The sequence below is a fragment of the Pempheris klunzingeri genome, chromosome 18, assembly GCF_042242105.1.
Source record: "Pempheris klunzingeri isolate RE-2024b chromosome 18, fPemKlu1.hap1, whole genome shotgun sequence".
Lineage (NCBI taxonomy): Eukaryota > Metazoa > Chordata > Actinopteri > Acropomatiformes > Pempheridae > Pempheris > Pempheris klunzingeri.
Genome location: NC_092029.1, coordinates 10,569,344 through 10,788,930, shown reverse-complemented (window position 1 = coordinate 10,788,930; position 219,587 = coordinate 10,569,344). Strand labels below are relative to the sequence as shown.

Sequence of the window (219,587 nt, the reverse complement as noted above, 5' to 3'; positions counted from 1 at the left end):
GCTTCCTCCTGCTCTGAATATAGACACAGTTAACCTCACTTTTATCTCGTTCTGCCTTTGAGTTTCTACTCTAAGGAGAACCACATTAAGATGAGTCAAAGGCACATTGATGCCACTGTCTTTGGCCAGTGGGCTCATCAGCATCTCAAACACACCCAGTGGCATCATCACAGTTATGGGTGTGTCTTGGCGAGGCCCCACTTGTCATTTTTCTGCGCTCAAGAGCTCGTCTTGGAGCGCAGAAGAGGAGGAGCAGGAGGTAGCAGATAAATCTCATCCTCTTTTTCATCACACTGACTTCATTCTTCACGGCCCTTTGATGAGACAGGGGAGCAAACCTGGGTGGAGTCTGGAGATTTACGGCCGACAGAAGTGTGCAGGCCATTAAAGCCCAGCGCCCTGCTAATGAACAGTCAGAGCAATCACACTGAGAGGAGTACAGTATGTATAGAGTCCATCGATCCAGTGTCACCCTTAGGGACGCTCTACAAGCTGCAGTTTGACCCTGTCACATGAAAGGACGACAAGATTCATCTTTATTTTCTAATCAGAACTCATGGTGTATTATATGGTGTTGTATATTAACACATTATTGCTTAAGTTTCATAAGTACTCAGTCAAAGCAGAAATTAACAGATTAAACACTGCTGAGTAGCAATTACTAGATCAGAGTCTGGGAGTCATCTGCAAAATTATCCCCACATGGTGTGAATGAATGCATCATGCTACCACCTCCCCCAACACACACACACACAGAGCATCATTATTCCTTTTACCTCCCCCGGGTATTGACGTGCAGCCGGCAGCCCCAGCTGTTGCCTGGTGATGCAGCGTGTTGTCATCAGAGTGGTGGCGTCTCATGAGAGCAGAGATGAGTGCTGTAATTAGCGGGGAACGAGGCCAGCGGCACGCCGAGTGATCCTGCAGGGCCCCTGGAGGCCTCAGGGGACTTGCAGACGCGTGGCTAACCTGTGGGGCACTACCTGTGGCTTTTAGTGCAGATTCGAAGCGTCACGTATAAGAAGTGCTGATTTACTGCACCAAAAGCAATGAAAACGAGCATGTTTTACAGACAGCATAAAGAATGAATATGGATTTGCTCTTGAATTCTGCATTCAGTAGATTTTGCATCATAATAACCAGAAAGAATTCATAATCTATAACAAGCCCTTTGAGAGAAAGTAGTGCTCAACATACAATTATGTCAAGAAAAAAAGCTTTTCCTGGAGAAAACACACATAAATGCTAAAAGCTTGAATAAACTCCAAAGCATTGCTGAAAATGCAGAAATATGAAATGATTTGCCAGAAAAATTTGAAAGTCCAAATGCATCACACTGCACTGCTGAAAAAACCTGGGAGCTGAACTGTAAAAAACCCTGAGATGCTAAGAGCTGAAGATGCTAAGAGCTGAAGCGCACTGTCTGAGGAGGCTGTGGGAAGAAATACTTTGTAATTATGACACTTTGGCCTAAAGAGCTGAGAAAAAGGAGGGGGCTGAACGGCACTGCACTGGAAAAGCTGAAAGAGAAAATGCATTAGGAGCACGTTCATTCAAGAAAGTGGTCAATAAATGAAAGAAGTGAACACCTCCCTGCAGAAGAGTTCGAGCCCTGCGGGCGTGGAAAGTGATGATGGCTTCTAAATTTTGTAAATGACCGTAAGTTTACTGAAAGGTACTTTTAAGTGTAAGCTCTGAAATGAGTAAAATAAAGAGATAAATATAGTAAAATAGAAAGTAATGAGTATAATTTGAATCGCTGACAGGAGGAGTGAAAACACTTGAAGTTACTTACTTACTTATGTAGCCAAAAATCACAAATTTGCCTTCCAGGATGAACATATAGTTTACAAAGAATAAAAAGAGAAACAGTCTACTCATGACACTGAATAATTAGTGGTATAAAAGTATTTTGCTCAGATTAACGGACAGCGTTTAGGAATGAGAGTAAAATGAGTTAAAAGAGACATAAGTGACATTTTCATCATTTAAGAAGGGGAAAAAGATGAACTAAGATGAATTTACTCTCTTTATAGCCGTTCGAATTGAGTGGAACTAAAATTAGTTGATTCAATTAGCTGAATGAAGGAAAATGAATTGGCAACAATGGATAATAATTGATTAATTATTTATGAAGCAAAAATGGCAAACAGCTGCTTCCACAGCCTTGTCAAAAGTGAAGATTTGCTCAAGTCTCTGTTTTATGTCATTTTCAATAAAAATCTTAGGGGTTTTGACCGTCAGTTGGAAAAATACAACGAATTATATGGACTAAACAATTAATCAACTAATCAAGTAATTGATAGATTAATCAACATTGAAAGTAATCCAGCTGTATAGTTTGGTCATCTTGACAATTTATATACGTTAAGTCCAGTTATGCAATTTTTTTCTTAAAAAGTAAACCTTGTTTGAGTTTCTTATTGTATTCTGATATTTTATTCTATTTTATTTTATTTTATTTTGCCATCATTCCAAAAGCAACTGTCTTGACCATCAGATAAAGCTGTTAGCATGTACAATAATAAATGATGTGTGTGTGTGTGTGTGTGTGTGTGTGTGTGTGTGTGTGTGTGTGTGTGTGTGTGTGTGTGTGTGTGTGTGTGTGTGTGTGTGTGTGTGTGATGCATCCCCTGTCTGTCTGTGCCTGCGTGCGCTGGTGTGTGCAGGTGTATGACGGCTGCTTATGCTCCATCTGCGTCGGCAGCAGATGAGTAAAGCCATGAAATAGATCCAGCTGGAGATGTGCAGAGGAGACTGTGGCCTCCTGGGAAATCATCCACACCTCCACCAGCACCGTGTCAACTTCTTTAGCACCCCGGAGAGCTATCAATAAGTGGGTAATTGAATTTTAAGCACAAACACTGCCGTCAAATGAGCGTCGACAGGTGTGTGTGATTGGGGGATGTTTAGCTGTGTGAACACAGTGAGGCTGTCATGCGGCCCTCTGGGGGTTTGCACAGGAAGGATGAATGTTTAATCCATTAAATAACAATTACAGCCTGTAATGGTCCAGGGTGGCTGCTGGAGGGCGGCAACATGGCTGAACTGCTCACGTGCCTGAAAATGAGTTTGCTTTCTGGTGACACAAAGCATCCTGACATCACAGTGCTGGAGTGAACATGTTCACCAGCACACACACTCAGACTCTGTGAACATCAGGTTTGGGGCCAAATTAGGATTTACGCTTGTTTTACTGGTAAACACTTGCACATGGAGGGTATTTCTTTAGGCTGATTCTAGTATTTTTAGACTATGTATTTAAATTTAGACGACGTTGAGGCCTAACCTAAACTAAATAAATAAAGGCTTTAGTAAGAATTATATTCCTGGCAGTGTGGAGAGAGGTTTCAAACTGCTTTTAAAAGATAGGAGACAGCTTCATTAGGTTTCACTTTGGCCACCCACTGTAATAAATAAAAAGAGATATAAGTTAAACAGGTAACCTGAGATAAAAATTAAACACACAGCAACAGTAGTAACACAAACACACAAACTAACAGATATGCAAAGAGCATGTTAGCTCAGGAGGGAACCAAACCACTTGAATAAAAAACAGTTTTCCGTTAATAAATAAAAAGGCAATCATAACTGTTGCAACTATAAGCAAAACGTTTAAATCTGGAAGCACATACAGTAACATTTTAGTTTATAGGTCTGTAATTTCCTGATAATTTCCTGACATTCTCTGGAAATAATGATGTGATTTACTAATTAAAGGAAACAACATGGAAAGTTATTTTAAGTTAACTGGAGTGTGGAAGCAGTTATTGATTTTACTCGTAGAAATCAAGTTGAGAAACGTCCCACCTATTTTTATTATGTTATTCAATTAATAGAATATGAAAAATCAATCAATCTTTCTTGTCTTGGTTGGATTTGGACTCGTAGCCTCAGTATTTATAAAATCCTGGCTCTGGCAGCCATTCCAAGATAAATATTTGATATATTTTTAGGAAGTGATGCATCCTCCTGATACGAGGTGATACAAGGTGCAGATTGTTCAATTAGCAGCCACTTGACCCTTTGCAGCCCCTTAACAGGTTTTCTCTGTCTAAAGGTTTTGAAATCGCGGCCATATCTGTTGAATGAAAATGAGACTTTAGATTGTGGTTGTGCAGTGTCCTCTGAGCTCATTTGTACACAAACCGTATGCTGATGATGATCTGACTTAAATCAAAGGTGATGCCAATATTTTATTCAGTCAACTGAAAAAAAAGCACTTTTACGAACAGCTTGTTAGAGTAAAACAGGCTCTTGTCTTGAGAGTCAAAAGTGAGCAGATGTTTGTAGAGATTACATTTCCACTCCGACTGTAAATTAAGTATGTGGACTGCATTACAAAAGTGGGAGGAAAGATAGAGAAGGAAACACAGGGTATTAATCCCGGGGAAATCATACATATTGGGAAAATGAAGTAAAAGTGTAACCTGAGGTTTAGGTCACAGTTATTCGCAATATGTGACCCTTTAGCTTAAGTTTTTGACTTTTCGTGTCACTGGGAGAATAAAAATGAAACTTGAATTAATAAAACAGTTGCCTGGACATCAAATTGAAAAGAGTTCACATTCTGTCATCTTTTAAATTTAATCACAGTACGGCGGCGGTCATGACTGATGTGTTTTGTTGCCTCTCAGAGAGAGACGAACTGATGTTAAATCCACATCTGACATCAGACATGAAACTAAAGGATATTTGGGGGATTAGAAGATTAGACTCATTTTAAAGGCCTAAATGGAGAATTAAGTGCTCCTGTCAGAGTTTGTTGTTTGCACATGTGACAGTGGGCTAAAAATAGGAAATGAGGTAAGTGGACCAACGCTTTAGATGTTTGATTGTTTAGCACATAAAATACATCATGCTGCTCAAAATGCATACAATATAAACAAAATAATTTGCATTGCCTGATCACTGTAGCATAACGTTTGTGACTTCACCCTCCCTTACCCACCCCTCTGTGCAGATGACACACACACACACACACACACACACACACACACACAGCCCCACGAACACTGTGTGTCAGTGTGATCGTTAAGTTGCACTCGTGATCCAAAACGAGTTTGCTAGCTGTGGTTTTCTCATGCTGCTCACACAATGGCCTGTATATGGGAGCTGCCTGGTGGCATTGCTTAATTAGGCGAAGAGTTGATTCATTTGCACTAATTGACAGCTAATTAAGGGAGTGAGGGCGCATCGGATTGACGTTCTTCTGAGTGGAGAGGCCTTGACTGCAGGGGATGTTAGAAAGAGTGAATTATGAAATATTGAGGCTTCTGGCTACCACCTGCCATTAGAGGTGGCCTCAAACATATGGACCAGTCTGTGTGTGTGTGTGTTAAATGGGCTCATCTTAAAGTGTTGAAATGCAGCCTGTAGAGCTTGTGGTTCAAATGTTTCTTTAGCTGCAAGAAAAAAAGAAAGTGAATCTGGAAATAATAATAATAATAATGAGGAGAAGAAGAAGATAAAACTTACAAATAAGTTGAGTGTCGTGCTGGCAGACAATTTTTGCACATTCAAACAACAAAAAGGTGCTGACCAGGTAACAATAATGTATATTATTTATGTAGTATAGTGTGGTCTTAATATTGTGTTCCACCAGACTACACCACGAGTACTATCCAAAAAATTTAAATCATGAATTTCAAATTTAAAGCTGCTATGAAAGTATGAAAATAGGTTTTAATTTGCTGCACAGATCAGTATTTTTATATGAACGATGGATTAAATATGATTCTTACGGGGGATCACTTGCAGTGACAAACCCACAGATAGTTTTCATCCAACTCTATAGTTCCCCTCAGCTCTACAGAGCGTTTTAGCATCTTTGGGCTCATTGTTTTGGTGTTACTGCCCACACCTTTACTGTTTACTTTACTGTAGTGACTCACTCTCACTGCTCTCATCAGCACCATCTCCAGCAGCGACAGGAAGCTGTATATTTTCATCACAAAAGCTCTGAAAAAAGCCTACTGTACACTACCTACCCAGCACAAAATAGCAGTTAGCGACAGGCTGGTGAACATAGTGGAGAATTTAGCATTTCCCTGAGGAGTTGGTGGAGACCAAAAAAGTGCTAATAGGGAGTGAATGCTGTCAAGTCATTAGAGACTTGGCTCTAGTCGATTGACAGCTGGTTGTGTTACATGTTGTCCATATCAACTTTAAAGGTGATGATATGTCAGTGTTGTGTTTACAGATACTACCAACTACATGTCCCACACATAGACAGTATATAAGCAGTGGATGTTGCCACCATGACATCACGGTTTGAGAACTGTGGTTATGTTGGGTATTTTGGGCGTCGCCATCTTGGTGTCAGAACCAGAAGTGATGTTCATTTTGCCTCTGATTGGCTAGTCCCACCCTGCTTTATCGACTATTTTACTCTAAATGAGACCATAATTTACAGAATGAACGTCGTGGTTTATTGAAGAAGAACTGAAACTAGCGACTGGGACCATGAACTTATCACTAAAGTGTTTACTAAGGTAATAAATCTGGTGAGAAGTAGGCTCATTTTCTCGTAGACTTCATACAATCTGTTTTCTTATTGCAATCAGTGGAAAAGTGACTGCCACAAATATCAAGAGTAAATCGACATTGTAAGATTATTTTCTTGGCATCTATTGAACCAGATGCACCTCATGATTGTCTGTAACGAAACACTGCTGCTCCGGCAACTCTATTGACAGCTGTTTCTCAGGAGATTAAAACAAGTTGTCTGGAGTTTGAGGGCCAAACAGTGAAGGTCCTGAGTGAGTCAACTCAAATTTCTCCCTTCCTGCAGGACGAGACAAAACTCTCTGCAGGAGGCAAAGAGTAGGCAGTCTTCATGCCTGCTGTTGCTGCCCATGTGAATCCAAAAAAAGACAATTAGGGGCTTATTAGGGTCTTGGGGAGTCCGCTCGCCTGTTTGGCCCCAGCTCTGAGCCGCTGCCATAGCTCAAAACAGTCAGGGGCATTGTCTCACCTAATTACGCTGAAACCAGAGGCCCCTTTTTGTGTTGCTACTGCCATGCCTGTCCAGTTCCCTTCTCCTGTCTAACTGCTAGTCCCTGTCCACCGTGGAAGTGTGCTAATTAGACAAGAAATGGGCCCAAGTAATTATGTCAATTCTCGTTACGAGTGACCACAATGAGGAATATTATTTTGTCAAGAAAGTTTTGGAGTTGGGGGGCCTCTCTCCCACGTTTCCCCAAAGCATTTTCCTCATTACGCCAATAACACATCTGCACATGGAACAGGGGAATGTGGCACACTCGGCAAGTCAGAGTCCCCGACAAACTTCAGAGCATAAATAGATGCACTCATACAGAAATGGAGACTATAGAACGGCAATAGCATGAAGTTATTGCCCTAATTAATGCTTTGTGCCCACAGAGCAAACTGTTGAATCACCAGTGGCACATTGTTAGGATTGTGAGAGCCTTTTGTTTCTTCACCTTAATAGGATGTTTTGATCAACGGCTGTTTGGTGACCCAGCTCGTCTTCTTAAATGCCGAGCTCTGGGAAACGGCAATTAGCTAGATTAGAAGAGCCATTTCTGGAGCCTCAAACAAAGACAAAGATGGATCGGACAGACAGAGCTGGTTTTCGAAAACTCATCACTGACCCAGACTGCTGTAACCTGTTATTTTATTGAAGTTGTAGTTGACTTAACAATCATTTCAGTTACTAATATGTTCCATAATGAATTATTTATGCATTTGATAGAAAATAAATGTGGACAAAGAGTGTTGGATTACTTATCTCCATAAAGTCAGAGGTCATTTTTTGGTTGAAAAAATTACTGGTTTTCATGTTTTGGAAATAACAAACAAACAACAACATGTATATGGTTGATTAGTTCATCACGCTGTCATGCATAAAATGCTTTTCTTTGTCATAGTTATGTAACTTGGTTTCCCAGTTGTGCAAAAAGCATCTCCAAGTTTTTTTGAATGTCTGTAGTCTGTTAGTTAGGTTCAAAAACACAATAACAAAACACAAAATCCAACAAAACATTGGCTGCATTACTCTGGTGTGGCCCATAATATGTGCTCACCAGTGTTGTGTCCCTATCAGCCTGACAGATTATTTGTTTCTCCAATAATCACACAGGACGCAGGTCCCGTTTATTGCAAGAAAAACATGGCTGTGTGATAGAATAGTTTCCTCCGACTTAGATTCCTCCTGTGGGAATGTGAGTGTAGCGTAAAAGCGCTTTGAATGGTCAAAAACACAAGGGAGGCGCTAAACAAGCACCGACCATTCATTATTTACTGTTCAATCTGTGACTGATCTCTCTGTGCCATGATGATACTGAAAAGGCTTTGGTTTTAGTAAAGACTGTGAGGGAGAAGGAGTAAATATTAAGGATGTAAATGTTCTGTGAGGGGAGCAGGTGAAACAGGTCTCTGAATGTGAACCACCTTCTGACATAAGACCAGGTCTTCAGCTCCCCACAGGAGCTCTGTGGACAGAAACTTTTGTTTGTGATTAAAACTCAGGGTCCACTGAGTAGTTAGCTTTTGCCTGAACTTCAACTTCAACCAAACCAAAAGTGAAATACAGTAATGTTTTAAGAACTTAATTTTTTTTTTTCTGTTAATCGCAGAGTACTGAGAGGCACCAGAGACGAGAGCGTCCTGATGTCTTCAGCTGTCAGTCCATGATTGTGGACAAACAGAAGGCTGAGAGGGAGGCTCTGACCCGTCAAACAGAGATGCTGTGTGCTTCACAGACAGCATGCACCGCTGCTGTGCTGGAGAAACTGGGACTCCTCCTCTTAAAGCCGAGGTGATCAGCAAGGGCAGGACATCCAGGTCCCAGAGACACCAGAGGAGTCCAGAAACTCAGGAGGAGGAGGAGGAGGAGGAGGAGGAGGAGGAGGAGGAGAAGGAGAAGGAGAAGGAGAAGGAGGAGGAGAAGGAGAAGGAGAAGGAGAAGGAGAAGGAGAAGGAGGTGCATCTCGACAGAGACCGGAGCTCCAGCCCATCTGCTTCTCTCAGCTTGGTGGACACTCCGTCGTCGATTCACCTCGACCCCCGGCTGGCCCCAGAAGAAAATCTGTAGTGGCTCAAAACCTGTCCCATCCAAGAAGACAGGGCCTCGTTGGGGGATGTCCCTGCAGCCTGCAAAGGTTGTCAGTGAAAGCAAGAAGACAGTCAGTGCATGGAAGCTCCAGACAGCCAAGAAGAAGAGCTGCGAGGAGCTACAGCTACTGTCAGTCCCTCTGCTTTAAGCTGCTCAGCTCAGATGACTGGTAAGAACCTACAGTGCCAACATCCTTTACTTCTGCAATCTTCATCAGTTCAGTGGCTAAATGTCTTGGGGTTAAGGTCAGTTGTTTGTTCTTCAGTAGAGTACAGTAGAGTTCAACACCTAAACCCAGGATGAAGCACAGGATGAAGAGGATGGAAGGAAGATCTGAGCTCTGCAGCATCCAGACACTGGTGGCCAAACTGCAGGAGGTGTGTCTGGCTCTGATCGAAGAGGTACAGAAGACATTTTCCTCTTAGTCTCCCATGTTTCATGCTGTTGTATCTGTGTGTGTGCGACTGTATCAGGAGTATGACCACTGACGGGTTTGTTCTCATCCTCTAGGATAAAAGTCTTTGCTCCTCAGTGGCCTGTGCAGCAATGGACACCATGGTTTGTCTTTACGTCTACCTGAAGAGTGACATGGACTCTCAGCCCGACAGGATCATCTGCGAATGTTTTCATCCAGCAGCAGGCCAGCGTGGCCCTGGAGGGTCTGGTGCAGAGCTGCAGCCCAGGTTTGATCTGATAGTCTCAGTGTTGTCTTCATACGCTGAGGCCCGGCCCCTCGCCTTTACGAAGGCGTGACAGAAGATCATCACAGAAAAAGATTGACGCCCCCTGGAGAAGATCTTGAGGAACGTGACGAGGGAGTAGAGGTTGTACACAACAACTTCAGAAGCTGCTCTAATGGCTGCCTCTGTCTGTGTGGAGTCTGCTGCTGTAATAACAATATTGCTATACTTATTAAAATACTTAAGACTCCATAATTTGTTGCTGTTTTAATGTAGTTGGCAGGATTAAGCTTTGGTGTGCACACACACAGGTTTTATGACTTTATATTTCCTTGGAGAAACAAATGGTTTAAGCTACAGGAAGTGATTTTAAGAACACCAAATCTTTGGATTGATTAAATCACATTTTAAACACATATTAAACAACTGCTCACACATCTTCTCATAACTAGGGCCTTAATTTGGCATTATTTGTTTCAACCCTGGGTTGTCAAATAACCACATTTAACATGTATTATAGTCAATTAAATGCCCAAACAGAGGTTAAATATATGCTTTGGTAAATTTTATAGTTCTAAAGATTGATGAAAAACCAGCAAATAATTCCTGTTACATGTTGATAACATCTGATCTCCTGCAGTAAAAATCCGTACAGTGCTTCAGTCTTTCTTGAATCAGAGAAAATCCATTTTGAGCTTCCTGTCTGTCTGTGTCAAGTTTTGATTTTGTATTTTTCTGAAAACATGTTCGTTTGTCAGAAAGACAAAGATGAACCTTCAGATGTGACGCTCATATGATGCAAACATGTGTCTATAGCTTTGCCCTGATCTGAGCAGAGTGTGATTCATGGATGTCAGCCACACAGGTCTGAGTGTGTGTGTGTGTGTGTGTGTGTGTGTGTGATGTAGAAACCTCATTAGCATGGCAGGCACTGATCTCTTTATTCATCTCTGATGAGATGTCTCTCTAATAGCTTCTCATGAGATGCTGAAGGTAATTTAAGTCAGCTCACTCTTCTCTCTTTCACTCTCTTCACTCTCTCTTTACAACATGTGGGCCGCTTGATTGAAGTGTTTATTTTATATTGTGCATTTTGATTCATTTATCCATTTATTTTTGGAACATTTCTTTTTTTTTTTAAAGATTTTTCCTACACAGTGAGAATTTGATTTTTATCTACAATTTAACACAGATTTAGGAACATAAAGGCTAAATCATTTAAACTAATTTCCTTTATTATAATAAGAAGAATATGTATTGGCACGGACTGACTTCAGGCCTACAGTCTGTGTTCCTGCAGGAGGATGAAGCACACTGGTCCACACAGCATCATGGAGCCTGATAATTGACTTGACCGGGGTGCAGCCACGTCTCTCGATCATATCTCAGATTGCAAACCAGCAGTAAATCTGTTGTGAGTCTGACCGTCACTGACAGCCTGACGCCCTCCTGCCAAACAGTCCTGCCGGAACCAGCCATTTATTTATTTATTCATCACCACATGTCCCACCGACAACACCCCGCGCGTCCACTCATCTCCATAAACTCTCCTCTGCGTAATTATCTGTCCAGATGTCCGAAAGTGTGCCGCAAATTATCTCCGAACGATTGAAACTCCGCAATAATTGAATAATAGCTGATTAGCGAGGATTAGGTTTGTGGAAACAGAGGGGAAAAATGAGAGTATTTTCACTTCATTTCACAATTGAGTGGGTTTGAATTTGAGCCGAGGTTCATACGGTGATAAACGAGTGTGGAGACGGGCTGCAGATGATTTCCCCTGGCATCCTGAATGTCTTCGCTCTTACTTTGAAAATCGGAGAAACACCGTGTAACCTCTCGGTCTGCGCCGAGGCTTTTTGTATGTGTGAAGGAAAAAGACAGTTGAACCTCAGGAGGTAAATAGATCTGTTGCTGCACTGTGCACTGGTATTCGCCCCTCTGTTGGTCTCCTATTTAATTACCACCCTGTTGTGCCCTAAATACTCTCAACTGGGATATTGTTTTATTTCCCATGTGACCGGTCAAAGTACAAAAAAACGCGTAATAATCTGTCAACAGATGCGCCACCAGAGACAAAACGTTTAGTGCGCAAACCTAATTAGAATATGCAAATGACAGTGCGGCTATATGGGACGTTAGAGCTCGAGGCTGGTGGCGGATCAATCAGCTCGTGGTCCCTCTAATAACAAACTGAATTGATTCATTAACCGATGGAGAAATGAGCTTCTGTTTATGAGTGTTTCTTTTCATTTGACCAGTGACAGACGAGCAGTGATCCGATGTGACCCGAGTTTCATGTTTTTATTATCATTTTTTAATGGATTAGCCTCCTTATTGGCTAATTTATTGGAAAATATTAAAAACTGGGTTATCAAGCAGTGCAGTGAGGTGGAAAAATCTGGCTGCTCTTCTTAAACAGAGCTGATATTTAATGTCATGTGTGTCATTTTGGTGATCAAACATTTGAAATTATGAATGAGACTTTTCCTTTAATTATTGTTATGAATAATATCAAATCACCTTTGGACTTCTACTTACATTAAGTATACAAATAGGCTGAAATAAAATATTGAGCTCATGGGAATAATTGCAAGCAAACCGTGTTTTATACAACAAAGCAGCAGATTTAGTCACAATAGAATTACTGTATTTTTTTGGTTTTCAGTATTTTTGTAATAAATAACAACAATGGCTTCGTTTAAATGAGGACAAACGCGCTGCAAATTAAGCTGATTTTCCTCGACTTGAGGGATTTTTCCGGCTGATTGGATCCATTTGATGATCAGCGACAGAGACATTAAGACTTACGGTGAAAGTAAGAGCATTAAATCCCTCTTCCGCTGATGCTTTTTTTTCTGTCACTAATTTTCTGTCTTTAAAAACAATCTCACCTGCTCTGTTTCAGGTTAGAAATCAAACCACAACACGTACAAATTCAGCGAGACAGTAACCTACAAAGCTCTTAGTGTTTTCTAGTTTTTACGCGCTGAACGGAAATACAGAAATGTGGCACCAAAGCTCAGATGAAGGTTTTTCTGTTGAAACTGAAAGTCATCAGCTGGAGGAGATTAAAACACTTTATGCTGTTTGACAAAGACTAAAAAGATAATCAATCTTTTTCTTCAGGATTTCTTGGATAAAAGGCAAATATGACGGTTACATTGTCTTTCTTATTGCCATAAAGTGCATTATTTGCTGTAATGAAGCCTCACGGATCTGATCAAACTTGAGTGTGCAGTCTCTGCCCTGCTGTGATTGGCTGCCGCCTGTTGCCTGTGGGATAAAAAGCGCAGCAGAGAGGCGGGCAGGGAGATAAAGAAAGAGCATCACAGCGCTCATTGCACCAGGGACTGTGGCTCTTTTGGAGGGAGCAGAGAATTAAAAAAAAAAAAGTGGAACCTCGCCGCCATGACAGGGAAGGAGGGAGCTGTGCTTTCAGACACTGAGAATAAACAGAAATCAGCCTCACAAACCAGCATGAGCCACGGGGGATCCCAGCAGCCGCCTCCGGTCTGGAAGATGGCCCCCACGGTGCACCGGCGCACCGGCTTTGGCATCCAGGAACTGCTCGGCCTCAACAAGGAGCCGCCGGCGGCACCGAGGCGGCCGCTGGAGGCTCTGCCGCACAGGGCGCACGTCCTGGCCGCCAGGTCGGCCCTCGGACACGGGGGGCTCGGGGTCGGTATGGGCTTGCTGGGGCCGGAGGGAATACACTCGTTTTACAGTCAGCCTGCTTTTCTGGAAGTGCTGTCAGAGGCGCAAAATGTGCACCTGCAGCCGCTGCACAGAGCGGCGCACATGGACACGCAGATGGATGCGCAGCACTCCGCCAGCTCCGGTCAGTGTTTCACATGAACTACTGAAGGCCTGTTAACATACACACACACACACACACACACACACACTGAGAATAATGAGAATAATGCTGCGGGTTTCATAATTTACCTACTTAACAAGAGCACACATTATATTTATCATGAAGGAGGCACAATGAGAGGATGACAGACAAATCCTGCACATGACAACGAAAAATAAGACTGTGATCGAATAATAATCATAAAAACAATAATAATAATAATAATGGGAGACAGACTCCAAGTTAAATTCCCTTTTTTTTTTAAACTCATCATAAAAGCTTTTGTTTTCAGAATGGAAAGGAAGGTTGTGAAGGCCTTTCTAAAATTATTTTTATGGCTTTTTATTTGGCCTGGTGCGTTTTATGATACTTTCTTCATTAAAGTCCACGCTGAAGACTCAATATGCAGAAATAACAATTTTAGATTAGGATTTTCTGTTAAAAGTCCAGCATTACTATTTTCTACCGTTAATTATGTATTATTGTTATTATTATTATTATTATTATTATTATTATTACTACATCTAATGGCTGATGTGTCTCCTCACAGATTCCGATGACATGAGTCTCTCCTCCGGCGATCAAAAGTTCTCAAAATCATCTGTGAGCCAGAGCAAGAAAAGAAAGAAAAGACGACACAGGTAAAACAGAAAACGGAACGAATGGAAAACCTGATTATCGAACGATGAATAACTATTATTTTTAGGCGCATATTTGGCCTGTTGGAATCAGTGTGGACTGTTTTAAAACAAAAAAAACAGAAAAACAAAGAATCACTATTTAATTCATATGTGTGTGTGTGTGTGTGAGAGAGAGAGAGAGAGAGAGAGAGAGAGAGAGATAATGGTTTTGCATTTAATATGGTATTAACCTAAAATTCCTCATAGAAAAAAAAACATTGAGTGATTTATTCTGTGCTGTGTTTTAAAAACACATTACTATTGCATCATTAACGAATAAATGTGAGGGAAAAAAATAACATGGACTATTCCAAGTATTTTTTTTCTGGGTTTTGGTTAACAAAGAAAAAATAGCAGTAATTGTCCTCTGACTTTTTCTAATTTTATAAGATCCTGCTTTGATTTTAAATTAATTTTAAAACACTTTGATTCATTTTTATTTTCCTATTTCAGAGCATTTCAGCTGTATTCAACAAATTCAAATTCTATAAAATTGAACAAATGTGAAAATGAAATGAGTTTTACGATGAAATCCAAATTATGAGTGTCTATTTTATTCTCTTGTGTCCTCTTTCCTTTTATGTGCAGAACCATTTTCACTTCGTATCAGCTGGAGGAGCTGGAGAAAGCTTTTAATGAAGCTCACTATCCGGACGTGTACGCCCGGGAAATGCTCTCCATGAAGACTGAGCTGCCAGAGGACAGAATACAGGTGTGTGTTAACAAAGCTTGAGCTCTTTTATCATCTTAAATGTGTAAAACCTGAAGATGCTTTAAACCTCTTGCTTTAAATGGGGCAATAAAACAGAAAAGAACCCTTAAACAAAAAAAAAAAACAAAGTGTGTAATCAAGCAAATATTTCAGATATTTCCTGCTATAATAATCATTTAACATCAAAGTTAAAATTCCTTGCTGTCATAGTAAACACCAGAGATGAAGGTTTAATATTCACACGCACACATACACATAGATAGAGCCACCACCACCACCATCATCATCATCATCATCCTCCTCACAAGGCCTCACATTAGCAGCCAATTCAGCCTCTCAGTGTAATTAGTTAATTGAGGAGAACTTATCACCTCTTCCCCTGCGAGAGACGGGCCGCAGCCCTCAAATGAAATGATAACTACATAGAAATTAATTAACACAGGTCAGCGGCGGAGCAGAGGCCTCCGCCTGGCTGCTATGAGCATTTTAATTTCCCGTGATATTTGAGCGCCTGTCTTCCATCGATCGGGCCTGGAAATTAACTTATTTTTCAATCAGGCTCTTCGCCCCCGGGGTCACCTCTCTGCACCCACACACACAAGACACACACACACACACACACACACACACACACACACACACACACACACACACACACACACACTGTTGCTGTCAAAGAGCATGATTGCTCATCTGAGGCCCATCTTTTTATGAGATGGAGGTTATCATCAGATCTACCTGAATAGCTTTCCAGGCTCGGCTTTGATCGTTTTTAATTCCACACATACATTCACACACACACACACACACACATTCACACATTCACACATACACACATACACACACACACACCTACACACACTACAATCTCATCCTGCCTCCTCGGTGCTCATTTCTTCCTGTTCTCCTCATCCATATTCACAAGCTTGCTGAGGTTATTACAAGGTCTGGCTTGCTGGAAATCAATTTAGGCACTTGAGGAGCCAGAAGAAGAATAATGTGCGCACACACACACACACACACACACACACACACACACACACAAACAACTGACAGAAGATCACATTTTGTAGGCCTACAAATGAAGCAATGAGGGAAAAACAGAAATATTAAACACTGAATTTCAGAACTTGTGTTACTGACCTATTTTAACACACTTCATTTTTTTAGTCCATTAAGGACCGAAAGGCACCGACGATCACTCAAATTTGAGGCATGACAAGTGGAAATGAGCCCTCAAATCTGACTTCTTCATCAACAGCCTTCGTTTCCTTTTGTTTGAGCCTCCAGTAGATGTCACTGTTCCACTGATATTTATCTCCTGGTCCAATAAAATATAACAGACTGTCTCAGCATCAAGCAACTATAGAAAAAAAATATGAATCATTTAAAATGAATTGAAGATCAAACATGTTATAGAAAAGTTTTGGGCTTTGAATAATGATTGCCGTGTTATATGTCAAATACCTAGTTCAAATCTTTTCAAATTACACGTTTCTCCCTCGCTGAAAAATCAAGAATCTACTAATATGCAAACATTGCTCATTTCAGAGATTTAATGACTGAACACAAGATGTCTCCTGCTTCCCTGATAAGAATGGATTATTGGCTCAGACTGCAGACAGGACGTTGTGCATTACTGTTACACAGAGCTCAAGTAAACTTACATGTAATCCTTTGTCTGACCTTCGTGTCTCCAGGTGTGGTTTCAGAACCGCAGGGCCAAGTGGAGGAAGAGGGAGAAGTGCTGGGGTCGCAGCAGCGTGATGGCAGAGTACGGCCTGTACGGCGCCATGGTCCGTCACTCCATCCCACTGCCTGAGTCCATCCTCAAGTCAGCCAAGGAGGGCATCACAGAGTCTTACGCTCCCTGGTTACTTGGTGAGAACTATGTTACATGCAAGCTGGGAGATTTTAACATGTCACAGTAGGAAAATCACAGATGTAAATAATGAAATGAATGATGGTTGAATTCCATTTAGCTGCTTGCTTCAGTTTCATGGTGCTGGTGTTGTTCATGCTGACTCGCTGTCATGGCTTTTATATCAATACTAAGGCCGGCTTGTACTCGTGGTCCTAAGAAAAGCTGACATAAAAGCAATTTTCCTCTCAATTAGTTTGTATCATTGTGCTTGAAAACAGGGATTAAGATTAATTCTAACAAGAGGAAGGGGAAACTAAGCCTGGCTCATGTTGGGAGCCAATAAAAGCGAGCAGTCGATACAGTGATAATCCTACTTAATCAGGACAGATTAGACCCAATGTCCTCTCTCGCCTCAAGTCAATTGATTAGTTCAAATCAATTAGGTGACTCTAATTGAATAAGAGGTCCTGTCCATATATCTATCCCCTTCATCTTCATTCTCTTTCACACTTTTTTTCCAACGCCAAACACCTCAGCATGTACAAGATTTCATGTTTGTGAGGAAAAAAATTGTGCTCTTTCTCTGGTGAGATGTTAAATGCATCAATACTTTAGACGAGGATACTTTCCATAGAAGAAAAATCCTCACAGTGATGCTATCTAACCCTCCCTGACTGAAGTTAATGTCCTCTCCCTTCAGGCATGCACAAGAAGTCTGTTGAAACCACAAACACCTCTCCTGGAAAACCCAGCAGCCTGACACCACCACCAAAACAGGAGACACCAGAGGACAAAGTGACGGAGGAAGAGAAGGAGAAACAGATGAAAGACTCTAACTCACCGATTTCTAAAGAGGAGCTGAGGGAGAACAGTATCGCCGCACTGCGAGCGAAGGCGCAGGAGCACAGCGCCAAAATGCTCGGGACAGTTTCTGACAGAACAAACGGCCACGTGACGCATAAAGAGGAGGCTGAGGACAAAGGGACGGAGAGGGACACGGCAGAGGTGAAGAAGAGTGACTGAAAAAAGGCTGCAGGATGCAGACTGGTGGTGAAACGTCTGCAGGATGGAGTTTGCAAAGATTTCACAGAGGCAGAAGTCTTTTTTTCATTGGTTGAGTTGAACCTGTGGAGTCACCCATAAGCTTGTTGGACAGACTGCTGAACTTCACACTGTTGGTCAAATATTATAGTCATGGATACAGAAATTTGAAATTATCTCTACCTGTTGAGTAACTTCTGCTCTTGGCTCCAAAGTTTATTAACTCAACCAGTGAAGTTATTTCTTCCTCGCTGCTCTTAGAAATATTTGGACAGCTAACTCCAAACTAAACCTCTTCATGTCACCTCATGGAAATGTTTACCCAACATTCACTGCAGAGTAAAAAATATATTTATTTTCTTTAAAATAGATTAACCTTACAGTCTTGTGACATGGCAGCTACTCAGTGCAACAGTGTGGATGAAGATGGTTTTGGAAGAAAAGCATCTCAAGCAAGAAACAGACTTTACCCCCCAGAGGCCCTAAAGACAAGCAGACTGTGACCTCTGACCTCCCTGTGGGGGAGGGACACATTAGGCACAGAGTCCTGTGAGAAGAAAAGGTTAAAGGCCCAGATCTGTTGCAGCGTTAGTGATGTACATACTGAAAATAATGTCCAATAGTTAACACTGTTCCATCATGTACAGTTAACATGAATTGTCTGTGTTTGTCTCTGTATAAATGTAACTGTAGCCCCATTAAAAGTTACTGGTATTTAAAATCGCCCCTCCCTTCACCCAAAACTGTGTTTTGCTTATTTTTGCTTTACTTGGATGTTTGAGTTTCACTGTGCAGAATGATGAAAGTACAGTTTGACACTGGGAGGATGTTTGATTCAATTTAATCTGCTGTCTGCAGTTTCTCTCAATTTCACTTCTAAATCTGAGTTTAAGATTTTTATGTATGAACATGATTCTGTGATATTACATCTACTTCTATAAGCAATAGTTGTGGCCTAATTTTAAGAATATTTAACAAGATAATGAAACTTTTTCCTTTAAATGGAAAACCACATCATACACAAGTTATTACAGCATCCTCTGTGTCGACAAAACCCTGCGTGTTGCATCAAGATAAAATGATTTTCTTTTGCAACATGTGTCGTATCCTGTGCAAGTATCCTGCTATTCTTACCAGAAAGTGTCGGTACATGGCTTTGCACCGCCCTTTAACGCATCACTCCTCCGGTTCTTCCTCTCCACAGAAGCAGAGGAGAGTAACCTGAATAACTGCTTACACACTGTTGTCTCAGTCGGAAATGCTCTGCAAACATCATTTCTCGTAGCTCAGAATACTTTCACCGTCATGATGTGGCTGCACTGGGGATGCGCTTCAAAGTGCGTCTTTGCTCCCTCCAGGAGGCACGTCTTCAGATCTTATTTCCAAGTTTTGGGTCGAAACAAAAGCAACATCTCGGCGTTTATGCCGGAGGCTGCGGGGTTTGCCGGGGTGTCGGACCACTCAGCTCTGCAGGAGTTTTCAGTCTCCAGCAGCGAGGTCTTCTGGGCCGCCGCGGCGCGTCACAGACTGAGCTGGATCAGTCCTTTCCAGTCGGTCCAAGACTGTGATCTGAGCCGAGGAAACATCAAGTGGTTTGGAGGAGGGAAGCTGAATGTGTCCGGTAAGATCACGTTCGCGTTTGATGAGAGTACGAGGGGTAAATAACATTTTAGGAAATAGTTTTGGTCGTTAGAATAAAGTGGTTGATTGAGCAGACTGAGTTTATGTCCTCCTGATAGGCAGTTTTCAACACAGGAACACAGACAGTGAAGGCATCATCGTGGAAACTTCTAATCAAAGGATACCATGAACGCCCCATGATAATGTGGTAACAAATTAAGTACCATTTTCTGTCTGTGCCCCTGGTTTCTTTATGGGTACTTGCAGTGAACTGCCTGGACCGCCACGTACACACCTGTCCTGAGAGGGTGGCTCTGATCTGGGAGAGAGATGAGCCAGGGTCAGAGGTCAAGGTCACCTACAGGTCAGCTGGTTGGGTTTGATGAATGTGTTTGACATTCTTTGACCTCATGTGGTGAAATTCATGGATCTCTCCTCACAGGCAGCTACTGGAGATGACATGTCGCCTTGGCAACCTGTTAAAGCGGCGTGGCGTGAAGAGGGGGGACTGTGTCACCATCTACATGCCTCCTTGCCCTCTAGCCGTGGCGTCCATGTTGGCCTGTGCCCGTGTTGGTGCAGCACACAACGTGGTGTTTGCAGGGTTCAGCGGCGAGGCCCTGGCAGAGCGGATCAGAGACGGTGAGACGGCACCACTCACCTGCTGATGGCGTTCCGATGGAGGAGATTCACTTGAAAGATGCAGCTGCCCATATGTTTTACTAACAATGAGTCAAAGCACTTCCTGTAATGTGAAAGGCGTCGCTCATGGTGAAGAACTTGCAGAGAATTGTCACCTGACTCTGCAATTCAGTTCCTCTAAACTCTCCAGGGTGTCTTCGTGTCTTTCAGCTCATTGTTTTGGTTTTAAAGCCCAACAACAAATATAAAAAACAAAGTTAGAAACTGGCTGGTGAACACAGAGGAGCATTTAGCAGCTGACTTGAGAAGACCCCTTTCAAATTATGCATGCTGTCATTTTATCATTTATCATCATCATTTTTAGCATTTATCAGAGCAGCTTTAGGTGAGCGACTGTGTAAAACCCGTTTCTCTTTAGCATCACATACATATCCTGAAGGCATCGCTAAAGAGCGTTAGATATAAAAAAAAAAAAAATAAATAAAGATATATAATGATATATAAAAATAAATGTATGGTCTTGCAGTTAAAATCAGATCTTTTCATGTGCATACTGACCATTTTTGCACCAAACCACCATTCATTGGTAATTGATTATTTGGGTCACCCAGGATGTAGCAGGAAATACAGATTGTGGGAGTGAAGTATCTGACCTCCTAAATCAAAAGATTATGATTTTTCCTTACTTTTTGGCTCTGCATGGGAAATATTCCTTCCCTTTACAGGACTCAATCTGTGTTTGCCTCTTGTGATTTGTGACATAATCCAAACACAGTCAGGTTCAGCTGTTACCTGTCAGTCAGCGTCCAACTCAGCAGTCTGATTTTCCTGTGCATCGTGTTTCCAGCCCAATCCAGCACCGTCATCACGGTCAACCAGGGTGTCCGGGGGGGTAAAATCATCGAGCTGAAGAAGACGGTGGACACGGCTGTGCAGAGCTGCCCGACGGTACAGCAGGTGTTTGTTGCTATGAGAACAGAGAATCCGGTCGCCATGACAGCCAGGGATGTCGCCATGGAGGAGGTGAGAGAGCAGAAAGAAAATCAGAGCTTGATTAAAATATTAATGTAAACAGCAGAAGACTGCGGCCGCGCTGTGTCACATCTCCCTGCACAAATAAACACAAAAAGCATTTTTGCTTTAATAAATTACTTTTAAAATGAACCAACTAACTTAAATTGTTGTCAGTTAATTTTGAGTAGATAAACTGATGATTAAAGGTCAGTCTAGATGTTGGAAACAGCAGTTGACAGACCAGTCTCACCACCACGCCCTTTAGTGGATGTTCTGGAGCTTTCCATCATATCACACAGTCTTGGAAATGGAAATTTGATCATCTACACTTCCCTGACAACTGGGCAAACTGAATTTGCTGAGGAAGATCATGTGATACAAATGTGTTAGCTGCTTGTTTAGGCAACTCATTGTTTCAGCTCCTATTTTTCTGCCTTTTAAAAATGTTTTCTTGCATCTTAAAAAGTTGCAACGACAGGCGATATTCGTGTGTTCAATTGTGGTTCCATAAAATGTGATTCTTAACAAATAATCCTTAAAATTCACCTTGTTGTGCAGGAGATGCTGAAGGAGGATGTGGTTTGTGAGGTAGCTGCCATGGACAGCGAGGACGTCTTGTTCCTGCTTTACACATCAGGCAGCACAGGGAAGCCCAAAGGACTCGTCCACACTCAGGCCGGATATCTGCTGTACGCCGCACTCACACACCGGGTAAAGATTATATATCAGCAAAAATGTGATCCATGATCCAGCGTCTGACCATCTGTAGAAAAAATCTCAGCCTGATCAGAGTTTAAAAGATGGTGCTCTAGTGTTTGCAGGGTTACATGTAACAACATTCACAGCTTAAATTGGTTATTTAGGAGTATAAAAGGCAACAAACTGCAGTATCTTCTTCTCTTTTCGCCCAGTAGTCACATGAATCTTCCCTCTCATCACCAGTTTGTCTTCAACTACCATGACGGAGATGTGTTCGGCTGTGTGGCAGACATTGGCTGGATTACAGGACACAGTTACAGCGTCTACGGGCCCCTGGCCAACGGGGGAACCACTGTCCTGTTTGAGAGCACTCCCATTTATCCTGACCCAGGTATGAACACCAGCAAATGTATGTGTTTCAGAATGGTTCATAATAAATACTTAAATACCTTTAGTCAAACAGTAAACCCTCAATTTTGTCATATATTCATCAACTGGTGACTTTATTAGCTCTTAAGGTATCATTATGATGAAATTTTTATGATTTTTTTAATGTAAAATTTAATGTGCTGACTAAAGTGTGTTGGCGCACACCTTCTAAGTCTTCCTGTCCTCTGCCAAGAGCTCTGCATGCCCGAGTCTCTGTCTATGAATAAGTGTTTACAGCTGAACTTGAACATACCTTCCACATTAAATTTAGGACGTCTGTTTACACAGAAGTGACGACAAAGTGATCATATGCGTCAGCACACACACCTCGTCACTGTCAAGGAGAAACTGGGAAGTGTGAAAGTCCTCTGATGTTAGTTTTCTGTTCTGAGGCTGCGGCTCGTGTCTGTGCACTAACCTTGACATGTTTTGTTGTTCACAGGACGGTACTGGGAAACGGTCCAGAGACTTAAGATTAATCAGTTTTACGGGGCTCCCACTGCAATTCGCCTGCTGCTAAAATATGGAGACCAGTGGGTGCACAAATACGACCGATCCACCCTCAAAACTCTCGGCTCTGGTACGCCAACGCTATGCTGAGAAATACAACACAAGGGATCACCGTACTGTGTCCCTTTTACTGTGACAAGTTAGTGGGAACTGACTGAATGTATCCAAGTCATCATGTCATGTAAAGCAGCAAGCACTTGTCCACATCAAATGCAGTACTCACACACACACACACACAGTCTAAAGTCACATGTGAAACTTCACTCTGACAGTCAGCAGTGTTTGTTTCATGTACTACAGAGTTACTGCAAAAATTCCTTTCGTCTAAGCGCACACACGTGTTACATACTTACTAAGTATATTGAAAGCCAAGCCTGGCCGGTATGCTGGCATGCCTCAGGCATCCACGCTGTCCATAGCATGTCCCAGATACCAGGAGATCTCACACACACACACGTTGCCCTGAAACACGAAGCTCATTGGTTAAAACACAAAGCTCCTCCATCCCTCCTAACCAACACAGATGTCTTTATAGAAACACTTTTATCTTGTTAACCACTGGTTTTCCTGCATCAATTCTCAATTTGTTTTGCAAAAAATATAAAAATATGCATTGGTCTAAAACAAGTACACAAAAATAATATGTGGCTACATTATGTGATTTAAGATGTCTTTGTGTGCAGTGGGTGAGCCCATCAACTCTGAGGCGTGGGAGTGGTACCACAGAGTGGTTGGGGATGGACGCTGCCCTGTAGTGGACACCTGGTGGCAAACTGGTAACTGTGGATACACTAAAATGTCAAATTTAATAGCGATTGGAAACAAAATGAAACCAGACTGAGAGTCTATGGCCATGCTAGCTGCTCTGTGAGGATGTACTTAGACACAACAGTGTGCTTTGTGCTAAAAGCTAACATGTTGATGCGACACAGGTTTAATGTTCATGTGTTCACCATCTTAGTTTAGCATGTTAGCATGGTTTGCTAATAAGCACTTAACAAAAAGCACAGCTGAGTTTACTGAGACCGTCATTAGTTTTGTAGGTATTTATCTGCTATAGATGAAAACTCAGGGCATCACCAAAGTGAAATAAATTTACTCTGAATGGGTCATGAATGTCTGAACCAAACTCCATGTCAATCCTTCCAATAGTTGTCAAAACACTCAACTAAAAACCAAAAATGCAAACGTGTTGGTGGTGCAAGAGGAAAAGTCAGGAGATCGCCAAAGTTAGTAGGATTTACTTTCACAAGAGTGTCCAGTAGTTCAGAAAGTGGTGGACTGACCTCAATGCTGGCGTGGCTAAAAACAAGTTAACGTCACATAGCCAGCTAATTTTATTGGATTTTCATGTTTGATTGTGGAATATTTGTTGTGATAAGTCATCACCAGTTCACCCTATCAAATGCATTGTGCTCTAACTGAACTTGGTTTTGTGTCATGCTGCGAGTCGTACAGTAGCCCTTCATCAGTTAAGGCCACACACTCTCCTCCGACAGCCACGTCTGCAGTAACTAAAACATCCCATCAGTCCACCTTAAAGGGGGGAGCAGAGTCTGCTCCGTCTCTCCAACAATAACAGTGTTACATAACATCATAACTGTGGTCGTCAGTGCACATACATGCACTTACAGTAAGTGTGTGTGTTCATATACGGCACACACACTCTATCACACACTCATGCAGGGGAAGTTTGTATCCCCTCTGGACTCCTAAATCCAACCAGATGTTTTCCCCTCAGAGATAGAAATCTGATTTCATGAGCAGCAGAAGAAAACAGAGCAAAATCGTCCTTCATCCTTGTTTAACCTCTGATGTCACTGAAAAATAACTACTACTCCTCCACTAAAGAAGCTTATGATGGGACATAATGACAACATGTTTAAATCAGATGATTTTGCTAATAAAATCAATTTTGCGGATGAACACAGGTCCCGACTGACACTATGCGTTTCATCCTCAGTCCGTTCAAATTAGATTGAGTAATGACCAAATGGAGCAAAGCTGCGTTAATTACCATACAAATGGCAAAAACCTAATAATACATTGACGATAATTAAACATCAGAGCATCATGAGCTTGAGAATTACGGACACAGATATGACCCAAATACCCCACTTCAGCAAAAAGGATTATATCATTATGTTATTTTTCCTGGACCAGTGTTTCCAATTAGGACTAAGTGGCTTTATTCATAAATGCCATTTGGTTGATCTGGGAGCAAGTAGCCTGTTTAGAGAGACAATCAGATTTTGATCCACTGTTGGCATACGGCCTCCATGTTGGATCACACAGGACCAGAAAGGTGAGAGGATGATGGAGGACAGGAAGTGGAAAAGCTTTGCAGCATCAAACGGCTAAAAAGAATGGAAAAACATCAATATATTTTTGTATTTACTTGTTTAAATTCTTACTTTGGAGCCTTCATTTAAAGAAATAGTACAATATATTAGTAAATACACTTGTTTGCTTTTTCGCCAAGTATTGGATGTGAGGACTGATACCCCTCTCAAGCTAAATATGAAGCTACAGCCAGTCTGGCTCTATTCAAGGCTAACACAATTTGTGCTAGGCTAGCTGTTTTCCTGTTTCAGCTCTTTATGCTAAGCTAAATTAACCAGCAGCTGCCTGTGAATTCATTCTCAATGAATACACGAGAGCAAATAAGCTGCTTTTTTTGGTGTAGCACTTGTCACAGAACAACGTCACAAACTGCTTCAGAGATGTAAAAATAGTACGTATAAAAATACGACCATAAAAGAATGACAGTAAATCATCAGCAACAGATCTTATAAACACACCACATTATAAACACTAGACAGCAGGAAATGAGCCAAAGGCCTGTTTAAATAAATGATTTTTCATCAACAGAGGCCACATGATCACCTTTTGTTTCCAGACGAGTGTGAGGCAGCACCAGTACGCCCTGGTCAGAAAACCACAGTGACCTACTGGTGATGAAAGGACGATAGGATGACAGGTGTCTGACCATGCAGGGCTTTTTTTTTTTTTTTGAAAACAAAAACCTTAAAATGAATCTTGAATTTGGCAGGAAGCCAGTGTAAAATGCAGAGGACAGCTGTGATGTGAGTTGTTGTGTTGGACCTGGTGAACAGCCCTGCAGTAGCTTTCTGGACCGGATGTAGACGCCCTGAGACGATTCCGGTGAAATGGGCCGTGAATATTTATCTAAGAACTTAGATAAACGAAACATGTCCGAATCATTAATCTGATGTGTTGATCGAAGCCTTTTTATAGGATTTGATGAAATATGACACCAAGATATTAAAGATTGGACACTACAGCTGAAGCTAAACTATCTGAAGCAGTTGTGTCCATCCGCTCATCTAACTTTCAATCAAAAGAGTAAATAAATGAATTTCCCAAATGTTGAACTGAAAAGTGTTGATGATTTTTGGGGGGGATTTTAGTCCAGAGGTCTCAGGGTTACAGTTGATTTGAACTGGATGCCAGTTGGTAATGCTATTGTGGGATCATCTGTTGTGTCCTACTTTATAACGAGTCCCCTCTGCCGTCTATGCCACTGTTGCCACCAACACCACCAGGCGGATTACCAGGGTCCCTGAGGTCCAGGCGAACCTAATTGCATTTAATTTACTTAGTATGGCTGTAATTCCGCAATCTACATCTGTAGCAATGAGAGGGGTTTATGCTAGATTTACAGACTGTTAGTTGGCTCTGCCGTTTTTATTTACCTACTCTTTCCCTTTCATCTCACTTTTTCCACTGTCACCCCCCCTTTCTAAAGAGCAAAGAAATTAATTAAGAATAAGACATACACACTGTTGGCTTTGTTCTTTTTATAGGATTTGTTGACAATAACACCTCTAGAATAATACCATCTTTATAATCTGCCTTGTTTTGCTCTTTTCTCAGAGACAGGTGGCATCTGCATCACCCCAAGGCCTTCAGACCCAGACGCAGAGATTGTCCCAGGAATGGCCATGAGACCTTTCTTTGGCATTGAGCCCGTTCTCATGGACACTGAGGTGTGGTGCTCATCCCTCTGTGTGTGTGTGTGTGTGTGTGTGTGTGTTGCGTGCCATCCCTGCAAATGTTGGATGGCTGGGAACACCCCGGAGAGAGGTTCAGATTAGGATTATGAAATAGTCACCAGCTGTGTCACTTTTGATACCCACCCTGCTCCCACCCGTCAGCCCCATCAGTTCCGTGCCAAACTCCCTTTTGAAAATCTGTCGTACTACTTTGTGACCATTGCAGTTGCACAGATTGTGCAGACAGTTGGAGCTGTGTCTCTGATCTGATCTCTCTTCCTCCCTCTCCACCAAAAAAACACCCACACAGCATTTAGAGCTACAGTACTCACAGGGTTTTATGTTTTCTGTAATTTTGAGAAAATTTCTTGTCATTAGATCCTGTTTCACTGACCATAAATACTGGAAACGATGCCACAGCAAAAGCAAATGTATTATATATTTATTTATATTTCTAGTGCTCTCATCAATGACATAGACTTATTACTCTGTTATTCCCTTGTTGTGTTTCTTGCGTTAACATTTATTCCTTTTCTTTAGGGGAAAGTGCTGACTTCCAACCCCACATCTGGAGCTCTGTGTATAGCTCAGCCATGGCCTGGTATGGCCCGGACCATTCATAACAACCACCAAAGATTCATAGAGACCTACTGTCAGCCTCATCCTGGTACACAACGATGCGTTCAAGAACAAACTGTCTCTGTCTTTATTGTGTTTCTTAATTGCTGTGCTTTTTTTTTTTTGGTGAAGACAAACCGATACAGAAGTTCTACTGTGACTTTGTTGTTGTTGGGAAGTCAACAGTCCCTCTATCTTTGTGCCAACAGGTTATTTCTTTACTGGTGATGGCGCCTATCGCTCTAAGGAAGGGTATTACCAGATCACTGGCCGCCTTGATGACGTCATCAACGTGAGCGGTCACAGGATAGGGACAGCGGAGATAGAGGATGTGGTGGTACGGTCAATCAATGAGTAACACATTATTTTCATTCATAAACCCTCATGTGATAATTACATGCTGATATTTATCTTTGAATGTTTTGAAAAAATATAGCAAAAAAATCATAAATCATATGAAATTCTATTCAAACGTATTATGTAAAACAGTTGACATGCTCTGGTTGACAGGACTGAAGTGATTTCAGTTCTTTCCAAAGCTCAAGTCGTTAAATCTTTTACCATAAAATGTAAAGCCGGTCATTTGGGATTTCTGTAACAGAATCGGTGCTCTGCAGTGGCTGAGTCTGCTGTTATAGGATACTCACATAACATCAAAGGACAAGGTGAGCAAGATTTTTTTTTAACGTACTTTGGTGAGTGTTTATCATAGTAACGTTTTTCTCCCTCTGTGTCGTCAGGTGTGTATGCCTTCGTGGTGCTAAAAAAGGATGTGGACATTGAAGTGGTGGACCTGTCCAGGCAGCTAAACGACATCGTCTCTAAAAACATCGCCAAGTATGCCTGTCCAGACTGCATCCAGGTAATCCTGTGACACTGAATTTAAACTGCTGACAAACATATAACGCTAGCTCGTGCTTGGTCACATGGTCATTCTTTGGTCATTGCCACAGTTAGTCCGGCGTCTGCCAAAGACACGCTCAGGTAAGATAATGCGCCGGGTGCTGCAGAAAGTGGTGGAGCGAGACTTGGAGGGGTTGGGTGACCTCAGCACGCTGGATGAGCCTGCGGTGGTTCAAGAGATCATCCAAGGTCACCGTGAGCTCTGTAGCACACAATGACCACGATGATGTGTTTTCTGAAAACTTTCTCCACTGAAGAGGAACATGAAAGCAATGCTTGTATGTTACTCCCCATTTCACATTACCAGACTGTATCAAAAATGATTTTAATGGCCAAATATCATATCATTAGTTTTTATTTTAAATATGAACTTTTTATGAAATCAGGACTCTTTAAAACAGTTTGTATAACCCACAGATGTGTTCTGTTTTTCACGGTGAGAAATTCAATTAATTATATTTAGGATTCATTCTAAATTCCCAATTTAGGGAATATGATTGTAAACATAATACAATAAACAAATACAATCTCACATAAAATCAAAGGTTTACTGAGCATAAAGTGTTGTTTTTCTTCTTTGATTTGTGGTCATGAAACGTTTTGGTTGAGCTTCCTGACCCTGACCCTCCAAACTGTCCCTTTGTATAGAGAAATGTTGCACTGTCACCCATTTTCTCAACCAATTTTCTCATATTTAAACAAACAAGCTGGTGAAAATTGCTATCCTCTTAAATGCCCGTGGACATAAATACAAACAGGGGATAAGTACAGTTGGCCACGTCCACTGGAGGAACTGTGCTACAAAGTACCTCGTTGAAGAGCACTTGAGTGTTCGTAAACTGAGGAATTCAGGAGTGTTTTCGTTCTCGTCTCCCACGCTGACGCTTCCGGCACGTCCAGGAGTTCAAGGAGGCGACTCTGCAGTCATGTGGCTTCTTCTCTAAGGCAGAGGCTCCCACTGCCTCCTTTTAACTTAATTAACTCCCACTGGCCTCCTCCAAACAGCTTCAACTGGACATCATGATACTGTGAGAAACAGAAAGACACTGTTAACATCCTTTGCTGATGTAGACAGATTTTAGGACAAAGTAAGAGGAGTTAAGTGTTGAAACGTAAAGGAGGTTCAGATAATTTGATAAAGCTGTTGCTCTTTTGGACTGAGTAGGATCTAATTGATTGTTAGTTTCAATTGATACTTTTCTAGCATTTAGCAGAATAAGATTTGCTTTCTTTGCAGGGCGAAACTTTAAAAAATGTTACAGGCATAAATATAATAATTTTCCCATTACTTCATCCAACAGTAATTTAAGCTCAGGTTTTCTGTCATTTCCAGAGTTCTTTATTTCAATCCTTCAAATTGTTGGATGCTTTGGGTTCAAATGGCCTAAGGTGAAGCCAGGCCATCTTTTCTGTTTGAAGCTGGCTGACACATGTACGTTCAGACTACCTTCTCCAGGCTGCTACGGTGTCCCAGACTGACCAAAGTCATGCCCAGCTGTTTGCAGGTGCGGTACAGCTGTGCTTCTGCCTCCTCCGTCAAAGCACTGGTGGCCTCATCCAACACTGCAAAGTAAAAACAAGAAACACTAGTTATAGAAAGCTCTGGTCTGGGTCACCTCTAATACAGCAGACAGGATGAAAATGCAAATGTTTTACATCTGAAATGCTAAATTTAGGTGTTAAATCAAAGGCAGTGGGCGAGGCTAGCTCCCCTGAAATGCCGAGTCAGAACCACTTTAATTGATTGATTCCTCAGATGTTGTCACAAGTGTATTACAGAAATCCAGAGCAACACACCTGCATATTTGGGCTGCAGGTAGAAGAGTCGTGCGAAGCAGAGACGCTGCATTTCACCTGGTGACAGAACATCATACCTGCAGAGAAAAACTAGTTCAGAGTTGACATCATTTTGTGAAGAAGCAGAGCACTCATTTACTGTTTCACTTTGTCATTGTTTTATTTCTTCTTTTATATCTCTTACCAGTTCCACTCCACCTTTTCATCTAGCCCGCCAGTCCGCTTCAGGAGACTGGACTGGAGCACAGGACGGAGTTTGGTTCAGGATCAGTGTTTGTTTGTTCAATTAAAAAGGAGTATATCGTATAATAAAGTCACTCACCACTCCAGCTAGTTCCAGAAACTGTATAATTCTTTCATCGTCCACTGACCCTGAAAAAAGGATACTCAAATTATAAATAACATCTATGGCATCTATAACCTTCAGACAGTTGTTAGGCAGTTTGATATACAGTTCAGTCAGAGTGAAATCTGATACCTGATGCAGGGTAAATATCCTTCAGTGGGTAGATCACCTGTTGGACAAAAAAGGTTCCCTTTAATCCTCATTCAATCTAACCTTTTATGATTTTGGTAGATTTGAGCATTTTAGTAACCCTGGAATGTATAAGCATGTATTTATTACTAGACAAGTGACAGGCCCTACAGAGAAGCAACCCTCGAAGAAAAACAGCATAAAAGAAGAGACCTGTTCACGCAGTGTGCCGTCAGTCAGGTACGGTTTCTGTGGAAGGAAGAGGGTCCCTCTGGGCCCGAAACATGTGGTCATCTGGACAAAACCTGAGGGAAAGAAACACAACAGACAGACAGTGACAGGCGGTATCATGAAGCTGCTGGTGTGTGCAGATATAACAAGTCAAGTTTATGCAATCCTTTGTCTCATATGCAATATTTGTAATTTTTCTTTACGTTTCCTTAGATTGTAAAAAGTAAAAATGAAGCACTGGATGTAAAAATACACAGTGAAAGGTACCGACAACACCGAGGTTTGTTTGTGCCCATAGTGTAACCACACACCAGAGCCCCTCAGTGTTGCAGACCTATGTCAATTGTTTATTGTTGTTGTGTGTCTTCTGTCCACTAAAGATGTGCACATTCTTCCTTTATTTTTAAATACATATCATTATTAATACATTTATTAATAAAGCCTGAACTGGTCAGGAGCTACCACATCATTTTATTAATCCTCATCAATCCCCCTGTCCTGTCATATCTTCACTCAAAATTGGTTAAAATCGATCAAACTTCATCTTTTTCTTTCCCTCACACAGCTGCCTCACTCTCACTGCTCTCTCACCGCTGTGTGCCTCCCACAGTCGGTTGAGGACCCTCAGTAGTGACGTCTTGCCGGTGCCTGTGTTCCCCACCACCAGCAGATGTGTTCCCTGGCTGATTTTCAGACTCAGATCCTCCACCAGCAGCTGGTCTGAGTAAGGAGATTTGTATGAAAGATGGTCCAGGATGAAGGCGGTGTCCACCGGACCAGCGTGTACATTGAAGTCACTGTGTGGGGGAAAAAAAAAGGGGACCATGTAGAGGCTGAAAAGCTTTGTTAAAAGCACTTCATTTTCACTTTTGTCATCTTCTTGTTGTTTTTTATTCTCATATAATTTTAGCCATGTGTGCATTATCTTCACATGCAGCCAGTGGCTTATTTTTTTTTGCAGCAGAGATGAATGTTTAAGTGCTCACACAAACCTGTCAAAGTCGTAGCTTTCGCCTGATGCCGGGTCATAGTCACACTGCGTGTGTAGGATGTCATCCATCACCTCCCTCAGCTCCCCGATCCTGACCGCAACACACACACACACACACACACACACACACACACACACACACACACACACACACACACACACACACACACACACACACACACACACACACACACACACACACACACACACACACACACACACACACACACACACACACACACACACACACACACACACACACACACACACACACAGACAGTTGGAAAGCTGGATGGCATGCACAAATGCTGCTGTCATCATCTGTCCTCCAGGAAGTGAATTTAAGTATGCAGTGTGATACCTGTGGGTGTATCCAGCCACATCTGACAGAGTGGTTGACAGGTCTATTAGCTGCGTGAAACCATTTATCAAGTAGATGCACACAAAGGCGTTCTGAATATGAACAAGGAGAGGGAGAAACAGAGCAGAGAGCAAATAAGTGCAAAGATTATCGAAGAGCAAAAGCCTCTGTAACATTGAAGCACAGTGGACGACAACATGGAAGAGACATAAGGAATCTAATACTAAGGCTATGATAATAGTTGTAGCTCAGCTTCAATGTTGTAATAGACGATGAGTAGAAGTGAGATTTCTGTGTATTGGTGGACATTTGAACTTGGCATGAATGCGACTGAGTAATTTTATGAGGAGAGAAAGCTTATGCTGCCACCTCGTGGTTAAAGAGGTCATTTGTTTTAACTAGTGTACTCTTTTTGATGATCTTTCATTTATATATATTGTGTGTTACGTGTTTTACAGTTTTATAAGATTGACTGATAAAGCTGATTGAAAAGGAGAGCAACATTCACACTTTCACATTCACTGACTGCATGAAAAAATTTTTTTTTAAAGGGTCTTATGTCTGCATGTGAATAAAGTTGCATTTCTCAAGAAAAACAAGTTTAGAGGGAAAAAAAGCACCATGCCCACCTTGCTGATGAGTGCACTGAGCTCACCAGGAGTGAGACCATCATAGACACCGGTGAAGATGGGGATGGCAATTACAATGTAGCTGAGGAAACCACCAAGGTAGTCAAAGGTGTTCACACCGACTGAGGGAAGACAGAAGACAGAAGTTAGCACCGGATGTTTAATAATGCAATCAATAGAGATATGAGTCAGTGATTGGCCGTGTGAGGGATGTTCTTACTATAAAGCCAGAGCTCTTTGTTTATCAGAACGCTTTGAGTTTGCAACAGAGCCTGCAGTCTTCGGTCAGTCCTCATGTGCTCCACTTTGCCTGCTCTAAAAACACAGACAGCAGCATTTTTTCCAACCTGCATTAACGCCATGATCGGTGTGACAATTCAGATAGTGCCAGGTACTGTACGTTTTTCAACTCAAGAAAGTACACCAAGTAAAGTTTCTGTGCAAGTCCTAAAATTGTCATTGTCTCAGCTCTCTAGTTTCCATTTCAGTAACCTGCAGGCATGATATGTGCATTAGGCACATGAAAATACATGAGAAAAAGTTGACCCTGGTATATACACTACTCACAAAAAGTTAGGGATATTCGACTTTGAGGTGAAATTTATGGAAAATGTAAAAAGTGAATGCTACAGTGATATTATATCATGAAAGTAGGGCATTTAAGTAGACGCATGCAATGGTAATTTCTTCATTTTAAACAATTTATTGAAAGAAAAGCTAACAACAGTGGTAGGTATACCACAACAAAAAATTTCAGTGTCTCAATAAATTGGGACGTGGCCAAAGGACGTCCACTCCTCTCCTTTCTGTGACTCTTCCAGTCACTCTGTATCACTGTTACAACCTCCTGATGACACTCTGTGACCCTCTAAGCTCAGTGGACACTTCTGTCTGAGGACCTGTTTGAAGCCTCCAGTGGCGAGGTACTATTGATCCATTGTTAGGTGTTGTCTTGGTCTCATGATGTCAGAATGTGAACAGCATGATGAGGAGGACTGTTTAAATACCAATTCTAACTGAAGCAGGAAATGTATTGGTCGATTCATGGATCAAACCTGTTGTGAATTTTGCTGTTAAGCTTCTTGTTAGAGAACAGCAATTTGTGCAAAAAGTACTGAAACACTGAACAATTGGACATGTGCATTCAAAAGTTTAGAGAAGGTCACATTAAGTTCACCTGGAAAGGTTAGAATGCATTTTAGGGTCATCCTGAAATTTCACCTGAAACCTGAATATCCCTAACTTTTTGTGAGTAGTGTAAATCATAGTGTTTGTGTCTCACCTGTAAAAAGCTGCAGACTCTGCATTGACACGGATCTGCATGTGCTTGAATCTGGAGACACAAAAACATACTTCTTAAAAAAAAAGCTTTCTAGCAACTCAAGTTCAACTTAAAGTTTTTGGTTTAACAATTTTTTTATTCAAACGTTGACACCAACTAAAAAAACGCACTGTTTGTGCTTGTAACAGATTAAATAACAATTCCTCTTTCATAGCTGATGCATATCCTGAGTTCAAAATCTGTTGAAACTTCCTCTTAACAAAGAGCCGATTTCCTTGACTATAACCACGGGAAGTAAAATACCCAAATGCTGCTCTGCCTGTCTGTCAGCACACATTCTTATTGACACAGACACTTTTGTGTTTGTGGTTCGATACACTGTGACTTTCAAACTGAACTCACCTGAAGTCTCCCTCAAATTTTTCCTGCTCAAACAGAGTCGACACAATCGGCCCCATGAGGATTTTATTGGCAATGGTCCCAATTACAAAGTAGCCAAAGATGCTCACAGGACCGATCCAGCCGGTGCTGCGAAGCAAAGACACTTTATTCATATACGTCTTTTCAAACACAAAGGCAGTTCAGAGTGCTTTACATGAGAGATTATGTGATGATGTGAAATGTTCCAGTGCATCACATGTAGCCACAGCACTGCACAAACTCACCTATAAAAGCAGTGGTAGGTGTAGTAAGCCAGTGTGAACGGTGACACGATCAGACGACTAGCCATGGTGCTCATCTGCTTACACAGCCTCTCTGCATCCTGGCTGATTCGCTGGTCTCTGCAAGTTAAAAACAAAGAAACAATTAAGGTATTCCACTTAATGATGATGTTTAATACTTTCATTCCCACATTATCATATCCATAAATCCTTTTGGATGATAGGTTTTCATTGAAACTAAGTACAGTATCAATATCAAAGTACAGTGTCTATATTCTTTTTAAAAATAAAGGCACTTTTAAAAGCCGTGAAAGCTTACGGGTTGTCTATGTCATCTCTGAGTACATTGAGTGTATAATAGACTCTGCCCTGGAAGTAGGCCGTATGGAGGCTCTCGGTTAGTGTCTTCCTCCAGCTAACATACATCCGATTGCAAATGTACTGATCGAGACTTTTCATCTGCAAGAGGGAGAGAGGAACAGAGAGAGTAAAGTGTATTAGAGAGCGAAGTAACACAGAGACAATAAACAGTAACTTTATGAACATCTCTACAAGACTAACAAGAGCAAAAATTAAACAGTTATCAGCTACATCAACCTGCATGTAGAATATCTGTTCCCACAGAATAAGCTCAGTATTGTGTGTGAGTAAGTGTGTGCAGTTCAGGCTCAAAATCCAATGATCAGCAGGCTGTAAAATTAACATGTCAGGCTGTCCTGACCTTGTAAAGTTGCTCCTGTCTATTATAACAGCAATCTGAAATAAAAACATGATGTCAGACCATAACTTAAATGATTTTGTTTCGGTACAAAATATGTTTCCTGACAGATAATGTACAACATTTGCAAAATGGGATTTGTCAAAATGATGATCATTTGCCTTAATGGTAGTTAGACTGTTACTATGGCAACACTCTGCGTAATCATAAACAGGTCAACTTTATGAATGTGGTGTAGTATCTGGTTGATGACTATGATGAAATCATGCTCATAGATTTAGACTACCCATAAGATACAGCATAAACACACAAACAGAAAAAAGTCAAACAAGCACCTGCAATAAAAAGAGTATTTTGACGCCTTTTGAATAATAAAATATGAAGAGTTATTATTCCTTGAGTTTTGAGTAAAAACATGTGTCATGATGAAAAACCTTGTACTATTTAAGTTCAAATTTGAGGCGTTGAGAGTGCAAAACCGCACCAAAAGCTAAAGAAGTGATACTTTAATCAACACTCAGAGTCTACAGACCAATCAGAAGCAGAGCCGAGCACAAAGGAAAATGTTAAGGGAGAGTCCAGCTTAGCGGAGTTTGCATATTCATGAACAGCAAGAACTTTGTTTGTTTGGTATTTTTGATATTCTCCTACCATCCCCACAGCAGCTGCAACTTACTGTGGAGTTGAGTAAGATGAGCACCATAGCTGTGCCCACCAGACTCTTGAAGCCGGAGTTATCTTTGTCTGCCAGCACATTGTAGAAGTGGCTGGGGAGGACACCCACTTGGTAAATGATCAGCTGCTCTGATGGCAGACAAAAAAAAAAGATGTGTTAGCACATTGCTGGGAGACAGTTCAAACAGAGACTCGTAAAACAACGTAGGTAAATTATGCTTTGAGCTAAAGGTCAGCATGGAAAATGCAGTCTAGTGTAATCTTGGCCAATAAAGTTGATTTAATTTGATTTGATCTGATCTGATCCGATCTGAAGTGTAGTTTTACAATGCCGCAAAATGCACTGTCCAACAGGCAGTGAATGTGTCTTATCGTGAGGGCAAAATCAGGTTTACACTTCATTCACTGACATTTCATGGGCAGCGTGGCCTGGTTTTGACAATGTACTTCCCCTTTGGCTAACATACTCCTCCTGCACAAACAGCTTTTGTAACTCCAGCTGTTGAGTTACCTGTCAGAGTGACAGCGAGCAGCGTCCCAAACATCAGAGCACTCTGACTGGACCATGACGGGAACAGGACCCTCTGGATGCCACAGAACCTCTGGACAAACTTCCAGTCCAACTTTGGTCTGAAATTATGCAGCAGCAAGAGAGACATTTGAATGAATTGTACTTACATCCTGTGCATGAAGTGTGTTATGATGAGATTCTTGCAGTTTTCTGCAACCATTTCTCCTTACACTGCAACACCAACATTTAAACAGAGTGGTGAAAACTGACCTGCCAATACAGTGTTGTACTATACTTAGATTAATGTCTGGGGTGTATATTCACTTGGCTAAACCAGGTGTTCTGTGTTCACTGTGTATTTGTGCTTGATGTCATGTAACTTTATCTACAAAATAAAAAGTTAAACAGCAGGGAAATCACAGAAACCCTTGAATAACATTAACAACCATACTGTAGTTTCAGTCTTACCGTTTTGCCCCTCTGCTGTTGGAGTTTTCCAGTCGAGGCATCTGCACTGGCAGCAGGAAACTGGTGTTTTATCCAAATAAAACCTCTCACACGTTTGTGGGACTCGGTGTCAGTAAATATTAGCAGCTGAAGCTAACTTCAACTTTAGACAAACGGTTAACAGTCACAGCAGCTAACGAGCGGAAATAAGAGACACATTTCTACACACTTAACCGAAATAACGACCTTCTTTGTGCCGTTTCCATTGTTTGGATAAAATGTTGTCCAACTCCGGACTTTACCTTTCTGCGCCACCGCGAACCTTCAATGTTTTGGTGAATTAAAGTAAAAGTCCGGATGTCCGGTTATTGCGATTTTTCAAAATAAAAGTCCACATAGCTTTTTATTTCAATAAGGTGGAATAAAAAAAAAAAAACACGCCTTCACGAAAAAAAAAAAATTAATGGGATCATGAGAACAGTTTTCCTTTGCAACATCACTGACATACAGTTCATGCCTGGAAAACTGGCAAAAATAACACACACATATCACACTTAAACCCAAGAACTACTGTAAACAAACAACAATTCCCCAGGTAATAGGAGCCTCACAAGCAGAACGGACCACAGTGTTAAAAATGAAAAAAGAAGTGGAAATGGGCTTATAAAAGGAGGCTCTTAATGGTTGTGGGTACTGTGAGTGGCCAGCTTGTAAACAGTGCTTGAATAATACCACATTATAAAACAATTAGAAGAAATGTGTCCATGATGGGAAAGTGTATTATTTGTCATGCGTGGTTATATATTTGTTGAGTATTGCTGCCTGAAATACTGACATTCTTAAATATTTCATTAGGTAATAAATGTATGATGGTAAAGATTTCTAGAGTGAGAGTCAGGACGTGTGCTGACTTCTGTGAATTCTTTAGGCTTAGATCACCCAAAGTTCAATTTATGAGGACAGCAGTCAAAAATCTGTGATTAGATTGGATGTGCATGTGGGTTGAAAACAAGATAAAGATCTAAAACTTTATCTAAGTTGCTCAAAGGTTACGCATGAACTCAGTGTGCTATTTACCTACAGGGAGCCAAACACATGATTCTACACTACCTAAACTATTGACTGTTGGCACTATTGACTGACCAAAAATGCAGTTATTCTGGATTTTTGCAACACTTAACATATCAATCGTTAAACGTGTCAATGTACTAATTATGTGAAATTAAATTAAGATTTAAGAATTAAGTATTCAGCCTCACTGTCTGTGTGCTGAATCGCCTTTTCAAGCCTACATAAGAAACTTAAAGAAAGATGGAGCTACAAGGTATCTGTATTCACAGTACTTAAAATAAGAACACACACAGTAGCCTAAAACCCCATATGCACTGATTGATTGTTCCTCTTTTGACATTTCCTTTCAAGAAAGATACACTTAGAGCAATTCTGAAAACAAAATGCATTAAAAATATAGATTTTTTTCCATTTCTGTAATATTTTTATTCTCCTAGTTTCCACATTTCTTCCACAGAATACAGTCCTCGAACAACAGAAAAAGATGGTGGAATGAACGGTAATAATAGACCTTTAAACAGTATTTATAAGTATAAATGCTCTGATATAATATTCTTAATATTCTGACAATTAGAATAAAGCATTATTGGAACATTTCAACAGCAAATACAAACAAGCCATTTAGACAAATGCTGAGGTCAGTGTTTTATATATTGTAGATTAAGGAAGGGCAAGATAAATGTGTCCTTATGAAATTTGTAGAAATCAAGTATGCATAGTATAGATTTAATTTCTAGAGCAACAATGCAGGTCATGTTAATTAAAATGCTTAACTTAATATTTAATACTTAATCAAAAGTATCAGAGAGTTCTTAACTTACAGTTAGACCAAAGATTTTTGGAATCAAAAAATAAATCTAAATGTAGAAAAACTGTGATTATACAACAGAAGTAAAAAAGGAAGGAAAAAAAGAAGATTCCTCCAGATTTAAACAGAGATCATGTAACTACCCCGAGTATTTTACTGATTTGATTTAAACAACAAATGAGAAGGGAAGTGATTTCACGCTGATTCATGATTTGGTTTATTCTTAGAGCATGGAGTTCTCCAATAACATCTTACTATATATTCTGATCAAATTATGGAAATGTACAATAGATTCGTTAATAATGAATACAGGTATCATTACAGTACATCTGATAGATTTTGTATTTGCAAAGTTCCAGTTAACACTGTGGATCTTAAAGGAAAAGGCTGGTGATGTTCTCTATTGTTGGTATTGTCAACAAATCCTGAGAAAAGACCAAAACTTATAATACTTTAGTCCGACTACCAATACTTTCCAACTCCCTCCAGCTTATGGCTCCGAGCCCACTGGTTCATACTGATGACTTAAAGCTTAAAAAATAGATCACAAATATATACTTTCTTTTTTCTAAATTATTCCCTTAAACAACTGGGCACTGTAGTTTCTGGTCACTGATACTCAAACAGGAGTAAATAGTGTATATGGTAAGGACTATTTTCAGCTGCGGATTGATACACTTTTGGTGTATTTACAACATGAGAATGGTGTATGTGGGATCAACTCAAAATAAACTACAGTGCCCACGGTCATCATAATGAAGGAACATGTCGCCCAGTGCAACAGTACGGCCCGTTGATGTGTTTTTAATAGTTTTTGGACAACAATACAGCTCTATGGCACAGAGAATTACTGACAACACAAAAATATAGAATATCACCATATTTATCCTTTAGATCAGTTTCTGTTGTGCAGAAACGGAGCCTTTATCTTGTGTCAAAACAAGCAGCAAGTTTCCAAGTGCCATTTGCCCTCACCATGTCTGTGAACATGTCAGCTGTACATGACAGTTTGCACACAACACTCAGGCCAGGTTTAAGATCCTAAAGAGGAGAGGCACCACACAGACACAACTAAAACCAACAACACTGTAGACTATGTAACGGTACGGCAGCTCTACTTTCATGTGCTGCCTCGCCCGTCTTACGTCATCTGAAGGCAGCCCGCAAAGCCGACATAAGAACGGGATAGTCACTGCTTTCATAGCCATTCTCGTGAAGAGGAGGACAGCGACTCCGATGACGAAGCGCAGCAAGGAGAGAACCACCAGGCTGGTGCTGATTGGTGGCAAAGTTAGAGGAAGAGAGGACAGTGGTGGATCCAGCAGCAGCCCCAGCTGATAGTTCACATGGGTAGCCAAAGCAGCTCCTGCCCCAGTGCCCAGAGCCTGAGCTGTATCGCCCCGAGAGGTGCTCCAGGAGTCCAGAGTGAAAGCCACGAGTCCCAGGCTCACGTGCGACATGATAATTACAAGTGGAGCAAAGTGGTTCATCATGTAGAAGCTGTCGATCTTGTCCAAAATTGGCTGGAAGAAGGCTAGAATAAGAAGGCTGTACAGGAAGCCAGTGATTACCTCCTGCAACACAGGGACAAAAGTGACTGTAAATCCAGAGTGTTCACTGAGAAAGTCAATTCTAATAGTGTTATACTCATATCTGCCCTCTACTTGCTAGTCTGATAAAGCATATTTATGATTCATTAGCTGTATTTTAATAAGTCTGAGCTCTTTTAGCATCAACCTCTATACCATCAAATAAACAAAAAACTTTCCTGATCTGTAGGTGCCGCTACACAACGCAATCCACCACGATATGTAATTTAAGCTGCATCTTTTACCAACTCAACTGATTTTACATGAGGCTTTAGGAAACCTCCTGTAACCTGATGACTGAAGAACATAAACAATATCAATAACATCAGCTGCTTGGCCACCAAATCTTATCTACTGGTTTAAATTAGTTTATTGTTTGTGTTTAAAGATAATATCCACTGAATCATAAATATTAAGCGCCTGTGTACATTATAAATGTGAAAAGTGATGCACGAGTGTATGTTATATACATTAATGTGATATATTTAAGTGAAAATATGTCTATGTATAAAGAAGAAATAACCTGTCCTACAGAAATCTAAAGTAGGTGTCCTCCATAATATATCTAAGATTGAAAAAGCATTTGATGTTGTGACATATAATATCAATGACACCAGGAACAGACGACTGCTGTGCTTTTATTCATATTTCAGTGACAAGTTATTTCATATCACTTATTTAATATACTCACCAGAATAGAATGCATCCCCATATAGACTCTGCTTACACAGACCAGGACACTCCAGCCCAGAGCTACACACAGGCCAAAAAGGAAGGGGTACTAAGAGAGAGAGCATAAAGACATGGCATTATAAATAACAAACATTAGAGAGGTGGTCATTGTTTTCTGAAACAAAGAGCTTCCTCAGTGGGCTCATGGACCAGTTTTGCAGGACTACATTTTTCTTAACATCAGGTTGACTATGACCAGAATATGCAGTACAATAAGCACCAGTACCACAGTACCGTAGCCGCTAACCTGGGTCTGAAAAGTGAAGCCTTAAAACTGCATTTTTGTATCATCAAATAGATGATACAGCAGGGTATGTGTTATGGTGGGACTACCTTATGACTACCCAATCAGAGGTGGTTCATGCCTAAACTTGACCAATCAGAGGCAAAATCTCACTTCTGGCTCCCTGATTGCGATGCTTGGAGAATGCCGAACTCAGGGCTTCAAGACAGCAGTCCATAACTCAACGAGTGACGTCACGGTGGTTACGTCCACTTCTTATATAAAGTCTATGGCTCAATTTGCATCTAGTCTCCTGGACAGTTCACTGTCAGTGTAAATTTAGCTTTCAAAACCACAGAGCACAGTCCACTTGGAAAACATTTAGCCGATATCTTTAAAAAATTCATACCAAGGTCAGTGTGTGAAAACAAAACAACTCTGCAGCCACGCCAGCAGCTGTGAGGCCAACCAGCACTAAACACGCAGTGCAGCTGAGGCTGATGGGAAAGTCATTAGTGGTAAAGCTATTTCCCCACAAACCAAAGTCTTTTACAGGCTTTGACCTGATGATGGCGCTAGAGGAAAAGTTAAAAGGTTCTCCAAGGTCATTACAGTTCATCCTGAGGGGGAACAACAACCCTGCCGATACTTATTGAGACATTTCACAAAACCATAAATGTTGACTTCATGGTAGCACTAGTGGAAAAAGTCAGGGTCAGATCATAAAAGTCGTTAATATTCACTGTCAGGACACTATGGATATCTGCACCACATCTCACGGCAGTCCACTCAGTAATTGTTGAGATATTTAAGTCTGGACCAAGGAGGTTGAAAGTCTGAAAGTTCCTCCTGTCCCGAAAGCCGTTTATGGTCTGCATCTTATCTCCTGAAACCTTTAGTAACCTCGGTCTCTGAAACGTTTTAGGTCCTCCACCTTCAAAATCAGTGAACCTGATGACACCAAAGGAGTTCTCTTCGGTTCAAAGCGCCTCTGCAGATGTACGACGACGACAACAACAGCAGCGGCAACAAAAAAAGTAATTGAGGGTCCGAGTTCTTCCTTCCGAGACTTCATTTAGTTAATAGCTTGACTAATAACATTACTGCATCTCTTTTTAACATTGAACATACAGTGAATAGGATGCAGGGACAAGGTGATTTAACCAAGAGATTGCTGAAGAATTTCAAAACACAGGATGAACATGGACACTAACAAAGGACAGGAATGCATTGTGCGTCACGTTATAACCAGCACAGAGACTGCTAATTCCTGTATAGAGATTAGGGTTGGGGTTTGCTAGCATTTTATCCAATCTGAATCCAGCATCAAATCCTCTTACTGGATCTGACTTCAGTATTGAATCTGCTTATCAAATCTGAATCCATTCCAATCCCTCGGTGAATCCATTTAGCCGAGGTTTAGGGTTCAACTTCTGAAGAAAATTAAGTTATAAACATCTTAGAAATCAAAACATTCAGCTGAAATCAGCTAGTTTACATCTTACACAGTATATATAGTAAAATAAATCTGTATAGTATCAGAATCTATGATATATTGATTAAATATTTATCTGCCAAACTGAAAATAACAGCAGCCTGTTTGGTAAACTGCCGTCTTTTTCCCTCTCTCGACCTCATGTCCTCTCTTTCTCAGTCTCTTCCTCCCACTGTGACTTCCTTTTTCTGATCCACACAACTTTTCTTTCTTTCCTGCTTTAATGTATCTTCTGAGATCGTTTAACCTGTGAGGCGGTTATATCAGTATCGGTGTGTGCAGTCTGTTGGCCAATGACTAACCGAGAAGCTGCAGAAATGGCAAAAAAAAAAGTTTGTCCACCAGTTTATTTTTCAACTGTAAAATGTCTTACTTGCTGTCCATCATGTTCACACTTATCTAAGAAAGCAAATTTTCCTTATCAAAATTCGGAAATTTCTGTTGTGTCAGAATTTGTGATGCCGTCAGTGGATCTGCTGCTGCCCTACTTGTTTATCTCTTTGCACAGCCACGATGGTGGAAAATCCAAACGGTAACAGCCATATCAGCAGGTGAACAACTGTCATTGCTTTGAGCTCTCTGACCTGACTGATACTACACGACACTCTTTTCTCTCCTGGCCACCCAGCAGTGAAGTAACCCTCCCAACCACTTTTCTTCTGCCTTAACCAGAAAAGACATTCAGTCACAGCAAAAGTCATGCTCCGTTATCCCTGACTGTCTCATTTTGCTCACTTGTGTTGCTGCCATTGACACTTTAGATCAAAATGTTTAGTGAAACTTAATTCGATACTTCCTCTTCCCCTAAGTCACGTTCACCAGTCCCTTCACTCTCTCTGACAATGTCGAACAGCAAGTCTTTGTTTATCTAAAAGACGAAGCTACCTAGTCACTGCTCGCCTGTACTTCTCTGACACACCCTGTCATGTCTGAACAGTCTGCTTAAACAGAGGAATGTTTGATGTCTTGAATGGAGCACAACAGCTGCAAGCATCCCACATGTATGCTCTTATTATTCAGACTGGGCTGTAATGCTTCATAGAGGCTCGGCGAGAAGGATCAACAGTGGTTTACAGGCAGTCTGTGCTTTTCAATCCTTTGGCCGGACTGACCCTCCTCTGTCATGTGGGCTTTTTGTTTCTCATTCAGTCGGAGCGTTTCTTCATCTGTGGTCTTTTTTATTTAGATTTTATAACACAAATACTGAATAAAAGATGTTGAAAGTGGAAAGATGCTGCAAAGTGAATGTCTGGGACGTTGGTGCGTCGGGCCACCTTCCCTGTGGGTTATCAAAACATGTTCATGTCCTGTGGATCGAGGCTGACGTCTGACGTGACGTGAGTAACACAACTTGCTCCTGGTAATCTCTTTTAACACAATTCCAGTTTCACTCTGAGTTTGGACCCTTCTCACGGCCGACATTTTGACTTGTCTGGTCCGAAAAAGCAAGTGATAACAAGGCTCCATTCATTCAAGTGTCCCAGTGAGACGCTTTCAGTCGTCATCACTGTTATCTATTCCACCTGTGCTTTGCCTGCTTTGACAAGTCAAAATGTCTGCTGTGAAAAAGGTTGTTCTTAGGGCTGGATTAACACAGTATGGAGCCCTGAGCTTAAAAATGAGCTGTGGGTCCTATTGAACAGTCATTCCTCTGTCAGTACATAGTGTATGTGTGCTGCTGCTGCTGCTGCTGCTTTGAGTAACCTGCCAGATCAGATGGATTACTTCGATGATGTCTTGGTTAGTTTGAGTAGTTTAACATGAAAATGCACCTGAAAAGATAAAAGGTTATCAAAACTACATTTTGACAGAGGGCCATACAGGGCGGGACATAATAGGTAAAAATACACAAAACACACTAAGGCCCTTATCTTTGCCGAGGTGGCCCACCTCTGCTAACATGTTAAAAAATTAATACATTTTTAGGAGATGAAACACAAAACCTCATAAGTACTACTTGTCACATGAAATGTCATGTATTTTACCAGTGAGATTATTGTTTAGGCAGTCTATTCATGAATTTGATGAATAAGGATGTGGGTGGTTTACTAACTCAGCAGAACTGAGGGAAATTCTGCACTTTCAATTGTGCTTTGGTGCCTTAGTGCTGCCATGCAAACAAGGGCTACAACTTAAGGTTATTTTTATTATCAATTTATCTGCTAATTACTATGTTAAATGATTGACTGGTCAAAAACAAGCCATTTCTGAAATCCCAAGAAGACATAAGTAGATTGCTTGTTTTGTACAGATCCCAAAGATCTTTAGTTTCATACCAAATAAGACAAACAGGAACCAGTGCACATTAATTAATTGAGTAACTCATAAGATTATAAAGACAGTCTCTGTTGGAGCCCCTGAGGATTTGGGGCACTGAGGCATTAGACCTTTTTGCCCCGCTGGTAATCTGCACTCATGCTGTACATTTCTACAAACATCTCCTGTCTTCACTGAAACACTCTGAGTTCACCTGCTGCGTGTTTTAAAGGGGCTCACCTGCCACCGTCCATAGGTCAGCATGAAGACACAGAAGGGTATGGCTGTCCCTGTCATGGCGTGTGTGGACGGCATGCTGTACTCGGAGTTGTAGAAGACCTCCACCTTCACCACAGGAGGGGAGGCCGGCCGGGACCAGCGGACCATGTCCTTGGTGGACTGTCCCACGAACAGGTTCCAGGCCCAGACCACGATGAGCCTCCGGCTGACCAGGGCGTCGATGTTCCAGAAGAGGAAGGGGAAGAAGATGATGAAGAACATCTCGTTGCCCAGCTCAGTCCCAAACGTGAACAGGTAGAACAGAAACTTGTTGTGGATCAGGAACTCCTGACCCACATCTCCGGTCAGGGAGTTCCTCCGGAGGGGTTTCGCCCTGGCGGCGTCTGGGTCGACAGCAGCCTCTGATGGACCACCAGGCCCGGCGGAGCTGTCACCCTGCACCCCGTTAACCTGCGGTGCGGTCGCGTCCCCGGCTGCTCCATTGCCCACACCAACATCCGAGCCCTGGACCCTCTTCCTCAGCCCGGGACAGTCCGGCTCCGACGGTCCACTCTCCGGCTTGGTCGGTTTATCCGGAAACGTCCCTTGAACGCCGCATAGTTTCTGAAACCTCGCTACGTGACAGGGGTCTTGGAGGTTTTTACACAGCTGCACAAAAGTCTTTACAAAGTCGTTCTCCATGATTTGAAATGATAGTCGTGAATTTAAAACACACAGCCCTGCTCCGTCGTAGAAATGTTCATGTTCAGCTTAAGGAGAAGTGGAGCTCTGCGGCTGCATTCCTGTTTGAACTGAATAAAACGAGCAGCTACTCCTCAATACTACCTGATATCCGCAGTCAAAACACCGACTTTGTACACCGGCCTGGAGGTTTTGGAAGGCAGCATCCAAAGTCCGTTAGAGTTAAACATTACTTTGCGGTAAATCCTAATTCATACAGCCACCAGCTAACTGCGTCAGGCCGTTATTCCTGTTTTCACTCTTTTTCTTCGTCGGCTCGGTTTCTTCTTCGTCTGTGTTAATGTTGGTCGGTCAATGTCCAACAGGTCTACATACCGCCTCCTGCTGGACATGTAACACATTACACGTGTTCAAAAAGTAATCCAACATTGGCTCAAATGCATTTGTACCCCAGTGGTGGAAAGCAACTAAGTATATTTACTCAAGTGCTGTACTGTACTTGTACTATATTAGAGTATTCATATTTTAAGATACTACTAATATAATGCCACTACTACTGCTACCACTATTACTGACACTAAGTCTACCACTACCACCATAGAATACCATAGATTACCACAGCATACCGTTCCATACCATTAAATACCATAGAATACAGTAGATTGCATAAAATACCATATATTACCATAGAATACCATACCATCATATAACAGGGTGCCACAGAATGCCATAGGTTACCATAAAATACCATAAATACCGCACATAAATACCGCACATTACCATAGACTACTGTATCATACTATAGAATATTATGTTCTGTACTAGTTTAAATGTTGTCTGCTGAGACAAATTGTAAAGCTACTTAACTCATCTGCATACAACAAAGCATTATATCTTATGCCTTTTTTAATGTAATATGCTAATCACAAAGTAACTAGTAAAACTATAAATAAAGTGGAATGAAACGTATTACATTTATCTCTGAAATGTAGTGGGAAATGAAATGGAAATAATCAAGTTAAGTACCAATACCTCAAAACATTCAGTGCAGTACTTGTGTTCTTAAATGTTCTTAGTTGCTTCTGATTTTACTTGAATTTTCCTCCTTTATCCTCACATGCTGCCGACAGCACACATCTGCAATACTCAAATTATATTTTAGAGGTTGCAAGTAGCATAGACTGAAGCTGTAATAACACACATTTGCCTCCTCACACATTTACATTTACATAACATTTTCCAGTTACATTATAAAACCTTTTCTGCCACATCAGACAGGAGGAGGAGAAAGGAGCAGGGCCACACTGTGCACATCATGCATTCAAATAAGTCACATAAGAGATAGAAAAAAGCAAAAACAACAACTTCATACAAAATCATACAGAAATTAAACAGAAATTCCAGGAAATTCAATATTTATTCCATGTTTAAAGGTCTGAGACAATAACAATATCTGAAGAATAACACCGGAAAATCAATGGCCTTTCCTTCAAAATAAAAGTATAATATTTATAGGGGTGTTTTTATTGCAAAGGCTGATGTGACTGTTATGCAACAGGGATACAAGATATATATTGATGATCTTCATTTAACGAGTAAAGATCACGTGTTTTGTAGCTCGTCTTGTCCTTTTTATACAGGACTTAGGTGTGGACAAATGGCTGTAAATGAGACACAAACATTGACTTTGCAGATAATTATGATAATTTATTTCAAATTCCATATTAGATAGTTTTTCAATTTATACTTACACAGAAGAAAATGTCACGTCTGGCAACGAGGCTTTTAATTTTAAACCCTCAGTCCGGAAGTCTGTGTCATTATTGTGGGTGAATTGACCGCTGAGGTCCTCGCTGTGACCGGACAGACCTGTGAGGGGGGCAGACAGCATCAGCACCACCACCGAGCAGCTCCGAGCCTCCGTCCGGGACCCTGATAATGCATGGGGGCAAGAGAGGACTGGTGGCTCCGCAGAACACTTTCCTGGAAAACATCGTCCGGCGCTCCAGCGGTGAGTTTTACTCTGAAAGGGAAGCAGGAATGAGCTCATTTGTCAATCAAGGTACCACAGTGATGTCAAATTAAACCTGCAGTGATATCAGCAGGTTCTTTTAATGAAAAGCAGCATCAACAACATTTTTTAAATTTCCACTTCTTTTCTTTTTTTCTTTTTTTTACAATAACCTATTATATGATGAATTGTGCAATAAGACTCATGTCCAAATTCCCTGAATTAATAAGATAAAATACGCATAATGGCCTATTGTTTTCCTCACATCTCTATACCATCATTAGCTACAGAGACAATGAGGAGAAAATACTTTCTTATCTGATTTGGGTCCATTTCATGTTTGATTGCTGCTCATTATATGATTTAACCGCTACTCTGTCTAATATGTCTTTATATATCTGATGAGTTCCTCAGGATGAGTGATTATAAGAAACTTAACTTAACTGGTGATTAAAATCTCTTTTTCGAGGGAAACCTGGAGAATTGAATGTGCTCGATGTGATGAATTATTAAATAAATAACAATAACAATACAGCAGATGCTGCAGAGATGCTGGTCAGAGTTGGATGATATTTATTTATTTTACATGAAGCCCCAAAAGTGCTCATGTTGTGCTGCGTGGTGCCTTCACTGGCAACTGAGAGTGAATTTGTCTTTTCTTACTGACAGACAGTAAATAAGAGAACAACCTCACAAAGATTGGCTTGTTTCATTTTCTTTTACAATGTGATTTGTGTTTATGGTATTTTATCTCCTGTAGTGCCATTAAATAATGTGTTTTTTAATAATATTTATGTGGTTAAAACTTGATTTTCTGACTGGCTGTGTGTGGCAGGCTGTTGCAGACTGAGGATGAGTGCGTGTGAGACTGAAGGTTTAAGTACAGATGAAGTGCATGATGTCAGAAAACTGTTGTGTAAAGAACAATAATGCAACACGAACTAACCTCTGAAAAGGCACTGCTCATCACTGGGGTATGTTTAAGGTGAATTTAGTCTGGTATTCAGTGTGGATACATTCATTACAACCCAAAGTCATCCAACACTGAAGCTGAAGGACTCTTATCACCCCAGCCACAAACTGTTCTGCCTGCTGCCGTCTGGCCGTCGGTACCACAGCATCCGAGCCCGCACCAGCAGGCTCAGAGACAGTTTCATCCCCCAGGCCATAAGACTTTTAAACTGCCCATAATCTGCACAACAATTTTGCACTGCCCTATTTTGCACCTCTATTTATCTATTATCTATTTAGCTGTACATTTTATTTTATTTCATTATTATTTTTTTAGTTGTATATACCTTATTTATATTACTTACTTGATACTGTTAGCAGTGTTACCGGGAACCAGAGACACAAGAATTTCACTGCCAGTGATTGCTTCATGTAACTGCTGAGCATGTGACACTAAAGTCTTTGAATCTTGAATTGAATATAAACATGCAGATGTTTTAAGTTTGACCGCTTCGATGATGATTTGCCATTTGGAGAAAAAAAAAAACGTCCTCAGTCTTTCCTCTCGAGACTGCAACTCCTCATCAATGTTTCATTAACATTAAGGGAGGAACATCAACATTTTACCAACAACTATTTCTGCCCAGTGACTCGTCGGATTACCACAGTTTACTGCCGCTTTAAATATTCATGATTTCTGCATCTAGTTTCAAAATGTTGGTGGGAGAGTTAATTTATATAGATTTGAATAATTATACTGAATATATGAGGTAGAGATATATGCTGAGGGTTTCTTTAATTCATGACACTGGTTAGCAGGACTTTTACGAGACTGGAAATGAAAAAGAAAACATCAAAATGTCAGATTTAATCAGCTATTTTCTTATTGGGATTTTACGACATTGATGACAAAGTGCAGCAGTCTGCAGGTGTGCTGTCAGTTGTGACTAGTTTTGTTTTTGACTGCCGTATGTTTCTGTTTTGTTGCAGAAACCAGTTTCCTGTTGGGAAATGCACAGATCGTGGAGTGGCCGGTCGTTTACAGCAATGATGGATTCTGCAAGTTGTCTGGATACCACAGAGCTGAAGTCATGCACAGGAGTAGCACGTGCAAGTAAGATCCTTTCTGTGGTCATTGATCAACAGTTTAAAAAAACTAATTGAGCCAGATTTTGCCTAATCTTGTCCAGATCTGTCCAGATAATAATTAGCACCCTGAAATCTGATCTGATCTTTATGCTGGTAAAACCAGACGTTGTTATCTGTAGAAAATATGACCACCGATTTGAAGCAACTACAATACAGATGAAGAATGTAGAAAAAGCAGCCGGTCATGTCCTTTCTTCAGTCTTTTCTTTCCCCACAACCAGCTAACAATAACATTCCCCTTTGTTTTCTTTCTCCCTTGTTTTGCAGTTTCATGTATGGTGACCTGACTGATAAGAAGACCATAGACAAAATCAGACGGACCTTTGACAGCTATGAGTCCAATTTCTATGAGGTGCTGCTCTATACAAAGAATAGTGAGTATCACTATTTAGTCCTATGTTTTTTTTTCTAAAATCATAAAATGCTGGATTAAAAAGTGAGTTTGTATTTTTTACAGTAACATTTACTCTAACTTTAATTGTTTCCCACAGGAACACCGATATGGCTTTACATGCAGGTCGCTCCGATCAGAAATGAAAATGACAAAGTGGTGCTCTTCCTCTGTACCTTCAGAGACATTACACTTTTCAAACAGCCGATTGAAGATGAAGCAACTAGAGGTGAGATGGTTCATGTTTTTGTATCTGGACCAAATGCTTTCAGCCCACTCAGTATTTCACTGTTGTCGTGATAAACTGTCTCATTTCTTATTCCACGCACTAAAGGGTTAGAAAACGTATTTACATGAGATCCAGATCAAATGATTGTCAAGTGAACGTCTCATTAAGGGGGGTTAGACCATGGAGGCTGCAGTCTCAAGCACACACGAGTGGCTGTGACTTAACAGACGTGTGTTTCCTGATATGTAACATACAACTGTCCAGGTGTTGTGTGTGCGGGTCAGTGAACACTGGTCTCTGTGGGTCTGAGTGGTGCCATGTCCCAGGGGGATCAAGTGTGCCACTAAGACTTACATACGTCAAGCAGAAACAGAGGACACTCACACAGGGATGGGGGATGTATGAAAATACTGACTACACACACAGGGAATGAACTCATTTTGTTTTGTCCTTTGTGCCAAAGTAGGATGGACAAAGTTCGCCAGACTAACACGGGCGCTGACCAACAATCGCAACCTGGTGCAGCAGTTGGCGCCGCTGGGCAAGCCGGAGGTCAGCCACAAGCCCTCCAGACTGGCTGAGGTGGGCAACGTCCAGACAGCACCTTCAAGAGAATAAAGAGGCTGTAAAAGAATTTCACCATTCAGGAAATTAGTACACTTTCCAATTTTGAAAGGAAAAATCCACCCTAAAATTGTTTAGCATGGTTAGAAAATAAAATCTCTGGAGACAGTGAACATTGCATTTCTGAGTCCAATTAAAATCAGGTTTTAGTATTTCATTTTGTTAAGAGACGACTAGTCCTTGATGCACTTAAATGTGATTCTTCACTCATGATGGTGAACGTTCTCTCTCAATGACAGGCTCTCCAGCTGGGATCAGACATCCTCCCTCAGTACAAACAGGAGGCCCCTAAAACACCTCCACACATCATCCTCCACTACTGCGCCTTCAAGACCACCTGGGACTGGGTCATCCTCATCCTCACATTCTACACCGCCATCATGGTGCCCTACAACGTCTCCTTCAAAACAAAGCAAAACAATCTGGCCTGGCTGGTGGTGGACAGCGTGGTAGACGTCGTCTTCCTCATCGACATTGTGCTGAACTTCCACACCACCTTTGTCGGTCCTGCTGGTGAGGTCATTTCAGACGCGAAGCTGATACGAATGAATTACGTGAAGACGTGGTTCGTCATCGACCTGCTGTCCTGTCTGCCCTACGATATCATCAACGCCTTTGAAAACGTAGATGAGGTGAGTGGATTTCAAACATGTTCCTCAAATCCAGGATGATTCTTCTTATGTGGCTTTGTTTTATTGCTAAAATATCTCAGGAAGTGTTACTTATAAATGTCAAAACATTTCTGATCGCCTGTTTCTATGAAGGATGTCATCACATCTGCTTCTCCGGGAAGTCATCTCCGTGAGTCTTCACATTTCCACAGAAATATCACTCGGACAGAAGACTCTGTACTCCCAGTAAGGACGTCCTTGTTTTCTTTTAAAGCTGCTTTAATTAGTATTTCTTATATTAACACTGAATCAAATGACCATATGTAATGTTAGAGGAGTTGCTCGTAGTGAAAAATCCACCAAGAAGTATCACCCGACTCTAAAGTTCCCCTCAGTCTCTGTAGCGATTTAGTATCTTTCAGCTCATTGTTTTGGTTTTACAACTTAACTTTTGGTTCACTCTCACCAGTCGCATACATAAGCAGCTGAACAGGCCGGAGACACTGAAAAACTCACTGTATGCTACCTGACCAGAAGCAAACAGCAGACAAAGTTAGCACCTCGCTGGTGCTAAAGCAGGATATTTCCCTTTAGGAATTGGTGGAGACCAAAACAGAGCTAAAGGGAAAGAAAATCAGTTCATGAAGGTTCAAATTAGCTGCAATTTCTGAGATATGTGACAAAAGCAGATACTGATATGATTCCAGCAACATTCAAATAAGGCAATAACAAAGCAACCCCATTGTAGTGTTTTAACTTGACTGTAGGAGTGGAAAAAAGGCTTCATACAACTAAGTTTATAGAACCAATGTGCTTATTGAATCCAACTTGTGTTTATTGCCATCATCAGTAAACCTGTTGACTATTTTTGAGCCATTGATTAAACATTTGGTTGATAAAATATCAGAACACAGTCTCATGTCTATTTCCCAAAACATAAGTTGACATATTCAAATTGCTTGTTTTGTCCGGCCAACAGACTAAAACCTAAAGATATTCCATTTAATATCACAGAAGACAAAAACATTCACATTTGGAATAAGTGATTTCAGAGATCAATTGATCATCAAAATATATGCTTATCACTTTTCAATCGTTTCACCCCAACAATGCAACAAGTCTGACTCACGTCCTCCTCCTGTAGGGTCTCAGCAGTCTGTTCAGCTCCCTAAAAGTGATCCGCCTGCTGCGGTTGGGCCGAGTGGCCCGGAAGTTGGACCACTACCTGGAGTACGGAGCCGCTGTCCTGGTCCTGCTGGTGTGCGTCTTCGGTCTGGTGGCCCACTGGCTGGCCTGCATCTGGTACAGCATCGGGGACTACGAGGTCATCGATGAGACCACCAACACCATTAAGACAGACAGCTGGCTCTACCAGCTGGCCCTGAGCATTGGGACTCCTTACCGGTACAACGTCAGTGGCACAGGACAGTGGGAAGGTGGACCCAACAAGGACACGCTGTACATCTCCTCCCTCTACTTCACCATGACCAGTCTCACCACCATCGGATTCGGGAACATTGCTCCGGCCACAGACGGCGAGAAGATTTTCTCAGTGGCCATGATGATGGTGGGCTGTAAGTACTCTTTCCAAAATGAAGCACTATGCACCATAAAATCTCAAGACTTATTTCAAACCTTCTAATTCAGTGCAACATTTTAGGAAATCATATCTGTCAAATCTGATATTACACTGTTCTCAGTGTGAGTGCTGGCTAATGGAGCAGTGAATGCAGATGACATTATAAAGTCACACAGGCGTCGGATACAGATACACACAAGCTCTTTCTATCACACATTTAAACAACTAATCTTTCCTGTATTTGTCCAAGCCTTTGACTTATAGCACAAACCCTAAATTCATCATCTGCCCTGTGGGCAGTTTGTCAAGTGAAATTCAAGAGAAGCTCTCCAGAACTGCTTAAATCAAAGTGACCACTGTTTTTCTTCCTCAATGGACGTAAAGTACAACCTTGACAGTTCAAATAAATCTGAGTGGAGGACAAAAGAACAGCAGCTCCACTGTTGTTTCAGTGGCGAGGCAATATGTGCTGAGACGATTCATAAAATTAAAAAAAGTCATGATTGTGCACTCTCTTTTCACTACAAATAGATGTGTGCTTTACCTCCACTGGCATCTGTCACGTACTGTCTAAACAGCGAACCACTCATGCTTGACTGACAGATACCAGTTTGAGCAGCTTGAGCATGTCAACATGTCAGGGATAACAGACACATGACAGAAGAAGCCTCTCTTCGATCTCTCCCTCTACAGCATACGATACTTAGATCCCTTGATGCTATTTTCATTTCATTCATGCGTTCAACCACTCATAATATGCCAGTACAACCTTGCAGGAGTCCAGACAATCTGGAAGCATTTACTGGCATGCTAGGCACGCTAATGTGCTGCACAGGCTGACTGGCTTTGTGACAGCTGCCAGTAAAGCAGCATATGGTGGAGATGTTCAGGAGGATCTGTGCAGATGCGAAGTGAAATTACAGGCTGAGTGAGATCGACACAAGGCTGGTTCTGACGGTTAAGTGTGTGGTGAAGCAGAGGTCAACAATTTTATCTTCACACATAAACACACAGACATGAATGTATGCATAAACATAAACATAACAATGGAGGCAGGTTGATGTTAAAAGTTAAACCAGAAGCATATTTGTGATTAATTCACAAAGAATAGTCAGGTCTTCCACAATTAAATAATGAACTTCTATTTTAAATTTTATTTTTGAGAGATTACTCACGGATAAATAAGTCTTTACACGCGACAGAGCTCAGTGATTCACAGGCTCTCCTGACTCTGGTCGTCTAATTCAGTTTAAGCTGCAGCCTCAGCGTTTGAACCACGGCGGAGAGTTTAGGACTCGGCGTTGCTGATAATAAAAAGTGACATGTTCAGCGCCCATCACATCCTGCTCTATGAGGGTCCGTCTGAAGGTTGGTCATCACTATCAGAAAAGCTTTGTCTTTATTCCAGCACTTTATTGGCTTTAAATCATTTGTTTAAAGTCAAGGAAAACATTTTTTTTGTCATTTTATATTCCTCTGTCACTGCTTAATGCCAAATACGAGGCAAACATGGCTATTTTCATTTGGTAAACTGATAATGTGAGTCCAGGTAAAAGCTACTATCTCAACAACCACAGTACAGTGTGCTTTACAGTCTGGATATTTAATGGTTTTGATTTCAGATCCTGTTAAGTTGCAGTTGTGGATGAGATGCAACAGTAAATTAGGTCAACATCAAGCTTTAACATGAACTCATAAGCATGCTGTACAACACTAGTGGCTCAGCCTACACTGCTCTAATATTCCTTTGATATCATATTTCTAACTTTACATCGAAACTACATGTATTTTAGACAGTGGTGAACATTAAATTCACCCGTTTCATTCACAAAAATGAGTCTGTTCACATTAAAAAGTGTTTTGCGTGAAACGTCAAAGCGAGCTCTTTTAATTACTTTGAACCTCTTTGTAAAAATAGAAAGGTCTATTTTTATGCAAGTGTCTGTATTATTTTCATCAGCCTCTGCAGTTACAGTAATAGCTTCACCTTTAGTGTCACTGCTTCCACTGTCAGCCTTTGCTTACAGTTCTTCCGTCACGACTCGCCTTCACGCTCTAACCTTTGGCCCACTCCTCTAAAACAGCCTGTAAAGTGATGCAACAGAAGCAGTGAGGGAGACACAAAGTGACAGCCACGCTTCAAGGTCTGTACTTCCAAAAGTAAACACCCAGTACTCTGGTGGTGTTTCGATCACGAAGATCACTCAGTCACACTGAAGTGTCGGCCTCAATTACGGCCCATAAATCTCCTGCTACAGATACAGTAATTATGTGAGAGGAAGAGAAGAAAGGGAGAGTTTGCCTGCAGGCTGGAGTGTAGTAAATGGACAATGAGCCATCACGTTAGATATGGATCCTAACCTCTGTGATCCTGCTGTGGCGACTGGAGACGACTCCTTCCTCTTGAGTGGATAAAACCTCACGATAAGAGATGCTGACTGACTCTTTGAGGTCACTGCAGCGCTGCAGAGCACCGCTCTTACTGAGGAAATGTGTGCATGAATTACATTAAAAATCCACCTCTCATTGCGTGCGTGAGTGTGTTTTAGCTGCTGAGAGACTGTGCAGTACTATTCTGGGAAATGTGTGAGCTTTACAGGGTTAAAATTTTGTTAAATATTCATTAATAATTAGGTAATTATAGTATTTGTATTGTGATTTTAGGGCAAAATTGTAATATCTTAGGGCTTTTTTAATAGATTATATACATAATTTAAGAGAGGGGAAAGATAAAAATAAAATATGGTATTTTTAATGGATTATATTGGTTTAAGTGTACATACGCTATTTTAAGGGATAAAAAAAAGACTGATGAAAAAAAATTGGAAGTGTTTTAGCCCTAATTTATTCTTCAAAAGGCCATGGCCTTTGAATGTAAGTGAAAAAGAGATGTTTATATTCAATTTTAGTGATTTTTCCCCTTAATTACCACTTAAACCACACATTTAATTCATTAAAAAAATATCTGTTGTTCAAATCCATCAATTTTTACTTTTATTGTTTCCACGCTTGGTTTTTTCCTGATAACTTTTCACCATAATAGTTTAAGATTTAAGGTAATTTAATAATTTAGGTCATTTTTGAAGTACAAATAAAAGACATGCGTATAATCCATTAAAATACCGTAACATCTTACAATCCTTCAACTTATCCATTATTTCCGTCCACACCTACAAGGGATTCATGTAATGTTTTTTTTTTTCTTTTATCACCATTAAAACAAGCAGATTATCCATTAGAAATATTTAAATATGCAGTAATCCATTAATTTACCCAATAATTAACCACAAATTTGAGGAGAAATTCCTAAATATTTGAGATACAAATCCTGTAAATGTTCTGAGTGATTTACTTAGATAAATCATTCCCTCCCGTCTCATGTTGTTGAATAAATCAGCCCCGCCTTTGACTGCTGCTCTTCCTCCCTTGTTTCAGCACTGCTATATGCTACCATCTTTGGAAACGTCACCACCATCTTCCAGCAGATGTACACCAACACAAACCGCTACCATGAGATGCTCAACAATGTGCGCGACTTCCTCAAGCTTTATCAGGTCCCCAAAGGTCTGAGCGAGAGGGTCATGGACTTCATCGTGTCCACCTGGGCCATGTCTAAGGGCATCGACACAGATAAGGTACATAATTCTCATGGATCCAAAACAATGCACTGATTGGACAGAGGTTTGCAGTTCTCTGTTATCAGTTACTCTGATGCAGGGCTCTGTCAACGACTGTCAAAAAGAAAGAATGATATGATTTTTTATTTTAACAGTATCATTAAGAAATGTCCTGGGGAGGGATGACAGGTGGACGAGACGACGTGAGCAATAATGAGTCTCAAAGGTCACAGCAGATCATCGAGTTCACTCGATTGAGACACTCAATGAATTCTCTGAAACTTTGCAGGATGATGCCTGGACCTTCAGGTCCAGCAGCTCTGGAAAGTGATGCCACATTTATTATCATAAAGTGTCATAAAGCGAGGGATATTTTAGCTGATATTTTGCTAAAGTAACAGCAGATTGATAGATTAGATTAGATTTAATCACCAGTAATTTACTGGTAGCCTGAAGAGGGCGTGTATGTGTTTTTATAATGTTCCAGCCCATGTTCATTAAAGGCTTGTTGTTTTTAACCATCCACTTGAAACTCAAGTCTTGAGTGACTGAAATTAAGGGAGTATTTTTGGTATATGATTAACTGCTCTGATATCTGTCCCAGGTTCTATCGATTTGTCCCAAAGACATGCGGGCAGACATCTGCGTCCACCTCAACAGGCAGGTGTTCAACGACCACCCAGCGTTCCGCCTGGCCAGCGACGGCTGTCTGCGCTCTCTGGCCGTGGAGTTTCAGACCACACACTGCGCACCTGGAGACCTCATCTTCCACATCGGAGAGAGCCTCGACACCCTCTGCTTTGTCGTCTCCGGTTCACTTGAAGTCATCCAGGACGATGAAGTCATCGCAATACTAGGTAAGCCAATATCATGAAGCAGACCAGGCCGTGTTTTATCTGTGCCTGCTGGCACAGATAAAACTAGAGCAGGTTGTCTCAGTTTGTGATCCCCTGCTGAATGTTTTCCTCAGTTTTTCTCTGACTGAATAAACTCACTTTCATTCCTCTTAGAAGTTTTCTCTTGTGCTTTTTATACTATGCTCCCCTTAAAAGGAACATGTAACTTTTGTATGTCAAAGATTTGAACACTTTCAGCCCTTTATAACGTCCCTTTATAAGTGATAATGTCTGGCTCCTTCCAGGTAAAGGTGACGTGTTTGGAGACGTGTTCTGGAAAGAGACCACACTGGCCCGGGCCTGTGCAAATGTCCGAGCTTTGACTTACTGCGATCTGCACGTCATCAAGAGAGAGGCTCTGATGAGGGTGCTGGAGTTTTACACGGCATTCGCAAACACCTTCTCCCGCAACCTCATCCTCACCTGCAATCTACGAAAACGGGTACAAATTCCTCTTGAACTCTTATTGGAAAACACAGCTGTCGTTCTGTCTTATTTGGTGTTTTAAGCTTAAAACAAGTAAACCAAAATAAGAAAATGTCATCATGCCTTGTCAGGTTGGCAGTAAATGCGTAAAAAGTATAGATTTAGATAGTTCTGCACATGCACACTGTTTCCAACGGTAGCAATGAGAAACCACAGAATAAAAAATAGTCCAAACGAAGACTCTGATGAATATTTGATCATGTTTGATAGAGCTTCTTCAGGCTCTACATATTAATCCCATTAAGGCAATGAGATGTGTAGCTTTCCATTCTTGATAATACGTTGCTCATATATCGCTGTAATGCTATCCCACGGGATCAACGTCACATAAATTCGTAATGTATGTGGTTCATGCTGTGCTCTTTGCTCAGGACGGACTTATGTGAAATACTCCTGAGATGCAGTAGATCCTATGAATTAAAATATGCACTTTTACAAATGAATTAAACAGACACATATTTACGTAATATAAACCCTAAAATAGCAGCCTTAACTAAGCTAACAAACACAGCCACATCACAGCATAATGTTTACAGAAACATGCTAGTTTCTATAACAAGTCAAAAAGTTTATAATGATTTTATGAGATTTTAAGTAACTATAAGCTTTTAATTTCCTCTCTGACCTTTCTAGTGTGTCACAGCTCCATTATAAGTGGTGTTATGTAATTATATGTACTGAGGTCAAACAGCATCAGTGAACCAGCTTGAAATCGAAACAATTTTGAGGCAAATTGTGGCCACATGTTGAAAGATTTATGTCTCGTACTTAAAATGTATTCAATGAAAATAAAGACATCTATTATTCATTTTAGCAGCTTTAGAAGCGGTTCGTGAAAACACCCTCCTGACTGTTGTGTTTTCAGTTTATTTGCACGTGCGTGAATGATGAATGTGCGTCCTCACTGCACATGGACACAAGCTGTAGGTGTCAGCATCCATTTGATCAGCATCTGAAAGCAGTAACAGGATGTCCAGCAACACCTTGAACCTTTTTCTTTTGGGTTCAGCGTGTTTTTGCGTCTTGTGGATCTGATTTGATCAACGTGTTTGTGGGAACAAATTGTTTCGCTCATGGAGGCAGCTCAGCGAAACTGGAGGAAGATTAGACCAAGAAACTTACATGTTGTGGCTTTAAACATAATAATCTAAGTTAGTTAGTTTCAAATGCTGATAAAAAGACCTCTTGTGAACATTCAACATGGGACATTTAATCAGTAATACACTTGTCAAAAGGACTGCAGTATACATGTGAAAATACTGTGAACATTTGGAATAGTTCACAATGATGTCACAGCTTCCTCAGCAACATTGATTAAAAATGTTTGCAAAGAAATAGAAAGTGAGAGGTAATATCAACTTTTCCCTCTCTGGGCCTCCATATTTCTCCATTATTGCTTTATTAACAGTCTCCCCTGTGCATTGCTGCTTTCACCTCTTTAATATTTCAGCATACATAGCAGGTCTACATTATATATGTGCATTTTGTAGACCTTTGCTATTGTAATTTATTAGCAGGCATCACTGTCCTCATGCACAGATTCTCCCTCTTGCAGGTCATCTTCAGAAAGATTGCGGATGTGAAGAGGGAGCAGGAGCGCCAGAGGAACGAGGTGACTCTCTCCATCCCTGAAGACCACCCAGTCCGCAAGCTGTTCCAGAGGTTCAGACAGCAGAGAGACACTCAGACACCAGCAGAGTCCCACGCTTACTTTGATCACAACTGTGTGCAGGTGGAGCCGCTGCACCATCACCACTCCGACTCCAACTCTTACACGCAGTGTCAGTCCGTGTCTTCTCAGCAGCAGGAATACAGCTCCACTGTGCAGAATAATGCACCCTGCACAGGGGGAGGGGGCGCAGGCGGCGGCTGCAGCATGGCCACGCCTCCACAAGCATTTGTCCACACTGAAAAGTCAGAGCAAAGCTGCACTCAGGAGGCTGCGGCAAGGCCTTATGCAGAGAGTAAACTTTGTCTGAGGGTCAGCAGCCCTTTACGGAGCAGTGGCACAGGTGGGGAGGGAGCTGTAGGCGGCGTCACCAGCAGCAAAGTTGGTCGAGGCTGGGCGAAGTTTAGAAGTGCCACATCAGCTGCACCACCGCCTCCTGCTGTCGAGCAAGAAAAGCAGCCACAGAAAGCAGAGGAGTGGCCGAAAGGATCCTCGGAACAGTTAGTAGCCACCAACAAGGCCCAGGATTTGGAGGAAAGTGGAGACATGGGGAGCACAGAGGGCGGCAACAGCGCCGGAGAAGCGGGTGAAGAAACAAGCGCCCTGCACAAAACGGACTCCTGTGACAGCGGTATTACAAAGAGCGATCTACGCATCGACCGAGCCGGAGATTCAAGAAGCTCCTTCGAGAGAAGCCCAATGGAGAAGAGCCCGCTGGAGAGAAACCCATTCGAGCACGGCCTCGGGGTCGACTCCCTCAAACACGCTTTGGTTCAGCCGGTGTCTGAACAAGCGCTCCTTCAAGCGACCCTGCACGAGGCAAAGCTTGAGCTGAAGGGAGACATTCAGAAGCTGAGCGGCCGCCTGTCAGTCCTCGAGTCTCAGGTGGGCGAAATCCTCAGGCTGCTGTCGATAAAAAGAAGACTCTCGCTGCCGCCGACTTCCTCCCCGAAGGCCAGAGTGAAAACTCAAGACTCAGTCGTCGCCGCCAAGCCTGTCACACCCAAAGCAGATGATGGGCCCTTTTGAATTTACTGATCTCAAAACCCTCAGAACTGATTTCTAGAGGCACCAGCTTGCATGTCCTGCTGGTCTCTGGCCTGCCAAAGACATTTCTTGCATTAAACACTTGACTGCATGCAGAAATCCCTTCCATGTTACCTTAGCACTGCAAAAACCCAGGGATTACTCTAATAGTGTTTGACTTATGAGGCACTTTTACTGTCCTGCTTATGCTACATTTGAGATGCCAAAAAAGTACAGGAAGAATTAAAGAACAAACAATTAAAGAATCAGAAATTTACATTTTTATAAGAATTATAAACCACCAACAAGCGCTGAGGTCAAGTCACCTTTTTTTAAACATGGACGCTTTTCTGGATGTTAATTTTACACCTCCCCAGATGTTTTAGCGAGAAAGTTCCCCTGCCACAGCTTTCATAATATTAAAGCAACATTAACGTTTCATATCTTAGAGAAAGAAGCTTGGACCTTAATCACCCTGAACAGACTGGTGCTCAGTAAACATCTCCACATGCACCCTGTGTGTTAAATAAATTCCTCCCTTTGTCTTATTTAGGGGGAGACTCTCAGTTCATCAGTGGCTACCTTTTGAGTTATTAATTGTCAGGTAATTAAATGTGCCTTACAATGATAAAGCCTCATTCAGAGTGGTTTTGATGAGACACAATCAACTCTTCATGGTTTTTGAGCACATGTTTTATATTAGAGGCGTTAACCCTGTTTTCCAAAGCATTGTTTTTCGCAGGATGTTGAATAATATATACACTCAAATAGAATATGAAATGATGGAATAATGATGGATAATGAATGAATCTGTCACTGCACTGTGTTTTCCTGTTTAGAAACTCTTTAAATTGTGTTTGAGCTTCATTCCCATGCATGCAGAATAGGACTAAGAAGGCAATAATGACGGTTTAATGGTAGATTTTTATTATAACTTATTATTATCTCAAATTTCTGGTGGAAGATTTATTTTCCTTAAACAAGATGTGAATATTTCTAATAACAGAAAATGTATTGTATATTCCTACATGTTACTTTGCCTCCTGCTCAGGTATATTTGCTCTAATATTGAGTTTCAGTGTTTATTTTAGTAAAAAAAAAAAAAAAGATTAGCCATGTTTTTAGATCAGATTTTAAGTGACTGCTATGCAAATGATGCTGATGATGATGCAAATATTTTCATAACATAACACATAACGCATGGTTACAGTTTTGGTTCATGACGTTTTCTAATTGTCTGTGTGACTGCGAATCATCTCCGTGTGAACTGTACGGATGTAAGCATGTGACTGCTGGTTGACACAGTGCATCTATTTTATATTAGATATAGAAAATGACCTTGCATGCATCCAGGGAACCTGTCAACAGCGAAATGAATAATGAAAACTGATGTCTGCTTCCCATCTGTTGTTTCCTCTCCTCTGTTATTCAACGCAGCTGTCAGTCTTTGTGGGAATTAGCTGTTTTTTTTAATCGTTCTCATGGTTGTTTGTGCCGATCCAGGCGAGTCGGAGCATCAACAGATGTTCTGAAGCTGCGTCATTATATATATATATATATAAGTTTGACTTCTTTGAGCCTCTAAATCCACCTGAGTTTTCCTCCAGTTACTTTCTTTTTAATTCCTTTGATTCAATAGTTCAATAACAGAAAGCAAAAAAGCAGTTTATTAATGAATCTAAATACTTTTCCATGTCTTTAGAGCAAGTTCAGAAGTCTGCAAAGAATGGCTTGCACTCCACAAACCTGCACTGTCATTAAACTAAAAAAATATTCTACAGTAAATTGGATGTTAAATGAATGCAGCCCTCCACAACACAAGGTGGCGCTAATGTCTGATGTCAGTTTGTGTGCAAGCTGAAACGCGCATGCTCTGTGGAAATTAAAAAAAAAAAAAAAACAGAAATTCAAGGCTGCAGAAGTTTGAACCCGAAATACACAGAGAAGATCTAAGCCAGGTAACTATAATCATGCTTTCTGGAGTTGATTTGCAGCATTTCCCTGCACAGGCATCGGGTCACATTGCGCTTTTCATCCGAAGAATATCTTCTGCGGTTCTCCTTCACCTCTGTTAAAGCCCACATGACTTTAAAACTAAATCTCTGATGTTAATCACTTGATCCTGCAGGTAAAATATGTTCCAGTCTCTGTTTGAAAAAGCCAAAACAGGCTGATGGGGTTTATTTTTCATTAATGTTACCCACATCCTCAGCGCTTGTTTGTCTGCTGGAATATCAGTCAGGATAATAAGGAAAGAGGACTTTACCATGTAGGCTGCAGTTTAACCTGACCAGTAAAACACAGGACGTTTCTCTCAAGTTAGTGTCCCCCACAAACTCTGATGTCTAACTTATTTTGTCATTGTCCTCTTACAGGATCTTAATGGAAAGATTTCACAAGCTTCTGATGCCACAGTGTCTGGCTTTAAAATATGTTATGCTATTTGGTTTCAGTAATTATTATAAAAACAAATAACAATAAGTGGTGTGTAATTTAATTATAGTAGGCCACAAATCTAAATGTATAGATTCAAAACTCATCTTCAAATAATAAAAAAGTTCAGCCAAACACTAAAATATTAATGCTGCTTATAGAGAGCTTGGGCAAAGAGGACAAACAATATAAAGCAGCAATCACCAACAGGGCAAAGAGGACCTGTGTGTCAGATGATTTGTTTTAATTTAAACTTTTTTGGGGGGGAATATAAGCCACTAGATAACAATATCAACTCGCAAAGGTTGATAAGAGTCAACTTGATCTTTCTCTGTCCCTGTATTAACATCTAGTTTGAAGATAGTTTTATGCTGCATTTCCCCAAATTAATGTGTTTCATCAAATTAGGACGCAGCAGATCTGGAGTCAGGCAGCGAAAAGCTACACAAATTGCACAGAGAATGAACGATAGAGGCCCAGCAGCTACCAGGATTTAAAGCTGTTGAACCCAAGTTTACGTAACTTTTCAGGTATTAAAACGTTTCAGGTATTGAAAGTGTCCCCTCTCTTTTAACTCAGCGCTGAGATGGAAATGCAGCTTCCACCTCACGAGGGCGCCGAGCTCTCAGTGGTTGACATGCACACAGGTGGAGAGCCCCTACGCATCATCCTCAGCGGCTACCCGGAGGTCAAAGGTGACAGTGTGCTGTCCAAGCGGCGTTACGTCCGGGAACATCTGGACCATCTCAGGAGGGTGCTGATGTACGAGCCACGGGGACACTACGACATGTACGGAGCCCTGATCGTGGACAGCGAGATGCCCGAGGCCGACCTGGGGGTGCTGTTCATGCACAACGAGGGGTACAGCACCATGTGTGGGCACGCCGTCATCGCACTGGGACGCTTCGCCGTGGACTACAAACTGGTGAAAGAACCCCAGTCGCCAGAGACCCAGGTGAACATACACTGTCCCTGTGGTCTGGTGAAGGCATTTGTCGAGTACTCTGGCGGTAAAACAGGAGCAGTGAGGTTTCTCAGCGTGCCGGCGTTTGCATTCGCTACAGGTAGGACACTCAAAACTGTGTTCAGGTGTTTTTATACTCTGCCGGGCTGACTCAGTGACTTCTCACCAGACGTGACCGTGACAGTGGAAGGCTTTGGTGATGTGATGCTTGACATCAGCTACGGAGGAGCCTTCTACGCCTTTGTAGACGCCCAGAGGTTTGGCCTTGATGTGACCAAGTCCAGGACACGAGATCTGGTAGACGCAGCCACAGCAGTGACCAAAGCTGTCAAATGTCAGGTAACGAGTTCACGATTTAACCTGCGTTAAACGACTACACACAGTTTTCTCATGTGGAACTGCCTTGTGCACATATCTTACCTGACATGTTTTCTCTCCCAGGTGAAGTTGCACCACCCAACCAGTGATGATCTGGCTTTCCTGTATGGCACCATCCTCACAGATGGCAAAGACAATTATTCCTCTGATCCCACCGCCAATATCTGTGTGTTCGCAGAAGCTCAGGTATCTTACCAACACTGGTCCTGAGAAAATGCAGACTTCTCATCATTCTGCAGGAAAAAAGCACAAGTCAGTTAAATCTTATTATGACGAGCCCGTCGAATGAATCAGTGATGTGTCAAGAGTTGGAAAAACACTTGAAAGTCCAGAACAGACGCAGGCCGTGCTGCCTGGTTTCTAAGTATAATCTAAACTGGCTCAAACTGGCTTGACGTGTCCTCAGGTGGACCGGAGCCCCACTGGTTCTGGCGTCACAGCCCGAGTGGCTCTGCAGTATCACAAACGTCTCATCCAGCTGAACCAGACCAGGACGTTCCTGAGTGGAGCCACTGGATCTGAGTTCACAGGGAAAGCTGTCGAGGTACCAGAGTTTTCGTCTTCTGGGGGGGGGGGGTTTACTGGCCTCAGCGCCGCACATGTGCAGATCAGATGTGTGATTAGTAGGTGAAAGGTTTCTAGGCTGACCATCGTGGTCTAAATGTGTCATCAACCAAAGGTCAGGGCCACTGAGATAACTCCCCTCTGTTTGTCCCCTCAGGTGGAATCAGTCGCTGCTGTGTTCAAAAACACTGCAGAAAGACTGTTAACTGACTTTATTTTTTAGATGTTAAAGTCAGTAGAACACTTTCAGCTTTAACTGTCTTAAACCAAAAAACTGGATCATCAAGACTTACATTTTTAGGTGGATTGACATTGAATTACTGACTGTCTTTATAATTGGCTGGTGGAATATTTGTTTGCCATATTACAACATAAAGGTGTTGAATTCATGGCCTCCAATATAAGGATTGTTATATTGCAACAAAATCACAACTGTGTTTCACCTCACGTGAATCAGTTTATCGATCGAGTTAAATTAGTTCAGCTGCGACACACAAACCCTCAGAAACAGACAAAAGTGAAGATAAAGCTGGAGTGGCAAAAAGTTTTTGTCCATTTTTTAAGAAATATGCCTGGGAAGCATTAGTTCACAGAGGTTTGTTCGTTCTCTTTTGTGTTTCTGTCCCAGGAGACCAAGTGTGGAGACTTTAAGGCCGTCGTGGTGGAAGTTGCTGGCAGAGCTTTTTACACCGGAGTTTCTCACTTTGTGCAGGAGCCAGACGACGAGCTGACACGTGGTTTTCTACTGAAGTGAGCCACAATTACTGGTTTTATTTTTAAACATGAAAAAGTGCCTTTGGACCAATAGAAAAACACCAAGTGCTCTATTTTCTGTTTTCTAGATAGTTCATTATGGATTGATTTACCAGAGTAGTAAATTAAAAATATGTTTTGAAATTAATGTTATAAATTTATAAATTATCTGTATTATTGTATATGTCTTTATACGGCATTGCAGCATGTGACTTCAAAGGGCAAAAGGGCAAATTCTCAATAAATAATAAGTTACTGGGATGTTAACAGGTATGACTGTCTTAATGTCATTCATATCTGGCAGCTGATTCTATTGTGAACATTTGCAGATCGTAATATCTGATTTTTGGGGGAGACGTAGATTTGTGTTAAATCTAAAGAGAGTTGAAATGGTGGTGCAGGTTGGGATTTCTATTCAGCAGCATTTACTGACCACTAGGTGGAGCCACATGTCTGTTTTTGTACATCAGAAACACACAAAACGAGCTTCCATCCTTTCCTCAAAGTCCACTTATTCATATCACTGCTGGTAATAAATAACTGTTTGACCCAAAGTAAATGCTGCATAAGAATTCAGTCAAGTTTGTGTACTTAATGAGTAAATCCAAAAACACTCAACTGTTTTCTCCCATTTATTATCATCAGGTCATTGTACAATGGAAGGCAATATTTAAATTATAAAAGTCCAATGTTTGTGTTTGACACTGGATGGGTTCACACAGCAGACAGAGGACACATTAAAATCAAATGTTTCACGTCTTCCTGTGATGTGGTCTGCAAGGACGAAAACATCACAGGAGGATCGCAAAGCTTTCAAAATCAGGGTTGAATTTCTTTTCTTTTTCTTTGTGTGGGCTGTGTAAATCCTGCCAGTGCACAGAAAACATATTTCATCTACTCAATAAAAACTTAAAAGGAGGGTACTCCCTTCAGAGGGGAAAACGAGTGTATTGCTTCGATTGGGTATGGTTTTAATAGCATTTAGCATAGTAATCATGAATTTATATGTGCATGAGTATCAAGCACGCAACCTTTTATATATATAGATATATGTAATCTATGACATGAGTGTCCACACTTGTTGAGAAATTGCAGATTAGGCCCAGGCCTTTGACAGTACCCACTCAACAATTAAAATCAACAGAGTTAAGGCCAGCTCTTAACAGGAAAAAGTTCAAATAAAACATACAGTGATCAGATGTATAAATGCTGCACATCAATAAAGATGACTAGAAAAACCTGCGTCACTTGCTGTCGGAACCACGTTTGTCCAACAACGCAGCGTCTCGGTCTCGGTCCGGTGGTTCTGACTGCAAGAGAACAGCAGCGTCAGGATGAGGTTCGAGCTCAGTCTTTCTCCAAAAATGATCTCTTTGACAAGTCGGGCGTGTGAAAGCAGCCTCTCTCAATCTATGAAATCAGTCCGTACAAAATGGCCCCTTGTGTTTTTTTTTTTTTTTAATGAAATCATCTTCCTGTTTGGATCGGGCATCAAGCCCTGAAGGAGTCTTCGAGCTGCACATCTCACTCTGTGCATAGATTCTGACGTACGAACGCGGCACAGTACGGTTCCCATCAAACAACCGTGAGCATCTCTCACACCTGGAGGGAAACTTTTCTCCAGCTGGAGGGGAAAACATCCTGCTCCTGCACGACGACGTCTTAAAACATCTGACAAAACTGAACCTCCAGCGGGAATCATCTGATTTGGTCTTTAATAACAACTTTTGGCTTCTGCTCCATTTAACATCAAAATGTCAGAGGATGAGAGGTCTGAACATGTTGTGCTCTGTCTGTCTGTGTGTGTGTGGGCTCTGCAGCGATGAAGCTGGGTGGGCATGGAGGAGGGTTCAGAGGAATGTGCGTGTCAGTTTGACCCAGAGGGAAACTAATGATGAGCAGGGAGGGTCGCTGGGCAAGAGAAACAAGATGGTGACCTCAACCCCGCTTAGAAGTTGAGCTTTGTGACCGGTCGCTCTCTGCTCGAGTCCGTGGTCTGGCTGTTGATGCGCTTGCGGTTGCGTTTCATCTTGGATAGGTCTTTGTCGAAGACTTCGCCAGATCGCAGCGCTGACACCAAGTCGTCAAACTCGCCGCCGTCATCCTCGCCGTTTGCCTTGGCCTTCCGGGCCTTCCGCTCCCTCTCGCGCTGCTCTTTCAGCTGGAGACACAAATGTAAAATATTGTGTTTAAGAAAAGAATTTCCACTGAATTTATTTAAGTTTGCATTTAAGCAAAGGTTTGTTTTCTTAGTTATGAATTCATCTGTAAAAAGATGATTGCACTCTTTAGCTTTCAGACATGATGTAGTCTTGCCTCGACACAACATGATTATGCACTAAAAGTGTTTTATAATGTGGTTCCTTTGTCAAGGGCGATAGGGAAAAGGGGAACAGTCGCATACCTGGGCTTCCATTTTGGCCCTGCGCTCCTCCTCCTCTTTGCGTTTTCGCATGTTCTCGTTCTCCTGCTGAGCCTCAGTGAACGACTGCAGGAACTGGTCAAAGATGCCAAAGAACTCATCTGGCTGCATCTTACTGGCATCCTCACCGAAGTGCTTTACTGCCCTCAGGAACTGTGGGACCAAAGAGAAGGGGGCACACAGGGAGGGGCACGCGGGATTAGATTTACAGTGGGACACAGTGGAACCGTGTTTTACTCCATCTTTGACTGTTTTACAGGAGACTCATTAGGTCTCAGCTCTTTGAAATCAGAGCAGGGTACCAGGAGTCGGGCTTTGAAGCCCATGTTAACCCAGATCTGACCAGCTACTGATTACAGCTGAGGCCGGAGACTGGAGCCAAAGCCCAAATTAAGGCAACGTGTTTGTTGAGTATTTTTCACAGCATGTTAAAAAAGGAGAACATCCAGATGTGAGATCATGCTGAGACCATATAGCTTCTGTGATGTGTATATTAACGGCAGCTCTGTTCATCACACGCAAACTCTATCAGGAGGAGCAAAGATGCATTTAACTTCATTACCTTTTTTGTTCCCTAATGTGTAAGTGCACTCAAATGCCTTTACTTCCTCACAACGGGAATCAATGGGACATTATTTCTGTGACAAAAATGTCCTCTTGGTAGTCTTTATTATATGCACACATACACACAAGTTGCAGGGAGCTTTTTAAAGGATCAGCATGGTCTCCGTGTCCCAACCATCAGTCCAGAGGACCACTGTAAATATTTAACACTGTAAATGATTCACAGAAACTGAAATGGTTGCCATGTGACCAGCTGAGCACTTGGTTTAATGTAGCACACGCTGTGGGGCGAAAAACACGATCAAGATGAAAACTCTTCCCACCCTGCACCAATAAATGTGGACAGACACATAAATTTAACTTCAGGGTGTCATGGTCTCCCTGGAAAGGTGAATATGCTCAGGTTCCTAGTAGTAAAAAGCCACATTTCCCTTGAGGAGGCGGCAAAATCCACATTTGTTTCTTCTTTTGCTTCAGCCTCAACGAGACCATAATGGTGTAAAATAATATCGAACCCTCCGCTCCTGGTTCCTCTATTGACCTGCACACATGGGAACAAGCAGGCTGACCAATAAAACGTCCACAGGGCTGCAGCAGGAAGCCGAATCGCCTCACTCCTGCTGTTAGCTTTCCTACAAAGGTGACTGATGAGGTCAATAAGGCATGTAGAGACAGCTGCGCGGAGAGGAAATGGGAAGTAAGCTCTCAGCATCTGTGTGTACAAGTGACAGTGGTGCCGTCCGATCTGCTGAGAGCACACAGACACAACGACTTACCAGCTCCTTGGCCTCAGTGAGCGAGTCCTCCACGTCGGAGAAGCTGAAGCTGGCCACGGTGATGAACTGACTCACCACCGACACGAACTTGTCGCCCAGCTCCTGCGGTCTCTTCTTCTGGTATTCCAGCTCCTGCAAGTGAACGTTATCCAGGAGAGGAAATTGAGGGGAAGATGAAAAGAGAGCTACACCAGACCTGTGCTGCACATTGTATCGCCAACACATAACATGTATTATCTCATAGATGTTTGTGACTCACGCTCTCCACGCTTTTCAAACCGCTGCGCAGGTTGCCGATATCTTTTTCCATCTCAGTCATGCTGCAGAAAAGCAAAAGTGATGGTTTGACACAAAATGCAGAGAGTGGACTTCAAGCAAACAGGAGAGAGAAGCAGTTGTAAGTCAGGCAGCAGGCTTTTCACAGATCCACCTACTTGACTTTGGCTGCCTCGGAGACACTCCGCAGGTCCTCCTGGAACATCAGGACTTTGGGGTATTTTTTCTCCAGGATGGTGATAAGGTAGTGGAGGAGGGTGATGTTCCTGCAAACACAGAGATGTACAGACACACTGAGCTGGGCCAACCTTCAGGACAGTGAATGTGGCAAATGTGCAATATTTTGCTTTTATTACGTAGACTCAGATGTAATAACCAGTTGGAGTTTAATCTATATCACATCCCCTGCTCCAGATGGGACTTTTATTTATTTAATGCGGTTCTTTGTCTTATTGCCTACAAGTTTTCATGTTACAACTGAAAAATTACTTACTTGTCAATACTTGATTTGGTGTCAGCGATCTTGTTCAGCGAAGACACCTTGAAGCCGTAAGCGTTCCCCCTCTGACCCTTGTTCATGAAGTTTCCAAAGGCCAGCACCACCTCCAAAAGCTGCTTCAGGTTTCTGCTGTGTAAAATCTCCTTGGACGCCCTGGTCAGAGCTGGGACACGAAAACACAAAGAAAATAAATGCGTTTAGATAATTAAAGGTGCCTGATGTAGCTGGCACATCATTGCCTTGGCAAATATTAAAAAGTAAAAATAGAAAACATTACACATTTAGAGGATATGAGAGAAAGACAATGATTTTCTTATTTTAAATAGATCACCTTTCATTGTAAAAATAAATAGAATACAAATAAAATATATTTTTTTCCCTTAAAAAAAAAAACACCAAAAAAAACTAAGACTTTTCTCACCTTCAACTTTGGGTTTGATCTCAGCTATCCTCTCTGCAAACTTCTTCTTGAAGTATAAAGCCTGCAGCCTCTGCTGGTAGTGGTTTATTCTGGACAGGGGTGGAAAATTCGTGTCAGAGGAGAACAAAAATAGATAAAACTAAGAAATTATGAACCAGGAAATCCTCAAATTTAGACAAAAGCCACAAACTTGGATGTTGTGCTCGAGCAAAATGAAGCAAGCCGCCTGTGTGATGATTAAATGGCACATAAAAAGTTGTACTTGAGGTAATGAGTTTTTCTCTGTCAGCTTATAAATCACTGACTCTGCAGCTAATGAATGCCACACTGATATCTGTCCTCTTGTCCATTCTGTACTCTGAGTGAACTCGAATGACAAAAAAACCTACAATAAACTATTAGAAATAACACAAAAAACTAGTTTTGTAGCTCTGCATTGAACTGACACGTCATCGTCACTGTGCCGTAGGTATGAAATTACTTTAGTTGTGACTTTCTCTACTAAACTGCAACACAAATGCTGTTTTTACATTACAAACTCAATTTATCCATCAACACAATTTAGAGAGAGAATGAGTCACACAGGCGGCTATTGTCTCCGGCTCAGTAGAGGACCATGTGTCATTTAGTTTATCTGCTCTGAGAGGAAACAATGGCTATTGTTTGTCAGCCGAGCGCTGTACTGACCTGAAGCTGTCAGGTCTAAGGTTGGTACCTGTTTAATTCAGAAATAAAAAGGCAACACGTGAGAAAGAAAAACCTTCGTACCTGCTCATCTCATAGAGGAAGCGGTCGGGCTTTGCCATTCGGTCGAGCTCATGTTTGTGCTCCTCCAGAAGATCCACATCGCTCTTCTCTGGGACAAACTTAAGCAGCTGGAGACGCAAGAAAAGACTAATTTAAAGCATTTAAAGCTCATTCGTCTGTATTGATTCATCAGTTTTAGAGAGCGAGAGGACTTATCAAGCTAATTTTAGCTAATACTGGTAGATGAACAGAACTGAACCACAGGACACAATCTGTGTCACACATTTTTGTAAAGGTTCCAACATAACGTACTCACTTACTTCACACTACAGAGAATAGAAAACGTCCATAAACTCAATGAAAGCACATTCTGCAAGTGCTGCTGTCATAACACACAAAAAACAGGCTAGTAGTAACCTGCTTACTTTGTTATTACAATACACTGCTTTTGTGCGTGTGTGTTGGAGCAGTAATGGCACAGCAACAGCACAAATGTTTCTTTAACTTTAAAATCAAATCTAGTCAAATCTTCAGAGGTATTAAACAACCTATATAGACTTCTAGAGGCTACTTTGTCTTAGTTTCCATTTCAGTTTAATTGTTGTTAGTAATATTATTTTGAATATGATGATTTATCACTTCTCTTCCTGCTGACCAGCTTTCACAGATACTTTCCATTAAAAACCTGGTTACCTGCAGACTTGGCCTTCTTGTTTCTCTAACCACCTACCACAATTATAGTAACCAGGTTTCTGGGTTACATGACTTTAAAGAAATCAGCATACAGGAGAAAGCTGACTGTAACTTGGTGTATGTAGGAAGCCTGATGATGTACCTGCTCCAGCATGTCTTTGGGAAGGTCCTCCTGTTCATCCATGGTTAGAATGGCTCTCTTAATCTCCTCATTTGAGAGCTTCAGCCTGCAGCACACAACAGATGAGTAGAGTAGAAAAAAAACCCAACCTTTGACGTGTTGGTAAGCGTTACCATGCTGGAAAAAAACTTACCGCGAGAGGAGGATGTTGCAGTTTTGAGCTCGACGGCCATCAATGACTGACAGCTCCTTGACTTTTTTAGAGCTCAGCGTGTCGTCCTCTGCCTCTTTCTGTGAGCAAAGTGAGGACGAGGTTAGAGTGCAACGGGCTGTTTTTAAGGTGTACAAATCAGGTTTAGTCACAGCCACCCACAGACACACAACGTGAACAGTGAAGATGACACATGCCCCAAAACCCCAAACAAGAGAAAATACACTGGCTTTGAAAACAGTCACACAGGGAGGTCGTGAAATTCACGAGTTCATGCAAACATGACAAACAAGTAAAGGCAGCTGACTCTGAACAAACAGCTTCATATTCTGTTGGACACACATTAAGTAAGAAGATGTAGCTGACAGTACGACAGGACACAAAGTATAACACATAAACAAAGTCTGATTGAATCCAGGAGGAGCGACATAAATTGCAGACTGTACATCTACTGTACTGTAAGAGCACTCACCTGTTTGCTGTTATTGATCATAAAGAAGTCCTAAAATGCAGGCAAGAAGCAGGGAAGATGTAAGCACTCATTAGAATAAGTAAAGCAGTTATGTGATTGCAGCCCATAAAAACAAACAGCAAAATGAATCAAAGCTCATTCAGCACTTAGATGACGATGGATCCATCAGTAATGAAGTGAGCAGCAGTGAGACGTGAGTGGTTGTTCAGTTGATCAGTGCGTGCTTATAGTTCACATGCTGTGCACATAAGACATCGATCTGTCGAGTGTGTCTGGTTTTTGTTTAAATTAATCAGGCCGACACTGAGGATCTTAGTGAAAGCTGTCTTTGTCTTTTTTCACATGTTATTATGTGTGTTGTGTGCTTAAGGTCATGGTCTGAGCTGGAACAAAAGAGCCTATTTTCATCTTGAACTTTTAAAATGCATGCTCATTCCCGTCAGTACAACTAATAAGGACTCTAGTGATTGCAAACTAAAGCCACAAGAAGAAAATAGCACTTTCTGAGCAGTTTACTCATGCATTTTCAATCACATTTGGCAAAATGATCAAAACCACAAACAGAAATAGTAAAAAAAAAGAAAAGCAGAATTCCAATCAAAGGTAAGAAGGAATTTTAAGATGATTCAAGCATGAAAGTTGTGCATCCAATAAATCTCCAAATCTATCTCCTGCTTATTTTTTTCTTTTTTACTCCAGACCAACTTGCTTTTTGGAAATTATCTGACCTTTCCGGTCTCTCTTCTCTTTGCTTGAGAAATCCAAAGTTGCAAAACAGGAGAAATTTCAGGAAATGCAACCCGGCCGAGCGCTCAGCCCCCATCCCGACCCACGAGCTACCCCCCGGCTCTCTCTGACACAAGACAGTGACATCTGCTGAGTTGGCGAGATGAACTTCATCATCCTCAGTACCTGCTGTCTCTGATAGGCTGAGAAGGTCTTTTCAATGTCATCCAGATCCAGGATTTTGAAAACCTTGCCATCGTCCATGTCCATCCACACAGTGCCCTCCAGTTTATTCTGAACAGAGAATAAAGAGACATTTAAATCTCATGTCTTAACACATAATGTCGATATATTGATGTGTTTTTGTGTCTCAACTGTTCTCACCTCAGCCAGCTTGGACCAGTTGAAGGATTTGAGCGCGTTGGATGGCTGGGGAATGTTCTTCTTCTTCAGGGATGGTCCTAGAGGTGCTCCTGGTGGCGGAGGGATACCTCCGACGGGTGGCCGTCCGGGAGGAGGTGGAGGGCCACCTGGAGGAGGCGGTGGGGGAGGTGGAGGAGGCATCATTCCCCCAGGAGGTGGTGGAGGAGGAGGTGGGCACATACCTGCAAACGCTGGCATGGGTGGAGGAGGCAGAGGACCACCAGGGGGACCGGGGGCGAGAGGAGGGCCTCCAGGAACAACAGCTGCCTGTCTCTGCAGGGAGAGCAGGGAGGTTTAAGATGTACCGTTTCTAATATTACAGGAGAGGACCTGTCACTGTTTATTTTGGTCTTTTCATGAGATTTGATGACTATAACAAAAATATCATCGCCATCCTTCAAACCCTTCGGATGCTTCGTGTCCTAGAGCAGTAGTATCTGATCTGAGGGGATGATTAACGGGAGATTTTTGTTTCTTACAAAATAAATACTGCATATTCTCTCTGTTTCAGGCTTCTAAAGATCCTTCAAGTGAAACAATCTGAAAGAATACTTCAATTCTGTGGTTGATTTTCTCACTAAGGCCATAACCTGTGACGAGGGGTTGCTTTAAGGGGTCACAACCAAAATGTGTGGGAACCACTGGTGTTACTATTTCAGACAACATACAGTAGCACACAACAATATGTAATGACATGTGTTAAGTGTTTTTTTGTTTGTTTTTTGGATTCTAGCTTTTCTATTTATCTTAACATCTAACGGGTTGCTTCTAACACTGAAATGATTACAAGCAGCTTTTTTGTGATTGCTCTGGACAACCACTAGTTGTCATTATCCAACATAATATTTAATCAGGTTGTATTTTAATACTGTTATAAAGGGACCCAGTGAACATAAAAGACAACGTACGGTGCTGAGCTCATGCAGTCGGACAGTGAGTTCGGCCACTTGCTGTTTGACATTCTTGTGCTCGGTGCTCTCCTTCTCCAGCTTCTCTTTCATCTTGTTGAGCGTCTGCATCATGTCCTCTTTCTCCTGAGTCTTTGCGTCACATTCGCGCTCCTTCTTCTCAAATTTCTGCTGCAGCTCATGGTGCTCTGTGATGGGAGGTCAATATGTTCATCATACTGGATTTACTAATAACGTGATTCTAATTGGCAGCCACCTTTAATAAACTTACTCTATTTCAGGTAGGTCATTTATGATCATACGAACCTTTTCTCATTTTCTCTGCCTGCTCTTTCCACTGTTTGACCTCGTTTTCATTGACCAGCCTGCAAACAGTATGACACACATAATTAACAGCAGTGTCTACAAGAACAGCTCCACTGAGTGTTTTTCTGAACTTAAACAGGAATCTATTTTTGAGCCAAAACTGTTGAGCCACAGTTTCTAAACAGGAACATTAACATGTTCATGTTCTCCATTCTTCAATCTGGCAGCCAAGTAATGTGTTCCATGTACTCATTCATGTGTCACTCTGATTAGAGGGAATCAAGAGGACTCACATCCGGACAACGTTCTTCACGTTAAAATTCTCCAGTGGTGTGACGTCGGGGTCGTGACCTTTGTCATTCTGCAAGACCATCTGCTGGACGATACGATCCAACAGCAGCCAATACTGCACTGTGTTACCACTCCTCTTGTCTGAGGAGAGAAGGGGAGAAACATTTTCCCATTAGCCTGCTGGCCTGATTTATTTTTTAATTCATTACCTCAGTGATTCAGATAAGTCTTTCCATTAGTATCCCAGAAAGTAATAATTTAAGTAGGACCCACAGTGGCTGTTTGATTGTGTCCAAAATTACACTGATGAGTCAAACAGGCACTATGATTCCAGGTTAGAACAAGGCGGCGCATGTTTGTTACTGATTCGTGAGACTGCATCCACCATGAGGGACAGCATGTCAGAAAACTTCATGCACACAAAGATTCATTACTGTTGGAACGCACCCTGTTATTTCTCTTTAGCAGGGCATTTAGAAAACGTATCCTATAGAAAATGTATCAGGACATCATATAAGTGACACTATTTTATGTCCAAGTACCAACACAGGCTTGCACTGCATTAACTCCCATGCGCAACTGCAACACTCATATTTGTTGCTAAAATGTTAAATACACTCTCGATGCTTCAGGGAAGTAACTGAAGGGCAGGACTAATTAAATAGCCACTTAGAGGGGAAGGTTAGTGTTAAAGAAAAAGGGGCTACTGCAGCTGTTTGGTGGCTCTTTGTTTTCAAGTCAAGTGACGTGGGAAAGCTGGCGAACTGTAATTAGTCTTGAAAATAAATATTAGCCAAATAACAGTCTCTGGATTTGAGTATGTACAGTATTCACTTTGGCTGGGAATGTGCTTATCCAATTTCCGTACTGAGTAATCTGGAAAAAGTCAACATCCTTATCTTTTGGCCAGAAACCAGAAGGCACAGATGTTCTGTGTATTTTGTGGGAGTCATGCTACTGCCTTGTTCAGAGCCACATTATATTTCAAGTTCAATTCGCCAGTGTCTTTTAATCACAATTTACAGCATAAAAGATTCTGTATTTCTGTGTGACAGTAACATGTTCAGTCAGAGATCATTTAAAGAAACACTCACGTGGCATGAGGAGGCAGTGATGCAGGACAGACATAAAGTGCGGGTATGCATCAGTGTGGTTCATTTTCTTGCGGATGAGATCAAAAACTTGGGTGGCACTTTTGGTGTCTATATGTACCTGGAGGAGAGGTAAAAACAACAGCCGCATGAATATCTCCTGTAAAATATTTTACAGTCACAATGCGGGAAGAAGAAATTGTCTTGTTCTTCCCTTACCGACTCAAAACGTTTTGATAAAGCCAGCTCATCCTCGTTCCGCAGCATCTCAAAGTAGTCTAAATGCCTGAGTGTGAGAGGAAAACAGTGGATTAGAGAGCCAGTCTGATGCACTTTCATACTTTATTTAGAAAGATCAAACACACGGTCAAACCCATTATCTCTTGGACGGTAAAACCTCTGTTGTTTTTCCTACTCTTAGACCAAACCAGTCCCTCATTTCTTTGGTTTTCATGTTGTTCGGCTTCTGAACAACCAGCACTGGACACTTTTTGGACTGAGACAGTACAGTACATTTTCTTCTTTTCCATCTCACCTGTCTAATGTGGAGTTTTCATGAGAACGTAGCTTATCAATCACAGGTTGGATCCCCAACATGAGAAACTCATATCGTAGGTGGATACGGAATTCCAAACTTGTCTAGATTTGAAAAACATAATAAACTGTCAGAAAAAAAAAGGATGCAAATTATGTTTTAAATAGTATTTAGAATGAGTGGCCAAGGGACATGATGACCTTCTTGTGTGAAAAGAAGCATAAAAACTGTCTAATGTATATAATTCACCTCTCCAGTGCCTTGACTCAGCACAGCATTTATAAAGGACATGATGGCTGTTTTCAGGTTGACCTCGTCTCTGTACCGCCCCGTACTCCGGTCCAGATCATTTATGAGTGTCTGAGGGACGACAGGTAATTAAAAGCGTTAAATATCTATATATTAAATGACTTTATCTATCTCCAAAAGATTTAAAACCACCGCTGAGAGCTCGACTTGCTCCCACCCACCTGGAACCGCGTTCTCTCGCAGGCGAAGCGTTGGTAGTGCAGCATGGCCTCCAGGATCTTTTTATGCCCACCAGGCACCAGACACACAGCCCCCATGATCTCCAACACTGCCACCTTGGTCTTAATGTTCTCTGTGGCCAGGCTCTGGGCGATGATGTTGATGCTCTCGGAGTGAGAGAGGACGTGGGCTCGGCCCTGCGAGTTGTTCATCAGAGCTTTGATGCAGCCGATCAGAGACGTGTGGATCTGTGACTCTGTGGTCTCATAGTCCATGCTTTTTAGGAAGTTTAGGATGCATGTCAGGCCGTCCAGATCGATAAAACGAGTCACAAACCTGAGATGAGCGCAGGCACAGAGAAATCATCTTAGTTTAGTGGCAACTTTATTTTAGTACTTAAGGGAAGATTCGTTTTAATGAAAATATAACAAAAGCTGCAGTATCACAAACAGTTAAATATGTGTATGTATGTCCACTCGTCCAGTCTCTATTTCCTTGTACAAGCTGAATTGTCTTCAGTAAATGTAATAAGTTACTCAGGACATTTGCTTTTAAAGTGTAGTGAAAAGCTCAGGATCCTGAAATGTCCCCTTCAATGTACATTCAGGTCAGTGAAGAATCTTTAACCAACACCGCAGTGACCTTTACGGGTGTTCAATTCTTAAAGGACTCATTTACATAACGTTGTGAGAGACTGAAGAGAGTGACAGACAAGGTGAGAGGAGGTTAAATGAGAGGAGATGTGATGATTGATGACATTATGTGTAAAGGACAGGGAGGAGATAAGAAAAGCGGGACAGCGCGAGACGACAGAAACATTTGTGCACCTCATTGGCTGCGTCCTCAGAGCCGTCTTCAAGCTCTCTATGGTTTTGTTCCTCTCTTCCTCATCTTCTTTCTCCAGAGCGAGGAGCGTCTTTCTCTGTTCAACAAAACATTACACAGCATAGAGACCTCAATCAGTGTCTGAGCAAAAATTCAAAATCAAATCACAGATAGTTTTAGTTTTTGAGGTCATGTGGAAAATCAACTCCCAGAAGGCAAGATCCCAGATTTAGTTAAGAAGCAAAAAAGCTGATTCTTGGTCTCATTATGAGAAAAACAGATGAGGTCTGTAGGTTAAATTGCAGATACAGTATATGATGGGCCGCATGTGTACAATTATAGTATCATATCCTTTAATTACATTGTTTTCCTGTGTCATAATCACAATCATGTCATTTGTTGGCTTGTGCTTCATTTACACGAAAGTTATTCATATACTTTTTTGTTAAAGATTATTTTGGGGCATTTTATGCTTTTATTTGGTAGAGACGGTGGAAAGAGACAGGAAACACAGAAAAAGGTAACAACAAATGATGCTGCCAGTCGGGAATCAAACTGGACGGCTGCTCAGGGCATTTGCACCCATGTAGTCTGTGCCCTAAACACTCGGCTGTCAGGCCGCCCCAAGGGATGTTTTATTTATTTAGCCCAGAATCACAAATGTGTCTCAGACAGCTTTGATTCGGATAAAAAAAAAAAAAATCTTTAATAAGGAAAAAAAACTCAAGAAGAGCAACAGAGGATGAATCATCCCTCCAGGACTATTTAGTGACATTGTTTAAATCCAAAGTTAAAAATAAAATTAAGTTAATGTTATTACTTACAGCTGCCATTGAATTGAGCTGATCAATGTAGTATTCTGGCCAACTAGTTGCACTTTTGTTTTCTTCTTGTTCCTGAAAAACAGAGAAAAAGAGAGAGTGAGTAAAGCTGTATAGTTATCTAGGAAGACATTGTCATACAGTGATGAGAGAAAACAGAGCATGAGTTAATTAGAAAACGATGTGTTTGGCTTATGAATATTAGCTAGGAGTGACTGGAATTTGAAAATGTTAAATATAGAAGTGGTCTTGAAGGAAATATTTCAGAACGTCACATGAGGGTCCAAGTTGTTATTTGGTTCACGTCACATGTTTGAATATATCAAAGTCGGACTACAAACCAGATGGAGAACTTTATTTGGATCAATTGGCTTTGAAAGACATATAAACAGCAACAAACACACGGGGAACAGAAGGTCCGCTGCATAAATAGCCAAAAGCCAGAAATGGAGCAGGAACTCAAAGTAGGGCGACACAGATATCCAGCCCATTTTATCATTGAGCGCTTCACTGAGTTTCAGGAGGTGGTGGGAAGTGCAGCAAAGAGAGCACAGCTGCTTGAGAAAATCTTGAGATTAGCAAATGAATCTTAAAACTGTGGATTAAGGACGTGGCTTGGTTTACACTGAGATTAATCTCCTGACAGGCACGTTTGTATTACAGGTTGTTTTTTTTTTTTTTTTAAATAAAATAAAAAAATTAACTGCAAAACATTTCTTAGATGATTTGATTTTCTAACTCAAGGGAAAACGTGAGTAGAAAATGACTCGACCATGAACTTGGCTTGTACATAAAAGGCCCCCTGGCTTTCAATTTAACTCTCGCTCCATTAAGCACAAGCGAGCTGTGACCATCAGAAACTAATTGGGCGTCAGTTAATAAAGCGGCCTGCAGAGACTTGGCTGCCCTAACAGAAACTGCAGGCCTTGGCTGGTCTGCTGGGATCGGGCAGTGACGGGAAGGTCTGATCCCGCTGTTCCACTCGAGGCCGGTGCCAGTCTGACCAGGCGGGTGCTGGAAGAGGTTCAGTCCATTAGCGGAGCAGATGCAGAGGTGGGGCCACTTCCTTTAGCATCTCAAAGAGTTCATCTTACAACTCTGACTCTTCAAACGCTGAGATGTCTGTGGTTTATTTAGGGTCATGATGAGAGAGAAAAGTGTGGAGTGTATTTCTGGGAGTTTATTTTTTCCCCATTTGAGAAACCAAAGATCAAAGAGACATTAGGAAACAGGAAACAATCTCAGTTATTTAGGGGTGGAAGGACAGTCTGTTTGAAAGAGATGTTAAGTTACAGCTCTGTCCTCTCCGAAATTGAAGTTCTTAGGGGGGGTTTTTTCTGATGAAATTTGAAACCTTACTGCAAAATCTCTGCTAACAACCAAATCAGTAAATCTGCTTCTTGGCAGCTGATGTGGCCTAGAAGAGAGCTGACAAGGAGGAGGAAGAAGATTGATTCTCTGCAGCATGATTTCATCAGCTCAGGTGCCTGGCCAAACCAAACAGCTCAAGCTTTGCTGCTTTGACTGACTTATCTCCTCTCGGTCCGACCAGACTATTCAAGCCAAAAGAGAAAAAAAAAGGCCCTCATCACTCACGGACTCAGAGCGCCCTGATAATGACCCCACTTTCCTCCTTATGATTCACCCCCCTCCTGCCTCACACACAAAAGCTGCACCTGTGGAAGTGAAGCCTTCCTGTTTGCCTTGGATAACTGACCGCTTCCTTTGCCTCTCTACTCCACACACACACACACACACACACACACACACGCGTGCACACACACCCTTCCTCTCTGAGCTCAGATGATGTGTTCGTATCTGTCTGGATCGCGGCCAGAGCCTGCTGCCGAGTCAGCACTATCGATGCCTCTCCGTCTCCCCTTCCTCCCCCTTTCTGCAGGTTGATGCAGCACATAAAGATATGGTTCCACCGAATCCTCCTCCACCTTCACAACAACACTGAAACACTCAACACTACACGGAGGCAGAGCAACATTGTGGGGTTTTATTTTCAAAACGCCTTATACGGCCACTTTGGGCCCCGAGACTTCTTGTAATGAGGCCATTAATTAGGACACAGGAGAAACGGGAGCACCATCTTCTCTCATCACTTGTCCTGTTGCTGCTGGCTAGTGGATGCTGATTGCATCCAAAGTGAGCCATAAGTGCATTAATAATTAAACAAAGTGAGTGTTCAGCCTAAAAAGAAACATTCTGACAAGTATGATGGCTTGTGATCAATTACATACGCTGGTTAGCTTATCTTAACAGAAAGACTGGCCACAGGACAAAGAGACTGTAAAAGACGAACAAAAAACAAACAAAAACACTACATTCAAGGTTCAACATCTCTTACATTTGATTAGCTTAATTACAACCACTGCATGTATTATTGCATGTATGATGGGTTTTTTTATCACTGTACTTTGTGTAGCTGTGTTTTATGCTTTCTGGCGACCTGCACTGTACACGGACATGTAAACTATCCATCCATCACACTACATCCCAGCTCCTCACCACCATTTTGTAACCAGATGTAGGAAAAGATGAATACATCTGTGTGGCCTGCTGTCTGCATATTAGTCAGGGCAGGATATCCTACACACTCATACCTACAGCCTTGAGAAACACTGCTGTAAAAATGTGAGGGCACATTCAGTCATAGCTGGAAAACTCAACTCGGGCTGATCCAAACTAGAGGAGGCGTCTGCGATTTCCTGCATGCAGAGGAGGAATTATTATACAGGGAAAGGAGGAACAGCTGACAGTCCTTTTATCATGAAGATGAGACAAAATGAAATATGACACTGTCACACAGCGGTAGACAATGTTATGGCTACACGAATGCTTTGATGGGACAGGTGTATTATCTAAAAGGAGAAACCACATGATTGAAAAATCCTCCTTTTAAGGAAATGTTCCAAGCTTTTTTTTTTTGCTTTTGAAAAAAGGAGGACAAAGAAACATTGAGTCACAAGAAACAAGATACTACTTTTAAATCCTACTGCACTATAGTTTAGGTCTTTATAATTCCTGACACTGTCTTCTCTGTTAGCGGATTATCTAATGGAACAGGCTGAATTTAGCCTTTGACTTACTCCCTCCACACGTCACTATTTTTATATCCACCTTGTGTAACATCCACTTAAGTGAGTTACTCATGGTTGAGCTTTGAGCAGGCAGTGCAGACTTATTATGTAGTGATGAGGAATTGAAGAGATGCACAAGACTCTGGGGGAATAAAGTTATTAGACAGTACTTTCTGTGCTCCTGGAGTGCTACGTTTGAAATGTTAAGGTATTTCTCTGTGTATTCTATGTTTAATAGTAGTATACCTTCCATTACAGTATACTATAGGCAGTTTATGTAAGTAAGGATAAGTAAATGAACTGTTTTGCTGCTAAAATGTAAATCTCTCTCGCCCACTGAGCAGGGTCTTTAAAGCTAAAATTTACATTCACCCCCTAATGGAAACCATTTGTCGTTTGGACGCCATTTGGGATTTTGGGGAAGGGAAAGGGAAACTACTGCACATCGCACCCCGTGCACTGGTAAAAACTTAGTGTCAATGGGGCGTCCTGGTGGCCTTGGGGTTCAAGACCATGTAATCATAATGTGCCTCGTTAAGTCATCTTGCCGTCCCTGAGTCAGTCTCTCTCTTCCCTCATTTACTATCATCTCTTTACTGTAGTTCATCTAAAAAATATACCTGCATGGCATCAATTCTACACCACAGACACAAATACTTACTTTAAACATATTACTACACATACAATATTATGCCCTGAATGTTAATGTGTGTGTTTTTATCTCACAGGAAGTTGTATACACCTGACACAAAAGATGAGAAAATAATTATCTCCATTCCACAGATGCAGACAAGATGCTCATGCTAGGGCCTGTTGTGAGCGGAAAAAGACAGCGGTGGGAGGTTTTGTGGTGTGTGTTTCAGGAAATGCGCAGCTTCAGGTATCAACAAATCAATGAGGGGGGGGGGTTTACACAAACTTGGCAGCCGGGGTATTTGCAGATATTCAGCAAAAGCAGCCGGCCGCCAGAACGCTCGCGTAGGCTGATGTGGAGCTGCACAGCAAGGGACTTATACCTTCTTTTTGCTGCAGTAGATTTGCCATTTCTTCTCTGCAGGCAGGGCGAACATGGCTTCCCTGTGCTTCTCCGTAAGGTCAAGCTCATCCTGCAATGTGGGGAAGAAACAGCAGAGAAAAATGTTGGTGAGGAGGATTCAAAAGAAGAAGAGAAGAAAGAAGAGAAAGTCTACCAATAATGGCTTCACAATCCTTTTTTGATGAAGATGTATGAAGAAGATAACATTCAATGATCAGAAAGACAGCATCATTCTCAAAGCGTAGCTCAGAGTGCAGGCAAGCTGCACAATCAAACCTGACTCACACTGCAGATTTAGAAATATCCACATAAATCAATTCTGTTTCTCCCCAGAACAAAAACATGGCACCGGAGTAGTTGCACCAGAGCTCTGCTCCCAGTTCGAGGTTGGGTTGCGCTGAATCTCTTCACAATCAGTGCGTATCACCGTAAATTCAATATGACTCTGAATCAAATCAGATGTCTTGCAGGCTGTAGACGTGTGAGTAATGAGGGAGAAAAAAAGATAAGGCGTGGTCCGTCTACACATGCGGTAACAAACATCTGGAGACAGCATGTGTCACAATGTATAACAGATATTTCACAGAGGCACATAAAGGGTGCTGCTGCTGCTGCTGCTGGGAAGTGATGGACTAGAGAGCATTTCAACATTAAGAGGAGATGTAAATGCAATTAAAATATATCCATCAGTTTTAATTTGAGCTTTCACATGTCTGAAACAAGTTGGGCCCAGGATATCAGCATTTAAGGTATCTTTCATCTCAGCATGGGGACACAATTAAAGATTAAGATTAAGATTTGTGTTGGTAGATTAGTCAAATCATAAGGAAATTAAATGAGCTTCATGTGAATTACGTGGTGAAAGTCATGAGAAGGCTTTTAAGCAATTTAATTCCAGAGTAGATAGTGTGAACACAAGAGTGGACACAGGTTTGTTCTTTCTTAGATTAAGTTAATGTGGTTTACCCAACACATCAAGCCCTGTGAATCAATATGTGCGATGATCAAATGTCCTAAAATGGCAGTGAGGTTTATTGATTGACCTCATGAATGAGGTTCATGTACTTACTTCTACAGCACTGAATGGGAAAAGGCGACTGATTCAATTGTATGTTTTATTGATTCTTTAGATCATAAAAAAAAAAGCTACGTGCTTTATGCTGAGAGAAATTTGTTGTTAATGTTCTGTGACACAGGCTCTAACTCTGAGTGCAGGATGGGAGGGAAAAGCTTTACCTTGATTTACACATGTTTTTCTTTTTTTGAAGACTTTTCAAATTATCTCAAGTTCAAAGGTCGGGTTTAATTGATCGTAACAGAGCAGATGGCCCCAACTTATTCCACAACGCGAGTCATTTTTCACAGCAAGCCTGCTCTGATTATACACGCGCATGGAGGCTCATACTGGGTGAAAAGAAAAGCACGTGGCTGTTTTCTTTTGGTAAACAGAGCAACTGAAAGCCTCCTTGTCGTCACACTCAACTTACTCAATTATGTCTTCATAAAGGGTGGTGGACAAAAACAAGCAATTAGCAGATGGAGGAGGCAGAGACATTAAGAGTTCCTGAATGAGGTCTATTGATGGAGAGAAATGTCATGCTTAGATTACTGTGGCAACCATGGGAGGGGAAAATAGGGCAGCAGAGAGAGGAGAGCACGACAAATTAGAAGTGACAATAAGACAGAGAAAGAATGGCGGCCTGGCCCCGTTACTACCAAAATAGTGTAAACTGGGAGGAAGTGGCAGCTTAATTTATGAATGTCTTCAACGTAACAGTAAACAATGAGGGAAGATTATACTTTAAGGACATCTTCTTAGTTTAATGAAAATGTTGAAATGTCTGTTTGAATGCAAATATTTGAATTCTCCAGTAAATTCTGGTGAAAAAGCATCAATTACAGGTGTTTCATTGTTAATATTTCTCACTTGTCTTTATTGTAATAGTGGTTTTTAGATGTCATAGGGTTTTACATTGTTTCTGGAGAATCATATGACCTCAGCACTTTCTTATGTGTACTATGTTAGAAAAGGATTAAGGCCACTGTAAAAACTTAGAAAGTGGTCAATAGAGGAATGCTAATCAATAGAGGGGCAAATACATTCGAACAACAGTTATGCTAAACATAATTATTACTATTATTTCTAAATTCATCATACACAACATTTATGTGCTTTTATTAGTTTCTGGGCAACAATGGAGGCCTTGGGCACAGAGGAATAAATCATATCAGACTTTACCTACACAGGCAAAAGTTGTTTGTAGGATCAAATCGACTTAATCGACTCAAACAGACCGTTACAGACTTTTCCTAAAATCAAAATTCAAAGATATTTACTGAACTGTGAATTAAATGCTTCCTTTGAAGTCTCCGTAGAACAGTTTCTCCAGTCTGAAGTTCCTCAAGAAGGAAAAGCAGAGTAAAGTCTTACCACCAGCTCGGAGAACATGCCATCCAGCTCGTCATACCCCGGCATTGGCAACGCTGGCTCCATGGCCTGCAGGGCAAAGTCCTCCCGCAGCCTGTAGGTGATCTCCGGGTGATCGCTGCTGTTAAAGCAGCAGAAGATGAAGGACAGGCCACCGCGGCCACCGCCGCCACGTTTCCGTGGAGCCATGGCTGTCCAATGCGTCTGGCTGGTCAGGTAGGGAGGGTGGGAGGCTCCCTCAGGGCCCCTTTTACAGCCTCCTCCACCTCAGAGTTCGGCCTCCGTCAGAGAGTACTGTGGACACAAAGAGGGGACACAATGAAGCTTCGACACAAAACTAAATCTAGTCTCACAAAGATTTTTGTGAGGGCCTCTTTAAATAGCACACATAGAGTGAAGTGTGTGCTTTTTAAAGAGGCCCTCACAAAAATCAATTGCAGAAACAGAGTTCTCTCAGATATATGAACAATATAAGATAATAATGGTACTAAATATAAAGATTAATGCTTTCTGTTCTGCCTTACGGTAACACTCGAGGGGCAAACTGGCTCAGCCATGAGTAGAACTGTTACTTATTAGGACATAAAACCAATAAATTCTAATAGTTTTCCTCGCTCATAACCTCACCCTCTGCCCCTGGTATTGGTTAATGATGTGGGGTCATAGGTTTTTCAGGGAAACTACAATGCACCGTATCAGTGAGGGCAAGCACTGAAAGATTCAATTATATCGTTTACACAATGGGGTCCCGTGAGAGTGTGACGTTTGAAATGGAGACCATCATTTTCCAGGATTAGTGTATTCAGGCCTTTTCATCTCCCTTCCTTCCTATTCTGCATCAGCTTTCCTCTAAAGACCTAACGAGTAGTGATTAGAGAGGTGTGTTTACAATGACCGTGGTGAAGGAGGCGTGTGAGGCTTTTTGTTGTGGGGAAAGAGCAAAAACAGGCCTTCTAGTGAACCCTTAGACGAGCCATTACGAGGCGTGCACGTTGTTCAAATGACAGGAGAGATTTGCAAGATTTAGAGACCATGACAAACTGAAACATGCACTGCCTCAATCATCCTGATAATCATCACCACCAGACTTTTTCTTCATGGCTCCCTGACTTAGTGGACAACTGCACATTTGGTTTAGTCTCTAGCAGCTGCAGTTTTATCAGTAATGTAGGAAATGTTTGCAATCCTGTTAGATCACTGCCCCATCTTCCCCACCTCCATATCAGAGATAAAAATACACAGAGATCAGCTGTCATACATGAACAGCATTGATGAGGAGGGTTGAGCACATTACACAGAGTTTTGTCCTGCCAGGCGCAGATCCAATGCAGCAGAACACCTCTTAACATCTTAAAGCTAAGTGAGTCTGTGTGGCACTCATTCAACCAATCGAAACAACTAGATGGACCGCGATGAAATTTTGCACAGACATTTGTGGTCCCCAGAGGATGACCTCTACTATAGCTGTGATTTGTCTTTCGTGCTAATTAGCATGATGGTATAGTTTCACAGAGCTGTTAGCATGGTTGTAGACTCTTGTCTTGTTTGACGTTACAGCTCATGTCCTCTCTTCACATTGCAGTATTTTTGAGTATTGGGACCTGGGATCAGATTGAACTGTACTTGGAGCATTTATTTCTCTGGTTACTGCCATTCAAGCATTAAGAGAAACAGTTTACGCTGTTGCTGAAGCTAAACTGAAACAAAGGGTAAGATTTTGAAACATGGCAGACAGACTCATATCTCACTGCCGAAAACACAAACAGGTTTGATTTGTAACAAACGACTAATTCGTACAAACAGACAGAGAAAGAGAGGAGACAGCTGCAGCTTGTGCTCTCAGACCTGCTGGCTCAACTCCAAGCAGCAATAATGGAATAAAGTGCACAAGACCTCTCTGCTGTCTGGTAAATAAAGACATGGTGCCCACATATCCACGAGGACACTGTCGTCAGCACAAAAACAACTCTACAGACTCTCTCCCTGCTCTGTCGAGCGGTGTGATGCCAAGTATCATAACCACAGAGGCTGCACTGACCTGCAGGAATTTCTGGATGTCTTTTCTTGGTGGCCCAAAGCTCGGCAAACATAACGAAGTTCATCTGACCTTTCCCAGTACTTTCCTATAGGTCAGACGCTTCTCCCAAACAGAATGCATCGCATGCATGGTGATGCAGTCTAAATTTAATCTGGTCCGGTCAAGTACTTCACTGTAATCGAAGATTGCAGGTCCCTATGCTCAGCAGGCTGAGGCAACAGACGACGGCTAAAGTTATCTCTTCCAAAAGGGAAAGTGAGGACATTTCCTTAGCTGAGTGTAAGTAGAGTCAATAAAAAGTAAGTTTTGTGGTCTACCTAAATAAATCCTGATGCCATCACCGTCCCATTATAGTCACTTTTTTGGTTCATCTGTGTTTCCTCTATCCAGCAGCTGTACTTTTCAAATATGGAGCAGTTGGGACTGGTTCTCTGTGACTTTTTCCAACCACCCTAAAACCCCAGCTTTAAAACCCTAAAACGTTTTTTAATCTTTGTTTTAAATGCGTCTCCTGAAGTATGCTGATGCTAACAAAAAGAAGAAGCGGCCCAAAAAAGTAATATAGTCAAAACAGAAGATTAGATACCATTTAACAATTTGACATTTTGTTCCAAGGTAAACTATGTTGATAATGGTTTGTTGCAGTGTCCATTAAGGACACTGTTACACTAGACATGAAGACACACTAGACATTAGTCCAAAAAATGACTACTAGTGGCCAACAAATTAGTAATAACTGGGCAAACTGTCAAACAAAACTAACAATAGCCAAATTTATTCCGTCACTAGAATAATCCCGCTTTTCTAAACAGCCAGTGAATGCACCAATATATAAAAGTCCAGTAAGTGAAAAAGCTTTTTGTGCACATCACAGACAAGCTACCTGAGGACAAATGGCCACACGTGGGATAAAGTACACAGCAGCTCACTCTTACTAACACACTGAATAGTGTATTTATTTTGACACATCCTTGACTTTTTCAAATAGACTACCAGAGGCCTCGGCAGCAGCTGCTTGGCTTCACGCTCACCATCTATTCTAGCATGAAGGGAAGAAGCTAGTCAAAGGCCTCTTTGACCATATTAGTCCACAAAACTGCCCATCTTTTCCATTAGCTAAAGCGAGCTGTAAACTTTGTATAAACTTGTGAGCCTGAGTGGGACAGTGCTGGTCCCCATCCAGCTACAGGAACCTGTGGATGTGCCGCAGCTCGGTCATGTTGGGTGGGGGGGCGTGCAGAGAAGCAGTCCGTGAGGGTTTGAACATGCAGACTGTGTTAAGACTTTGTGTTTGTGCTGTAATTGTTAACCTGTGAGACCTGACATTAGCCCCAGGATGCTGTCTGTCAGACGGTCAAGGTTCCCAACATAACAGAGGCCTGTTAGAACAGGAGGACATTCCTCCCATAGCCAGGTGAGCCCTGTGACCCTGAACAGCACCCACACAACAACACCTTCACCCGCTCTGACTGAGGAGGAAAACAGGTGGCTTTAAATCCTAAATCAAGCATGTACGACTCTGACCCTGCGCTGTCTGAGCGGTAAATGTTAGCAGAATTAATAGTAATTTCCAGGAATTATCCTTGCAGTAAGCTTGTTTGAAATGTTAACAGTCTGGAAGTTGATGATAATGCCACGCAGCTGCGCTTTCCATATAATCAAGACGAATGCTGTTTATACACTGACTCTGATAAATTGACTCTCGGACTGCATTAGCTGCTGCTCACAGTGCGATGCAGATTCTTTTGAGCTCCTTCATTCATACACATCCAATTAAACCCACCCACTCATATTCACACAAACACATCTGTCTTTGTCTGAAGGAGATTTCTATCCTTGGATAGCCTTGTTGTTTTCATGACCATGTGGTTCGGCGGGTGACCTGGCGTGAGTCCAGACTGTAAAAAGAATCCCAGTGTTTGTAAAGTGAGTGTGAGCCTGTGCATGGTGCCTGCCCAAGGCCTCTCCATTAAAACCTGTAGAAGTGTCATGTCCGCTGGAGAAAAGGCAGCAACTGAGAGGAGCATCTTAAGCTAAACACGGAGAGACGCTCACATTACTCAACATGTGCGAAAAGGAATGAAGAACAGAGAGCACCAAGTCAAAGATGAACAGACACTTTTCATCCGACTGTCTTCTTCCAGCGTTGCCTCTTTTCTTTTTTTCTGCTTTCTGTTCTGTCCATTTTGCTCATCTCTTCAACTTCTCTTCTACAGTTCAAGCTTACTTGGAACTAGAAATAATGTGGGTTTGGTTTCTCTGGTGCTGCTTGAACAAAAGCCAAAAACATTGCCCTCCCATACTGTGGCAACAGAGCACTGACTTTTGTTGCTATTGGGTTGCATAATTGTTATTGCTTTTATTGCTATTACTGTACGTGTCACTAATTTCACAGTGGCCCTGCTAAGTGAAATATGTGCCGTTGGCATGCAAAGAATTAGAAACAGATAAGAGCAAATTGAGGTAATGAGTGCTGCCAAACATTTTGCACAAATGTACAGACAGAAAAAATAGCATATCTAATAACAATTACAATAATGACAATCTAATAATATTTATGTAGCCTGTCATAAAATAATCACTGTCATAAATAGATGGTTTTGTGTATAATTTATAAACACTAACAGGTCAATGTAAAGCTGATGCTAATAAGCCAAAATGCACCTCACTGGGAGCAGGAATTCAACCTTGGAGAGAGAACACAGTGGACAGTAGTGTATTTAAAACAGATGTGTGAAATACCTTCTTCTGCACCAGCTGGCATCTCTCAGCACTTTCTGGCACTGAGATGCACTTTTAATTTTCAATATCTACAGCTGCTATTGCTGCTTAAATCATCAGCCGCACTAATGCTGGTTGGGACAAGACACAGCAGGACAGGCCCTCATGTTTCTAATGGAGCAACGCACTTCTACAGCCAGAGGCAACGGAGGAAACCTTGAATGAGAAATGTGAGCATTAGAGCGATGATGACAATAGATATTATATAATATGTATATTAGGCAGCAGGGTTGCTTCACCTTGAATTGTTGTTAAAAGAGCCAAACTATGTCTCTCTTGGGCTACAGCACTATAATTAGAAACGATCTACCTTTTTAAAATGTCCTTGAGTGAAACACGGACTCCCTCCCTGCTCCAGGGACATTGTTCTGTCTGACCCCGATCTCTGACCTTTCTGCAGAGCGGGCAAATGAAAATCAAATCTGTTGTGGAAAATGGAATCAATACAGTATCATATTACTATTTTATCTTCATGCTTACATTATGCCATTCTTCTAACCTTATGACAGCACAACTTCATTCACTCTTTCAATCATCCTGCAGATAATTTGTTATCCCTTATGTGTTTATCTGGGTTTAGCTGTAAAATAAAATAAAAACAAGTAACTGCTGTTAACCGACTGCTTGGGTTGTACAGAGTATAGCTGCAGCTGTGTTATAGGCGGACTAGAAAGGCATTTGGTGCTCAGAAGTTTAATCTTCTTTTCTGATTTAGGATTTGGGGTGGATCAGACATGCAATTTGATGATCATCTCACTGCGGTATTTTCAATGCAAAGCAACTCAACATTGCAGGTTGTTCTGGTTCAAACTCTTCCACTACATTACAGCGTTTCCCACACTGACAAAAATCTCAAAACTATTGAGAGTAAAAGTGTACTTATATTAAAAAATTCCACGGGAGACACAGTTCATCAGACGGGGATTGCAATGTGCTTCACTCAAGGGGTTCATGGACTTTTGGAAACCCCCACGACTGTTGTGCACTACACTTGGTAATTTATTTTGGATCAATTTGGACAGCTGCAAACAAAAGGCTCAGGAGTCACATGGTGAAGGCTGGTGGTAGTTCTTTCATCAAAACACACAGCCTGAGCTCGGAGCTGCCCAGCTGAAAATTAATCAGCAGCCCAGTGTCTGCACACGGAGTGGATGCTTAACCTGTGACACTCAAAACCGTTTTGACTCAACTACAAAATGCTCAATAGTAACAACAATCAAAACTAGAAAAACAATCTGCTTTCGCAGTTCAGCTGCAGAACATGTACAGTTAAGCTTTTTCCCAATACAGAAAAATGCAAATCTCCCTCACATTGTTGCTCAAGGCCAACGTCAGTCACTGCTAACTGAGAGCAAACCATGTTAATTCTGAAAATCGGTAGCTGTTTGGTAATTACTTTCATGGTAACAATGGAGTGTCACTCTGTCTAATTTTGTCTGCTTTAGCTGTGGTGCAAATGGCATAGTCTTGCACACCGCCACATAATGCTCACTCCGCCAGGTACTTAATGGTGCCGTGAGTAGACAATGACAGTAGACAGTGTGTAAACACACTCAGACTTGGAAACAAGTCAGAAAATAACTGGGCCATGACAGAAATGCTGACCAGCAGGTTAACAAGAGATTAAAATCAATCTATTCTCAGCGACGGCCAGTTAGACAACACAGAGTCGTCAAAACAGTCCTCAGTGTGAAAGTACAGTATCAGCGCTGTTCGGCTCTGATGCCTGTGTGCATTTCTGTTACAGGATTGTGTGTCAAGATATGACAAAGGCATTGTCTCTGGAGCATTAATGTCACATGGCTGAGGGAGTAGGGCTGAAGTGGCTCTCAGATTACAGGATTAACATACAGGGACACAGAGAGAGTGCAGGGAAAGGGATAACAGACAAAGGAAGCATTTCTTCCACCAGCTGAGACACTTAATACTTGTCTGCGGGTGAAAAAGTTCAGATCTTGTAGGACTTTGAAGTAGTGGCAGTGGATCGTGACAAAGATACTGTGTGCTGGAGCTGTTGTAAAAACATTGCATGCGTTGGACTGTAATGTAGGGAGTCTTTTGTTGTGGCAGTTTTTCCAGCTTTTATGGTGACATATGACTGTGCGCACGGTACATGGTTAATTTGGAACAGCAGGGCACTGCTGCTCTTTGTTAAACTCACTACTAAATATTACTATCACAAACAAAAAATAAGCTAAAAAGCTCAAATGACACATTCTCCATCAAGTCTGAAGTTACTGAAGTTAGTATTTTAAGTGCTGAAGCAACTATTTTAAGAATTGATAAATTGTTAAAGTTATTTATTAAGTTTCCAGCTTCTCAGCCACAAGGATTTGCAGATTTTGTCTGTTTTGTATTATTTTAAATTAAATATCTTTGGGTTTCTAACATGTTAGTTGCACTATACAAGCATCTCCTTGGGTTGTGGAAAACAGTGATGGGCATTATTCTGTTTTCTCAAATTTTACAGACCAAACCTTTAATGAAATAAGTGGAAAAACAATAGTGAGCTGCAGCTCTAGTCTGTTAGCTGCTCATAAACATTACAATTTGGTGCTGAGCCCATTTTCCAGACTATTATGTAACACCTGCTTGAAAAAACTCCAATTTTGTCTCAGTGCTGTTTTGAAAATTAGGCCGTTATCACAACTGTAATATTCAGCGTGACATTTAATGATCCAAAATAAAGCAAAGTACTATTCTGTGCACTGTGACCAACACACACAACTGACAACTTAACTGAAAGCAGGGCACTATTAGCCAGGACACATAGAAGTAATCTAATTGTTTTCCACATCCTTCCTCATAAGAGAGACTCAAGGTCTTCACACGCTTCATCCAGAGACAGTCAGTCGGTGATGGGACAGATTAGTTCAAGACCAGACCCAGTATCTCTGGCCACACCTGCTTTCAACAGCCAAGGTTAATAATCTGGTCAAAATTGATCCCAAAACAGGAACAGAAGAAAAAGGCTGTCATCAGTACAAGCTGACTAACCCTCTGTGCTCATTAAAGGCTGTGCAAACCCAGTGCTGATAAAGAGCAGTTTGTCAGTTAAGTTGCTTTGTTGTCTGGGAAAGATTCAATCACTGGTTGATCTGATTTGTGGCACACTCTACCTTTATCTTTCTTTCTTCTTCTTGGAGTTGCTACACTATTCAGAAGATCATTGTATTTCTATCTGATGTCACTAATGGACATGCTTATGAAATTCAGCTTTTTTATTTGACTTTTTTTCTCTAAGGGATGCCACAATGATCTAAAAACCTAGACAAGGTGCATTTACTGTCAGACCCACCATATGTGTAACTATATCTGTGCTCCGTAGAGATACTGGATACTGTAAGCTCTCCTAAATAAATTTATGAGGACAATTCATGATCATCTAATAATAACCCATGGTCACAGGCTATAAGGAAAAATAAGTCATTTGTTGTAAGAGATAAGACTGAAAGTTATCTAAAACACAGAACTTTTCCACGCCTTAAAAAGTAATTCAGTGGTATTCCCCTTTAATTCTTACACGTATGAATGATAGCTTAAAGCCAAAAAATGTACATTTAGGGTTGGGGAGTGTGCGGCTGAAATGTAGGGAGGACAGAGATTAAAAAGCAGGTTAAAGGCTGTTGCACTTTCTGCAGGCAAGGTTGTCAAACTCGTTCTGCAGACAGACTCTCCAACCCCCCATTCTTAACATGTTAGCATTCTTCCTCGGGTCAACCCTTCAAGTGGAGGTTAGACACGGGGCAAAGAGGGAAACTACTCAAACATGCGACAGTATCCTCGCCAGAGTTTCAGCTTAGTCATCTGGGTTCAGTTTGTTGGCTGTGTTCCAAAAAAGTCAAAAAAGGGCAGTTTAGTTTAAAAATAGCTTATAAAATACGAATCGCCTTTGGCGTGCCGCTTCATGATTCTGAAAAATCTGAACAAAAAAGGCAATGTTTAACACAGCATAGACGTTGACATTGCAAGAAACTTGCCTATATGACAACAACGGCTTAACTTTTATGATCTGTTTTGGTCACACAGGTTGAACTTTGGGTTGTAAATGACAAGGCTGCTTTTCTCAGCCATATTGATTTGCTATTCTAACGTGTATCCATTAAGTTTTGGATGTTCACAAGCAGCTTGTAACAAGTGTACTCTAACGTCTTGAATCTAATGGACCAAAGCACATCACATTATAACCACAACGGCATCATTTGGTAATCAGAAAAATAAAGTCCCACTGAGTTTGTTGGTACATGTAGTTAATGCAGATTCAACTACTGCAGCATTTCTGCAGCAAACTGGGGCACTCATGCCACAGGACGTACTTCTGCACTTGCCAGGGGCTATATGGAAAGCTTGTGGAGTAGCTCAAGTAATTTGAAAAACAGAAATTACAGATTTTTTTTTTTTAAATCCACACATTGAGTCAACTGTTGCACCTGAACATCATGTGTTGATAACTTGCAAGTCAGAGTGCATGAAAACCTGTTAGCAGGAGTGCAGAGAAGTTAGATAAAGTGTTAAAATAAGACTACTGGGTAACATTACGGTGGCTACGCCCATTTATCATAGGCAATCTATGATTTTTACCATTTAAAAGTAATGGACAGACAGTTGAAATAATTAGCTAAGAGTAATTAATAAATAGCTGAAATGTCCAGCTTCTGTCCCTCCAAATGGTAGTAGTAGGAATGCAAACTTGATCACATTGACCTAAAGATAAGATCAGCATTTATATAATTAATAACATCCAGTTTAAAAGTCTATTCAAATTAACATATTTGAAACAGAAGTAGTGATGATTAATGTCAATGAATGGGTACTTTAGCTCATCTGAAAAGGTTTTGGAGGTGCATCTGACAGAAAAGCTTGGAGACCATTGAAGCAGACAATCAATGACTTAACTATCAGCAGAAAGGAAAGAGAATCAGTACCATCATCAAATTAGTGTCATTTAAGTTACGTCTGTGCCTCTATCACCATTAAAGATCTAAATATTAGAAGATCAGATTCACTGTAAATTAGCGGAGGATGACATGACTGGAAAATAAGAAAAACTGCTGAGTGTCAAGAAAATCCAAAGAAGAATAAACCTTTGGAGAGCTCAGGTATAGGCTGTGGACTTTGAACGACTGAAAACATCATAAAGCACCAACAGCTGTCATCTTGATCTCCTTCTGTGTGGCAGAAGGATCAGTAAATATTATTATGTGCGCCACAGCTGGGCCCAGTCCAATCATAGTCACAAATTTATTTCTGAGTAGTAGAACGGATAACCTCTCAGATCATCGATAATGGGGCGTGGAGAGCGTTATAATCTCCTCCAGAGCCTGTCCTTTAAAAATCCCTACCTCTTCCTCAGTTGCTATGGTAACCAGAGCGGATGGTGACCAGTGCAAGCAGGGTGGGTGATTTAATGTAAGCCCCTTCCACCGCCCATTACCCTCCTTTTTAATCTGCTCTGGATGTTTATAGGGGAGAAAATAGGATTGTCTCTCTAATTCAACGGACAAAAAAAAAAACAAAACCATTAAGGATTACAGGGTAAAATCTAGCTTGCCATCACTCAGAGGCACGATTAAATCGTGCAGAGAGGCAAAGCCTAGCTGTCAGTGCTGTGTAATACATCAGCCTGTATAGTATTTACATGCGATGGAGAGTACACATAGCCTCTTGAGAGGAGCTGAGGAAGTGAGAGTGGAACCTGAGAAGGACGGGAAGTGACAGGAAATGAGCGAGGTGAGCAGACCCCTCTCTGCTCAAGGTGACTTTCCTTTTCATTGACTTGATTATCTGCACTCCGCCCCCCCATCATGGAAAAAAGTATGCCATCCTCTTTCTCTCTCACACTCTCCTGACACTGATAACGGGCTGCACTCGCCAAACCACAGAGAGACGCTGGTGGGAGGTAGCAGCCTGTAGCCTCAGCCGGTGTGTGTGTGTGTGTGTGTGTATGCACATATTTCTACCACCACCTCACCCTATCTCCAGACCAGCCTTGTCATTATGGGGCATTCCCCGTAGACACAGGACAGCTCTCTCACTGCGAAATCAGCCCCGGGCCCCAGTCGGAGCACCCTGTCATCCTCCCCTCCCCCCTGGTTACTACGGCAACACCATTTTTCTGCACCAACACCTCCCAATTAGACAGACATGACACAATCACCTACATCTTGGTGAGAGGAATCCAGCCTGTATCCTTGGGAGTGATAGAGCAAGCCAGCAGCCCCTCATGGACCCATACACAGAGGCACTGATAGCCGGTCACATGCAGTCCATGCACACACACATTCCAATCAGCAGATAGCCGGCTTCTGCTCCTCTACTCCTTTTCCTTGCGCTGATTTGATTACAGGGTAGAATAGGCAGCTTCATTGAGCTCGTCTTACCCTGTCCAGGAGTGAGCTCGCCTCTGTTGTGCTGTGAGCATTCCCTTTATATCCTCAACTCACTGCAGTGTCCCGCTTTCTGCACTGTCGACAGAAAAGACGATGCTTGCACACAACACACAGCGGAGCATTTCCTGCGCGAGGTATGTAATCCACGCAGGTTCAAAGTCATCTGCTAATAAGCACCCTGAATCCCAGAGGCTGTCAAAATCAGCCGAGACGAAAATCCCAGTTGGATGGAGACCGTTTTTCTCTGATGGCACGGGAGCAAACAAGGGATAAACTTGCCATACAGCATGAGCCGCTGTTTGAGATCCTGCAAACAGCCAGCTGGCCGGCGAGGACTTCTCCTCGGCGTATCCACTCCCTCCTTAACCTCCTTCTCTCTGCCTTATGACTCTGTGGTGGCGTCTGCAGTCCTCTATGCAGTGGTCTGCTGGGGAGGAGGGAGCACGGAGAGGGACAGAAAGAGACTGAACAGGCTGGTCAGGAGGGCCGCTTCTGTCCTGGACTGCTCCCTGGACTCCATAGAGGAGGTGGGTGAGAGGAGGACACTAACAAAACTCAAGTCCATCATGGACAACCCCTCTCACCCCCTGCATGAGACTGTGGGGGCCCTCAGCAGCTCTTTCAGCAGCAGGCTGAGGCACCCACCCTGCAAGAAGGAACGCTACCGCAGGTCATTTCTCCCATCAGCCATCAGACTCTTTAACACCAGCATCACTGGCTGATGTTAATATACTGCCTACCATCCATGCCATTCCATTCCTGTAAATATCCTATGGTGTAAATATTTATTTCATTTCATCACAATCCATATATTTATATCTATATTTATATTTATATTTATATTTATATTTGCTATTGTTTGTCTTTTCTATTGCTTTGTTCTTTCACTGTCCCTGTTTATATTGTTGCTGCTGTAACAAGAAAATTTCCCCCTATGGGGGATAAAATAAAGAAGTCTAAAGTCTAAAGTCTAAAGTCTAAAGTCTTTCTCTGCAGAATGCTGTGGGGGCAGAGGGGACAGGCACAGATGTTACTGGCTCCAGGCCACACCCCTTTTCAACACTCCCAGTCCTAATAGGATGCAGCCGAGCCGTGGCCACCGCCCAGCTCACCCCCTCCCCCCTACACAGGCTTCGGACAACTTGTTTAGGGTTTGTTTGGAGAGAGCTTGTTTGGAGAGCTGCGGGAGGGAAACAAAGCTAAGGTGCTAAACGTGTGTGGTGAACGTGTGGGTGTGCCGAGGAGACAGATGGGAGGCAGTGAAAGTGTAACATGGCAACTGAAGAAATTAAGTAATGTCAAAAACAAAAATGAAGAAAGAAAACAAAAGAGCCCATTCCCATTCCCATCCTTTACCTTAAACTCCTCCTGTGCATTTAAAACACATTCAGCACATATTCTGTCTAAGCAGTAATTGGCATTGATGAGACGGCTGACAAAATATCCAGAAGATTTTAATCTAAACAATCCCAGACACTCCCAGAAGATTTACAGCACAAGCATCACTCCTGCATCTCCGCTAATTACTGACTCACGACATCCAGCTTTCATAAACATTCCTGCATTGCGACATACAAGTGATAAACACCACAGTAACGAAAATGTGAAAGGAATTTGGTTTTCTGTGGAGGGTGCTCATCATATTTCACTTGAAACGAATGCTCACGTCACAGTAATTTGGCCTTTAGCTGCAAGATTTCACATGAGAACCATGCAGTTATATAATAATGTAACTATGCCAGATCAAGTCATTTCGCCTGAGTTTGTCAAGCAACTTAAATTGAGTAAGTGAAGTCACAAAAGGTGTCTGATTAGACTCTGTATCAGCGGATACCCAACATTTAAGGACTCAGAGGAGGATCAGGGCCAAAAAAAGTCTCTATCCCTACTTTAAGGTGTGTTTATAATTACAATGACGCTGAGACTCTGTGAGAGGGACGGTGATTCAACGTTGAGGTAATTCTTCAGGCTACAGCATTCAAACTAGTAACTAGTTTGTCGTTCCCTGTTCACACAGGAGGTGAGAGAAATCAGACATGTTCTCATAAGAGAGCAGAAGTCATCAACCTGGTTCAGGCCCTGCAGGTTTCTGTGTAGGTGTTGACAAAATAAGTGTCACATATCAGTGATTACCTTCCTGTTCCTCAGTAGTGAGTCAAGCATTGACGTCGAGTATCACGGCAGCAAGGTGTCATGGTGCTGTTGTTGTGTATTGTGTCATTCAACATCAGCACGGTCAGGTTATGTGGTGGAGACACAGTATAGTATCGAATGCCCTGTAACTGAGACTGTAACTGCGACTATGGATTTACACTGCTTGCCAAGAAAAGTCTGGACTCGGACATTTCTCTGCCAAAAGGAAGTCACAAATCAAACCTAAAAGCAAGACATTTTCCTTAACAGCTGTGGGTGAGCATTCAGCAGCATTCAGTTTTAGAAAAGCTGCCTCGCTTCGTCCTTTAACCATAAAGCAGAACTAAATAACCAGCTTCCTTAACATCAGAATGCCGTTTGTCCCTTTACATGATTTCTGGGTTATTAAAGCTTCAAAGTTTTCAAACAGCTGCCTCTCGCTGCCATTTAGAGATGCCAACGTGTGACGCTGCCTGCAGCTTTAAGATTTCTGGACCACTTCCAAGTCACATGTCATCTTAGCTGATATCATACAATCTGCTACAGCATCGCAGCTTTCTGCTTTGATTTCAAATGTCCATATCTGAGGCTGCACTGTCGTTTGATCCAGGCTTGTGTGGAACAGTTTATCTCCGCAGGACCGGTGTTAGAGACATCAGTGGCGAGCCGCGCCGGTGCAGTCATGAATGGATAACAGTGGAAGCTGTACGGTCCTGGGTAGCTGCCTCTAAAAAGAATGTCATGCAGCTGGAATAACAGACAGGTCCTGTTCTCATGGAGGGCTTCTGTGCTGGTGGGACAGATCATCCATGTCAATAGAGGCCAGGATTGGTGTTTTGGTGACCTCAAGGCCACCAGGTACATACAACAGGAAATGTGAGGGATGGTGACATTAAACAGACAGTGGCACTGTCAACAGGAGTTTTGTCTGTGCCAAGTTCTCACAAACTCACAATGATGAAAATCTCTCTTCCGAGTTAAAAAGAGTGAGGTTACTTTGTCTCTTGCTTGCATATCATAATGTGGTTTTCAACACTGCCAAACAAGTCAAAGTCAAAAAGTCAGAGAACTTTACGAAAGAGACATTTGGGTTTTTCTAACCTCCTCATTTCTATCTGTGACCTGTTTGCACCAATTAAAGATGCATGTGTAAAGTATAAAGGCAATGGCACCTCCAGCAGATCACAGAAAAAGGGGCTTTCTGTACTGAATTAAATACTGCTCACCAAAACTAAATATTTGGAATATTAATTTTGTATTTGACAGTCCCTAATACTAGGAACGAGTACATTTACAGCAGGGACAATCAAGCCTAAGTGACATAACACATGACAACCTTTTCCAGTACAAACTTTAGGATTTGCATCTTTTTAAAGCTAAGCTGCTGAGCATAGTCTACAACAACTACTCAAATAGAAACTGGAGCCCAAAAAAACCTGTTTGTGTGAACCTTTTCTCTCTTAAAACCACTTCTCTGTTAATCATTAAGCATGTACTGGCAGACAAAATCCAACTTTACCCTTTTCTTTCTGGTTTTCAGCAGGCAAGAATATATTTTCCTGTTGCTTTGGTATTGCCTTATATTGTTTTTAGTCATGTGTTGACCAAGCAAGCAGGCAAGCAATACAAATAAAACATAACATATAAGCAGCTAGGCATTACAAAAAATGAGCACAAACAAAACCCTGATGATATATGCAACTACTCCACAAACACTGCTTTTGGGAAAACTATATTTGACAGTCAAGAATGAAGTTAAACGTTGAAAACTGCTGAATCTTGGAAATCAGTTTGCCGTGCACGTGAAGCAAGGAAGTGCGGAAATCTGATTGGCTGCACACTGCAGGTGACCCTGAAAAGTTCAGCTGTGATTACAAGCTTGTTGACTGAGTTCCTCTTGTTATATAGGACTTTGGTGAAATGCTAATCGCTCGGTTTATCATGTGAAACATGGGGTCAGTTAATAGCTAAACACACTGGAACTGAGAGAAATAGTGGAGAAGACATGCATCCACCCAACCCTAACCCTTAAGTGAAGCATCCCAGTGTGGGTTAGAGAAAATGAACAGAAAGTTCTGCCGCACGCTAAGGACGAGTATATTCTCAGCAGAATCATGACTGACAGCCCCTAAATAAAAATAACGTTTCTCAGACTGCTGTGAAGGAATGTGTGAAGGGGGAACATTATATTATGGCTCGTATCATGTGGTGGAAGGCAACAGGGCTACGCCATACATATGTTTCATTCAGGGTGGGGCTATATCCATAAATTCCACCCATGCAGCCCTTCCCTTGTAGGAGACCCTAACGATAACAAATTAAATGCCAGGAGTAGAAAAAGGGTCCTGCTGGTCTCTATCCACCCTCTGGAAAGCTTGTAATTACCCCCTGGAATAGAAAGGTACATCCCAGAAGGCCCACATGACTTTCTGCATCCAGTAATCTGTAGGAGACAGCCAAGTAATTGCAAACATGAAAAGGAAGTCCGAGTAAGAACACAACACTTGACAGTTTAGACACTTAAATAAAAACATAAATAAATAGAAAACAGCAAAAGAAGAGTGTTTTCTGATGTGGCAAACTCTAGTTTGTGGTAGAGAGATAATAACATTAACCTAATAGTAGAGGTGGACTTTTTCTATTTAGACGTCATGGAGTAACCACGTGATGTTTTCTCTTATGTCACATAATCAGAAAGAATGAGGCTCCTTTTCCTGTAGTCCAATAAAAGCGCTAATATGATGAACCATATGAGTTTCCCCAAGTTTAATATTTGCAGTGGCCTCCGTTCACATTTCAGTCAATTTTTTTAATGTCTGAGACCGAACGTTCAGTCAGACACTTGCTTTTTCCGGAGCATTCAACCCATCTCTCGTTCTTCCTCAGTGGATGGAGTTTACTCAGATGAGCAAAATCAAATGTAAACCCAGGAAAAAAAAGCCACTAAGTGGACTGTGAGTTACACATTTTTGAATGCTTGAGCTTCACCAAACTTTTCAAAATACGCTTGTTATTTTTATTAGTAGTTTATTTGCTCAGTTATCTTGTGTTACTGATGACAACCCATAAACAGCCATGAATGTGTAACTAAACTATACAAGTATGGTGCTTCCTAAACTGTAAATTGGCATCTTTATTCACAGGAGAACCTGGAGAATTTAGGGTTGCGAAGACAGAAGATCCTCTCAGAATAAGTGGAAGACAATGCTGTAAAAATATTATGAAGAGAATGGCTGCAGCTGTGGCAAATGTGCCTGTAATGGATTGACAGAATTTGAGGGTTAAAAGGCAGTGGCTTAACTTGTTGATCCCTCCAGATGTAGGCCAGGCTCAGTGCGCTGAGAAATCAGTGGTTAAGGTTTCCAGCGCAGAGACATGCAATAGGAGGCACCAAGTATTACAGTATAGGCGGCATATACACAAACAAATCAAACAGAGTAATGCTAATCCAACATAATCCAATCAGTATCCAGTCTGCTCTGAGGGTGAAGACAGCTTCAAAGTATTAGCGGCTAGCGGCTATTAGCTAATGTCACACATGGATACCCAGAGAGCTGGTTCACCAGACTAAATCCGTGTGAAAAGGTCTGAGGTCTCGGCCTCATCTTTGACCGCCAACATGGATATGAGGCTGGCTCATGGCCAGCCGGATGCACGGCAGAGGCAAAGTCTAAGGTGAGACAGAGCGGGCATACAGTGCACGGCCATCTTGCATGGCTGGATGGCTGAGATACAAGCTGCTTATCTCAGAGTGTGTCATAATCTCAGTAGACAAAAAACAACAACCTGGAACCAGACAGGCGAAAATATTTTTGAAAAACTAGGAAAAATCTGCTGGGAAGCTTGAACCAAGGGGTACATAGTGCAAGGAAAAATAAAACCAAAACACAAACAGCAGAAAAAGGATGTTTGGGGACGTTAACAAGGACACCTGCTGTTTAACAGGATCGACCTGACAGTTTCTGCCCTGTGGTGTCTCAGCTATCAACTGCTGGACACACACAACAACAGCAGTGTTAGCAGTGGACTTTAAACAGGAACTAATGTCACTGTCATCTTCAACCCAAAATGACACTTTATTTTCAGGGTTAAGTCACCGAAAGATGAAAAAGTTGTTCTGATGGAATCACCTAAAAATCACAACACTGGTAAAAGTATAACATGTTACATAACTATGAGAAAAGAAAGAATTATGGACTTGGACAATAGTCGTTGCTGAAAGCTGTAACACAATCGCTCCTGAGGAACATTTAGCTGTTGACGCAGCTGGTTTTGCCTGACTGCATGGCTGTTTTGACGGCTTTTCTACAGTAATGTTATCACACAGATATGTTAGACTGTGGGAACCTGCTCGTCGTGGCAGAAGTCTAAAACTCTGCCTGAGGAAACCAGGACATCTTTTGTTTCTGGAGAAAAGACGGTGGCTACTGTGGCTGTCTTTCAGGTAAAAGGAAAAACATTTCCTACCTGAATGTATGTATGTATGTATGTATATTTATTACTCTGGACTTTCATGGATGCTGTTTGTAGGAAGTCACAATGAGCTTCGCGACAAAAAAGAGACAACAGTGCTTTTTTTAACAATCACAAATTCAATAAGAATGTGCATGACTGACATTACCAGCTCCAGAGACGCCAACTCAGTTAACGGGAAATTACATTACTGTGGTAAAAATACCAATTACATCTCAGCTTAGGAGTTATACAAACAACAGAGAGTGAGAAACTGACAAACCAAAGCGTGCATTTATTTCCATATATTAAGCAGAGGATTATCTTGAATTAAAGCAGTCCCACTTAGCAAAGCAAGTTAACTCCATCCACGATCAGGTCCAAAGAATTAAACTTTTGCCACCTCTTAATCCTTGCCTCAGTGCCATTGTGAGCTTTTCAAAGGATGAGGCTGCATCAATTAATGAATGACTGAACGAACAAACGAACGAAAGAAAGAAAGAAAGATAGCCTAAACATATTTTTCTGTCGTTGCTCTTTCGCTTGATAACTTGTCAGAACTTGAGTGTGCTTTTCTTGAGGGCGGGGCAGCATTTCAAGAGCAGGATAAAGCACGCCGTGCTCTGGCACTGTCTGCTGCTGAATCTGATATCTGTCTGGTGTTTCAAGGCCTGTTAGACACGCTTTGGTTTGTGTCTGAGGAAGAAACATGTTGGCATCCGATCTGTTCCGACTGAAGAAATAAATCAAGAAACGTGCTGCACAGCATATTCTTCAAATCCACATTGAGTATTTTCAGAGCATTAACTTGTGCCTTTATGGCTTAAATCTAGAAAACTTTGACTTGCGAGGCTCTAGTTGAGCTTTGTCTGGCAGCTGACGTCAAACCAAGCTTCATAGATTGTGTTAAAGCTCAGCGTCAGATGATGTTTATACTCTCAGACACTCCCACAGTTGCTGTTTCCATCAATTAGATTAATACAATTAGAGTAATACGCTGATCTCTGGTATTTAACAGTTGAAATGCTGCTGTACAGGCTAAGTAACGAAGCTGTATTGGTGAGTGTGATAAAGTTCATGTTGATATGTTGAACACGCGCCAGCTTTCGCTGATTGAGCTATTATTAACACAACTACAAGTAGCAGCCTAAATTGATGACTGCACAAAATCTGCTGTCAGACAAAATACTGGCAATCAACCAGCTGGAGCCTCTCCTGTAAGATTATCAATCCTAAAAAAACAAGATAGAGCACTCACAGACCCACAAAAACTGCTAACTCATACAAAATTCTCATTTCTAGCATCTCTGCTTTGGGAATTAACATTAATAATGTGACCTAGACAAAGGGGACAGAGGCGAGCGAGGATTGAAACATGAATCCCACTTGGCCCATAAACCCCCCCCCACCCCTCCTCCGCGCGCACACACACACACACACACACACACACACACACACACACACACACACACACACACACACACACACACACACACACACACACACACACACACACACACACACACACACACACACACACACACACACACACACACACACAGGACCCACATGCTCCCTTTGTTTGAACCACAGCATGGATACACTCTTTCCACATCTTGCCGCTGCGGCACACAAGTAATTAATTTTGATGCTCATTGTCATGATAATCTGAGGTTTGCCTCAAGTCTCCCAATCTGGCAAGAGAAAAGACACTTTCTAACTTTGTTAACTAAAACTAAATGCCACTATTGAGCATGAAAAGCAAAGCAAGGCTATTAATTAAAAAACTACACAAGCTGGAAAAAACAAGCAATTTAGGGACTTCAGTCAGAAACAAAACCAAGTATAAATATAGCTCCTGCCATGTGACATACTGTAAGAGCCTGAGACAATTATGTCACTCCAAATAACAGGCACTCAGCCAGGAAAGATCATTTCCCAAACCTGAAGTGCACTATAATAGTACATTTTTAACTGTGTTGAGCTGGGAGCAGTTATTGGATTTAAGCTTTGGGTGAAAATCCTTTAGTTTATAGCAGTTTATGCATGTGCATAATGGTTTCTCTTGTCCTCTGTTAACATGTATAAAGAGGAGAGGTCGCTTGTTCTGTAATGTGGCCTAATGTAGAGAATATGAAGAAAGCTCTGGTAATTTCCCTTCCTTACATCACAACTAAAAAAACCCTGGAAGCGTGGATCACAGTGACTAACAATAATGCTAATGATATGAAAATCTATAAAAAAAATAGCATATATATATATATATATACACATACACACATATATAGTGCCTTTTAAGAAACCCAAGGACTGTTTACGTGGAGGTAGGGAGGCAAAGCAAATAACACAAGCAAGGAAAAAAGAGCAAAGTTGGCGAGATAACAGCAACAATTCATGACCACAGGCTTTGTTTTTTAAAAGAACTAATTGAAACTAGTCAGTTCAACTAGTCACTACTCATAAACATGCAAATGCTTAAAGGTAATATTTCTTGAATGTGGGGTTTGTTTACGTACAATCCATTAGAAATATTTGAAAAAGCTTTAAAATTGTCTGAGGATGCTGCAGGCAGCTCTGACTAAGAAGTCTTCAGCTCTTTAAATAGTCTGAAAAAAGAGGCTCCCGGCAGGCACTAGAAGTAGCACAGCTTGTACTGCGCTGTCGAGGGTAAAACTGCAACAAGTTCAGATCGGCCTAAAATATAATTTCATAGGTCACCCAGTTCTAGTTATAGAGCCATAAGACTGTTTCTCTGGACGAAGCTGCTCCGTGGAGATGCGTCTGTGCTGCAGCACCAGTGACTGGGCTCAACTCAGAAAAAGCTTTAGATTGTGAAATGAAAAGGTGACAGTGCATAACATCTGAGTGTTTTTCCCAGTTCACATCATCTGGTAGCTGAGATGCATTTTTCTTTGTTGCTGATAAACACTGAGGAGAGACTGAAGGACTCGCCATGAAGGATCCATTACTCACCAAACGGTCTGAGAGCTGTCGACCTAAAGCCCATTAATAAAAAATCTGCCACCGCTGAGTGGTTGAGCTGGAAACGGGGTCCACTGCCCTTTCACCTCCGAACAATCAGGAAGGTCGAGAGTCAGTGGTGTTGGGAGGGGACAAGCAGTGTGTATTCACTGGGTGGGTATCTAAAGTCATCTGCCAACATAAATGTTTAAGTGTGTATTTTTTTTACTGAAAACGGGGGATTTTGTGATTCAGTCCAATATGATGTCAGTTTTTTGGATGCTTTCTAAGTTTTAACAAAAAAAAAAAAAAAGTGTGACTCATGGACTCTGAGTTCCCTCAGAAAAACTATTTAGCTGCGGTGGTGAGCCACATCCTACGGTATCCCATCTTATGAATCAAATTAGTTTGTCGATGGGTGTCTTAACATTAGCTACACTAAACATGGTGGATTTTCCTTTGAAGAATTGAAACTCTGTTCTCTCTCCCTAAAGGTTTATGTTTTGTCTCACAAAAAGTAGATTCATTCTTAATTTAAGCAGAGGAAGTGCTTAATTGTGCTTTAAAAAACTGCAGGAAACTCCACATTTCTCTCTGTTTCTGTTTTTCTCTCCAGTAAATTACGCTTAGCAGGTCACCATCAGGGTTAGATTAGCCTTTGGTTAATAATACTCGATTTCTGAGAGATGAAAAGTGTAACATGCTAAGAGGTTTTCCAGCCTGGTCACAAAGCAACAATCCTTAAAATGCGAGGTTGGGTCTTGGGTGTGGCCAACAATGGCTGCCTGAGCCCAGCTGTCCCAACAGCGAGGACAAGTGCAAAGCCGGGCCAGACTGGGGGCAGGGTGTGGCATGGTAGGGGTGCCATGGTGATGGAGCAGGCCTCGACAGAGAGGGGATGCTAAATGAAGCCATTGTCTGGCCCAAGTGAAGCACACCGGACAAAGAAAAGCACATTCAAACAGTCATACAGGCCTATTGTTGCGGCGGGCCAGCGGAGTGGTGCAGGTCCACAGTTTCTCCCACAGGATCCACAACACATCATAAAGAGAGCGTCTGATCTGAGAGCGTGAAGCTCTGACACCAGCCGGGGCAGCAGGAACAACACTGACCTGGAGGAACAGTCTCTTCCCAAACAATTCAAGGACTTTTTAGGTCACTGCATCACAGTAAACATCAGTGGACTGGTTCAACTGAAATGGTTGCTCTAGTTCTGACACAGCAGAGGACACAGGAGAACATTTAGACAGATCTCTCTCTCTCCTTGAACTTCATTACTGTGTGTTGTAGAGGTGAAATAATAAGCCAATCCACAGCAAAATAATCAGCAACTATTTTGATAATCAATTAATTATCTAAATCATTAATCAAGCACCAATGCCAAACATTCTCTGTTCCAGGAAACTAAGAATAGGATAGGAATTTTAGATATTTTTGTACATATACTATGGCAAAATCAGACAGCAGACACATTTATATTGTCTCACTGTATTTTCTCATATCGTATTGTGTGGAGAGAGTACTGAGAGGAAATTAAGATGTGACACATGCAGCACGAGTCAATATTTAAACTGTGTCAAGTAACTGTGGTATGTATACTGACTGGATTTGCTACCTTCTCATAGTGTTACCACTCTGTCACCGACAGTGCCAATCATGCATTCACTAATGCTTAACCAGTAATTAGTAAGTATCCAAGTAATTATATCCACTAACAACATCTACACCGCTTTATTTATGTCCCTAATATGGCCCAGGATGCTAAAAAGAAAGTTGGTGTAACAACTGTCATCTTAAATAAGGATGTACATTTTCATTATTCTCACAAAGGCAACACTCACCAAAGGGCTGTGGTTTAACACCTGCCTCTGTACTTTGACACCACCACAACATCCGCAGTCCGTGCTGACATATGGCGGTCTATTAGGGGCTCAGCTGTGTTACAGCCACTCCTAAATGCTATCCGCCATTGAAAAAATAATTAGTCTATACCTCCCCCCTGTTGTTGGTGCAGTCGTTTACTCTTTCACCCTGTGGTGCTTAATGTGAGCCAACCAGGGAGGCTGGATGTCCTCTCCCACCCCCGGTGCATTGCCAGTCCTGTGAAACGTAACACTCAGTTCATTAACCCAGTTCCCCAAGAGGGTTTCAGGAGTGTGTGTGAGTGCTGACGGACAGAAGAGCACCAGGTACAATACACTGCCACTGTTTATGGACTGGCAGCATTGATGGTGATGTTTTGCTCTGTAGACAGACAGATAGCAAACAGTAGACTTTGATGACTAATGTTTCCGCCTTACTATCTCATCTATCATTGCAAACTTGCCAGTGCTCTAAATGCCAGCAGAGCAGTTTTCGATCAGTTCTGCCACCAATGTATAATGATATCAGTGGATGGTGGAGGAACTACAGGAATAGTTTGCCTAAGATGAGTCTGTTTTTATTCACTTTCTAGAGCGTCCTTAAAGCTCACCCCTGAGGAAATGTAAGGACAGAGCAGCTTATATCCCAGAATATACAACTGACTGATGTGTGCTCCAGTTCTCCGCCAGTGCCAAATGAAACTGTGTCACAATGCTGCATTCAGTTTCACCAACAAGAGTTTTTATCACAGTCTGTTTCTGACAGCAGTGTAGAGAGCGTTCATGTCTGCGACAACAGGAAGATGACTTGACACATTAACAAACGACCAGCACCAACCACACAAAACAGTAGTGGCTGTAGCCAGAAGCTGGGGTTGTGTGGAGAAAGCAATGCCCTTAAGGTGACTGGCATGGCTGCCAACTGATTCACTCAACTAATACGCAGGAACAAGCTTGACATGGTACATACAATGCCTATTGTGTTTGCTGATCTGTCAGCCAAAAAGAAAGAAAAGAAAAAGTAAGGACTTTTGGCTGACAGTCAGACAAACTGTGAGCGCTCGTCATTAAAAACCTGATGCACAATAAATAAGTAATGTATATGTAAAGCCCTTTGAGGCTGAGTGATATGCAATACTGGGTTGTATGAAATAATTTGACTTCAGTACTGGTACCTGCATGCACATGGGACAGCCTGTCGGAAACATTAAATGCTGTTGCAAACTATACGAGCCACCATTTGTAAATCTGTTCATATTTATGCCAATTACAGTATATCTGTGATAAACCAATATAAGCCAATAACACCGGTCAATGGATATCCATCGATCAGGCTCTAATAGAGAGGCTTAGAGCACAAGCCAATTGGGAAATCATGCAGTTGCAACAAAGGATCATCATCAGCAAAGTGCAGCAATTCGGAAAAACAAGACACGCGATTCAGATGTCAGGGCCTGTCCATGCTGATCTGTAAGCAGCCAACTCCCTGTCTGAGCAGTAACACTGTGGACAAAATAACAGCATGGTACATCATGTAAGGCTTCTCCCCTGTTTACAGTGAAAACACGCCTGCAGATCAGACCACAGCAGTAAGCCCTCTCACAAGGCAGCGGCCCATTACAAGCACATACAGGCCCCTCAATGATTTAGAGCATTTTAATTCTCGGGAATGCAAGCCTTTTCTGATAAGCGCCTAACTGAGTAAGCCTACCACTAGAATGATTACGCCGTGATAATCTCTGTGTTCTGCTCTCTGACTGACCTGTAACTTCATGGCTTTCACATTGAGTCATTCCAACTTTTCAGCAAAGCGATACAAGTGCATATTAACTCCGAACAGGTGAAGTATCATATGTCTGAGGCTGCACGGGCCGCTGGTTTTATCAAGGGTAAGGTGGCAGTTAGAGCCCTTTATGAGGGCCAAGCCATTGTAGCTGAACTCAATTAATCAATCAGAGATGATAACAGTATGGCACTGGGACTTGGGGAGAGATTATCAACCAGAATATCAGTATGAAACACAATCAAAATATTTTGTTTTAGGTTAACAGCAAAACGTGATCCATACAAACATCTGCAAAAGCAAGTTAAAGGTTATCATGCATCTGTGGACCTGTGTGCCTACAGATTACAGCTTCTTGATAGATCGGCCAGTATTGACTCAGTACAGTTATATCAGTATATGTGCATACTTGTGCTGGTAACAAGGAATGCCAAAGATAACCTTTGAAATAATTAAGAAACTGTGTCTCCATTACTTATCAAATCTCAGCTCAAGATCACTGATACGTTTATTTTTCACCTGCAAAATGTGCCACATCTTGGTCACAGCTCTATAATATGATTTGCTTTTGTTGTGTTTTTAGGCAAATGAAATAATATCTGTCATTACTGGTAGGAACATCAAAAGTCAAGTATTGATCTGGCTATTCTACAGATACTGGGTCAAACTATTAACTATTAACTTACTTACTAGCCAAAGTTACCATTCAGACTCATAGGAGCTTTTGCTACTGTCCCAGCATTAATCCTTTATTTGTTAATATAAATCAGCAATATTGAACTGTCCACCTTCAAGCACTGTGTAATAACTCAGTTTAAAGATCCTTAAAAATAGGCTCACACATCCAGTCAGTGAATGTAATTACTATTTTTAAAACTTTTTTTCACTTTCCAGGGAGACCCGAGGATCCTCTCGGGGACCCCGGGTGTCCCCGGTGTGGACAGCCGTTTCTCATTTGCCTCCTCTGGGTTTTAGCTCCAGTGGGAGCCGCTCAAAGTGCGGTTATTTCTCCGTGAGGACAGGTCAGCCTCCCCCACAGACAGACTGACTGACAAAACACAAAGAGTTGGCAAAACAGATGCAAATGTCAACCGACTCTGAAGCTAAGTCTAGAAACACAGTCAGACACCAAACCAGCCTGGGTGGACTCCGCACAGCTAGCTGCAGTGAATGATGGCCACACCGGTCCGCAGGTCACCAGCAGCACCGCAGCTAAACGGCCCGGTGCGGCCACTCACGCGGCTGTTGTTTCAGCCGGTGTGGTCGAAGGAGTTTAGTTGTAAACACAGCGCTCTTACCTCGTCAACATTTCTCTTGATAACCGTGTCCAGAAGTTCATCAGGTGAGCCCCAGAGCAAATGAGCGGATAAAAACAGTCCAGACGGCACGGAGTGGATTCAACAGACTGGTTGGTCCGGGCGGCTCGTGATGTCATCGGTTTACTCGAGCCGCTAATGCGCATGCTCCATTCTTTGTTAGCCCGGTGCTTTATGGGTGTTGTAGTATGGGATGTAAAATAAATAAATAAATAAACTTTAATCATATCAGTGTTCCCAAAATGCTTTGTTGTTCTAATCACCTGAAGTATAGACTTTATATTAAAGGCCTGGACATACTGGTGAGTGTTCTGCTGCTGCATTTTGTTGCCAAGATCATCTTTTTTCATTACAAATGAATGAGGTTGATATTATTCTGAAACAGATGTAAATATTCACATTATGATGACTGTGAGTATGTGTGTGACGTGTTCCTCAAAATCATGTGTATGACTGGATTCAGGATTTCACATTTCAGAGAACTGATCAAACTGATTTTTATTCATCACGTTGTAAAAGCAAAAGGAAAAAAACAGATGCACAGCTTGACATGCGACAGGAACTTTATTTAGAGCACAACCAGGGTTTTCACTCTAAACATACATTTGAACATTCATTGTTGGAATGAATTCTAATAAAAACATTTACATCAGCTCTAGTTCCATTTTCTTTTAAAGTCTCCCTAAACTTCCTCCTTTAAACAGCTGCTGTATCCTCTCTCATCTTTACTGTCACAGGAACTTCAGCACAAATTAACATTTGGGAGTTTTATTCTGAACGTAACCAAACTGGTATTTCATAGCACAAACACTGAATGTATTTAAAACCACAATGTTCTCTCTAATACCCCTCACCCTCCTCCTCTCCCTCTCCTTCTCCCTCAGCAGATTCAACTCCCACCTCCTCATAGTCCTTCTCCAGAGCTGCCATGTCTTCTCTGGCCTCAGAGAACTCTCCCTCCTCCATACCCTCACCCACATACCAGTGAACAAAGGCACGCTTAGCGTACATCAGGTCAAACTTGTGGTCAAGCCGAGCCCAGGCCTCAGCAATAGCGGTGGTGTTGCTCAGCATGCACACGGCTCTCTGGACCTTGGCCAAGTCTCCACCAGGAACCACAGTAGGCGGCTGGTAGTTGATGCCGACCTTGAAACCAGTGGGGCACCAGTCCACAAACTGGATGGTGCGCTTGGTCTTAATAGTGGCAATGGCAGCATTGACATCTTTGGGCACCACATCACCACGGTACAAAAGGCAGCAGGCCATGTATTTGCCATGGCGAGGGTCACATTTTACCATCTGATTGGACGGCTCAAAACAGGCGTTGGTGATCTCAGCCACTGTTAGCTGCTCATGGTAAGCCTTCTCAGCGGAGATGACGGGGGCGTACGTGGCCAGAGGGAAGTGGATGCGGGGATACGGCACCAAGTTGGTCTGGAACTCTGTCAGATCCACGTTCAGGGCACCGTCAAAACGAAGGGAGGCAGTGATGGAGGATACGATCTGACTCATCAGCCTGTTCAGGTTGGTGTAGGTGGGACGCTCGATATCCAGGTTCCTGCGACAGATATCGTAGATGGCCTCGTTATCCACCATGAAGGCACAGTCAGAGTGCTCCAGGGTGGTGTGGGTGGTCAGGATGGAGTTGTACGGCTCCACCACGGCAGTGGACACCTGAGGAGCTGGATAGATGGAGAACTCCAGCTTGGACTTCTTGCCATAATCGACAGACAGACGCTCCAACAGCAAAGAGGTAAAACCAGAGCCGGTGCCACCTCCGAAGCTGTGGAAAACCAGGAACCCCTGAAGACCAGTGCACTGGTCAGCCTGAGGACAGAGGGACAGACAAATATGAGAAATGCTACAAAATAGTTGAAATGGCTGAAACCCATGAGAATTAGGGCAGGGACCAACTGAGTTATTCATAATAAATAAGTAACTGGAACACTGGAAAGAGATGCTGCAGCTGAATTTGGCCAAATGTAACATTTCAAAGCTGTGAAGACGAATACAAAAACCCTTTCAGCTCCACTCTACTGGAGGCAGAAATCTCAGAGAAAGACGTCTCAACACCTGGAGAAAGTAAAAAACTATCAACATGACTAGAGTATCAGGACATTAGTAGTCATGGATAATGATTTGATGCCCTCTGGTGGTGCACAGTCAAGCTGCATAATACAAGCTGTGAATTCATACAAAATACACAAGTGCTCTCGACACTTTGGTAATGCATCAGTTCTTTGAATACATTAATCACATTTCATCACAGAGTCCCAGTCTTACTAAGAATGAACTCTGCTTTTCTGAGGTGACTCACCAGTTTGCGGATCCTGTCCAGCACCAGGTCAATGATCTCTTTGCCGATGGTGTAGTGTCCACGGGCGTAGTTGTTGGCAGCATCCTCCTTGCCGGTGATCAGCTGCTCAGGATGGAACAGCTGCCGGTAGGTCCCAGTTCGCACCTCATCTGAAGAGACAGGGTAAATCATAATGAATCAAGGGTTTGACCGTCTAAAATTAAGCTGAAACTATGGTGAAAATAAAGAACTCACCGATGACAGTGGGCTCCAGGTCCACAAAAACAGCTCTGGGGACATGTTTTCCAGCTCCAGTTTCACTGAAGAAAGTGCAGAAGGAATCATCACCTCCTCCAATGGTCTTGTCGCTGGGCATCTGTCCATCAGGCTGGATCCCATGCTCCAGGCAGTAAAGCTCCCAGCAGGCATTGCCAATCTGGACACCAGCCTGACCCACGTGCACTGAGATACACTCACGCTGGAGGAAAACAAAGACCATTTAAACCACTTACCAAGTTCCCACCTATGAAAAGTTAAAAGATTATATTCCAATAAATCCTTTCATCCCAGTAGTATGGAGCAGCAGTGAGTTCACTAACTTAGGCTCAGCCGGAGAGCAAAGACTGACGACTGATAACCACATCAGTCAGTTTGTTACAACTAACTAGTTAAGTTGAAACGTTTTTTCTTATCCAAATTAGCTGCTATTATCACATCTCTGTAATAAAAAATGCTTCATAAAAAAAAGGTCTTTTAAAGTTTATGAGTGAAATCCTTCACTGTTTGATATAGTATAATCCAAAAGTTTTGCCGGTTCGATCTGGCAGCTCTGTCTAACTTTACCACTGAGAGCCGTTGACGGTTGAGGGTTCTGGTTCATGTCCGCCATTTTGTTAACAGTTACAGCAGCAACTTTAAACGGCAGGAAAAACTAAAACTGAGTTTAAACTAAAAACAGTCATCAGAAAATACCTACAGTCCGATTACAGTTACACCTACAATTCAGACACCCCATAAAACATGAAATCTAGTTTACGGACCTCCACCACTGTAGACTTTTCTTTACGACACCTAGCTAGCTTAAAGTTAAGTGTTGTTACGTTAAAGCTAAAACTCTGACAGTTAACATTACTGCTATCTGTAACTTAAATACACTGATAACTAGCTAACACTAATGTAGACTACCACATACGGAGAAACCACAGTTTTAATACACATAAATAAAACGGACGTTAATAAACGTACTCACCATGTTTCTGAGGTTTGAAATAAGAAGTTTGGAAGTTTATAGCTGTCAAACTGTGTCTTTGTCTTTAAACTCGCTAACGCGGGAAAACGATCTGCTGAATCTGATTGGTCGAATGTCACATGAACTCTTTTCCTATTGGTTAAAGAAGAGCTGCCGTCTTCTTCATCAGGGTACCAGACTGGTTATTTAAAAAGGATTGGAGACATGTTTGATAATTAAACCTTTTTTGCCAATCAAATTCATTCATTTAATAATTTCAACCAAGCCTTTGCTTATTGTATGTAATAATTATATTATACACAGATTACTTTAATCTAAAAAGCAACTAAGACATTATTTCCCCTCTTAAAATACCCTTTAACTATGATGTCATTAATTTAGTTTTTGTGGAAATGTTAAATGTTTTCTGAATTAATTCATGGAAATTAGTCAAATAATTATTGTCTATTTTTTGTTTCATGCTGTTGCCATCACAATATATCTTAGCTGATGTTGAAGTACATTTTCAGTGCTACATTTACACTACAAGAAGAATAACACAATCATAATGGACGGATCTCTTCTCTGGTCAATTTTGATGGTTTTCTTCTTGTCATATTGCTATCACCTTGACTTCAGTACTATGATCATCAAAAATTAATATATCTTCAGTTCTGCAGTTAGCCCTGATAATATATAAACACATGTGCAATTAAATCTGCACTAAATCTGCCATATTTTACAGATCATCTGAGTGACCTGATGCAGCTGGAGTTTAAAGGGGTGTTCCTGGACCCCTCAGAGGAGGAAATTATTGCAGGGGAGGTGGCATGCTTCAGTGATGACAGAAATACATCTATGTATACATCCTGATATATACAGATCCTGACTATGAACATGTGAAAGAGTTTTGCGAGCAATCATTTATTACAGGTAATAAACAATGACTCAGTAACTAACACAAGACATTTCTGTTTCACAGTCAAACCTTATTACAGAGTTGACAGATCACAAATATTCCGTACAGTATTTTGAAAGGGTATCAAGCAGTTACATTGCAGCTTTGAAGAAGAAGCATAAATATGTCTGACAACTAAAAAACACTTCACATGTAAAAATGTAAAAGTTACCAGCTTACTCTGAGACATGGACACAGTACAGTCGTCACAGTGGCTGCAGATACTTTGGTTATTGAGCAGTTTCAGCTACATATTAAAGTTACTTTATAAGATCAGTGATTCATTCAATTGTACTAAAATGGTGCAGGATCGAGTCCAATCCATGAAAATGGAAGGTCACTTCTCACAAATACACCCCTTTACACACACAGGTTTTTAAACATTTATCATTTAAAAAGTTTTTTTAAACATTAAAGCATATTAACATTTTCTTATAGACCCCTGAAATATGTTTATTTTTCAGATATGTTCCACCGTCTATGATATACTTTAAATGCAGTTAATGAATTAACTGCATTAAAACTATATCATAGATGTGCATTGTTTAAATTTTGTATGGAAAAGTCAGGGAAACAAGTCTTTATTTGGTCATAATTGTGATTGTTTGGAAAAATTGGAACACAGCACATTTATATTGACAAAAAAACCCCACAAAAATCTGATTTAAACATTTTTATTCATTTACTTGTTTTGTATGAAACACAAACATATTACGAAATTACCAGATTAACATTTTGTAGCCTGTAGGCGAAATATAAACTCCTTGTATCGTGCATACAGTATCAAAGAACCACATTGTTTTATTTATTTTTCTATAATAACGTGTAACTAAGATAGCGAACATGGTAAACATTGTAGCTGCTTATCACCAGCACGAGAGCATACTAACATGTTTCAGATCACAGCTGTACAGCCTCACTGAGCCGCCAGCAAAACCTGCTTCCCTTTAGCCCTCTGATTTAGATTCACTGGTTTCTTTTTAAGCCATTCAATATGCAGTAGAAAATGACACTTTTCACAGAGAAAGTGGTGTGTGTCTATCACACACTCAGGGGGTCGGAGTAGAGGTTTGGTGGAGCGTTTCGATTGCACTCTGTCTCCTTGAACTCTTTGCAGGAGTGAGTTCACAGGTTGAACACTGTGCTTGCTTTTGCCCTGGCTCTTATCTCAGGGATAGCACCAGGGAGTTGTGGGTGAGTCTTCTGAAATGGCACGGCTGTGTTCTTGTTGAATTTTTCACTGTCCTAGTGGATGCCCAGTTTTTGTTTCTGCATCATTATATGATGTCTCCCTAATCCGAGGTGAGCAGATGAGCTCGTGACAGGATTTAATAGCATTGATTGAGTCTCATGCAGGGGTTTTGTAATCAGGAAAGTGATGATTTTCCTCATAAAATCATCGTCAGTATGGTCGGTCAGATCCAACGGTTTCAGCAGGTAAGTGTAGTGTTTCCCCCTCACAGTCGAGGTCCGACTGTCACAGCCTGTGACTTTTATTTCCAGCCTGGCTGATAATTGCAATGTGTTGAGTATCCTCTGAAGGCTCGTCTTGACCCAGGGTGTCCGAAACCTGCTTTAATCCTTAAGTAATGATGAGAAATCACACACGACATTGGCAACAAACATATATATATATATATACATATATATACACACACACACACACACACACACACACATACATACATACACACCTAGTCTGTATTGTTCCACTGGTCACAATTGCACTGACAAACAATGTGGTTAGTATTTAATCATTTAAAAAATCTCTGTTCTGTGAGTAATAACTTACTTGGCTTCTGTTGTGGAGCTTTTATGAGGGCATAAATCATCCACAGTACTGTAGCACTGCGAATGGCTTTAGGCATTTGTTTGGGCGGGGTGTGCTCAGTTTTTGATGACATCTACCGTCTTACTACACTTACTGGAAGTTTCTTTGGATGAATAATCGCCTTACCCCCTCTTCAAAGTGCACCAAGACTACACAAGTCTGACACACCAAAGACACCAAACAGGTAAAAATGCTCAAATCTCACATGAATATTGTACTTGTAAATACATAGAGAATAAATTTATGGTGTTAAAATAACATTTTTATTGGTCTCCATTGTGACTAACAGAGCAATGCTTTGTCTCATTTGAATATAAATTTTGTAAATATTGAATATAAGTTACCTTTTACACTTAACATTAAACTGTTTAGGTTATAGTGCCATTTTCTCCTGTAGCAATGTGAGTAAATCTTTTAAAGAGGATGAAGAATTGTTTTAAAAAGTCTAAAACCATCTTTGAAACCCTGTTCATTGGCATCACAAGGTGGAAATACATGTTAGACTACACCATAACTAATGTAAATCCATCCAATATTTTATTGAATAAAAGCCCAACACAAATTTACAAAATTTATCAGTCAACATAAAAATCATTGATTGCGCACAATGCGCATGTTCATTGTTAAAAATGTACCCATGACAGATGCCTCAATTAATCCCTGTCCAAAACAATATGGATGATTGCAACCACCCACGTTCTCATGTAACCCAGGCCTCGTTAAGCATTTATAAAGACAAGAAGCACGCTGGATGGATCTGAAGTACTGTTATTGGGAGGTGATATTTTGAATATTACAAAAGGATAATTAAATTCACCAGTGTGTAAAGAAATGGGGCGTATGACTGAAAGGACTTTTCAGAAAATGTTTGGATAGCCTTCTTTACTTTTCCCGTCAAAACCTCCATCCACTGCCCTCTGACAAGAGAAACCTGCACACACGTACATATGAAATGTATCATAGAAGTCAATTACTCAGTCTTATACAAACAGTATAATGCTGCAACAGGGTTTTTGGTTTCTGCGCATGTTTGATTGGTGACAAATTAACGTTCAGGTGTTCCAAAAACAAAACTAGAACGTGCAAGAGCTCATAGAAGTGACCTAATTTATAACTAAGAATATTACTCTGACAACTCACAACCCCCCCCCAGGAAAATAGACCTGTAGAAGCAACTAAGTAGCATTTACAATATGAAAACAAACTAAAGACACGGTTAAATTTAGCTACCAAACATGTATGCAAATTAAGTGACATAACACAGAAGTTTAGTGGTTGCCAATTTTCTCAAAGAAATAAACCACTTTTCAAAAAGCCTTCATCAATAAAAGGGCACCAAGGATCTAGTTTGCTTGGCATGGCAAAGAATGTGTACATCAACAGAAGGGCAAAAGACATTCGCTCATGGCACATCCATTCAAACTGAGCTCAAAATCAAACATTGCTGTTCAACGGATTGAAGGAACAAGTTCTTATTCAGTAAGATGCAACACTCAAAACAGTGCAGACAGAAAGGTGAAGTACCATGGAGATGGACATATCCCACTACAGCAGTGACATACGCCTCCCATCCCTCACAGTGCATTTCTCCCTACAGCGCTTCTCATGTTTCAAACCACTAAATAAGCAGGTGAATCATTTTTGAGAGGACAACCTTGGTACTCTTACAGCTGTGAAAACTAGAATTTGAGCCCCTCAACCCCACTTGCTGTTGTTTTGCTGAAGCTAGTCCAAGGAGGGTGGATGTTGGGATGTGTTGGCTGGCTGGCTGGCGGGCAGCTTCCCTCAAGGTAAGGAGCCTGGGGCCGCTCTACTCAATCAGCTTCTTCGCCTTGAAGAAGCGCCGCAGGTAGAAGACCTGCCATGTGGCCAGCCCAATGAGACAGCACATGGAGAATATGCTGAAGTACAGGACACGTGTGTTGGTGGACTCTGGAGAGTGGTGAAAAAAAAGAGAGGTGGTCATGTTATTGGTCAGTGACTTATACTTTTTGTCTACCCAACAATGATTTTTACCCTCATTCCCTCAGGTAAATCAAACTTGACATTTCCTAAAGCAGGGCAGACACTGTCTTTATCAATCATGTACATTGTGTTAACTCACACTGCGTGTTTTAAATCAGCATTTCTGCACGGCCAGAATTGTGACTTTTATGCTCACACAAAACCCCAGGCTGGTAGTAATGTGTAATCACACAAGTGGCCGCAGTGCCAACAATGCTGACAAGAAAGAAAGACAGCATTATTTTGTGCAGTTCTGCTATGAATGTAAAGTAAGAAGAAAAAAAATTAATATGGTGCTGTCGATGGCTGGAAGACGGAGGTAATATGGCCTGTATGTTCTTCTGTGGCAGGTTTAGGTTCTGCTTATTTTGTTGTGTTACAAATGATACTCTTAACGGAATATTTGCCATCATTTGGACAACGCTTTGTGTTCTTTGTTTGTGGTGTGGATGCAGGCTGGAAATTTGCATGAAGGTAACACACACAAGCGAATGTGTGAGAGCGTGAAAAGTCTGAAATGGACAACAACTCTGCAAATTGTGCCGCAGATTTGTCCCCACAACAGATTCAAACAACTAACTTTTTTAAAAGCCTACGGTCAAACGTCATTAACTAAAATAATCAAATTACCTTTTATCTGTCGAGTATATAGTCCCAAAATGTAATCAAAAATGGACGTTTTTATAAACTATTCATTGATTTTAAAGAAAATGTTATATATTGAATTATACATTGTTAATCTGGACATTAAATAACCTACATGGGGACATGAGATTTTGGTCCTTCCACACAGCCCTAACCCACAGTGTCTGCCAGGCTTTAGAAAAGAAGGAATATTTGGCCATTGATAGAGTGAACAATTATGGACCGATCACTTGTCCTTTACTTGTGGTCATTTATGTGCAGTTTCAGTGACTAATAGTGTTATTTTCTTACCATTGGTGTCACGCATCTCCTCCTCTCTTTTCTTCATATAAGCAAAGTCATTGACGATGGACTCTGACAGGTCCTCCAGTCGCCTCAGTTCGACCTCCAGAGGCTTCAGCTTCTCCACCTTGGCAATCTGGTCGGACAAAACAGAAAACCCAGAGAAGTGACGCCTGAGAAGTAACTGGTAGGAAAGGGAACTAAAGCAAAGTGTCATTATATTTTTTCTCCAGCAGGTGTCTCTCTTAGGCTGTGTACACGCTACACTTTTAGACAAACTGGCCATTAACTGCTGTTCATTTAAGCTGGTGAGAAAGCTGCCATTTGAACTGCGGTGTGAACCAAACAGCTGCACTGCCTGAGAAGGTGAGTCTTACTCTTTAACTAATTTTGGTGTAGTGGGTTTGTGGTGAAAAATTTAAAAATGGACTGCCTGCAGTATTATGTGCTATGAATGTCTCACCTGTACAAATTGTGCAGCTAAAAGAAGAGAAATTTATCCATTGATTATGACACTTTTCTCTCACATTGTGATGTAGGATGCTTCCTTTCCATCAAGTGTAGTTGCAGTGTCAACTAATGCTACTTCTATTGCATTTTAGTGTGCTCTTTTTGCACAACTTGCTGTCAGCCACAAATTGTGCGATCTGTGCCGTGTTGTTGAAGAGCTCACCAAAACTGCCCAAAGAATAAGTTACCGGACAGTTCATGTTCACAACTGCTAGTCTCTAGTATTTCTGTGTTAACCGCACCAAGCAAATGGCATCTAAACCGCTGAGAGTTAAGAAGCACCAAATAGTGAGACTTGCATCTGCCAAGTCCACATTCTCAAACATTGTGTAACAGACGGGGATTCTTTCCAGCACATTAGCCAAATACAGCACATGACTTCTGAACAGGTTGCACGTTTGCTCAAAGTAACACACCCTTCCATCTACGTAGGTGAATACATGGATGTGTGCAATTTCAGCTCCACCCACCTGCCCACAGACAGGCATGCCCACTTGAGCTCTCCCTGAGTATCCACCTACACACTACCTCAGCAGAACAGCACGTCATGTTCGTGCAGCATGTGTGGGAAGGGGGGGGGGGGTGTTTCTCAGCTCTCTGGGTTTCATCACTTCTGTACTTATTTTTAAGTGTTGCCTGAGGCAGCCACAGTACCAAGTGCTATCCATTCTCAGAAGGACTAGCAAGTAATGTAAGTGATGATGCACAGTGATGTATCCCCACATAGGGAAATGCTGCATGATGCTGAGACAAAGAACCACCTCCACTGATTTCCCTTATTTTCCTTACCGGAACATCTTGACGTCACGACACTTGGCAATGCCACTGATAGAGCACAGGGCATCTACACGAGTGAAGTATTTAATGCAACATACATGCAAATGAGGCACCGGAGCAGCATATTCTTGTTTCCACAGTTTAACCTGAGTTATTAAACTGATATAGGCAATTCTAATTTAGATGTTTTACAACAGTCACAGGGAAAGGCTTGTTTGTTTTTTGCTTCTCTTGAATCTGAACTCGTTTTTTTTCTCAAATACTCTCAAATAAATGAGAGCCTTTATCCTGACAAGGAATGTACTTGCACATCTAACCAAGTGGGTCAGTCTGCTTCTCAAAGGGGGTTTATGTGGTATTTTGGACATTTGGGTGCCCTCCAACATTTTCGTCAGGCACAGGGCTTCTGGCATTTGATTAAAATGAACCTGTAGCTTTGTAGTTTTCAAACCAGAATAGTGAATAGATGTATTGTAACCCCAACTGCAAGACCAGTGGCCCACATCCACTGAGCCAGTCTACCAACTGCAGACAGACTTCATCTGCGGTATCAGTATCACTGCTAAAGTAAGCAAATGGTCAGAGTCAAGGAGTTACCTCTTCATAGTTTTTGGCCTCCACACCATGCTTCATGTCCAGATTGACCAGTTGGTCAGGCACTCTTCCAGTCCCTGATTAAAAAGAGCAGAGATTTCAGCATGACATGCAATTAACTGAATTAAAATTGTGTTAAGTCACTGCATTATGTAAATCTAGTGAGGTTCCAGAACGGCAAAAACATTCATTTACATGCCAACTAGGAAACTTTAGTGTTATTAGATTTCTTTTTCTGTATGAATCTTTCCTTCCTGCCATCGCTATATTTAACGATGTAAATCGCTACATAAAACATGATACGTGGTTAATTTCTATAAATTCATACCTCTAATCCCACAACCATCTATTCATATCACAACAAAAAAATACCACATACGGGTTAAGTGTTATTGTAGATGTATTTTATTTCTAAACAGAGTGGAGCAAAATGTTCATCATAAACTGAGATACTACTCAGATCTAATTGTGGGTTTGTTGTTAACAGTAGCTGTGGCATACTCTTTATGCATGTGGCAGAGTGAAAGAAATAGGAGGACATTGCCTTTGGTGCATCTCAGAGCCCACATACGTACCCATGGGCGATTTGCTCTCAAAGCAGACCTCAAACATATCATAGTCCTCTGTGGTGAAGGCAAACTTTCCTTTTGTTGCATCTTCCTTAGAGTAAAGAGTGTGGCTGGAGGAATCTGTAATCTACACAGGCAAAGAAGACAATGACAATTGATGAATCGATTAACCTATTGACAGTTATCCTATATTGTATATATATTTCAAAACGTGAGAATAAGATGCTTTTCTCCGTTTTCAGTGATATACAGCGAAGTTGATTGCAAGATTTCAGCTTGAGCTCTGGGATATTGAGTTCTACATTTTAATATTTCCTGTCGCCATATGGATTTATCTATTGACTGAAAAAAATAATCAATAGATTGAAAAACATATTAAGACTAGAATTAAGTGTAAAACATTCAGACTAATAACTTCCTTAATAGCAGCAAAGCATCCATGCTGCCTTTTCTTTGGCAGCTGTTATAAATGGCGACAGCTTTACCAAACATTGCTGGGAATCTTTAGTGGGAGTTAATAGCAATGTGATAATAGAAGCCCATGTATGACTTATTGTATCTATAAAAGATTCCAATTATTTAAATAACAGTACAGGCTGTCGTTGACATGTAGCTTAAGTGGCTAATGTGCTAGCTTGAATGGACGGTAAGACTGACGTGTAACAGCAGTGGAGCAGAGCCGCCGACACAGATGGGGTTATTTAGCACAATATAACACACAATAACTGAGAAATAAACACCCACAATGGTTGACACAGTGGTAGTTAATTGGCGTTGGTGTAATTTGAGTTTATGGCTTCATGAATACTTAACAATAATGTTAACGAGCACTGACGTTAGCTAGCTGATTAGCCTAGCAACTACAAACCAGGAAGACGAGTTTTTGAGGCCTAGGTTAGCTACAATGCTAACAACAGTTGTCACAAATTAGAGCCGAATTTCACCGATAGTTCAGACAATCTTTAATATCAGCTATGGGTTTCGTGTGTACCCTCTAGCATACTTAAACACAGGCGTTAACAGACCGAAGTCATTTCGGCCTCATAACAACCTGTTTCCGTTAGCTGTAGCTAGCCGCAGGTCTGTGCTCACCTTCAGATTAGTTTTGGTGTTCGCCTGTTCGCTTATTTCATACTCCCCCGTGACGAGGACGTCTTTGTGGATCTCCTCTCGTAAGCACTTTCTCGAGTTGACCGGTAAAAAGAAAGAAATGGAAAATACAGATTCAATAAGAACCGGTAACAGCAGCAGCGCAGCGAGTCGAGCCATGGCTACCCTCAACCGACCGACCAACCAGCCCGTGCCAGCCGACCAGCTTTACACCGAGCTCCAGCTCACACAGCCGGTCTGACTGAACCCTCCAGCGCCGCCGTCGACCTGGAGGAACAACTGCACGCCATCGGCCGACCCTTCCTCCATGAGTTTATGGTGTGTGAGAGCTCAACCAGTGTGTGTCTGCTTGGGCCTGGATGTGAGACATACGCACAAGAAATGGTGGATCTTCAGCTGTTCTTTGAGCACCACTGCCATACAAGAACCTGTTGAGCCCCTATATGGTTCTTTAGAGGTTCTCTACTGGTTCTTCAGTAGAGTTTAGTAGGGAAAAGGTTTTCATTTGACCAAGGTGCTTTGTAGCACCTTTAAAGATGAGTGGTTCCCCCATGATTAGAAGCCAACCGTTTTTTTTTTGTTTTTTTTACCACTTTTAATGCAATTTAGCACCATTTTTGTTATGTGATGTGTGCACAGTATGAATGGTTCAGCATGGTCTTCTTTATCCGTGAACAGAACTTTCAATGGCTTCTCGCTGTCTTCATCAGCAAATAGAGCTAGCTCAGGTGTCCTCACATGTTGTTACTTAAAAACAAGTGGTCTTATATATGGGAGAGATCTGAGGGAGGGATCGTCTTTGACTTCTCTTTAATGTTAGTGGTGACGACAGATCGTCTTGTCAGTAAGGAGGTGGCTTGGAGAAAGGAGGTGCAGCAGGTCTGAGTGTAAGACCAGGACAGGCAGTGATAACTCAATGAGGACCAGTAGAACATCCCGGTAGGACTCCACTTCATCCTCAGATCACAAGACCCTCACTACAAACCATTCAACACTTTAAAATATCTGCTGGTACACCCCAAAGACAGGACCCAGAGGGGAAAACTGAGGTGGAGCAGGACACGCATGCAACACCTGTGTGGAACATTGCATCAGTGCAATGACAAGAAAACTGGACAAAGCTGGACAAAAGCTGTCTGTGGATCACAGCACTGATGGGGAAGAGCCACCCTGATTTACTGAAGAGTACAATGAGGTGCTCTTGAAAGCTCTGAAAGCTTGAAATTTGACCTTAAAATACTTTGTTACTTATAGAAATATGTTTTGTTGAGCTTTTTCGGCTTGCTGAGTGAGAAGTGTGGCCAGTACATTTATAACCTAGGGCCCCCTAGTGGGTCACAATGTCCACTTTTCTGAGACTACCTCTTTCAATAAAGTGAGTGGCAGAGTGTGGGAAGACTTACCAAACGTCTATGTTCAAGGTAGTGAAACTACAGTAGCTTGATCGGAGGCTGTAGTTAATAGAAAAATGCCACTTTACAGGGCCTCGACGTCACACAGGGAGCCAGATTCTTTATGACTGAACTCTGGACTGTTTTCTTTTTTTATTGTTTTATAGTTTTGAGTCTTGTTTATTGTGTCACTACTGTACTCAACATGAGAATGAATGTGTGACACTGTTTCACGCCCCGTATACTCAGACAGCACACACATGCTTTAGCTGAATGAGAAATGCACTCCCATTGATACTGCAGTTATAAGATTAGAAACAAGCTCTTTTCATTTTGTTGTTCAAGTCTTCTAACTTATTGATATCTATAGATTTTCACTCAAAAATGTCTTTAATAATAACGTAATTGCATAATAAGCCATTCGGTATGTGATAGGTAAATCCGGGTTATGAAACACACATATCATGCTCAGTGTTGGCTGGGGTATTTTAAAAATCCCAAAAGCTATTATTTTTCTGTCAGCAGCTCAGGGATTACCCAATTACATATGATAGAGCTGTCCAGTTTCCAGGGAAACATCCTTGTTGCTGATCCCACGAGACGAGACGAGGACACGCTGCTGTGTGGGGAGTCTGGCACTAAGTGAACAGTAATTATTGGACAGAGAAATCCCTCCAGTATTGTAGCTTAGTGCGTCAAATAACCTCTAAGAATAGCATGTCACACACTCCTGCTGCGCAGCCTTTAGGCGAGAAATGAAATCACAAAACTCCATATTCGTATACCTGTGGCTATTCTATGTTTTTATATGTTTTAATCAAAGTCTGTCACACCGGCACTTTTGTTTTTAACCACTTTCTGTGATTTTCACTCCTCAGGTAGATTTTGAGCTATTTCCAATGTGCATTAAATATTTCTACTGGTGAGGTGAAGTATGTAAGCCACTTGGAAAAGTACTTAAATAATCTCACTATTGATTGACTAACCTTTGTATCACCTCTGGGCACTGGTTCAGTATGACATGTCATTATGACGGACCTACTTTACAAAGGATACTTCCTTAAATGAGCATGCATGCTGACGCAAGTGTCTACACACCCTTCAAATACTTTGAGTTGTTCTTGTTATCGACTTGAGATACTGAAAACACAAATGAAAAGCAGACACTGACGCTGTTAAGAGCACAGAGTTCAGACTTAAAAACACTCCCATAACTGCACTCAGACTGTGTCACAGAAACTCAGTATTATGATATATCTGCCTTGTATATTTACAGTTGACAGTAAAATGAAGGAGGAAATGTGTGAGGAACAGATGTCATTTGCTTCATTAAGGGTGTAATTTAGTATAATTTTAAATGCACCACTGAGTAACTGTATCACTCTCAGACATACACTCGGACACAGGGGAAAAACACTGAAGTATTCATGATTTCTTAAAGCTTTCATGTCCTCTCTCCACAAAAGAAAGGTATCAGGGGATGGGTTTCTGTGAATATGGAGCCGAGCCAAACTGAGCTCTTGTCGCCGTGGCACAGAGACAAACTCGGCTGTTTCATCATCACTGTGCTCACAATTACACCCAGGCAGGGATCTCTGTCTGCTACCCTCCCTGCTATCCTCATATACTCATCATTTTCTCCTCTCCTCTCCCCCCTCCTCGCCTCGCTCTTACTTTCCTCCTCTGTTTCTAACAAGCGTACGCTGCCTGGTTCCTCCCTTGGGTTGCAGCACCGACGCAGGTTGGCGTCATAGTGGTCTAATTTTACTGCTGTTGATGCTGATGTTAAAAGAAGCAATAGGCACCTGCTATTTCTGCTGCTACCCCATCTCCCTGGGGCCGGCAAAGAGGTATTAATAGACAGAGGTATTAGGCGCTGCATGGTCGCACATAGAGGCTTTATTGAAGAAAAAGAGGCTCTGCTGAAGTGCAAAGGAAAACAGATAGGTACTCAGGATTCAGCTGTTATACAACAGCACAGTGGTGGCAAAACAAGAGGCTTTGCAAAATCGCAGCATCAATCCAGGGGTTTTGAATGTGATCTGCAAGCAAGAACCAAGGAAATAGCACTGTACTTCTGCAACTTTAATTTTTTAAACCATATTAGATTTGTATCTTTTGGTTTGTTTTAGGAACTGGATGAGCAGGCCTATATACACACAGGAAGCAGAGAAACGGCTGCTGACATCTCAGCCCTGTTGCACAAATGGGTGTGTTCACATCGGCAGAGTGCAAGCGTCAGAGTATGTTATTTATTGTGCGACGGTAGTCTTCCACCCAACATATCCCTCTCAAGCATCCACTACGCAGCATTTCCGGTGCACAGCTATGAAGCAATCGGCCTTCCGATGATTCTTTATATTGTGAAATATTGATAAAGGGCGAAATGAGCAAGTGGGGTGGAAGAATGACAAGAAGAGGGGAGCGGTAGGAAAGGGTTCATGACAAACTGCTTAATGAGAAAGCTACTTTCATTTGAGGTTAATTTCATCAAGACCATTGTGTGAGTGGTGACTGTGTGTGTGAATATGAATTCCTCTGAATGTGAATTTTCTGCCAAAGAAAAATGAAAGAACAGGTGCATACACAGAGTCAGACAGTAGGCCTTCATTACATGCATCTGGACTGTGAAGCCGTGAGCCCAAATAAAGCAACAAATGTTCTTAAAAACTTGTGTTCACACCAATTTAACTGCACGTCTTGCGTCAGTTGTGTTTCTGAGAAAACAACACAGAAGACAGTTACAGGAGTTATTCTGATCTGTCTGCAAATGGAAATACAGCCTACGCTGAGTCTGTTTGCCTGCAAGAGCGTCAGTGTTCATTTGTACTGCATTAACAACCAATGGAAAAAAAGATAATATGCCAGACTGTTTGGGAATTAAGTTTCTAGATCACCATCTGCAAAATTAGGTATTTACATGTGACCTACTCCTTATTCAAGACATTTTGATATGATGTTGCCACATTAATATTAATCGTGGCCCAGCTGTGCTTCCAGAAGAGGTGGATTTAGTGTCTGTCTGGTGGGAAGGAAGAGCTGGAACAGGCTGAATAAAAAAACAAACAAAAAAAACACTACTTTGCAGACAGCCTCTATACACCACACTGGCCATTTGCTCAAACAGCTAAGTAAGTCTGCGGTCCTCTTTGCCTTTATGACTGTTTTCTGAGGGCTCATGTCTTGCATTGTGCTAGAAGTCACACATACGTCTTTTGAATGGTAGGATGCGATGCTTTGGCGAATTCAAGCCTGCCAAGAGGACAAAATGAATGAAACCGACGTGGATCGTGGTTGAACTGTTGCTTTCGGATCCTCTTGTATAACTAAACGTGTGCAGCGGTTGTGTTGCGACGAGCACAAATGAAGCACATCGGCTCGATTAGATTGGGGAAGCAACGTGCCACGCTTTTCCTCTTTCCTACGGACGTGCCAGAACTCAAATTGAGTTTCTCTGCGGAGAAAGCTCCTGATACAAACACTCAAATGTGTGTGTTTTAGCGGAAAAATGGTGTCTAACCGAGCGGCCAGTCTGCTTTCTGCTGGCAGCAACGAGCCCTCGCACGACTCTATATTTGGGCACGGAAGATCGACGTCATCGCGCTACGCTTGCAAATGTAAAAAAATGGAAAGAACGCACTGACGTAAGAGCCCTGACGTATAGTTAACCTTGGCAACAGACGGAACAATAAATAGAGCCAGTGGAGGTGCAGGAAAAATACTGCTATCCCTCAGAGAGGCTAATTTTAGACATTATTTTAATTGTCTGTTGAATGCCACTGGAGCTGCCATTCTATCTCACTGCTAGTTATACATCCACAGAGAAAAGATGTCAATTTAAATGAAAGAAAGTGTGGGCCTATGACAGGATGAGACTCAAAGTCAGCCAGACAGAATAGTTGAATTTAAATATCACTATCTTTTATTTACATATCTTACAAACAACATTCATCTTTACTATCTGTGTAAAAAAATAAATCGAAATTTCATAAATTAAAACCACTAATGTTTTCACAGAAAACTTCATACTAAGATAGACCACTCAGACCATGGTTAAGACAAAGCACGTCAGTTTTTTAAGTTTCACAAAAAGTTTCACAATTACTCTCACGTTTCATCAATCAGAAAGGAAACTGGGTCAATAATAGCTATTGCTCTTGACACATGTCAACACTACAACGAGTTTTGTCATCTAGCACCATAAAATCATAAATGAACTCATAAAAACGACTAGGTGGCATTAGTTAAAACATGCTTTTTAACTTGCTACATTGGTGTAATAGGCAAGTATAGATAAAGGCAAATAAAAACATAAATAATTGGTTCGAGTCCATTCCATAGCCCTGTGATCTGCACATCTATCTCATACATCAAGAAAATGTGCTTGATAGGATATATTGTTTTTTTTTAAGAGTCTTTAAAGGGCCAGCAGGGTTGGAGAGCTGAGGGAATCAGAGGACTGGTCGTTGCTGCTGCTTCCTCTCCTGTGGGCAATGCCACAGCTGGGGAGGGCCTCTGCCTCTGGGAAGTTAAACACAAAAGAAGACGTGAAGGTGGTGCAGGCCGGTGTGCAGGTCACCACGGGCGTGCACAGGGGCTCAAAGTCATTGTTACTGGCCGAGGTGTGAAGGGGCTCCCAGTCCTGAGTTGTGTAAAGGGAGTTGGACAGGTCGACCTCCGGCACTGACCGCGCCGTCTCCATCTCCGTCTTTGCCAGCAGATCCAGGGACTCCTCCAGGACGGAGGCGTCCAGGTCTGTCATCTTGACCGTGCTGCTGGAGATGGTGGTGGTGGAGGGGACGGAGCTGGTGCTGGAGAAGATTGAGTTGGAGCTTGAGGTGAAGGTTGGCTGGCTGGAAGTGATAGCGGACGCCTCTGGGGTGGTTGTCTGTGGCTCGGCGGACACCTTGGTGGAGAGGTAAGTGGGTGAAATGGAGGCCACGCAGAAGTCCATGTCCAGCTCTGAGGGGATTTTGCAGATGGGTTGGTGGGCAGCCAGGATAAACTCAAGCCTTTCTTTCTCCTTCATAAGATTGGCAATGTCATTCAGCAGGTTGGACTTCTCATCCTCGAGCTCATCAGTTTCCTGCGAGGGAGAGAGAAAAACAGGAAGTGTCATCAACTTGGCTGCTAAAGAACACTGCTATTAGCTGTGGCGAGAAATACATTTAGATGACTGATGGCAAATCTCTGGCATACTTACAGCTTGCAGAGTGTCTGTGAGCTCTCGCCTCCTGTTGCGGCATTTTGCTGCTGCCTGCTTATTTCTCTCCCTGCGAATTTTCTTCTTCTCCTCCTCCTCTGGTGTTGTCTGCAAATAACACAAGAAATGGTTAAGCCTCCAGCTCTGTGATGATTACCACACTGTAATATGGAAGTTGCTGCCTGTTATGCAACACTTTGAGTGCATGGTCGAATAATAATTACCTGCTCTGCTCTGCCCCTCTTGAGAGAGTTGTGAGCCTTGGATGCTGCGGACCTCATGGCTGGTCTGGAGTAGGCAGGGCTGGGGCTGGAGCTGTAGGAGTGAGCTCTGTGAGAAGGGGCCACTGACGAGATCAAAGGCTGGACCATCCACTGCAGATCCGGGCTTGTCGAAATGGCCGTGACAGTGGGGATGAAGGAGGCACTTGATGCTGTCAGGTCAGTGAAGTCCTGTGGGTAATGAAGAGAGAGGACCATCAGTACATTTGGTATACTTTCAGGAGGGCACAGCACTGCAGGGTGTCTATGAATTTAGCAAATGTTTATAAAAAGCTGGGATGGTTTAAAAATACCTATACAATATAAACTGATGCTACACTCACTGAGCACTGAATGAATGAAGCTTGCCTTGCACTGAGTGCAGCAGGTCAATGGGCTATTACTACCTGTCAGTCAGCCTATGTATTACTTTGCAGGAATAGTTTAATTACTAAGTCCTTCCTACTGATAGTTTAGTAATATTTGAGCGGACGTACCTGAGACTGGGGAGATCCCAAGCTGGAATAAGATCCTGCTGGTGATGCATAATATCCCACGTTGTCTCCTGACGGAGAAGCGGTGCTGCAGCGGGAGGAAGAGTCGCACTCCGTGTTGAAAGCGGTGAACATCATCGTTCCCAAAAAACAAAAGTGCAACAAGAAGTAGGAAGATCCAAACAAACTCTACTGAGGGGGGGTGTATCCTTGAGATGAGGGAATCCTTCAGGTAGGTTTGTGAGAGACTCTAAAGTGTTCACTCAAGATCCTTTTCCTCCTGTGACTGCTCAGCTACTCAATGTTTGACTGTCAGCTTCGGCTGCTCGGAGTCCTTTTATAGGCTGAGACCGGACCGGCCGAATGACGTCGGTAGCGGGGAGAGCTCCTTACCCGACACCTCGAGGAGAAAAACACCAAAACACCGACCTAACAACGCGGCAACAACACCAATTACTGCTTATACACGGTTTAAATACACACACGTTGAATATGCAATGCTGTTTTGTGATGCTTTACGGCGAAAAGTATAATTTAGGAGTTTTATTTTAAACTCACCCGCAAGAAATGGAATATTCCAGAAACGGGATCCCCAACACGTAATTTGCCATATATGGAGCATCCTGTAAAAAAGGGGAGGACCTTGCTGGGAAACACAACAGGCTGGATTCGCCGACAGCGACATGACGTTATGCAAGACAACAAACACAAAGGTTGTTGTGAAAACTGAAGAAGTGGGATCATGGTCAGCTAAAAGTGCGTCCCACTCTGCAAACTACATCAAAGGTAAATTTGTTCATGCAGATTTGTCTGTTCTGAACGTTCTGGACAAAACGCACCAAAACAAACACACACACACACACTGCTGGTGTGTTTTAACAATTTAAATGGTTAATCAAAATGTTATTGTACTACAGCTGTCTTATTCTTTTTACTTGTTAAAATGGCCTTTAATGCATTTTATAGCTGTCTTCTACTGAGCTATCACTGAGGCATAAACACACTCTAGCTCTTTTAGCAACAAATATGTTTATTTCAGACATCTCATGCAGTATGAGGAATGAAATACAGTGTGGCTATGATGCTAGAGTAATCTCACATATCAGAACATGAACAATAAGAAATTAATGATTAAAATTGAGTTTTGAAAGTGGTTTTAAAACAACAAATATTGGAAAATAAGATTTGAAGGTTGAAAATAACTGCTTGACGGTTGTGATGCTCGCAGTGTAATGTTTAAACTTGCTTTGCAGATAGTCAAAAGACTATTTTCATACATTTGAGTCTAATCTTTCAGCATTACACTTTGGGATTTCTGACTTTTTAAGATTCTAGTAGAGTTCACAGCTGATTCAAATGCAATCTGTGTTAAATGTCTGCAAAGCAGGCTCAAAAACTCTGAAAACACAGATCAATAAAATTGAAAACCTCACACTGCGAATAATATTATGGTGAAGCAATTATGTCAGCCATTCAAATATTATTTTTGAATGCCTGAATCCCATTTTTCGTTTTAAAATAAACCATAGTTTACACTTTAAAAATGTACTTTCAGCCCTTTTATATTTCTTATATTTTAATGTACGTATGTAAATATTTTTATTTAAATGGTTTGATGTGACAGCAATCTAGAATAAATAAAATAACAAATAATTTTAAAATGTCAAAAAATATGTCAAAAATATGTATTTTAACAGGAATTGGCCTAATTTGCAAGCAATCCATCATGTAAACTAACACCATAAAGTCCTGTCATAGCAGGTGCGGTTACATGGGTATTACACCCTCAGGCACATCTTGTACTGCTTGTGTGCAATCCAAGCAAAGGTGTGTTTAGTTGCAGTGCAAGCTAATAACTGGTTTGTTATGTGTACTTTTCCACGACAGCAGTTTGCTTTTCTCAGGGATGTCAAAGCTTGATCATAAAGGTCTTCCCCTTAGACTGTGGTAGAGGGAATCCTCATACCTTTACCTTTGTGATTTACATAACAAGCTACATGAATCACCGACAAGCAGGTTTCACATTGAGCCAACATTTAGACCTTTCTTTTCAAGTAATTGTTTGAGTTACTCTATTGCTTTACAATACATTTTATACCCCCCCATTAACTATGCCTGAATGATGGCTAAAAAGCATTCCCACAGAACTATAGCACAAGACCCCAATCCAATTTTAGTACTGTCAGCTACATTTTCCAGTAGCATTTTATAGAAAAACTATAAATGGGCAGAAAATAAAGCAAAAAATAGTCATTTATACTGAAGTTTTCTACTTTTATGTTGCATCTCTGGGGTCTTTTAAGGAATGCCCCTCTTTATTATGCAGCATACAGGCTGCAGGCATGGCTATTGATAAAATAAAATAAGTATTATAAGCGTTAACATGTCATTCATAAAGGTGTACATCGTTAATAATGGTGTTATTGTGTCAAAGTGCATCAATGTGGGTTAAAAAGACGGCTTTGTTTCCCGCGCTCGTGTTTTGTTGAACATTCCTGGCTGCCATAGCAACACTCCACCCCTTCGCGTCAGTGACGTCGTCGTTTTGCATAGCAACAAGGATCGTTTGTGTTATGGAGACGGATCACTCAGGGCGGTAAATCAGAATCCGGAGCGACAACAAGCTGCTACTTGAGACAAGTCTGGTTCCGGGAAACAGCAGCGGAGTGAGAGCTCTTATTGTGTTGTGGATGAAACAGGACACCAGACAGGCCGCTTACCTTGAGGACTGTTTGAGCACTTTGTTTGACTGGTTGGCAGGAGCCTCCAAATCAACTGTGCTGACCCAGACTATCTGTTTGGAGCAATGCTTTTTAGTTATTTAGAGGGATGAATAGGCGTCATAAGCAAAATAACAAAAGATGGGTTAACAATGTGGGCCACTGAGTGATAGTGATCGTAAAGGAAAATAAATGATCATACAAATTTGCTTGCAGCAACAAAGAGGAGGGTTAATTAATTGATGAGATAATCTTCACATCAATTTTGGGTAAAATATTTCGCAATGTAACCTGATTTATTATCTTTAGGTTTAACACCTGTATCCCACGTATGCTTGTATTTCATCTGTTTGTATTTCTTTTTATTTTCAATTCAATATACACACATTTCAATGCAGCAGAGACGCCATTCACAGGAGCACACTTAAATGGTGTATTTGCCTAATTTGCATGAACTTTGAACGCTGATGTCACTGACGCTAAAAATAGACTCGGCCGGTCAGTGCACATTCACGCTCAACTTGCTCTGATGAGAACAAGTCTTTGAGCTGTGAGGGCTGTCTGCAGTTGTGTCCGACCTTTGAACCCCTCCGGTCTTGAGCCGGCGGCGACTGAATAGACCCAAGCCGACCACCTAATGATCTGCCGGTAAATCAGGGGGGTGTGTGGGGGGGCTGTGACTGCCGGGAAGCAGCCGGGTGCGCAGCCCCTCTTAGCGGGGAGAGCCCCCCTTCTATTCACCATCCATCCCTTTCACTTCACCTAAATATAGCCTCACATATCCAGCCTATACAATCCCTTTTCTTATAGGAGCTGAATTAGTATGTGCGGGAATCACGCTTATATAAATGGTGCCCGTAAATTGCATCAACAGAGATGATGAGTATGTGTGAAAATGGAGGAACAAAACCAGCCACCAACTCAATCAATTAGTAATCATTTTAGAAAAGCAGAGGCTTAATATTATTAATCGCCTGCAATAAAAAAAAAAGCCTTGTGCATCCCACTCTTGCGCTAAACAGGAGGGTCAAGTGCAGGAGTTTGCCCTCCTCTTCACGGCCTTAAAAAAAATAGCGCCTCTGCGGTCATCCAAAGCGCAGCAAATGACGCCGTTATCAGGTACAATGCGTGACGGGCAAGCCTTTTAGTGCATGTTTCACTTTCTTTTGTGACTGTGAGTGAGTGGGCCACACACAGCCACGCGTCCGTCTGCGCGCTCTCTCCCCCCCTCTCCGTGCGCCACGGCGCGCCCCTGTTCACCGGAAACACCATATAAGGCTCGGCCGGTCCATTCGGCGATTGGCTGCTTTGCTAGAGCGACAATCCTGTTGCTGGAGCCCTATTCATATGCAGAGACAGGTGAAAGGCTGTGTGATATATGGATGACACCTCATTTAGCAGCTCATAAATAATCAGCCGGTGTGCTGGAAGCTGCGTGCATTAATTAAATCATGCTCGGCTGTGCGATGCTGGTGCAAATGATAAGTCTGGGCTGCTGTTTCCACATGATTTGCGCTTTTTATTGAGTAGACAGCATTGATCTAGTCACGTAGAAACACCAGCTCTTTGTTTTAAACTGTTTATGGCTATATATTGAATTGCCATCGCCCCCCTCCCACAGGAACATACGTGTTGCCATGAAGACACGTCTCGTGAACATACGTGGACATAAAGTATACGATGCAGATGCTGCATACATGAAGTGACGTAGTTCATTCATGGCGACGGGCACCTCTCGCAGGCGGGGGTGTCACCAATTAAATGCTCGCTATTCTTTGATATTTGAGCGAATAAAACAATTTAAAATGAAAAAGGCTGATAATGTTGCGGTTTTGACATTTGATGGATTTAATTGTTGAACTGTAAAACCTCTGCTCGCTCATTTCTCTCTTACCTCTCCCTCGGTGAAATGGTTCGGTCTCACCACACAGATTTCATTCATAAAATTCCAGCTCACTATAAAAGGCGGGCCTCTCCACTATCTGCACAGTTACCATTTATGAAGCTGGCAAATGGAATATAGAAAGGCGTTTAGGCGTCAGTTTTCTACTTAGAACAGATTGACTCTTCTGTCCTTTTATGCACTGATTTTTAAACGAGAACATGCATCCAGACTCCAGCACTGAGTTCGACTCATCGTCCAGCTGTAGCACAGCATCGCCTGGCGGGGACACCCCTGGGTGCAGCCAGCATCCTCCTGACTCGCTTTCATCATCAGTGGACAGCGCCAAGGTAGAAGCGGATCTGATCATCCACAAATAATCCTCTAGAAACGAAAATAAGGTTGATATAGGTTGCAAAAGGCTGATATACAGGCTCATCACTCACATGGAAGTGCATTTTCACAGACAGGCTTTTCTTTGACTTGATTACTGTCCCGTGCAGGAAATGATTCTATGCAAACACACAGGCTCCATGCATCTGTAGGACATCCGCACAGGCAGCGCATTAGTGTTCTTATTTCAGGGAAATGGTTTGGAATGTACAGTGCACAGACGTGTTTTGGTGTCTTGGTCGTGACCTTTCATTTTAGAGTGATGATGATGAAGAAAATGATTGATAATGTAATGATAGAGCATGTAGCTGATTTTTATGGATTCATAGACGGTAATGATTGTCTTTTTTTTCCGACATTCCTCAGCCACAGGATTGATGTACCATTTAAGCACATCTAGAGGTCACGATGGTGGTTCCTCGATCATCTTATGAGCTGACTTAGTGTTTGACTGCATGCATATGCATGTGTCTTGGTTTTTTTTCCCCAGGTTGTTGAGATCAGTGCTGCAGCAGACTCCTTTGTTCCGACCGTGACTGCAATCTCATCCTCGCCGGATTTAAGGTGGATGGTGCAGCCGACAGTCATCACATCTGTCTCACCGTCGTCCGGCCGCGGGAAGACCAAAACTCACGGGGCGACCCATGCGTCTTCCTCGGCAGGTGCAACCAAGGCAAAGCCCTCCAACAGGAAAGGGCTGAAAGACAAGGTATGCAGGGGAAAAACAGGGTGGGGAGGGCGGGATGAGATGTGTTTCAGAAATAACGTTACAGGTAGCCAATCAATCAATCAATCAATCAATCAATCAATCCGTATTGTTCCTCAATAATATCCTTTCCTATTCCCCTCACGACTCATTTCCATTGATAAAAGGTCAATATGAGAATTAAGTTATCGCGATATTTTCAACAGGACGTAAAAGAAGATGCAAGTGTTTTCACAGTCAAAGTAAAATGAACGCGACGGGTAGAGCAAATAAATGAGAGCAGGGAGCAGCGCACAAGGTGACTGGATTGGGTCTAATTGGTGCAGCGAGGAATTACTTTTGGAGTAAGGAGCGCAGCACTGTTTATGAATGGGATGGGAAATTGCATAAAAGTGCGCGTTCACGTGCTTGGCTAGACCGTGCCAGTGGTGCAGCATTTTAACGCCTGAACTGAAGGAGTCTGCACCGAGCAGATCAGTATTCTCAGCATACCCTGCACCGAAGATCTCTCTCTCTTTCGCTCTCTCTTTCTGGCAAATGAAATGGTGTTGAAGAGCCAACTGCTGATCTGGCAAAACTTAGCAGGATGCGCATTTAAATTGGCTATTTCTCATTGATTTTAGGCTTCCAAAGAGGAGGAGGAAAGGAGGAGGATCAGGAGGGAGAGGAACAAAATTGCTGCAGCAAAGTGTCGTAACAGGCGGAGGGAGCTGATAGACACCCTGCAAGCTGTAAGTAGCCCGTGCTGTTTTGTGAAATCATACATTCAGACAGCAGGCTCGCTCCTATAGAGTGCTGTATGACATGTCAGTGGTCATTAAAGATAACAGGAGCACAGCAGGGATGGCTGCAGAGCACCGCAGGGCAGCAGTGTTTTCATACTTCCCTCATGCCAAGCCTTTATTCTGACTTTGTGCCTCCTCACCTCAGGAAACCGACCAACTCGAAGACGAGAAGTCCGCCCTCCAGGCGGAGATAGACGACCTCCTGAAGGAGAAGGAGAGGCTGGAGCAGGTCTTAGCCTCCCACAAAGCATCCTGCAAGCTCCCTGCAAATGACCACGACGGTGATGATGATGAGGAGGAGGAGGTTGATAATGGAGATGATGTCAGCACAATGCTGCAGGATCCCCCAGCCTCCCCACAGCTGCTGTCCATCTTAGACAATGGAAAGACCCCAGAAGGCAACACAACCATGGGAGAAGCCCCCGTCGGCCAAGACATGGACACTGTCCCTTGCATCCCTGCTGCAGCCATTTTGGGGAACTCCAACATCCTCCTGTGCTCGAGTGCAGAAGAGGAGGCTCTGGAGGACTTGAGAGGAGATGACCTGGATGACTTGGTGCCCAGCCTGGAGACGCCGGCGACTTCTGAGATGGCCGCATCCGTCCCTGACATAGACCTGAGCGGCCCCTTCTGCCTCTCAGACTGGGAAACCCTGTACAAGTCTGTGGCGAACGACCTTGAGTCTCTGAACACACCAGTCATGTCTTCCAGTCCCACTTGTAGCAATTACCGCACCGTGTTTTCCTTTAATTACTCTGAGATTGATTCCTTGGCTGAGGGCTTTGAGAGCCTCAGAGGCAGCCTCGGTGCGCCTGAGTTAATGAAAGATAATCTCAACTCTCCAACACTTCTGGCCTTGTGAATGCAAAGTTATGCAATGATACTGTAATTGTATTCCAACCAGCCAGCAAGCTATGATCTCTCTCTGTCTCTCAAATAATCTTTTGTAGTGTGAGTTTTGATGTCGTGTAAACCTACACATTGAAGGTCGTGTAGATGACATGTTTTCTGTGACTGTAACAGGGTTGACTTCTTCCATACTGCTGGTGCAATTCTTTGAGATGAGAAACAAAAGTGCATGCAAATACAAGTCATCCGTAATCCATGAAGAGGTGGTATCTTGTGTTTTGAAAATCCCTAAATGTGTTGTGAAGTTAGTTCACGATCAATAGTCTAATGTATCTGTAATACTGCTGACATAGTTGTGTTGTAACAAGTGAAAATAGCAGGGTTAATAACATGTAGTGTATAGGTGTAACATCTTGCTGTAAGGTGTCCCCTAACTTGACATTTCCCTTCAAGTGTTTCCATAAAAAAATGTGTCATGTATTTTATCAAGATGTATTTTATGACATAGTTTATTTTTTTACTTATAAAAAATTATCAGATGCAAAAAAAAAAATGTATTATGCTGGAAATAAAATAAGACAACACATAAACTATTTCTTATTGTTGTTATTCAGTCTGAACCATTGTATTTGACTAATATGAATGAGCAATTGTTCCAGAGCTTTCAATCATACCACATGATCGTCTTCGGCAGACAGAGTTTGCCCAGTTGTCACTGAATTGTGTTCCAATTTCTTGTTTTTCTGAGCAGTTTAAGGTCTCTAAAGTGTCCCAACTGGTCATTATCTTGTCTCTTCACCTGGTGAGGATGATCATGATCATGACAATTGAAAGCTTCAATAGCTACTAAATGGACCTTGTTTTCTGCTGTCTGGATTTAACTTTGAACCTTGGCTTTTAAGTCAACATAGATGAAAAGACATCAAGTCCTCAGAAAAATAAATACATTTGAACATCTGCCTGACAAGCGAGCAAACTACCTCTGTCAAAGAAGATCAAGAGGTATGATCAAAAGCTCAAGAGAAGCAACTTAATGGACCTCGTGGAGAGATTTGCATTTTTACCGACTATTTATCATCTTCTCATGCTTAATGTGTCTCACCTCTCTATTCATCTGGTTATGATGATCATGTGATGTGACTGAAAGAGCCAGAACAGCTACTAAATGGACCCTGTGGTGTTTTCTGAAATGCTATTTCCAAGGTTATGGATATGATTTGTATCTCAGCTTTTCAGCACAGCATGTATGCCAACTACAGAAAACTATACTTAAATCTCCATTTGCTGAAGAAGATTATGTAACAGCCTATAATAGTTAAAACTTATTACTAGAGTCAAGAAGAGGGTCACGAATGAACTTTGAACCTATTTCCAGCTCGGTATCAGCCCATAAAGATGTCAGTGTGCCTATTTTTGGATTCAGGGTTACATAAAGTACAATCTTCGGGGAGTGTATCGTGTTTAAGATGAGTGGGAGCAGCAGAAACAGCGGGTTAATTATTTATTCATAGCTCGCTCCCGGCTCCACTGTTGTCACGGTCAGGGAACCCGATTCTACGGCAGCGCTGTGCGTGCTCTGCGTGTGACGCCAATACGCGACTGCCGTGTCGTCACGCTTCCCTTGACCATATTTGGGTAACTGCAGTTGTTTTGTTTCCATGGCGACGGGGTGTCGCGTACCGGAGCCGGAGGACGTTACCGGAAAAAGTCGAAGCGGGAGCGAGAACAGACGAAAGTTTCCTCATCAATTACAGAGCGGGCATGGCGTGCATGGCGATAATTGGTCTGGTAGGTAATTTTAAAGGATTTCTCGGAACAGCAAATGGAGCATTTAATGACCACAGCCGGTTTGGTTTCGGTCTCCGACGAGCAAATTATGTTTCAGGGCAGCAAAAACACCGCAGTGGATGCACTTCATGTAACCACATTCAGTCCAAACCAGTACATTGCATCCATTTATGCACGTGGCAGAAAGCCCTTGGTGAACGTACAGTAGATTATCTGCCCGTGCCATGTTTCCATAAGTGACAAGTGCAGTTTTTCTTTTCATCAGTAGGGGGAGCTATAGCGCCAGCAGTGTCAAACACAAAGCAAGTGGGCTTCTGCTTATTTTATTAGTGTGTGTGTGTGTGTGTGTGTTTGAGTGTGTGTGTGTGTGCGTGTGTGTGTGTGTTGGTGTCCAGCTATTTTAGACTGATGATGGATGTGCCTGTCAACAGCTCTGATGTCTACTGACTCACTCTCTTGTCTTCTTGTTCCATCAAACTCTGCGTCCAGCACGGTGATGCCTCTCACGTCCAGAGTCTGCTCAGAGTTGTAAAATACCACATAGCTCGAGTTGTTCACAACCAACCATCAAGCCACAACCGTAGGGTTTTTATTTTAAGGGTGGCATCAAGGCCATCGGCTGCTGTTACTCTCAGTGTTGGAGGAAATATTTAATTCTACTGCTTTATGTTAAAATAATGTAATTTTCAAAGTCAAAGTACCACATTCAAAATGTATTTAAGCAAGAAGTGTTAATCAAGAGGCATTAAAGTAAAAGTACTCTGCAGAAACAGCCCCTGTCAGTACTATATTGCATGATATATTATCTTGTGTAGATGTATTATGATGTGTAAGCAGAATTCAGATATAACTGGTCAAGAGGGTTGTTAAATAAGAATGCAACAGATATTATAAACTCATCACGTTTTGTATTGTAAAATCTGAACCTGTAAAATAACTAGTAACTACAGCTGTCAGATAAATGCAACAGAATAGAAAATGATTGTTCTCTAAAGTGTGGTGAAACAGGAGCTCAAAATAGCATGAAATAGAAATGCATTGCATGAAAAGACATATAATAATATACATTTAAAAAAGAAATGTAAACATTTTAACAGCAAAATGCATGTAAAGTATAAAAAATAAAAATACTTGGCAGGCAGCAGAATGCCATGTCAGTTTTATATTATTGCAACTATTGGTGCATAATTATTACTGTGGATGATATCAAACATTGTGACCAGCTGAATTTGAGATAGTTTAGTTAATTTAAATGGTATTTTTAATGTAAAATCTTAAATTGCAAAGCAACTGGTCACCATAGTTGTCAAATTAGATGTAGCTAAATAAAAAGTACAATATTCCACTCTGAAATCTTGTGGAATAGAAGGATAAAATTTCATAAATACTCAAATAAAGTAGACCTTAAGTTCAATTGACATCTCACTCACTGTCCTGTTGCACCCTGATCTCTATTATTTAGTGACCTTATGTAATTCCAATCATAACTTTGCCGTAACTCACCTAACTCCTGTGTGGGTGTGTGGGGCCTTTATGTAGCATTTTGACTTGGTGCTACTAATAACACAAATGATGGCTTGGTTCCATTCAAGTGTCCCAGTAAGCTGTGACAGTGAGCCAAGCTGCACAACACCAGGACACCGTGGCAGCCAAATGGAACTCAGCCGTCATTCGTTTTATGATTTAAACCTATGATTTTCCTACTGTGACGTGTCCAAACGCCTTTCATGAAAAAAGCTCCATTATTTACATTTTATAGTGAGAGTGTGTGCATATGTAATCTATAGTTTTGTTTAAGTCTGCATGTTTTTATCTGTTTTTGTCTCTGCTGCACCTTAAACTAAACCTGACTAATTAATAAAATAGAAAACATGGATAACTTGAAGGGCGGCCTCCTTGCTCACTGGAGTAAAGTTTCAGGAGGAGATTACGCCCAACAACATCAGCACTCTGTAAATATGTCTCACATTGCCTGGTTACTGGTCCCTATCATTCTATTATTTGTTGTGTGCTCACTGTTTCCACCTCTGTTATCTCATCCTCATACACCTCCTGACCGCTCTGTCTCCTGCTTACTGTGATATTCCCAAGGAAGTGCTATATTTACAGGGATAAATCAATGTCATATGGGTTTGGGAAGACTGGGTCACCTGACATGAGAATCTCTATGAGAGAGCAGCAGTGCCGAAGATGGCGCTGATATGTACATGAACTCAAACAACAACTGGAGATGTCACCGTCAATGATACGGTGGGAAGGAAAAGATCTTGATTTATTTTGATATCACTCATCTGTTTTCCATGAGTAGGGTACTATTAAATTAGCACCAGCATGTATTAAACTGCAAAGACTTCATGAGAATGTGCTTTTTGTAGACTTGGAAGCTACATGACACCAAGGCTGGACATTAAACGGTGAATCCACGTCTCGCAGCACTAATAACACTAATAACACCGGGAGCTTTTACTAGAAACAGGAGCTTTTAATGGAAACAGGATCAGTGGGAAAGGAAGAGGAGTGCTGGCGCAATAGCTGACAGCCTGTTGTTGTGAGAGGGAGATGAAGATGAGGAGGGGGAGGGTTTAAAGTCAGCTCCAGTACGTATGAAAGCAGTGACTTGATTTCTGTGAATGGAGTTGATGGGAGTCTAATTGTGTGCGGATGCTTCACAATTCAATCCATTAAGACGGGCATGTTATCTTATCTGTGCATGTGTGCTGTCAGTAGGAGAGGAGAAAGTGTCATAGTAAAATATGTATGTTTCAGTTGACTGATTGTATTTGCAATGTAGAGTATTTTTATGCACATTACCATGTCAGTGTGTTGGTGTTTTGCCTACATTCATGCCAAGTTGTGCCCAGATTAAATTAAATCACTGGAGATTTGAGAGTTCACTGGACAAAACTACGATAGAATCTGAGTTTCCATTCGCCCCAAACCGCTGTTGTCAGGAAACAGGAACTATCATTAATCAGTAATACACCAGTTCCAGATTTGATGTCCTAAATGGCAAAGTGTTGGACATCTGCTGTACACTTTTAAATAACCTCACCGAAGATGGTGCATCTTAGCACATTACTAGACATGTTTGACGTGATCTACAACTGTCTGAGATTATTTTGAAAGGAGAAAAAAAGGGAAGGAAGGAAGGAAATTAAATGGAGCAGTGGTAAAAATACAGTTTGTCTATAATGTCTGCAGTGTGGTGGATGATGAGTCAGAATTATGTCTGGAGGTGTCTGGTTTTCAGGGTATTTCCCAAAGATGCGGTGCTGGATAACATTACGACTAAACACTCTTTAACCTACAGGTTTTAATGAGGCTTTTAAGAAAGTGAGAAAACACGACCGACTTGTTTGCATCTCGTTTAACTCGTCACCAGGAATGCAAAGCACGACATAGGCTGGTGTCTGAGTATCAGATGTTACTACAAATACATGTGCAAATGTCTGAAAATAAATAGATAAAGAGAGAGAGAATTAGAATTCTTGGTTGTGCAGAGGGCTGTTTCATTGTTTTTACCTTGACTTCTGACGCCCACACAGCGAGAACTCTGCAGGAGTTTGGCAAAGCTGCAAAACCACAAGCTGCACTCCTTTCTCCATTCATCATTTGGGCAGCTGTTGGAAAGAGCACCCAGGATTTTGTTTTAGTGCAAAGACTGTCTGGAGGATTGGAATCGAGAAAAATCTTAATAAATATTTTGAGATATGATTCAGAACTTTCAAACAAGGTAGAGAAGCCGCCAACTTTGTCATTGTCACATAATGAATCCGATTGTTTCTTTAAAAAAATAATCTGGAAAAATCAAGTTTTTGTTGAACAAATTAACATGCTTTGCATACTTGGTCTGCATATTCAGACTGGTATATTTTTTCAGAGTGTCATTATCAAGGCTTATTGTTCTTGGCAGGGACAGTTCCCTCTTAAAGGCTTAAAGTGCCAAATGGGTCTGCACCATGTGTGTTCATGTACTGAGTGACATCTCTGGCTGCCTTCCTGCAGGCACCGAGGAATTCAGCTGTAACTCTATACCTGCGAAGGGAAAACCTCTGAATTGTCTCAACCGGAGATGTCCAGGACCCTCCTGTTTTATGAAACCTGTCTGCTTGTTGGTTCAGTTCTGCTTTATTAACCCCAAATGCCTCCCCTAAAATTTGTCATCTATGTTAGGAGCGACTATGACGCACAACCCCCCCACCACCACCACCCCTCCTCCGACCTCCCCTCAGATGCGAGACATAAATCACAGCAGAACCAAATTAGAAGCTAAAAAAAGGAACGGAGTGGGGTATTTTGGTGAGCCTCTAATAACTCAGCTGCTTGTTGGAGGTGGAATAGTTGAGACGGCATTGTGTTAAACCCAACTGAGCCTCAGATAATGATAATGATAAAAACCTGAGATATAATAAAAGGTGCACATGTGAATGGGCTGTTCTACTTGACTATAATGGCACCAAAGCACACTATTTTATTGCAATTTGAGGATAACACCCCCATAATTTTCTTTTTTTTGGATATTATACTGCAGCTCAGTGGTGTCTTGAGCATGGTGTACATTTTGGCATTATTTTTAATGGCTTTATCAAAATCATACAATGTCTTCTGGTCACACACACTGTTAAAAATCTAAATCAAAATTAAATAAGAAGCAAAAAATGATTCAGAATTTCATTGCTAAGGGTTGTTTTCAGTCCTTTAAGAGCATAACTTCACGTCTCCACTGTGCTTTAAACAGCCAGTTCTAAAAGTCCAGTGTCCAATGTAGTAACAACTGTCCACACTAGAGGGAAGCAGCAGGAGGAGGCGTTCAGATGAAGTTTTTCTGGAACTTTCGGGTACGTCCATCAGAAATACTTTGCACATGTGTGTTGTAGTTATTATCTGTTATGAATCAAGTCACATATTTCTGCAGGAAAGCTTAAAGAAAATAAAAATGGGTTTCAAAGCAGCTAAAGCAACATGTGCAAACATCCTGAAAGACTTACTGAATGAGCATCAAACTTCCTCCAACACCTGAAACAATACGATTTCAGCCCTCTGTGAATTTGCCTGAGAAAAGTCTTATAAACGTATTTAAAAGCCACACTGGGAGTAAATCTGCACAAGCATCTGATTGCAGCTTTGAAAGCCAAATGACTTTGGCAGGGGAGATGATTCTTCTCTTTATTGGAAAATAAGACCATAACACGTCGTCACAAGGACATTTACACACTAAATGTTTGATTTGGAGCTACACGTTTGCTGTTAAATGTGTTTATTTTTGTCGCTTCTAGGCTGCAAGTCTTATTTCAGTACTTAAAAGAGCACTTTGATGTCAGGAAACGCACATTGATGTTGACACACTCGATTCCTCGCTGAAGAGCCTTAAAGGCCAGTATAAGAGTACTTATTCTTGGATTTCACAAGACATGTTTAACATGTTAAACGTCCTCTGAAAGTAATCAGGAACTAAGCCACATCCTTCCCATTCGCTTACACAATCACAAGCAGTCCGTTCTGTGGGATTTAAATGTAATTTAACTGTACTAAAGACAACAAATAACAGCGTGTGCTGCAGGGTGAAGTCTCCCAGCCTGAATAGTCCACACCAGAAGATCTCAACATGGGGGTTGAGACCCTGAAAAGAGATCATAAGATACATTTGAGGGGTCACAAGATGATATATGACAAAGAATGATTTTTTGTTAAATTGAAGTATTCATTTTTTTTTTGTTCTTGCATCTCATTCTCTAAAATACTTGGACCTTCCAGACCTCCAAATATCCTTCAAATGAAACAAAGTCACTCTCAGGTCTACTACTACTCACATATCATGTCCACATTAAAGCCATTACATGTGAGGAGGGGTCACATCTGTTTATTAAGGGGTCAGAAGCCCAGATGGTTGAGATAGTGCTCCAATAAAAGTCCTCCAAATGTGTTCAAATCTCTTGGCACCTACTGACACACCTGTCAGACCTCCACTACCACACTGTATTATAGGTTATAACTAAGTTACCACTTGCACTGATGTATTTTAAGCATCGCCTCAATATTAAATAATAAAACGCCTGCAGCGAAGAGAGTGAGTGTGTGTGTGTGTGTGTTTATAGCCATAACATGCTGCACTGACTAGTTTATAGCTTGAGGTGTGTGTTTCAGCCCTGATCTCTCTCTCTGTCTGAAACTTTCCTCTCCTCCCGCCTGTGAGTGTGTGTTTTTGGTTGCTAGGGGTGGAGCAAACAAACCTCTGTGTCTCCGGCCCTCCTCTCACTGTATTTTCATCCATGCTTACGTACAGGGGAGCACTTCCGCATTCCTGAGCGCTCTCAGACAGGACCAGTACTTAAACGGGCTGATGCAACGACTCCAGCTAGTCCCAAAACCCACATCCCGACTCCTGACTCCCGCTCCGTCCCGTTATCACTGCGGATTTTGGACGCACACCAGGTAAGTCTGTGTCCGATCCGTCGAGCTGTGCTGCCATCGTTTCCTGCTCTCGTTGTTTTTGTGGAGCCTGTTGGCTAAATTGCGGCAAAGACTCGACATTTGTCGCATATTTTCTTTACACTTTTCTCACCACGTTGTGGAGACTCAACACTGGATTTTGTTCGTTGTGTGAGCTTTTGAGCGGCATCTGTGTCCGTTAATGCCATTATGCGAGGGTGTATTGTCACTTAATTGCTGTAAAAAGTCAGAAGTAGTTTTACTAGTTTTAAAGTTTTCCGTGCTCTTCCCACAGACGTCAGTTTCTTGCTGCCACAACCGTTAAATCCGCTGTTGTTACTACTGTTGTTAGCAACCGTGGCTTTACAGCCCGTTATTTACAGACCTGTTAGCTTCATTACACACCAGCTAGTGTCGGACTGAAAGTATTTTCATCTCAGGAGTCTTGATTTCAGTGTTGCTAAACAGGAGAAGTGTCAGTTAGCCTGGTGAAGACAGTTATGTAACGCTATCCTTGCCACACGCTGTGGGTTTTCAAAGTAGCTGCTAGCTAAGCTAGCCTGATGCACCAAACCACACTGAGTCCGTCAGCTTTTATAATTTTACATTACAGAAACATGTGAATTAAATTTGATTACTGCTACAGTCAGGCCACCTGTTCAGACTGTTGTAACATTAAAATCGGCAGGTTCGTTCAACTCTTTAATAACTACTTTCACTACTAGTACATGAGAGTCAACACTTTGCATGCAACTGCAAGATGCATAACAAGCCAAGAATACCAGATTTGCATAATGACTGGAAGATAACAGTGTTTCTCTGTTGCTATGGAGGGAGAAACCAAAGCTGCAACCAATGATTATTATTTTTTTTATTATCAATGAATGTATCCATCAATCAAACTAAAAACTGCCTATTACAATTTTCCAGAGCTCAATGTGACGTCTTCAAATAGTTTGTTGTGACAGATAAACCTTATATCCTTATATATATATATATATATATATATTATACCTTTGTATATATATATATTAATACAACCAATAAAGAGTGACCTAATAAGGAAATCCTCAATTGAGAAACGGGAACCAAGAATGTGTGTGCACTTTTGCTTGGTACAATGTTTTTGGTTAAGTTTCTGTTGATCAGTCTAATCATTTCAGCTCTCCTAACAATACTAAAACCTCTACTATGATTGGTAATAAGTGTCTCTTTACGTTTCTACAGCGTCCAAACACAGTTGCATCATTGACAGAAGACGACTGACAAGTTTTCTCTGAGTAAGTATCATGTATTGAAAACAGTTTTGGATCAGATCTCCCTAGGATGCTCTCTGGGGTATCACCTTGTGCTGCACTAAACTTCTTCTTGGCATAGCTAGCTCACCTTGAAACATGAGTGATTTAAATGAAGTGTGAAGGGGTTTTGGCCGCATGTGAGCCGAGAGCCGAGAATGTGTGCTCAGATTGGCCCATATTTAAAATCTTTGCTTTGGCCCATCACAGTGCACTGTGCTGTGGATAAGGGAAACACTTAATACATTTGTGTGTGTGCAGGCCACGCATGTTAATTTGCACACTGCCTGTTAAACATACTCCAATATTTCACTTCCCCTCACTCACCACAGCAGTTCTTTGTTTTCCCTGTGCTGTTGCAACAAGTCGGTAAATATTATCTTGTTGTCCACAGCAGGGTCTGAGATTTACACTTTCCTCTGTAACAGTAACTCTATCGGGGCCAGAGGTAGCTTTAGTTATCTGCCCCTGTTGGCCTGAAGGTTAAAGGCCAATCATGGAATTAGAAATATGATGGATGGGGTGGATCGTGTGCATGTGTGTGGATGTGTGACTTGCAAGTTCGCAGGTTCAATGTTTTCCTATACAGCGAGTGCATGTTCTTCAACTGGTGCAGTGCTTTCTCCTACAACTACATGCCATGCAGGGGAAAGTATTTGTGTGTCGTTTCTATACGTGCTTCCTTTGTGTCGTTATGTGTGTTTGCGTGCGTCTAAGTGATCAAGCGTGTGTTGCTGAGGGTTTAAATGCCCCAGCGCCTGCCCAGGCACATCCGTAGGATGGTTTCTGCATAAATGGAACGCTGCAGTGGATTAATGGGGAAGGGCTGGCGAGCCGACAAGCAGCGCAGGGCCGACAGGGCTGAGAGGCTGGACGTGGGCGCACAGGGTTTATTTTAAGTAGAAATGCCTTCCAGTGTGTCTCTGGAGAGCTGGAATTGCCAAGCTGCACCCCAGTACACTGAATAGACAGCAGACGCATTGCAGGCGAGCGAGCCAACTATGCAACAGCTAGGCTCAGTGATACTAATACTAATGCTGGGGAGCAGCTATTCACTGCTGCACGTATCACATTATCAGTATCACATTGTACTCCCCCATAAGCCTTTCCACATGGTTTGTAAAAACAGTGTGTCAGGACAGACTAGATGTTCACTGTGGAAGCAAACACCCAAATGTCCAAAGGTATAACTGAGAGAAAAGGCATTGAAGCCAGTAATTTTTTTTTTAGTAGAGCACAGTCAAAGCTCTTTTTAAAATAGCCTTTACAGAGTTATGATTTCCAGATTCCCTGAGTTTCTTTTGGACTTGAAGCCAGCACAAAAGTCCCGTCGCTAGATGTCGACCTAAACATTGACCTGTAGCTCACCGCCTTCAGGAGCAACAAAAGGCTTGAACACATAGTACAGTTCAGACATGAGTGCTTGTTTAATCAGAGCAGGCGTCTGCTTGACGTGGGGCAGATGAGGAAATATCAGAGGACAAAGTATGAAACGGCGTTAAAGTGACAACCACGTTACACAACAATGGTGATTGCCTCAACAGATGGCATTAAATCTGATTTTCTGGACCTGGTTGGCCAATCTCTTATTGTCAGGGATTGCACATAACTTGTCTTGGATTTGTCATGGACGTGAACTCCATACATCTGAAATGGCTTTTGTTTGCATTTTGTGTTTTGATTCATTTAATCCATGTCTGAGCCAAGCCAAAGCGCTGTGCCATGCAAAGTCTAATCCTGACTTACAATGTGGAGGAAAAATAGTAGCCTTATAATAATTCAACTAGGACCACCCAGACGTGGAATATAGATGTGTGACTGTTTGAATGGCATGAAGCAGGCCAAGCAGGAATCCAGCCAATGATCACATCGTAATACTTGAATGAAGGCAGCCACAGTGCTCTCGCCTTGTGCATATCTGCAGGTGCTTTGTGTTTCAATTTGCCTGAAAATGTTTTCATTCCCAGACTGAAGGCTACAATAAAATGCGATAGTTAGTACAACTTCCTGCTCCGTTGTGTAATTTCATTGTGAACAAAAGATAACCTCTGCATGCACTGAACTGAGCTCACTGCCGAGACATCCAAACTGTAATTGTGAGGGGAATTTAAGCTCGCTCATTACTGCTGTAGCCGAGAGTCTCATCATACTGCGAGGTTAAATGTTCATAATTGCGTTGAATTGCTGGGAATGTTTAGTCATCTTCACAAGAGGAATTTGAATGGTTCGCTTTATCTGTGGCAGCTATTTAGCCCATAAAAGCGGCAGAATAAGTGATGAGAAATTGAAACTGAGATGAGAAGAGACCCTATGTTCTTCTGTGATAATAACTTCCACTCCCACACATAGTCACCCTTGAGTTTAATGGCCAGAGGTGACCGCAGCATGATCAGAACAACAGCCATTATTACCGCGTCTCTTCCCTCCTCGTGTCTTGTCCGTCCAATGAAAATATAATGAGGGGTTGGAGGAATGTCGATACTGTATATTTGGACTGTCCTGTCCTCGAGGAAAGTCGGTGCCAAATTCCCTGGTTTCCTCAGAGGATTGCGAAAGGCTGTAACTCAACACACAGCCTGACTGAATGCAGACGGTAATGATGATGGCTGAGACCTTGGCCAGAGACGGAGAGAGCGTGCCTTGGCCCGAGCATTTGCACTCATTGTTCATTTTCAGTGCTCATGTAGCGTTAGAGCTGCTGAAGCTGCTCGCAAGAGTTTTGCAAGATGCTGGTGTGTGGGCCGCAGAATGCCTTATTAGTCCAAAATTAGACTTTAATAAAGTACGTTGACAAAAAGCGAGCAAAAAGTATCTTGGAAAGCGTGCATGTCTTTCCTGTAATCCAGCGATTTTAAAATTGAGTTGTCTGGCAAGGCATAAAAAGAGAAATACTTTTTAACTGCTGTTTTCAGTCCCCAAATTTACTGCACTGGTACAGGTTAGCCGTTAGTGGGCTCCTGTTTAAAAAGCAACAGTATGTTAAGGTAATGAGTACCTTTTGAACACCCCGTGTAACCCCCCCGTCCCTGTCCTTCACAGTCTCTATAGGGGATGAGGATAATAGGGCCTCCAGTCGTGCCGCTGGCTATTGGTAAGGAGCTGAATTCCTCAGCACTGCTAATTGCTCTCAGGAATGACTCAGGAAATGGACACATTTGGTGGAGCTGAAGTCAGAGTATGTGAGCAGAGAAGCCAGCAGACTGTAAATGTATATAGGACACACTGACCGCCTGCACATTCTCACATAGGAGCCCTCATGTGCACGCTCTCCTCACACACCTCCAGCTATCTACGGCTCACATGCAGCCGGATTAGTTTTGGGCTTTAGCCAGAATCTGCGTTTGGGTACGGTCCTATATTTCATAACTAATACATGACATTTCCGCTCCCCGCCCTTGGCTTCAGCTCGTCTCCTCCGCAGTCAGCCCTGAGAGGCAGCGGTGCCGGGCTGTGTAGGTGTCTTTGTCTGAGGCTAGTGTGGGCCTAAAAGCTGTGGCACTGGCTTTTCTGCTTGACTGCAAAAGCACAGTAACGGCGTTGCATCATCAAACGCTGACCACTAATCCTCGACTGCAGTCTGCTGCTGACAGTAAAAAAAGAGAGGAAAAATACCCCTCTTTTGACAAATGCAAAACTCACTTTGAGTCATGCGTTTTGAGTGTAATTCAGACGTGCATCAGCAAACTTTCCCTGTGTTGTACAGATGAGACTTCTTCTGGGTTTCATGTCTCAAGGCTTGATGGGGTGTTGAAATTTGCGAGGGGGATTTTAAAACACTTGTGGGCCAGGTTGAAAGAGACGGAACAAATCAAACATAAAACAAAACTTTCTACTCAACATAAAAGCCACAATAAACTCAAAAAGTCTGTTACGCGTTTGAGTTTACAACAGTGCCATAAATTGTCTGGAGTGGTGTGTAGCTCACTTTTATGTCTCATAATTGATAGGCAGCTCACTTCAGACATCATTTCACCTTTGTTTTGGAGGCCGCTGGCAAAACTACCTCTGTGGAGGTTTGATTTGTGTGATCTGATGTCACTCAGACACATATTGGGTTTATGTAGTCTGTGTGTGTGTGTGTGTGTGTGTGTGGCGAGGTCTGGCTTCAGCTGCATGCTTCAACAAGTCATTGCGAGGAATGGGGGCTTTCCTTGCAATATGTCTGACTGAGCAGGGTTTCATTACAATGTACCGAATATGAGCCAGCCTAACAGACATAAAATATGATTATTCCTGAATTGAATTATTTTTTCAGTGTCGATTTCTATTGAAAAACTGTTTGTCCAGGATGGAGCCTAATCTGAGTCTGTACCCCGGTCCTGACTGTCTGGCCAACGTGGATATTGGACTCCATTTTGGCTCTGAAAGCGATTTGCTCAGTCATTCCTAATAGGCGCTTCAGTTCCTGTGGCTGCTCCCTCAGCCCAGGGGTTAGTTTGGATTGCATCTTTTGAATTCCAGCAAAGTTACTGGTTGGCAATGAGCAGTGTAAGAAAAAAAACAAAAAACATGGCATACTCTTTAGTCACGTGTCGGGGGCTTTCTGCTCGTGTTTCCCCTGATTTCTGAATGGATTCAGTAAAACATACAGATGTGCAGAAGCAGAGAAACACTTCAGAGCAGATGAGAATTTCATGGTTTATAGATAATAGCACATGTTTTCAATGTCCTTGTAATGTTACGGAGTTCACTGCTCTGTCAAAGACTTTAGTAGTAAAAGCTGTGGTTCAGTCACCAGTTTAGACTATTGTTTGAATGACTCTCTCTCTCTCTCTCTCTCTCACCCCTGGATTAGCTGCCATATGGTTTGCCTTGTTCTTAGACAAAGTCTCTGCAGAGAGTGAAGGCCTCGGCACCTTCCATTCCTCCTCTTCTCCCGGGAGTTTGAGAGAGAGAGGGAATTTTGTCTGAGAGATTTTTCACCAGGGCTGTCTTGTTCTTTTCCTTTCCAGCAAAAACAACAGGCTACTGCCAAGTGCAGTGTAAATGGGAGTATACATACGGTGGGTGAGAGGGAGGGAGGAGAGGGAGGGGGCAGTCAGGATTTAAATAATAAAATGGCTCATTGGACACTGGCTCCACACACCAACTTGTCCTTGGAGTGAATAAATCATGAAGACTGAAGGTGGTAAGGAACAGGCCAAACGTAGTGTGGAGACAAGCTGAAGGACTCGATACTACTACTAGTACTAGTACTGCAATACCTCACGTTTTAGGTAATGCAGGCGTTTTAGATGCTATATGCAGTAATCTCTGTACAACTTTAAGCTGAATTTGTTTCACATCATACCTGCTACTCACTGTCATTGTTTACTGAGGCGCTACGTGACAGAGTTATCTCTCAGTCTAAATCATTTAGCAGACGAGCAACACTTCAGAATTGATTTGCTCTTGCTAAAAGCTGATTCGGTTTCCACAGTGCTCGATTGTAAACTTCAGTCCAACTGTAAAAACACTTTGAGACCAGCCCAAAAGCAGGGTGGAGTACATTAGAATAGAGTTACATAACCTTGTTTTTTTATCACCTCCTCTAAGGCTTTTGTAATACAGCACGTCTTTCAGCCCCGCAAAAAAAAAAGTAGCGAAGAAAGAAAAACTTGGTTTAACTTACAATACAGTCTGCCTGTCAGCTCGTCACCCACCAGCAAAGTCAGCTGTTTGTGCAGCACCTTACAATACGCTTCTTTGTTGGTTCCATATGAGAGGGGCTTTGTTCAACTTGTGCCCAACCTGCAGAGGTTTGGCTTCGGCCGAACACTCAGGAGGCAAATGTGAATTAAGCTGCTAATGTAGAAGTCACGCTGATATCATCAATCTTTTTAGAACTCAACTCGTAGCGTTGGGTTTGGCGGGTAACCCTAGCTGACATTTTCTCAGCGTGCCAAAGTTATTGAGGTGTCAGTTGTTCAGTTGGATCAGTCGTCCGGGGGTTTTCGTCAAAAACAAACATGATCCACATAGAGATTCTGTTGCTGTTTGGTGTAAAATTTCATCAGCAGAAAATTTGAATTGGCAGCTGAGTCTTTGCCTCTATTAGCCATTTTTCACCCCCTGGACATTTTTTTTATTTCAGTATTTATTTTCTATTTATATAATGTACAATAATAGAAACAATTTCTTGTCAGACTTTTCTAAAATTCACTCCCTGCCTCTCCTCAAAGATTACAGGGATGGGCAGGGTACAGGCGGCTCATGTTACACTGTTCCCATCTGCAACATTTGTTTTTTATTTGGCCATCAGAAGTTTTCCAACTCTTGGTCTTACAGTAATTAGAGAGACGTCTTAATTCTTCAGCCACTTCCTTTAGGCCTGCACAAGTTCTCCCTTTTCTCCTCCCTGCCCCTCATTCCTCCCTGATTACATGAAAAAGTGCTGTGGTCAACCCCTCCAAACTACCTCAAATCATTGAAAGAGGGTGGCAGTGGAACGCATGAGTGTTACCAGCTCTGTTTTGACGTGATGGCTTTTGATACACTTTGAATCGCCTTTAACAACCAAACGAACACTCAAAATGAAAAAACACTCTGCAAATGATCACACAGGCGAGTGAGGAAGACAGCCCTGGGTTTATGTGATCATGGCGAAGGGTGTCATGGCTTCCCTTTGCATGTGAAACTACAGAGATGAGTGTGTAGCTGCTGACAGCGTGAAGTTTGTTTTTTTTTTCTTTGGCTGCTGACTAAGAAGATAACACAGCTGTCAAAGCTGTCAACGTTTGAATGCATTCTTGGAAACAGCAACCTGTATTTAGAAAGATGTTTGATGGCAAGAACAGACTACGTTAAATTAATCTTTTTAGGGGGTAGAATGCCAAGGCTATAAGATCACAATAAACATAAAAGATGCCGTCTGATGGCTGCACTATGATAATGAAAGACGGGTGTAAATGTGTGGCTCCTGTTAGCACTAGAGAAGAATGAAAAGTACGATCTGTACAGAACGATGCCATTAAGTTCAGCACATTTTGCTCACACAATAACATTCAAGTGTATAAGCTTTTCAGCATGAACACCAAACAGTGATTACAAGGTGTTGTTTTAGGCATACATTTGCTTTTAATGTGAATTTAAGGAGTAAAATACGAGTATTTATTTAAAAGGTGTGTGTGTGCACACTTTGCTTTGCTCCGTTTTAACCCAATTGTTCCCTCTCTGTGTCCCCACAGCGGCGGTGGTGGCCGGGTCGGACATGATGCCGGGACAGATACCTGACCCTTCGCTGGCAGCAGGATCCCTGCCCTGCCTGGGCCCGCTGGCGGGCATCTCGGCCACCACACTCACTGACCAGCTCAAGCTGGCCGACTTCCGGCAGCTGGGCTCCATGCTGTCTCCACTGCATTTCCTGGGGAGGCTGGGGAAGAGGCCACTGGCCATCAAGACCGAGGTGAGGAGGAGGAGAGGAGAGGAGAGACGGGGGAAATAGTGCAGAGATATAGTGTGTGAAAGATGGAAATATAGTCAGAGGGTAGGAACAAGGAGGTTTTAGGTTCAGGATGATTGGAAGCCTTCTGTCACGGCAGGTTTTAGCTTTGTATTAGAAAATTACATCACTTTCCAGCTGACATTTGTAAGTAATGAACTAAATTTAATTTCAATTTCAGTATCACGTGCAGGTCATTCACATTTATGTTCATAGTCTGAAGTGATGGAAAGAACATGAAAAAGAGCTGTTAAACTATAAAACGTATTATTATTGTCAGTAGTTGGACTGAGCTGTGCTTACAGTGAGAAGTACACGCATATATACAGTATGAGGGCATGAGAAACTGAACAAGAATTACTGTAGAGGTGGCATATCATTTATTTTTTTCATCTAGGTGATGACTGTTATTTAGTTAATAGTTAAAGTTAATAAAATGGTCAAATAATGCTTGTTTCCATTATTAACGGTGACATTGTGTTTCTGTGTGGAGATGGATGAAGATGAGGAAAGGAGGAAACGGAGACGAGAGAAAAACAAAGTAGCAGCAGCGCGATGCCGAAACAAGAAGAAGGAACGGACTGACTTCCTCCAAAGGGTGAGTTCATGACACAGCACCGGGGAGAGGGGGGGGGGTAGCCTGACTTCAGTTAACCTGAACAGTGGATGACTCTAGCATCAATCTCAGAGCTCCTGTGATCAGGCTAATACAAGTCTGGTTTAAACTGCACCTGCACAAGTTAAAATCATGGATCTCAGATCATTTTTCTAAAGTGATTTGGCAAAAGCTTACCAGCTCTGAAGTACACAGAACAATGTATTTGTCCAGTAGTTTCTAATTCAACATCTCTGTCCAGGAATCGGAGCGTCTGGAGATGGTGAACTCCGATCTGAAGGCCCAGATCGAGGAGCTCCGCCTGGAGAGACAGCAGCTAATGGTGATGCTCAATCTCCACCGGCCCACCTGCATCGTGAGGACCGACAGCGTCAAAACACCCGAGGGCGAGGTCAACCCCCTGCTGGAGCAGCTCTCCACCGAGGACAAGTGAAACCAGAAGACCAGGGAGTCCGAGTCCCCGAAGCCCAAACTGGCAGCCATTTAAATTAAAAACCTAACTGGCAATACATTTCTCAACAAGCACTTGAGCTCCGAGCTGAAGACTTTTGCAGACTCTGCCCAGAGACCCGAGGTCGTAGGGCTTCTTTAGTACTGCTACATGAGCTGGCTCTGTCCATCCGAAGACTGGAAATGCCCAGTTTCATCTCCGCATTAAGTGTTGTCGTTGACACCCACTGTGCCTAGTTGTTACTTCAACCATCTCTACATAAAGGGACCAATGGAAACAGTAGAGTACGACTGGAAACAACGCCGAGGAAACACACTAATATCAATATGGTGCTCTGTTACAAAAGCCCTGCATAGATTGTGTGGCATTGTTTCAATGCAGAGGCTCACAGAGGCTTAGAGGTCTGCAGTTTTCCTTTTGTATGCTAGCCAAAATATACCGGTGTAGAGTTTTTAGTACACAATACTCAATACAAGTACACCAGACGGAGTAGAGTTGTTTTTTTGTAATGTTAATTTCTATACTCTGCCTCGACGATGGCAGTTACCGGTTGATCCGATTTGTGGTGACGCTGGCGTCATGAAAAGCACATATACACAAAATGTTTACACCCTTGTTTTTTTTGGACTTGTTGTCTGTCCATTATTGTACTTGTTTTATACTGCTTTGTATACGTAAACATATATGAAATGCTTGTTAATCACTTGATGTGATTTTTGTCTTTTCAGTCTTTCTGGTCTGTGTCCCGTCATGTTGCGCTGTCAAACAGCTGTGAAAACAAGCAGAAATCTTTTCAGCTGAGCAGTATTTCAATGTCTGTTCTGGACCTGTATCTGCTATGTATGACTCTGGTACCCTGAATAGATTAAATTTTATTTTCTAACTACAGGAAAGAAAGTCTGCTTTTTTTAAACTCCATCAGATCTGCAAAATCTCACATTATCTTTAGTGCTCCCAGTTGTGACACCAGAACTTATCAAGTGACAGAAGTTGTGCAATCATGTTTTCTTCCGCTGAGGCACATTGCCAAAGTCAGGGCTTTACTTTCATTTGCAAAGCTCTGAAAAGGTCATTCATGCTTGATTATTGCAGCTCCCTTTGTTTAGGGCTCAGCGGGAGAAATATCTCCAATATGCAGACTGAGCAGAAAGCTGCTGACTGTGTTTTAACAAACTTTACCATTTTAAAGAAAGGCCTTGCACTAATTGTTATAAGTGAATAGTGATTGAGTTTTATTTCACCTTCTTAAGTACTTTAAAGAACAAGTTGTAGCATTGTTTGTTATATAACAATTATAATTATTATATAATTACAAGACTAGTTGAATTGATGCTGAAGGAGGAACAACAGAACCTCATCACTACATTTTGGACAGCAGGAAAAACTCACTATAGATATGAGTCATGTAAATAAATAACAACATGGTCAGTGCATTAAACCTCTTCCTACCTCATAAAGAGCCAAACAAATGAGCGCTCTGAGGTTAAGATGAGCAAAAACACTGAATTGTAGCAACACTTCTGCATGAATGCTCCTCACACTGACTGAATAATAACACAGTGATGCTACAGACAGTGGAGCTGCATTATTACCTCTGACTGACTAAAAACGGAAGTTAGTTGTAGAGTTTTCTGAGCTGCTCTGTTGTTCAGTAGCCTGTTCATGAGCCTGCACTCAGACTGCGGTCAGCAGCGCCACCTAGTGGACTCTTTCATGAACTGCAGGATAAATCATTTCTACTTGACACGATTATTTTATAACTAAATAATACTGGCGACGTGTAAAGACAGACGGACATGGATAGATTTGCCATACATTTTTCTCTCTCTTATTTTTATAATCAGCTTTTATCTTTTATCATCATTTTTCTTTTTCTTTTTTTTTTTTTTTAATCACCAACCGGATTGAACTTCATGAACCGTTGGTTTTCCTGCAGTTAAAACCTTCATCGTTTTTCATCAGAAAGTGACTAAACTTGCTCAGGTAGGCTGTTTTTTCTCTTCTCTGAACGATACAGGACATTTTACAGGTTGTTAAACAGAAACAGTGACTGTTTTATTTTAATACGGAATAATTAATTTTATTTTGGTCCAGTTTAATGGTTATATTTAGCATAAAATATTTTAGCATGTATGCTAACGTTAGCAAAAACAACTGGAGCATTAATGAAGTAATTTTGGCATCAAAATAGACTTTAAAAGTACCAAAAGTAGTCATTACACAGAATGGACCGCCTTAGTTTAAATTGTGTTATTATCATTAAGGTATTAAGGTGTAGCTTACATCACCTTCATGTTGAAGCTGGTGGTTAAATGTGCAGCTAAGTTTATCCACCCTTTGCTTCCTTCATTCTCTCCTGAGGGTGATTCAGATTTTACATTATCTCTTTTACTGCATCGTAATTTATGTGTTTTATTAAACTAATTCTGCAAAGTAACAAGTAAACAAGTTATAAAATAAATGAAGTGGAGTAAAAGGTAAAATAATGGAGGGGAAGCATAAGGTAAAGTGCCAGTTATTCATATTTGGATTTAAGTGCAGTACTCAGGTTTGACATTGGTGTGTAGTATTTTGGCTCCCACTGCTACAGAGAACTCTGAGTAAGAGTCAGCCTCACCTCCCTCCTCCTCAGGTGTGTAGTGCAGATCCAGGTGAGGCTCTCTGGGTTTTGTGGTCCGATGGATCAGTGTGGGGAGGACAGTGTGGCTCTCCATCTCAACGAGGAACAGCCAGAGGAGGAGCAGCAGCCGTCTAACCAGTCAGTCCTGGCCACGGCGAGCCAGGATCAGATGGAGGACAGGGAGGAGCCAACCCAGGGCCAAGAGGGTGACGGCGGTGAGGAGTGGGACACTGATCTGGAAAAAGACGGTAGGTTACACAACCGGTCAATAACGATGTATGCATAGTCTTGAGCACCCTCACCTCTTCTGCATTGTCCCACTTCCTTTCAGATGCCACCAAACAGAAACAGAGTTTGTCCCGTGCAGAGCTGTACCTGCAGGCCTGTCAGCGTGCAGGAGTCATTCCCGTCTCCTCCTTCCTCCGCCACTTGGACGAAGCCAATCTCAACCTGAACCACTATGGTGTGGGACCTCTGGGGGCCAAAGCTCTGGCCATCGCTCTGCAGGTAGGGATCTTCAATCCTTTTCATCTAGATATTCACTTTAAAGAAAAAAATCTGTGGGATCAGACATTCATTTAATAGTATTTTTAATATTTTGGTGTTTTAGCATGACAATGTCGTCACGAACCTTGAGCTGGAGGACAACGCACTTGAGGCAAAGGGGACACGTTACCTGATAGAGATGCTTCAAATAAACTTCACCATTCAGAGTCTAGTAACTATTCTATTTATAAATGGTACAACGTGGTATCTGTCTGCTCTGAACAGGAAGAGGAATGATAGCTTTTTAAAACACCCATTTTTTGGAATACACAAATGTTTTTTTCCCTCTCAAAAATTGCTGAATGTCTTCATTTCAGAATCTCTCCAACAACCAGCTGAACCTTGAAGGAGCCGAGATCTTCTCCAAAATGCTGTCAGACAATTACTACATCCAATCCATCAAACTCTCAGGTGATCGTCTAAGTCTCCCACCTCTGCGCATCACTGTAGAATAGTGGAAATTAAAAGCACAAGTGAGCTCTTTTTGGATTAGTAACTGCATTAATTTCCCCCTTCTTCCCTTAGGAAATGATTTTGATGATTCTGCTGCTAAATACTTTGCTGATGCTTTAAAGGTTTGTACATGTTCACTGATGAATCCATGTGGCAAGAGAGCATACTGAGCTCCTACATTTTCATTTTCATGACTGTATCCTAACAAATGAACCGAGAAACTGTCATATTTAAATTTGTGTCGAGCCTCAATCCTGCATTTTCTTTCTTCTCAGGGTGACTATGTGGTCAAAGAGCTGGACCTCAGTCACAACAGGTTCTGTGACGTAGGAGGAGAACACCTGGGCCAGATGTTAGGTACAGTCGTTAGTTAAGATTGAAAGTGCATCTAAGACTCCAAGCTTCAAGCCTCTGGGTGGGTGTTCACCATGGCAGTAGGTGACCACATTAGTTCACAAGTCAAAACTATCACAGAAAATATTTACTGATTTTAATTTCACTTTAATGGAATTAATGTATAAATTGTGGGTTAATGTTTCAAACGTATTGTGACAGTTTAAATTTCTTCCCCCTTTCTCAAAGCCACAAATGTAGGCATCGAGGTCCTAAATCTGAGCTGGAATCACCTTCGCATGCGAGGTGCAATGGCTTTGAGTGCTGGGCTGAAGGTGACAAACGCTCCACACTCAATCACAGGCCTTCAGTGCATCTTTAACATCTTTAACTGTTCATCACTCATGCTCTCCTGTCCTCAGGTAAACTCCACCCTGCAGCAGCTCCAGCTGTCATGTAACGGTTTTGGCCACATCGAGGCCGAGTCACTGGGTCAAGCGCTGAAATTGAACAGAACGCTGGTGCTGCTGGACCTGAGCGGTAACCGTATGGACGATGAGGCTGTGACCCTGCTCTGCCAGGGCCTGGCCACCAACGACACCCTGAGGGTCCTCAAGGTGAGTCAACCACAGGGTGAATTCCTAGAGCGCTGGTATTTTATTTATGCTGTGTTTGATTGGTGATTTGAAACTTGTTACACTCTTAAAAAAAGTTGATTCATTTAAATTAAATGTAAAGTCTGGTGTGTGTGTGTGTGTGTGTGTGTGTGTGTGTGTATTTTATTCAGCTGTCCCAAAACCCCCTAACAAGTATCGGAGCTCTGACGCTGCTAAAAACAGTCACAAAGAACATGAAATCAGCATTGGAGGAGATCGATATTTCTGTAAGTGCAGCAGAAACTAGTTTGTCCTCAGAATATGAACTGAAGTATGAATATAAATGTTGTCTGCATGTGAATATGTGATTATTACATCTGCCTGCAGCACTACTCCTTTGCTCTGAACGTGAACTGTGTATGTGTGTGTGTGAGTGCAGACAGTGTTTGTGTGCGAGGCCTTTGTGGAGCTGTTGGAGGAAGCCCGTCAGAGGCGTCCCGCTCTGGATGTTCGGTACAGCGTCATGAGCTCCGTCACCAGGAACGTGTCTGCCCTCCAGATCTTTAAGGTCAGTGGTGAGGAAGGAAGAGAAATCTAGTGATAAATATTAAATATTCATGCTCATGAAGCTCCTAAATTCGCACTCTTCTGTTTCTAAATGTTAAAACATCTGGATTCTTTTATAGAAATTCCTTGAAGAGCGAAATGAGAGCATCATGGACTTCTTCAAGTCTCTGGATAAAGAAGGGACTATGAGGGTCTCTACATCTGCCTTCAGGAGGGCTGTAAAGGTCAGACTGACACTTTGTCACACCACATGGAAAACGTCACATACCGACACACGTCACTGATGAGGCCAACAAATCCACCACAGAAGATTATTTCACTAGGCTGAAGTATTCAGATATTAACTGTCTTATTGAGGAGCGTTGGAGCAAATGATGTTGTCGTGCACGCAGGCTGCAGACGTACCTCTGAATCAGCGACAGCTTGAGTGGTTGATCAGGAGGTTTGATGAGAGCTGCACGGCCACCATAATCTACAGGTTAGTCTGTGGAGGACAATTATAACGATGCTGTCACAAATAAGTACATGCATTTTCTCATAAAGTAACTTTTAAGGAAGGAAATAGGCAGAGATCTGTGGTGGACCATAATTATTAGTTTTAAAGGACCACGTCAAGGAAACTCTCCACTTAACCTGGTGGAGTCCCACCGCGCTGATCGTTTCAGATGTATTCGCCTGGGTTTTGAAACCTGCACACATTTTGGATACGACTCTGGTAAAATGGGAAAACATTAGTTTGAAAAAAATAATCTTAACTCAGGTTCCACTTACAAGCTTTTCCTGGAGCTTTCAAATGCAGTTCTTGGCCTTCATGGAGTGTGCTCACTTGTCATGCAATGTTTTTTTTTTTCAATGTTTTGTAACACAATGCTGCTTTCACCAGGTGATTTTACCCAAATCAGCTATGAATGACTGCAGAAGATGTCCAAAATGTTTGTCTTTGTTGCAGTCAGTTCGCCAAGCTGTCATAGACACACAGACCACTAGGATGAGGATTAGAGGTACCAGAGGAGACATCTTTAAATAAAAGATAATTTATTCTGCTATTGGTTTTTGTTCTTTGTATGCTAGCAGTGCGACTTTACAAATTCAGTATGTAACCCGTTTTTCCAGACTGATCTCACTAAAGCACCATTTCAGTTTTGAAAAACATGGAGATGCACACGAGGAGGATCTGACATCACAAACCCGGTGCTATTGTGCACCCTAATAACAGCTTCCTATGACCCCAGTGACTCCCCCTCCGCTCTCCTTCCACTGTAGTTCTTCGCTCAACCCAATTCTGTCCAGTGTGACCACTTGAACCTCTGACACCAACCAGCTGCACCCACCTCGGCGCTGCCAGCTGTGTCCGCGGCTGGGCCACAGGGTCCTCCGCCTCATTCTCTCCATCCAAAAATAATCTTCTGGTATGAAAACAGAACAAGAGGAGGAAGAAAAAGAGAGCTGGCACCCATATCAAAGGACCGAGAGGAGAGAAAGAATAGGGCCAGATGCAAGCTAGTTGTTTGGCCACACTGGTTAGCTTTGAATGAGATGGCCTGTAAAGGAAACGGCACACTTGTGAATATGCATGAGCAGCATTACTTATACTGGCCCTGCAGGGTAGGATTATTAAGGCTGTGCTGATGAATTGTCTCAAGGTGTGATATCAAACCATGCTATCAGTCTGTCTGGTGGCTCCAGTGACAGAGAAGATTCATGACATGACGCACCTCACTGGGTCGTGAGTAAAACGACTTGACACTGTGACATCGTAGGTGATCAGGACGCAGAACACTTCTGAACTAACATCCCATTTGAGTTATATGTGTTTATTTGTCACTGTTTTTACCTCTGAGGAGCTTCACATCACCAGTACATGTGGTCTCCTGGATCCTCCAGGCAGCACCTTGTGTTCACAGCCATTCAATCCCTCATCATTTGAAATTCGTCTGGAAGGGATGGCAGCTGCCAGTCAAAGAGGTCCCAAGATATTCTGCAGCCTGTCAAGATTCATTCAGACAATTGTCACCATTATTATCCATAAAAATAAACTAGAAAACTGAATCTGTGCCTCTTGTCTTGATTTGTGTATCAGCATACAGCAATTCTGACTCGGAGGATGCAGCACACAGGTGGAAAACAGCACGAGTCGATGCTATTTCAGAATCTGAGGTGGTTAAAACAGATAAAACTGCATATTCAGCTCTGTGCCAGTGTTTCAGTACTTCAACTACAACAGTTATTTTATTACTGTAGATTATTCAGAAATTTTACTTCCTTGGCCTATAAACCCACCTTATTTGGAGGAGCCCCTTGTGGTGAGCATTCAGTGAACTTCAGTCACACTGAGTAATATGATAGACTACATAACCTTAAGTAACGTGTAAAATGTGAGCCGTGACCGGGGGAAGTGGTACTTTGCTGGTTGCACATTATCTAACAGGAACCGATGACGCCATTTTCATGCTTTTTGCCAATATCTGTTTAGAGAGAAGTCAAGACAGAAATAAAGTTTTTTGACACGTAACTAAAACAGCTGATTCATCCCCGACTGGATTCATGGGGGATACCAATGCATAGAAAAGACACAATCATCTAATACATGTAAAACTTTATAGGGCTTATATATTAATTTGAATAGTGTTAAAAAGCCAAAAACATGAAACATAATATTAAGGTATAATATTATCACCATAAATGCAAACCACACTTTTTCCAACTGGACTAAAATACAGTTATTTACCTAATGACGTTTATATAATTATCTGTTTAAAAGACAGAAAAAAAATAACAGAATAATTTAGGTAAATTATCCCTCTGATGTGGCTTAATGAAAACAAACAGCTAGCTGCCAATTTCTAATGGGCCATCTTTCATCTGAATGGACACAAAGACTTTAAACCCACGTCTTATTGAGCAACCCGATTGGAAATTCACAGATTTGGCCAAATTTTGAAGACGAAACAAAAACCTGCCAGCAAACCCTTCAGATATCTATGCACCCACTGGCACACGCTGCCAATTAACATGATCTCGAAAGCGCTAATGGAATCTTGAGCGGTAATAAAAGTAAATAATTAAATTAAAGGAACTCTTGTATCATTGTTTGCTGTATTCAGGCCCATTAGGACCCCCAGTATTCTCATGGTAATCTAATGTTTGGGTTTTTTGTCTTATAATGAATTCTGTGTTTTTTTCCTCCGAACAGTGTTGTTCAGACATTTGTGTAGGTGCTGGCAGAGAAACAAAGACGTACATTAGGACCCATTGTCCCCTGTGATTATTAAAGTAAACAGAAATACTGAAGAGGTATCATACACAGCTGCACACACTTGAGCCTGTGTTTGTGAAGAGGGAGAAAGGGCTGATCAACCCTTAAGACTCTGTCAGAGATGATCCCATTATCTGGAGCTTCTCAAGAGCCGGGTAATGAGGCTTTGAAGATCAGTGTTTGGCACAGAATTCATCTGCGGCAGAGAATTCGGTAGCAAAATAGATTTGGCACGAGATAAAATGCTCCAGCCAAAGATCGAACATGAAGACGCTGCCTGTCTCAGCCGTGTGCTTTTATTTAGCTGCTGTCATATTTCTGAGTCCGTTCTTAGAGGTGAAATGTGAAGTCAGCAGCAGCTTATGCGTTAAATAAACCACAAGGGTTGGAATGGACCATCAATCGTTTGGTGTACACAACTTTAAGAAAATAGTTAAAAAATCCCCTTCACAAGTTCCCAAAGCCTGATAGACAAATGTCTTGTCTTGTGCAAACGATGATTAAAAACTCAAAGAGATTCAATTTAGGTCCATATGAGACAAATTAAAAACAGGAAAACTTCACATTTGAGGGACTAGAACCAGAAAATTCAGCCTGAAACATAATTTAAAAAGGGTTAACTGATAATTATAATTGTTGCTGATTAATGGAAAATTAATCCGTTATTTCAAATCTAGTAAATCACTGTTGGACTAATAGTAAAAGACCAAGTATGTACAAAGTTTGTAAGTGAATGTGCGAGACAAGTTTCAGTACATAAAACTCTTGAGATGTTTAATGTTTAAAATCGTTTCTTTAAATAGATACAAGTGTTTTATATATAGCATAGCACAATGAAAATCTCCTCCACATTGGAGCTCAACATAAAAACCTGCTGCCATATTTTGCGTTTTGAACATTACTCCCAACATATTGCCATGTAACAATTTACTGTGTATATATGTTATAAAACAAATAGTGTCTGGTGTGAGGTTTGTACAGTGTGTGCTGCTGAACACTGAAATCATGTGCGTCTGTTTTACTAAAAGCTCAAAGGTTTGATCAACATTTAAAATTTTTGATGGTCAGTGTGCCTGATAGCAGCAGGACAGGTTAACAAGCAAACAAGTAAGGGACATAGATGACTGGGAAGCAGGAATATAGCTGAACTGAAACCCCTCCAAACATGTGCCTATCAGATCGACCTGCCGGCTTTACCACATGGTTGCCTCGCAGCAAACCAAGGAATTCATGTAATCCTGTGTTAACATTAAAAACATCTTGAACTAATCTGAGTATGCTCCGCTTGGCCCCGCTGTGGAAAAAGTAACGAGCAGGGGAGAAGGTCACTCAGCCAGAAGCTGTTTTGTTTCATGGTAACACAACTGTGACAAGGATGCAGCGAGTGTTTATCCATTGCATCAAATGTCCATCTGAAGAGCACATGGGTATAATGACCCCCACATCTGAGAGTCAACATTTTAAAACCGAGTACGGCAATTTTTAAGACACCTACTTGTATGAATGTGACTTGTCTCTGCTGAACTGACATACATACAAAGAATTACTGCTCAAAGATGGTAATCAATCTTTTTGTTTTGTTGATTTAGCCGAGGTTCAACATATAAACATATAATTGCAAAGAAGTGAAGTTACATTCTACAGTTATTATCATGTATTTAAGCTTCATGTGGAGTGTTGGACCACAACCTCACTGTCCCCCTGAAGTCGTACTTAACAGTTAAACAGTGGTTGCTTAGGTGATTTTGTGCGACTTGTGCGTTTCTTGTGACGTGGAGGTCTTTGTATGCGGCTGAGCTATCTTTAAATGAGAGTAATGTGTTGGTCAGAACATCACATGTCCAGAAGCAACACTCTTGGATCTTCCACCACAGCTTTGATCTTGCGTAGGAAAGTGACCGCTTCTCTGCCGTCGACGAGTCGGTGGTCGTATGTCAGCGCCACATACATCATGGGCCGGACCTCAACCTGCCAAAGCAGAGAGCAGTTTTACTGTTCACTTGTGTCTGAGTGCATCAGATTTAGAAACTCTGTAGATCCATTTAAGTGTCTGTCCAGGCTGTCGGTACATGTAGCTCAGACTCTGCTGTAATTCTTCTTACATAACTTTGTTTTGGTTTTTAACTCTGATGCAAGTTTCTCACCTTGCCACTGATGGCCACAGGTCGGTTGAAGATGCCATGCATGCCTAGGATGGCGGATTGAGGGGGGTTGATGATGGGTGTGCCAAACAGGGAGCCGAACACGCCACCGTTGCTGATGGTGAAGGTGCCTCCATCCATATCTTCAACAGCAAGCTCATTTTTACGAGCCTGTGGTGCACAACACATGATTCTCTCATTTATGTGATAAAAGTAAATCGATATTTTATTCAAAATATCCAATGACAAATGAGTGAGTGAGTGACTGAGTGCTTATCATAATGAAATACCCAACAACAAAGTAACAAAAAAACCTTAAGATGTCTGCACAAAGATTTAAATTTCTTTTTTTTTTTTACCTTTTCTCCCAATGCATTTATGGCTTTCTCAATGCCAGTAAAGTTCATGGTCTCGACATTACGGATCACTGGTACAACAAGCCCCTAAACAGATACAAATACAAGTTATTCTACATTCAGCAGCAGTTTTTATACAAAACATATAAAGTTTAGAGAGCTAAAAGTCATACCTTTGGAGTTGCCACAGCCACACTGATGTCTACGTAATCCCTGTAGACGATCTCTTTGGTTGTATCATCAATAACTATAGTAAAGAGATTTTGGAAATAAAGTTTGGTGAAAAGAAAGAAACACAAACATAGTTTAAACCAATAGAATATTGAGCTTTGACCACTACAGAACAGGGAGTAACACTATTGCTTATTTTTGAAAGTGTGACAGTGAAAGTGTGCGTCGTCTTACCAGCATTGACGGCAGGTTGGTCAGTGAGAGCGTATGCTGCAGCCTTCACAAATGCAGACATAAAACCCAGTTTGATGTTGTGCTTCTTTAAGAAAGCATCTTTATGGACTGTCCTCATCTCCTGAATGTTGCTGACGTAAAAATGACACATATTAGAGAATTTGTTTAGTCAGGAAACATCTTTTGATCACATTGTGACACTGGCGTGCAAATCACGTCCTGGAGCTGAACAATCATGTTCAGGAGCTGCTGTGGCTCACCTCATGTCCACCTCGTTGAAGGTGGTCAACATGGCGCAGGTGCTCTGAGCCTCTTTCAGCCTCTGAGCGATCCTCAACCTCATACGGTTCATCTTCACCTGGACAGAAGGAGAAGAGTGGTTTAAACCTCAGGTTGGCCACAAATCTTAATTATTTACAATATTAATGCAATAAAAGAAACAAAACACATGGATGAAACTAATGTGTGTGTCGTCAGCATGTGTGTTACCCTGTTTTCTCCTCTGCTTCCTGCTGTTGGAGGAGCTGGAGCTGGAGCTGCAGCAGTGGGCTTGATAGCAGAGACTTGATTAAGAGGGAAAGACAGAATGTGACATTAGGGACCAAGAACACTGCTGGTGTCTAAGGTACATACTGCACAACAATAAGTGAGTGAAACACACCAGGTTTGGCTTGTGGTGGCACTGGGGGCACTGGAGGCATGGCAGTGGGGGCTGAAGCCGGAGGTGGCGGCGGCGGTGGTGGTGGTGGTGGTGGAGGAGCTGCAGCTGGTGCCTCTGCAGCTGGGGAGGGAGCAGCTTTGGCGGCAACAGCTGAGTAGACAGACATAAAGAAGGTCAATTGTAGTTTGAGTGTAATGATTCACAAAGTGCATATTTTGCCACAACATGTTTCAGTGTTGTCATAATTCAATACTTTTTGAATCATTATTTTGTTATCCATTCTGAGCAGGCTCTCAGCAGCGTGTGTAACACAGAACTACAGCACACCTCCTTTCCGCAGTTTGAAGAGGGGCGTCCCTCCTTCTACCCTCCCTCCGTCAGGCACCAGCAGCTCCTCGATGACACCTGCTGCTGGAGCGGGGACCTGTACTGAGGTCTGCATGTACAAAATACAGAAGTTTTCTCATACTGTCAAAAAAAAAATCTTGTAGACCATTTAAGGCTGATGGTCGTTCTTGTTTATACCTTGTCTGTCTCAATTTCACACACCACCTCATCTTCTGTCACTGAATCGCCCACAGCTAAAACAAACATTTGCGTGTGAACATTTGGCTCAGTGGTAATACAATATGGGACACTGACATCTGTGAAATATGGACAATATATACGATGTGTTGATTTATACCGACCTTTCTCCCACCTCACATCCCCTTCTGAAACAGATTCTGCAAACGCAGGAGTTTTGACTGTGACTACCTCATCCCCTGTGCAAAAACAAAAACAGGTGCTCCAAGTTAACACAGAGCAGAGGCAGTGTCAGTACATAATGTTGAGAACTGTTGTCATTCATACTGTGAACAGCAGATGTCTTGAAGTATCTGATGTGGAAGACGTTCGCTGATGATGGAAATTCACATCTAGATGTAAAGAAAAAAAACAAAACAATTACAACTAAATGCAGTTATGCAAACCAAATTAGTACATTTAAAACACACACTACGATACTGATCAATACACAAATTACTTCCTTGTTGTTGTTTTTTTTTATCAGTTTATGCTCATTCTAAACTACATAAAGCCCCTTTAAAACAATATTTGATGCACAGGGAGGTGCACTACGAAGCAACTTCTACAGAGCCAGGCTGCTTTCTTTGAGTGAGCCGTCTCTACAAACCCTTAACTTGCAGTCAGAGATAACAGGTATCAGGAAGCTGGTTATTAGCTGTCTTAAACTCAGGCTTTCTGCTTCAGGCTCTGTGCATGTTCACATAAAAGAGGAATTTGACGCGTCATTTGACTCTTCCTTCACACAATATCGCTGAATATTTTCTCAAAAAAAGACACCAGCACCACCAGCTGAACACATAAATGTTCCGGTGACACCGCAATGCTGTAGTTTGTGCTAATGTGACTGCACGCCTGTGTGCGGTGACATTACTAACATGTTTGCATCATGATTGGCTTGAACAGTATAAGGTTTACCAGGTTAAGTTTGCAGCCAAAGTTAGCATGCAGATCTAGCCAGGTTTTTTTTTTTTATTGAGACACTAAAAAAAATCAGGTTTAGACTCAGGATACCTGGCTAACCAACTAATGTTGCTTTGTAGTACAACCCTCAGGTGTACAACTCACTTTATGGTACATGAAAGAAAATGTTAAAGAGTTCCTAAAGGTTACTGAACAGCATTCAAGGACAGACAACGGAGTGGGAGAGTGCACTTACGGTTGAGAATTCCTGAAAACTAGATGGCTGCAGACAGAGAGGCCTAAAGATGAAAAAGGAAGAGAAAGAGAGTCCACTTATGGGGTCTTAAGGCATCTCAGCCATTCAACAACCAGTACTTATTCTGCTCTGGATGATCCACTTTCAGCATTTGTTCATGCATGAGCGACAAAATAAAGACTGCAGACTTAAGACCTCCTCTACTCATTTAAAAGTTACCACTTACCTGATACACTTTGTCGAACCAGCACATTACTGGCCTGAAAAGTAAAAAAAAGAGAAAAATCTGTGTCAAACGCATCTATTGATATATTAGTCTGGCAGCTTTTAAATACCATTATTGCAAGTTTGATTTCACAGATTCACACATCTTGTTCGGTCTGTTTCAGCTCTAACATTAATACACTTTTATAAAATAAAAAAACCTTTATGGGAAAACAGCAAATGTGTTATGCCCCACAGAAAATGCCACATATTCAATAAGCGTGGCTGTTGTTTAGGCCATCATCGACTAACTAAATAGATCACGAGATGAAATGCATCAACATCAAGGTGGCAAACCATTTCATTAAAAAAATTTCCTGGGGGAAACCTTTCTTCATTGTTATGAAACAAAGAGCAAACGGTGTTCACGACTGATCTCAGCAAGTATATTTTAATAACTTACAAAACTACTAACCAACTTTCTTATGCACGCCAACATCATGCACAGGATTTCACAAACCACTCTGAGATGCTTTACTATTCAATAATCCCAGATGAACGATCATTTGGTTCTCCTTAATTGAAAATAACATTTGAGCAACCATTTATAGCTTGAACTTTCATATAATCTACTGTATTTTTCAATGCCGGCAAAAACCAGCTGTGGTAAGGTTAACTGCGCTGCATTTCTGCATGTTATGAGTCATGTGAGAGGGTATTTTGAGGGCGACGCCTCTGGTGAAGAAGCCCGTCTAGTTCTGTTTGCTTTTACACTGATGTTTGTCTGGTGAAGTCGCTTGTGAGCTCTGACCTCAACCTACTGATGTGGGACACCAGAAGAGGGTAGATTACACTGGCTGATGAATCACCAACATATTTAGTTTAAATCTGACTTCAGTCTGTGCATTAACTTTTAAAGTCTGTTCCACTTTCCTTAGTCAAAACTCTACATGGATTCTATCACAAGATTTTTAAATGGTTATTAGGCTCAGTGAAAGTAATTAACTATAATAAATCCTCCCATCGATAACAACTATTTGATCAGTGCCTCAAAAGTATGTTATAAAGCAAAAAGGCAGAATATTTACTGTTTCCTTATCATTAAACTTCATTAATCAATGAAAATAGTCAGAGAGCAGCTCTAGTTTTTCACACTCATTTGCCAGTTTATTAGGTACACCCAGGTTAAACAAATACAGTACTAATACTGCAATAACACCTGCCGTCATGAATGTTATAATGTTCAGTTTTGTGCAAATTCAACTGTGCAGACATTTTTATGAATGTACTGCTAGTTTGTGGTGCTGTTGAACTGCCATCTAATCTACCCTCATTGATATAAATGTGGTGGACAAATATAATTCTGCACAAACTAGCCTGCAAGATAACCATCGTCCAGTTTCTGAGACTCTAAACAAACACTGAATATTGTAATCTTTCTGTAGGTAGGTAGACTTTTAGCTTAGTCTACCTAACAAACTGTGCATAACTTTAAACCCCTATGCAGGCACTAATCCACTGGCAACACTGGAAACATGACCTCCACGAAGAAGGGACATCTGAAGACATGTGAACTTGTGAGGGCAAAGCTATGCTCTCCCCTCACTGCACAAGCATGTCTACAATAACATGAGCTATTTCTGTCCGGTCAGCTCCAAACACACAGCACCGTATCATGCTAACATTAGCCTGTCGTGTAGTAACAGACAACAACAGTAATATCAGTTAGCTCACAGAGGTTATAGTTTCTTAGCTTGTTAGCTAACTGTGCTGGGCTAAAGCTAACACTAAGTGCAGCTTTTATTTTGAATTAAAACCCATGTTCAGCAGTGTAACCAGAGTAACCAGAGAGTAACCACAGTCAGTATCCGTCCCCGGGTCTGTCTGTCTGTCTGTCTGTCTGTCCGTCCGTGGAAGGCGAGGCCCTGCTTCACCAGCTAACGTCTGGCTAACAGCTAGCGGTGTCTAGTCTAAACAGGCGAAGCCGTATCAGAGTTAACTACACCGGTCGGGTCTCTGAGTCCATCCAGCCTACCTGGTTCACCGACGACAGAGACCGGCCAAGTGACCGGTAAGCACACCTAGATCTCGCTAACATCGCGCTGGCTGGCGGCTGCGTCCCTCCTCTGACAGCAGGTAAAGGAGCGATGCGGAAGTTCACTGCAGAAGGGTCCGACTGGGAGGAACCACTGCGGCCGGCTGGGAGGGGGGTCCGGGGCACCGGGAGCCGGGACTGGATAAAACAATATACTGCACACCATGAACTCCAACCAACAGTTTGAATACGGCGAAATAAAATAGATTTTTTTTCACATGATAAAATGATAACATTAATTTAAAGGTAATAGGACTGTACCATTACCTGCAAACAATACTTATAAAAGCCTTTCAAATTAATTTCAGGCACATCCACACTGTAGGTATAATCTGGCACAGTGAGTGGTGGACTGTCTGGTTCAAATAATGTATTAAATGTTATTATTCGCAGGTAGGGAGGGGGTAGGTCGGTTTATTAGACCACTCCTCCTGGAGTCTGGGGGGCTCTCTTCTAGACCAGTACAAATATTTGACTCACTCCTCCTGCGAGCTTCAGACCTGCAGCCTCCCCGGGACATCTTCGACTGGCAACAGGTGGGTTATCGGCTGTATGATACTGTATGTAGATACGATCCATATAGTCTAAACTACACACGCCAGATTTTACTCTGTCATGTCAAACTAGACTGTCTTTATCTCAACCTTTGAATCGATTCAGATCTTTTTTTTTTTTTTTTTTTTTTTATTTAGTTAAGCTTAAAAAAAAGATGCAAATAGGACATTTCACGGATACAGAAAAGTGAGGAGAAAAAAATCTTAAAATATTTGAATACAAATGCCAATATAACAAATCAATAATTCACATCTAAAATGATCTTTCATCTGGACAATATAACTGTGGCGTCATATTTCATATTTGTAGTTCACTTGCAGCAAATAAGTTGGAACAAAGCAGTTTGATATTGATTGATTAATTAATTTATTGATTGATTGATTTATTATTACTTGCTTGCAAAGCACAATTGTGCAAAAACTCATGTTTTGTGATTTTGACAAGTCTATGAAGCATGACATTTCTCACATCACCTGCATTATGATTACTGATAGTGTCTTTTTTTTTTATCCGAACGAGCATGAATCCAAGTGTGGACCTTTGGAGCAACGGTATGTATTCCTCCAGCAACATTTGCCTTGACGGCTGCACGGCTGAGCACCTCTCCTCTTTTCAACCTGACATGCTGTCAAATGCTGTGCCAGGTGTTTCTGTGACCTTAAACAAAGACAGCGAGAACATAAAAATGCCTCCAGAGAGGGCTTATTACAGCGGCGCCGATGCTGGTTCCAGTTTGATCTGTCCCAGCCAGCTGGAGCTCAATCCATCCAGAGACACTGGACATTTATCCACGAGAAGGCACCCGCTTCCAGCGTCCACTTCTTGTGGTCCCCATGACTGGCGCTTAAACAGTGGCCATCAAGCGAAGCGAGCCAGAGTAGAGAACATCATCAAAGGCATGATCAGCTCTCCCGGTATGCACTGCACAGATGTCACAAATCAGCACGAGGAGTCAGACGGCATGGACGAAAATGAAAGGAATCAACAACTGCCTTTACATCAGGAAAGAAGTGGATCTGGCAGTCAGCATGAGCACCTCAGAGAGCTCAGGACAAGGCTGAACCATGTTGATGGAGCAACCGACACTAGAGAGGGAGGTAAGGAGGAGAAATATCCCACCTGGAACAATTCTCCTAAAACATCTCCAAGGGACGCATACAGTGAGTTTGAGAGCAGCTCAAGCAGAAAATATCAAGGATGGAAGAAGGTGAAGCTGATGAACTACTTCAAATCCAATCCTGAGAGAATAAAGCTGATGGCGGATGTTTTAAAGTATGAACTGTCCAAAGCTGTCAGCAGGAGCGTTGACTCCATCTTCAAGAGCATGCCCCTTCTGCAGACATCGCCAAATGATGAGGGACATGTAGACACCGATATGCCTCTCCAGTCATCAGTTTGTAAAGATGATAAATTGAGACTTTCGTGTTGTGGGAAGGCAGAGGCGCAAGTCCCAGATGTTCAAACCGAAGCCCTGTCCCTGGTCGTGCAAAAGCCTCGACTGGAGAGAGCCGACAAGTTTATCCTCCAGTCGAGCTCAAGAGCTCACCATCGTCCCAAACCTCCCAGCCCATTCAGTCATGACTCCGCTCTGCATGAGGATCACAGCACTGCCATGTTCAGATGCCTCCAGGAGGGATGCTCCGACGTTGCTCAGGGGAAGTTCGAGACGTTCGATGCACACTGGAATTCAGTCAAAGTGAGATCGAAGGTCAACTCCAGATCTGTCAGAAGCCCACAGACTCACACGGGGTTGGTGGATCCAAAGCTCCTGCAAAGCATGTGTCTCCCTCATGTCAAGATTGAGTCCGATATCCCGCTGAAGAATAACCTGTGCATGCTGAATGTATCCTTTACAAGTTTCTATACTGATGTGGTCTAATATTTGATCCTTTATCTTTTCTCGTGCCTATATGTCACAATCAGCACTGAAAATGTCAGATATTTCTTTCCTTATTGTAGCTTCTGAAGCAGCTGCCCTCAGACACCAGTAATTCTTTGTCTATTTGAGGTTCAAATAACAGCTCATCCTGTGTCACAAACCTTGTCGGCACTCCAGGTAGTGCTGTAAAATGTCTGTTCATCAACTTTGCACCTTGTTGAATCCAACAAGTACTCCCTTTGATCTTCCAAACTTTGAAGAAAATTGCCGTCTCTCCACTTGTCCTGAGTTGTAATGATTTGTTGGAGAGAAAATGTTTCCAGCTTCATTAACTAAGAAAAAGTCATATTGTCTAGTATGTGTGTGTTTTATCCTGAACACTGGTGCATTTAGGAGGGTCTGACCACAAATCACCTGAAGAAAGCAAAGCTCATGTTCTTCTACACTCGTTACCCGAGCTCACTGGTACTGAAGATGTGTTTCTATGATGTGCAGGTGAGAAAAACACTCATTATTGAGCACCAGAGCCATTCTTGCACACATTTGTGCTATTTTAGATTAGATTTATAAAAAAATGACTTATTTTACTGTAAAAAAAAATGCAGATGTATAGTCTTCATCGCAATCTTGGAGAAATTTGATGTATTTTACATTTAAGCAGACACATTTCTTGCAGTTTCTGAGAGGAAAATCTTCATCTTAAATCAAAAAGCAGTACGAACATTTCCATGGATTTTAACGTGTTATGAATTTTAGAATAAAGAATCAGTTACAGACAAGTTATTACTCTTTGGTTTTTATTTGTCCACAACATTAAAACCAAGCAATAAGACCAGATATTACATAACTAGTGCATTTCTGTAAAGGACAAAATGTTAAAGGTGTAAACAACACAAAATAAAAAAATACAGTTTATTCATATTTCATTTGCTTTATATTTTTAAATGTATACCGTTTAACACATTTTCTCGCTACATAAAATGTATCAAAAGATGCACTTTGACCATCTCACTTACCTGATTTGTCCTCAGTTCACGCGCTGCATCACCTCCCAGCTCATCAAGTGGTTCAGTAACTTCAGGGAGTTTTACTACATCCAGATGGAGAAGTTTGCCCGACATGCGCTCATGGAGGGAGTGTCTGACGAGAGGGCTCTGACTGTGGGCAGAGAATCAGAACTTTTCAGAGCTCTCAACATGCACTACAACAAAGCCAACGACTTCCAGGTAACTCACACCACACACTATAGATCTTATTGCTCTGAATGTACAAAATCCTGCTGATATTTTACTGGCAGCACACACACACATTTGTCGCTTAGCTGGTTGTGATGCATTTTGCTTTCAGTGATTTCATTTTTCAAGTCTTGTTTTGATCATGTGCAGTCCAACACATGATTTACACCTCCTGGATGTGTGTGTACCGTGCTTTATATTAATCAATAGTCTTAAAGCTTGAAATAATTTTTCATACCTGCCAGCTCCAGTATCTAATGCATCTAATCTGTGATTGGTGTAGATTTTAAAATAAATCAACAAAAAGGACGTCGGCGTGGTTTTAATATTTTGTAATACATGTGTGATAGTAAACTGAACTGCTGTAGTAATGTATGCTATTTACTCTAAGTACAGAAGTAAAAAAAAAAGTTCCTGCATGTGTCAACACATGACTGTTGGCTATGCTAGATGTCATTTAAGAATTATATCTGAATAGTATTTACGGACCATTTAGTACATTATAGTATTGTACTTCTAATGAGGACAAATTCATTCACACAGTGGCAGCTGTGTCATTAGAATAGCAACTTGTATTACTTTCATAACTACTTCAATATTTTTTTAATTATTCATAGTTTTTTTCATTTACAAACAACTATACACAGATATATTTCCTACCACCTGCCCCCCAAAGCTTCACCAAGTTCAATCTGAAAAAAGGAAATCAATATTTGGTGGAAAAAAGGTTAAAAGGTTAAATGTGCAATAAGGCAAAAAATCTTATTGGACATTTAGGAAGGATTTACTTTACCACAGCTTAAAATGTCTAAATAGGGTTCATGATGCCTAATTTGAGACTTTGCAGTCTCACATAGAATTTGACGTAATACAAGTTTCACAATCATACCAGCCAAAGAATGAAAGTATGATAGAAAACCAGTGGGGATGATAAGGCCTAACATTATTTAGTATTACGTAACATATTTTTCAACAGATCCTAGCAGCATATTACAATAATTAATAAAGTACTGATTAAACTAAACCCTGATAAGCTGCAGAAAAGGGATGGATAGTTCATGTAAGTTTTTTTTTTTTTTTTTTTCTAAAATCAACTCTTGTCCGTCATGAGTCAGTTTCTGACCTCCACGAAAAAGGCCTGAACAGCCTCTTTTGCTCGGTACATTCAAACTTTTACAGGTGTGTAACATCTTCCCCTGCATCAGGCTCAAAAAGAAAAACACAAAAGATTTTTTATAAGCAACATTACTGAACCTGAACCTTCAACTCTGCTTCAAGGGACGTGAGCCAAAAAACAGCAAGAGCAACAGATAAGAGGGGCTGAAGGGCTACAAGTTTGCCAAAGTAAACAGCTGAGATGGTTTAAAGAGAATATGGAGTCCAGGGTTTCCCTTTTTACCTCAGATTCTACTCAGCAGTATCATCGTCCATCTCAGGTCGAACCGTTTTGATGAAAATGTTTCTGTTGCAGTGTCACACCCTGGTCTGGTTTCAAGATTAAACACACGAACACACAGGCAGTGAAGTTGGGTGTGTGAACATGAACTGGAATCAGACATGCATGTTAAATGGAAAGAAAACACAGGCTGCTGTCTTTGTCTCAAGATTGAGAGTTGTTTGCACAACTCAACAGTAAATGCTCTGTAAATTTCCATGTGGGTGTGTGATTTGAGAATAGGACCTGAAGTCTGTTTTTTTTTTTTTTGCACAACGCACTTGCATTTTTTTTTTTTACCATTATTTTAAGCCATGGCTGTGCTGGAGACAGTAACATGCTCACGCAGAGAACATAAGGGGCATCATTACATCGCAACCAAGGCAACTCTATGTCAGGTATTACAGTGTAACTGTGGATATGGTTAGTGGCACAAAAAACTCAGCAGGTGAACATTTACTCCTCCTACGCTTCCTTTGATGGTGTTTATATGACCTTTAACATATCATCAATACAGCTGAATTAAATGATAATAATTAATATTAGTATTAAATTAATAAGTAATAAGTTAGTGGGTAAAATCCACATTTTCACACTATATATGATCTATACACTATATAAGACCAATTCTCATCAAACTCACCAATATGAGCAGTTGGTTTATCAAACATTGTGATGTTTCTACAGTTTTTAGAAGTTTACCGGTGGTGGTGATAAAAGGAAAAGTTTGCACTGAGGTTAAAGACAAGATATTTTATTCAGTCTGTGCAAACCTGACATTTTTAACTTGAGCACATTTAATATCCAAAATATTAAAGGTAAATCCTTTGGACTAACTGATTCTGCTACCTTATTTACAATGATATATGCTGTATTTGCTTAATTCACATTTATCTGTAGCAGCATACACAGCCACAGAGACTAAATCAGCAGATAAATAAAGCCATGTTGAATTAAATCTTATTTAACAATTAAAAGCTTAAAAACCACTGCTGTGGTCATCACAATCATCTTGCAGTAGGACCAGCTGGGTGGAAAAAACAGTGCTAGTAGCACCTCAAACGTAATTGCCATTAAAAAAATAACTATTGACCATAACACATGAGTTTTAAAAAAAAGTTTTGAGGGAAGAAAAAAAAAAAGGGTCCAATTCTGGCTTTACTGACAGGGGGTCACAGTGAGCGCCAAGTTTCGTCCGTCCTTAAAACTTCAAAGATGGAGGTTCATAAGAACAAGACCAATCAGCAGGCATTGGGGACAACAACACTACAGACCAGCAGGGCCAACTCAATCGAATGGCACTCAACAACTGCAGGGTGACATCAGGTGACCTCACAAAAGGAATAGCAAATGGCAGATGAGGTGACGTGCACAGCGACAGCAGTACGAAACAGGCTCCAAGGGGCAGGGATGAAGCTGAGCAAAGCCATAAAAAAGCACTGCATCAATGGTGAAGCAAAGACTGAGGTTTGTAGACCGTAAAGACTGGACCATGGACTGGACTGGAGCGAGGTCATCTCCTCTTTCAGCTTTGCCCAGCACCTCTTCCTCTAATGGTTGGACAGACACCTGAAAAGGCCTTACAAGACACAGTGTCTCATACTGTGTCAGATCTGTGGTTCTTCAGCAAGGCTGGAATCAGGCATATTTGTCTTTGTGAATAAATCCACGAACGTTATCCTGGAAGAGGCCGGTGCTTCCTGCTGCTCTGACAATGTTCCTCTGAAGATTGGTGTTTCCAGCAGCACAGTGCTCCATGCCACACGGCCGAGCCAATCAAGGTGTTGATGGAGGACCACCATATTTAGAGCCCGTCATGGCCATCCCAGTCTCTGGGCACCCCGCTGACGGCCTCTGGGATGTGGTCGAGAGGAAGATGGATGGTCCCAAGCTGTCAAACAAAGCCGAGCTGCTCGAATTTTTGTGCCACGAGTGGCATTAAATCACCCAACAGCTATGTGAAATGTGACTGAAAATCAGGGTTATTCCACCAAATATTGATTTCTGGGCTCTTCCTCGGTTGCAACATCACTATTTCAAAATAAACATGAACCTGTTTTCTTCGCATTATTTGAGGTCTGAAAACAGCATTTTTTTTTGTTATTTTGACTTTAAAGGACAATAAAGCTCTAAAGGACAATAATCTGATTTAACTTGAAAAAGAATGTTGTCAGTAGTTTATAGAATAAACAAAAATGTTCATTTTACTCAAACACCTATAAATAGCAAGAGACAATTTTGCAGTGGTCTCTTTTTCCAGAGCTGTTTGTCAGCTGATAAATGACACCGTTCAGTAGTTTATCCACCAGAGACAGAGACTAGCTAGTACATCTCTCAATTCACAGATGGATATTTTCACAATTTCCATTCATCATAAAACAAGATAAAGAAAATTAAACATTTTAGGCCATTTTATTTCAGTGGGATGACTGTATAGGAGTCTCCGGTGCTCGAAGCTCAGCGTAAAGTTATGTCGGCAAGTAGAGAACTACACAGAGGTTACATAATCACTTTGCTTAGTTTTGACTCATTACTTACCTTAACTTGATTTGCAGGACCTGATTCTGATTAATTCTAATATAAGGAGAATCTGTAATTTCAAACAGATATAGGAACAATGTGTGTGTTAAATGTCTTAATGTCAGCGTCTTTAATCTTCTCCTGTGGATACACAGGTCCCAGATGGATTCCTGGAGGTTGCAGAGATTACACTTAGAGAGTTTTACATCGCCATTTCGATGGGAAAGGATCATGATCCGTCATGGAAGAAAGCAATTTACAAGGTGATCTGTAAACTGGACAGCAGCGTACCAGCTGAATTCAAAAACCACCGCTCTGGATGAGAACCAACCAGAAGACATCGTGTGCCACAGTGGTCATTCTCACAGTGTGGACTTACTCGTGCCTTGATTAGCAAACTATTTGGGGTTTAAATGAAGAGCATACTATATTGTTCAAATACAACAGTGAAGCACGTCTGCACATCTCCAGTCTCCATACATAAGGTAGACTGACGGCAGAGTTTAATAAAGGCATGTTGCATTATGAGGTAGCTTGACGTAATATGTATTTTGCTACATTGGCCATACAAAAATACCACATTTCATATTATTATGAAAGGTCTTGACAAAGTGCAACACAGAACACATTTTCTGGTTTTGAGAAGCATTTTTAATAAGCACAAAATAAGGTCCACACCAAAAAATAAAAATGTAATATTCAGCTCATTATTACCATTCTGTATGTACAGGGTATGTAAAATGGAAATTACATGAATTCTTAAATGAATTAATGTGTAAATTATGTATTATTTCACTCTCCCCTTACTAACTGTTGTTAAAGTAGCCGTGTTTCTGTCTCTCTTCCATACTTACCATGAAGGTCAGTCCATCCACTTCCCAAGTCACACACTGGCTGGCTGCCAAAGCTCAAATCAAACATGGTCTTCATCAGCAGTTCTGTGTGTTCGCTCATTATTGATGATCCTCGCTTCAGTCTTCAGTTACTCGTGCGACAGTGTTGATCATCCAGACGAAAATTTCTCGTGTGAAAATTCTGGACCTTTGGCTTCACAAGTGTAAAGTTTGCAAATATACATTTTCAGTAGCAAATCCACCTGTTTATGCTGCCATATATTAACCATGACACTCACACTCAGTGAGACTGGATTTGGTTAATTTAGGTGCTGATCACTTTGAGCGGTTTGTAATGAAACTCTTTAGAAAACTCAACTGTAGCAAGACAATTTAATATAATTACTCTTCAGTGTGATATTTTCTTTTGAGTCATCTTGTTCTCAACAGCCAGTGAGAACAAGGGTCAAACTTTAGTACAAATTATGAAATGTGCCACTATATATTTAAAATTCATCACACTGAGCCGTCGCAGCAGCTATTTCATATAAAACACCGGCCTTTTGACTGGTAGTTTGTCCACAGATATATCTGCAGCCAGTTCTCAAAGTTTAGCTTTTTCATAAGACTGAAGAAAAATAAAATCACTACATCTGCACCGATCTCTCTAACTTACATTAATGTTATGAGTAACTGTGGGCTATCATAATGTGCATTAGGGATCATATATAGTTCTAATCAGCTAAATGTGGTACAAGTAACATCTTCATATTTTGACTTTGAATGGAAAAATGCAAAAATTAAAAAATGAAGAATTATCATTCTTGTCAAGCTGCATGAAACTTTACTTAGAAAGGGTCTGTCTGCTTTGGGACTGTAGCATCAAAACACAGGGAACTGGTCCTTTTCAGTCTTGCAATCACATTCTTACACCCTCTGACACCCACAAACCTGTTCAAGCCTCAAGTTTAGCTATATAGCTCACATATAATAAATGATTATGATTTCAAACTCTTGGGAAAAAACAGGCACCTTCAACTTAAGTGTTATTTCAATAAAATGGCAAATGCACCATCATTAGGGGAGACATTCCACTGAGAAGTTGTCATGTGAATTCTCTGAGCCAGCAGAAACACATGTACATGAAAACGAAGACAAAAAAAACAACCCAAGTTACCATTTACTATCTTTGATTCTCTTAATTCAATCACATGTAGTGATAAACCTGATTAAAAACTGTTTACATGGCTAGTAAAACAAATCTTCCCCCAATATTCCTGTTTACATGTAGCCATGCATACTCACATTGGAACAGAGTGGAAGTCAATGGATCCCCTTGTGCCATTTCTTTCTTTGCATCATAACAGGGTTTTCTACCACCTTCTTGAACGGGTTTATGCATATCCGGTAAACCTGTTGATAACCAAGTCTTTCAAAATGTTTAAAATCAGTTGTTTTTTCATCCAACTACAAACAGATGTTTCGCTTTTCGACATGCATCTCTACCAAAGGCTTACAAACAAACAGCACACAGTGCTGTCGGTAAATGAGACAGAGGCTACGTGACGCAAACTACGGTAAAAAGTCCAATTGAGACACATATGTCCAGAAGTTAAAAGAATGCAGTTAAAACCTGAATAATATCAGCATATCCCAAATGTGTTAAAGAGAAAATGCTACATTCAGAGTAAAGCCTAATTCAGAATATCTAGTTTGTATGACTCGTGTATTTGAAAAAATTTGAAATTTGGGATATTCTCTGGAATATTTGTGTGAACGTACTCACTGATTCATTTCTGGCTCATTCTGCCTCTACAGAGCGAACACACTATGGGCTTCCTGTTGATGAAGCCCAAACAGCAACTGAAGAAAGACTCCCTAAGTTGGTAATTTTACGAAACTTTTATTGTCTTTTTTCAAGTATGCATGGACCAAGAAGCAGTGCTACAGGTATACAGTACAGAAAGCATGACGAGTATAAAACGGCAAGAAACATGACTGCGTACAGGATACATGACCAGAAGAAGCTCAGAATCATAAGCTACAAATTCATTGGTGAATAACCGAGTGTCTGTTTAAAAATAAGAAAAGTCTATGCTGTATCCTTATCAATTAAATAACTAATAATTTGATAACTACTGGTGACTTCACCTCGATGAGTCTTCGCCACAAGTAAGCATCACTGTTTTCACATTCTGGACACCTGCAGGAGGGAAAAGAAATGATTGATAATATGGCCAAATACAGATTTAAGTTAAGTTCAAATTTTCTAAGTTCAAATTTTTATTGATATTTAGAGACTTGCAAATTCTTGTCTTTAAAATTCAAATATATCTAGAAACTCATAACTATTCCTTTACATGGAATTACCTGCTCCAACTATCTGTATCATTAAACAACTCATTACAGGTCTTTAAAAACTTAGTGAAGTTACTTTTAAATTATTCGTAGCATTTTATACACTCTTGTTTGTGCTTAAGCTTGGAGATGTAAAACAAGTCTTTTTGAAGAAACGACTTGCTTTTTTATCATTACAGATCTGCACTAACCAGTTCCATTTGTTTGCATTTAAGAAACTATGATCCATGAAATACAGGAGGGCATGTAATGAGAAAGGGCCTCAGACATGTTCTCAAGTGTATTTTCACAGCCATCAGTAACCTCTACAGCCATCCTAACAACATTAAATAAAAGAGTAACATACCTTTCACTGTAGGGAAAAAAGGGGGATAAGATCATCTTCTTAGAAATACTTGGTACGGTTGAGAGCTCTTTGTGCCAGCTGGCCGCTCTCATCCGTTATTCTCTCCCAGTCCGTTTGACCCACCACAAAGCCAATAGCGCGCTTTCGATCAGCGTCCTTCTGCTCTTCGAGATCAGCCCATCGAACCTTAACAGAAGGAAGAACAGCCAGGATGTTGTGTTATGACCAGGAAACGCATGAATGAGCATCACTCATAAGTCCGTTACATTATTTAACATTTAATGTTATACAAAATGGTGCATCTTAAATTTTTTACATTCAGTTTTTCTTGTTGCCTCATAGCAAACAAAACATTTTATGCACAGTAGCCCAGTGTTATAAATGTACCCTTTTCTTTCCTGGTTCGGACATGCGTGTGGCATAGTCGTCTGGCAGCTGAAGGTAGTGATCCAGGCCTGCCACGTCTTCACGTTTCCTCTTCCCACTGCTCCCCAGACCATCCAGCTTGTCTGTGTAAATGGAAGATTACTGCCCAGGTTAGTGCTGCCATCCCATGAAAAAAATTTCCGAACATCATCCGAACATTCATTTATCCATGAAAAGACAGAGTCAATCAGCAAGATCCGTTTTAGCACCGTTCTGCTGCACATTCGTGCTCTTAGACTTATGAGCATGTTTGATGTTCGCATGCGTATTGAGTTGAAAAATACCTATATGGTAAAGGTACTTTCCACTTTTTGGCCTTATATGCATGACATGATCTTTTAATTCTCTCAGTACATTCATCCTTTATAATAACACATTTCTTCAGATAAAAACAAAAGTGGGTTTAATGGAAGCGTGTTAAATTCGAAGAATCACAACATGCATAGCTTGGGTTGTTGTCACACTGTTTGAATGGAGGGCAACAGTAATCACTGTGTGAGTCACTGATGGGACCATTTTCTCCTCATGGACACGTCATACATAAAAACACAGCTACAAGACATCATAAACATTGCGAATCAAACCAATGTCGTAGTGTTGAAGAAGCCTCTATGTTACGGAGGTAAAAGGTTAGGTAGTCAGTCATAAATTAAAATAAATAAAAAAGAATACCTACCAAGTTTGGCCTCAGATGTGTCCATCTCCCATTTGCTTTTTGGAATGTAGCCCTATATTATATGAAGAAACACTGCAATGGTTAAACAGCTGGGTGATACAGGGGTGAGAGAGAGAGAGAGAAAGCAGGGGATGGCTGAAAAGAGAGGAGACTGGTTCATCAGTAGACAAAGACAACTGAGGGATGAGACTACATGACGACTTTTCTAGTTAATACATAGAATGTAACACTGACATGCAAATATTTTAATCTTGCAAGCAGAGAGTCACTAATGTGTTCAGGCTAAGCCTTTCCTCTTGGCTACATGCAATAGATAAATAGTGGACGACAGCTGCGGTCTGCTTTGGAGAACACTCCTTATTAGCCAAAGTGCTTTCCAAAACAAAATTTGTTTTTTGTTGCATGACATGCCTCTTTCTCCCCCCCACTTCCTGTCTGCCTTTGTGGTGGCCATCTAATAAAAAAAAGTTAAAAATGACCCAAATACAAGATTAAAAAACAAAATCAAATCACCTGTTTTGAGCTGAATGAAACATTTGACTGGTAAAATGGCAACTACATCAAATTATGTCTTTACAATATATTGAAAATTAAAACATTACAGGATAGTTTGTTAATCCTGGAGGAAATTATCTTTGATAGCTGCATGCTCCAGTTTTGAAAGCAAAGCAACACACAAGTCAAAATCCTGATCAGCGCTCATGTGACTGACGGGTGCAGTGCATCACTTAAAGAAATGGCACCTTTTAACAGGTGCAACAGATAAATGATTCTGTCTAATACAAGCTTAACTATGAGATGACACCCTGATAAAAGCTTAAAGCCTCTACAGCAAGTCATGAAATAAAAGTCACAACATCTGTCAAATTCTCATGATTTATCACCACTTATTGCTGGTTTTATGACCAAACATTTAAGTCAATTTATCTCTTTGTGTTCAGATTTTTTTTTCTTCTTCTTCTTCTATTTTTTTGTCTCCATCTACCTGATGTTTTTCCTTAACTCCTTAAGTCAAAACGTTTATGCAGGAGTGCCCTAATAATTGCAGCGCATTTTCAGTATCTCTCTTTAATGTTGCCTTCTAATAAAGTTAAGAACCTCCTCCCCACAAACAGAAGTATGTAATGTTACCACACCAACATTAATCCACCTCTGTCTCTCTAAGAAAAGCAACACTGGAATCTAAAGATCTATTCACAGACATGTTGAACGGGCGTGAACACTGCTTTGAATGAGCTCACACTTTTGAGCTTGAGGTCTTGTTGCTTTGACAGCAGCTCTCAATTAAGTTATAAGAAGCGAACTGAAAAATACCAGGCGTTTGCCAAATAGTCAAGAATCAAATCATGCTACCTGAGCAAAGAACGGGGCAAAGTTTTAAGAGGGAAGGGACGACAGAGTATTAAATGTTGGACTGGGAATATAATAAAATATGGCTGTTGCCACTTTAAGATATGTATTCTACACTGAAGTTATATTTATGCATTTTTTATTTGTTTGGTGACATTTATTAGTAATGTGCTGTGCTTATTTTATCATTTGGTTTGGTTTTCATTCACTTTTAAGATATAATCCATATCTGTCAATATGTAGTTTTGCACAAAAAAAGTATATATTATTAGCATATATTTTTTTGTGCAAAAGTTAACGCTGGTTGGTGATTATTCTTCCTGATTAGACCTCTGCTCCTGTGTGAGATGGGCAAAGCTCTGCTGGGACATTTGTGAGTCACAGAGATGTCAATCAAGCGCAGGCCGTACACGCCCACTCAGTGAGGACAGGAAGTCTAATAAGGCACTGTGTTGGAGCTTTAAAGATCTTTATTCAGTATATTTAAGGCCTATAATGTTTATTTTTTTGTAATAAGTGTGTAAAATTATGCTGAATATACCAATCTTGCTCCATTTGTTATGTGTACACATATGTAGCAAAGATATACTTCTGGAAAATCAGCTTAATCCACATTCAGGCGCTCTGGCTTCCAGAGTTTAGTACAAACCGAAGCTTGATAATTAAAGCTGAAGGATGGAGGCAAAGTCAAAGTCTGTTTGGATAATTCATAATAAAATAAACATGCTGCCTAAAGTTATTGTTGTTCTGCCACGTAGCAGCTGCTGCATGCTACGCTGTGCGGTAAAGTGCTTCACACTGCGCTCCTGTGCAACACTACATCACAGTTAGATGTGTTCACAGGTGCAACAATATCTGACCACATCCAGCTGTGATGCAGAGTGAAGTCATCTATAACAGGACTGAAGGTGCTACAGCAGAGTAAGATGGTGCAGCACCACTACTCTCATAATAATCATCTGATGAATGATTAAACACATTTCCTCAGGTAACATATATCTTTAAATATTTTTGTATATTTAGCTCCATAGAGGAGATTTTTTGAGGGACTGTAAATTAGCTTAAAGTCAGCGTATACTGGATGAATGATTAACGATTTCTTTCTGTCACAGCTGACTCCATCTTATTGTTCTGTCCTGAGGACACCAAACATGTTCGCAAGTGGGGACTCCCACATCACCATGCTTTGGGGCACAGATGGCCCCACTAGACAATGTCATGTCTGCGGCCTCTGGATGTTGTTGTTCTTGAGATTAAAGCTTTCGACTTCAGCCTATATTTTCTTTACATGATAAATGTTCAATCAATATAAATGTTCTCTCTTTGCAAACAAGGAACATTTATGTTGTATTTGCACATTTTGTATAATTGTGGATCAGTGCCCATGCTGTTTTTCTGTACAGCTCTTAAATCCCCCTAAAGGTCCGCTGGGGGACAACAAAACCTGGTCTGGGACCGCTTGATGCCTGAAACATCCTTTTGTTGTAAATATTTCTTATCTAGGTCGTCAGGAAAGATTTACAGCAAAAGAAGAAAGCAAAACTTTTTATACTCTTGGCTTATGAGCCACTGCTGTTATTTAGGATTATTATTCTAATTATTGCTCTTCTTATTATTCATGGTATACAGATGCAAACCTGGCAGACTTCAAAGTCTAACCCAATGCGATTCAGGTGCAGGATCACAATGCAGCAGTTTGAGACCTGCAGTTCAGACAGTTCAGAGTTTGGTTTAAGGTTGTTGTTGTAGGCATGACTTCATCCATTGACTGCTGCCAGAATCAAAATGAAAAGAAGTGGTTGGAGACGCGGATGCACTGTGTGAAACTGCAGGTCTTTACTGGCTGATAACAAACAAAGCAGCTTTTACGTTTTCATTCGAAGGCTACAGAAGCATTTGTTTTTCCTGGAATCTAACATTGAGTTTAATGCACACATCTTGAACCATTTCAGTCACTATTTTGAATGCAAAATATGTTTTCATCTTTTAATCTGGTAAATGATCCTTAATGATCCATCACAGCTAAACTCGATGACTCAGTGCAGGGTTCATACAGCTTTGTTAGTGTAAAAAGTACCTAAACTAAAAGTTTCAAGACTCTCAAAGCCTTTATATTCACATCTTAATTGTTACTATAAATTCATTTGCAGAAATTCCTTTATAACCATAGCAATGATGTAAATGAAGCATTTTTCAAGGTGTGTATTAAATTTCAAGCATATTTCTAACCATGAAAACATAATGGTTAAAATTAAACACTCTCAAGACTTTGTACAAACCCTGTTAATAGTGTAGTGGTATCAAATATTTAAAAAAATAACCAACAATTGACTGACATTTCCCTGCCTATTCCTCTAATACATACAAACTTTTAAATTGTCTGTACATACTGGAGTGTTCATTGAGCAAACCTACCAGAGTGCACTTAGTTCAGCCTGAAAATTATACCTAAACATTCACAGTAGATTTCTATAAAATCTTGTTAACAAACACTACAGTCACGTCAAAGTCAGCTCATTAAATGTGATCATCTATGAAGGCAGAGGGCACGGTTTATGTTTAAAATATAAGAAACATGACAATGCAGAGCTTGAGCATGTGATTTTCATGCAAGACTGTTCGACAAAGCGATCTCATGTTACTAGAGCAGCTCCATGTGCCAGTGGACATTATGCTGTTGTACCATATTAACAGAATTACGGTACCATGAGGCACTTATGGAGCCTTAATGGGATGAACCACTGGGCATCACAGCTAATATATGAAAAGTGGGTCGGATGAGTCTCCCCTACTTTTGAAAAGTACTTTTGTTTTTACCATGTCGAAAAATCAGTGGATTGTTTATCCACTCATTATCAAATCCATTCTGTTTCCTTATTGAGAAAATGCCCAAAACAATTTAATTCCATGCCACGTTTTCACCTTGTACCCACGTGGGTCAACCTGCAGATCGGACTGGACAGGTTCGCTCATTAGAAAACATCACAGGTTTGGGTCTGCAGTTTAAAAAGTGACACAGCAGTGTTTCGAATAGCCTTATCAATAACTTTCAGTAACATTGTATGCAATAGCCCATCTTCTTCCCTCTCTTCCCCTCTCTCTGTCTCTTTCTCAAACACACACAACTTGGAGAGTGTGCGCCGTCATTGATGGCCGGATGGGTCACACTGTCACCACAAAATCTTCAGGAAACGTATTGATCATTGAGAATCAAAGCTTGACATTTAACTAAATGATCATATTTTGTTAAAAGGTCTCTATACTGACTGCCAGAAGGCTCACGGCGTTTTATTTTTAGCAAAAGCATAGTATAAGCAAAGTATATTTAAAGTAATATATATATAGTATATATCAGTTGCTTGAGCCAAAAAGCTATTGATATCCAGCTAACTTGATGGATTTACTCAGACACATTCCTCAAACCTTTGCTTAGGAATTTAACACCATAATTTTTCATGAAAATAGGCAGATGGTTGTCATTGATGCCTTTTGTCATGAAACGTTTCCCTAAGCATTTATACGGAGTGCCTTTCAGTAGCAGTGTCGTGTGTAAATGTGTGTGTGTAAAGCCACAAAGATAACTGGTAAACAACATTATGTAGCGTTGACACACAGAGGTCAGGTACTGAAGTAGAAGAAATGAAGGGAGGTGAACGCAGTTTATTGGAGAATACATGGACGCACTTTGATTACAATTGTCCTGCATTTTACTCATGATTTGATTATATTAAAGATATTACTCTAACCCTAACATGCAACTGCGTGTAAGCAAAGAGATCCTCCAGTTTAAATAAACAGTGATTGGTTATTATTAAAGATGGCTCTGAATTAGTCATCTAATCACTTTCTGAGCTTTTTAATATCTTTAAATATGAGCTCAAAACAAACTTTTTTCTCATGCTAGTACAGCCAGATAAAAGTATCAAACCACCTATTGGAAAGAAATAACATCCACTCAGGTCAAAATTTTAATGCCTCCTGATGAATCTCTCTTTTTCATATTTCTCAAAATTAATGTAACTCATTAAGAGCATATGAAAACATGTAAAAGATAAAAAAGAAAATGTATAATTCATAATATATCATTTATAATAATTAATTAATTCATTTTAAATGGTATTTTGATATTGGGAACAAAGCCTACACAACAATGCAGTTTTATACTGAAGTTGTAGTCTGCTGAAAGCTTTCATACCACAAATGTTTAACGATGTGGATTACAGTTAATAACGGTGGCACAGGATCTCATGCTTGCAATATACTAAAGTAAATAAAATGAATTAAATAATAGTAAAATACTTCAAACAATTTCCATACATGAAGATTCTTCAAGATAAAGATAAAGCAATGAATTACTAGCAAACCCTAGTAAATGTATAAATGTTTTATATATTTCGTTCTGAACCACAAAATAATGACCTTTAAAAATGGTTAAAAATTAAACATAATGCAGCTGCATTCTTACCTTTAGTTTTTTAAAAAAGATTTTAAAGATTTCCTGTAAACGCATGCAGTATTTTCAGGTACTGTGTTCGGAGGAGTCAGTACTCACTGTAAATTACAGGATACTGTTTTTGAGTAGTTAGGCAAATATTTCATAATTCAGTTTCAATCAAACAGTAAAGTTGTGGGTCGGACAGCTAAACAAAGAGCTGAAACTCACTCTGAGGATCTTAAAAGATGAGAGGGGCATCATTCTCTGTACGTTCATCACTATGACTCCTTTAAAACCGCCATATCGTTTCCCATTGTCATGTGACACATTGTAAAAACATTGATTGTAGTCACTTCAAGGTGTAGCAGATTTGTTGTTAGGTATTTGATTATTAAGCAGCTGTGCATTTGCTGTTTTTTCTTCCTTCTTTATTCCTCCAATGAAACTATATTTTTCATGATCACAAATTCATTAAACTTGCCCAACAGTTCAGTTTTGTGCCAAGCTTTGAATACTCTACAGGGAAACAATCCCTGTGAAAGTGGTGCCATTGGGAACATTTTCATTATGAAACCTTCAAAACCTGTTGCTAAGGCAGAAGCTTCAAATGTTTCATGAAAATGTCAGCTCAGCTGTCCAACAACTGCACAGGGAATTGAAAATTTAACTTTTTTCTCAAGTTTGTTAAGATTTGTTTAAATAGTTTGTAGAACATAGGTGATCATATTTTCTTTTGTTATTTTTATTGCTTTGAAAATGTACCGTGTGCCTTGATTGAAAATCTCACGATCAATTTTCCTGCATATCAAAAACATCTTTGTAAAAATCATGTCAGAAAAATAATAAATGTCTTTTATTTATTTCTTTTGAAAGCTCAGAATTTTGAACTTGTTGGTGATTTCAAAATAAAAATCAATGAGCAACTGATTACGCATGTGAAATTTTAAATCAGACTAAACTGACATGTTTTTATCACCACAGTGTGAGTTCATTTTTCTTGTTCAATCCTGATTTTTTAATTATAATCTTTATTTTGTTTTAGTTTCTGTCTCTTAATAAAAATGTGCCTCCCTGTGAGAGAAAATGTGAACTTAGCAGAATGGTCCAGTTGTGCATGAGCACAATGCAGACTAAAGTTTTAAACACTTTGCCTGATGATGCTATTTAAGTAACCACATGGATTTTAAAACTTGATTTGAAGACAAGATTTATGAAATCGGAGCAAATATCTAATCAGGAAGCCTTTCAGCTGCTCCTTCAGTTAATGGACTGTTGCAGCTATAATATATAGACTGACAGTATTATTACTGTCTCAATCGTTATATTTTCTCTGTTCTGATCTGGTCTTCCTTGTAAACTTGATAATTACAAAATAAACATGCAACTACATAAAGTAGATTAGAATAAATCAACACATGACTTCACATGAATTTCACCTATTTTGTCCATAAAACCTGTCTAAAACTCACCTGGGCAATAAAACAAAACAAAATGATTAAAAGACTAATGGCTAGTGAGAATTTATGGATAAACCTTATGCAGTAGATGGAAGTACAAATAAGAGAAAATGTTTCTGAAAACTATGTGGCTATAAATTTAAGCTTTTCATGTCCTACCATGTCACCCTCTTCTTCCTCCTCCCTCTTGGGTTCCTTGGGCTCGTCATCGGGATTGAAGTCTTCCATCTCAACCTAATAACAGAAGCACATGTTAGTTCAGCTCAGCTACCCACAAAGCTCTATAATATCATGAGGACTGCCATGTTTTGAAGACCTCACCTCCTCTATAGCAGCATCCTGTAGCAGGGACCGGACATCCAAGCGCACCATATGACGCGGTGAAGGCTCCCAGTTGTTGGACATCTGTGTACGAAATGCTCCATTAACACGTGTATGCTGCAGGTATGAGCATTAGTGGACATAACTCTTAATACAGTATTATAGTCTGAGAGAGCTGACTGATCTTACAGACCTTCATTATGTCCTTGAGCGAGCGCCCGTGGACATTTCTCTTTGCACAAGTCTGAGTGTCTGCAGTGATTTCAGCGAGGTACACCTTGAAATTAAAAACAAAAAAACAAAAACAAAACCTCTTTAGCACAGGGCTCATTGGAGAAACATCTTTTCCAGACTCATCCATGAACACCACTCACCTCAAAGCCTTTCGTTTTGGCGGCGCTCCAGAACTGATCAAAATGTTTAACCCTGTCATTAATAGTGTCTAAAATGATAAAGGGGAAAAAGCCATCATCCAGAGTTTTCTTAAATGTTTTAAGCATGCTGCTCCGGTAGGTATCCTCCATCTCTGGCTCGTACTCGTACTCAAGGACCTGAAAAACAGATTTATTTTGTGTTACGTTGTGTGTGTGTTGTGTAAAATGTTAACAATAGCTGTAATACATCAGCCCGTCGCTGCTGCTCACTGATACTGAATTTGATTTCCAATTGTAAATTGTGTTGCATGCCAGACTCACCTTGGTTTTGACCCTTTTCCCTGTGTCTGGGTCCTTCTCAACTTTCTCGACCTCGGTCATGAAATAGTCGTCCAAAACAAGAACTCTTGGAGGTGCACCGCCACAATCGACTTCCTTATCCTTAACAATGTCAACAAGATTGAAAAGCAGTTCTTCACATTATTATTTGCTTTGTTACAAAAGCCACTATTTGTAATGCCAAAAAACATCTTTTTGAGAAGGACACACAAATATGCTGTCTGGCTATTGTTGTTAAAGTTATATTACACTATAACTACATTACATTGTTCTGAAGTCCTGATTAAGATATGAGGATGTGATTTGCTGGAATGACTCAACTCACCCTTATGAGCTTTGCAACGTGGCTCTTTCCGCTTCCTGGAAGTCCTCTCATTATGATGACAATCTGTTAAAATATATCACTTAAATAAGTACTCAATATTTTACAACAAACAATATAATATTGTTACATCAAGAAACATTGCAGCAGTAATTAGTACCCTTTCAGGCCGAGATAATCTGCCAGGAGGTTTGAGGATATCATCAATATTCTTGAACTCTGGCTTCCTCTCGACTCGTGGGGGTGGTTGAGGTGGAGGTGGGAGTGGTGGTGCAGTGGGAGGCCCTCGGTCCTCTGGATAACTTCTTCTGTCAACTGTACGATATTACTTGCAATTATTTGCCAGTATTGCTAGTATTTCTCTAAATGGCATTTTGTAACCATTACATATTTATTTTGCTGGTTGTAGACTGTTTGTTGATTCCTCTGTCATGCAACAAAGCTTATTTTAGTAAATATGAAATAAACTTGTGACCTGTGAGTGAGGAGTTTCAATGAAATTCTACCAAACACAACTGCAGTATGTGAATGCAGATCTGTTAACAGATGTGGGATTGAGTGTACCGTAAGGTGAAGAGCTATGGCTGTAACGCTCAGGCCCACTGCGGTCAAGTCCAGTGCGCTCATATGGAGGTCTATCGTAGCTAGGCCTTCCATAATGCTCATCTCGATCACGACTGCCACTTCGCTCCCTGTCTCGAAGATCCCGTTCTCTCTCCCTGTATGCCGAGCGTAAAGGAGGTGCCAGCGGAGGTCTATACGGAGGAGGAGCATTATTAACTTTCATTTTATCAACAGGATCTCTCGTTTAAAACTGGCACACACTGATTACTAATCACAAAGTATGACACAATGTGATATAGTACCTTTCTTCAACCATGGACTGTGTGCTTGAATCAAAAACAGACAAATAGAAAAGAATATTACATATGTACGGAAGCAGCACACCCCCCCAGCTTGGAAAAAAGGGTGTCAGAGCCACTGAGGGAACATGTTACCTCTCATCTCTCTCTCTTGGGGGATAGCGCTCCCTCTCAAATCTTTCTCTGTCATATTCAGGTGGAGGCTTTTCTCTGTACAATTCCCTCTCTCTACTGTAATCCCGGCGGTCCATGTAAGGGTCTGATCGTCTGTCATAGTATGAGTCTCTACTGTAAGGATCTCTGGGCCCAAGAGGTTCTGGGAGAAATTAAATGGTTCATCAATGAACAATGGTTAGAAAATTGCAAAAGCAAGCTCTGTTTGAGAATTGAAATATAACCTTTACAAGACTAAAACTCACCTTTTTCATAGCCCCTGTCTAATGACACCGGATCAGGCCTCAGCACAATTCTCTCGCCGTAAGAAATCCGCTCAACGGTGGTTCCAGGCTCTGAAATATTGAGTGTTGATGTCACCAACAAAGGCCTGAAACTTGATCTGTTTGTTAAAATGATCAAACGTGTTCATCTTCGCTGCTCATACCATGCCCGTGTCCATAATCTACAGTCTTTGGAATCACTGGAGGTGCGGGTGCAGCAGGCTGGTAATCTGTAGTCGCAGGCTTGCTGTCCCAGGACACATGTTCAGGTACAGCTGTCTGTGCTGCTGCACTCATGCCCTAAGGATGACAGATTTGATATGAAATAAAACTGTTTGAACAGGTTAATACAAAATGGCAAAGTAAAAATATAACTAAGAGTATTGTTGGCATCCTTTAGTGGCTCTACAAGCTGCCCATTACATGCCACGTGACCAGCATGATTTGGATTTGAACCAACTTGCATAATCAGCAATGCAATCTTACTAATGAGGCTATAGTAGCAAAATGTTAGTAAATATAAATTACCTTCAGAACATTCCTGACTTCCGGTGGGATCTCCAAACCAAGAAGACCAGCGGGAAGCTCAGGCAGGACATCAGCTGGTGCAGGCTTGGATTCAGTTCCACTTGTCTTCCCCTCCTGCAATTCCCTGTACACCCAAAAGAATCAAAGCCAAATTCACCTGAAGGTTTCCAAATATCTATTTGACTGCAAAGCAAAGTCGGTAACATACCTATAAACCAAATGGTAAAGCATTAACTAAAATAAAACAGCCCTCTGCTTTGATCATTTCTGTGTCCTAAAACACAGCTCCACTGTCTTTGGGCAGGAATCTCACAGGTACATATTTAAAAACCTAGGCAAATAATAACACTGCAATCTGTAAGGTTAGATACTGCTGGAGATAAATCAGAGTGTAATTGTTGTAATTGTAATTGTGAAACAAGCATATAAAGTATTAGTCAATGCTGAAAGTCTAGAAATTACCTTATAAGTTTAAGCTCTTGAGCAGCTTTCAAGATAATCTCATGTTGACGTTGGGAGAGTGCAAGTACATTTGCTCCACTTGCTCCTTGTGATGCCGGATCAGCTGAGCTCTCTGGCAAGTTTGTGACAGGTGCAGCAGGAGGTAACAGTGGAGGTCTATCCAAGGGAGGCTCTTCCCTGTGTTCTTCATAGCGAGCTCTACGATCCTCATAGTCAGCAGGATACCCTCTCTCTGGTGGTGGAGGAAGTCTTGAAGGCCTCTCCCATTCTGAAGCAGGTGGTGGTGGGTATGGTGCTTCTTCTTGCCGGTATGGTGGCTCGTCCCTGTACTCGCGAATTCTAAGTTCTCCTCTTCCTCTGTCATGCTCATCATAAGGATATGGGTGACCTCTTTCTCTTTCCTCTACCCAGTGGCCATCTCTGTAAGGCTCTGGGGCTGGCATGCGTGGGGGGTATTCCCTCTCAGGTGGAGCACGCTCTCTGTCCCATTCAGATTCATAGTACTTGGCCTCATGTTGATAATCATCAGGTGGATAGTCCTGTGGTGGCCGCCAACGATACCCGTCTTCCCCATGACCATAATCCTCGACAAAACCTTCATTATATCCCTCTTCATATTCCTCACGTGCTGGACCTGGCCGCCACATGCCTCTGGCCATTCCTCGACCCATAGGTCTCCTCCTCATTCCTCCAGTATCTGTTATCTCATGTGGAGGCAGAGGAGGGCCTCTGCCATGTGGTGGCTGCCACCCCAGTTCTCTTTCCATTCCTTCATCGTACAATGGCTCCTCCATAGATTCCATCATTTCGTGAGGTGGTGGCCCACGGCGCCTGCCTCTCCCTACATCGGGATGCATCGGATGGCTATGAGGGTCATGCCCATGGTACATGGGGTGCCTTGCTGGATCAATTTCGGTATCATCACCATCCATTCCATGGCCTAATGGCTCGTGATCCATTGGCCCATGTGCTGGGTGAGGGGGGCGTCCTCGTCCTTGGTGCATGAAACCTGGATGACCCCGTGGGGGACGACCCCGGCCAGGTGGAAATGGGGGTCTCATGCCTCTCATTGGAGGTCTCCTTTCTCCCCAATAAGTGTCCCCTTCCTCTGAGTAGTCCGCTGACTCAGGTTCTTCCCAGTGCCTGTCTATTGGCTCTCCTCTGCCCATAGGTGGTCCCCCTCTTCCCATGGGTGGTCCTCCTCGTCCCATGGGTGGTCCTCCTCGTCCCATTGGGGGACCTCCTCGTCCCATTGGGGGACCTCCTCTACCCATAGGGGGACCTCCTCTACCCATAGGGGGACCTCCTCTACCCAAAGGCGGTCCCCCTCTCCCCATAGGTGGACCTCCTCTCCCCATAGGCAGTCCACCTCTACCCATAGGGAGACCTCCCCTTCCCATGGGAGGACCACCTCTTCCCATTGGGGGCCCTCCTCTCATCATTGGAGGCCCTCCTCTCATCATTGGGGGCCCTCCTCTCCCCATAGGGGGTCCTCCCATTGGCTCTTCATAATACTCTTCTTCTGCTGTGAAGTGATGCTCCTCTGGCATCCACATTTCTTCAGGGGGCACCTCCGATTCCCCACCACCACACTCCTCGTATGATGGATCTTGCCAGCGATATTCTTCTTGATCTTGTGTCCCTATGTCCTCTTCAGGTGGCATGTAGTCATAAGACATCTCTCCCATCTTTTCCCCAAGCGGCACAGGGTTTGGCCCCCTGAACTCTCCACCGCCCCTCTGCCCACGTCCTCGCCCATGCGCTTGGACAGGCACTGGGGGCTGGCCTCGTCCCCCACCAGGCGGAGGCCTTGGAGGATCTGGTCGTGACTGCTTTTGCCCAGGCCCCTGTGGCTCCTTTTGGATTCCTGGGTGCTTTTGAACCACTGGGGGATTACTGTTTGTCAGTGGTCCATCTGGTTTGACAGGATTTTGTGCAGCAGTATTTTTTGATGCTACAGTAGAAGGAGCAGTTACAGGAGGCTTGCTGTTAACAGGTTTGGGTTTTTCACTATTTGTTGGTAATGTCTGAGGAATGGGGTCATTTTGGACAAAAAAGTCCTCAGTTCCAAGCAAGTTGTCATCGGTCAGGTCTACAGCATTTCCCTTTTTATCTGGATCACTTTTTTTTTTTTCGGGCTGTGACTGCTCAGCTGATTTTTCTGGAGCCTTGGAATCCACACTAGCAGGTTGTTTAGGAGCTGATTCTGGCTTGGGTTGGGGATCTTGCTGTTGTATTTGCTGGGGCACAGGTGGGCATTCAAAGCGAGGAGGGGGAACAGGGTGCCTTGGGGGCTGTTCAAACCTAGACTGCTGTCCAAATCGAGGTTGGTCAAATCTGGGGGGCCCATCAAAGCGCTGGCGTGGATGGTCGAACCTTGGGGGACCATCAAAGCGCTGCTGTGGTTGGTTGAACCTTGGGGGACCATCAAAGCGCTGCTGTGGTTGGTCGAACCTTGGGGGACCATCAAAGCGCTGCTGTGGTTGGTTGAACCTTGGGGGACCATCAAAGCGCTGCTGTGGCTGGTCAAATCCACTGGGACTAGTAAGACACAGAAATTGTCATAAAACATCACTATTACTATTATTAACATAGGTTTTCTTTTAGGGACACTAAGGGATAGCATAACGTTATAAAACCATACATATTCATTATAAACAGGTCGTGTACATAATTTCAATATCCCATTCTCTAATGTAACAATTTTCATTCTAAAAAAGTCATGTCAATCACAGTAGGAAGAAACAATCCCTACTGACCGTGGACCTCTACTGGCGTTGAAGCTTGGTGGCTGAATGGTGGGGGGACCTGGGGGTCTGACTATGCCTGCAGGCCCAGCTCCTCTTACAGGGGGTCCAGCAGGTGATTCTGACTGTGGCCCAAAGCCAGTGGGCCTTGGAGCTTGAGGTCTGGGACCAACAGCAACAGGGGAATGCTGCATACCCGTTTTTTGTGACTGCTGTTGCATTTGCATGTCTTGTCCAGGGTACTGGGGATACTGTCCCATCCCCCCACTACTGTACTGGCTTGAGGCAAAAGGCACCATGGCAGAGAGCGTAGCCACCCTTTCTTGAAGATGAGCATTGGTGGCGTTCATCTGATCCTGCCATTGTTTCCATTGGTGCTCATAGTCCTGCAGCTGGTCTTTGTGGGGATAGGTCTGGAACTGCTCATGCCACAGGACGAAGGAGTGATTCCAGTCTTGGAATAAAGGGTTGAACTGCTGCTGTTGCATTTCATAGTGCTTCAGCTGCATTTCAGCAGACATTGCCTGAAAAAAGAGAAGATGCTGTTCATTTTTGGTTAAAGTATTATCATAGTTACATATAGAACAAACAAATCACAGAGACACATGTATGAATGTTTTCATGGGCATCAAAGAGGCTGCTAGGGTTGCACAGCTGAGTTGTTGCATTTATAAACACTCTCATAAAATCTTTTCACTTCTTATTTTCTGTACAGATCATCAAACCAGGGGAAATAAACATCCAGACAGTACTTGATGACCAAACTACCATTTACCTACCTGTAGGTTTGCAGGTTGCTGAACCAGCTTTTGGTATTGTTCCAGGATCTGCTGAAGCTTTTCATGTTGTTGCATGAGAGCCTGGTATTGTATGCCTGCTCTCTGCTGCTGCACCTGTTGCCACTGTGCTGCTGCAGCCTGTAACTGCTGGAGGCGGGCAGCCTCTTCTGGGTCTTGTGGGACCTCAGCCTTTGAACATAAACAAGGCAAGATTGGAGCAAAACATCTTTGAAATTCACAAACAATGTGTCTGATAGTTTAATAATGAAAGATGTGTCATTTTTCAGTACTTTTTGAGTATGGCTTTCCAAACTGTCAAACACAGAAAGCTGGCACCAAATGATGTTATTGTATATTGTCATTTGATGAGGATGCATTTAAACGTGTTAGCTTACATAATTGATAAATTCATTTACAATCAGCAAAGCTATGTAATTAAACAATTTAGTACAGATTCCAAAACTCAGGTATCACATGAAGAAATTTCAAATGATTCCTTGTCCTACAGATAAGGACAAGGAGGGTACAAATACGCATACGAGGGTATCACTTTACTTCTGTAAATTACACTGGGCATGTGGGACAATTAAAATAAATGGGGAGGGTCATTACTATAACTATCACCATTACAAGGGGAAAAGGGAATTAATGTGCTTATGTTCCACGAATTTCACACATTCATGAAATGGCAATCATCAAAAAGATTTGGGGTCAAATATCTATGGACATGATGATGGCACAGTGGGAGGTGGGACTTACTGTGTCTTTAAATGTAGGGGATTTTCCTACATTTTCACTCTGTAAATTCATGCAAACAATATAAACAATGTTTAGATCCAGTAAGAATCCAATATCTCAGGCATAACAACTAAATTTGGAGTGTTCTTAAAGGTTGTCAAATACAGCACTTACAAAAGCACGTGAAAAAATACCAAAAAAGCTTTACAAAAAGCAGTAACACAATTATTAACACAGTATCACTTCATTGCACGAAAACACACCTGAGGGAAGTCATTTTCACCGATCTAGGGTACGTGTATGGTTCAATACCACAGGTATGGACAATTTGAGTACACCCCAAATTTGAATTCACAAGCAGTATCCTGACAGCTAAAACCTACAATCTTACATACTATGACCGAAGTGTAAGTGTGTGTAAGTGTAACCTCAGTTTGGCATACTTTCACATACGTACAAGACATTTTAACAATCGTTTCCACATATGCTGCGGGACTCCTCTGATATGTAAAAATGATGGAATTCCCCTTTAACTGAGACAAGTTTGAATTCTTGCTCACACACCTCTGTAACATTTTAAGAGTACTTACTCTTCCGTCCTCAGGAGGTGGAGGTGGTACTGGGGGCTCCTCTTTGGGGGGAGGTGGAGGAGGTGCACCTTTCGGTGGATCTGATGGAGGAGGAGGAGGAACTGCTTGGCCCTGTGTCGGTGGTGCTGCAGGACAATCACCCTCTCTCTGATTCTGTTTGGCTCTCTCTTGCTTTAACTTCTGTAGATTTTGAAGATGTTGTTTATACCAAAGCTGCTGCTGCTCCTGGATGAAAGAATTACAAGGACATCTGTCAGAAACGCACATGGGGAACCTTGTTCTCTTCATTTACTTGATTTGTACTCCGACTTCAGTAATTTGCTGAGGTGAAAAGGTGCACAAGTAAACATTTTGACATATGGCCTTTACAAACCTGACATGGTAAACTCTCATGCTAACACATATTTAACACTTAAATTATTTTACCAGTCTTAAATTGCATTTTACTCGCTAACATGCTTTCATATTGACCACATTGGACTTCTGAAATACTGCTGAATTAAATGAATATTCTACACTAATATTCTGATTACTTTGAGTAGCTTGTCCTTTATGTATTGAAGTTCTGTCTATTAAGTCTAAATAAATCTGTAAATATGCTGAAATGTATTACACATTAATAACAAAGACACAACCTCTCCATTTCATTGTCAGCAACACAGTCTTAGGCTACATATATGTATAACATCCCAGATTTTAGACTGAAGTGTCTGGTTTCTTGCATTACTAATTGGACTGTAAAGACGCATTTCTCAAATGTGTTGTGGGGTCAAGAATATCCACATTTTGTCATTCAAGCAAAAGGCAACATTCAAGCACTTTCATTCATTATTTTCTACTCTTATTTTGAAATCATCTGCTGGTAGTCTTTGATTAAAAAGGGAACAAAACTTTAACAACAACGCAAACGGTTCTTTTTTAAACCTAATCTTGTCACACTGTCACCAAGTCCAATCAATATTCATACTTTAATATATTTTACATCTGGCAAACCCAGAGCGTACCCTCCACATACCCTGACTCATTCCTGTGGATATATGAGGCAGGTTTGATACAAAGTGTGAATTATGGTTCTGAAACCAAATCTTACACTAATTGTACTGTTTCAGTCTACATATGATATGATTTATACCACACACCATATATGTGTAATTCCAGACCCTTTGACGTCTTTATCAGTTATATGATTTTCAATATATTCTTTTTCCCATTTCTTCATCATGCATGAGGGCACACAAGAATGAAACATCCTGCCACCAAAACAACACAGACACATTTAATGGCTAATGCTTGATGAATGCTGTTACACTGGACGGACGGCTTACACAGGAGGATCATTTATTTTCTTCGTGTTTGGCTATAAGTTCTCGATGCAGTTGGAGCAAATACATTGATGGAACTTGATGAAAAGTACATACCAAAATACGTGAACAGAAAAAGATATGAGACATTACCTGCAGAGGTAAGGATTTGTCGTCTTCTGTCGTGGGTGAGTCTTTGTTGGTGGCCTGTTTGGCTTTGGGGGCTCCGCTGTTGTCCGGTGGCTTCATCGATGGGGGCTCTGGAGGAGGAGGGACCGGCTCGTTGGAGTTGGGTTGTGCTGGAGGCGGAGGAGGCTGTGTGTGACCTCTCGTCGGCGGGCCAGAGGTATCATCTTGATTAAAGTACGGCTGAGCTAGAGCACTGCTGTCTGAGTGTCCTGTTCCTTCTGAGTGCCACGATGACCCTGAATACCCCCCCGAGTGTCCCCCACCGTACCCGCTGGCATTGTTGCCGTGATGTAGCACAGACTGAAGCTGTTTCTGGTGCAGCATCTGCAGCTGCTGCATCTGCTGGAGGTGCTGCTCCTGCAGGCTGGAGAACAGCGAGCCGCCGGAGGGGGCCTCGAAGCCACCGAACCCCGCTGCTGGACCGACGTGGCCGCCACCAAGCGGCTTACGGGGCCCAGACCCTCCAAAGTTTTGCGGCGGGGGTCCACCAAAGTTTCCCCAGGAGGGGTACATTGTTAAAAGGCGAGCTGGTGTAACTTAACGTTACACGGCCTTTGTGCTCACACGCAGCCGGGCCGGAGAGGCTAAAGAAGCTAACAGCTAACACCGACCAACCATGTATAAAGTGGAGGGCTACATCACGGGATAATAAACACCACCTCCGTAGTAAGAGACGGCTATCCACTAGAGAGAGTAATTTACACGTCCAGCTTTGTGAACATTTGTTACAGACACGTTTAGAAACGGCAATTGATAAACGACAAATGCTGCAGTGCCAGGCTCACACTGATGACGAAAACACACGTCATCAGCTGACCACTTCCGGTACACACATGATTTACATTCAGGGATTTTATTAAATAGAAAAATAAATGTTATAATGAAACATTTTATTCACAAATAGCGTATTTCTTTCTCAGAGGACACCCACGTTTAATCTTATTTCACATTTAGTGTTGGTTTTACATGTATGGAAACTCCCAATCTAGACAAAAACAATGAGAATATACACAATTCCTTAATAGCAGCAATTTATAATAATTATTTTTCTTTATTTCTTTGTTCATTTTTTTATATTTCTCACTCACTATTCTTGTCTCTTTGATTGGATATTTTCTTGTGTACAATTTGATTGTTCCATTACATTACCATTTACATTGTTAAACATTATAATTATCATTATTCAGCTAAGTTGTCGTAATAATAGCAGCAGTTGTAGCATTCAAATGCACACACACCATAAGATAGAAAAGGCACACATAAAAAGGGCTTAAAATGAAATAAAGTGAGACATTTTTGTCAAAACGTCTTCAGCATTGATTTCCACTGCTGGATACAGCTAATGCATCAAGCCCTGCAGCTGACCCTGGATCTGTGCTCATACCACAAGAGGGAGACATTTACAAAGACATTTCTACTCAACGAGGAACCAGTAACCTGTAAAAAATCTGAAACTGTCTATGCCTTATGTGAAACAACAACAATAGTAATAATATTAGTCATAATAATAATAATAATAATAATAATAATAATAATAATAATAATAATTCTAATTCAAATGATCACATCCAACTAATTCTCAACTGTAAAAACAATTAATGGTAATGAAAACACACCAGGCTGCAAACTGACGTAACATAACAGGATAAATGAACATCAATAATATATGTAACTGCTCTGATTATAATGGATTCCATATGAAACAATGAATCAAAAATAGCCTCAAACATTATTTAGCATAGGCCGACATTATGAGTGTCCATACAGTCTACAGTAGTTTGTTGTCAGAGACTCAGGGACCAACTGTGTGAGTTCAGGCTGTGTTTAGCAACAGAGAGGGTAGGGTGGGAGGGAGAGCAGTGGGAGGTAAAAGACCACTGACTTTAGGTTGCCCTTGAGGTCTGATACACATAAGAGTATTTTTCTCTTAAGATCACCAGTAAATCTGTATTAATTTTGACCAGAACCACTTAAAAAGAATCGTTAAAGTGGATTAATCAAGCCCGTCCTGTTTAATGTCTCCCGTTAATTAGTTTGTCAGCAGTGTTTTAATATCGCCTAATGACTTCATATTTCACTGATGACATTAAAGGGGTGTTAAAAGAGGGGAAATGGTCCATTCAGGATTCAGTTCTTTCGCTTAAGACGCCCTCGATGAATAAGACAAGGTCACGGAGGCCTAGCCTTTAGGGAGAGATACATTATCAGGGGATGGGGCTGGGAGAAATCCCATAGAGGAAGCTCTCTCCCCTCTAAAACAGCATGACGGGCACAATGTGATACAGTTCTGTCTTAGAACAATACACTGCACAGGGAATTCATGATACAGCTTAGGGCAGCCACGCTGTATAGGATGGCAGGATAGCCCCACAGTGTACAATAATACTGATACTGGGGACTGATTCCTGAAGCTTTTTGGATGTTAAACTGTTCATTTTTGTTGTATATTGATAACAATACAATTTTTTCTTGGCCATTTTTGGTGAACATATGAGAGACATTTTTTTTCAGATGCTTTAGAAGCTAGCCCTTTTCAATCTTCATCAGCACTTTGCAAAGCTTTCTAAGCAAGATCAAAGAAATCAGAAATCGTAAAGTTGTAGCTCACAGTATTGAGGACACTGCATTTTCTCTGTGATGAAAATCCTATGTTAAACAAAATGCTCAATGGAGGCTAATGGATCCCAAACAAGTCCATGCACTGCTTCCAAAATGCTTTGTTTGACAAATCAATTTTCCCATAACCCGGTGAGGAGAAAAGTGATGCGGATTGATCGCCCCCCCTGACTTTGTTTCCAGAATATTGTTTGATGGCTGGATAGATTAATTGGTATGACATTTGAAAGCCTTCTCTTGACTGTCAGCATCCAAGCCTCTATACGGCAATCGAACCTCGGTCTAATTGTCTCCTCTGTAATACCTCACTTCACAAATTAGAGACGGTGCCTCTATAAACTATTCCCAATGTAAGACCCAAACAACATCACACTGCTCAATCAGACACTGGTTTGAATAGGGGTGATGCTGGGCTGATAAGATAGAGCGCATTAAAGGGCATCACCCAAAGCGCTGCGCCAGCACATCTTCCTCTCAGCACAGTAGATGTGAAATATACAAATAAAATCCCAGCAGCTGCTCCAAGTAAATACGCTCCAGACTCGTTAATCTACTGCAGCTCATGCTATCTGAATCTTAGTTAGGAGGCAAATTTGAATTAGGACAACTACAGTCAGGAACACGAAGGGAAAATCATCTCAGTCAGTGACCTTGAGAACACTGGTCAGCTGTGGAGTTTTCAGATTTGGTATTTAAATGTGTTTTGTGTTTGTTTGTTTGTCTATGCGTGTAATGACTTAATCAAGATTCCTCTTCATAAAAGGCCTTTTTTAAACAGAAAAGCAGGTATAAATGAAAAAAAATGAAAAAGAATCATGGCTGGATTCCATTTAGCTGCTGCAATTTCAGGCCCCTGCTATTGTGCGTGCTGGCTCACTATCATCATCACTGTCATGACTTATCGGGACACACAAATTTCACAGTGCCATTGTTAATGTTACAACTGACACCTTTTCCTACAAGAAGCCAAAAAGTCTTGTGTAAAAAAAGGCCTATTAGATTAAAAGTGGGCCTGGACTTTATGACATTATGCTGTATAGTGTTTGATCACATGAATCTGTACAGCTGAGATGTTTCCATACTGCTCATGCTTTGTGGCATCTGTGGGTCTCTGGTTACATTTTACATCAAGGAATAATTAACTGAAAAACTAGATTTTGATATGATTTTTGCATCACTGTGATAAAGTACTTTTATTTGTTTATTTAATTTACTGGATTACTGGTTAGAAACAAGCATTCCTCTCTTGTTATTTTAACTGCAACACACATTTTCAATTGATTGAAAAAATCTTTACAAGATATATTCTGATATCACAAAAATAAAATAAAGAAAATGACACATACTCTGATGGAAGATATCATCCATATTTCCCACTTCTAATTCAAGGTAATGGATCTAAAGTTTACTGTGTATTGTGCATCCTGTGGTTCTTTGGTTAAAGTTCATGCCAAACTGCAATGACGCCTCAGCAAACAAAGGAAGAAAAACTCAATATAGAAAAAGTTCCTCTCTTGTAATTGGTGCATGCATAGGAGTGAGAGTTAGACAATTTTGTGTAAAATCAGAGTGTTTGTCCCGTCATAGCCCCAATACTGACTGCAGATCTGTTTTGGGGTAAAAGACGATGAACACCGTCTGGTGTAAAATATTAAAACAGCCAATAATCTGTTGTCTGTAGTCCAGTTATTCTTCTACACAAAAGGGACCAAATTTCACTGAATCAAATCAGACTCTAGTTAGTGGGGTATCTGCCCCCCACAATTCATCACCATTTATTTATCATTCACAATGACTAATTGCCTGACTTGACTTCAATTTTGTGGGCTGGGCTCCTCACAGAGCAAGCTGCTCGGCTGCCCACCTCCCTTCACTCGCCGCTCCTCCCTATCACCCCAACACACCCACTTGCCTTTGAAAAACTGTAATTGAATGAGTTTATGTCGTCAAATTGATTAATCATATTAATTTGTACTTATTAGTGGGATGGTTGAAAGCGATGACAATTAGATTAATGAAATTAGTTAATTCTTCCTACCCACACCATACTCCCAACTATAACGAACCAAAAAAAAAAAATAGAAAGGGAGACTGTTATGACAAAATTGGCAATCAAGATTTGGCTGCTAATTGAATGTCTGCTTTTATTAATGATGAGGTTTATAAAAAGACCTTGAGAAAGGAATATTAATTGATTAATCAAAGTGCTCCAAATTAAAGGGAGGAGTATACAAAGCAGAGGTCTGAAAATTCCCCTCACATTTGATTGTGAAGAATGCTGCATTGTGTCTCACCTGCTCGATAAACAATAAACTGTTCCCTGACATCTGACTCTATTTCTGTTGTCTGGACTTCTATGTTGGCTGAAATATTTGTTAAACATGTTTTAGATGTTTTTACCATAAATATCGAAATAAAAGAGAATATCCATTTCATTTTCTTCTTTAAATAATCTTCAAATTATTGTCTTTTCTTTCTTTCAGTATATTGTGATTAAAACGTCTGCATGCCTTGACAGTTATGCAAATGTATTTTGCAAAGGTGTTGGTGCAATAATGTCCTCCTTACATTCCTCTGAAGAAAAGATTTTGTATTTATTTGTCAGTTCAACATGTTGAGATGACAAAGACGCTCCGCTGTAATAAAATGTTGCAGCAGCCGAGGCCCTCCAGACTTCACAGTAAAGCTGGAAGGTGCCTGACCACAGATCAGTTCTGCAGGGAGCCACATGTCCCAGAGGGACTGCAGCCATACATTCATCATGCCTGTTTGCCTGTTGTGGAAAAACAAAATCCACATAAATATATGTAAATGTAAGTAAACAGATAGTGAGATCCTTTGAGCCGATAGACTGCTTTGAATTTCATTACGCAACAAGCTGTCCGGAGGTTATAAACGATGCTCATGAAAAAGAAGTGATTGTTCGATATGATAAAGATGAAATGTAATAGTTTATGCCACCATGAATCTGATTGTAACGTCCACACTATTAGAAAGGCTGATAAGAGCATTTATGACTATTTGCTTTGTGTCATAAAGTGTAGTGGGCTGTTTGATTAATATGAGCAGCTGGCTGGCCACAAGTTCAGCAGATTGTGTTGTTGCATATAAGTTACAGAGGCGGTAATGGCTGCTCTATATACTAAAATGTGAGCTGTCACATGTGTGTGATAAGCAGAATTATGACGAACACATTCTGCATTTACAAAGGATATGCATGCTGTGTAAATGTGGGTGAGTAATGTTTTTGTTTTCACTGAAGAAATATTAACTTAGATGGCGAGATGCTATCTGCCCATGTGGCCTATACAAAATTGTAAAATAGGCTGGTTTCCACATTCAAAAAACATATAAATCTTGCTCATAGTTATGCTGCAGGAATGGATTACACTGTGGCTTCCCATTCAATCAATGCATTGGGTCAGCATGTTTTTTTTTCACACTTATGCATCATATGTAGCCTATTCCTTCATATGCAGTGAAAAACAGGACCTGACCACTGAAGTTACACATCCAAGAGAGATTACGGGTCCTTGGGAGTTCTACTGCATATGTGAAAATAGTTATAGGCTATAAAGACTTTTGTGGCTCCAGAGGGAGCGGTGTAAAATGTGTTGAATTGCCTCTAGTGATGTCGCTTGAGTCAGTGTCAGGTGGGGCTGGAGAAAGTTTGAAAATGAAAAACTGGCGCTGCGGAGTTAAAAAGATGTCAGCTGGTTTGAACCCACCTGGGTTCTGTGTAGAATTTGCATGTTCTCCTCGTGCTTGGGTGGGTTTTCTCCTGGTACACCGGCTTCCTCCCACAGTCCAAAGACATGCAGGTTGATTGGTGACTCTAAATTTCCTGTAGGTGTATTGTAAGCATGAATGGTTGTCTGTCTCCATGTGTTGGCCCTGTGATTGACTGGCGACCAGTCCGGGGTGAACCCCGCCTCTCAGTCAGTGTCAGCTGGGATTGGCCCCAGTCCCCCCTTAAAGATAAGTGGTATAGACAATGGCTGGATGAGTTCAGCAGACCTCTGGAACCTGCTCCCCATCCCTGTTTGAGGCCCAAGGCTAACCGGACAGTTGTATTGTGGGTAAGGTGCCAGATTCTGACAATGAAGAGGAATGTGTGAAATAAAACACACTATTGCCAGTCACTGTTTCTCAATGTCTCATTCAGAAGGAAAGCAGTGTTAAATTGAGGGAGGACTCTTTTAAGTTAAAAAACAGACTTTTCTTTTAGTTTAGGAAATTATCATCTCATGTTTTTTTCCTGCGGCAAAAAACAGTTTGCATTTTACTTTTTACACTTTCGACACAAATGTTAAGTGATTATACCCTGCTGGAGTTGCATCCTGTTTACTCATCTAACATTGACATTTACACCTGGCACCCTCCATAATTTGGGTGTATAAGATTCAGAAATATTGAACTAGACTACAGAAGCAAACGTTGGAGGGATTTAAGATTACGTTTACATTGTGGAAGTCATAACTGTATCATATCATATCATATTTGATGTTAATCATAGCTTTGTTTTTTAATATCTGTCATATGAGCCATTTGGCTGCTGTTTGGCACATAAAATGCTCTGCCACACTTTCTCTTGATGTCAGAATATCAGGAAGTGTGACATCCAGAAGGCCTGTTCTGAATCTCTAAAATGTTTCTGTTTGAAAGTCCAGTTGTGGCTCTCTGAGTGCCAGTTGACAAATGCACCTGGAGGTTAGAGGCTGTTTGCCAAGAGATGGGCCTGCTTAATGTTATGACATCTGACTGAGAAGCTGTAAACTATATAAATAATCATACACATGGTCCATTAAAACTGCTGCAAAGAGGAATATTGCACGAAAAAGCTGATGCCTGAAATATGGTAATGCAGGTCTTCAAAAATGCAGAAAAATGTTTTATTTATAATAAATCACTTGCATGCCATCCAGGTTTTATTTGGGGAATTCCAAACTGATGCATAATATTATTGTGGAAAACGGAAACAGTTAATTTAGTTTTGTGGACACATAACAGACTGATTTTATTAAAATTGTCTCACAGGAAAAACATTTGTAATCAAAAAGTGATGAAGAGAAGATCCTAAGAAATAACAGGATACTGATTTGTACACCAAATAAAACCCATAATCTGCATCTTATCTGGAATATAATATGTCGGAGTCTTTGATTCTCCCTTTTTTCTGCAGTTCAGTGGGATTATACACAAAGAGTGCTGTGATTAGAGCAGCAGCTAACGATTATTTTCATTATCGCCCTATCTGCCAATTATTGTCTTCATTATACTCTTAATCCTTTGGTTTAAATAGTAGTGAAAAATACCAATCACAGTTTCCTAATGCCTGACCGACAGTCCAAAACCCAAAAGTTATTAAAATTGAACATATAAAACAGAGAAAAGCAGCAAATCCTCACATTTAAAAACCTGGAATGGTTTGACATTTTGCTTGATGAATGACTTCAATGATTAATCAATAGTTGCAGATTAATTGTGTTGTGATTCAAGCTTTTCTTGATATTAAGAAGCATATTAACAGGATGGTTGTGTGCCTCAGCTCTGAACTGAACAAGGTGAGTCTGCACACTGGACACACACTGGATGCCGTTATTGGATGTCCATTTGCCAATACCTGCTTGCGAGTCCAGATCCCTAATGGCGCCAGTTCATCCTCAACTGTAACACTCAGACAGGAAATTATTTCAAAATTGACCACTCATCTTTGGACCCAGCCCCGATACATTTCACCATCCTGATGTCCCGCTGACACGGTCCAGACCTCTGTTCCTGAACGTATCGACAGCCATCAGTGCTAGACTTGATCAAATGCTACCGCACTAGTCAGAGGCCATCAGTGGTCAAGGCATCCTCATCGGCAGGATCCATCTTCTCTATTTACACAGTCCATCCTCTTTAAACTGCGCTATTGATCTTGGCCTAGGTCATGGAGGTTTGGCATCAAGGAAGAGGAGAGGTGGAGGGGTGGTGGGTGGGAGAGTAAGGACAGAGGAGGAAGAGAATAAGGACACAGAGGAGGAGGTTTCCCTTGGGCGTCTCCTGTGCCAGTTTCTTCTTATTTAGCATTTGACCCTGGTCTTGGCTTTACTGCTCAATGCGACTGCCTTATTTTCAGCATATAGTCAATGGCTGCCAATATTTTGGATGAAGACTTGTCACTGCCCCTCAACAAAAGCTTACAGATACTCTAAACAAACAGACCTGATCTATTTAAGGTCAAAGGCTTCAGTTTTTTTCCACAGCAACTCTTTTCCTCCAAATTTCCTTTTCTCAATTTTTGTGAAGTCAATATTTAAGTGAAAGACGACATCAAACAACAACCTACTCAAATCAGACATCCTGCTTTTCACATAGTGACAGGTGCTCTCTACCTCCACATTCGCTGTTCCGTTATGGGCATTTCTCGTGGTCGCCTGTTGCTGTCGTTATTTTACAGCTCCGCGCCTCAGTCCATTAGCAACACCGCTGCCAGAGCAAAGCCGATAAACCATCTGGCCAGGCTCCTGAAACAGATAGCAGCCTCTTAATGGAGTGAAAAAGTAAAAGCAATTAATGTCACATTAGCACATCACTAATAAGGCCTGCCCTCCAGTATGCAGCGGTGAGAATAATCGGTCGGTTCAGATTGAGATGCTTCCCAACAACCCTTCACTGTTAGCACTGATAACGATTTCCCTCAAACAAATGAAATACTTTCAGGTCAACTGATCACTCATTTAGAATGTAATGTCAATGTCAAGCTATTTTTACGGTCGAATTTAAACCTGCAATAAGTGATTTTTTGGGGCAGCACAACAAGCTGTCATAACACTGACATATTATCACCTCGTGAAGTTGATATGGCGAAAGCGTTAGCAACATTAATGTTCTTTTGCAGTCATATGTCTATAAACTTGGTGGATCTATACCCAATAGTCACTCTCATTTTAGCTCTGTTTTGGGTCTCCACCAACCCCTGTGACTGTCTCTGTCTCTTTAGCTGCTAAATGCTCCACTATGTGCAAAGATAAGAAGTGTATTTGTATCTTTACAAGATTTTATTCTCCTTATCAACAACATACCAACTGTTTATATCAGAAAATGTTCTTTTGTGGTAAACAAGAATCAATGTAGTTTTTGTGTTTGTATTTTGTCTTGGTGGCAGCAATGTACCGCCATAAGGAAAACTAATCTGTGCTGTCAATTTTCACCAAGTAAAATCCTAAGATCCAAGCCCTTGTGTTTTCTCTTGAGCACCAAAGGCAGAAATCCTGGTGTGAAACGTACAATAGATGTCATTCAGTTCTCTATAACAAACAGGGCGTCTGCAGTAGCTGTGTGTGAGTCCTCCGACCTCCCTGAATCCCCAATATTGTTGTTGTGACCTCCCTCACTTTCAGCTCTTGTCTTTGAACTGTAATTTAAACTTCACACAACAGCAGGCCCGTCTCAAGAGCTTTCGCAAAAACAATACACGTCCTCTCCGGCTTGAGTGAGACTAGGGGTTTTAAAATCTGGCTTAATTGTTGTCTTTTCCCGTGTTTAATTATAAAAACACCAAAGCACTGTCATTGCTGCTGTCTAATTCCACCATGTTCCGCTAATTATGTTGTGTTAATAGAGGTTTTTCTGTTGCGGCGTCATACTCATTAGCTCAGCGGTGACACTGGCCTTAATTGGATAAGAGGCCATTAAGTCACTTTTCTTTGATTAAAATTATGACATCCTTATAAACATCAACTCGAACTGGTTCAAAGCACATGAAAGTACATAAGACATCTCTTTCACCGTGGTGTGTATACAAAATGCTGTATGTTGCGTTTAAATTTTATTTAATCTTTTCTCACAGACAAAATGTAAAATAAGTTGCCATCTTTCACATTTCTAAATGTAACACCACAGATTTAAGTCCACATAAGGAAGTCTTCTCATCACAGCCGCACACGCCAACACAAAGGAATATCTGCACACAGTGTGTCACTTGCTGCTGCATGCTCTTGTTGCAGATACAACGCAGCCCTGTAGGTTTAATAAGGATCAGTCTGGAAAGAGAAGCTCCACAAACCTCCAAAATGTCAGACACTGCAGTATCATCACTCACAGCAAATGGGCTCCTTTTTCCAGCTTCTTCCTTTGTCTTTTTTGTTGTGATCCTCCTGGGTCCGGAGCACAGCGGTGATGCTGTGAAGTGATATGCGATTATTTAAAGCAGCTTGTAAAATGCAAACTTTCAGGTCAACGTGCAACAAACTGATGACTCTTTTCACAGTCGGTGATTGAGTTAGATTTACGTTAGATCTCGGGTTACTTTATTCAAGGTGACGGCAAAACCCACTACAGTTCTACCATGTTGTCAAATCAATAGCACTGTCTGCCACTATGTTTAAACATCACCAAGTTAATATCAAGCAGACCTCCATTTAACATGAGGCCCAGTAGAGACAGAAAACAGACCGACACCAACACTGCTTTCCAATCCCCAGTATCCCTGTTCCCATGCCCACACATGCCCTCAATTACCCTATGAACACCACATGTGCAACATCATTAATAAGATCCACTAATAATGGTGGCGAGCTCCATTGGCCGTGAGTGAGATTTGACTAATTACTGTAATTGTATTGGAGTCATGCTCATTAAATATGAAAATTGTGTTCTGTGAAATGAATGGGGTTTCATGATCACTCTTGTATAGACAGGCGAGAAATAAATTAAAGAACAGTTTCTCGTTGCGCAATTAACTACAGCACACACAGCTACCTGCCACACCCCCCGGTCTGGTAACATAATGTGTGTGTGTGTGGGTGTGGGTGTGTGTGTGTGTGTCTACCATGTATTACTCATATTGTGGGGACATAAATCTGTTTACACAGTCACACTGTGGGGACTCGCCTTCCTTTTGGGGACAAAATGCAAATGCCCATGATGAAAATCGTTAAATTTTAGGGTGAGACTTTAGTGTTAGTGTAAGGTTAGGGTCAGGCAAGTAGTGGTTATGGTTAAGGTAAGGAAATGTAAGTCACTGTAATGTTCTCTGAAATGATGGTAAAACGAGTGTGTGTGTGTGTGTGTGTTTGTGTGTGCATGTGGTTGTTGGAGTGTTTTTGTGGATGTTTGCCAGTTTGCTTTACTTGTTGGTTATGATTCTCTTTACACACACTGTATGCATGACCTGCTTGCCCTTGAAATGTGGAAATGTTAATATTGCACAGAGCATATAATTACACTTGTAATTATTTTTTGCTTTATTTTTACAGAGAACTTTTTCCAGCTTCATTTAATTCATTTTTTCATTTGATTTGAAATGGCAAAAATGAATTATATTATATTGTATTATATTATCCAGTTTTCTGGTATGGTTATTGTAGGAAGAGACACACCAAAATATCTACATTGACTTAAATCCTCTTTTATTATGATTTTTGAACCACTTATTGAACCCTGGAAATGCTGAATCAGATTTTTTAATCTGATCATCTTTTTTAATGGCAATCACATCTTGTTATCGCTGTCATATGTGAGGAAAAGCAAACCTATTACCCAAACCTGAAATCCAAGTTATATCAGGCATTCGTGACATTTCTGGCCACGAGCAATTACTGATGAACAACTTCCTGTCCAAGCACAGCAGTCTCTACCTCCTCACACAACAGGATGTGTCTGTGACTCTTTACTGTAACTTTTGTTCATACTTCTCTCTATCATCTCTGGGGATTTAAGCAGCTGTCAGGACTCCAGAGCCTAGACGACAGTGTCTGGGAGTGGCTACATCCCCGAGGAGCACGAGCATCTCCCTCCCTCCCCCTTGTTTCTGCATGCTCAAGTTGTTTGAGAAATCTTGCAATGCAAATGCGGTACTTACCTTTACCGCCCAGTAACAAAACTGTGTCACACTCGGAGGCTTCTGTGAAAGCCCTGATTTTGTCTGAGGAGATATAGAGGTGAGGAGAGGCAGGTAAACAAAGCATAATGTGGAGGTCAAATGCTAATGAGAGCTCCATTTGTTATGTCTGGCTCTCTCCAAAGGCAAAGTAACAGCGTCAGAGGCACCCAGACATAATAAATCATTCAAATAAATAATAAACTTTAAGATTCAGGGAAGACTTTATGGCATTCGCTGTGCCACTTCGAATGAATTTACAGCCAAGCCCTGATTTCTCTCAAGTGGCCTTATTTGAATTGTCCCATTTTAAACTGCGTGCTTGAGACAGCTAGATGCTTGCAAGTCCATTTTCAGGCCTAACACCGTACCATATAATTTCCATCTGCTCACTGGTTAATAGGGTAAGACCAGAGAGAACCCCACTATGAACTGTAATGTAACTTGCTTTGGTGGAGATACAGGCCATAATGCTGCAAGACTTGAACAGATGCAATGCCATGCGGGGTTTGCAGCTGTTGCGAGGCCTTAGAAAACCCACAGCTGTCCCCTCTCTGTCTGAGTCCCAGAGTAAAAGGAGACTGAACGGCGGACGTGACTGATGAGGTGATGAAAAACCCACAGAGGCAGGTGGATGAGGAGTGTCACAGGTAGTAGAGTGCAGCATTTTAATGCATATCTGATCATTTGTTTCTTTCCTGCACTCTCTGTACAGCAGACGAGGTGTCGTCACTCTGTCACTGTGGCTACCTATAGATGGCGCTCAATTCATTTTGAAAAACACCGGCCTTTCTCAGGGCTGTCCATCACAAAGTGCCACAGACTGCTCGGTGGTGGGGATGAGCTGAGGAGAGAGGCATCCTTACCTGTCCTTGAGCCAGGCGACAGAGGGAAAAAAAGAGTAGATTCAGCATGTATGAACGCTGTAGCCGGCAGCCATAAATCATGACCTTCTTCAATTTACACAGGGAGCATATTGATGGTTTCCTATCTCCTTCACTCACTTTCACCTAGTTACATTGTCTAAGACAACACCACTCTAGGTAACCATGACTGACACTTTACAGCCTATTCTCAGTGGACTCTCACCTCAGCCGCTGAATAATCCCCACATGAAGCAAAGGAAGTGTGAGTGTACGGTAGTGGAGCTGAAGCCAATTGAAACAGTACAAGGTTGCAGTAACAGTGTGATCATAGATTTTCTGAAGGAGGTAGACAACAAGGTTGCCTGATTAACACACCACAGTGTGACAGAGTCACTGCCCCTTCTTAAGCACAGACAGGCCTGACGACTGGTGACGATTTAAGGAGAATAAAACATGGTTTACAAGATGGAAAGTCACTCTGAGGACAGCGGGCCATGGCATAATTGCTTTCTACAAGACTAGAAACAGAAAAAAAACAACTTGCATTCATATAAGAGAAGTGCTGCAATGCTGAGATGTGGTGGCTGTTTTTGAGCAGCTTTTACTCATTGCAGCTAATTTTTCTTTAATAGAATCAGTTATCTGTAACTGCTAAAGGGCAACACCTACACATTCCCTTTACTAACAAACTGGTAATGCAGACAAACTGTGCAGAACAATCCACAAGTTAATACACAGTCGTTATTTCCAGCAATAACGTGGAGTGGCGGGTGTAGCTGTGCCAAGAGAATAAATAAAAAATGAAAAAGTGACAAGCTCATTTATATGTTTAATTCAATCTTCTGTTGAAAGATCTTTTTTCGCTGGACATCATAGCTGATTTTGTTTAGGGGAATGGTTTGTGGCAGGCTGATTAAACACAGACTTACTCCCCCAACCCCCATATTGGCTGAAGTTGAAAGCCCAGTAAATGAAATGACTTCCACAGGATTGCACCACAAAGGAAGGGAGTGTGTCAGATGTGCATTCAGCCAGTGTTGTAGCCAACACAAGGTCAAACGGGACATTGTGTAGACAGCTAACCAACTGACAGTCGGGGCGGGAGGATGCCGTTACACCCTAAGGCACCGTCTTGCTCAATGTACAAGTGCACACATAGACACACACACACATGTACATGATTGGTCATGCTAGGCACCATTTGACTGTACATTTCGTATCCAGAGTTCAGGACAAGGCCGTGCTGTAACACTAGCTATACATGCCTCCAATGAGAGCATGAAATCACTATTACTACTCACTATTATTTTGTTGATACCCACTGAATAAAAAAATCCAAAATACTCAGATGAAATGGAACAATTAAAAGCAACAGCACATTACGGCAAATAATTCAAAAGTTACTTTATACTAAATGCAGGTGCACAAAAGAACTAACAGCTTTTGGAGGAATTATGGGTCGCTTTTTATAATAGTGTTAAAATGAACCTAAAGGTTTTTAATTTTGTTTATTTCACGTTACATCCACTGTAGGTCCTGTTGAGGCCGTGCATATTTTCAATAATTTGAAAATACAGATAAAAAATCTATATACATATATATAAAAATGTGTTACATTGCATGATGTCTGCATCATCATTGCAGGGTGACTACACTATATCTTACTATGTGTATGAGACTAAAACCAGCAGTCATTTTTACCGTATCGTCACCTTTTTAAGAGTTTCTCAAAGTGGGGCTGAAAATAAACTCAAGGATGCAGTATTATTGAGGGGTCGACAAAAAGTACATACATCCTAAAATCTCTGCAGCTCCTCTGTGACAACCTGCACAAAAAAACCATCGGTATCTTGTTTCTAATCCCTCTTTTATTCTGCAACAACATGACAACATTCAGCCTTCTTCAGGTCCGAGGGTTGGATTTAGACCACAGTGCTTGAAACATTGTCATGTTCATGTAGAATAAACGAGATGGCAGGTTGTGGGGCTGTTTTTCTTCTCTTTTTTGGTATCCATAAAGGACCTTGTGATCCAGAAAAAAAAAACATATGCTGTGAATGAGCTCATTATGTTCATTGACTTGACAATATGTAAAGAAATCATTTGCAATGATTACATAAACCATGTGATTTTATTGTCACTGTACATTCAGTGCACTGTTAGATCTGACTCACTCCAAAAAAAGCATATATTTACACATGGGTACATTAGGCATGAACACAACAAACAAAACACAAGAAAATGCCACACAATACTGTCCAGTGAACCCAGCTGTGGTTGCTGTTTTGCCTCTCAGCTCCAACATTTTCAAATGTTTTCCCTTTGTCTTCCCAGGACTGTGAACGTGTGTGCATAGTTACCCTGTCCTTAACCGAGCATAGGGTAAGTTTATAATTAAAATGAACCAAAGCTTCCTTTTAGCTTGATTCATATATCACAATTGCTAACATATTGCTTTTGAGGGGAGTAAACCTCTTGGGTAATCACATGGTACATACACCTAGCAGGGTCCTTTATACACCGCGGCCAGGGAGGTTCCTCCATGTTTTATGTAAATCTCGTCATCTCAGAGTGCATGGAGATAAGATAAGTCCGCAAATGGAACAGCGAATAAGCAGCTTTCTCCTCCGAGGAATGTGCTCCCCAATTGCAGTAGGTTCATCTACATTTTTTTTTAATACCCAGTCAGTGATGTCACTTTATTTCTGTGCCACTGATTCCCAGGAGGAACCCATGGCCCGTTTCCAAACCCAGTGTAATTTTCAAAATATGAATTGAGGTATAGGGTCTAGACTACTTCATTGCTATACGTCCTGCTGTGCTGATAACCAAAATCAATGATAAGCATTGAGAGACGCGGAA

General features: G+C 41.5%; 16 protein-coding genes across 18 annotated transcripts; 8 read left to right on the top strand and 8 right to left on the bottom strand.

Annotated features, from left to right (window-relative positions):
* The first annotated feature begins 13,173 nt into the window (after positions 1-13,173).
* LOC139218317 (visual system homeobox 2-like) lies at positions 13,174-17,900 on the top strand. Its single transcript, XM_070849881.1, has 5 exons — positions 13,174-13,603; positions 14,172-14,262; positions 14,890-15,013; positions 16,714-16,894; positions 17,578-17,900. Exons 1-5 carry the CDS (start codon positions 13,174-13,176, stop codon positions 17,898-17,900), a joined length of 1,149 nt encoding a protein of 382 aa, XP_070705982.1.
* Positions 17,901-19,322: 1,422 nt separating this feature from the next.
* LOC139217670 (acetyl-coenzyme A synthetase 2-like, mitochondrial) lies at positions 19,323-28,730 on the top strand. The gene is made up of 14 exons (XM_070849060.1): positions 19,323-19,539; positions 19,806-19,902; positions 19,981-20,180; positions 21,028-21,203; positions 21,753-21,905; positions 22,137-22,284; positions 22,765-22,902; positions 23,516-23,608; positions 26,730-26,842; positions 27,389-27,515; positions 27,676-27,803; positions 28,068-28,131; positions 28,207-28,328; positions 28,420-28,730. The coding sequence occupies exons 1-14, from the start codon at positions 19,341-19,343 to the stop codon at positions 28,585-28,587; spliced, it is 1,926 nt and encodes a 641-aa protein (XP_070705161.1). The 5' UTR covers positions 19,323-19,340; the 3' UTR covers positions 28,588-28,730.
* Positions 28,731-28,739: 9 nt separating this feature from the next.
* On the bottom strand, positions 28,740-37,464 carry abcd4 (ATP-binding cassette, sub-family D (ALD), member 4). The gene is made up of 19 exons (XM_070849061.1): positions 37,170-37,464; positions 36,702-36,820; positions 36,192-36,319; positions 35,117-35,256; positions 34,801-34,917; positions 34,538-34,663; positions 34,136-34,186; positions 33,074-33,168; positions 32,854-32,975; positions 32,225-32,316; positions 31,865-31,954; positions 31,464-31,669; positions 30,855-30,946; positions 30,645-30,681; positions 30,489-30,538; positions 30,351-30,403; positions 30,167-30,243; positions 29,817-29,932; positions 28,740-29,395 (listed from the first exon to the last, which is right to left on the bottom strand). The coding sequence occupies exons 1-19, from the start codon at positions 37,208-37,210 to the stop codon at positions 29,294-29,296; spliced, it is 1,854 nt and encodes a 617-aa protein (XP_070705162.1). The 5' UTR covers positions 37,211-37,464; the 3' UTR covers positions 28,740-29,293.
* A 1,168-nt stretch (positions 37,465-38,632) lies between these two features.
* On the bottom strand, positions 38,633-46,555 carry LOC139218209 (sphingosine-1-phosphate phosphatase 1-like). Its single transcript, XM_070849768.1, has 3 exons — positions 45,563-46,555; positions 41,308-41,397; positions 38,633-40,601 (listed from the first exon to the last, which is right to left on the bottom strand). The coding sequence occupies exons 1-3, from the start codon at positions 46,241-46,243 to the stop codon at positions 40,050-40,052; spliced, it is 1,323 nt and encodes a 440-aa protein (XP_070705869.1). The 5' UTR covers positions 46,244-46,555; the 3' UTR covers positions 38,633-40,049.
* A 1,626-nt stretch (positions 46,556-48,181) lies between these two features.
* LOC139218033 (voltage-gated delayed rectifier potassium channel KCNH5-like) lies at positions 48,182-61,485 on the top strand. Its single transcript, XM_070849567.1, has 12 exons — positions 48,182-48,254; positions 50,196-50,319; positions 50,622-50,728; positions 50,846-50,974; positions 51,438-51,556; positions 51,838-52,230; positions 52,363-52,455; positions 53,354-53,783; positions 57,224-57,423; positions 58,010-58,262; positions 58,547-58,743; positions 60,343-61,485. Exons 1-12 carry the CDS (start codon positions 48,182-48,184, stop codon positions 61,483-61,485), a joined length of 3,261 nt encoding a protein of 1,086 aa, XP_070705668.1.
* A 1,899-nt stretch (positions 61,486-63,384) lies between these two features.
* Positions 63,385-66,755, top strand: LOC139218079 (trans-L-3-hydroxyproline dehydratase). The gene is made up of 6 exons (XM_070849615.1): positions 63,385-63,440; positions 64,495-64,979; positions 65,049-65,218; positions 65,321-65,443; positions 65,664-65,801; positions 66,450-66,755. The coding sequence occupies exons 2-6, from the start codon at positions 64,502-64,504 to the stop codon at positions 66,573-66,575; spliced, it is 1,035 nt and encodes a 344-aa protein (XP_070705716.1). The 5' UTR covers positions 63,385-63,440; positions 64,495-64,501; the 3' UTR covers positions 66,576-66,755.
* A 438-nt stretch (positions 66,756-67,193) lies between these two features.
* LOC139217513 (disheveled-associated activator of morphogenesis 1-like) lies at positions 67,194-112,539 on the bottom strand. 3 transcript variants are annotated; one of them, XM_070848835.1, is made up of 26 exons: positions 112,421-112,539; positions 86,727-87,017; positions 84,276-84,365; positions 80,174-80,245; positions 79,352-79,446; positions 78,527-78,860; positions 78,306-78,416; positions 78,057-78,160; positions 77,741-77,807; positions 77,525-77,642; positions 76,433-76,571; positions 76,140-76,198; positions 75,834-76,021; positions 74,887-75,198; positions 74,689-74,796; positions 73,777-73,806; positions 73,287-73,384; positions 73,115-73,199; positions 72,301-72,407; positions 71,533-71,621; positions 71,106-71,274; positions 70,771-70,878; positions 70,596-70,656; positions 70,337-70,468; positions 68,979-69,149; positions 67,194-68,735 (listed from the first exon to the last, which is right to left on the bottom strand). In XM_070848835.1, the coding sequence occupies exons 2-26, from the start codon at positions 86,910-86,912 to the stop codon at positions 68,523-68,525; spliced, it is 3,246 nt and encodes a 1,081-aa protein (XP_070704936.1). In that variant the 5' UTR covers positions 86,913-87,017; positions 112,421-112,539; the 3' UTR covers positions 67,194-68,522. The 3 variants fall into 3 exon arrangements, with proteins under 3 accessions (XP_070704936.1, XP_070704937.1, XP_070704938.1); XM_070848836.1 differs by lacking the exon at positions 112,421-112,539 and adding an exon at positions 97,923-98,307; XM_070848837.1 differs by lacking the exon at positions 73,777-73,806.
* Positions 112,540-113,278: 739 nt separating this feature from the next.
* LOC139217506 (tubulin alpha-1C chain-like) lies at positions 113,279-115,125 on the bottom strand. The gene is made up of 3 exons (XM_070848823.1): positions 114,990-115,125; positions 114,756-114,904; positions 113,279-114,265 (listed from the first exon to the last, which is right to left on the bottom strand). Exons 1-3 carry the CDS (start codon positions 115,108-115,110, stop codon positions 113,279-113,281), a joined length of 1,257 nt encoding a protein of 418 aa, XP_070704924.1. The 5' UTR covers positions 115,111-115,125.
* A 4,141-nt stretch (positions 115,126-119,266) lies between these two features.
* Positions 119,267-125,496, bottom strand: tmed10 (transmembrane p24 trafficking protein 10). Its single transcript, XM_070849551.1, has 5 exons — positions 125,225-125,496; positions 124,139-124,259; positions 123,567-123,640; positions 121,692-121,818; positions 119,267-120,683 (listed from the first exon to the last, which is right to left on the bottom strand). Exons 1-5 carry the CDS (start codon positions 125,399-125,401, stop codon positions 120,562-120,564), a joined length of 621 nt encoding a protein of 206 aa, XP_070705652.1. The 5' UTR covers positions 125,402-125,496; the 3' UTR covers positions 119,267-120,561.
* A 5,036-nt stretch (positions 125,497-130,532) lies between these two features.
* Positions 130,533-132,917, bottom strand: LOC139217656 (protein c-Fos-like). Its single transcript, XM_070849043.1, has 4 exons — positions 132,594-132,917; positions 132,061-132,288; positions 131,837-131,944; positions 130,533-131,719 (listed from the first exon to the last, which is right to left on the bottom strand). The coding sequence occupies exons 1-4, from the start codon at positions 132,726-132,728 to the stop codon at positions 131,051-131,053; spliced, it is 1,140 nt and encodes a 379-aa protein (XP_070705144.1). The 5' UTR covers positions 132,729-132,917; the 3' UTR covers positions 130,533-131,050.
* Positions 132,918-137,407: 4,490 nt separating this feature from the next.
* LOC139217657 (protein c-Fos-like) lies at positions 137,408-140,324 on the top strand. Its single transcript, XM_070849044.1, has 4 exons — positions 137,408-137,542; positions 138,076-138,294; positions 138,915-139,022; positions 139,222-140,324. The coding sequence occupies exons 1-4, from the start codon at positions 137,414-137,416 to the stop codon at positions 139,936-139,938; spliced, it is 1,173 nt and encodes a 390-aa protein (XP_070705145.1). The 5' UTR covers positions 137,408-137,413; the 3' UTR covers positions 139,939-140,324.
* Positions 140,325-148,015: 7,691 nt separating this feature from the next.
* Positions 148,016-158,624, top strand: LOC139217894 (jun dimerization protein 2-like). The gene is made up of 5 exons (XM_070849391.1): positions 148,016-148,145; positions 149,370-149,422; positions 156,604-156,821; positions 157,351-157,455; positions 157,715-158,624. The coding sequence occupies exons 3-5, from the start codon at positions 156,627-156,629 to the stop codon at positions 157,904-157,906; spliced, it is 492 nt and encodes a 163-aa protein (XP_070705492.1). The 5' UTR covers positions 148,016-148,145; positions 149,370-149,422; positions 156,604-156,626; the 3' UTR covers positions 157,907-158,624.
* Positions 158,625-160,602: 1,978 nt separating this feature from the next.
* Positions 160,603-164,342, top strand: LOC139218316 (leucine-rich repeat-containing protein 74A-like). The gene is made up of 13 exons (XM_070849880.1): positions 160,603-160,750; positions 160,912-161,051; positions 161,155-161,262; positions 161,408-161,501; positions 161,616-161,665; positions 161,819-161,900; positions 162,126-162,211; positions 162,299-162,493; positions 162,664-162,759; positions 162,912-163,040; positions 163,159-163,263; positions 163,432-163,517; positions 164,303-164,342. The coding sequence occupies exons 1-13, from the start codon at positions 160,603-160,605 to the stop codon at positions 164,340-164,342; spliced, it is 1,359 nt and encodes a 452-aa protein (XP_070705981.1).
* A 2,700-nt stretch (positions 164,343-167,042) lies between these two features.
* LOC139218207 (dihydrolipoyllysine-residue succinyltransferase component of 2-oxoglutarate dehydrogenase complex, mitochondrial-like) lies at positions 167,043-173,912 on the bottom strand. Its single transcript, XM_070849766.1, has 15 exons — positions 173,821-173,912; positions 171,808-171,841; positions 171,582-171,624; positions 170,711-170,775; positions 170,548-170,622; positions 170,384-170,439; positions 170,186-170,294; positions 169,859-170,008; positions 169,687-169,760; positions 169,458-169,555; positions 169,198-169,328; positions 168,966-169,039; positions 168,796-168,879; positions 168,440-168,607; positions 167,043-168,263 (listed from the first exon to the last, which is right to left on the bottom strand). The coding sequence occupies exons 1-15, from the start codon at positions 173,881-173,883 to the stop codon at positions 168,129-168,131; spliced, it is 1,359 nt and encodes a 452-aa protein (XP_070705867.1). The 5' UTR covers positions 173,884-173,912; the 3' UTR covers positions 167,043-168,128.
* A 1,076-nt stretch (positions 173,913-174,988) lies between these two features.
* LOC139218201 (prospero homeobox protein 1-like) lies at positions 174,989-181,873 on the top strand. The gene is made up of 4 exons (XM_070849759.1): positions 174,989-176,278; positions 176,708-176,809; positions 177,346-177,540; positions 181,660-181,873. Exons 1-4 carry the CDS (start codon positions 174,989-174,991, stop codon positions 181,825-181,827), a joined length of 1,755 nt encoding a protein of 584 aa, XP_070705860.1. The 3' UTR covers positions 181,828-181,873.
* A 2,351-nt stretch (positions 181,874-184,224) lies between these two features.
* On the bottom strand, positions 184,225-204,156 carry ylpm1 (YLP motif containing 1). The gene is made up of 21 exons (XM_070849198.1): positions 203,340-204,156; positions 201,886-202,110; positions 200,558-200,746; positions 199,791-200,302; positions 197,032-199,572; positions 196,570-196,693; positions 196,206-196,341; positions 196,024-196,113; positions 195,740-195,920; positions 195,306-195,496; positions 194,902-195,056; positions 194,745-194,807; positions 194,402-194,521; positions 194,081-194,257; positions 193,900-193,983; positions 193,707-193,790; positions 193,545-193,619; positions 186,144-186,195; positions 185,429-185,550; positions 185,042-185,227; positions 184,225-184,540 (listed from the first exon to the last, which is right to left on the bottom strand). Exons 1-20 carry the CDS (start codon positions 203,886-203,888, stop codon positions 185,081-185,083), a joined length of 5,817 nt encoding a protein of 1,938 aa, XP_070705299.1. The 5' UTR covers positions 203,889-204,156; the 3' UTR covers positions 184,225-184,540; positions 185,042-185,080.
* Between the last annotated feature and the right edge of the window lie 15,431 nt (positions 204,157-219,587).

Excerpts from the sequence above, each read along its gene's own strand:
- LOC139217513 (XM_070848835.1), bottom strand. The coding sequence starts at position 86,912 with ATGGCTCCACGGAAACGTGGCGGCGGTGGCCGCGGTGGCCTGTCCTTC. Across the intron at positions 84,366-86,726 it reads GCATGTTCTCCGAGCTGGTG|GATGAGCTTGACCTTACGGA; the intron begins GTAAGACTTTAC and ends CCCACATTGCAG. Across the intron at positions 72,408-73,114 it reads CCAAAGACATGCTGGAGCAG|CTGCTTAAGTTTGTCCCAGA; the intron begins GTACATCATCAG and ends TTGCGTCTCCAG.
- abcd4 (XM_070849061.1), bottom strand. The coding sequence starts at position 37,210 with ATGCCTCGACTGGAAAACTCCAACAGCAGAGGGGCAAAACG. Across the intron at positions 32,976-33,073 it reads CAAAGAGCTCTGGCTTTATA|TCGGTGTGAACACCTTTGAC; the intron begins GTAAGAACATCC and ends GTCTTCCCTCAG. Across the intron at positions 31,670-31,864 it reads GAAAGCTACGACTTTGACAG|TGACTTCAATGTACACGCTG; the intron begins GTTTGTGTGAGC and ends TCCCCCACACAG.
- LOC139218317 (XM_070849881.1), top strand. The coding sequence starts at position 13,174 with ATGACAGGGAAGGAGGGAGCTGTGCTTTCAGACACTGAGAATAAACAG. Across the intron at positions 15,014-16,713 it reads TGCCAGAGGACAGAATACAG|GTGTGGTTTCAGAACCGCAG; the intron begins GTGTGTGTTAAC and ends TCGTGTCTCCAG. Across the intron at positions 16,895-17,577 it reads TTACGCTCCCTGGTTACTTG|GCATGCACAAGAAGTCTGTT; the intron begins GTGAGAACTATG and ends CTCTCCCTTCAG.
- LOC139218207 (XM_070849766.1), bottom strand. The coding sequence starts at position 173,883 with ATGTTAGCGAGATCTAGGTGTGCTTACCGGTCACTTGGCCGGTCTCTG. Across the intron at positions 171,842-173,820 it reads CTCTGTCGTCGGTGAACCAG|GCCAGTAATGTGCTGGTTCG; the intron begins GTAGGCTGGATG and ends TTTACTTTTCAG. Across the intron at positions 170,009-170,185 it reads CTTCAAACTGCGGAAAGGAG|CTGTTGCCGCCAAAGCTGCT; the intron begins GTGTGCTGTAGT and ends CTGTCTACTCAG.
- LOC139217657 (XM_070849044.1), top strand. The coding sequence starts at position 137,414 with ATGCATCCAGACTCCAGCACTGAGTTCGACTCATCGTCCAGCTGTAGC. Across the intron at positions 137,543-138,075 it reads CATCAGTGGACAGCGCCAAG|GTTGTTGAGATCAGTGCTGC; the intron begins GTAGAAGCGGAT and ends TTTTTTCCCCAG. Across the intron at positions 138,295-138,914 it reads GGAAAGGGCTGAAAGACAAG|GCTTCCAAAGAGGAGGAGGA; the intron begins GTATGCAGGGGA and ends CATTGATTTTAG.
- LOC139217506 (XM_070848823.1), bottom strand. The coding sequence starts at position 115,110 with ATGCCCAGCGACAAGACCATTGGAGGAGGTGATGATTCCTTCTGCACT. Across the intron at positions 114,905-114,989 it reads CCTGGAGCCCACTGTCATCG|ATGAGGTGCGAACTGGGACC; the intron begins GTGAGTTCTTTA and ends CTGTCTCTTCAG. Across the intron at positions 114,266-114,755 it reads TGGACAGGATCCGCAAACTG|GCTGACCAGTGCACTGGTCT; the intron begins GTGAGTCACCTC and ends CTCTGTCCTCAG.
- LOC139218033 (XM_070849567.1), top strand. The coding sequence starts at position 48,182 with ATGCATGGGGGCAAGAGAGGACTGGTGGCTCCGCAGAACACTTTCCTG. Across the intron at positions 52,231-52,362 it reads CCTTTGAAAACGTAGATGAG|GATGTCATCACATCTGCTTC; the intron begins GTGAGTGGATTT and ends GTTTCTATGAAG. Across the intron at positions 53,784-57,223 it reads GGCCATGATGATGGTGGGCT|CACTGCTATATGCTACCATC; the intron begins GTAAGTACTCTT and ends CCCTTGTTTCAG.
- ylpm1 (XM_070849198.1), bottom strand. The coding sequence starts at position 203,888 with ATGTACCCCTCCTGGGGAAACTTTGGTGGACCCCCGCCGCAAAACTTT. Across the intron at positions 195,497-195,739 it reads CCAAGAGAGAGAGATGAGAG|ACCTCCGCTGGCACCTCCTT; the intron begins GTAACATGTTCC and ends TCCTCCGTATAG. Across the intron at positions 193,984-194,080 it reads CCAAAACGAAAGGCTTTGAG|GTGTACCTCGCTGAAATCAC; the intron begins GTGAGTGGTGTT and ends TTTAATTTCAAG.
- tmed10 (XM_070849551.1), bottom strand. The coding sequence starts at position 125,401 with ATGGCTCGACTCGCTGCGCTGCTGCTGTTACCGGTTCTTATTGAATCT. Across the intron at positions 123,641-124,138 it reads TGAGAGCAAATCGCCCATGG|GGACTGGAAGAGTGCCTGAC; the intron begins GTACGTATGTGG and ends CTTTTTAATCAG. Across the intron at positions 121,819-123,566 it reads AGGCCAAAAACTATGAAGAG|ATTGCCAAGGTGGAGAAGCT; the intron begins GTAACTCCTTGA and ends TTGTCCGACCAG.
- LOC139217656 (XM_070849043.1), bottom strand. The coding sequence starts at position 132,728 with ATGATGTTCACCGCTTTCAACACGGAGTGCGACTCTTCCTCCCGCTGC. Across the intron at positions 131,945-132,060 it reads AGAGGGGCAGAGCAGAGCAG|ACAACACCAGAGGAGGAGGA; the intron begins GTAATTATTATT and ends TGTTATTTGCAG. Across the intron at positions 131,720-131,836 it reads TCACAGACACTCTGCAAGCT|GAAACTGATGAGCTCGAGGA; the intron begins GTAAGTATGCCA and ends TCTCCCTCGCAG.
- LOC139217894 (XM_070849391.1), top strand. The coding sequence starts at position 156,627 with ATGATGCCGGGACAGATACCTGACCCTTCGCTGGCAGCAGGATCCCTG. Across the intron at positions 156,822-157,350 it reads CACTGGCCATCAAGACCGAG|ATGGATGAAGATGAGGAAAG; the intron begins GTGAGGAGGAGG and ends TTCTGTGTGGAG. Across the intron at positions 157,456-157,714 it reads GGACTGACTTCCTCCAAAGG|GAATCGGAGCGTCTGGAGAT; the intron begins GTGAGTTCATGA and ends ATCTCTGTCCAG.
- LOC139218079 (XM_070849615.1), top strand. The coding sequence starts at position 64,502 with ATGGAAATGCAGCTTCCACCTCACGAGGGCGCCGAGCTCTCAGTGGTT. Across the intron at positions 65,219-65,320 it reads CCAAAGCTGTCAAATGTCAG|GTGAAGTTGCACCACCCAAC; the intron begins GTAACGAGTTCA and ends TTTCTCTCCCAG. Across the intron at positions 65,444-65,663 it reads GTGTGTTCGCAGAAGCTCAG|GTGGACCGGAGCCCCACTGG; the intron begins GTATCTTACCAA and ends ACGTGTCCTCAG.
- LOC139218201 (XM_070849759.1), top strand. The coding sequence starts at position 174,989 with ATGTATTCCTCCAGCAACATTTGCCTTGACGGCTGCACGGCTGAGCAC. Across the intron at positions 176,279-176,707 it reads ATAACCTGTGCATGCTGAAT|GAGGGTCTGACCACAAATCA; the intron begins GTATCCTTTACA and ends TGGTGCATTTAG. Across the intron at positions 176,810-177,345 it reads TGTGTTTCTATGATGTGCAG|TTCACGCGCTGCATCACCTC; the intron begins GTGAGAAAAACA and ends ATTTGTCCTCAG.
- LOC139218316 (XM_070849880.1), top strand. The coding sequence starts at position 160,603 with ATGGATCAGTGTGGGGAGGACAGTGTGGCTCTCCATCTCAACGAGGAA. Across the intron at positions 161,052-161,154 it reads CTCTGGCCATCGCTCTGCAG|CATGACAATGTCGTCACGAA; the intron begins GTAGGGATCTTC and ends TTGGTGTTTTAG. Across the intron at positions 163,518-164,302 it reads ACGGCCACCATAATCTACAG|TTCTTCGCTCAACCCAATTC; the intron begins GTTAGTCTGTGG and ends CTTCCACTGTAG.
- LOC139217670 (XM_070849060.1), top strand. The coding sequence starts at position 19,341 with ATGCCGGAGGCTGCGGGGTTTGCCGGGGTGTCGGACCACTCAGCTCTG. Across the intron at positions 23,609-26,729 it reads GGACACCTGGTGGCAAACTG|AGACAGGTGGCATCTGCATC; the intron begins GTAACTGTGGAT and ends CTCTTTTCTCAG. Across the intron at positions 26,843-27,388 it reads CCGTTCTCATGGACACTGAG|GGGAAAGTGCTGACTTCCAA; the intron begins GTGTGGTGCTCA and ends CCTTTTCTTTAG.
- LOC139218209 (XM_070849768.1), bottom strand. The coding sequence starts at position 46,243 with ATGGAGAACGACTTTGTAAAGACTTTTGTGCAGCTGTGTAAAAACCTC. Across the intron at positions 41,398-45,562 it reads TGACCTATGGACGGTGGCAG|TACCCCTTCCTTTTTGGCCT; the intron begins GTGAGCCCCTTT and ends TCTCTCTCTTAG. Across the intron at positions 40,602-41,307 it reads TGGGGATGCATTCTATTCTG|GAGGTAATCACTGGCTTCCT; the intron begins GTGAGTATATTA and ends CCTGTGTTGCAG.